The 288,358-nt window shown below is 44.8% G+C and overlaps 13 protein-coding genes across 32 annotated transcripts in view; 4 read left to right on the top strand and 9 right to left on the bottom strand.

Moving 5' to 3' along the window:
* Positions 1-13,103, bottom strand: part of LOC109865111 (synaptopodin 2-like protein) — a 16,725-nt gene extending 3,622 nt beyond the window's left edge. Inside the window, exons 1-5 of the mRNA XM_031799689.1 lie at positions 12,831-13,103; positions 8,492-8,643; positions 5,636-5,860; positions 5,085-5,533; positions 1-1,074 (exon numbers count right to left, since the gene is read on the bottom strand). The exon at positions 1-1,074 is cut by the window's left edge and continues 3,622 nt beyond it. Of these exons, the coding sequence (XP_031655549.1) occupies positions 1-1,074; positions 5,085-5,533; positions 5,636-5,860; positions 8,492-8,643; positions 12,831-12,932 (2,002 nt within the window). The 5' untranslated portion in view covers positions 12,933-13,103. The remainder of the gene's footprint in view (positions 1,075-5,084; positions 5,534-5,635; positions 5,861-8,491; positions 8,644-12,830) is intronic.
* A 4,844-nt stretch (positions 13,104-17,947) lies between these two features.
* LOC109865352 (protein transport protein Sec24C-like) lies at positions 17,948-42,434 on the top strand. The gene is given in 21 exon segments (XM_031799690.1): positions 17,948-18,094; positions 24,700-24,875; positions 25,990-26,107; positions 26,204-26,370; positions 26,489-26,687; positions 26,689-27,098; positions 27,241-27,380; positions 31,759-31,998; positions 32,133-32,271; positions 32,362-32,477; positions 32,656-32,780; positions 33,089-33,280; positions 34,749-34,959; positions 35,109-35,279; positions 35,373-35,469; positions 35,554-35,838; positions 36,911-37,029; positions 41,080-41,259; positions 41,383-41,568; positions 41,662-41,751; positions 41,870-42,434. Coding segments are annotated over 20 exon segments (3,483 nt in total). The 5' UTR covers positions 17,948-18,094; positions 24,700-24,718; the 3' UTR covers positions 42,011-42,434.
* Positions 42,435-45,119: 2,685 nt separating this feature from the next.
* LOC109866045 (NACHT, LRR and PYD domains-containing protein 12) lies at positions 45,120-52,559 on the bottom strand. The gene is made up of 9 exons (XM_020454599.2): positions 52,039-52,559; positions 51,717-51,881; positions 51,531-51,608; positions 49,434-51,216; positions 49,164-49,337; positions 48,849-49,022; positions 48,514-48,687; positions 48,385-48,431; positions 45,120-48,246 (listed from the first exon to the last, which is right to left on the bottom strand). The coding sequence occupies exons 1-9, from the start codon at positions 52,307-52,309 to the stop codon at positions 47,717-47,719; spliced, it is 3,396 nt and encodes a 1,131-aa protein (XP_020310188.1). The 5' UTR covers positions 52,310-52,559; the 3' UTR covers positions 45,120-47,716.
* A 2,093-nt stretch (positions 52,560-54,652) lies between these two features.
* LOC116355387 (protein kinase C-like 1) lies at positions 54,653-55,722 on the bottom strand (the record flags this gene model as incomplete). The annotated part of the gene is made up of 3 exons (XM_031798827.1): positions 55,608-55,722; positions 55,361-55,524; positions 54,653-55,165 (listed from the first exon to the last, which is right to left on the bottom strand). Coding segments are annotated over exons 2-3 (645 nt in total), but the record flags the coding sequence as incomplete, so codon positions are not given.
* A 21,077-nt stretch (positions 55,723-76,799) lies between these two features.
* Positions 76,800-78,664, bottom strand: LOC109866037 (homeobox protein SIX3-like). Its single transcript, XM_020454578.2, has 4 exons — positions 78,377-78,664; positions 77,927-78,298; positions 77,571-77,734; positions 76,800-77,283 (listed from the first exon to the last, which is right to left on the bottom strand). The coding sequence occupies exons 1-4, from the start codon at positions 78,503-78,505 to the stop codon at positions 77,151-77,153; spliced, it is 798 nt and encodes a 265-aa protein (XP_020310167.1). The 5' UTR covers positions 78,506-78,664; the 3' UTR covers positions 76,800-77,150.
* A 9,756-nt stretch (positions 78,665-88,420) lies between these two features.
* On the bottom strand, positions 88,421-117,459 carry LOC109865353 (protein phosphatase 1B). Of its 2 annotated transcripts, none has more exons than XM_020453451.2 (8): positions 117,071-117,459; positions 100,357-100,848; positions 99,606-99,779; positions 99,318-99,491; positions 93,544-93,661; positions 92,444-92,555; positions 92,268-92,325; positions 88,421-90,426 (listed from the first exon to the last, which is right to left on the bottom strand). In XM_020453451.2, exons 2-8 carry the CDS (start codon positions 100,837-100,839, stop codon positions 90,403-90,405), a joined length of 1,143 nt encoding a protein of 380 aa, XP_020309040.1. In that variant the 5' UTR covers positions 100,840-100,848; positions 117,071-117,459; the 3' UTR covers positions 88,421-90,402. The 2 variants fall into 2 exon arrangements, with proteins under 2 accessions (XP_020309040.1, XP_020309042.1); XM_020453453.2 differs by having other exon boundaries at positions 100,357-100,851; positions 117,071-117,441.
* Positions 117,460-124,530: 7,071 nt separating this feature from the next.
* LOC109865112 (metastasis-associated protein MTA3) lies at positions 124,531-156,471 on the bottom strand. 2 transcript variants are annotated; one of them, XM_031799367.1, is made up of 19 exons: positions 156,142-156,471; positions 150,213-150,280; positions 149,022-149,115; positions 148,709-148,835; positions 144,674-144,737; positions 144,436-144,553; positions 144,214-144,316; positions 144,019-144,118; positions 143,721-143,909; positions 133,045-133,119; positions 132,842-132,900; positions 132,567-132,685; positions 132,238-132,395; positions 131,868-132,090; positions 128,884-128,976; positions 128,575-128,736; positions 128,451-128,479; positions 128,017-128,147; positions 124,531-125,416 (listed from the first exon to the last, which is right to left on the bottom strand). In XM_031799367.1, exons 1-19 carry the CDS (start codon positions 156,167-156,169, stop codon positions 125,245-125,247), a joined length of 2,112 nt encoding a protein of 703 aa, XP_031655227.1. In that variant the 5' UTR covers positions 156,170-156,471; the 3' UTR covers positions 124,531-125,244. The 2 variants fall into 2 exon arrangements, with proteins under 2 accessions (XP_031655227.1, XP_031655228.1); XM_031799368.1 differs by having other exon boundaries at positions 128,017-128,144; positions 156,142-156,447.
* A 2,937-nt stretch (positions 156,472-159,408) lies between these two features.
* On the top strand, positions 159,409-164,620 carry LOC109865113 (potassium voltage-gated channel subfamily G member 3). The gene is made up of 4 exons (XM_031799577.1): positions 159,409-160,198; positions 162,714-162,888; positions 163,224-163,290; positions 163,978-164,620. The coding sequence occupies exons 1-4, from the start codon at positions 159,778-159,780 to the stop codon at positions 164,560-164,562; spliced, it is 1,248 nt and encodes a 415-aa protein (XP_031655437.1). The 5' UTR covers positions 159,409-159,777; the 3' UTR covers positions 164,563-164,620.
* A 5,199-nt stretch (positions 164,621-169,819) lies between these two features.
* cox7a2l (cytochrome c oxidase subunit 7A2 like) lies at positions 169,820-172,559 on the top strand. The gene is made up of 3 exons (XM_020453779.1): positions 169,820-170,001; positions 170,335-170,469; positions 172,092-172,559. Exons 1-3 carry the CDS (start codon positions 169,927-169,929, stop codon positions 172,233-172,235), a joined length of 354 nt encoding a protein of 117 aa, XP_020309368.1. The 5' UTR covers positions 169,820-169,926; the 3' UTR covers positions 172,236-172,559.
* Positions 172,560-175,730: 3,171 nt separating this feature from the next.
* On the bottom strand, positions 175,731-179,473 carry LOC109865564 (phosphatidylinositol-glycan biosynthesis class F protein). 2 transcript variants are annotated; one of them, XM_020453846.2, is made up of 6 exons: positions 179,228-179,473; positions 178,767-179,024; positions 178,579-178,670; positions 178,366-178,482; positions 176,319-176,427; positions 175,731-176,206 (listed from the first exon to the last, which is right to left on the bottom strand). In XM_020453846.2, the coding sequence occupies exons 2-6, from the start codon at positions 178,992-178,994 to the stop codon at positions 176,093-176,095; spliced, it is 660 nt and encodes a 219-aa protein (XP_020309435.1). In that variant the 5' UTR covers positions 178,995-179,024; positions 179,228-179,473; the 3' UTR covers positions 175,731-176,092. The 2 variants fall into 2 exon arrangements, with proteins under 2 accessions (XP_020309435.1, XP_020309434.1); XM_020453845.2 differs by having other exon boundaries at positions 178,767-179,029; positions 179,228-179,467.
* Positions 179,474-179,535: 62 nt separating this feature from the next.
* Positions 179,536-181,165, top strand: LOC109865565 (cysteine-rich PDZ-binding protein). Its single transcript, XM_020453847.2, has 5 exons — positions 179,536-179,671; positions 180,048-180,113; positions 180,205-180,259; positions 180,352-180,464; positions 180,587-181,165. The coding sequence occupies exons 1-5, from the start codon at positions 179,656-179,658 to the stop codon at positions 180,649-180,651; spliced, it is 315 nt and encodes a 104-aa protein (XP_020309436.1). The 5' UTR covers positions 179,536-179,655; the 3' UTR covers positions 180,652-181,165.
* A 24,954-nt stretch (positions 181,166-206,119) lies between these two features.
* Positions 206,120-224,326, bottom strand: LOC109865354 (F-box only protein 11). Of its 4 annotated transcripts, none has more exons than XM_020453454.2 (21): positions 224,012-224,326; positions 222,497-222,654; positions 222,026-222,107; positions 221,775-221,919; positions 221,431-221,560; positions 217,842-217,925; positions 217,601-217,733; positions 217,405-217,511; positions 217,202-217,313; positions 216,988-217,094; positions 213,887-214,024; positions 213,574-213,791; positions 211,380-211,560; positions 211,163-211,285; positions 210,936-211,021; positions 210,495-210,826; positions 210,275-210,382; positions 209,810-209,890; positions 209,326-209,434; positions 207,993-208,091; positions 206,120-207,783 (listed from the first exon to the last, which is right to left on the bottom strand). In XM_020453454.2, exons 1-21 carry the CDS (start codon positions 224,097-224,099, stop codon positions 207,654-207,656), a joined length of 2,751 nt encoding a protein of 916 aa, XP_020309043.1. In that variant the 5' UTR covers positions 224,100-224,326; the 3' UTR covers positions 206,120-207,653. The 4 variants fall into 4 exon arrangements, with proteins under 4 accessions (XP_020309043.1, XP_020309044.1, XP_020309045.1 ...); XM_020453455.2 differs by having other exon boundaries at positions 222,497-222,651; positions 224,012-224,325; XM_020453456.2 differs by lacking the exon at positions 209,810-209,890 and having other exon boundaries at positions 224,012-224,325.
* An 18,674-nt stretch (positions 224,327-243,000) lies between these two features.
* Positions 243,001-288,358, bottom strand: part of LOC109865595 (neurexin-1a-like) — a 78,398-nt gene continuing 33,040 nt past the window's right edge. For 4 of the 14 annotated variants that reach the window (XM_031799585.1, XM_031799579.1, XM_031799580.1 and 1 more), the window contains 18 exons: positions 286,878-286,949; positions 286,407-286,631; positions 271,330-271,477; positions 270,998-271,128; positions 270,710-270,894; positions 269,609-269,676; positions 261,866-262,069; positions 259,616-259,642; positions 254,953-255,075; positions 254,537-254,686; positions 253,267-253,498; positions 252,925-253,115; positions 252,573-252,764; positions 249,229-249,348; positions 248,973-249,154; positions 248,274-248,445; positions 246,194-246,283; positions 243,002-243,474 (listed from right to left, as the gene is read on the bottom strand). In XM_031799585.1, coding sequence (XP_031655445.1) covers positions 243,143-243,474; positions 246,194-246,283; positions 248,274-248,445; positions 248,973-249,154; positions 249,229-249,348; positions 252,573-252,764; positions 252,925-253,115; positions 253,267-253,498; positions 254,537-254,686; positions 254,953-255,075; positions 259,616-259,642; positions 261,866-262,069; positions 269,609-269,676; positions 270,710-270,894; positions 270,998-271,128; positions 271,330-271,477; positions 286,407-286,631; positions 286,878-286,949 — 2,844 coding nt within the window. In that variant the 3' untranslated portion in view covers positions 243,002-243,142. Of the gene's footprint in view, positions 243,475-246,193; positions 246,284-248,273; positions 248,446-248,972; positions 249,155-249,228; positions 249,349-252,572; positions 252,765-252,924; positions 253,116-253,266; positions 253,499-254,536; positions 254,687-254,952; positions 255,076-259,615; positions 259,643-261,865; positions 262,070-269,608; positions 269,677-270,709; positions 270,895-270,997; positions 271,129-271,329; positions 271,478-286,406; positions 286,632-286,877; positions 286,950-288,358 lie in introns of all 14 variants that reach the window. The other 10 variants (XM_031799589.1, XM_031799582.1, XM_031799587.1 and 7 more) reach the window with 7 other exon arrangements.

The following is a 288,358-nucleotide window of genomic DNA, read 5'->3' on the forward strand; positions in this document are numbered from 1 at the left end:
AAGGAGAACAGCAGTCAGAAGAAGGAGAGAAGGTGGCAGTATGGACCGAGGGAGAAGGGAAAGGCTGAGAGGGAGTGCAGGTATGAGAGGATGGAGGAGAGAGAACAAGAGGAGGAGGAGAGAGGATGGATTCAGTAGGTCTAGGGGGGATGTAGAGGGAGGTACTGGAGACCGCTCTCCTGGCCTCGGGCGCCCCCCCTGGGCGAGGGGGGGCGATGGTTACCATGGATACCGCAGCAGTGGGTTTGGAAACCATTGTTAAGCCAGGAGTGGGCTGGACGGGTCGGAAGATGACAGGGCTGGCAGGGGGGCGAGATGGGGCGAGGCCCGAGGTGAAGGGGCGTGCCGTGCGGTTATGGATTCCCCCAGGCGTGTTAGGGTTAGTGTTTACGTCAGGCTGGGGGGGGATAGGGGTGTGAGAGGGGGAAGTCAGAACCACACTGGCCTGACTCATCCCTGCTGAGCCCCCATTGGACAAACTTGCAGTCAGGGACGTGTTAGGGGCAGAGTTGTAGGTGACAGGAGTGGCCAATTTCCTTTGCTGCTCATACTGCTTTGTCTCTTTCCCCTGATAGGCTATGTAGTCCAGCCCGGGGCTCTGATAGGCTGGGGCATTCATCTCAGACCCCTGATTGAATGACATGTTCATCTCTGGGCTCTGATAGGCCAAGGAATCCAACCCTGAGCTCTGATTAGTTGGTGTTTGGGGCCTTGAGTTATAGGTGGAGGGGCAGGCAGAACTCCTCCTATCCAGCATGTCCAGGTATTCGCTGTCCCAGGTGGGGTCAAAGGTTCCAGCAAAGCCCTCTTCATCCACCTCTGAACCCGAGGGGAAGGAACTCCCCTCCTCCTCCTCCCCCTCCGTCTCTCCCCCAGTCTCAGCACCCACCTCCCCCTCCGCGCGGCCAAAACAGGTGAGGGTGAACTTCTTGGCACGCTGGCGTCTCTTCTTGAACATGAGAACTCCTTTGGAGTTGGAGTTTGGAGCGTCGGTGAGCAGGGAGGCGATGGAACGACATTTAGTACGAGCCTCTTTCACCTGCCTGTCTACCACACTCTCTCCTCTCTGCAGCTCTGGGAGACAGGGGGAGGGACGGGAGGAAGGGGGAGAAGTGGGGGAGAGAGAAAGAGAGAACAGAGCATTACATAAAAGCCTGTTTGGGAGTGATTGACAGCATCTGGAATGTCACTCAAATCCATGATGACACCATGATGGGTGACAACATCAGCCAGTGAGGGGTGGGCAGTGCTCAACCCTGACAGACAGGAGAGTGTGCTGGGGGCTCAAAGCTCTGATTTCCCCATACTCCCCAGTTGAGCAGCGCCCAGATAGTCTGTCTGTCTGTCTGTCTCTGTCTGTCTGTCTGTCTGTCTGTCTGTCTGCCTGTCTGTCTGTCTGTCTGTCTGTCTGTCTGTCTGTCTGTCTGTCTGTCTGTCTGTCTGTCTGTCTGTCTGTCTCCATATCAGTGTATGTATTTGGTGTATGAGATGGAGATATTTCAGCCGTTTTATAAATGAACTCAGCCCTCAGAAATAGCCTCACACAAATACTGTTAGTATGACTAACAGCCACACACACAGCCACACACACACGCGCACGCACACACACACACACACACACACACACACACACACACACACACACACACACACACACACACACACACACACACACACACACACACACACACACACACACACACACACACACACACACACACACCAGTGAAGGGATCAGGGGATTAGGTGAGGCGTCTATGAGGCTGGTGCATCTACTCAAACAGTGACAGGAATCACAGTCTAACTGAAACCTCACAGCTCATGACGCATCTACTGTATCTGAAGAGAGGAATCACAGTCTAACTGAAACCTCACAGCTCATAACGCATCTACTGTATCTGAAGAGAGGAATCACAGTCTAACTGAAACCTCACAGCTCATAACGCATCTACTGTATCTGAAGAGAAGAATCACAGTCTAACTGAAACCTCACAGCTCATAACGCATCTACTGTATCTGAAGAGAGGAATCACAGTCTAACTGAAACCTCACAGCTCATAACGCATCTACTGTATCTGAAGAGAGGAATCACAGTCTAACTGAAACCTCACAGCTCATAACGCATCTACTGTATCTGAAGAGAGGAATCACAGTCTAACTGAAACCTCACAGCTCATAACGCATCTACTGTATCTGAAGAGAGGAATCACAGTCTAACTGAAACCTCACAGCTCATAACGCATCTACTGTATCTGAAGAGAGGAATCACAGTCTAACTGAAACCTCACAGCTCATAACGCATCTACTGTATCTGAAGAGAGGAATCACAGTCTAACTGAAACCTCACAGCTCATAACGCATCTACTGTATCTGAAGAGAGGAATCACAGTCTAACTGAAACCTCACAGCTCATAACGCATCTACTGTATCTGAAGAGAGGAATCACAGTCTAACTGAAACCTCACAGCTCATAACGCATCTACTGTATCTGAAGAGAGGAATCACAGTCTAACTGAAACCTCACAGCTCATAACGCATCTACTGTATCTGAAGAGAGGAATCACAGTCTAACTGAAACCTCACAGCTCATAACGCATCTACTGTATCTGAAGAGAGGAATCACAGTCTAACTGAAACCTCACAGCTCATAACGCATCTACTGTATCTGAAGAGAGGAATCACAGTCTAACTGAAACCTCACAGCTCATAACGCATCTACTGTATCTGAAGAGAGGAATCACAGTCTAACTGAAACCTCACAGCTCATAACGCATCTACTGTATCTGAAGAGAGGAATCACAGTCTAACTGAAACCTCACAGCTCATAACGCATCGACTGTATCTGAAGAGAGGAATCACAGTCTAACTGAAACCTCACAGCTCATTACGCATCGACTGTATCTGAAGAGAGGAATCAGTCCAGGTTTCTCTTATCCAACCACAGATCAGACGACATCAGTCGACATCAGTAACAGAACAAATATACAGGGCAGGAGAGACACACAGCAGCCTTGACTGGCAGAAACACAAAGACAGAGTCGACCAGCAGCAACCAGCAATAATACCCATCATCAATATTACCCACCATCAATATTACCCAACCATCAATATTACCAAACCATCAATATTACCCAACCAGCAATATTACCCACCAGCAATATTACCCATCATCAATATTACCCCCCAGCAATATTACCCACCATCAGTGTGTGTGTGTGTGTGTGTGTGTGTGTGTGTGTGTGTGTGTGTGTGTGTGTGTGTGTGTGTGTGTGTGTGTGTGTGTGTGTGTGTGTGTGTGTGTGTGTGTGTGTGTGTGTGTGTGTGTGTGTGACTTACCAGCGTAGATGGTGTGAATAACAGAGTGTTCATCAGGGTCCGAACCCGTTGAAGATGTGAAGTTCCTCATGTCTCCAAGTGTGTGTGTTCTCTAACCCTCACACACACATTCTCAGGTAGGTGGAAAGTGACCAGTTGTATTCTAGGTAGGATAACAACTCTCTCTCCTCTCCTCTCTCTCCTTTCTTCCCATCACCCCACTCTCCTCTTTTGTGTCACTCTCTCATTCTCTCTCTCTTCTTCTATCCCAAACCAACACATGATGTCATCCCCTATTCCTGTCTGTCTGACAGATGTCTGGGCACACACACACACACACACACACACACTGTCCATGGGGTTCTCCCCTGTCCTTCACCCACTCAGATCTGCAAAATATTTCCATACAACAACCTTGTAAATGCTCCAGAGCTGTGTGTGTGTGTGTGTGTGTGTGTGTGTGTGTGTGTGTGTGTGTGTGTGTGTGTGTGTGTGTGTGTGTGTGTGTGTGTGTGTGTGTGTGTGTGTGTGTGTGTGTGTGTGTGTGTGTGAGTGAGTGCGTGCGTGCGTGCGTGCGTGCGTGTGTGCGTGCGTGCGTGCCTGCGTACGTATGTGTGTGTACATGTGTGTGTGTGATGTGAGTAAGGCCAGTTCTCACTGTCACTATTGTCTCTCTGTCCAAGATGTAACCTTGCCTGAAACCTGAAGCCTTGCATTAGCTACTAAAGCTTATGCCAAGGCTTTAGCTCAGCAGGATAACACCGTGCCAGGGAGCACCATCAGCTGCTATAGTTCAGAATGAGGTAGACAGCTGTGAGGAAAGTTACATCATTCATGAGTTAATAGATTCATGTAGTCATCTAGGCAGGTCAGATACCTATGTCTAGCTGCATGGGAAGAATACCATTTTTGACATGGAGTTGAAACCTGATTTTCAAATAAATAGGGTATAATTGATCAGGTTTGCTGCCCCCTCCCCTTCCACCCCCCACCCCCCCCCCCCCCCCATCCCCTCTCCTCCCATCAGCCATGGCATATTCAGCTGTGGGGATCACTAAATGTGAGGTCAGTTGTGTCCGTGTGTCCGTCAAGGCCAGAGGGGAATGCTAGCTGTCCCACCATAAATCTTCTGGATGAGACCAGGGCTTAGAATACTGACAGGAGAGACAGAAATAGGAGAGGGACGCTTTGATTCATGAGATAGACAGCAACAGGAAATATCCCCCTCTCTCAAATCAAATCAAACTTTATTTGCCACATGCTCAGAATACAACAAGTGTAGACTTTACCGTGAAATGCTTTACTTACAAGCCTTTAACCAGACACATTTACTCCCATACACTCACAGACACTAACAGACACTCACAGACACTCACAGACACTAACAGACACTCACAGACACTAACAGACACTAACAGACACTCACAGACACTAACAGACACTAACAGACACTAACAGACACTCACAGACACTAACAGACACTAACAGACACTCACAGACACTAACAGACACTCACAGACACTAACAGACACTCACAGACACTAACAGACACTCACAGACACTAACAGACACTCACAGACACTAACAGACACTCACAGACACTAACAGACACTAACAGACACTCACAGACACTAACAGACACCTACAGACACTCACACACACTAACAGACACTAACAGACAATCCCACAGGCGTTGCAGAGCAGCTCAAGAGTTCACATGTAGGCTGTAGTGTGTATAGTGTGCAGGGTATCTGGTATAGTGTACTCACTGGCTTGCCGGGCCTTTTCCTTGTACGTAGCAGACAGTTCATCACTGAGTGGGGTCAGCTGGGCGCCCACCGTGGGAACCATCTGAGAGCTGGAGCCCAGCATCATGGCTCCTCTAGCCCGCTCTGGAGACACCAGGGGTGAGCAGGCCAGAACCACACCCCCCCCTGCCTCCTGGAACCCACTGTCTCCCTCCACCTCTCCTCCCACCACCGGCTCCCCCTGCGCATGGTGTAGGACGGGCCGGGCTGGGTGGGTCCACTCTGGCCGGGCCTGCGGGGGTTGGGTTTGGGGTTGGTAGACCACCTCCCTGCGTGGTACTCCAGGTTGAAACCCCCCTGTTCCTGATCCCGTTGGTTGCTCCCACTGTTGGATCCCCCCATTTCCCAGTGTGGGTAGTTGCTCCCAGGTCCCCTGCAGGGAAACGCCCCCATCTGGAGCGCTCTCATACCTTGAGAGAGAGAGAGAGAGAGAGGGATTGGGCGGGTCATGGTGATGTCATCGTACAAACCAACAAGGTTGGGGATGATTCTGTTTTGTTCTTGTCTCATACCCGCTTATCTCCGAAGTCTCCTCCTCCTCCTGCTGGTGACCGGGAGAGCGCGCATCTGGAGGAGTGTGTCGCTGGCGGCGGTGTGTGTGTGTGTCCGCATCGCTGTCCGTCTCTCCATAATAGGCCTCACTGTCAGGGGGGGAGGTGAGGGTGAAGCAGGCAGGCCCGTCAGTGTGTGTGGCTGTGTGTATCCGACCCGGCAGGACCACAGAGTGGAACCCAGACCTGGAGGCAGAAAGAGAACGAGATAGCCAGGCTGTGTGTGGGTGTCTATGTATGTGTCTGTGTTGCTTATTCTACGGTCTACTTGTATAGGTCTAGTGTATGTGTACAGTGTATCCCCTATATGCATTTAGCAGTGGCGCACCGCCGGGTCTAAATCGTGGTCGCCACTGAAAAACCCTCCTCCGCCACTACTGAGATGGAAAAAGAAAAGACAAGTTTTGGATGGGGGGAGGTGGGGGGGTAATTTGCCAGATGGTGAAACGTTTTCAGTGTAAACTAAAAGACTAAAACCAGATGTAAAGTACGTAGAAATTATAATGGAGAAACTAACAATCACTAAAAACTAGACAGTCAGGGAGAATCAAACATTGTAAAAATGTCATGGCTTTGGGCCTCCGTTGATTTTGTTTTATTGTTTGATTTACTCAGATGACATAAGAACAAGGCATAAGACATGGCACAATGTGTAGGATTGGTGTGTATGTCTGTATGATCTGACCTCTTGACCCTGAGGTGGTGTGTATGTCTGTATGATCTGACCTCTTGACCCTGAGGTGGTGTGTATGTCTGTATGATCTGACCTCTTGACCCTGAGGTTGTGTGTATGTCTGTATGATCTGACCTCTTGACCCTGAGGTGGTGTGTATGTCTGTATGATCTGACCTCTTGACCCTGAGGTTGTGTGTATGTCTGTATGATCTGACCTCTTGACCCTGAGGTGGTGTGTATGTCTGTATGATCTGACCTCTTGACCCTGAGGTGGTGTGTATGTCTGTATGATCTGACCTCTTGACCCTGAGGTTGAGTCTATGTCTGTATGATCTGACCTCTTGTCCCTGAGGTTGAGTCTATGTCTGTATGATCTGACCTCTTGTCCCTGAGGTTGAGTCTATGTCTGTATGATCTGACCTCTTGACCCTGAGGTTGAGTCTATGTCTGTATGATCTGACCTCTTGTCCCTGAGGTTGAGTCTATGTCTGTATGATCTGACCTCTTGTCCCTGAGGTTGAGTCTATGTCTGTATGATCTGACCTCTTGTCCCTGAGGTTGAGTCTATGTCTGTATGATCTGACCTCTTGTCCCTGAGGTTGAGTCTATGTCTGTATGATCTGACCTCTTGACCCTGAGGTAGAGTGTATGTCCGTATGATCTGACCTCTTGTCCCTGAGGTTGAGTCTATGTCTGTATGCTCTGACCTCTTGACCCTGAGGTTGAGTCTATGTCTGTATGATCTGACCTCTTGACCCTGAGGTTGAGTCTATGTCTGTATGATCTGACCTCTTGTCCCTGAGGTTGAGTCTATGTCTGTATGATCTGACCTCTTGACCCTGAGGTTGAGTCTATGTCCATATGATCTGACCTCTTGACCCTGAGGTTGAGTCTATGTCTGTATGATCTGACCTCTTGACCCTGAGGTTGAGTCTATGTCTGTATGATCTGACCTCTTGACCCTGAGGTTGAGTCTATGTCTGTATGATCTGACCTCTTGACCCTGAGGTTGAGTCTATGTCTTTATGCTCTGACCTCTTGACCCTGAGCTTGAGTCTATGTCCGTATGATCTGACCTCTTGACCCTGAGGTTGAGTCTATGTCTGTATGCTCTGACCTCTTGACCCTGAGGTTGAGTCTATGTCCGTATGATCTGACCTCTTGACCCTGAGGTTGAGTCTATGTCTGTATGATCTGACCTCTTGACCCTGAGGTTGAGTCTATGTCTGTATGCTCTGACCTCTTGACCCTGAGGTTGAGTCTATGTCTGTATGATCTGACCTCTTGACCCTGAGGTTGAGTCTATGTCTGTATGATCTGACCTCTTGACCCTGAGGTTGAGTCTATGTCTGTATGATCTGACCTCTTGACCCTGAGGTTGAGTCTATGTCTGTATGCTCTGACCTCTTGACCCTGAGGTTGAGTCTATGTCCGTATGATCTGACCTCTTGACCCTGAGGTTGAGTCTATGTCTGTATGATCTGACCTCTTGACCCTGAGGTTGAGTCTATGTCTGTATGATCTGACCTCTTGACCCTGAGGTTGAGTCTATGTCTGTATGATCTGACCTCTTGACCCTGAGGTTGAGTCTATGTCTGTATGCTCTGACCTCTTGACCCTGAGGTTGAGTCTATGTCTGTATGATCTGACCTCTTGACCCTGAGGTTGAGTCTATGTCTGTATGCTCTGACCTCTTGACCCTGAGGTTGAGTCTATGTCTGTATGATCTGACCTCTTGACCCTTAGGTTGAGTCTATGTCTGTATGATCTGACCTCTTGACCCTGAGGTTGAGTCTATGTCTGTATGCTCTGACCTCTTGACCCTGAGGTTGAGTCTATGTCCGTATGATCTGACCTCTTGACCCTGAGGTTGAGTCTATGTCTGTATGCTCTGACCTCTTGACCCTGAGGTTGAGTCTATGTCCGTATGATCTGACCTCTTGACCCTGAGGTTGAGTCTATGTCTGTATGATCTGACCTCTTGACCCTGAGGTTGAGTCTATGTCTGTATGCTCTGACCTCTTGACCCTGAGGTTGAGTCTATGTCTGTATGATCTGACCTCTTGACCCTGAGGTTGAGTCTATGTCTGTATGCTCTGACCTCTTGACCCTGAGGTTGAGTCTATGTCTGTATGCTCTGACCTCTTGACCCTGAGGTTGAGAGTGTGTCGATGGGAGTCGATGAGCATCATCGCCTGAGCGTGGTTGAGCTCTGCACAGACATGGTCGCCGATGGCAACCAACTCATCCTCCTCCCTCAGGTCGGCCCGGCACGCCTTACTGCGCCGTCGCACCTGCAACACACACACACACACAGCCTCAATGCAGCAGCATGGAATCCCAGAGTGGGGAGCAGTGTCACAGAGCCACTAGGGGGAGACAAAAGCTGAACACTTCTGAGGTTGAAATGTTTTACATTTTAGTCATTTAACAGACACTTATCCAGAGCAACTTACAGTTGGTGCATTCATCTTAAGATAGCGAGGTGGGACAACAACATATCACAGTCGTAGGAAGTACATTTTCCCTCAATAAAGGAGCTATCAGCAAAGTCAGTGCCAGTAGGGAAAGACCTGCACAAGTTTCTATTTATGTTATGAGGACATCATCTGTCCGGGGCTATGGAGGGGAGGGGGGAGTCTGAAGGGCGGTGCAAACTAGGCAATGATGTCATGAAGTTGTCCATCACTGAATAGGGTGGAGGGGTGGAAGCAAAGCCCTATACATACATGGATCTGTCAGAAAGCATGAGAGATAGGTGGGATAGAGAGAGAGAGAGAGATAGGTGGGATAGAGAGAGAGAGAGAGAGAGATAGGTGGGATAGAGAGAGAGAGAGAGGGAGAGAGATAGGTGGGATAGAGAGAGAGAGAGAGAGAGAGAGAGAGAGAGAGAGAGAGAGAGAGAGAGAGAGAGAGGGAGGGGGGGTGAAGAGATATAAAGGGGGAGAGAGAGGGGAGGGGTGGAGAGAGAGGGAGATAAATAGGCAGGATGGAGAGAGAGGGTGCAGAGATATACAGGTGGAGACAGAAAGAGAGAGCGTGAGGGAAAGAAAGAAAGAAAGAACAGTGGACAGATGACACATAGCAGAATCATTTCTGACAGCTGCCTCCCCCCATACACACAGTGGGCAGAGGGCATGCTTCACATTCACCATGTGTTGCCCATACACCCCAAAATATACCCCAGTTGGAGAACCAGCCACATTCCTAGTCAAACCCACAGCCAGAGCAGCTAACCAGGGATATCGCCTTTTACACACTTTATATGGTGAGTAATATGTACCTGTTAGGCCAAATTAGCCTGGTTAGCATTAGCATGTACATTACCCGCTGCTTTTCCCCTCTACCGGTCGGCACCAGAGACTGTGTGTGTGATTATGTGGAGGGCAGACATGCCTCAGATAAGCCCAGCTGGGAGTAGAGAGGTCCGCAGGATTAGAATAGCTCATTTAAGAGGAGCTGGAGCAGGCCATGGACAAATGGCCTCTCTCTCTCTCTCTCTCACACACACACACACACACACACACGCGGTCTTCTACAACTATCCATGTGGGGACACACAATTCAGTCCCATTCAAAATGCTATTTTTCCTAACCCCTAACCCTAAACCTTACCCTAACCTATGCCTTTACCCAAGTCCTAACCCTAACATTAAGAATAGAAGAGAATATAATAAAATAGACTAGAATAGAAGAGAATAGAAGAGAATAGAATAGAAGAGACTAGAATAGAAGAGGATAGAAGAGAACACAAAAGGATAGAATCTAATAAAACAGACTAGAATAGAAGAGAATAGAAGAGCATAGAAGATAAGAGAAGAGAAGAGAAGAGAAGAGAAGAGGATAGAGTAGAAGAGAAGAGAATAGAAGAGAAGAGGATAGAGTAGAAGAGAAGAGAATAGAAGAGGATATAGAAGAGGATAGAACAGAAGAGAAGAGAAGAGGATAGAGTAGAAGAGAATAGAATAGAAGAGAAGAGGATAGAGTAGAAGAGAAGAGAATAGAAGAGGATAGAACAGAAGAGAAGAGAATAGAAGAGAATAGAACAGAACAGAAGAGAAGAGGATAGAGTAGAAGAGAAGAGAATAGAATAGAAGAGGGTAGAGTAGAAGAGAAGAGAATAGAAGAGAAGAGGATAGAGTAGAAGAGAAGAGAAGAGAATAGAAGAGGATATAGAAGAGGATAGAACAGAAGAGAAGAGGATAGAGTAGAAGAGAATAGAATAGAATATAATAGAAGAGGAGAGAGTAGAGGAGAATAGAATAGAAGAGAATATAAAAGATGATAAGAAAATAGAAGAGAATAGAAGAGAAGAGAATATAATAGAAGAGAATAGAATAAAAGGGACTAGAGTAGAATAGAATCAAAGAGACTAGAGTAGAAGAGAATATAATAGAAGAGAAGAAAATAGAAGAAAATAGAAGAAAATAGAATAAAAGAGAATAGAATAAAAGAGAATAGAAGAGAATAGAATAAATAAGAATAGAAGAGACTAGAGTAGAATAGAATATAATAGAAGAAAATAGAAGAGAAGAGAATAGGATAGGATAGAGTAGAAGATAATAGAGCAGAAGAGAAGAGAATCAAAGAGGATAGAAGAGAAGAGAATAGAATAAAAGTGAATAGAAGAGGATAGAGTAGAAGAGAATAGAGTAGCAGAGAATAGAGTAGAAGAGAATAGAATAAAAGTGAATAGAAGAGAATAGAGTAGAAGAGAATAGAGTAGAAGAGAATAGAATAGAATAGAAGAGAATCAAATAGGATAGAAGAGAAGAGAATAGGATAGGATAGAGTAGAAGATAATAGAGCAGAAGAGAAGAGAATCAAAGAGGATAGAAGAGAAGAGAATATAATAAAAGTGAATAGAAGAGAATAGAGTAGAAGAGAATAGAGTAGAAGAGAATAGAGTAGAAGAGAAGAGATTAGAAGAGAAGAGAAGAGAATAGAGTAGAAGAGAATAGATTAGAAGAGAAGAGAAGAGAATAGAATGGAAGAGAAGAGAATAGAAGAAAATAGAAGAGAATATAAGAAAATCTAATATAGTAGGAGAAAATAGAATATAATATAATAGAAGAGAATAGAAGAAAATATAATATAGTAGGAGAAAATAGAAGAGAATAGAATAGAAGAGAATAGAATAGAAGAAAATATATTATAGTAGAAGAGAATAGAAGAAAATCTAATATAGTAGGAGAAAATAGAAGATAATAGAATATTAGAGAATAGAATAGAATAGAAGAAAATATAATATAGTAGAAGAGAATAGAATAGAATAGAAGAAAATATAATATAGTAGAAGAGAATAGAATAGAATAGCACACATGCGACAGGCTGGTAGTTCAGTGTCAGCTGCAGAGCAGTTTAGGGGTTAAAAGGTTCACGGGTATCTCTGCAATAATATAATATATGCCATTTAGCCGATGCTTTTTTGCAAAGCGACTTACAGAGAAATGTAATGTCAAATAAAATGTAAACATTTTATGTGTAAGTGGTCCCGGGAATCAAGCCCACTACCCTGGTGTCACAAGCACAAGCAACTGAGCTACAAGGATAATCTCAATGCCAACAGCATTGATCCATCAGCCCTGAGATTTGGAGCTGTGAATGATCCATTTATCTAACCCAGTACTAACAACTAAGCCAATTTGAGAGACGTCACATTTTTATTTTACCTTTATTTAACTAGGCAAGTCAGTTAAGAACAAATTGTTATTTATGATGATGGCCAACCCCGGCCAAACTATAAGGCTGGGCCAATTGTGCACCGCCTTATGGGAATTCCAATCAAGGCCGGCTGTGATACAGAGTGGAATCAAACCAGGGACTGTAGTGACTCCTCTAGCACTGAGATACAGTGTCTTAGACCACTGTGCCACACGGGAGCCCTACATGCAGCACAGATTTCTACAATATCTTTTCTGATTAGATTAAATGCATTCTGCCATGTCAACACCAACGTGTCTCTGTGAGTGTGTGTGTCCACTTAGGGAGCATGCCGTCAATTCCTCTGCTCTTAGAGTGGTTTTATCTTGTCTTAACGGTATACTACACTGAGAGAGATAACATACTGTAATAATTCCTATCACACACACACACATTAAAACACAGAGATGAAACACACATGAACACCAAGAAACATACAACATGGAGAGAACACACCACCATTTATATACAACAGCTGTTCCTGCAATTGTTACTCCAGGATCTGCCCATACCCCACTCTATATTACACACACACACACACACACACACACACACACACACACACACACACACACACACACACGCACACACACACATGCACACACACACACACACACACACACACACACACACACACACACACACACACACACACACGCACACGCACACACACACATGCACACACACACACACACACACACGCACACACACACACATGCACACACACACACACACACACACACACGCACACACACACATGCACACACACACGTTGTACCTTGGCCACCTGTAGTGGTGTTTGCTGCTCTACTCCTCCTTGCAGTCTGAAGCCCCATGGAGCCCCTCCTGAGAGAGTGACCACCACCTCCTCTGCTACCATCACTACTCAGTAACACACATACACGCTGAATCACACTGCACACGGAGTGTATGTCTCTCTGCTTCTTCCAACTGCTCTGTGTATGTGTATGTGTATGTCTCACTGGTCTGACATACTTCCTCTGTGACCCCGCCCACTTACTCCACCCAGAGAGAGGGGGGTTTGAGAGGGAAGGAGGTAGAGAGAGAGAAAGAGATGAGGAGGGGGACTGGTTTCCGTCTGCTAATAGTGGAATGCTGTGTCGGCTGGAAGGGGGCAGGAGAGTGTGTGTGTGTGTGTTTTATATCCACCACACGTGTCATGACACTCTGCAGCTCCAGCCAGGGATGCTGATAGATCCTCCCAAAATAACCCTCTGGCCCCCTCGCACACTGTCCTGACCACCAATCCAGCCCTCTCCAAGGCTTTGTCTCAAACTGCCACAAGAGGAGAAGGGAGAGGAGAGGGAGGGGGAGAGGGAGAGGGAGGGGGAGAGGGATAGGGGGGATAGGAGGGAAAGAGGGAGTGGGAGAGGAGAGGAGAGGAGAGGAGAGGAGAGGAGAGGAGAGGAGAGGAGAGGAGAGGAGAGGAGAGGAGAGGAGAGGAGAGGAGAGGAGAGGAGAGGAGAGGAGAGGAGAGGGAGGTGGCTAGGAGAGTTGGGGAGAGGTTTGGAAGAGGGAGTGGGAAAGGAGGGGAGAGGAGAGGAGCAGGAGGGGGAGAGGAAGATGATAGGGAGAGGGAGAGGAGAAGGAGGGGGAGAGGAAAAGGAGAGGTAGAAGGAAGGGGAGAGGAGAGTGAGAGGGAGTGGGAGAAGAGAGGAGAGGAGAGGAGAGGAGAGGAGAGGAGAGGAGAGGAGAGGAGAGGAGAGGAGAGGAGAGGAGAGGAGAGGAGAGGAGAGGAGAGGAGAGGAGAGGAGAGGAGAGGAGAGGAGAGGAGAGGAGAGGAGAGGAGAGGAGAGGGAAGAGAGGGGGAGGGAGGGAAGGATATTTTTAAGAGCATATGCCTACTTATTGTGATTCACATTCACAGAGTGAGCTAACACCACCCTGTCACAGCGGGTCAGTATTGCTTTGGGGAGCTATTAGACTGCTTCCATGATAAAACCAGAGAGTTGTATCGTCTACTAACGGTGCTTTTCCAATGAGACTTTTCCCGACAGTGTTTTATGTTGATGTGTAAGCTCCAGTGTTACTGTTTTTCCATCAGGAGTTTGACATTAAAGACTTGGGGTGAGCAGAATCAACAACCTCTGCATCATGAAAGACTGTTGCTTTGTGAGGTGTTAAAGTTCACAGTTAGTCATTGTTGTGTAAATGAAAGGTTAAAAGTATTCAGGGTCTTGCCTTGGCACAAAGTCCGCCGGACCCACGGCCCAGCGAGACATGGGTGCCGGTCCGTGTAGATGAAACAGAAAAATCTGAGCCTTTTGGGTAAAACACTGGGATAAATCCTCAATGGAAATGCGACACGTGATCCCAGCTTTGGTAATGCAGTGCTGTTCATATTTATTACTGTCCCGTCCGCAACCCACAAGTGTTCTATTATTTCATGATGGAATCACATTTTCAGTTTGATTGTACAATATCTAGAATACTACACACTTTTTGGTCTGAAATAATAATAGTTCTGTATTTTCTGTTTGACATGAATTGCTTGTCTCTGTTTAAGTCTACCCGAGCAGCGATTCAAATCTATTGCGACGGTAAGACTTCAGTGTCCGCACACAGCTTCTCTTCCTCCATCAGGCTCGTTCCTGATCTCCACAAGCTACACGTTTGATTTTACAGTAAAAACCGGGGGAAAGTCTAAAAGAAACATCCTCAAAAGATGATGAGCAACAATTTTCTCTGTGGTCAAAGCACTTCGACGTTTCTCCAGCCGTCCTCCTGTGCAGTTCTACTAGTAATGTGACAGAGGGCAGTGTAGGTCAGACGAGGAGTCGATTGTTGAGCACTGCCACTCCTGCAGTCACACCTCCACCAGAGTGCTTGTCACACTTGGTCCTCAGCTGATGTCTAGCTCACTCAATCTGCACCATGTCTTGACTCTGTCTGTGAGGCAGTGGTGTAAAGTACTTAAGTTAAAATACTTGAAAGTACTAATTAAATCTGTAAATAGCCCATCCAACTACCTCATCCCCATACTGTTATTTATTTTGCTCCTTTGCACCCCAGTACCGCTACTTGCACACTCATCTTCTGCACATCTATCACTCCAATGTTTAATTTGCCATACTGTAATTATTTTGCAACTATGGCCTATTTATTGCCTTACCTCCCTTATCCTACCTCATTTGCACACATTGTATATAGACTTTCTCTATTGTGTTATTGACTGTATGTTTGTTCATTCCATGTGTAACTCTGTGTTGTTGTTTGTGTCGCACTGCTTTGTTTTATCTTGGCCAGGTCGCAGTTGTAAATGAGAACTTGTTCTCAACTGGGCCACTTGGTTAAATAAAGATGAAATAAAAAATAAAATAAAATGGTCGAGGTAATTGAGTTAATATGTACACTACCATTCAAAAGTTTGGGGTCACTTAGAAATGTCCTTGTTTTTGAAAGAAAAGCACATTTTTTGTCCATGAATTTAAAATAACATCAAATTGATTAGAAGTACAGTGTAGACATTGTTAATGTTGTAAATGACTAGTGTAGCTGAAATTTACACATTTTTATGGGAATATCTACATAGGTGTACAGAGGCCCATTATCAGCAAACATCACTCCTGTGTTCCAATGGCACGTTGTGTTAGCTAATCCAAGTTTATCATTTAAAAAAGGCTAATTGATCTTTAGAAAACCCTTTTGCAATTATGTTAGCACAGCTGAAAACTGTTGTCCTGATTAAAGAAGCAATAAAACTGTCCTTCTTTAGACTTGAGTATATGAAGCATCAGCATTTGTGGGTTCAACTACAGGCTCAAAATGTCCAGAAACAAAGCACTTTCTTATGAAACTCGTCAGTCAATTCTTGCTCTGAGAAATGAAGGTTATTCCATGCGAGAAATTCCCAAGAAACTGATTATCTCATACAACTCGGTGTACTACTCCCTTCACAGAACAGCGCAAACTCTCTCACCAGAATAGAAAGTGGAGTGGGAGGCCGCAGTGCAAAACTGAGCAAGAGGACAAGTACATTAGTGCACAACAGTTTTCAGCTGTGCTAACATAATTGCAAAATGGTTTTCTAATGATCAATTAGCCTTTTAAAATGATAAACTTGGATTAGCTAACACAACGTGCCATTTGAACACAATAGTTAAGGTTGCTGATAATGGGGCTCATTGGGACTGATCTCCCTGCCATCCAGGACTTTCTATGCCAGGCGGTGTGACAGAAAGCCCAAAAATCATTAAAGACTCCAACCACCCAAGCCATAAACTGTTCTCTCTGCTTCCGCATGGGAAGCTGTACCAGTACATCAAGTCTGACACCAACAGGCTCCTGAAAAGCTTCTATCCCCATGCCATAAGACTGCTAAATATTTAACTATATACCTAACAAAATGGCTGCGCAGACTGAGTTGACCCTTGTATTTTATTCTTATTCTCTATAAACTCTCAAAGGGCCCTACACACTTACACACACTAACACGCATACAAACACTCCATCATTTGCTCACACACACATAATATGTACAAAAATGTATACGGACTCTACGCACACCCAATCATCATATACGCTGCTGCTATTCCATTTATCATATTTCCTGATGCCTAGTCACCTTACTCCTATACACATCTACCTCTACGGATTCAGTATCCCGCCACATGGTAAATATAGTACTGGAAATGCCCATGTATATAGCATGCTTACTTACTTTATTGTGTTCTCATTTCTTAATTTTATATTTTGTTTTTGTTCTACCTTGCTGATTTTAGTACTACATTGTTATTGATTACTGCCTTGTTGGGGTTAGAGCTTGCAAGAAAGGTATTTCATTGTACTTGTGCATGTGACCTTAAAACTTGAAACTTAAACTGGCAGTGACTACAGGGCAAACACTGAACCATTAAAGGTTGTTTATTTGGTTATGCATAAGTCATACATAATTCAAATGGTATTCAAGTTCAAAAGTTTAAAACAAGATATTCAATCAATTCAATAAATGCTAAGTTAATAAATCAATCAGTTATTAAATGAAAATAAAAAAATGTTTAACCAAAATTCAAACTATTACAATCCGTCCGTCCGTCCGTCTTCATTTGATAGTGTTTGTTGGAAAGGACCTGTTTGAGTTTTGACGTTTTTTCTTGAGTGGTTGGTCTGGTGGAGTGGCTGCCGGTCTGTCTGTGTCCTTTTATTGGAGGTGAAGAACAGTTGGTGTCTGGGCTGGAAACTGGGAACCGTGTTGGTGTTGGTGCTGTGGCCGGGACTGGGAAAAAATAGCGAACTGGCACTGCTGCAGGTTCTGGGTCGGGATCTGGGTCTGTAGAGGGGAGGAATGACAACCTGAGGATGAATCAGACACACAAGGGATGGTAGTACTTACCTGTGGTCTGCTCCCTCCTCTGTGCCTCGTCTGGTGCTGGGACTGGGACTGGTATTGGAACCCGGGATCTGGATTAGTGCAGGTGCTGGATCTGCAGAAAGGAAGGAATGACAACCTGAGGAGTAAACAGGCACAACAAACTGAAAGGGTGCATACTGCCATCTAGAACAGAGTCTAGACTCTAGAGTGTTGTTTGAACAGGTATAAAGACAAGGATGGTGTTTTACTGCCACCTATAGTTATGGTATGTTTGCTCACAAGTATAATTAATTGTCTGATCCCTCCTGATGACCCAGATGGAATCATATGATCCTTCCTTCACCCAAGGAAAGGCCCACCCAGTTCGCTACTTTAAAATGGTGAATCCCTAAATAGCAATGTCCATGTCAAAACAGTTTTTTCCCATCTATAGTCCTCTAGCTAACTCTATGGTGGTAAATTCCCACTTTGTTATGAACGCAATGTTACATAATTCATAACCCAACCCCTGTCCGGATGTGGACGTGGCAGACAGCCACGACACTTCCGGTGCGAATGTCTGCTTGGAGAGAAACCAGAGAAAGGATTAGCAGAACATCAATCCCTGGAAGTCATCGCTTTGAAGTATTGACGGCCAAAGGGCTTCGGAACTGGTTCTGAACAGGAAACAAACGTCTGCTTGGCTAACTTGTTATTTTACCCGGTTGAAGGTGGGTTGTCGAGTTGTACCGTGTGTGACATTCCTTGAAAGAAAACATAGGATTGGGATTCCGTGGTGGTGCTAACTAGTTACTGAACCAGACCTCTCTAACGCCCAGAATGCTCCAATTCAAACTCATTCAACAGCTCTTTAAGCGTTATGTCAAAAAAATACTATCGTAATTTACTCTCGTTACGGCCGGTATGTACTTTTTTTATTTTTTATTAAAAAGTATAAGAAAAATATTTTTAAAATGCCTCTCAGTAGTTTGTACATTTTTATTTCACGTTGGACCTTTTTTGGAAGTACATACCGTGATTAAATTGAGATGGTTGCTCAGCAAAACTCCATATTTGCTGATCAACGGACGTATTTTGACATGACAACGATTGTAGAGTTTGAATCGGAGCTTTCTGGATGTTAGACCTCTGGCTCTGGTTCTTCTAACTACATGCTAATTTAACTAGCTACATAGCTAACAGGATAGCCACAGCTGATTTTTATTTCCATGATTAAAACTAGTGTGTAAATTAGGCCCAAACTCTCAACTAGCTGACAAAGGTTAGTGCTTTTAAGTTTCGACTGAAGACTCCGTGTATAGAAAAAAATATGATTGATTCTCTGCCTGGTCTGGACCATGATTAATCATTTAGCTAGCCAGGTCAAATGCGACATTGGTTGCTGAGGTTAGCTAACCGACCACGCTAGCTACTCTTTCCTGGCTAACCACAAATACCTCTGCTGCGTTGTTCTTTGAAGTGTTCAATATACTCTCGTGGGCTGTATTGACCAAGTAATCTAAGCATTATGAACAAGAATCCGTTTCTAAACAGATTTAGATAGCCAGTCGTGATGTTATAGCACGTTCGACAGTTTTTTTTTTGCCAAAGCCGCTACGGCAAATATGGGTCTTTCAACAGGCCTGTCACGCTAATAGATACACGGATCCAATGGTATTGTATTTCTAACCGTGGCAACTACTACTTTGAATTATTGAAAGAGCTGCGTTGGATAAACCCGTGTTTGTCATAAGATAATATTGCTACATCAGCTAACAAGCCAGCCAATGTAACCCGGTAACGGTAGTAGCTAGCTAACCGATGCGAATTCCATTGGATGAGACTAGCTAGCTACTATAGGCAATGAGTTACATCAATTATTTCAATATCATGGTCCAGTCTTTCTTGTGACTATCGGTGCCTTTAAACCTGCTCGTTTAACCTTTTAGGAAAGACATGTAAGGTAAGTGAATGAATGCTCAATAGCCAGTTACTCTCAGCTACTAGTATGCGAACAGTCTTGTTGACAAGTAACGTTAGTTAGGCTTACTTTCAGTGTTCAGAGGACAGGACACTACAGCATAGACTAACTCTGTGATTGTATGGCTGCCTGTCAGCCTAGCACATGACGTTTGATTGAGCAGTATGGTTCAACAAGGTCTGATTGATCAGAGGTTGGTCCTACTTCTGTTGTGTATATAGGTAGGGTTATGTTGGTGGCTCACAAAGAGAAGTTGGGTGTGTTTAAAAGAAAATGAAGTGGGGAAACGTCATCCTCCTGTTTGCCAAACTCAATACCATGTCAGGTCTGTTGTAGGATAATTAACCCTTTACGCTCGTACCTGTATCCGGTTTGAAATTGGCAGAAAATTGTTCCATGCACCACACATCTGAATGCACTCATGACTCCATTCTATGTGCACCCAAATGACCATCTGCTTCTCTGAATTGCTTTATGAAAGCCTAACACTGTAAGATCGTATATTATAATTTAGCTAGTCATGTTGGCAATTGAACACACATTCAAATCGTGCCCATCTGAACCCGATCGTGATTTATAATGGACCGTTTTTGGATTGTGTGATCAACAGTAATTGTGTAAAGACTGGGAATGGGTGATGTTCCAAACAAAAACAAGTGTGCTTGGTCTAGTTCCTTAATGGCACAGCTAGGAGAGTGCAAAAAAGCACCTTGTAGTTGAAGATACATTTTGTTAGACATAAAAGTGCATTGAAATGACTTGGGATCCGTGCTCACTTTGGAGAGATGTGTGTGGCCACTTGGAGACACCAGTTAGACCTCTCTCTCAAACCTTAGTAATTTTTTTGGTCCTATGTTGCAACTACCCCAAATTTTCCAGGAATAATGAGTGTATCCGGAGTTTTCAGGGTTTGTTATGAACAAATTAGGCTAAAAGTACGATAAATGTAAAATGCACAAAATCAACAGTGTAATGTTTGGATTCAGTCTGAACTGTAGTCATATTTAGTCTAATTCCCCCATTAACTCCACTGTTCCCTTTTAATTGCTACTATGGTTATTCATATGCTTTCCATATTTCCATTTAAGTTTAGCCCTATCCATATTGGCCAATTCACATGAGCTAAAGGCCGGGCCAAGTGTGTACTGAAGTGTATTGTGAAGGTGTGGTCGAGACAAATAATACACAGAGCTGATATAGGTGTGTTTCAAACTGTGTCACAGGGAATATGACTCGGCTATTATAGACATGCACTACCGGTCAAAAGTTTTAGAACACCTACTCATTCAAGGCTTTTTCTTTATTTTTACTATTTTCTACATTGTAGAATAATAGTGAAGACCTAAACTATGAAATAACACATGGAATAATGTAGTAACCAAAAATGTTAAACAAGTCTAAATGTATTTGAGATTCTTCAAGTAGCCACCCTTTGCCTTGATGACAGCTTTGAACACTCTTGGAGTTCTCTCAAACACCTTCACCTAGAATGCTTTTCCAACAGTCTTGAAATTTTCCGGATTGACTGACCTTCATATCTTAAAGTAATGATGGACTATCGTTTCTCTTTGCTTATTTGAGCTGTTCTTGACATAATATGGACTTAACCCTATTTGGTAAAGGACCATCTTCTGTATACCATCCCTACCGTATCACAACACCACTGATTGGCTCAAATGCATTAAGAAGGAAAGACATTGCACAACTTAACTTTTAACAAGGCACACCTGTTAATTGAAATGCATTCCACGTGACTACCTCATGAAGCTGGTTGAGAGAATGCCAAGAGTGTGCAAAGCTGTCAAGGCAAAGGGTGGCTACTTTGAAGAATCTCAATCTTGATTCAACACTTTTTTTGTTGGTTATGACATGATTCCATATGTTTTCATAGTTTTGATGTCTTCACTATTAATCTATGATGTAGAAAATAGTCAAATAAAAACCCTTGAATAAGTAGGTTTTCTGAAACTTTTGACCGGAAGTGTATGTCACTGACTGTCAGTGACATGTAGCTGGCCACCGGCTATATCATCTCGTTACTGTAAATCCAAGCCGTCCAGCACATTGACTAGGTTTGAGACTGCGGGTGTGAAGCTAAACAGGACCATGGGCTGCATCTCAAAACTCTAGTGCTTTTTCTCTCCTCTGCGCTGATCGATCAAACAAATGATGAGCAAAATAAATATGGTGGATGCCCTCTTGGAATTCTCTCTCAGCTTTCGAGATTGTCTACATCAGCATTGATGGAGACCAGAAGACTATTGAGATGCAGCAGCCCATGTCTGAGGTGTTCGCTGCAGTCCTGCAGTACAATACGGACTCCATTACACAGCTGCTGGCCTGGTTGTGCTGAGTGGGCATGTATTCTCTCTAGAACCAGGGGAACGCAGCCCGGTAGGGTGACCTTAGTGGGTTACTACATCAACCTGCTCACACACTTTTCACCTTGACTCATTTTTTATTTGTTTTATTTCACCTTTATTTAACCAGGTAGGCTAGTTGAGAACACCTTTATTTAACCAGGTAGGCTAGTTGAGAACACCTTTATTTAACCAGGTAGGCTAGTTGAGAACACCTTTATTTAACCAGGTAGGCTAGTTGAGAACACCTTTATTTAACCAGGTAGGCTAGTTGAGAACACCTTTATTTAACCAGGTAGGCTAGTTGAGAACACCTTTATTTAACCAGGTAGGCTAGTTGAGAACACCTTTATTTAACCAGGTAGGCTAGTTGAGAACACCTTTATTTAACCAGGTAGGCTAGTTGAGAACACCTTTATTTAACCAGGTAGGCTAGTTGAGAACACCTTTATTTAACCAGGTAGGCTAGTTGAGAACACCTTTATTTAACCAGGTAGGCTAGTTGAGAACACCTTTATTTAACCAGGTAGGCTAGTTGAACACCTTTATTTAACCAGGTAGGCTAGTTGAGAACACCTTTATTTAACCAGGTAGGCTAGTTGAGAACACCTTTATTTAACCAGGTAGGCTAGTTGAGAACACCTTTATTTAACCAGGTAGGCTAGTTGAGAACACCTTTATTTAACCAGGTAGGCTAGTTGAGAACACCTTTATTTAACCAGGTAGGCTAGTTGAGAACACCTTTATTTAACCAGGTAGGCTAGTTGAGAACACCTTTATTTAAACAGGTAACCAGTTGAGAACAGGTTCTCATCATTTACAACTGCGACCTGGCCAAGATAAAGCAAAGCAGTGCAACAAACAAGAACACAGAGTTACACATGGAATAAACAAACAGTCAATAATACAATAGAAAAAGTCTATATACAATATGTGCCAAAGAGGTAGGACAAGGGAGATAAGGCAATAAATAGGCCATAGTGGTGAAATAATTACAATATAGCAATTAGACACTGGAGTGATAGATGTGCAGAAGATGAGTGTGCAAGTGGAAATACGGGGGTGCAAATGAGCAAAATAAATAACAGTATGGGGATGAGGTAGTTGAATGGGCTGTTTACAAATGGGCTGTTTACAGATGCGCTATGTGCAGGTGCTGTGATCTGTGAGCTGCTCTGACAGCTGGTGCTTAAAGTTAGTGAGGGAGATATGAGTCTCCAGCTTCAGTGATTTTTTGCAGTTTGTTCCAGTCATTGGCAGCAGAGAACTGAAAGGAAAGACTGCCAAAGGAGGATTTGGTTTTGGGGGTGACCAGTGAAATATACCTGCTGGAGTGTGTGCTATGGGTTGGTGCTATGGGGACCAGTGAGCTGAGATAAGGCAGGGCTTTACCTAGAAAAGACTTGTAGATGACCTGGAGCCAGTGGGTTTGGCGACGAATATGAAGCGAGGGCCAGCCAACGAGAGTATACAGGTCGCAGTTGTGGGTAGTATATGGGGCTTTTGTGACAAAACGTATGGCACTGTGATTGACTGCATCCAATTTGCTGAGTATAGTGTTGGAGACTATTTTGTAGATGACATCGCCGAAGTCTAGGATCGGTAGGATAGTCAGTTTTACGAGGGTATGTTTGGCAGCATGAGTGAAGGATGCTTTTTTGCAAAATAGGAAGCTGATTCTAGATTTAATTTTGGATTGGAGATGCTTAATGTGAGTCTGGAAGGAGCTTGCAGTCTAACCAGACACCTAGGTATTTATAGTTGTCCACATATTCTAAGTCCGAACCGTCCAGAGTAGTGATGCTAGATGGGCAGGCAGGTGTGGGCAGCGATTGGTTGAAGAGCATGCATTTAAGAGCAGTTGGAGACCATGGAAGGAGAGTTGTATGGCATTGAAGTTCGTCTGGAGGTTAGTTAATACAGTGTCCAAAGAAGGGCCAGAGGTATACAGAATGGTATCGTCTGCGTAGAGGTGGATCAGAGAATCACCAGCCGAAAGAGCGACATCATTGATGTATACAGAGAAAAGAGTCAGCCCGAGGATTGAACCCTGTAGCACCCACATAGACTGCCAGAGGTCTGGAAAACAGGCCCTCCGATTTGACACACTGAACTCTGTCTGAGAAGTAGTTGGTGAACCAGGCGAGGCAGTCATTTGTCATCAGTCATCTGCCGATAAGAATGTGGTGATTGACCGAGTCGAAAGCCATGGCCAGGTCGATGAATACAGCTGCACAGTATTGTCTCCTATCAATGACGGGTATGATATCATTTAGAACCTTGAGCGTGGCTGAGGTGCACCCATGACCAGCTCGGAACCAAGATTGCATAGCGGAGGAGGTACGGTGGGATTCGAAATGGTCGGTGATCTGTTTGTTAACTTGGCTTTCAAAGACTTTAGAAAGGCAGGGCAGGATGGATATAGGTCTATAACAGTTTGGGTCCAAGGTGTCACCCCCTTTGAAGAGGGGTATGACCTCGGGAGCTTTCCAATCTTTGGGGATCTCAGACGTTACGAAAGAGGTTGAATCGGCTAGTAATAGGGGTTGCAACAATTTTGGCGGGTAATTTTAGAAAGAGAGGCTCCAGATTGTCTAGCCTGGGCAATCAATTCACATATGGTGTCCAGGGCACAGCTGGAGGCAGAGGGTGGTCTATAGCAAGCAGCAACGGTGAGAGACTTGTTTCTGGAAAGGTGGATTTTTAAAAATAGAAGCTCATATTGTTTTGGTACAGACCTGGATAGTAAGACAGGCTATCTCTGCAGTAGATTGCAACTCCGCCAGTTCTATCTTGTTGGAAAATGTTATAGTTAGGGATGGAAATTTCAGGGTTTTTGGTGGTCTTCCTAAGCAAGGATTCAAACACCGCTAGAACATCCGTGTTGGCAGTGTGCTAAGGCAGTGAATAAAAAAAACTAGTCATCCTAGTTGATATAGTTGATATAGAAATCAACCCCTGCCTCGGGAGTTAAATGCATGTTAACTTCTCCCAGCTCTAGGTATGAATTGAGGATGAATGTGAACCAGCAGCCTCCCATGGCATCTCCGTACGGCCAGCCCCAGCCTGGCTACGGCCAGCCTAGCTACGCTCCCTTGGGAGGCGGTTACCCCGGCCCCTATGGACCCTACAGCGGCCCCGCTACAGCCTACCAGCCTGGGGCTCCACAAGGTACGTCTGTCCCTCTTTCCCTAACCTTACTTATCCCTCTGGTTCGCTTCTTCCCTCTTGCTTCTTCTTCCTGTCTGTTTATGTTCTTCCCAGCTAGCTTGCCTTCTGCAAAGTAGTGTCTCTGTGCCTGTTGCAAAGTTTACTCATTGCCTTTCCTGTGTGTCTCTGTGTGAGAGAGAAAGGGAACTAAAACCTGTTTGGATGTATTTGATTGGAGCAGTGTGAATGCTCCTCGCCCGTCTTTCAGCATTTCTTTTCCTCAGTACATGGTGTCTGCCTCTTGTCTTTCAGGTTATTCTACCTATGCCAGCTTTCCCTCTAAGGCTGTGCCAGCTAACCCAGTCTCTGACCTGCCCTCTTCTCTTGACTTGGGTAACTGCTTCCTCTTGGCTCCTCCCACCTACATGCTTCTACAGCCTGCTGGTCATGTGTCTGAGAGCAATGGTTCTCATGAACCGCTTAAAGTTCCAAATCTAAGATGTAGCTTTTTCACATGACTTTACCTGCAAGGTATGCAACATACCAACGTATACGGTATACTGCCCAACCTTACCTTAGGATGACTAACTTTACCAACGTATACGTCCCAACCTTACCTTAGGATGACTAACTTTACTAACGTGTAAGGTATACCGCCCAACCTTACCTTAGGATGACTAACTTTACCAACGTATATGGTATACTGCCCAACCTTAGGATGACTGACTTTACCTTACGTATATGGTATACCGTCCAACCTTACCTTAGGATGACTAACTTTACCAACGTATATGGTATACCGTCCAACCGTACCTTAGGATGACTAACTTTACCAACGTATATGGTATACTGCCCAACCTTAGGATGACTAACTTTACCAACGTATATGGTATACTGCCCAACCTTAGGATGACTGACTTTACCAACGTATAAGGTATACTGCCCAACCTTACCTTAGGATGACTGACTTTACCAATGTGTTTTTTTTGGGCAGGAAGTAATCCTCCATTTAACATTCTTGCGTTGATGATGTAACATTCATCATAGGTGATGATGTAACTTCAAGAATGCATCCGCTGTGTTTCAAACCTGTGGTCATTGCAGTCAGGTGCCTAATAGCCTCCCTCTCTCTCAGGATCTGCCAGGGGCCCCCCTCCAGTCTCCACCAACCAGGCCTACTCCCAGTATGCCCAGGGAGACATTCAGAATGGGCCCCCACCTATGGATCACTCTATGGCTCAGCCAGCTCAGAGGTCAGACAACACACATGAAGAGTAGACAGCGGTTGTGGGTGTGTGTCCAGATGTTTGTGTGTGTGTACTGAGTTGTTTTTGTGTACGTGTGTCCAGGCCGCCAGTGTGTCAGCCATATAGCCACGGTGCTATGAACTTGTCGGGGCCACACCCTTCTTACCCCCAGCAGTACGGGGTGCAGCCCTCCATGCAACAGATGACCAATCAGATGTCAGGGATGCAGGTCGGGTCAGGCCCCCTCACCTCTGCTGGGCCGGGATATGGTAAGAAATTATTTCGAATGAATCAATTGATGAATTTCATGCCGAACTTTGCATCCTACTAAACACAACTCTAGTTACCGATTCTTGCTGAATTTAATGTTCTTTGCTCTTTCACCAGCTCCACCTCCCAGCTCCGAGCCTCCAATCAGTGCTGCCTACTCCGCTGCAGCCCCTCCCTCCTATACACAAGCTCCTCACCCAGTGTCTGGTGCCCCCTCCCAGCCTCCCCCTCCCAGTGAGCCTGCAGCCCCCCAACCTTACTATGATGGCCCTCCTCCCTCTCAACAACAACCTTTCCCCTCCTCCGCCCCCCCCTCCCTCCCAACCCTTCCCCTCCTCCTCTCCATACTCGGGCCCTCCCCCTTCCAGCCAACCTCGGGCCCCTGCAGTCTCTCGACAACAGTCCTTCCCACCTGGCCCCCCTCCCCCTGTGCAACAAACCTTTCCCAACTCTGCTCCTCCTCCAGTCTCCCAGGCCTTGTACTCTGGCCCCCCTCCCTCCTCCCAACCTGGCCCTTTCCCACCTACCTTTGCATCCCCTGCCCAGTACCCTGCCGCCCAGCCCCCGTCCCAACCCGGGCCCCCTCACTTCCACTCTGGCCCCCCTCCCCAATGCCCCATGCCACCCCCCTCTATGTCCCAGCAGCAGGCCAACCCCCTTCCCCCTGGCCCCATGCAGCAGCCTCCTCAGCCTGGCATGCATGGAGGATACCCAACCCAGCAGAATGGTGAGTCCACCATGTTCAAACCCCTGTACAACTTCTACCTGGTTTGCTTTTGACAACTAAATGTTGTCTTGGTAGGTCCACCATTTTCTAGCCAATAAACCAGAAGAGTTTCTAATAGATGGATGAATATTTTTCTCCTTAGGTGCGTTTGGGCAGCCCAGAGGCCCCCAGCCCGGCTATGCAGGCCCGCAGTATCCTGGGCAACAGAACTACGGCGCAGTCCCTGCCCCCACACCTGCCCCCACACAGAAGAGACTGGACCCTGACTCCATCCCCAGCCCAGTAAGACACACGCACTCTCCCCATCCTGCTAACACACTAACACTTTGTCCTGTGATGTATTAGTGTGTTGGTGATAATGATGTTAGATATTGTACCGTGTGTGTTTTTGTTTAACTTTCCTTGTGGGTACCAGCAGTCCTCACAAGGATAGTAAAACAAGGAAAAGTGGGTACATCTTGCCGGGCCCTATGAGTAAAAAAAAACGAAGCTATTTGTGGGGGGGGGGGGGGGGGTGATTTTGGATGAGAATCAATTATTTCAAGGATAGCAATCCAAAACTGCATGTCTAACAGTGTAACCCAGTCCAAGTTGAGCATGTGCTTCAGACTGATGATCTGCTGGCCTTCTCTCTGATCACTGACTAATCTAGAACCAATAATCCCAGTCTGGACAATCAGTCAGGGATTTAATAATCCTGCTACAGAGTTATTTTCATCCTCTTGTCTCTTTGTCCTGTTTTTTTTTCTTTTGGTTTGTTTTAATTTGATGATTTGCTGGACAAAACTCTGTTGTGAATGTAAAGCAAGCGTCTGAGCTGCCGGCTGTGCAGAAATTCAGACATAGAATAGACCCAGATGCTATCCCCAGTCCAGTAAGTCTCCTGTTTACCTTGTAACCCCTATGCCCTACCCCGTAAATCATTATCCTCCTGTCTACACCTAACCCCTATGCCCTACCCCGCAAATCATTATCCTCCTGTCTACACCTAACCCCTATGCCCTACCCCGCAAATCATTATCCTCCTGTCTACACCTAACCCCTATGCCCTACCCCGTAAATCATTATCCTCCTGTCTACACCTAACCCCTATGCCCTACCCCGTAAATCATTATCCTCCTGTCTACACCTAACCCCTATGCCCTACCCCGCAAATCATTATCCTCCTGTCTACACCTAACCCCTATGCCCTACCCCGCAAATCATTATCCTCCTGTCTACACCTAACCCAATGCCCTACCCCGCAAATCATTATCCTCCTGTCTACACCTAACCCAATGCCCTACCCCGCAAATCATTATCCTCCTGTCTACACCCTAACCCCTATGCCCTACCCCGCAAATCATTATCCTCCTGTCTACACCTAACCCAATGCCCTACCCCGCAAATCATTATCCTCCTGTCTACACCCTAACCCCTATGCCATACCCCTTAACCCATTTTCTCTGTCTGCACCCTAACCCCTACACGCTAACCCCTCTGCTATACCCCTTAACCAATCATCCCTGTCTGCACTCTATGCCCTAATCCCTTACCCCAGCCCAGCAATCGTCTGTGCAGCAATCATTTAGCTGTGGCGCTGCGCAACGTCAAAATCATTGCTGCCGCCGTCAAAAAGTATTTCTGCTGAAGCTTTACTTTAAAGATGCTGGAACAGAGTCCACATTGACCTTTCCTCTGCAAACAAAACGATATACAATAGAGATCAGATAACCACGTAGTAGAATATTTGATCTGTTCACGGAGTTGGCTTGTGTGTTCTATGCGAGATAAATATTCCTCTCGAAGGCGTATTGAAGAGCCATAGGGAGGGAAACATACATTCTGACAAGCAGTCAATGCACAACAATTCTTGCAATCGTGGGAAAAACTGATGATTTATTTATTTTTCACCTTTATTTAACCAGGTAGGCTAGTTGAGAACACCTTTATTTAACCAGGTAGGCTAGTTGAGAACACCTTTATTTAACCAGGTAGGCTAGTTGAGAACACCTTTATTTAACCAGGTAGGCTAGTTGAGAATAAGTTCTCATTTACAACTGCGACCTGGCCAAGATAAAACAAAGCAGTGCGATACAAACAACACAGAGTTAAACATGGAATAAATAAACATACAGTCAATAATACAATAGAGAAAGTCTATATACAGTGTGTGTAAATGAGGTAGGATAAGGGAGGTGAGGCGATAAATAGGCCATAGTTGTGAAATAATTACAGTATGGCAAAAACATTGGGGAGATTGATGTGCAGAAGATCAGTGTGCAAGTAGCGGTACTAGGGTGCAAAGGAGCAAAATAAATAACAGTATGGGGATGAGGTAGTTGGATGGGCTATTTACAGATTGGCTATGCGCAGGTGCTGTGATCTGTGAGCTGCTCTGACAGCTGGTGCTTAAAGTTAGTAAGGGAGATTTGAGTCTCCAGCTTCAGTGATTTTTGCAGTTTGTTCCAGTCATTGGCAGCAGAGAACTGGAAGGAAAGGCGGGCCAATGGAGGAATTGGGTTTGGGGTTGACCAGTGAAATATACCTACTGGAGCGTGTGCTATGGGTGGGTGCTACTATTGTGACCAGTGAACTGAGATAAGGCGGGGCTTTACCTAGCAAAGACTTGTAGAGGACCTGGAGCCAGTGGGTTTGGTGACGGATATGAGGCGAGGGCCAGCCAACGAGAGCATACAGGTCTCAGTGGTGGGTAGTATATGGGGCTTTGGTGACAAAACAGATGGCACTGTGATTGACTGCATCCAATTTGCTGAGTAGAGTTTGAGACTTTTGTAGATGACATCGACGAAGTCAAGGATCCTTAGTCAGTTTTACTAGGGTATGTGTGGCAGCATGAGTTAAGGATGCTTTGTTGCGAAATAGGAAGCCGATTTAATTTTGGATTGGAGATGCTTATTGTGAGTCTGGAAGGGGAGTTTAGTCTAACCAGACACTTAGAATATGTAGACAACTACAAATACCTAAGTCCGAGCCGTCCAGAGTTGTGATGCTGGATGGGCGGGCAGGTGTGGACAGCGATCGGTTGAAGAGCATGCATTTAGTCTTGGTCAAGTTGCTAATGGTCTTTGTTAAAGAGGGGGATCTTCCCAGCTTTCCAGTCCTACTTTATTTATTTCTAACCTCCTAAATAGCACAAACAGCACCAATTTTTATGCCCAGAGTTTGTAGCAGTGGCATGGTTAAGTATGTTACCGCTCCACAACAGGCTGTGACTGCATAGGGGGATAAATGTAACACGGGTCAATTGTTTCATAACTTGAGGTAAAACCCCACCTTATTTTCATCCATTTTGGAGTAGAAATTAGATATATATTTTTTGTCACCAGAAGTGAGCTTCTCAGTCCTAGATACGCCCCCCCCCCCCCGCCTATGGGGATCGACCATGCTCACTGTGCTGATACCCTCCCCCCCCCCACCACCACCACCACCTCGCATGCCAGCCTGCAGTATCTCACTCACGATTCACCCACAATTCCCTGCATTGTGATGTTTGTCCACGATCATTCTACATTTGTGTTACACCCTCCCTAGTGGTTTTGGTGTGTTGTGTTGCTGTGCCATTTTGTTAGTATCATGGGATTTAGGGCTGCACGATATGGGCAAAACATAGTATTGCAATTTGACTTGCTATATACAGTGCATTCGGAAAGTACTCAGATCCCTTGACATTTTCCGCATTTTATGTTACAACCTTATTCTAAAATGGATTACATTTTTTTTAAATCCTCATCAATCTTCACACTACCCCCATAATGACAACGTGAAAACGTTGTAAAAATATTTACAGTATTCAGAACCTTTGCTATGAGACTTGAAATTCAGTTCAGGTGCATCCTGTTTCCATTGATGATCCTAGATGTTTCTACAACTTGATTGGAGTTCACCTGTGGTAAATTCAATTGATTGCACAATTGATTGTCTATATAAGGTCCCACAGTTGACCGTGCATGTCAGAGCAAAAACCAAGCCATGAGGTTGAAGGAATTGTCCGTAGAGCTCAGAGACAGGATTGTGGCGCGGCACAGATCTTGCGAAGGGTACTAATTAATGTCTGCAGCATTGAAGGTCCCCAAGAACACAGTGGCCTCCATCATTCTTAAATGGAAGAAGTTTGAAACCACCAAGACTCTTCCTAGTCTGAGCAATCAGGGGAGAAGAGCTTTGGTCAGGGAGGTGACCAAGAACACGATGGTCTCTCTACTGATGTAAATGTGTTATTTCAGTTTCTGCTTTGTCATTATTGATGGGGAAAAAACAATTTAATCAATTTTAGAACAAGGCTGTAACGTAACAAAATGTGGATACTTTCTGTATGCACTGTACATCAAAACACAAACGGTTTGAATCATAGACATATATAATCATTTGTATTAAGAATCCGCATCGTTTTTGTTTGGAACATTCTGACAGCGTCTGCGCAGCCGCAAGAGTAGAGGGAGAGCGGCGTTTCAAATGACTGCTTCCGTTATAGATCTCTTGCGATGTTAATATTGCGATTTTTGACGTAAATTCCGTTAATTACGCAGCCCTATTATGGGATGGCATCACTGTTTTCAAACGTTTTTATTTTCTTACTCTCTCTGCATGCGTTTTTTTCTCTCCTCTATCGTATTGACGTTAGTGTGTCTGTAAAACTGCTGTTCTCTCTGTATTACAGATCCAGGTGATTGAGGACGACCGGGCCAACAAGAGCAGTGAGCCGTTCACCACGGGGGTCAAAGGTCAGACTCCGCCCCTTGTCACCACCAACTTCCAGGTGAAAGACCAGGGCAACGCCAGCCCGCGGTTCGTCCGCTGTACAGCCTACAACATACCCTGCACGGCCGACATGGCCAAACAGTCCCAGGTCCCCCTGGCAGCCGTAATCAAACCTCTAGCCATGTTGCCCCCCGACGAGGTGAGACACACACACACCACACCGCTATCTCCTGTGGTCTTCTCATCACATTCACGCTCTCGTTTTATTGTTGTTAACATTTCTCTGAGCTTGAACTAGTCTTTAAGAGTCTTAACAACCTTGTTGTCTCTCAGACCCGTCCGTACATGGTGGACCATGGGGAGGCCGGTCCTATCCGCTGTAACCGATGCAAGGCCTACATGTGTCCCTACATGCAGTTCATCGAGGGCGGACGCCGCTTCCAGTGTGGCTTCTGCAGCTGTGTCACAGACGGTGTGTGTGTGTGTCCAGGAAGATATTGTGTTAGTGTGGTATTGTTATTGTAGGTTATAACACGGTCTAAGTATATCCATCCATCCACAGTGCCTCCCCACTACTTCCAGCATCTGGACCACACAGGGAAGAGGGTGGACTGCTGCGACCGGCCAGAGCTCTCTCTGGGCAGCTACGAGTTTGTAGCCACCGTCGACTACTGTAAGGTAGGTGACTACTGTGTTTTTCTGAGAGACTGGAGGCCTGTAGCGTTGCTCCATTTGTACCAGAAGATTTTCTCAAAGAGCCAGATGAGAGGACCAAGCTTGGCACAATACCAGAGATTCTCATGATGTAATATGCTCAATATGTGTAGTCTAAATACTAAGTTCTTCTCTCTCTCAGAACAATAAGCTCCCCCAGCCCCCGTCGTTCATCTTCTTCATCGATGTGTCTTACAACGCCGTGAAGAGTGGCATGGTTAACATCGTCTGTCAGGAGCTCAAGACTCTACTGGACTACCTGCCCAGGTACACACACACACACACTACCTGCCCAGGTACACACACACACACACTACCTGCCCAGGTACACACACACACACACACACTACCTGCCCAGGTACACACACACACACTACCTGCCCAGGTACACACACACACACTGCCTGCCCAGGTACACACACACACACTGCCTGCCCAGGAACACACACACACACTGCCTGCCCAGGAACACACACACACACACTGCCTGCCCAGGAACACACACACACACTGCCTGCCCAGGAACACACACGTACACCAGCGTATTAATAACATTTTGTGTCTTGTCCCTCCAGGGAGAATCCAGAGGCAGACTCGGTGGTACGTGTGGGTTTTGTAACCTACAACAAGGTGTTGCACTTCTACAACGTCAAGTCCAGCCTGGCCCAGCCCCAGATGATGGTGGTCAGTGACGTCAGTGACATGTTCCTCCCTCTGCTCGACGGCTTCCTGGTCAACGTCAACGACAGCCGGATGGTCATCGAGAGGTACACACACACACACCAGATCTCCAGACTAACATTTCCGCTGGTGCATCTATGTTTTTCAGTTGGTGGCACCAGCCCATGATTTGGTCACAGCTATTTTGTTCTTGCGCTATCACGCGATAGAGAACATATGTAAATATAATAGGGGTTTTCAAGGTGAGGAGAAGAGCAAGATAATCAATGTCCATCTGGTCTAATACAAGTTGCAACAGGGAGACTCCTCCAGAACAGAAGCAGAGAAAATGTGTAACTCTGCTTCTCCAAGAAGGTCCTTCTATTCTAATCTCACAGCACCGACGTTCTGTCAACACCAGCTGCTACAGAATACAGTGACCGTGTCCTCTGTCCTTGTACCTTCAGTCCGGCGTCAGTCGCTATCAACAGATATGAGAACAATCCATAACATTCAGTATCAAGTCTAGTTACCATCAACCCAGACCCAATGAGTCCCAAATAGAGCCGGGAAATCCTGTGTATTACATAAAGGGAAAATATTGCTCTTAACTGAATATGTCTGAAATATTCCAGCTCTAATAATCATTTTAGTCTCATAGACTACTGAGATGGCATTCAAGAAATAACTTGTTTTCATCTAACAAGTTGTGATAAAAACATTTATGTGCAACCTAATCCAGTGATTGTCATGAATTTCAGATTTACAAATAGATTATTTCTGTATTTACTGTTCAATGGAGATGAATTTGCCTTCATTTTTATATATTAATATCATGTGCTTCTTTTTGGGGGGCTAATTCACCACCTGGTTAAGTGGAAACTCCAAACACATGACCTAGATTGCGAACTCTAAATATATACCCAAAAACATGAGCTAGATCGCTAACTCAAAATATAATACCCACTGCTAGTATCCATAAATTAATCTAGCAGTACATTTTATGCCCTAAAAAACTTCCCAATGATGCCGATGCATTGGCCGATGCGCTCCATAGGCCTATCTCAGCCATATGTAATATCTGGGTTGTTGAGCCCAGTAATCAGAGTTGAGAAATAAATTATACCCACCCCGGGAAAGGAGAGAGCGAGTGGCTCGCTCCCCGAAGGCGCCCCTCCCACAATGGGCGGCAGGCGCCCCTCCCACAATGGGCGGCAGGCGCCCCTCCCACAATGGGCGGGCGGCAGGCGCCCCTCCCACAGTGGGCGGCAGGCAGGCGCCCCTCCCACAGTGGGCGGCAGGCAGGCGCCCCTCCCACAGTGGGCGGCAGGCAGGCGCCCCTCCCACAGTGGGCGGCAGGATAATGTACTTTACTGATTGGTGGGTTTTGATTGAAATGACCATGTAGAAAAATTAAACAAAGCCAAGTCAAAGGGTCGTAAAATGTCTAAATGGCCGCGGTGCGGAGCCCTAATATACAGACATTTACATCCATCACATATATTACAGCAGAAGTCATCTGTCCAGGCTTTTCAACTGTTTCTGTTGCAGAGAATCATTGTGTGTGTGTGTCAGTTTGCTAGACCAGATTCCGGAGATGTTTGCAGACACCAGGGAGACTGAGACGGTGTTCGGACCAGTCATCCAGGCAGGACTGGAGGCACTGAAGGCTGCAGACTGTGCCGGGAAGCTGTTTTTGTTCCACTCCAGTCTACCGATCGCTGAGGCTCCTGGGAAACTGAAGAACAGAGAGGACAAGAAACTGGTGGGAACAGACAAGGAGAAGGTACACACACACACACACACAAGGACAAGGTAAACTGATATGGCTACTCAGCGTGGCAGACACAACAGAGGGAGGATGTGTTCTCTCTGGTATTGGTTGGGCAGTTAATGACTCTGTCAATGTGTCTCGCTCCTCTTCCCCTCCCCCAGTCTCTGTTCCAGCCCCAGTCTGGTTTCTATAGTAACCTGTCTAAGGAGTGTGTAGCACAGGGCTGCTGTGTGGACCTCTTCCTGTTCCCCAACCAGTACGTCGACGTGGCAACGCTTGGCGTGGTGCCCGTCTCCACTGGCGGCTCAGTCTACAAATACACCTACTTCCAGGTAAACACACATTTATACACACACTGGCGCTGATCCAAACCCCATCCACCCGTCTCCTGTTATCTGCCTTCACTCACTCTGTATATGTGTCAGGCTGAGATGGACCGCGAGCGGTTCCTGAATGATCTGCGACGAGACGTTCAGAAGCCGATGGGCTTTGACGCTGTCATGAGGGTCCGAACGAGCACAGGTAGGTGTTTCGCTCTCACACACACTACACCTAGTGTTAAATAGTTTTTCAGTGCCATCATAACCTCCTCCCTCTATCCTCCAGGTATCAGAGCGACAGATTTCTTTGGCTCGTTCTTCATGAGCAACACGACAGACGTGGAGCTGGCAGGCCTGGACTGTGACAAGACTGTCACCGTGGAATTCCGCCACGACGACAAGCTCAGCGAGGACACCGGGGCGCTCATGCAGTGCGCGGTGTTGTACACCAGCTGTAGTGGTCAGCGGCGTCTGAGGGTCCACAACATGGCGGTCAACTGCTGCTCCCAGCTCGCCGACCTCTACCGGAACTGTGAGACGGACACAATCATCAACTTCTTCTCCAAGTATGGTAGGAGTCACACATTGTCTATCCAACTATCTCCCTGTTCCCCTCTCTACACAGTGCCTTGCAGAAGTATTCATCCCCCTTGGTGGTTTTCCTGTTCTGTTGCATTACAACCTGTAATTTAAATGGGGTTTTATTTGGATGTCATGTAATGGACATATTGGTGAAGTGGAATGAAGAAAAAAAAACTTGTTTCAAATAATGTAAACATAAAAAACTCAAGTGCCCCCTGCAAATGTATTCACCTCCTTTGCTATGAACCCCTAAATAAGATCTGGTGCAACCAATTACCTTCAGAAGTCATAAAATGAGTTAAAGTCCACCTGTACGCAATCTAAGTGTCACATGATCTCCATGTGTATATATACACCTGTTCTGAAAGGCCCAGAGTCTGCAATAATAACACTAAGCAAGGGGAACCACCAAGCAAGTGGTACCATGAAGACCAAGGAGCTCCCCAAACAGGTCAGGGGGGGAACCACCAAGCACGTGGTACCATGAAGACCAAGGAGCTCTCCAAACAGGTCAGGGACAGAGTTGTGGAGAAGTACAGATCAGAGTTGGGTTATAAAAAAAAATATCAGAAACTTTGAACATCCCCCGAGTGCCCTTAAGAGCATACCCCGAGAGACTTGCAGCTGTAATTGCTGCAAAAGGTGGCTCTACAAAGTATTGACTTTGGGGGGTGAATCGTTTTCTGTCTTATTTCTTGTTTGTTTCACAAAAAAATATATTTTTCATCTTCAAAGTGGTAGGCATGTTGTGTAAATCAAATGATTACCCCCCCCCCCCCCCCCCCCCCCCAAAAAAACATTTTTATTCCAGGTTGTAAGGCAACAAAATAGGAAAAATACCAAGGGGAATGTATACTTTTGCAAGGCCCTGTATGTTAGTGAAATAGTTAACTATGTTTCTGGGTTACGTTACTAAGAGAGCATGTATAAAGAACAGCAAGGGTTCACTCAACAAACAACCAATTCTACTTCAGATGCGTTATAGCAGTCTGATCAGTAGGATTTAAACTTCATGTCTGGAAATGGATACCAATGGGCTTTTTCTCTCTCCGTGTGTGTAGCGTACCGCAGCCTATTGAACACCCCGACCAAGACGGTGAGAGACACCTTGGTGAACCAGTGTGCCCAGATTCTGGCCTGCTACCGCAAGAACTGTGCCAGCCCCTCGTCTGCCGGACAGGTCAGTCACTCACACAGCCCCCCTCTTGGACAGGTCAGTGACACATGCATGATACACACACACACTCACCCACACACTAAATGCTCACCACACACACACAGTCAGTCTCAAACACACACAAATCCCCCACACACACAACAACTTATACACACTCACTCAGGGGCGTCGTGCACCCATTATTTTAGAGGGGGCACAATGTACATGAGAAAGGCGTTGCCATCTGTCGGAGTTGGATACATTTGCATTTTTCTATCACCTGAAACAGCTTTTTCCTGCAATTTACAGCCATAGTCGTTGTGCCTAGTTCTGTCAAAATGTCTATTTTCCTGCATATGTGTCTAAACATACCTCTTTACTTGTTCAATTGTCATTTTAATGAGGGTGTCATTCTGTTGTCAATCACACACCTCAATGTGCTGCGCTAACATGCCTAGGATAATACATCCACATTACAACACAGGACATGGGATCATAACGCACGTTATCAAACGGGTTATTTGGATCCTGGATGTTGATTGGACGAGGAGCATTCCAAGCCGTTCTGTATTGGCCGTCACAAACACACCTATGCCTGCTAACCGTTCCATCTGAACGACCACTGCGCCTTCATCAGAATATCAGGTTCCTGTCCCAGTCAACTCTTGTATTGTTCTCAACTCGCCATTATTTCCCCTTGCTTCCAGCCTAGCATTTAGTTTGGTACAGCAGGGGTTAATATAAACCTCACTGTCTGCCTGTCTGAAGACAATGTTTCACTTTCGAATGTTGATCTGTGTCCTACCATACTTAGAGTGAACGGTCACCAGACAACTTCTACTGAGCCAGTCGAAATCACGCATCAACGTCATTGTCATGGACATATCCACGTTAAATGTCAATGGGAAAATGCAGCCAGTGTACTGTCATTCTAGGTCCAATGTTTGACGTGGCCGAAGTTGGCTAGCTAGCGACAAGAACGTTATACAGCCTTCATAGCAACCATTTTGTTTAGAATGGACGACCAGTCCTTTTGCATAGCAACTAAGCAAAAATAATGAACGACTGGGTCGTGTCTGTAAGCAACATGACCAAAAGACTGTTAGCAGTTGATGTTCTTTAATAACACAGACCCCAAAGCAAATCAGGAGGAGGAAAATAGGTTATTCAAATAGGACAAATCATGCTTGGAAGTAGATGGTCATTCTCCCCTGTCCTCAGTGATTCTCTTCTCAGAACAAAGGGACAGGATTTACTTTATAACCCAGCCCATCATAAAACTGGGCCAATGGCCAAAGAACAAGTATCCTATTTCAGATTCAATGTATTAACAAGTTGGACCAATAAGAACGTGCCACAAGTAGCTGTAAGTTCAAGACTGACCTTATGTTGAACTGAAAAGCAACTATTTCCATTGATTCCCTATTACAGAAAAACCACTATTGATAATCAGTACTCTATTGACCTCTTGACCTCTGCGTTGTCTTCATCTTCAGAACATTCTTACAGGGCTATCTTCTGATGGAAGAAGGAAGTTCTATCAAATCCCTTATATCAAAATAACTTCTTAATGAAAATATGTCATTCATTGTTACTTGAATATGTTTAACAGTTTTCTAAAAGCTATAAGGCACGCGAGGCAGTGCCTCTGCTATCGCGTCGGGCCGAACAACACCATTTACCTCTGACTGCATTCATGATACAGCACTGCTTCGTGTGCCTTATAGCTTAATCATCAACACAGGCACATATCGTACGGTGCCAGATTACAGTTAAACTATGTATTTTTCTGCATATGTAAGAATACAGTACCTTCAGAAAGTATTCATGCCCCTTGACTTATTCCACATTGTGTTACAGCCTGAATTCAAGATGGATTAAATAATTTTTCTCACCCATCTACACACAATACCCCATAATGACAGTGAAAAACATGTTTTTAGGAATTTGAGCAAATATATATTGATAATGAAATACAGAAGTCTAATTTAAATAAGTTCACCCCCACTGAGTCAATACTTTGTAGAAGCGCCTTTGGCGGAGTTTACAGCTGTGAGTCTTTCTGGGTAAGTCTCTGAGCTTTTCACACCTGGATTGTACAATATCTGCCTATTTTATTATTTTCTAAATTCTTCAAGCTCTGTCAAATTGGTTGTTGATCACTGCTAGACAACCGTTTTCAGGTCTTGCCAAAGATTTAAGTCAACTGTAACTCAGCTACTCAGGAACATTTAATGTCATCTTGGTAAACAACACCAGTGTATATTTGGCCTTGTGTTTTAGGTTATTGTCCTGCTGAAAGGTGAATTCATCTCCCAGTGTCTGGTGGAAAGCAGACTGAACCAGGTTTTCCTCTAGGATGTGTTCCTGTGTTTATAGCCCTGTTTCTTTTCATCCTGAAAAACTAACTCCTCATTCCTTAACGATGTACAGGCTTCATTCTTTTCACTCTTGTCAATTAGGTTAAAATTGTGGAGTAACTAGAATGTTCTTGATCCGTCATCACTTTTCTCCTATCACAGCCATTGAACTCTGAAACTGTTTTAATGTCACCATTGAGCGGTTTCCTCCAGCCACCCGGACATCTACCAATAGGCATTGTAAGACCTCCCTAGTGTTTGGTTACATATGTGTCTGAAATTCACTGCTCGACTGAGGGACTTTATATACTGAACACAAATATAAAAGCAACATGTAAAGTGTTGGTCCTGTGTTTAAAGAAATAAAATATCCCAGAAATGTTCCACAGAAAGCTTATTTCTCAATTTTGTGCACCCTTTTTTTTTCTTTTAAAAAAAAAACATTTTTCACATTTTTACTTTACTGACATAATCCATGGGGCGGCAGGGTAGCCCAGTGGTTAGAGCATTGGACTAGTAACCGAAAGGTTGCAAGTTTGAATCCCCGAGCTAACAAGGTACAAATCTGTCGTTCTGCCCCTGAACAGGCAGTTAACCCACTGTTCCTAGGCTGTCATTGAAAATAAGAATTTGTTCTTAACTGACTTGCCTAGTTAAATAAAGGTAAATAAAAAATCCACCTAACAGGTGTGCCATATCAAGAAGCTGATTAAACAGCATGATCATTACCTAAGTGCACCTTGTGCTGGGGACAATAAAAGGCCACTCTAAAATGTGCAGTTCTGTCACACAACACAGTGCCACAGATGTCTCAAGTTTTGAGGGCGTGCACATTTGACATACTGGGTGCAGGAATGTCCACCAGAACTGTTGCTAGAGAAATTCACGGTAATTTCTCTATCATATCCCGCCTCCAACGTTGTTTGAGAGAATTTGGCAGTACGACCAACCGACCTCAACCGCAGACCACGTGTAACCACGCCAGCCCAGGGCCTCCACATCCGGCTTCTTCACCTGCGGGATCGTCTGAGTCCAGCCACCTGGACAGCTGATGACTATGCGCCCCTGCATAGTCATGTGAAATTCATAGATTAAGGCCTAATTCATTTATTTCAATTGACTGATTTCCTTATTTGAACTGTAACTCAGTAAAATCTTTGACATTGTTGTGTCTTGTTTTATATTTTTGTTCAGTATAGTTAATTCTGTGTGGGGTACAGAGAAAATCAAAAATCATGTGGAACACTTGTGGCAAATCTCAATTTAATCAGTTTTAAATTCAGGTTGTAACCCAACAAAATGTGTAACAAGTCACGTGGTGTGAATACTTTCTGAAGGGGACTGTATATCAAATGAATTTACAAAGACTTCCAGCAGCTAAAATGAAATGCTTTGTGTGCCACTCTACACTCTTAAAAAAATAATAATAATAATAATAATTGTATTCCTCCACTGACAATACGGTCTGCACAGTCTCTGGTGCGCTCACTTGAGGGCTGGGGTGCTTTTTGTCTGGTCCAGTCAGTGTGCCCACTGTGCAAAATACCACTGACAGAACTTTTTATAAATAATTCAGATAAAACATGAGCTTAAAAACAAAGTTTAGTAATTAATTTACCATCTGAAAATGTTAACAAGACAAATCTGAGTGGGGCATGACGCTGCTACACACACTCATACCCTTCCCCCTCCTCTGTCCTCTCTCCTCCTGTAGCTGATCCTACCAGAGTGTATGAAGCTGCTGCCGGTCTATTTGAACTGTGTGTTGAAGAGCGACGTGCTGCAACCGGGAGCTGACGTCTCAGTAGACGACAGAGCCTACCTGAGACAGCTGCTCAGCTGTATGGACGTATCAGAGAGCCACGTCTTCTTCTATCCACGCCTACTTCCCCTGGTGAGACACGCTTCTCGCTCTTCACTTCAATCAGCCTCATTTTGCATGACAAAGCATGAGCAAACATGTAAGACCATATTACATCAATGTTAAATCGTATATTCCAATCTCTTTCCATCCCAGGTGAAGTTGGATGGAGGGTCGTTGCCAATGGCAGTGCGTAACTCGGAGGAGCGCCTGTCAAAGGGCGGAGTCTACCTCCTGGAGACAGGGCTCTACCTCTTCCTGTGGGTGGGAGCCAATGCCCAGCAGGAGCTGCTCAGCAACATCTTCGGCACGCCCACCTTCAGCCAGATAGACCCCAACATGGTGAGACACACACACCTCATCTTCATACAAATCATCTTCCTGCCTCTAAGAATGTGTGTTAGCAATCTCCTAAATGCGTGCGTTGCGTTCCAGACGAGTCTGCCTGAGCTGGACAACCCGTTCTCCCAGAGACTCAGAGAGATCATCGACTCCTTCAGATCACAACGATCACGATACATGAAGGTCACTTCACTACCTCTCTTGCTCTATCTCTCGTTCTTTGTATCTTTCCATCTCTATATTTCTCTGTGTTGTAGTTAGAGTATAATGTGTGTTAACATCTCTCTCTGCTTGTCTCTAGTTGATGGTGGTGAAGCAGGAGGACAAGGCGGAGCTCATCTTTAAACACTTCCTGTGCGAGGACAAAAGCGCCAGCGGAGGAGCTTCCTACGTCGACTTCCTGTGTCACATGCACAAAGAAATCCGCCAGCTGCTCAGCTAGGACCCTTGACCTCTGATTGTTCAACCCTGACCCTGTCGCCCCTCCGAAGCGCTTTCTTTTATTTACCTAATAAACTGAACCCCTCTCCCTCTGTCAGCGAGAGGCCAGAGACATATACACAGCCTCGTGGCAGATTCCATGTGTCATCATATGACTCTAAACTATTCCAAACGTCAAGCTCTAAAACAACTGAAGCTAATCCGCTGGCCAACGGAGGAGGTAGAGAGTGTGTGTGTGTGTGTGTGTGTGTGTGTGTGTGAGGGAGAGCACTGCTGTGGATTTGTACTAGGTGTTCTGTCTAGCACTGAAGCCCGTTGTAGCTGTACCCCCCCCCCTCCCCCCGGCCTGTGGTAGAAACACCCAGTAGAACTAAGGAAGATGGCACAAACTAGATAGAAATAAATGCTGTTAACCATCTCTAGAATCATTTTTCTATTTGTCTTTATTCTCACTTCCTCCTGTATGCTGTGTGTGTGCTCCTCTGTGACTTTTAGAAACACTACTAAGGCAATAGGAGAGAGGGGGCAGGAGTATATAAAGAGAATCTGTGGTGATAGAGGTTCATCTCCCAATTTAAATGTCTATGCATTGAATCATCCAGACTGGTGAGGGGTTTGAACTTTCACCTCTGACATTCTCACAGGGTCAACCAGCGTTGGGTCCCACTATGACTCACACCGGCACACAGTACAGACGATTTGGTGGAGGTGTGTGTGTGTGTGTCATGTTTTTACTAATGTGTGCATCTGATAAGAGACCATTCTGACAATGATTCCTGCCTGTATTTGTCCTGTCTGTGGGGGAGGGAGTTACTGGCAGTGCTTCTCAATATTGAGGTCAGTCAGAGAATAACGGAGTCATGTTCAGGAGGTATGAAACTGGAGAAACTATTTGAAACAAGGAAGTATGTTTTTGTTTTTCTCTTTCGTAGCAGAACGTTTTGCTATGTTGTCCCTTGCTGAACATGACCCTATGCTCCAAATACAGCTGTGTCTCTGAGTTGTCACCCTAAGGACTGTCTGCTGTAGCACCTCAGTTCAGAGTTAGATATATAACCTGTACAGAATTAAAGCCTCCATTTTAAAAACCTGTCTCAAATGCTGTGGTTTGTTGGTCCAAATCAGTCGCTGCCACTCTCTCACACACACGCTTGGTTCAAAAGCACTCCTGTTTTTAGGGGGGGGGGGGTGAGTGAAGGTGGATGTGTGTTTCTGAAGGCAGATCATGGTGAATTTCTCTACAGAAGAAAAGAGGGGTCTGCTGATAGGTGCACACTGAATAATTTTAATTTCTGATTGTGTTTATTTTCTTGTCTTTACCACTGATTTTGTGTTGCCCTCTACCCTCAACCCGTCTCTATTGAATGGCCCTTCTTTCTGACTGCGATTTTAAGTTTCCCTTTTCTTTGGTTTTGTATTTGTCATTGCCTCCTGGACTCCTTAATAAAGTTATTGTTGAATCACAATTCCATGCTCCTCCCATCCCTGTACGTATAGCTTGTTTGGTACTACGATTACAGTAGACTCTAGATGCGTCAGCATGCTTCCCAGCTTAAACATTTTGTTTTGTTGAAGTCGGTAGCCGAATAAGCCCCTTCGTCGGTGATTGGTCAAAAGTAGGGAAAGTCTAAAGTGGCGCAGTGGTCTTGTGCTTTGCATCGCAGCACTAGCTATGCCACCAGGCTCTGTCGCAGCCGGCCGCGACCGGCTTGGTTGGGTTGTGTTTCGGAGGACGCAAGGCTTTCGATCTTCGTCTCTCTCGAGCCCATATGGGAGTTGTAGCGATGAGACAAGATAGTAATTACTAACAATAGGATACCATGAAATTGGGGAGAAAAGGGGAGGTAAACCAGAGACGACTTGTTTTCATGCACATCTTTTCATTGATAAAAACTGCACCAAACATCTTTGATGTAAAATTGCGTGACTAGATTTCCTGTGCAAAAACATCAAAATGAATGACCGATTTCTTGTCTTACACTGAACAAGAATATAAACCCAACATATGAAGTGTTAGTCCCATGTTTCATGAGCTAAAATAAAAGATCACAGAAATGTTCCATATGCACAAAAGCTTATTTCTCTCACAAATTAGCTAACAGGGTTAGGGTTAGCTAACATGCTAAGTATTCCAAAATAGGTAAAAATAGTAAGTAGTTGCTATTTAGCTCAAATGCTAAAGTTGTCCATGTTGAGAATCAAACTCATATTCACGTTATACACCCATCCATCCTGACCAACCACCCTATGTTCTTTTTAGCCTTAAATAAAAAAGGTTGATGTCCGCACCCCTGGGGAAATCGAATTAGTATAATACAGAAATCCCTATAAAAAATCTGTCAATCCGCCCGTCGCACTCCCACATCTTCTGTGAAAGGTGAAAGAGCTATAGTCTTTGTCAGACCATGAGACATCCCGAAAACCGGTCCCCTTGTAAAATCGTCTGTAGCGTCCGAACGGTTTGGCCGTCAAAACTATTATGACTCCTCTATGGTAAGATGAGACTCACGAACACAATGGTGTTACCTGCCTACTTCTGTCATTAGGTTCCCAACTGTTTGGGCTATGACCCTTTGGATATATGACCCCTCTTTTCAAAGGTGAGACCCTCACGAACATGTACAGGTCGGTTGTTTTGCTCACAGGCCTCAAGACTCATCTGAAGGTCCCCTGGTACCAGTTGAATAAGTGAATGGAAGTATATAATGGAGACAGTTTAATGCCAAAAATATAGGGTTGAATACATGTAAAAACAAATGTTTCCTGATCGTTCTTATATCTATCAGATATAGGAGATACACTTCAGAACAAACATCCTTTTGATATTTTGTGACTATCATGAAAGTGATGACTGTTATTCATCAAAGAATTACCTACTATGTTTAACTGTTATTAGAGTAAATAAATCCTGTAACAAATAACTCATTAGGAATTTGGGGCACCACGGGAAAATTTGTTTAACGAGTTACTGTATCCCGAATTAACTCAACGAAATAAAGATATAACAGTCACTAATTAATAATTTCCTCATATCAGTCTCATTCTGAACGTCGCAGACTTCGTGAATCAGCACAAACCCGAGTCTTACTAATCATTCCGTACCACACAAATTGATTTGATTATTTATTTACTAACAAACTCAATTATAACATAGGATACACACACACGGTATAGGTTATTGATTAGAAACTTAATACAACGACAAGTCCCAAGCAGACTAACACTATGATACTTGTTACACCAGATGTAGAGTTAAAGAGAGAGAGAAGCAACACTTGGATACATTTGGGAACTACACTTACAGTAACCCTAATACCTTGCCCCGAACTGGCCCTCTTACGGGTAAGAAGTAATACATGTATTTACTTCCAGGGATCGTCGGGGATCTCTGTTGGACCCAGGCCTTCGTGGGTTCCGCTTGGTGAGGAGGGTTCAATTGGGCCTTATTTCGGGTGGCCTTCTCCTTCGTTCTCAGGTGTAAGTCTCCGATAGTCCACAAAAGGTCACAATTTCCTTCTTAGTTGTCTGTTTTTCTTTGACTCGTTCTGGAAGAGTGGACTTCTGAGGACAGCTAGTCGGCCGTGTCGATGATCCCAGAGTTGTGATGAAAGCAGTGTGGTAGACGATGATATGAAGAGACTAACCGGAGGGTCCTACTTAAATTCACTTTCTTAGATACAGTACTTATAACAGATACTCCAAACATAACATTGATTGTTAAATGGTTTAGATTTCCACTGGTCTAAAGTCCATTGCTCGTGTTTCTTGGCCCATTGCTCATGTTTCTCATGTCTTTAAGAGCTTTGCACACCTGGATGGTACCATATAGTGCTAGACAGCCATTTTCAAGTCTTACCGTAGATTCTCATGTCGATTTAACCATGTTTTCCTCTAGGATTTTGTCTGTGCTTTGCTCTATTCTGTTTCTTTTTATTTAAAAAACTCCCTAGTCATTGACGTTTACAAGCAGACCCATAACATGATGCAGCCACCACCATGCTTGAAAGTATGAAGAGTGGTACTCAGTGATGTGTCGTGTTGGATTTGCCCAAAACATACCTCTTTGTATTCAGGACAAAAACATATTTTATTTCCCTTTTTTTTGCAGTATTACTTTAGTTCCTTATTGCAAACAGGATGCATGTTTTGGTATGTTTTTATTCTGTTCAGGCTTCCTTCTTTTCACTCTGTCATTTAGGTTAGTATTGTGGAGTAACTACCTTGTTGATCCATCCTCAGTTTTCTTCTATCACAGCCACTGTTTTAAAATCCCCATTGTCCTCATGATAACATGATAACCTGTATCTTTGTAGTGACTGGGTGTATTGATACACCATCCAAAGTGTAATTAATAACTGCACCATACTTTACTTTTTTTTTTGTTACTCATGTTCTAATAGGGGACAGTGTTTGTTTACATTTGCATTGTTCACAAACAAAGGAGTAAAACAAGCTCATATTCTTGGTTTCCGTCAGTTGAAGAAAGCTCATGAGGCATCTATCTATAAGTTATAGTTAAGCAATACGGCCTGAGGAGGTGTGGTATATGGCCAATATTACATGGCTATGGGCTGTTTTAAAGCACGACGCAACGAGGAGTTGCGTCATATACCACAGGCCCGAGGGTGCCTTATTGGTATTATAAACTTGTTACCAACGAGGAGTTGCGTCATATACCACAGGCCCGAGGGTGCCTTATTGGTATTATAAACTTGTTACCAACGAGGAGTTGCGTCATATACCACAGACCCGCGGGTGCCTTATTGGTATTATAAACTTGTTACCAACGAGGAGTTGCGTCATATACCACAGGCCCGAGGGTGCCTTATTGGTATTATAAACTTGTTACCAACGAGGAGTTGCGTCATATACCACAGACCCGCGGGTGCCTTATTGGTATTATAAACTTGTTACCAACGAGGAGTTGCGTCATATACCACAGGCCCGAGGGTGCCTTATTGGTATTATAAACTTGTTACCAACGAGGAGTTGCGTCATATACCACAGGCCCGAGGGTGCCTTATTGGTATTATAAACTTGTTACCAACGAGGAGTTGCGTCATATACCACAGGCCCGAGGGTGCCTTATTGGTATTATAAACTTGTTACCAACGAGGAGTTGCGTCATATACCACAGGCCCGAGGGTGCCTTATTGGTATTATAAACTTGTTACCAACGAGGAGTTGCGTCATATACCACAGGCCCGAGGGTGCCTTATTGGTATTATAAACTTGTTACCAACGAGGAGTTGCGTCATATACCACAGACCCGCGGGTGCCTTATTGGTATTATAAACTTGTTACCAACGAGGAGTTGCGTCATATACCACAGGCCCGAGGGTGCCTTATTGGTATTATAAACTTGTTACCAACGAGGAGTTGCGTCATATACCACAGACCCGCGGGTGCCTTATTGGTATTATAAACTTGGTACCAATGTAATTAGAACAGTAAACAAGTATTTTTCTGTCATACCTGTGGTTTACAGTCTGATAAACAATGGCTTTCTGCCAATCAGCATTCAGTGCTCGAACCACCCGGTTTATAATCTTCAATAATCATTGGGTATATATAACTCATTTAAGAGTCTAAAAATAGATGTAGCAACTGTAAAAGATCCCTTTAATATAATCCCTTTCTAAACTATGTTACACACAAATACATGAGTGTAAATCTCCCTGAAATCTCAGGTGTTTCTCCAGGGAGCCTATTCTACCTGACACAAGGACACGGACGAGTCCACCCAGCCTAGCCTAAACCCTGGATAGAGGGGCTCAGTGAACGTGGAGTGGAACGTGTGCAGGTGGGTCAGTGTGTTAGAGGAGACACTGTAGAAGGACAGAGTGCCGGCCGGCCAGTCCAGATACACTCCTACTCTGTTAGAGAGAGAGGGGGTGGTTATGCCAGTGCTCTTGTCGTTGTGCCAGGCTGTGTAACTGTCATTAGAGCAGTTCAGACTCCAGGACACAGCGTTTCGTCCCAACCAGCAGTCATGTCCCTCTCCTCTCCTGCTGATCCCTCTGTAAGATACTCCCATCAGGGCCCTCCCACTACACTCTGCCTCCCAATAGCAGCACCCATCCAGACCTTCCCGACACAGCACCTGCCTCCAGTAGTCAAATCTCTCTGGGTGATCAGGAAACGGCTGCTCTTTCCCTCGCGTCACCTTCCTGTTCTCCTCAGACAGCGAGAGCTCTTTGTGTGCTGTGTTTGGGTCCAGTGTGAGTTCACAGGCATCTGAAAAAATTATGAAACTCATAGTAAAGTAACACACACACACACACACACACACACACACACACACACACACACACACACACACACACACACACACACACACACACACACACACACACACAAAATGTACATACTCACATCTCTGTGGTCCTGGTCTGATCCTGAACTCAGCACAGCACTCCACACTGTCAGAGAGGCAGTAAAACAGGGCTGTGATTCACTCAATCCCAAACTGTTAATAGCCTTGTTTTCCAAATTCATTGTTACCTAAGTTTCTCAAGTTTACAGTGTGGATCTTCCAGTACAGCAGAGAGAAGCTTCACTCCCGAGTCTCCTGGGTAATTATAGCTCAAGTCCAGCTCTCTAAGGTGTGAGGGGTTGGAGTTGAGAGAGGAGGCTAGCAAAGCACAGCCTTCCTCTGTGACACTACAAAGTGACAACCTTTAAACAAAAAGAGAAAATCCTTTTACATTTAGCTGCCTCTAAAAGTGGTGAATATATATTATCAATATTAAAATGAATATTATTATTATATTATACATATATTACATGTATATACTTGTTTTTTACCCGTATAACCACATTGTTTAGAAATCCCTCACCTTACAACCTCCAGTTTACAGTGCGGACTGCCCAGTCCTGCCGAGAGCAGCATGACTCCTGAATCCTGCAGGTTGTTGTCACTCAGGTCCAGCTCTCTCATGTGTGAAGAGTTTGAGCTGAGAGCTGAGGCCAACGCTTCACAGCATCTTTCTGTGAGTTTGCATCGCCTCAGTCTAGAATGAAAATATATCAAATGAATAGGGGACATACATAACAAACAAACATCGATGCTTTCCTAAAATATACTAGACAACACAGATTTTACATTAATTGTGAAAATAATGATCATGTTGTAAAACCACAGAAATGCTGACCTTAACCTTTCCAGTTTACACTGTGGACTTGCCAGTCCAGCAGAGAGAAGCTTCACTCCTGAATCCTGTAGGTCGTTGTGACTCAGGTCCAGCTCTCTCTGGTGTGAGGAGTGTGAGCTGAGTGCTGAGGCCAACGCTTCACAGCATCTCTCTGTGAGTTTGCATCGATTCAATCTAGGAAATAGAATACATAAACACAAGTCTTTACCTGACTAAACAGACAGAGCGAGAAGAGTGTGTATGTCTGATGATTTCTGATGTTGTACTCACAGGGCTGTTCTGGAGGCTTTGACCACTGGCAGCAGTCTCAGAAGACCCTCCTCTGATCTGGAGTATTTCTTCAGTTCAAACTCATCCAGCTCCTCTTCTGAAGTCATCAACACAAAGACCAGAGCTGACCACTGTGCCGGTGAGAGTTTGGCCCTAGAGAGAGTTCCTGAGCCCAGGTAGCTTTGGATCTCCTCCACTAGAGAATGGTCATGCAGTTCATTCAGACAGTGGAACAGATTGATGCATCTCTCTGGTGAGGGATTCTCCTTGATCTTCTCCTTCACGTACTTGACTGATTCCTTGTTGGTCTGTGATCTACTTGTTTTCTGAGTTAGCAAGCCTCGTAGGAGAATCTGATTGGACTCCAGTGAGAGGCCCAGAAGGAAGCGAAGGAATAGGTCCAGGTGTCCATTCTCACTCTGTAAGGCCTTGTCAACTGCTGCTTTGTAGAAGCTGGTTGAGGATGAATTTCCGAATGGAAAACGTCTCAGAAATGATTGCTGTTTGGCTAATAGATTCACGTTGTCGTTGATGAATGTGAGAAACACATACAAGGCAGCCAGAAACTCCTGAATACTGAGATGAACAAAGCAGAACACCTTTCCCTGGCATAAGGTCAGTTCCTCACTGAAGATCTCAGTACACACTCCTGAGTACACCGATGCCTGTCCGATGTGTATGCCACACTCTCTCAGGTCTTCCTCATAGAAGATCAGGTTGCCTTTCTCCAGTTGTTGGAAAGCCAGTTTTCCCAGGGACATGATGCTCTTTCTCATCCAGTCAGGGTCAGGTGTTCCTCTTCCCTGAAGCCTGAGATCCATGTCTTTCTCCTGAAAAGCCAGGAAGTGTGAGTACATCTGAGTCAGGGTCTTTGGCATCTCTCCACTCCCTGCTTTCTCCAGCTTTCTCTCCAGAACAATGGCCGAGATCCAACAGAAGACGGGAATGTGGCACATGATGTAGAGACTTCTTGATGTCTTTATGTGTGTGATGATTCTGCTGGCCAGGTTCTCATCGCTGATTCTATTTCTGAAGTACTCTTCCTTCTGTGGGTCATTGAACCCTCTTACCTCTGTCACCTTGTCAACACACTCAGGAGGGATTTGATTGGCTGCTGCAGGTCGGGTGGTTACCCAAAGTTGAGCGGAGGGAAGCAGATTCCCCTTGATGAGGTTCGTTAGCAGCACATCCACTGAGGTTGACTCAGTTATTTTAAACAGAATGTCATTGTTCTGGAAGTCTAGAGGAAGTCGACACTCATCCAGACCATCAAAGACAAACAGCACCTGATAATTGTCGTAGTTTGATATCTCGGTTTCTTTTGTTTCCGTAAAAAAGCCATTGAGAAGTTCGATCAAACTGCATCTTTTCTTTCTGACCAAATTCAGCTCTCGAAATGAAAGAGGGAATATCAACTGGAGATTTTGATTGGCTTTTCCATCTGCCCAGTCCAGAATGAACTTCTGCACTGAGACGGTTTTCCCGATGCCAGCGACTCCCTTCGTCAGCACAGTTCTGATGGATTGATCAAGGAAGGGCTGAAAGATGTCGTTGCATTGGATTGGTGTTTCTTGTATGGCTGTTCTTCTGGATGCCGTCTCAATCTGTCTCACCTCATGTTCACTATTGACCTCTGTACTTCCAGCCTCTGTGATGTAGAGCTCTGTGTAGATCTGGTTGAGAAGTTTTCTGTTCCCGTGGCTGGCCAGTCCCTCAAACACACTGACGAACCTACTGTGCAGATTGTGTTTGAGTTTCTTTTGACAACTCTCGATTCGTTCATCTGGTAAAATAAACAAGGGACAAACACGGTATACAAAAGTTCATGTGAATGTTAAATAGACGGTTCTGTGGATTATCCTAAAAACTGAAACTGTTTAGAGACTGCAGTATAATAATGAAGACTAAGGGTTGTTTAATTTGAATCTCTGTAAACTACAGGATACTAGACAACGCTGCCATGCTGTGGTTCTTCTTTTTCCAAAACAACTTCGGTTCCAAAGCGTCTCCTTGTTCTTACCACTGCCGAACAACCATCTCTATACAGATCTACAGATCTACAGTAACACAGCCACACACCCCTTCTATCAGTATTACCATTGTCTTCTGTATTCACAGGTTCAGGTGGAAACATGGTACAATGAGCAGGTGAAGCTTGAGATGGAACTATGGGATCTGGGGGTAAGGGGAGAGGGACAGAGAGTAGTTTTACACATTTACACAAGGTGATTTATTTTGAGAACTACAACATTCCGTCCAGTGTTGAGTATGTAGGTGACTTACCTTCGTCTAATGAGTTGACTCTGATGTTGAAGTGAACTGGACCACCGATATGGCAGCCGGAGAGCGAAGGGGCCACAACATGGCCGCCAGTCTGAGCTGTACAAGTGATGTAGACAGGAGAGTCTGGAACCCGAATTGAGGCAGCTGCTACCTCAACCTCAGCCTCTACAAATGGAGAGAGAGAACATTTAAAGAATTAAAAATATATATTTCATACATAATATTTTATATAGTTTTCTGTCAACTCCAAGTGATTTTTTTTCTGTGTATTTGTTTTCTCAAGTAATACTAAGCAGTGTAGGTGTGAGTATGGTATATCCACCTTGCTGATCCACTGTTAACGTCTTGCTGATGTCCTTCTGGTTCATCTTCCTCAGGATCTCCAGTGAGATCTTCATAGCTACATCGTGGCCGTAGGTTTTCACCATCGTATCCACGGTGTCCTGCCTGTCAGCGTTCTCCAGATGGCCCTTGGGGATGAGAGGAAAGCCATCTGGTACACTCTGAGCCAGGTACCAGTGAAATGTCTTCAGATCTTTTCCTACCAGCTCCTCTAGAATAGCCAGTAGCAGGTCAGGAACAGATGTCGCCATCTCAGGTCACCGAAAGTTACAGAAAGAATCAAATCAAACCAAAATCCTCCGTCAGACACTGACATGTTACAAATGTGAGCTTTGTGTATGTATAGACAGAGGTCATCTGCCAAACTATTTCTCGATCTAGCTTCCAAAATGTCTATCACTGCATTTTCCTCACTCTCTCTCTCTGTCTCTCTCTCTCTCTCTCTCTCTCTGTCTCTCTCTCTCTCTCTCTCTCTCTCTCTCTCTCTCTGTCTCTCTCTGTCTCTCTGTCTCTCTCTCTCTCTCTCTCTCTCTCTGTCTCTCTCTGTCTCTCTGTCGCTCTTTCTCTCTCTCTCTCTCTCTCTCTCTCTCTCTCTGTCTCTCTCTGTCTCTGTCTCTCTGTCACTCTCTCTATCTCATTTCTTTCTATCTGTTATAACTCTGTCATATAGTGCCAGCTAGTGAAGCAGCAGTTTCCTGTGTGATCTGCTTTGTGGCATGCTGCACATCAAAACAGGAAGCTGTCTTTTCTGTGGTTTGATGTTTGGTTGGTGTCTGCGCGCTGACACACAGTGATTTCATCACACTGGACCATGTCTTGTTAAAATGTGAGTCTTCATGTTCTCACATGCACTCAGAGCCCCCTCTGACTTCTGGCTGCTCTGGCAGAATGGAGCACATCATGTGGTACTCTTACTCTGAGAGTACCTGAGGTTAGTGCAACTGTTGTAACCCCAAAAATGTCATTATTTGTGCACAATTCATTTTTATACAATTAAAGTGCTATTTGCGAGAGAAAATGACAAATGATGCATTTGTTCCATATTGTGGTTTGCACAAAGACTGGTTGATAAGTGATGTTATTAAAGGATTTCTATATGGAATTCAAGACCACTGCACAGCACCTTTAAACGCACACACGCACACACGCACGCACATCGACAACACTAACACACACGCACGCACACACACATCGACAACACTAACACACACGCATGTGCACAAGCACTCTCAGTTAGAGAAAATGGGAGAGGTCGTTTTGTGTTGACAGTTGAGTGTTTATTGTAAACAGACAGAGAGACAGACAGACACTCGTTATCTCTATCATCCGAGGATCTAAAAACACTGCAATGCTGTTGTAGGAATTAAATTCCTTTTAACACCCAATTAAAATTAAACACTCTGTCAATTCATAAGGATTTGTATGACCCAGCTTTTATTCACGAGAGTACTGCTCCTTACACATTTTACCACAGGTTATAAACTGAAAATGACGTCATTAGTTTCAGTACCAAACCGTGCCATCTCCGCTCTAATACAAAGGCTGTATGGTTCTCACATCGTCTTCCCCTATTAAGATGATATATGACTTGAGCTTAGGACAGCTGGTGTAGATAAGCCTTCTAGCCAGTCTGGCTATGAGTTCATTCATTTCTACCATTGTACAGACAGTCATTGTTCTAATTCTTGATTATATTTACACACATTATATTCAGTACTAGGATTAAAAAGAAAATTCATACATATACAGTAACATAATAGTATTCTGATTAGTACATATACAGTAACATAATAGTATTCTGATTAGTACATATACAGTAAGATAATAGTATTCTGATTAGTACATATACAGTAAGATAATAGTATTCTGATTAGTCAGTCCTGATTGAAATGTATACATAATTAGTCATTATTGATAAAAAATTCCCTTAACAAATGCCATCACACGTCAGACACGAGGGGCAGTTTAGATAAATCTTAGGGGACAGAAAGTAGAGTACCACCAGCTCAGCTCACCTCAGGCGCTATGTAATCAGGCGTGCCATAGAATGTGGTTGTGGTGACTCCATTGATGATGCCCTCCTTACACATGCCAAAGTCTGCTAGCTTACAGTGGCCCTCTGCATCCAACAATATGTTATCTAACTTCAGATCCCTGAGAGAAAGGGAAAGAGAGAGAGAGAGAGGTGTTTAGAGGGCAGAGGTTACCTGTATATGACCCCATTGCGGTGCAGGAACATGTGGACTGTGGTTAGAGGGCAGAGGTTACCTGTATATGACCCTAACCACAGGAACATGTGGACTGTGGTTAGAGGGCAGAGGTTACCTGTATATGACCCTAACCACAGGAACATGAGTGCGGAAGTAACTTCAGCGGCGTAGAAGCGAGCCTCGTCAAACTTCCTGGAGTGTTGGATCTGAAACATCAGGTCTCCTCCGTTCACGTACTCCATCACAAAGAACAGACGGTCCTGGGGAGGAGATGGTTAGAGTGTGTGTGTGTGTGTGTGTGTGTGTGTGTGTGTGTGTGTGTGTGTGTGTGTGTGTGTGTGTGTGTGTGTGTGTGTGTGTGTGTGTGTGTGTGTGTGTGGTGTGTAGTGTGTGTGTAGTGTGTGTGTAGTGTGTGCCCGGGTCTGAAAGCAGCAGTCGAACTGGCAGAGGTAGGGGTGTGTGTAGTGTGTACCCAGGTCTGAAAGCAACAGTAGAGCTGGCAGAGGTAGGGGTGTGTGTGTGTATGTAGTGTGTACCCGGGTCTGGAAGCAGCAGTCGAGCTGGCAGAGGTAGGGGTGTGTGTAGTGTGTGTGTAGTGTGTACCCGGGTCTGAAAGCAGCAGTAGAGCTGGCAGAGGTAGGGGTGTGTGTGTGTATGTAGTGTGTACCCGGGTCTGGAAGCAGCAGTAGAGCTGGCAGAGGTAGGGGTGTGTGTAGTGTGTACCCGGGTCTGGAAGCAGCAGTAGAGCTGGCAGAGGTAGGGGTGTTTCCTAGCTAGGGCCAGGATGCGTTTCTCTGTCAGGGTGCAGTCCACATCGTCATCCTGCTGGATCACATCCTTCTTCAACACCTTCACTGCAAACACCTCCTCACTGCCTTTCAGCTCTGCTAACATCACCTGAAGGAGGGAGGGAGGCAGAGTTAGAGAGAGAGAGGAAGAGAGAGATACTTTACACCTCCTCACTGCCTTTCAGCTCTGCTAACATCACCTGAAGGAGGGAGGGAGGCAGAGTTAGAAAGAGAGAGGAAGAGAGAGATACTTTACCCCTCCTCACGACCATCAGCTCTTTCCCTCCCCCCTCCTTCTCCTCACCTTTCCAAAGCTTCCTTTCCCCAAGACCTTGATGAAGCTGAAGTCTTTGAGAGTCCTCTTCGCTGCTCCGTTGTCCCGCGAGGTAGAGGAGGAACCGGAGGAGGAGGAAGAGCCTCGCATGTCTAACGACATCCCACGTTGTAGCCGCTCCTACTCATCCTGCTCTGCACAGACACACATGAAGAAAGTCAGACAGCTGTGTGACTTCGAGTGTGTTTGTGACCATGTGTGTGTGTTTGTGTGTTACCGTGCTGTGATGGGGAGGTGGGGGGAAGCTCGTCTGAGAATTCTGAAGGGGACTGGGAGTCTATCCCTGGTGGTAACTAGAGAGAGGAAAGAAAAGCTCCATCATCACTGTCATCTTCGCCATCTTCTGTGTGTGTGTGTGTGTGTGTGTGTGTGTGTGTGTGTGTGTGTGTGTGTGTGTGTGTGTGTGTGTGTGTGTGTGTGTGTGTGTGTGTGTGTGTGTGTGTGTGTGTGTGTGTGTGTGTGTGTCTACTTGTTCTTCTATCCTTGTGGGGACCTGAAATCCCCAAATATCCCCACAAGGGAGTAAAACAGGGAAAGTTCCCCCTCATGGGGAAAAAGGCTTTTTTAAGCATAGGGTTAGGTGTAGGGTAAGGGTTAGAATTGGGGTTAGGATTTGGCGTTAAGGTTAGGTTTTAGGGAAAATAGGATATTGAAGGGTTGTAAATGTTAGATCCCCACGAGGACAGAAAAGCTTGCTTGTGTGTGGGTGAACCTTTTTCCTGCACTGTGCACTAGTGGAAATCTTTTCAGGAGTGACTCCCATTTCAGCCAGGACTTTGGCGATTTTGCAAGTTCAAACCCCCGAGCTGACAAGGTTCAAATCTGTCGTTCTGCCCCTGAACAGGCAGTTAACCCACTGTTCCTAGGCTGTTCCTAAGAATTTGTTCTTAACTGACTTGCCTAGTTAATAAATAATCGAGAGAGTTTGGCAGCTGCTCGCAGCCCCATTCTGTAAGCTCGCAATGAGTTACTCAGCCAAGGAGCAGGAGGGTGATAGGATAGGGGAGGAGAGGCAGCATCAGGAGTCAGGAGGGAGATAGGATAGGGGAGGAGAGGCAGCATCAGGAGTCAGGAGGGTGATAGGATAGGGGAGGAGAGGCAGCATCAGGAGTCAGGAGGGTGATAGGATAGGGGAGGAGAGGCAGCATCAGGAGTCAGGAGGGAGATAGGATAGGGGAGGAGAGGCAGCATCAGGAGTCAGGAGGGTGATAGGATAGGGGAGGAGAGGCAGCATCAGGAGTCAGGAGGGAGATAGGATAGGGGAGGAGAGGCAGCATCAGGAGTCAGGAGGGAGATAGGATAGGGGAGGAGAGGCAGCATCAGGAGTCAGGAGGGTGATAGGATAGGGGAGGAGAGGCAGCATCAGGAGTCAGGAGGGAGATAGGATAGGGGAGGAGAGGCAGCATCAGGAGTCAGGAGGGAGATAGGATAGGGGAGGAGAGGCAGCATCAGGAGTCAGGAGGGTGATAGGATAGGGGAGGAGAGGCAGCATCAGGAGTCAGGAGGGAGATAGGATAGGGGAGGAGAGGCAGCATCAGGAGTCAGGAGGGAGATAGGATAGGGGAGGAGAGGCAGCATCAGGAGTCAGGAGGGAGATAGGATAGGGGAGGAGAGGCAGCATCAGGAGTCAGGAGGGAGATAGGATAGGGGAGGAGAGGCAGCATCAGGAGTCAGGAGGGAGATAGGATAGGGGAGGAGAGGCAGCATCAGGAGTCAGGAGGGAGATAGGATAGGGGAGGAGAGGCAGCATCAGGAGTCAGGAGGGTGATAGGATAGGGGAGGAGAGGCAGCATCAGGAGTCAGGAGGGTGATAGGATAGGGGAGGAGAGGCATCATCAGGAGTCAGGAGGGAGATAGGATAGGGGAGGAGAGGCAGCATCAGGAGTCAGGAGGGTGATAGGATAGGGGAGGAGAGGCAGCATCAGGAGTCAGGAGGGAGATAGGATAGGGGAGGAGAGGAGAGGCAGCATCAGGAGTCAGGAGGGAGATAGGATAGGGGAGGAGAGGCAGCATCAGGAGTCAGGAGGGAGATAGGATAGGGGAGGAGAGGCAGCATCAGGAGTCAGGAGGGTGATAGGATAGGGGAGGAGAGGCAGCATCAGGAGTCAGGAGGGTGATAGGATAGGGGGAGGAGAGGCATCATCAGGAGTCAGGAGGAGATAGGATAGGGGAGGAGAGGCAGCATCAGGAGTCAGGAGGGTGATAGGATAGGGGAGGAGAGGCAGCATCAGGAGTCAGGAGGGAGATAGGATAGGGGAGGAGAGGAGAGGCAGCATCAGGAGTCAGGAGGGAGATAGGATAGGGGAGGAGAGGCAGCATCAGGAGTCAGGAGGGTGATAGGATAGGGGAGGAGAGGCAGCATCAGGAGTCAGGAGGGAGATAGGATAGGGGAGGAGAGGCAGCATCAGGAGTCAGGAGGGAGATAGGATAGGGGAGGAGAGGCAGCATCAGGAGTCAGGAGGGAGATAGGATAGGGGAGGAGAGGCAGCATCAGGAGTCAGGAGGGAGATAGGATAGGGGAGGAGAGGCAGCATCAGGAGTCAGGAGGGAGATAGGATAGGGGAGGAGAGGAGAGGCAGCATCAGGAGTCAGGAGGGAGATAGGATAGGGGAGGAGAGGCAGCATCAGGAGTCAGGAGGGTGATAGGATAGGGGAGGAGAGGCAGCATCAGGAGTCAGGAGGGAGATAGGATAGGGGAGGAGAGGCAGCATCAGGAGTCAGGAGGGAGATAGGATAGGGGAGGAGAGGCAGCATCAGGAGTCAGGAGGGAGATAGGATAGGGGAGGAGAGGCAGCATCAGGAGTCAGGAGGGAGATAGGATAGGGGAGGAGAGGCAGCATCAGGAGTCAGGAGGGAGAAGGGTGATAGGATAGGGGAGGAGAGGCAGCATCAGGAGTCAGGAGGGAGATAGGATAGGGGAGGAGAGGCAGCATCAGGAGTCAGGAGGGTGATAGGATAGGGGAGGAGAGGCAGCATCAGGAGTCAGGAGGGTGATAGGATAGGGGAGGAGAGGCAGCATCAGGAGTCAGGAGGGTGATAGGATAGGGGAGGAGAGGCAGCATCAGGAGTCAGGAGGGAGATAGGATAGGGGAGGAGAGGCAGCATCAGGAGTCAGGAGGGTGATAGGATAGGGGAGGAGAGGTAGCATCAGGAGTCAGGAGGGTGATAGGATAGGGGAGGAGAGGCAGCATCAGGAGTCAGGAGGGAGATAGGATAGGGGAGGAGAGGCAGCATCAGGAGTCAGGAGGGTGATAGGATAGGGGAGGAGAGGCAGCATCAGGAGTCAGGAGGGTGATAGGATAGGGGAGGAGAGGCAGCATCAGGAGTCAGGAGGGTGATAGGATAGGGGAGGAGAGGCAGCATCAGGAGTCAGGAGGGGTGATAGGATAGGGGAGGAGAGGCATCATCAGGAGTCAGGAGGGAGATAGGATAGGGGAGGAGAGGCAGCATCAGGAGTCAGGAGGGTGATAGGATAGGGGAGGAGAGGCAGCATCAGGAGTCAGGAGGGAGATAGGATAGGGGAGGAGAGGAGAGGCAGCATCAGGAGTCAGGAGGGAGATAGGATAGGGGAGGAGAGGCAGCATCAGGAGTCAGGAGGGTGATAGGATAGGGGAGGAGAGGCAGCATCAGGAGTCAGGAGGGAGATAGGATAGGGGAGGAGAGGCAGCATCAGGAGTCAGGAGGGAGATAGGATAGGGGAGGAGAGGCAGCATCAGGAGTCAGGAGGGAGATAGGATAGGGGAGGAGAGGCAGCATCAGGAGTCAGGAGGGAGAAGGGTGATAGGATAGGGGAGGAGAGGCAGCATCAGGAGTCAGGAGGGAGATAGGATAGGGGAGGAGAGTCAGCATCAGGAGTCAGGAGGGTGATAGGATAGGGGAGGAGAGGCAGCATCAGGAGTCAGGAGGGTGATAGGATAGGGGAGGAGAGGCAGCATCAGGAGTCAGGAGGGTGATAGGATAGGGGAGGAGAGGCAGCATCAGGAGTCAGGAGGGAGATAGGATAGGGGAGGAGAGGCAGCATCAGGAGTCAGGAGGGTGATAGGATAGGGGAGGAGAGGTAGCATCAGGAGTCAGGAGGGTGATAGGATAGGGGAGGAGAGGCAGCATCAGGAGTCAGGAGGGAGATAGGATAGGGGAGGAGAGGCAGCATCAGGAGTCAGGAGGGTGATAGGATAGGGGAGGAGAGGCAGCATCAGGAGTCAGGAGGGTGATAGGATAGGGGAGGAGAGGCAGCATCAGGAGTCAGGAGGGTGATAGGATAGGGGAGGAGAGGCAGCATCAGGAGTCAGGAGGGTGATAGGATAGGGGAGGAGAGGTAGCATCAGGAGTCGGGAGGGTGATAGGATAGGGGAGGAGAGGCAGCATTAGGAGTCAGGAGGGTGATAGGATAGGGGAGGAGAGGCAGCATCAGGAGTCAGGAGGGTGATAGGATAGGGGAGGAGAGGCAGCATCAGGAGTCAGGAGGGAGAAGGGTGATAGGATAGGGGAGGAGAGGAGAGGTAGCATCAGGAGTCAGGAGGGTGATAGGATAGGGGAGGAGAGGCAGCATCAGGAGTCAGGAGGGTGATAGGATAGGGGAGGAGAGGCAGCATTAGGAGTCAGGAGGGAGAAGGGTGATAGGATAGGGGAGGAGAGGCAGCATCAGGAGTCAGGAGGGAGAAGGGTGATAGGATAGGGGAGGAGAGGCAGCATCAGGAGTCAGGAGGGAGAAGGGTGATAGGATAGGGGAGGAGAGGCAGCACCAGGAGTCAGGAGGGAGGAGGGTGATAGGATAGGGGAGGAGAGGCAGCACCAGGAGTCAGGAGGGAGAAGGGTGATAGGATAGGGGAGGAGAGGCAGCATCAGGAGTCAGGAGGGAGAAGGGTGATAGGATAGGGGAGGAGAGGGAGCAGGAGTCAAGAGGGAGAAGGGTGATAGGATAGGGGAGGAGAGGCAGCATCAGGAGTCAGGAGGGAGGAGGGTGATAGGATAGGGGAGGAGAGGTAGAATCAGGAGTCAGGAGGGAGAAGGGTGATAGGATAGGGGAGGAGAGGCAGCATCAGGAGACAGAATGATCTAACAGAAGGGACAGCTGATAGGAGAGAAGAGGAGAGAGTAGTGAGAGAGAGAGAGACGGAGACAGACAGAGAGAGAGAGAGAGAGACAGAGAGAGAGAGAGAGAGAGAGAGAGAGAGAGAGAGATTACGACGGTGCATTACCATCTGGATAGGGGCTGAGTGGGTATGGTTGGAGGAGAGGGAGGCAGAAAAGGAGTAGTGATCTGGAGGGGCGTTAAAGATGAGGTCAAGCGTATTGCTGCCTTGTGAGTGGAAGGGGACTGGAAAAGGGTGAGGTCAAAAGAGGCAAAGAGGTGGAAAGAATGTATATTAATTATGAAAAAGATGAATAGCATTGCAACCATGAGGCCACTAGAGGGTGGTTTGATCATTTGACTGCAGGAAATGGATACAGTAGATAGCCCTAGCTAGAAAAAAAACTGACTAAAACAAAATGTACTATCCTCCTGGAGATATCAGAAGTCCTCTAGCTATAGATAGAAGCAGGTGTGAAGTAATTTGTGTGACGTAATTGGTAGCTTGGTAAATTATATTTTCAGAGTAGATCCAAAACACTGGAAAGAGAGCAGATAAAAGCTCAACAACTACGTTAAGTACGGTAACGGGAGTGAAGAGGCGAGAATTGTGGAATAGAGGCAGGAGAATTATAGGAGGATACACAGCAGTAACAAAAGGTGTGATGAAGAGAGATGATGCACACACACACACACACGCACACACACACTGACACACACACACACACTGACAGTTCACACACACACACACACACACTGACAGTTCACACACACACACACACACACACACACACACACACTCACACACACACACACACACACACACTGACAGTTCACACACACACACACACACACTGACAGTTCACACACACACACACTCACACACACACACACACACACACACTGACAGTTCACACACACACACACACACACACACACACACACACACACACACACACACACACACACACACACACACACACACACACACACACACACTGACAGTTCACATACACAGCTCACCCCTTTCTATCATCATCTCTCTTTCCTTCTTCCTCTCCCTCCAGTCCAGCAACTTCTCTCTCTCCCCTTCTCTCCCTCTCTCTCTCCCTTTCTGTCTCTCCCCTTCTCTCCCTCTCTCTCTCCCTTTCACCCCCTCCCTTTCTCTCTCTCCCATTCTCTCCCTCCCCCTCTCGCTCTCTTTCTCGCTCCCTTTCTCTACCTCCCTCCTCTCCCTCCCTTTGTCCACCCCCTCCCTATCTCAAATTAAATTAAATGTGCTTTATTGAAATAAATAGGTACATTTTTCTATTAATCAACTGGCCCTAAACTGAAGAGCATAGTTCAGGTGTGTTAGTGTTGGTCTGGAGCAAAAGTGTGCCACCAAAGCTGCCCGGTCCTGGAGGCGAGAGAGAGATGATCCTGTTCTCGGTGCAGGTCTGTCCCAGGTGCGTCTGGTCCAGGTTGAGGGTGAGGTAGGGTTCCAGGAGGAATGAGGAAGAGTTCTTCCCCCCGCATGGCGGAGTGCCCAGGGGGTGGGCTTCAAATCCACCGCCTCACACACATGGAACACTGGCATGGTGGTGTGTGTGCAGGCGGTCTGTCTGTAAGTCTGTTAGTTCTAACTACTCACCATATTAGATGGGTGATCCTACATTCCAATAATCCATTCAACCACTCAGAAATGTACACATGGTCACAGATATATACACACACACACGCGGTAATGTTAAAAACACCCCTCTTCGTCCCTAATAGTCTATAGGACACAGTCCGGCACCGAACCTGATCGCGCAGAACCAGATCGGTTACTGACAGGCGACAGTCGGTGCCTTCTGTGTTTGCTTACAGTCCGTTCTGTGCAGATGGTAGATATAAGGAGGGTTATCGTCAGCGGAAAGAATAAGGAAGAGGTCTCGGTGGCGGGAGGAGAGGAATAAACCCTGATGAGGAATCACAGAGAACGGCTCCGGTCCTGATCATCTGATCGTAGACTCCGTTAGAACAGCTTCTGACCCGGTCACGGGCGGGGAAGACCAAGACATCAGCAGCTCGCGCTCTGTAGCCTAAACAGCTTCTGAGCGCTGGTTCTCCTTTTTACCCGGGATGTCAGTCTGCTTGTCCGGTGGGTCCCACGGCTAACAGAGATAACCAGTGGCAGGCTATCGATCCCCTAAATCGCTCTCTCGTTTTCCTCTCTCCCTATCGCTCTCATCCATTTCACTATGTGAGCGCAAGCTTCAGGGAATGCGCGAAACGCATCAGCCGCGCAGCCTGCCTCCTGCGCCGAATAGGTATTGTGTATGTGTGTGTGTGTGTGTGTGTGTGTGTGTGTGTGTGTGTGTGTGTGTGTGTGTGTGTGTGTGTGTGTGTGTGTGTGTGTGTGTGTGTGTGTGTGTGTGTGTGTGTGTGTGTGTGTGTGTGTGTGTGTGTGTGTGTGTGTGTGTGTGTGTGTGTGTGTGTGTGTGTGTGTGTGTGTGTGTGCTGGATACCACACCTAATATGGTCAATCAGACAGTCTCTGCGTGACGAAATAATACGGACACACACAAGTTTAGAAGAGATGGTTCAGTGAGCTACACTGATGAATAGCCTAGTGGTTTGGCTTTAGCTCAACGTGCTAACAGTCTTGTGGCACACTGACTGCGCAGACAACCTAGGTTCAAATCCAGTGGTTTACCAAAGGACACAGGGGTGTGTTGATGAAAGCTTGACTGTCCCTGCTATAACATCATACATTAATTATATATATCTCCATGCTGTCAGTAAACCCTTCTGTCACTGTGACACACACACACACACACACACACTGTCTGAAACAGTGTAACTCCATTCTTGCCCATGTTCATGTTTTTTATGCAAGTCTAGGTTTTTGAAAGCAGTTCGCTAACTCCCCTCGAATGTAGCCTACACTGAACAACAACAAAAAAAGACTCAAAACACTGTGATTGTGAAATGAAACCATGAAAAGTAGTGCACTGAGCTGAGACCTGCACTATAAAACATTACCTGTAACACACATTTACAGCATATTACTTGAGCAACTGACTACAGTAGCATGTTCAGTGGATTACTGGAAGCACCGTGGTTAGTAAACTGTTGCATATTTACAGGGCACTACTGGAAGCACAGAGGTTAGTAAACTGTTGCATATTTACAGGGCATTACTGGAAGCACAGAGGTTAGTAAACTGTTGCATATTTACAGGGCATTACTGGAAGCACAGAGGTTAGTAAACTGTTGCATATTTACAGGGCATTACTGGAAGCACAGAGGTTAGTAAACTGTTGCATATTTACAGGGCATTACTGGAAGCACAGAGGTTAGTAAACTGTTGCATATTTACAGGGCATTACTGGAAGCACAGAGGTTAGTAAACTGTTGCATATTTACAGGGCATTACTGGAAGCACAAAGGTTAGTAAACGGTTGCATATTTACAGGGCACTACTGGAAGCACAGAGGTTAGTAAACGGTTGCATATTTACAGGGCATTACTGGAAGCACAGAGGTTAGTAAACTGTTGCATATTTACAGGGCACTACTGGAAGCACAGAGGTTAGTAAACTGTTGCATATTTACAGGGCACTACTGGAAGCACAGAGGTTAGTAAACTGTTGCATATTTACAGGGCATTACTGGAAGCACAGAGGTTAGTAAACTGTTGCATATTTACAGAGCATTACTGGAAGCACAGAGGTTAGTAAACTGTTGCATATTTACAGGGCATTACTGGAAGCACAGAGGTTAGTAAACTGTTGCATATTTACAGGGCATTACTGGAAGCACAGAGGTTAGTAAACTGTTGCATATTTACAGGGCAGGTAGCCAGTGCATATTTACAGGGCAGGTAGCCAGTTGCATATTTACAGGGCAGGTAGCCAGTTGCATATTTACAGGGCAGGTAGCCAGTGCATATTTACAGGGCAGGTAGCCAGTGCATATTTACAGGGCAGGTAGCCAGTGCATATTTACAGGGCAGGTAGCCAGTGCATATTTACAGGGCAGGTAGCCAGTGCATATTTACAGGGCAGGTAGCCAGTGCATATTTACAGGGCAGGTAGCCAGTGCATATTTACAGGGCAGGTAGCCAGTGCATATTTACAGGGCAGGTAGCCAGTGCATATTTACAGGGCAGGTAGCCAGTGCATATTTACAGGGCAGGTAGCCAGTGCATATTTACAGGGCAGGTAGCCAGTGCATATTTACAGGGCAGGTAGCCAGTGCATATTTACAGGGCAGGTAGCCAGTGCATATTTACAGGGCAGGTAGCCAGTTGCATATTTACAGGGCAGGTAGCCAGTTGCATATTTACAGGGCAGGTAGCCAGTGCATATTTACAGGGCAGGTAGCCAGTGCATATTTACAGGGCAGGTAGCCAGTGCATATTTACAGGGCAGGTAGCCAGTGCATATTACAGGGCAGGTAGCCAGTGCATATTTACAGGGCAGGTAGCCAGTGCATATTTACAGGGCAGGTAGCCAGTGCATATTTACAGGGCAGGTAGCCAGTGCATATTTACAGGGCAGGTAGCCAGTGCATATTTACAGGGCAGGTAGCCAGTGCATATTTACAGGGCAGGTAGCCAGTGCATATTTACAGGGCAGGTAGCCAGTGCATATTTACAGGGCAGGTAGCCAGTGCATATTTACAGGGCAGGTAGCCAGTGCATATTTACAGGGCAGGTAGCCAGTGCATATTTACAGGGCAGGTAGCCAGTGCATATTTACAGGGCAGGTAGCCAGTGCATATTTACAGGGCAGGTAGCCAGTGCATATTTACAGGGCAGGTAGCCAGTGCATATTTACAGGGCAGGTAGCCAGTGCATATTTACAGGGCAGGTAGCCAGTGCATATTTACAGGGCAGGTAGCCAGTTGCATATTTACAGGGCAGGTAGCCAGTTGCATATTTACAGGGCAGGTAGCCAGTGCATATTTACAGGGCAGGTAGCCAGTGCATATTTACAGGGCAGGTAGCCAGTGCATATTTACAGGGCAGGTAGCCAGTGCATATTTACAGGGCAGGTAGCCAGTGCATATTTACAGGGCAGGTAGCCAGTGCATATTTACAGGGCAGGTAGCCAGTGCATATTTACAGGGCAGGTAGCCAGTGCATATTTACAGGGCAGGTAGCCAGTGCATATTTACAGGGCAGGTAGCCAGTGCATATTTACAGGGCAGGTAGCCAGTGCATATTTACAGGGCAGGTAGCCAGTGCATATTTACAGGGCAGGTAGCCAGTGCAGTGCATATTTACAGGGCAGGTAGCCAGTGCATATTTACAGGGCAGGTAGCCAGTGCATATTTACAGGGCAGGTAGCCAGTGCATATTTACAGGGCAGGTAGCCAGTGCATTTACAGGGGTAGCCAGTGCATATTTACAGGGCAGGTAGCCAGTGCATATTTACAGGGCAGGTAGCCAGTGCATATTTACAGGGCAGGTAGCCAGTTGCATATTTACAGGGCAGGTAGCCAGTGCATATTTACAGGGCAGGTAGCCAGTTGCATATTTACAGGGCAGGTAGCCAGTGCATATTTACAGGGCAGGTAGCCAGTTGCATATTTACAGGGCAGGTAGCCAGTTGCATATTTACAGGGCAGGTAGCCAGTGCATATTTACAGGGCAGGTAGCCAGTTGCATATTTACAGGGCAGGTAGCCAGTGCATATTTACAGGGCAGGTAGCCAGTTGCATATTTACAGGGCAGGTAGCCAGTGCATATTTACAGGGCAGGTAGCCAGTGCATATTTACAGGGCAGGTAGCCAGTGCCACAACAGGCAGTAATTCTGTTACATGTATTTGATATAAGTATTTCAACACTTTCAAACCTATTTCGTCATTTGAATTTTGCTGACCTGAAATACACTTCATGCAGACTATTTTGTAAGCATTTCATTAGAATACATGTATTTTGTATTTTTTTTATTAAAAAAACCTACTTGCTACTAGAACGTTCTCCAATAACGGTAACGACATCTTTTTATTTGACTGGGGAATATTCTTGTTTAAACTTAGTTTCTTTCACTGACTGTAAGTCGTCTGCTAGATGACCAAAATGTACATGTAAAAATGAAAACTTAGAAAGCACTGTTGGGTATTATTCTAATGACCTCTGCCCCCAAACAAGGCCACATTTTATCAAAATACTAAATAGTTGAGGGCAGAGCTCGTTAGAATAAACCCCAGCAGCAGTATGCTTTGCAAATGCCGTTTTTTAACATTCACATTCTGGTCATTTAACAGACTCCCTTTACAGAGCGTCATCCAGTCAGCACATTCATCTCAGGTTGATTTTAAAAACACATATCACAGTCAAATCAAGTAAAGAGTATATTTAACTGTTACTGTTGTAGTTAAGGATACATTGGTCTTAAAAATATACTTCATTTGTAAAAAATAAAAAATAAATAAAAACTTTTGAATGTATCTTTCCCATCCTGGCTAGTGCTAAGTATACTGAACACAAATATAAACACAACATGCAACAATTTCAAAGATTTTACTGAGTTACAGTTCATACAAGGAAATCAGGTAAGGGGGTGTGGTATATCCTTAAGCAATAAGGCCCGCGTTGCGTCTTGCTTAAGAACAACCCTTAGCCGTGGTATATTGGCCATATACCACACCCCCTCAGACCTTATTGCTTAAGTATACCTTACTAAAAAAACTGCATTTGTATTGCTCATATGAAGGTCGTACTGCTCACTTGTACGAAGGTCGTACTGCTCACTTGAACTATTTCTTTAAAAAAAATTTTTTTAGGTCCGCAACATTTTTGAGTAGCCAGAACTTATCCAGTTTTATAGTGTACCATGCCACCCACAAAAGGTTTTTAGATTCCAAAAATACAGTATGGTAATGTATTTTGTGGGGTGGTACTGAATTACAGTAAATTACTGGCAGCACAGTAGCCAGTAAGTTACTGTAGTTTTACAGGACACATGTAAAACAATATGGTACTGTATTCTATGCGGTACAGCATTCTCACTAATGGGTGCAACAAATTGCTATAATTTTACAGCAGTGTAGCAGAATTCCATAGAGCCCCCATAATGTATTACTCTTTACAGTATGGTACTGTAATATAGAATTACAGTAGCTAACTGTAAAAACAAAACAAAAAAACAATTATATGAACATAATATGTTGCTCAAAATGTAAGTGTCTTTTATGAGGACAACCAAAGACAGAGAAAATAGTATGTTTACATCAAACTATTATATATATTTCAATGTTAAACTGATTATGGCAGTAGGCAGATTATGAATAAGTCCTGTAAACACCTTACTCTGCTTATCTTAATCAAACTAAGGTCCAAATCTAAGTAAGCATATGCTGATTAAAACGGCGGGTTTTCTGAGCAGTCTTTTAAATGATTAGTACATGTAAACACCTTTAACCTGCATCCCAGCGGTGTATTTGATCTGCAGCTATGTGTCTTAGAAGTAGTTTTCACAGGCAAACATTATATGTTCGAACTCAGAATCAAATATGCTTCCAAAAATAACATGATCGCTATGGTAGAACGTTTATTTTGATTACCGATTTTCTGCATTGCTCTGATTATGGCTAATTCAAATGTTTTAAACTCTATGATTATTTTACACATTGTTGTATGCATGTTTGAAAGGAAAAAAAGTATACCTCTATGTTAGTATTAAATCAAATCTCATTTTATTGGTCACATACACATGATTAGCAGATGTAAATGCAAGTCTGGGCGCATGCGCTTCGAGTTCCAACAGTGCAGTAATATCTAACAAATAATCAAACAATTCCCAACAACTAACTAATGCACACAAATCTAAAGGGGTGAATGAGAATATGTACATATAAATATATGGATGAACGAAGGCCGAGTGCCACAGGCAAGGTGCAGTAGATGGTGTAAAATACAGTATATACATGTGATATGAGTAATGTAAGATATGTAGACATTATTAAAGTGGCATTATTTAGAGTGCCATTGTTTAAAGTGACTAGTGACACATTTATTAAAGTGACCAGGGATTGGGCCTCAATGGGCAGCAGCCTCTCTGTTTAACAGTCTCCGTCCCAGCTTTGATGCACCTGTACTGACCTCACCTTCTGGATGATGGCAGAGTGAACAGGCAGTGGCTCTGTGGTTGTTGTCCTTGGTGGTCTTTTTGGCCTTCCTGTGCTGTAAGTGTCATGGAGGGCAGGTAGTTTTCCCCCGATGATGCGGGTGAGGACGGTGCAGCTGCCGTACCAGGCTGTGATACAGCCCGACAGGATGCTCTCGATTATACATCTGTAAAAGTTTGTCAGGGTTTTGGGTGACAAGCCAAATTTCTTCCGCCTCCTGAGGTTGAAGAGGAACTGTTGCGCCTTCTTCACCACACTGTCTGTGTGGGTGTACCATTTCAGTTTGTCTGTGATGTGTACGCCCAGGAACTTAAAACTTTCTACCTTCTCCACTGCTGTCCCTTCGATGTGGATAGAGTCAGCGTATAGATCAATGTCGTTCTCTGATTTTTCAGAAAGACTGCATTTAATCAGTGGACACCACTCGTTTTTATTACAACACAACTGTCATAATTGTTTTCTTCATTAATAAGGCTAGGTGTCCCGCTAGGTGAAATTGGAGGGCAATTCAAATAAATAATCGTAATATTAAACATTTATGAACATACAGGTATCTTATATCATTTAAAAGCTTAAATTCTTGTTCATCTAACGCCATTGTCCGATTTACAATAGGCTTTACAGCGGAAGCATACCATGCGATTGTTTGAGGACGGCGCCCCACATCAACATATTTTTCAACCAGCACAGGCTTCATAAAATCATAAATAGCGATTAAATAAATCACTTACTTTTGAAAATCGTCCTCTGTTTGCTATCCCAAGGTTCCCATCTACAACATGAATGGTCGTTTTGTTAAATAAAATCCTTCTTTATATCCCAAAAAGTCAGTTTAGTTGGTGCCATCGATTTCAGTAATCCACTTGTTCAACATGCAGACAAAGGAGTCCAAAACGCTACCGCTAAACTTTGTTCAAACAAGTCAAATCACATTTCTATCTAATCCTCGGGTACTCTAAAATGTAAATAAACTATAATATTTCATACAGAAAGAAGTATGTTCAATAGAAAAATAAAATTAGCAGGCTCGCCTCCTCTTCGTCATGCGCCGACAGACTGATTTTCCACTGTGACTCTTTGTACCAAAACTCCAAATTCTTCCTCGTTTTGGAAGAAACAAGCCTGAAACCTTAAACAAAGACTGTTGACATCTAGTGGAAGCGATAGGAATTGCAATCTGGGAGCTAGAGTTGCATAGGACCCATAGCTTTCCATTTTAAGAGCCTGGGACCTAAAAGACAAAAAATTCTGGTTGGTTTTTCTTTGGATTTTCGCATTTTTTTTGGCAACATAGTGATATATTCTTATATACTGTACAATGAGGAATTCAACTACAACATACTAGTCTTCTCCCATTTTTTTACCATTGCCCCCACTCAAAAGGTGTATAAACAACAATAATAAATAAGAATAAAAACATGAAGAACATAAATCAATTACCTCTAATTAGCACATGTAGGACAGTATGCAAGTGTGTGTGCATGGACTTTGCAGATGTATTTCTCACAAGTGCCGCACATAGTATTTGTTTCACAGTCCTTCTTTTGGGGGGCAGAATTGGCATCCCCTCCTCTTGCCTGCCCCAGCTGCAGCTTCAGGTGGATCAGGACAAGATTCGGCCCTCTGAACAGCATTCACAAGCGCTGCAGAGGCTGCTCTGCAGGGGAGGCGCTCCCTTCTTTGAATATGTGGGGTTAAAAGTGCCTTTCCCAGCTGCTCCCGGAACATCCTCCTCTTGTTCCGCTTACCAGGCATCTAGGTAGGGTTTATCCTGTTCCATATCACGAAGGCATTGTATGAGGACACATCAATGATGTTATGGAAGATGACCAGGGGCCAGCGGGCAGTCATCATCCTGCAGCTGTAAGTTCCAATCACCTTGTCCAGCTTGTCCGCACCTCCTTTGTTGTGATTGTAGTCCAGGATGATGGCTGACTTCCTATCCTCATGATTACTGATATCAGACATTTTGTGCAGTGTGCTCGGGAAGACCACATTCTTGTTCCTCTTTGGGAGCTACGAAACTAGAGTGGTGGTGGGGGTGAAGGCAAACTTTGATGAGAAGGCCTCTCTCCCCCTTGTTGCGAGGAGTGCAGGGGGGAGCTCAGGCTTGTTCTTTCTAACTGTGCCAACCATGGTGATCTTCCTCTTCAAGAGCTGCTGGCTCAGTTCAATCAGTAGCACACATAATCTCAATTTCTCATTGTGTGTGTGTGTGTGTCTTTGTGGTTTTTGTGGTAAGTAAATGTATAATTGTAATTTTATAACTGCCGGGTCAAAAATGACCCTAAGACAATTGTTGTACCCTGGTGGTGTACAGCCTTGTACCCTGGTGGTGTACAGCCTTGTACCCTGGTGGTGTACAGCTTTCTACCCTGGTGGTGTACAGCCTTGTACCCTGGTGGTGTACAGTCTTGTACCCTGGTGGTGTACAGCCTTGTACCCTGGTGGTGTACAGCTTTCATGGAAATATGAACAAAGGCGATGTTTCACCTTTTCTAATGTTGGGGTGATTCTAGGAAAAGTCATCAAATTTCAAGTTGAAAAAAATACAATTTTGGGGGTTTTCTCTGCTGTTAAACACAGTGGCAGGTCATTTTTGACCCTTAAGACAATACAAGGGTTAAGGTTTTGTCTCCTTCGCGTTTGGTGGCAACTCAGTTGTCACTAGTTTTGGTGTTAGAATGCCATAGCCGCGGAAAGTAGTTTGAGGGTGGGTGTGCTGCAATTTTTTAAATGATTATTATTTTATTCTTATTTCGCAGGGAGGGCTGCAGCACCCTCAGCACGCCTACGTCCCACGGCTATGTATAAAGCACTTCATTTTAGCCACGTCAAATCAAAGCAAATCCAATTGGATTTGTCACATGTGCCGAATACAGTGCCTTGCGAAAGTATTCGGCCCCCTTGAACTTTGCGACCTTTTGCCACATTTCAGGCTTCAAACATAAAGATATAAAACTGTATTTTTTTGTGAAGAATCAACAATAAGTGGGACACAATCATGAAGTGGAACGACATTTATTGGATATTTCAAACTTTTTTAACAAATCAAAAACTGAAAAATTGGGCGTGCAAAATTATTCAGCCCCTTTACTTTCAGTGCAGCAAACTCTCTCCAGAAGTTCAGTGAGGATCTCTGAATGATCCAATGTTGACCTAAATGACTAATGATGATAAATACAATCCACCTGTGTGTAATCAAGTCTCCGTATAAATGCACCTGCACTGTGATAGTCTCAGAGGTCCGTTAAAAGCGCAGAGCGCATCATGAAGAACAAGGAACACACCAGGCAGGTCCGAGATACTGTTGTGAAGAAGTTTAAAGACGGATTTGGATACAAAAAGATTTCCCAAGCTTTAAACATCCCAAGGAGCACTGTGAAAGCGATAATATTGAAATGGAAGGAGTATCAGACCACTGCAAATCTACCAAGACCTGGCCGTCCCTCTAAACTTTCAGCTCATACAAGGAGAAGACTGATCAGAGATGCAGCCAAGAGGCCCATGATCACTCTGGATGAACTGCAGAGATCTACAGCTGAGGTGGGAGACTCTGTCCATAGGACAACAATCAGTCGTATATTGCAGTGTGGCAAGAAGAAAGCCATTTCTTAAAGATATCCATAAAAAGTGTTGTTTAAAGTTTGCCACAAGCCACCTGGGAGACACGCCAAACATGTGGAAGAAGGCGCTCTGGTCAGATGAAACCAAAATTGAACTTTTTGGCAACAATGCAAAACGTTATGTTTGGCGTAAAAGCAACACAGCTCATCACCCTTAACACACCATCCCCACTGTCAAACATGGTGGTGGCAGCATCATGGTTTGGGCCTGCTTTTCTTCAGCGGGGACAGGGAAGATGGTTAAAATTGATGGGAAGATGGATGGAGCCAAATACAGGACCATTCTGGAAGATAACCTAATTGGAGTCTGCAAAAGACCTGAGACTGGGACGGAGATTTGTCTTCCAACAAGACAATGATCCAAAACATAAAGCAAAATCTACAATGGAATGGTTCAAAAATAAACATATCCAGGTGTTAGAATGGCCAAGTCAAAGTCCAGACCTGAATCCAATCGAGAATCTGTGGAAAGAACTGAAAACTGCTGTTCACAAATGCTCTCCATCCAACCTCACTGAGCTCGAGCTGTTTTGCAAGGAGGATTGGGAAAACATTTCAGTCTCTCGATGTGCAAAACTGATAGAGACATACCCCAAGCGACTTACAGCTGTAATCGCAGCAAAAGGTGGCGCTACAAAGTATTAACTTAAGGGGGCTGAATAATTTTGCACGGCCAATTTGTCAGTTTTTGATTTGTTAAAAAAGTTTGAAATATCCAATAAATGTCGTTCCACTTCATGATTGTGTCCCACTTGTTGTTGATTCTTCACAAAAAAATACAGTTTTATATCTTTATGTTTGAAGCCTGAAATGTGGCAAAAGGTCGCAAAGTTCAAGGGGGCCGAATACTTTCGCAAGGCACTGTACAACAGGTGTACCGCGAACTGCTTACTTACAAGCCCTTAACCAACAATGCAGTTTTCAGAAAATAGAGTTAAGAAAATATTTGCTAAATAAATTAAAGTAAAAGTAAACACAATAAAACAACAATAACAAAGGGTATGGGTACCGAGTTAATTTGCAGGGGTACAGGTTAGTTGGGGTAATTTGTACATGTTTGTAGGGGTAAAGTAACTATACAAAGATAATAAACAGTGAGTAGCAGCAGAGTAAAAACAAAGGGGGGTGGGATGTCAATGTAAATAGTTCGGGTGGCGATTTGATTAATTGTTCAGCAGTCTTATGGCTTGGGGGTAGAAGCTGACTTTGCACTCTGGTACCGCTTGCCGTGCGGTAGCAGAGACAACAGTCTATGACTTGGGTGACTGGAGTCTTTGACAATGTTTTGGGCCTTCCTCTGACACAGCCTAGTATTTAGGTCCTGGATGGCAGGAAGCTTGGCCCCAGTGATGTACTGGGTTGTACATACTACCCTCTGTAGCGCCTTATGGTCGAATGCCAAGCAGTTGCCATGATGCAACTGGTCAGGATGCTTTCGATGGTGCAGCTGTAGAACTTTTTGAGGATCTGGGGACCCATGCCAAATCTTTCCAGTCTCCCGAGTGGGAAAAGGCATTGATGTGCCCTCTTCACAACTTTCTTGGTGTGTTTGGACCATGATAGTTTGTTGGTGATGTGGACACCAAGGAACTTGAAACTCCCGATGCTAATGGGGGCGTGTTTGGCCCTCCTTAGTCTTGATCACATTGAGGGAGAGGCTGTTGTCCTGGCACCACACTGCCAGGTCTCTGACGTCCTCCCTATAAGCTCTCTCATTGTTGTCGGTGATCAGGCCTACCACTATTTTGTTGTCAGCCAATGTGATAATGGTGTTGGAATCATGCTTAGACACGTAGTCGTGGGTGAACAGGGAGTATAGGAGGGCACTAGCACACACCCCTAAGGGGCCCCCGTGTTGAGGATCAGCGTGGCAGGTGTGTTGTTGTCTACCCTTACCACTAGGAGGTGGCCCGTCAGGAAGTCCAGGATCCAGTTGCAGAGGGAGGTGTTTTAGTCCCAGGGTCCTTAGCTTAGTGATGAGCTTTGTGGGCACTGTGGTGTTTAACGCTGAGCTGTAGTCAATGAACAACATTCTCACATAGGTGTTCGTAGGCATTTCCACTCATCCAAGGGGCTGCTACAAGACGCCGCAAATGGAAAAGAGGAATACGGAGTGGGATTTTAGTAAGACTCAGGAGGCATGCACACCATCTACTGCTTCCAAGTATATTACTCACTAATGTTCAATCCCTGGACTTTAAAATAGACGAGCTCAGGGCGAGGGTCTCCTTCCAGAGAGATAGTCTGTTTCATGGAATCATGGCTCTCTCCACATATACTGTCCCCCGTCCATACAGCTTCTCCGTACATTCTGTGGACAGGAAGAAAGAACTCTCTGGGAAAAGGAAAGGCGGAGGTGTGTGTTTCACCATTAACTACTCATGGTGTGATTGTGGTAATGAACAGGAACTCAAGTCCTTTTGTTCTCCCGATCTGGAATACCTCACTATCAAATGCCGACAGCATTACCTCCCAAGAGAATTCTCTTCTGTCATCGACACTGTTGTGTATATTCCCCTTCAAACCGAATATTCCGTTTAAAGTGAAATTGATGAAAACACTACTGAAGTTTTATCAACACAACGCCTGAGCTACTTGCTCATCAAAAATTTGGGACCATTTCCGCCTTCCGGGATGGCTATAAGCCCCTCCCCCGCCCTGCCTTCGGCAAATCAGATCGCACCTCCATTCTGCTCTTCCCTTCCTATAGACAGAAACTTAAACAGAAAGTACCTGTGGTCAGGACTATTCAACAACGTTGGTCTGACCAATCAGAATCTATCACACAGACTGGGATATGTTCAGGGTTGTCTCTGAGAAAAACATTGACGTACATATACACTGACTCGTGACTGAGTTCATCAGGAAGTGCATAGAGGATGTTGATCCCATTGTGACGATTAGAACTTATCCAAACCAAAAGGCGTTGATCTAAGCTTGAGGTTCTGGGTATGAACCCTGCTCTGTGCAACTGGTTCCTGGACTTCCTGATGGGCCAACCCCAGGTGGTGAAGGTAGGCAACAACACCTCTGCTTTGCTGACCCCACAAGGGTGCATGCTCAGCCCCCTCCTGTACGCCCAGTTCACCCATGACTCTATGGCCACGCACGTCTCCAACTAAATCATCAAGTTTGCAGATGACACAACAGTGGTAGGCCTGATTACCAACAACAAGACAGCCTACAGGGAGGAGTGGTCCATCCACATGGACAGTGTGGAAGGCACAACAGCACTTCTTTAACCTCAGGAGGCTGAAGGAATTTGACTTGGCCCCTCAGACCCTCACAAGCTTTTACAGATGCACCATTGAGAGAGCTGTACCAGGCAGTGACATGATGGGCTGTGTCACTGCCTGGTACAGCAACTGCACTGTCCGCAACTGCGGGGCTTTCCAGAGGCTGGTGCGATCAGCCCAACGCATCACTAGGGGAACACTGTCATCCCTCCAGGACATCTATAGCACCCGGTGTCACAGGAAGGCCAAGAAGATCATCAAGGACCTCAGCCACTTGAGCCACAGCCTGTTCACCCCGCTACCATCTAGAAGGCGGAGACAGTACAGGTGATTCAAAGCTGGGACCGAGAGACTGAAAAACAGCTTCTTTCTCCAGGCCATCAGACTGTTAAATAGTCACTATTAGCTGGCCTCCACCCAGTACCCTGCCCTGAACTTCAGTCACTGTTACTTGCCAGCTACGACCCGGTACTCTACCCTGCACCTTAGTACTGCCCTATGTACATAGTCACTGAAACCTGGTCACTTCACTGTACGTTACAGGGAAGACATCCTCCTCCCTCATAGCCCGCAGGAGTGGGCTATAGCCTGCAGGCTCATCCTGACATGATCCTCCAGCATGATAATGCCATCAGCCATACTGCTCGTTCTGTGTGATTTCCTGCAAGACAGGCATGTCAGTGTTCTGCCATGTTGGATCGGAGGGTGAGGGCTAGGGCCAATTCCCCCAGAAATGTCCGGGAACTTGCAGGTGCCATGGTAGAAGAGTGGGGTAACATCTCACAGCAAGAACTGGCAAATCTGGTGCAGTCCATGAGGAGACGCACTGCAGTACTTAATGCAGCTGGTGGCCACAGACTGTTACTTTTGATTTTTCTTAATTGCTTTATTTTTGGGGAGACGATGTGTGTATTGAAAGGGAAAGGGCATACCTGGTCAGTTGCACAACTGAATGCAATTCTGCTGAAATGTGTCTTCCGCATTTAACCCAACCTCTCTGTTTTGTATTGTTAGGTGTTACTGCACTGTTGGCGGTAGGAATATAAGCATTTTGCTATACCCGCGATAACATTTACAAAACGTGTACACAACCAATAAAATTGTATTTGTAAAAGACCAAGGACATGCTGTTGGAGCCATACAAATAGGTAAATGGCTCTGCATTCTAGTCTGTTGTCTCCATCCAGTGGTCCCAAGGAGGAAGTGCGTCTGCCAGCATAATGACATCTCATTGTGGCCACCAGACTGCGCTGTTTCACATGAATTGATGCCAGTTTGTTCGGGCAGTGATGAAATAACACGTTGCAAAAAGCAGTCAGACTCCGTGTATAACAACGCTTTATAGAATAACCACCAACTCTAGTCCAATAATAAATGAACTCATAACAATGATCAAATTCACATTTATTTTCATAAAGTACATATTTGTCAATTATAAACCAACAAACAAGCCTTTACAGTGCTTCAAAGGACCATCTGTACAATTTCTGACATCAGATTAATCATTTATTTACAGATAGACAGACTGGGAAGGTGCACTAAACACCATGATTGTCAGAAAAGCATCAGAAGAGAGAGAGAAATGTTCTGCACGTTGTAAATATCATGTAGGTCTATTTCAGACAGCAAACTCTTATAACATAAAAATAAATATGTCCATATGAATTCTCCGTGAAATCCAAGCCCCTTAGTAGCATGTATCCCGTTATCAATGGGCAGTTTCAGATGTCGAAGTCAGAGTCGCTGTCCATTACCGAGAGGATCATCTCCGGGCTGCACGCACTTCCGGTGGGGCTGCATTCTGTCCTGGCCAGAGCGAGCACGGCTCCCGGTCGCATCCCGTGGTGCGCGAGCCTGGGAAATAACACACAAATTGTATTACCCAGATAATAGCTCACCACCCAAATGTTTATAGACAGACACACAAATATTTGCAGATGTCGCAAAATAGGTAAAAGTCCTATACACATCAGTGCGTCCCATACAAGATGTTTATCCAGAACTCATGTAAAGTCCAAGGCTTTCCATTTGGGTTCACTTTGCAGAATCAGATTTCCCGTCTATTTGTAAACAATAGCTACATTCTCCCTGAACGGAAGTTGTGGATGATATAATCACTTTTATTTATGTACTGTATTAACCTGTTCTTGTTGGCGGCTGCTCGGTCTCTCTGTCTCCGGTTCTTGAACCAGTTCCCGACCTGTGTTGGAGTGAGCCCGGTGGCACGCGCCAGCTCCCTTTTCCTCGCGGGGTCTGGGTAGGGGTCCTGGAGGTACCGTTCCCTCAGCAGGCCCCGTGTCCGCTCCTGGAAATGATCATCAACATCATAAACTGTAGGCTATTTACAAGAAAACAAATAATGTGATCCAAAACATACGGAAATAAATCTAAATTAAATGTAGGCTATCCATAACAATTAAAGTGTAGAATTGGGCTACAACTCCATAAAAGCCATGGCCTGAAAAAATATTAAACACCAATAAAACAAACAAAAAACCTTGAAGCAGTGTGTGTTCGTCTCGCCGTCCCAGATGGTTCTTGGTAAAGGGAACTTCTTCCTAATACGGTACTTGTCCACCGGGCCCAACGACCGCCCGCGCAGCCTCTCAGCCTCCCGGTAGTGCGCCTCGAGCCACATGGCCTGTAGTTTACCGTGCGAGGCGCGGCGCATAAAGCTGTGGTTCTCCAGGATGCAATAGAGTTCGCGGTAGTTCCCGGTGTGAAAGGCGACCACGGCACGCGCCCTCCGGACGGACTCATGCTCTGTAATGAAGCACGCGCCACCTGGGGCCACCGGCAGGGACCACAGAAACCGCGCGAGCCGCTCGACGTCCCCGGTCTCCTCCAAAGTCTCACACACACCGGCCACCTGACAAGAACAACAACAACTGTAATCTCCAAAAGTAAGACACACATCACAAACAAATAAACACACACACACACACACCTGCGCCGCAGAGAAACGGAGCCCAGGGAGAGCAGAGGCAGGTGCGCAAGCAGGGGGTTCCTCCGGTAATAGCATGCCGGGCAGGAGGAAATGGGCGGGAAAGAGCTCTAGCGGGGATCTGAACACCATCGGGTCAGCGTAGAGGAGAGAAGAAAAGGCCAGTTGCCCGCTATGAGCTCCGTTATGAGCTCGACAGTCTGGTGGAGTCTTTCTATAGCTCACCTGATGGGCGGGGTGGGACCCTAGGTCTACATCTCCATTGGGTGCCCTGCTGGAAGGGGCGGGGCTGTGAAAGCAGCAATGCCCATCACAGCCTAGCAAGTGACAGACCCTTTCCCCTGAAGGGGGACAAACACACATGAGGAGGATGAAGAGAGGAGAGAGTGTTAGAAAAGGGTTACAGTTTATCCAGAAAAAGTGTTCCGAATTCTACAACATCAATGGAAAATCTCAATTGGATTTCCTTTATTCTTCTCATGCCTCCTCCCCTTTATTTTAAAAAGTTCAAAGGTAATTGAATGTGGAAACAAATGTGCTTGTAAGAAATTAGACTCTCGTCCACTAGCATGTCATCAGGCAAATGATGTTTACAGAGGTGGAATCCCAAAATACATGTGTAAAGTGGTAAAAATATATGTAGCTAGTTGGTGAAATTAGGTGAAATTGCCACTGGGGATGGGGGGAGGTGTAGAATATCAGAAAATTCACTTTAAAAACAAAAACATTCACACCCCTAAATCAAATCAAATTGATTTATATAGCCCTTCGTACATCAGCTGATATCTCAAAGTGCTGTACAGAAACCCAGCCTAAAACCCCAAACAGCAAGCAATGCAGGTGTAGAAGCACTAATTTCACCCATGGTGGTCTCCCATTCTCATTGGGTCATAGCACTATCAATATGGCTCAGATTGAAAAGGAGAAAGTGCATTTGTTCTGGTTTTCCTGTTGGCTGGGGAAAAAGACTCTCGTCCACTAGCATGTCATCAGGCAAATGATGTTTACAGAGGTGGAATCCCAAAATACATGTGTAAAGTGGTAAAAATATATGTAGCTAGTTGGTGAAATTAGGTGAAATTGCCACTGGGGATGGGGGGAGGTGTAGAATATCAGAAAATTCACTTTAAAAACAAAAACATTCACACCCCTAAATCAAATCAAATTGATTTATATAGCTCTTCGTACATCAGCTGATATCTCAAAGTGCTGTACAGAAACCCAGCCTAAAACCCCAAACAGCAAGCAATGCAGGTGTAGAAGCACTAATTTCACCCATGGTGGTCTCCCATTCTCATTGGGTCATAGCACTATCAATATGGCTCAGATTGAAAAGGAGAAAGTGCATTTGTTCTGGTTTTCCTGTTGGCTGGGGAAAAAATGTGGGCAGCACCCCTGGTAGGCTAAACCAATCACACCCGACAGTCCTACGGGCTAAACCTAAAGCACCAAAATAGTACCCCGTCGTCATTGGCGTTTGTCATTTGAAGAAAATTTTTCAGAATGACCGAGATGCTGACAGAATCTTGTCCTGGAGGCAGAACTGAGTGATTTCCACTAGATGGGCCAGCTGCAAAGTCAAATTAAAATCCCCCCCCCCCTTTTATTTAACTAGGCAAGTCAGTTTAGAACAAATTCTTATTTTCAATGATGGCCTGGGAACAGTGGGTTAACTGCTTGTTCAGGGGCAGAACGACAGATTTTTACCTTGTCAGCTCAGGGATTCAATATATAGCAACCTTTCGGTTACTAGTCCAACGCTCTAACCACTAAGCTACCTGCCGCCCCGGTCTACCTACTGAGGCAGAGGTCCTGAGTTCCAGCCTCGGTATGAGACAAATCAGGAGGAAGTGGTTGAATCAGTCGTTTCCACGTCATTTCAAATTAAATTACAATGAACCAACGTGGAATAGAACGTTGAACTGCCCAGTGGGTCCAACGGCCCAGTGGGTCCAACTGCCCAGTGGGTCCAACGGCCCAGTGGGTCCAACGGCCCAGTGGGCCCAACTGCCCAGTGGGTCCAACTGCCCAGTGGGTCCAACCTTATACCTCATTTGAGTGTCACTACAGTACCAGGCATTTTATTGATGTGAATGAGAGAAAAAAAGTTACCTCTAACCAAGGCTGGAATTAATTGTTACATTCTTAGATGTGTTAAGTGGACATAGTTAGGTTAAATAAATAAATAGCCCTGGATTCTGGAATGTATTAATGATCAATTATAATCTCATAGACCGACACAAACAAAGTTGGGCTCCCGAGTGGCGCAGTGCTCTAAGGCACTGCATCTAGCCTGGTTCCTCTCTAGGTTTCTTCCTAGGTATTGGCCTTTCTAGGGAGTTTTTCCTAGCCACCGTGCTTCTACACCTGCATTGCTTGCTGTTTGGGGTTTTAGGCTGGGTTTACGAAGGGCTATATAAATACATTTGATTTGATTTGATCTCAGTGCTTGAGACGTCATTACAGACACCCTGGTTTGAATCCAGGCTATAATCACAACCGCCCGTGATTGAGAGTCCCATAGGGCGAAGCACAATTGGCCCAGCGTCATCCAGGGTTGGCCGGTGTCGGCCGTCATTGGAAATAAGAATTTGTTCTTAACTGACTTGCCAAGTTAATAAAGGGCCAAATGAATAAAAGTTGCTCTGGATAAGAGTGTCTGCCAAATGAATAAACTGTCAATGTAAGATGACGTTTAGCCTTGGCTAGACCGGTTTTGTGTGCATCTCTTAGAAACGGGGTACTCTTATACAAAATATGATTATCAGATTCTTGATGAGAATGAATACCCATCTGTTCACTATTTGATGATGTACTGGCATTTCAATAGCAAAACAACTCAACCATCCATGTCCTTGTTCGTAAAAGCTTGTCCTGTTATGTGACATGCATGTCCCCATTTTGAAACACCATTGGTACAGGATTAATTGTGTAAAGTCTCCCATTGGACCTGACAGTAACATCTATCAGAAGAGGAAGCTGTCACGGTCTTCTTCCAGCCAGATACTCTGGTTGTACCTGGCTCCTACTAAGTATGTGAAGACACAGCTGTCTAGAAAACTAGCACCTTAACTGTAATATATACAGTTGAAGTCAGAAGTTTACATACACCTTAGCCAAATACCTTTAAACTCAGTTTTTCATAATTCCTGACATTTCATCCTCGTAAAAAATTTCCTATTTTAGGTCAGTTAGGATCACCACTATTTTAAGAATGTGAAATGTCAGAATATTAGTAGAGAGAATAATTTATTTCAGCTTTTATTTCTTTCATCACATTCCCAGTGGATCAGAAGTTCACATGCACTCAATTAGTATTTGGTAGCATTGCCTTTGAATTGTTTAACTTGGGTCAAACGTTTTGGGTAGCTTTCCACAAGCTTCCCACAATAAGTTGGGTGAATTGTGGCCAATTCCTCCCGACAGAACTGGTGTAACTGAGTCAGGTTTGTCGGCCTCCTTGCTCGCACACGCTTTTTCTCAGTTCTGCCCACAAATTCTTTCGGATTGAGGTCAGGCCACTCCAATACCTTGACTTAGTTGTCCTGAAGCCATTTTGCCACAACTTTGGAAGTATGCTTGGGGTCATTGTCCATTTGGAAGACCCATTTGCGACCAAGCTTTAACTTCCTGAGTGATGTCTTGATGTTGCTTCAACATATCCACATAATTTTCCTACCCCATGATGCCATCTATTTTGTGAAGTGCACCAGTCTGTCCTGCAGCAAAGCACCCCCACAGCATAATGCTGCCACCCCCATGCTTCACTGTTGGGATGGTGTTCTTCGGCTTGCAAGCCTCCCCTTTCTCCTCCAAACATAACGATGGTCATCATGGCCAAACAGTTCTATTTTTGTTTCATCAGACCAGAGGACATTTCTCCAAAAAGTACAATCTTTGTCCCCATGTGCAGTTGCAAACCGAAAGTCTGGCTTTTTTAATGCCGGTTTTGGAGCAGTGGCTTCTTCCTTGCTGAGCGGCCTTTCAGGTTATGTTGATATAGGACTCGTTTTACTGTGGATAGAGATACTTTTGTACCTGTTTCCTCCAGCATCTTGACAAGGTCCTTTGCTGCTGTTCTGGGAATGATTTGCACTTTTCACACCAAAGGACATTCATCTCTAGGAGAGAGAACTCATCGCCTTCCTGAGCTGTATGACGGCTGCGTGGTCCCATGGTGTTTATACTTGCCTACTATTGTTTGTACAGATGAATGTGGTACCTTCAGGCATTTGGAAATTGCTCACAAGGATGAACCAGACTTGTGGAGGTCTACAATTTCTTTTCTGAGGTCTTGGCCGATTTCTTTTGATTTCCCCATGATGTCAAGCAAGGAGGCACCGAGTTTGAAGGTATGCCTTGAAATACATCCACAGGTACACCTCCAATTGACTCAAATGATCAGAATCTTCTAAAGACATATCTTTTTCTGGAATTTTCCAAGCTTTTTAAAGGCACAGTCAACTTAGTGTATGTAAACTTCTGACCCACTGGAATTGTGATGCATTGAATGATAAGTGAAATAATCTGTCTGTAAACAATTGTTGGAAAAATGACTTGTGTCATGCACAAAGTAAATGTCCTAACTGACTTTCCAAAACTATAGTTTTGTGTGGAGTGGTTGAAAAACAAGTTTTAATGACTCCAACCTAAGTGTATGTAAACTTCTGACTTCAACTGTACATATACACACACAATTTTATTTATAATGCATGTGTGTGTGTGTGTGTGTGTGTGTGTGTGTGTGTGTGTGTCTTTTTTTTAAAAGCATATGTTCCATGGTTCAGGAAGCCTGAGCTAGAGCACATACTGCTGAGCCAAACTGGATCTGTGTTAATGCAGATTGAATGTGTTTCTCAGACTAATGTTAGATATGATAATCTGACTATAATAGAATGGCTTAACACTCAAATGATGAATATGATAAAGCAGAACAGTGGTTAGAATAATGGCTTATATTAAGGGCAGAACACAGAGTAACACATGCTCCGTCTGTGGTCTAGGTGAGATTCTCCGCCACAATGCCCCCGTACCGGATGTTTGCCATTACCAGTATTAATGGGGCAAGCTGCTTAACGGTGATATAGTGGACAGAGGTCACACCCTGGACCTGCGGTTTATTTCATCATAATGATAATTGTCTGTGTGCATGTATGCGCATATGTCCAGTGTGTGTGTCCACTACCTTGGGATGCAGACATCATACAGTGAGATTTGATTTCAGAAAGATAGATGAAGATCTATATATCTGCAGGAGTGCCCATGAGGTCTGGGGAGTTGATGATCCACTGTGGAGTCTAAAGCAGACTGCTGGATCTATAATATAACTATCACACCAGGTAGGTGTGGTTCTACTTGACCCACACAAGGAGACAAAGGTAAGCTGGTATCAATGTTCTGTCCTTATAAGCTGTATAGCAGGCTGGTTCTATACTCAATACACATCTATTGTCCCCAATCTCCCCATGGAGAAATATTAACCATACTTTAACATTTAAACAGGAGGCCAAATATGAGGAGGAGAAGAGAGGGGGAGGAGTAGAGAAGGGGAGGAGGAGCAAAGGGAAGGAGAGGAGTTGCCTGATGATTCTCACTGAATTTAATAAAAAACAAAGTAGTGAGAAGTAGGCATTGTGGTCTGAAGCTAAAAGAAAGGAAATTCACGAGCACAATGCGCTACTTTACCCAACCAAGGTTTTCCAGCAGACTGCTTTGACCCACTACAGTAGCTATGTTGGTCTATTGCACTTACAACAGTGTAGGCAGGATGCTTATGATTCAAACCTTCACAAAAACAGCCTAATTCAGTCTTTGAGGAGGCTCTCCCACAATGAGATTTGTACCGCATACAAGGTAATGTGTTGCATTTCTGTATGGACCTCGCTTTGTGCACGGGGGCACTGTCATGCTGAAAACGGGAAAGAGCCTTGCCCAAACCATTGCCAAAGTTGGAAGCACAGAATCGTCTAGAATGTCATTGTATGTTGTGGTGTTAACATTTCCCTTCACTGGAACGAAGGGGCCTAGCCCGAACCATGAAAAACAGTTCCAGACCATGATTCCTCCTCCACCAAGCTTAACAGTTAGCACTATGCATTGTGGCAGGTAGCGTTCTCCTGGCATCCGCCAAACCCAGATTAGTCCGTCACACTGCCAGATGGTGAAGTATGATTCATAATTCCAGCGGTCCCGTTCTTTGAGCTTGTGTTGCCTACCACTTCGTGGCTGAGCCGTTGTTGCTTCTAGACATTTTCATTTCAAAATAACAGTACTTACAGTTAATCAGGGCAGCACTAGCAGGGCAGAAATTTGACGAACTGACTTGTTGGAAAGGTGTCATCCTTTGAAGGTGCCATGTTGAAAGTCACTGAGCTCTTCAGTAAGACAATATTTGTCTATGGAGATTGCATGGCTGTGTGCTCGATTTTCTACACCTGTCAGCAACGGGTGTGGCTGAAATAGCCAAATCCACTAACTTGAAGGGGTGTCCACATACCTTTGTATATAAAGTTTACGTCAACTTGACACTATTGAAATGGACAGTCTGGTGACGACAGTTACAAAATGTGTTTGTTCATTTACTCTGTTTATTTCACTTGCTTGTCTGTCTAAAACAGTTGTGTTGGAAACAAGTTACAAGTTAGCAAGCATGGATGGCATTGTCTTTTGACTGCACACAGGTCGCGCAAGCAATTAACATAGTGATGTTTTATCTGGGTGCTTCGTGTTTAACCCACAGCCCTGCTACTTTTTACTGGGTGGATGGCGACTTCAGGAACACATTAAAAAGTAACTTGACACTGTACTGATCAGTCAGTGTAAAGTTAGATTATAATGACAAGAAAATGTTATTGACAGAGGAAGGAGTGTACTGAATTCTCACATAAATTAAGGGATATAATTTGCTCTGGGTTTTCCAACAGCAACACGTCTGATCTGGTGTATTATACATTAGCAGCGTTGCAGTTTTTCTAATGTTCCTAAAGTTTGGTGTTTCTAAATGGCTCTGATAGCTGCCAAGGACGTCCGCTAGTTTATTTGTTTGTGCCCGGATTACGCAGAAGTGTCCAGGTCAGCAGTTAACACATTACTTCAGCCATATGAAAAACCTTCCATAGTAAAATCCAGCTACCTTTTGCTTCTCACCCTACTGGTGCTACTATTGAGTAGCAACCGAGTTGCACCCGGTTTTAGAACTTGGCTGAAAAGATTTGAGCATTGTCAGAAATGCTACATAAAAAAGGTAGCACATCATTGGTTTGTATTGGGCAGAAATGTGCACGTGAGAGCCGTACATCGTGATTTTTTTAAACATGTTTATTTTTATTTTTAACTGTTGCACCTACAAACTTAAATCCAAATCTAAAGGTCACTTTATGGATGCTGTAGCCTTGTTAAAAATCCGACGTTTAGAATTTGAGCGAAACTATTTGACGACCCTAATGCTAGCGACCCTTTAAAAAAAAGTTCTCGGTAACGGTTGGACAGATCATTACGAGGCGGGGAGTGTGTTGCATACCTCCAATTAAGTTAATTTGTGAATTTTCAGCGACATGTGTGTCATTGGCTTAGATATGACGGTAGGAAAAATTGAATTCAACACGGAGCTTCAACCGGCACGAATATAACTAATCTCTCTCTACATACATTCAGTCAGTCTGCCCTCGTAGAAGTCCTTTGTACTTAATAAATCATCAGTAATTGGACCAATCAGAGTATCAAAACCAATAACTATTTCCTAAACGCTGCTTTACTCACCTGTTCAGGCTCTGGCCCAACCCATCGGTTTCTGGGACCAATCAGAACGGTTTGAATGTGTTCACATTCGAAAAATCTTCGGGGAGGAGATCAAATCCAGCCTCACAGTGGAAAAGAAACATTAGCGGGCCTGGTGTTTGGCAGGAGCAATGTGGATGAGTACCCACTCAATTAAAAACACAAAACACCCATCACACACCCAAAAGCTTAAACACAAAACTATAAGATTATAAATAGATCAGATGTCCCAAATATGTCCTCTTCTGTGTGTATGTGTGTGTGTGGGTAAGTTGAACTGGGCAGATGTTTACTCTAATTAAATCATTATCCAGTAATATGGTGACATCACATTAACAAGGTTGTTTTTAATGACTGTGTGGACAAAAACACAAACAGCTGGAGGAACACACTCAAAGACAGGACCAACCCTGAGGAAAGAGAGAGGACAGGACCAACCCTGAGGAAAGAGAGAGGACAGGACCAACCCTGAGGAAAGAGAGAGGACAGGACCAACCCTGAGGAAAGAGAGAGGACAGGACCAACCCTGAGGAAAGAGAGAGGACAGGACCAACCCTGAGGAAAGAGAGAGGACAGGACCAACCCTGAGGAAAGAGAGAGGACAGGACCAACCCTGAGGAAAGAGAGAGGACAGGACAACCCTGAGGAAAGAGAGAGGACAGGACAACCCTGAGGAAAGAGAGAGGACAGGACAAACCTGAGGAAAGAGAGAGGACAGGACAAACCTGAGGAAAGAGAGAGGACAGGACAAACCTGAGGAAAGAGAGAGGACAGGACAACCTGAGGAAAGAGAGAGGACAGGACAAACCTGAGGAAAGAGAGAGGACAGGACAACCTGAGGAAAGAGAGAGGACAGGACAAACCTGAGGAAAGAGAGAGGACAGGACAAACCTGAGGAAAGAGAGAGGACAGGACAAACCTGAGGAAAGAGAGAGGACAGGACAAACCTGAGGAAAGAGAGAGGACAGGACAAACCTGAGGAAAGAGAGAGGACAGGACAAACCTGAGGAAAGAGAGAGGACAGGACAAACCTGAGGAAAGAGAGAGGACAGGACAAACCTGAGGAAAGAGAGAGGACAGGACAAACCTGAGGAAAGAGAGAGGACAGGACAAACCTGAGGAAAGAGAGAGGACAGGACAACCTGAGGAAAGAGAGAGGACAGGACAACCTGAGGAAAGAGAGAGGACAGGACAACCCTGAGGAAAGAGAGAGGACAGGACAACCTGAGGAAAGAGAGAGGACAGGACAACCCTGAGGAAAGAGAGAGGACAGGACAACCCTGAGGAAAGAGAGAGGACAGGACAACCCTGAGGAAAGAGAGAGGACAGGACAACCCTGAGGAAAGAGAGAGGACAGGACAACCCTGAGGAAAGAGAGAGGACAGGACAAACCTGAGGAAAGAGAGAGGACAGGAGAAAAAGGAAAGGGGCGAGAGAAGGAGGGAGTTGTGAGTCATGTTTACTGTTATTTATTTATTTTTTATATCTACTTCACTTGCTTTGGCAATGTAAACATGCTTTTCCCATGCCAATAAAGCCCTTGAATAGAATCTAGTTGAAAACAAGGAGGGTTGGAAGACAAATGGACAGAGATAGGAAGAGGAGGAAGGGACAGAGGGCACAGGAGTAAGGTAGGAGGGAGGCAGCAGTAGGGGAGGGGCATGGCGTGTCTTTGTGCGAATAATAATCTGCTCTAATCCAGAGCGTGTTAACCATCTGAGCAGTCAAAGCAGATTATCCCTCTAACAATGGCCTGACCTCATCTGCTAAATGACTCCACTAGAAATCATATGCTGTCACACACACACTTTTACTATCTATATGCAGAACCGTTCACAAAACGAATCGCAGGACAATGTCCAGTCACACCTCTGCCCTAGGAGAGGAGCTGGTGTGTGTTCCCATGAGTAACGGATAAATAAAAAATACAATATTTATAACTGAAGATCCTCTGACCCCGGGAGATAGAGTAACCCATCACCAAATTATACTCACCCCCCCACAAAACACACAAACGGCCCATAATCCCCTAATCCAGATCAGATTAAGAACACCTTAAAGATGTGATTTCAATTGGAGATTATGGTGAAATGATGATTGAGAAACAGAGGGTATTGGGGGGGGTGGGGGGTGTCTGCAGTTTGATTCTCCCTGAAGTGTACACTCCATTCATTGTCCCTCCATGAGGAGGCATGAGTGTCCACTTCCAGAAAAATAAGTGAAAATTGGAACGCACATAAATAGGGTAAGGCATACACACTACCCAGAGACTGTGGCCACTGGTCCTTGGCAGGTATTTTATTTCATATATAGACGCTTTCTGTAATCAAATGTGAGTGCAACCAAACAGCAAAAACAAAACATTACCGATGTAGTCCGAACCAGGAACACAGGGTAAACACTGGGGACTCTACCTGGGTTAAAAGGTACATGCCACAGCCTGACTTCGTCATACAGTGAGGGCAGCACTCTGCTTTAAAGAAAACAGCAACAGATTATTAAGTGTCAGTTTTGGCAGATTTGAATTGTGTAACCAGGAAGTTGCCCTGCAGTGTATGGTTATGTCACATTGCGGGGTGCACCTTTAAAACTAGAAGCCTGGGGGCCAACTGAGTCTACCAGAGGGTATGTCGTCACAAAGCAGGATCAAATGTTTAGGTAAAGTTCCTAAATATTCTCAAAATCCATATTTCCTAGTTTAAAAAAAGCGACATTTGAATTAAACTTCAGCTTTTGTAATAATTTGTCAAATAAAACGGCTACGTGTGACTGTTGATCAAAGTGACTAGGTTAACCATTGATCCTGCTTCGATCAGGGGGCAGGGCTGGGAGGTGGTGAGAGAGCGGGATCTAGGAGAGGTCTGATTTAGACACAGAAGGTCCAACAGTGACACCCTAAGCCCTACTCCCTCCCTCCCTCAGTCCAGCCAGTGACATCACACAGGATGAGATCTTCACACAAAACCCACCCCCTCAGAATCCACCATTGTGAGCCCATTCCCACCCGAGAGAAGAGAGACTTAAAGTCCTCTGCTGAATCCCAAACCAGTCCCTTGCGTCTACCAACTCACTGAGGTCCCTCCATTGTCACACTTGCTGACAAAACAGAGGCTGATTTTCAGCACAACGAAGTGATCAATGAACCCCAACTTTGGGACACACATGACTTGCATGATGCAATTCACGTTCATAAATTACATGTGCATGAAATCCTAATTGAGAAATGTCCCATTGTTTCAATATATAGTGTAAATCGTAGTAAATTGAACATTTCATTTGGAAGGAATTATAATACATTACGTCAGAACAACAAATGTGTGTGACAAATTGTGAAAATGCGTGCCTAATAATGAAATGACACAAACTCCAAAACATGTCGCGTTGGATGTCGGTACTAGTTTTCTGTGAAGTATCAAGGTGTAACAGAGGGTCGAATTAGCCCCTAATCACACAATATTTTCACTCCCTCAGCTTTGGGAAACGTGTGCACATGGCTGGCACGAACGTGCAAATCTAGGGCCGAGGGGGAAGGAACTGGTTTGGGATTCAGCACTCCACTTTCTCCTCCTTCCTTTATCTGACAGCAAACAAGAGGAAAAAAACATCACAAATCTCCATCCATCAGCAGGAGCCAATCAGAGGCAGTCAGGTGGGATCAGTTTTAACCAATAACTGTCCAGTAGTGGTGGAGTTTTGCAGAGGGGGTCGTGAGGGGTTGGATAACCATCAATATGTAGCACGTGGACCTTCCTCTGAGTGTGTGTGTGTGTGTGTGTGTGTGTGTGTGTGTGTGTGTGTGTGTGTGTAGGTGGTACATGCATGTGCAGGGTGTGGTGTGTAAGGTTGAAGGATGTGTGTGTGTGTGTTCGGGTCCAAGACAAGAGCCAGATTGAACCAGTCTGGTTCCTGGTCCCCCAACTCAAAGCTTTCTTTCACACACACAAACAAATACACCTCAGGTCCTCATGTCCGTGTGTAGTCGGGTGATCAATGTCAACAACATCAAAAAAATAAAATAAAACACCAGAAAACCTGGAAGGTAAAAATCATCTTCTACCATCCTGACGTTTCATCAGTCCTTAAAAGCGCAACACCTCCAAAAACACACTCCTCCCAGGTAACAGCAGAGCGTGTGTGTGTGGGTTCGTCCTCACACACATGCACGTCGTCCACTGGGCGTGTGGAGGAGGCAACTCCCCCTCTAGGTGGCTAGACCAATCACAGGAGGAGACCGGGGGTCGCCATTACCACGACTACCAGTGGTCCTCCAGATCACACTGAGAGAAAGAGAGAGGACAGAGAGAAGGTGTTTATTGGGTGGCATAGGAAATACAATATAAATCTGATGTTATTTACGTACTGATGTTGAGAAGTGTGTGTGGATCCCAAGCTAAGAATGTGAGAGGTCGATATGTGGGATGAGTCCATCTTGGAATCTGACGGTGGCCTACTGAAAGGCCGGCTGTGTCAATTCTTATACTAGGCTACATCCCATTTAATAGGATTTGTGTCAGGAATATAACATTTGTACTGAGTATGCTAGGATGCCTATGTAATAGGAATTCACTGTACACTATTCAGCACGTGAAGAGCCATTTCAAACCCACAATGGAATGTTTACAGGGAAAAGGTGTTTCTATACCAGAACAGAAAGACTGTCAAACACCGACCAAATCTGACAGACAAGAGACAAACCAAATCAGATACAGATACAGATCTTAGTATGATTATTAAATCAAATCACTTATTTTATTTGTTCACAAATCGCTGTATGGAACAGATTCAGCACACCCCCATAGCCTTTTTACAAGTGAGAACCGGCAAAATGTCCTCAGTTCTCTCGATTTTAGTTGGTTTACTATTGTTGTGAGGACTTCTGGTACTCGGACGTATAGTAAAACGTGCACACACACAAACCATCATTTTGTGCTTTGTATTTATCTCAGAATATGGCACTTAGTATATGAGGACAACTCAGTATTTAGAACAATGATAGGGGACAAAGCTTTTGAAAAGCAAGTATTTCAAAAAAACATCTGTATTTTAAACTTTGTATTTTTCCTGAATTTTGAAGTAGAACAGGACCTTAAAGTACTGAAGTGGACACACACACACCTCAACACACATTCTAGCAAACACACACACTGGCACGCACAGACTCTCTCTCACGCATGGCCGACCGGACAGGCAGGCAAGACAGACACAGACAGGTGGTTTATGGGAACTTGTGCTTTTATAACGCCAGTCCAGTAGAGGAGAGAACTCCTCTCACTCAGTCGGGTAGAGGTCCATACATGATCGGCCCCTAGACTTAGACCACTCATCTTTCCATCTGTCCCCTTATGGTGTCTGAGAGTGTGGACGGGGGGAGGGGGCCTGGTTGGACAAACTTTTTCGGAGCCGCCGGAGGATCTGGTTGGTCGATGTCTGCCAGAGCTGCTGGAGGGGCCATGTCTTTGGTCCTCTCTGCGTCGGGGTGGGGGCGTTCTGGCGTCTCGACGACGGCGAGGTGGGGGAGAGAGAGGGGGAGTCAGGGAGGTCATCTGCAGTAAAGGAGGAGGATTCCTCACGTGTGGGCTGTATTTTCCCCAGGCGGACGGTAGACAGCGAGAGCTTTACTCCAGCACTGAGCGATACTGCCCCTGGTGGTGCAGGTGGAAATGACGCACACTTACGCACGCACACAAACGCTTCTCACACCATACAAGCCCTACCCCTGTGGCCAGCTACCCGTAGTGACATCATCTTTGTCCAGTGAGGAGAGGAGAAGCCACCAGTGCCTTCCAATCCCCCACTACGAGTCCCAATTCCCAAAACACAGACACAGTAAAGACAGTCTAGACTACGCCATATAGCTAGTTCCTGTTCCTAAGACGTCCTGGACTTTAGTGGGATTTTCTAAAAGGTTGGGACATGGCAGGAACATCAGGGAGCAGTTTTCATGTCATGTGAAACAACGTCTCGACTCTGGATCAAATACTCCATTTTGATCACGCTTGGTAATCGAAGGTCCTCGAAGCCCATTCACACCCCGGCCCAGAGGGTGGCGCTGTTGTGACTGGGCTGGAGTGGATCATTGTGGAAGTGGGAGGTCAGCGGTCAAAGGAGAGTTACTCACCGCTTCCTCTTCTCTGTGTGGGTTCAGCCTGCTGTACACCGCCTCGATCACACTGCGCCTGAATACACACAGAGATTATACATTATAGTTTGTGTGCATGAGTGAAGATTGATCTGAAAAGAAAATGGACAATGAAGTACATTTCTTCAGTGTGAGTGTGTGTTCATAGTATTTACTTGCTGGCCAGGCCTCCTCCAGGAGGTAGGTTGGGGATGTTCTCAGAGGCGATGTACCTCAGAACAGACACAAGGTCAGGAACCCCCTCTTCTCCACAGCCACCCAACAAGTCTATGGACAGACACAGGGTTAAAGTGGAAACAGAAAGATGGACGGCTGGGTACCTTTGAACAGATTCTACATGTTGAAACAGCGCAAACAGCCATTGCTCGTGGCTGGCTAAAACACACTGCAGCGACAGCTAGCGATAGGGCGGCTGGCTAAAACACTGCAGCGACAGCTAGCGATAGGTCAGCTGGCTAAAACACTGCAGCGACAGCTAGCGATAGGGCGGCTCGCTAAAACACGCGACAGCTAGCGATAGGGCGGCTGGCTAAAACACACTGCAGCAACAGCTAGCGATAGGGCGGCTCGCTATCCAACAAATACTGTACTCTGTCCATGATTACAATCTGTGATCCTTTATCCGCAGGTTTAATAACTAAACTCTGATTGGACCCCAACGATTTGCGATAGGGCGGCTGGCTAAAACACACTGCAGAGACAGCTGGCGATAGGGCGGCTCGCTAAAACACACTGCAGAGACAGCTAGCGATAGGGCGGCTGGCTAAAACACACTGCAGAGACAGCTAGCGATAGGGCGGCTGGCTAAAACAGACTGCAGAGACAGCTAGCGATAGGTCAGCTGGCTAAAACACACTGCAGCGACAGCTAGCGATAGGTCAGCTGGCTAAAACACTGCAGCGACAGCTAGCGATAGGGCGGCTCGCTAAAACACACTGCAGCGACAGCTAGCGATAGGGCGGCTGGCTAAAACACATTGCAGCGACAGCTAGCGATAGGGCGGCTCGCTATCCAACAAATACTGTACTCTGTCCATGATTACAATCTGTGATCCTTTATCCGCAGGTTTAATAACTAAACTCTGATTGGACCCCAACAATTTGCGATAGGGCGGCTGGCTAAAACACACTGCAGAGACAGCTGGCGATAGGGCGGCTCGCTAAAACACACTGCAGCGACAGGGCGGCCACTCTGCTTTTAGCTGTTCTTCGGTGCATTGTGTCCAAGCTCTCAGAGAGGATGTGCGTGGTCTCACCCTCTACACGAGTCTCCAGGTATTTGTCCAGTTCCTCCTCTTTCTTCAGCGCTTGTTCAGACACCTTGGGAGCTCCCGGTAAAGTCACCAACACCACACTCATGTTATCCCTACTGCCCTGGACACACACACAGAGACAGAGGGTTGGAACGTCAAATAAAATCTTATAGGTCACGTGCTGATCGTACTGTGAAACGCTTACTTACAAGCCCTTAACCAACCATGCAGAAAAGAAAAATAAGAATTTAGAAAATATTTACGAAGTAAAAAAGTAGGAATAAAATAACAAGGCTATATACAGGGGGTACTGAGTCAACGTGCGGGGGTACGTACTGGTTAGTCTAGCTAAATCAGGTAATATGTACAATCAAAGTCGGAAGTTTACATACACTTAGGTTAGAGTCATTACACCTTGTTTTTCAACCACTCCACACATTTCTTATTAACAAACTATAGTTTTGGAAAGTCTGTTAGGACATCTACACGTTTGAGATCTACGTGACACAAATAATTTTTCCAACAATTGTTTACAGACAGATTATTTCACTGCATCACAATTCCAGTGGGTCAGAAGATTACATACACTATGTTGACTGTGCCTTTACACAGATTGGAAAATTACAGAAAATGTCATGGCTTTAGAAGCTTCTGATTGGCTCAAATGATGTCAATTAGCCTATTGGAGGTGTACCTGTGGATGCATTTCAAGACCTACTTTCAAACTCAGTGGTTCTTTGCTTGACATCATTGGGAAAATCAAAAGATATCAGCCAAGACCTCATTGTAGACCTCCACAAGTCTGGTTCATCCTTGGGAGCAATTTCCAAACGCCTGATGGTGCCAAGTTCATCTGTACAAACTACAGTAAGCAAGTATAAACACCAAGGGACCACGCAGCCATCATAGCGCTCAGGAAGGAGACGCTTTCTGTCTCCTACAGATGAACGTACTTGTGTGAAAAGTGCAAATCAATCCCAGAACAACAGCAAAGGACCTTGTGAAGATGCTGGAGGAAACAGGTACAAAGGGATCTATATCCACAGTAAAACAAGTCCTATACCGACATAACCTGAAAGGCCGCTCAGCAAGGAAGAAGCCACTTCTCCAAAACCACCATAAAAAGCCGGACCACGGTTTGCAACTGCACATGGGGACAAAGATTGTACTTTTTGGAGAAATGTCCTCTGGTCAGATGAAACAAAAAATATAGCTTTTTGGCCATAATGACCATCGTTATGTTTGGAGGAAAAAGGGGGAGGCTTGCAAGCCGAAGAACACCATCCCAAATGTGAAGCACAGGGGTGGCAGCATCATGTTGTGGGGGTGCTTTGCTGCAGAAGGGACTGGTGCACTTCACAAAATAGATGGCATCATGAGGCAGGAAACTTGTGTGGATATATTGAAGCAACATCTCAAGTCATTAGTCAGCAAGTTGAAGCTTGGTCGCAAATGGGTCTTCCAAATGGACAATGACCCCAAGCATACTTCCAAAGTTGTGGCAAAATGGCTTCAGGACAACTAAGTCAAGGTATTGGAGTGGCCATCACAAAGCCCTGACCTCAATCCTATAGAACATTTGTGGGCAGGACTGAAAAAGTGTGTGTGAGCAAGGAGGCATACAAACCTGACTCCGTTACACCAGCTCTGTCAGGAGGAATGGGCCAAAATTCACCCAACCTATTGTGGGAAGCTTGTGGAAGGCTACCCGAAACGATTGACCCAAGTGGAAAAACAAATACAGCAATGCTACCAAATGTGTGTAAACTTCTGACCCACTGGGAATGTTATGAAAGAAATAAAAGCTGAAATAAATCTACTGTTATTCTATAATTATTTCACAACTTTCACAAGTTGTGATCCTAACTGACCTAAGATAGTAATAATGTACTAGGGTTAAATGTCAGGAATTGTGAAAAACTGAGTTTAAATGTATTTGGCTAAGGTGTATGTAAACTTCCGACTTCAACTGTAGATGTAGGTAGAAGTGAATACGCATTGATAATAAACAGTAGCAGTAGCGCAAAAGAAACGAAGGTATTTGATTAACTGTTAAGAAGTCTTATGGCTTGGGGTAGAAGCTGTCAACTTCCTGGTGACTGGGGGGCAGTATTAAGTAGTTTGGATGAATAAGGTGCCCAGAGTAAACCTCCTGCGACTCAGCCATTAAAGCTAGAATATACATATAATTAGTATATTTCGATAGAAAACACTGAAGTTTCTAAATCTGTTTGAATGATGTCTGAGTATAACAGAAGTCATATGGCAAGCAAAAACCTGAAAAGAATCCAACCAGGAAGTGGGAAATCTGAGGTATGTAGTTTTTCAACTCAGCCCCTATTGAAGATAGTGGGATATTGGTCATGTTGCACTTCCTAAGGCTTCCAGTAGATGTCAACAGTCTTTAGAAACTTGTTTGAGGCTTCTACTGTAAAGGAGGGGCTCATAAGGGCTGTTTGAGTTAGTGGTCTGGCAGAGTGCCACAGGCTAGTGACGCGTGGTCATGAGAGTTAGCTCGCGTTCGATTGCTTTTCTACAGACAAAATAATTATCCGGTTGGAACATTATTGAAGATTTATGTTAAAAACATCCTAAAGATCGATTCTATACATCGTTTGACATGTTTCTACGGACTGTAATGGAACTTTTTGACATTGTCTGCTCCTAGTGAACGCGCTTCGTGATTTTGGATTTGGTTACAAAACAAGCATAACAAAAGTAGCTATTTGGACATTATCGAACAACTCAAACATTTATTATGGAACTGGGATTCCTGGGAGTGCATTCTGATGAAGATCAAAAGGTAAGTGAATATTTATCATGTTATTTCTGACTAATGTTGACTACACAACATGGCGGATATTTCTTTGGCTGGGTTGGACTCTGAGCGCCGTACTCAGATTATTGCATGGTTTGCTTTTTCGGTAAAGTTTTTATTTTTATTTGTTTTTAATCTGACACAGCGGTTGCATTAATGTCTTATGGCTGCAGGGGCACTATTGAGTAGCTTGGATGAAAGGTGCCCAGAGTAAACAGCCTGCTCCTCAGTCTCAGTTGCTAATATATGCATATTATAATTAGTAATGGATAGAAAATACTCAGAAGTATCTAAAACTGTGTGAATGATGTCTGTGAGTACAACATAACTCATATGGCAGGCAAAAACCTGAAGAAATCCAAACAGGAAGTGCGAAACCTGAGGTTGGTATATTTTCAATATGAATGCAGATTCACTTCCTAGGGCTTCCACTAGATGTCAGCTGTCTATAGAAACTTGAATGAGGTATCTACTGTGTTGTGGGACTGAATAAGAGGGGAATACTCCTCAAGACACAAAGGAATTCTCCGGTTGGAACTTTATTGAAGATTTATGATAAAAACATCCTAATGATTGATTCTGTACTTAGTTTGAAATGTTTCGACCTGTAATATAACTTTTTGAAGATTTTGTCAGAAGAAATGGTCGACCAGCACCAGCGTTTGGATAGGTGTACCAAGCGCGCTAACAAAGGTAGCTAATTGGACATAAATAACAGACATTATCGAACAAATCAAGCATTTATTGTGGACCTGGGATTCCATTCTGACGAAGATCATCAAAGGGAATATTTATCATGTAATTTCTGGTTAATGTTGACTCCAATGGCGATTATTTTTATTATATTTCTGTGCACCGTCTCAGATTGCATGGTTTGCTTTTTCCGAAAAAAAAAAATGAAATCTGACACAGCGGTTGCATTAACCTCTTGAAACTAGGGGGCACTATTTTAATTTTTGGAAAAATAACGTTCCCAAAGTAAACAACCTATTTCTCAGGACCAGATAATAGAATATGCATATCATTGACAGCTTAGGATAGAAAACACTCTAAAGTATCCAAACTGTAAAAATATTGTCTGTGAGTATAACTGATATTGCAGGCGAAATCCTGAGAAAAATCCAATCAGGAAGTGACTTATTTTGAAACCCCTGTGTTTCTATGCATCCCTATTGCCCATTAAAAGGGATATCAACCAGATTCTACAGCCTTTAGGTGTCTACAGGTGTCTACAGGTGTACAGCCTTTAGTTTCAGGCCTTTATTTTGAAGAATGAGCGTAAACGACTACATTGCGTCAGTGGCCAGCTGAGGGCTCTCAGAGTGATTCTTGCATAAAAGACAGAGGTAGTCATTTTTCATCTCACTCCTACTGAAAAGCCAATCGTCCCGGTTGATATATTATCGAATAGATAGTTGAAAAACACCTTGAGGATTGATTATAAAAAACATTTGCCATGTTTGTCGATATTATGGACATAATTTAGATTTTTTTTCACCGTTGTCGTGACCGCTATTTCCGGTGGATTTCTCAACATAACGTGACCAACAAAAGGAGGTATTTTGGGTATAAAAATAATCTTTATGGAACAAAAGGAACATTTGCTGTCTAACTGGGAGTCTCGTCAGTGAAAACATCCGAAGATCAAAGGTAAAAGGGTTCATTTGATTGCTTTTCCGATTTGTGACCAAGCTTCCTGCTGCTAGCTGGACATAATGCTATCGATAAGCGTTTGTGTAAGTTTATCGATAGCCTGTCTTGCTTTGGCTGTAAAGCATCATTTCAAAATCTGAGATGACAGGGTGATTAACAAAAGGCTAAGCTGTGTTTCACTATATTTCACTTGTGATTTCATGAATATGAATATTTTCAAATACTTTTTGACCGTTGCGCTATGCTATTTAGTGTAGTTGATGACAATTCTCCTGGATCCAGGATGGGTAGTTCCAAGAGGTTTTAACGGACTTGTCTAGTTAAATAAAGGTAAAGTAAATATTCCAGTCTATGCTAGCAAGACAGTCCTGTAGCTTAGCATCCGCGTCATCTGACCACTTTTGTATTGAGCGAGTCACTGGTATTTCCTGATTCAGTGTTTTGTTTGTAAGCAGGAGGATAGACTTACGGTCATTTGCCAAATGGAGGGCGAGGGAGAGCTTTGTATGCATCTCTGTGTGTGGAGTAAAGGTGGTCTACAGAATTTTTTATCCTGTAGTTGCACATGTTACATGCTGGCAGAAATTAGGTAAAACAGATTGAAGTTTTCCCGCATTAAAGTCCCCGGCCACAAGGAGCGCCGCCTCTGGATGAGCATTTTCTTGTTTGCTTATGGCCTAACACAGCTCGTTAGGTGCGGTCTTCGTGCCAGCATCGCTTTGTGGTGGTAAATAGACAGCCACGAAAAATATAGATAACCTCTCCTGGTAAATAGTGTAGTCTACAGCTTATCATGAGGTACTCTACCTCAGGCAAGCAAAACCTAAAATATGAGATTTCCAGCACCAGCTGTTATTGACAAATGGACACAAACTACCACCTCTCATTTTACCAGAGGTAGCTAGCCTGTCTTGCCAATGCACGGAAAACCCAGCCAACTCTATATTTTCCATGTCGTCGTTCAGCCACGACTCTGTGAAATATAAGAGATTACAATTTTGGTTGGATAATCTCGAACGGAGCTCATCCAGTTTATTCTCCAATGATTGCATGTTGGCCTATATGATGGAAGAGGCGGGTTACCCACTCGCCAACAAATTCTCACAAGGTACCCGGATCTGCATCAGTGCTATCTCTTCATGCGAATGACAGGGATTTGGGCCTGGTCCAGCTGCAGTAGTAAATCCTTTGCGTCTGACTCACTAAAGAAAAACTGTCCAGTTCGAGATGAGTAATCGCTGTTCTGATATCCAGATGCTCTTTTCGGTCATAAGAAACAGTGGCAGAAACATTGTGTGATGTGTACCTTGTGCAGGCAGGTGTCCACCACAGCGTTGCAGACTCTCTCCAGGTCGTCAAACACCTGTAGCCGGGACCTGACGAACTCGCACAGCTCCTCGTTAGACATCACATCCCAGATCCCATCGCACGCCAGCACCACAAACTCATCCCCCTCGGCAGCACGCTCCAACACACACACCTGGGGGAGGAACACACACCTCAGCCTGAGAGATCACACACCTCAACAAGGACAAAGAACTATAAGCTGTTCCAATCAACATGCTACAGTAATAAAGGCTTTTAAAAAACACACCTCTGGCTCTGGGCTGACCAGCTGTTCTGTGGGACCCTTCCCATCCACACACTTGTAGTCATAGTCCCCCAGTGCTCTGGACACGGCCAGGGAACCATTCACCCGCTGGATCATCACTGACCCCCCTGCGTTCTGGATACGCTCCTTCTCTCTGGGGTTACACGGCTTGTGGTCCTAAAGGGGGGGGGGGGGGGGGGGGGGTCATATGTGCATCCCAAATAACTACTCATTACATGATCAAGATTAGAGATTCTGCATCTCACCTAGCTCAAACAGATCCCCTAAAAATACATGATTAATGTTACTATCGCTCAGTCTCTTCATCAATCCCACCCTCTCCCCTTACTCACCCTTAGTATTAAAACCGTGTAGAAAATCCCTCCTTCCACCCACTCTCCCTTTGAGTGTGTGTATCCCAGTATGTATGTATGTATGTATGTATCCCAGTATGTATGTATATATGCATGGATCCCAGTATGCATAGATATATGCATGGATCCCAGTATGCATAGATATATTGTATAGTATTGGACCATTATATATCTAGTGCAGGATTCTCCAACCCTGTTTCTGGAGAGCTACTCTCCTGTAGGTTCACTCCAACCCCAGTTGTAACTAACCTGGTTAGGCACATCAACCAGCTAACTATTAGAGTCAGGTGCTCTAGATTAAAGTTCGAGTGATAACCTACAGGACGGTTGCTATCCAGGAATAGGGTTGGAGAGTCCTGGTCTAGTGCGTAGTATTGTACCTGTGTGGAGAATCCAACTCGCCCTTCTCGGCTCAGCACGGCCCGGGAGTCGCCACAGTTTATGAAGTAGAGGTGGGAGGGGCTTAGCAGCACACCCACTGCCGTGGAGCCGCTGCGATCCAACCCATGCCGCAGGTCCGAGAAGTTGCGCATGTACTCGTCGATCCTCAGGAAGCCGGCGCGGATCCCATCTTTCACGCCCTCCACTGAGCCCATACCCGGGGTGAACTCTGCCCCCCCTAACAGGATGTGCTCCAGCAGGTGGGCAGAGCAGTAGTTGGCGACGCGGGAGCCGGCGTGCCCGTCATAGACGGCGAAGAAGGACCAGTCGTTGAGGCCCTGGGGAAGGCCCACCATGGCAGTGTGGGCATCCTCCATCTCCACCCGCCAGCCCTGCATGCTACTCAGGCCATAGTGCAGCCCGTTGCCCTGGCCATGGGCCGTGTGCTTCTCGGTCTTAGGCTTGTCCAGGAACGCCCCCATACCTACACACTGCTGACAGACAGTACATAATCAACATTGACATAGTCATACGTTAATATGTTACCTTTTGGAAGTCTAGACACTTCTTTTATGTTCATGAGGTACAGGTTTTAGACTAACTTTTCCCACCGGTGCTACCATTTCCACTGGCGCTACCGGGGCCACCATTTCCACCGGCGCCACCATTTCCACCGGCGCTACCATTTCCACCAACTTTTTCCAGTTGACTGCCCCAGCACAAGGTTTGGACACAACCATTTATAATTAAGGTCCTATCAAATCTATTTTATTCTCTTCCCGAGTCCATTCTTCCCCCCTCAAGAATGATGTTTCCCCAGTTTTTCACTTATTATAAAAACAACCAAATTGGATGTTCTAAATCCGCAACAAAGCTTAAAACACACCCAGAGACCACTTTTGAGGTCTGGGAATTTTGGGTGTAGTTACCCTTTAATTCAACTGTGCACCAGCCAGAGACAGTAGTTTGGTTAGCGATGTTTCGGTAGTGCTCATATTGCAGAGTTTGCAAAACAAATGGCCACTGGATTGATACAAATAATATATCATTCTGCCAGGTAGTCATAGGCTACTTTGCAGTTAACATCTAATTGAGAAGGTTTATGGGAAATCCTTTCAGTCTACCAGAAGACTGTTTTCATTAGCATCATTGCTAACGGCTAAACACACAGACGGCACATGAATACCCCATTTCAGAAAGTTACATGAAAATACAAATCACTGATGCATTATGATTACCTTGGGCTAATTAATGCATTTAGTTGATATACTACTAATAAGTTCAATAAAAAAAATATGGTTGAATTCCGTTTTAATGTCCGAAATCCATGATTCCGTCTGCGTTGTCCTGTGGCGATAATGACCTGACCTGTGTGGTTTATACAATCAATTTGACTTTGTTCTTAACAGTAATCATTTATTTGAACAGTAAAATCTATTGATACTTTGCGTAAATCAAGATGTAGCCAAGGCCTACTCACAATGCAGGTGAATAGGCTGATTTCATGGGGCTACAGACGAAAAACCATTTTCCCTTTCATTTGTGACTTATTTTATTGTTGTGATCAACATACGCATATAAGAAGTAATGTCTTCTTTTGTACACAGTGAGAGAGAGAGAAGAGACGAATGGGAGACTTAAGGCGTCCGCGTGCTTCCCAGCCGAAACAGTTCGGTGGAGTTTGTGGATATATTATGACATTTTGGACTTTGAGGGATATTTTTGATTGTTCAGACACACCAAAAATATTCTGGAGGCAAACCGAAGTTCTGAGGCTAAATATACGCCCCTATGTGGGTGATTGGTCGACAGTAAGGATTATTCAATAAAGTGTGTTATCATTCAGCGAGAGACTACTCGTTTTCATGCACGTTTTTTCATGGCGAAATACCACACCAAACATTTTCGTTAGATGTCAAATTGCACGACTAAAATGTCCTAAGCAAAAAAAAGTAGAAACTCATGAAATCTGTCATTACCATAGATTATTTTGACAAAGTTCATACTGGCTACGGCGTCTCAAAATGTTAATATTGATTTCCCTCTGAAAAGTAATTTTGGTTAGGCTGCTATTGGGTCAATATAGGGCTGCACGATTAATCCAATTTTTATCAAAATTGCAATACTGATATGTGCCATATCCATATGGCAAGAGGGCGTGATATTTTGAAGGGAGTGGCTCCTAATCCGTCAACATATTTAATATTTCTGGGGCTCCGTATCCATGAGCACGCAAATTCTTGCAGTATTTTGTGGGAATTTGGGACTTCGTCCATTCTCATACTGAAACCAGATTAGATACATAGCTAATTAAATCAGAGTTAAATGCCCAAAATAGGATATTCGCAATGTCAGCAATGTCAGCTTGCCTAAGCTTCTGATAGGCTAATTGACAATTTGAAGGTGTACCTGTGGATGTATTTCAAGGCCAACCTTCAAACTCAGTGCCCCTTTGCTTGACATCATGGGAAAATCAAAAGAAATCAGCCAAAATCTCAGGGAAAAAAAAAATAGTAGACCTCAAGTCTGGTTCATCCTTGGGAGCAATTTCCAAACGCTTCACAAAATAGATGGCATCATGAGGGAGGATTATTATGTGGATATATTGAAGCAACATCAAGACATCAATCAGCAAGTTAAAGCTTGGTCACAAATGGGTCTTCCAAATGGACAATGACACCAAGCATTCTTCCAAAATTGTGGCAAAATGGCTTAAGGACAAAGTCAAGGTATTGGAGTGGCCATCACAAAGCCCTGACCTAAATCGAATACAAAACCTGGCCAACAAAACCTGACTAAGTTACAGCAGTTCTGTCAGGGGAATGGGCCAAAATTCCCCCATCTTATTGTGGGAAGCTTGTGGAAGGCTACCCAAAACGTTTGATCCAAGCTAAACAATTTAAAAGGCAATGCTACCAAATACTAATTGAGTGTATGTAAACTTCTGACCCACTGGGAATGTGATGAAATAAATCACTCTATACTATTATTCTGACATTTCATTCTTAAAATAAAGTGGTGTTCCTAACTGATTTAAGACAGGGAATTTTTTACAAGGATTAAATGTCAGGAATTGTGAAAAACTGAGTTTAAATGTATTTCACTATGATGTATGTAAACTTCCGACTTCAACTGTATATTTCTTAGAAGAATGTATTTTCTTCAGGATTGCTCTGTCTTTGGCCAGCCTCTCCATGAACTCCTTGGCAGGGGAGGTAGAAGTTTGTCTTCACAATAAGCATGGCCTTGATGGTAGGAACAGTGAACCTATTTCTTGCTGCTGTCCATATATCATTCATTTGGGAGAACAATCTGCCGACTGGTACATTACTTCCAGGTAAGCACATGACAACTGAAGCTAATCTAGCCAAGTTAGGGTGTGGGATGTCATTCCCTTTGAAGTGGGTAACCACCGTGCTCCATCTCTGACTACGCGGTTTCTCAGATGTTTTCCATTCTTCAATCGAACTCCCCTTCAGGAACTCTTGCAGGCTAGTAACCTTGTCAAACAATGCATACACATTGATGGTTGGATCTCTTCACATTGTCTCCTTTTAAAAAGGCAACCTCAATGTAAATCTTTTAGATTATCTCTGTGCTTTCCCCCATGCTTGCAAGTAGTTCACAGCCGTAGTGAAGAATGATTGGGATGTTTTGAGAAAGCTCTCTTTAGACATGGTTCCATTGTCCTCTAGCTCTCTCAGAAGTCCTCATCACGTCTTGTAGTCGATTTTGCCTCAACGTTTCTCACAATTGCAGGGGACTCCACAGCACAGCGATCCTGGCCTTCAAGCATCTTGATCATGTCACTGAATACAGTCAAGTTTCCATGGACAAAGGCCAGCCAATGTTCAGTCAGTGGCTTTTCGAACATTGCCCTGTTGTCCTGCGAACATTTGTCTTAAGAATTAAAAAAAGATTTCAACAGCACATACATTTTCAGCACTCTTTCTAGAGCAGGGAGCATGGACAGCCAGCAAACATTGCTGTGTCCTAAAATGTTATGGTACTCCTGGCCAACAAACTCACCAAAGCTCTTCAGTCTTTCTACTCTGACATGAAAATATCTTTGTGAGCAGGTACTCAACATCATATCCAAAGCTGTTCTGGCCGTGTTATGAATGACGTGTGCAGGACAACCTCAGCCAATCACGTCCCGCTGCAGCACATTCTCGGTATTTGTGTTGTCGGCAGAGAATGTTTTCCAGGTTACATTTTTGGATGACCACCAGGACGTCAACTGCCATTTCCTCTGCTGTTTCTCCTTTCAATTCAACAAAATCAAGCAGTTTTGTTTCCACAGATGTGCTGCCATCATATATCTTACAATATCTGACTACTATTGGCAGCAGCTTTACATATCCATGACTGGACAGGGACACAAATTTAACCTGGTCTAGGTCCTGTGTTTGCCAAAGAAGCTGCCCATGTTGCTAACACGTTACTCACTATGGCGTCACATTTTGTCCAAACACATGTAAACATTGACTCAAAGCTTCCGTGTCAGTTGTGCTGTGCAGTCCATAGATCATTAATTAACTATGATTGTGTAGCATAGTGTGGTATACAAAGACAACCTCCTGCACAGCTAAATCATATTGTTCTTGGGAAGGCTCTACCTTCTTGCAGAATGTGGTGACAGAGGGCAAACCAACACGGCCAATCAGAGGCTTTATGCTTTTTGGTCTGTTGATGTTCTACCACTGCCGTTCTTCCCCCCGCTGTCAAATGAAAGAGGAATTACAAAGGGTGCAGTGAACAACTATCGTCTTGACCTGAGAGTATAAATGGAAATTCTCTCATGTCATAAAAAGTCCATTTCTGTTTCTTGGAAAGAGCCATTGTACCTCTGTCTGCTCTTCTTCACTCTCCTTGTCGCTCTTCATACTCTTAACTTTTTATTCTCCTCTTTTCTTCACTCGTCTTCCTTCCCTTCTCTTTACCTTTCCACACTCACTTCACTCTTTACTCCCAGAATTTTTCCTTCTCAATCGTTTCCAATCTTGAATAATAAATAGTACACTATTAGATAAAACAGATTCCCATTGCTTGCCTAATTTTTGTATTTTCTCAAAAACATTGTTTGGAAAAATAAATTGGCAGGCTCTAATCATATCTTTCCTCCTCCTCCATCTTCCTATCCAGTCTTCCTCCTCTCCACTGCTAATGTTATCCATGAACACATTCCTCTACTACCCCCTCCATCATCCCTCTCCACCCACTGGCCCCTCCATACATCCACCCACCCACTAGCCCATCCATCCCCTGCATCCACCCCTTCCCTCCACAGGCCCCTGCATCCACCCCTTCCCTCCACAGGCCCCTGCATCCACCCCTTCCCTCCACAGGCCCCTGCATCCACCCCTTCCCTCCACAGGCCCCTGCATCCACCCCTTCCCTCCACAGGCCCCTGCATCCACCCCTTCCCTCCACAGGCCCCTGCATCCACCCCTTCCCTCCACAGGCCCCTGCATCCATCCCTTCCCTCCACAGGCCCCTGCATCCATCCCTTCCCTCCACAGGCCCCTGCATCCATCCCTTCCCTCCACAGGCCCCTCCATCCATCCCTTCCCTCCACAGGCCCCTCCATTGTTTTTAGCCTAAATAATCAATATTTCAACCGGACAAAAGCGTTGTAAATATAAAAGAAAGGCGCGCTCTCGGTCGCGCAGCGAAGAGCTCTGGGGACATCATAGGGTCCACTCCCTCAATGTGGTCATTCTCCCTAATTTTTCAGAATAACAGCCTGAAACAATGTCTAAAGACTGTTCACAACTAGTGGAAGCCATAGGAAATGAAATCTGGATCCTATCCCTTTAAATGGTGGATAGGCTTTCATTGGAAAAACAGCCATTTCAAAATAATGGCACTTCCTGGATGGATTTCTCTCAGGTTTTCACCTGCCATATCAGTTCCGTTAAACCCACAGACATTATTTTAACAGTTTTGGAAACAGTGTTTTCTATCCAAATCTACCAAATATATGCATATCCTAGCTTCTGTGCCTGAGTAGCAGGCAGTTTACTTAGGCCACGCTTTTCATCCAAAATTCCAAATGCTGCCCCCTATCCTAAAAAAGTTAAGCCATTTTGACACAACTTTGGTAAGTATGCTTGGGGCCATTGTCCATTTGGAAGACCCATTTGCGACCAAGCTTTAACTTGCTGACTGATGTCTTGAGATGTTGCTTCAATATATCCACAATTTTCTTGCCTCATGATGCTATCTATTTTGTGAAGTGCACCTGTCCCTACTTCACCAAAGCACCCCCACAACATGATGCTGCCACCCTCGTGCTTCACGGTTGGGATGCTGTTCTTCAGTTTGCAAGCCTCCCCTTTCTCCTCCAAACATAACGATGGTCATTATGGCCATAAGGTTATATTTTTCTTCATCAGGCCAGAGGACATTTCTCCAAAATGTACAATCTCTGTCCCCATGTGTAGTTGCAAACCGTAGTCTGGCTTTTTTATGGCGGTTTTGGAGCAGTGGCATCTTCCTTGCTGAGCGGCCTTTCAGGTTATGTCAATATAGGACTCATTTTAATGTGGATATAGATACTTGTGTACCGGTTTCCTCCAGCATCTTCACAAGGTCCTTTGCTGTTGTTCTGGGATTGATTTGCACTACATGCACCAAAGTAAGTTCATCTCTTGGAGATCTCCTTCCTGAGCGGTATGACATCTGCGTGGTCTCTTGGTGTTTATACTTGCGTACTATTGTTTGTACAGATGAACGTGGTACCTTCAGGCATTTGGAAATTGCTCCCAAGGATGAACCAGACTTGTGGAGGTCTACAATTTTTTTTATGGGGTCTTGGCTGATTTCTTTTGATTTTCCCATGATGTCAAGAAAGGAGGCACTGAGTTAAGGTAGGCCTTGAAATACATCCACAGGTACACCTCCAATTGACTCAAATTATGTCAATTAGCCTATCAGAAGCTTCTAAAGCCATGACATCATTTTCTGGAATTTTCCGAGCTGTTTAAAAGGCACAGTCAACTTTGTATGTAAACTTCTGACCCATTGGAATTGTGATACAGTGAATTATAAGTTAAATAATCTGTCTAAACAATTGTTGGAAAAATGACTTGTCATACACAAAGTAGATGTCCTAACCAACTTTCCAAAACCATAGTTTGTTAACAAGAAATTTGTGGAGTGGTTGAAAAACAAGTTAATGACTCCAACCTAAGTATACGTAAACTTCCGACTTCAACTGTACATTGCTCCCTCCACTAGTCACTCCATCCCTCTCTCCACCCACTAGCCCCTCCCTCCCAAAAACTAGCTACTCCATCCATCTCCCCCACCACTAGCCCCTCCCTCCACTAGCCCATCCCTCCCTCCATCCACCCACCCACGAGCCCCTCCACTAGACCCTCCATCCATCGACCCACCCACTAACACCTCCATCCCTCCACTAGCACCTCCATCCACCCACCCACTACCCCCCCATCCATCGTCCCTCCACTAGACCATCCACCCACCCACTAACCCTTCCATCCATCCACTAGCCCCTCCCACTACCCACCCATCCACTAGCCCCTCCATCCACCCACCCACCCACAAGCCCCTCCATCCACCCACCCACCCACTAGCCCCTCCATCCATCCACCCACTAGCCCCTCCCACTACCTATCCACCCACTAGCCCCTCCCACTACCTATCCACCCACTAGCCCCTCCCACTACCTACCCATCCACTAGCCCCTCCATCCATCCACCCACTAGCCCCTCCATCCATCCACCCACTAGCCCCTCCATCCATCCACTAGCCCCTCCATCCATCCACCCACTAGCCCCTCCCACTACCTACCCATCCCTCCATTCACTAGCCCCATAACTCAATCACCTTTACCTCCTCATTTTTTGTGTGTGCTTTGTAGTCCACCATTCACAGGCCACATTTCACCAGCCACTCACATTTTGTCCAAGCCAAGAAATCACATGCACATGGTTTTGTAATGCGAAAAAAATGTATCACAGTGTATTCTATCCCTTTTCCAGCAGGCAAGGTCTCCATCTTTCTGTCTATTGTATGAACCCACGCAGTACCCCACCCTGCTTTCACCACTGTAGCGTTGAGACTCTCTTCCAGCACTGACATACGCACAGAACTATGGAAAAAAATAATACAACCACTCCCAAATGCTGTGTGACCACCCACCAATGTGTGACCACCCACCAATGTGGCCAGTAAGAATAGACATTCTTAACATACATTCTAGCATTTTGCTGGTGGCTGGTGTTGATTTCCCACTCCGTCAGTGTCTGTCATGTAAGGCAGCAATGCTACTCTCTAAAAATAAAACTAACTCACTGTGCAGTTTAGGCTTCATTCAGCTACCTCAGTCCACACAATCTCGCAAAATGGGAGCAGTGTGTGTACTGTGTTAGAGGTAGTTGCATAGCCCAGCCTGAAACGACAGGGAAACACCTTTCTTAGCTCCCCCTTTATTCTCCTGTGTCATTGAAGATAGACTGCCACACACACACACACACCATAGGCATAGCGGTTATTGAGAGACATACACCCCCTCACTTGGACGAAAGCACACACACTCGACCATTCAACCCTCAGACCGAAACCAGATTTCCCACAGAGGCTTTTTTCTGCATTAGAAAAGTGATCAAAAGGGGTGGCAAAACAATTTTCTGTGGAAATGTGAAGTTAGTCAGCGGACGTTACACAAGCTGCACGGCAACTACTGCGATGAGCAAGATACAAGACTTCACTCTCACAGTCAAACACAGCCGTGCACATGCGCCGATACTTCGCTTCACACGCACTTACAATGTGGGATCCAGGAGACCAAGACAGTGGAGAAGTTTAGCCTCGCACTCAAACTCTCTTAGTTGTTGCTGAAATGTACCCACTATGCGGTTTACTTTGCGCATCTACGTCATATCGCCGAGTCCACCTTTAATACGACTAAAACCAGATATAAACCATGCAGGAAAGATAATGAACCTATAACTTGTTGTTGATTAAAGCGCCAAGATAAAAACAAAATGAGGGGGGGAAACATTTTTGTTTAGGCCCCATTGATTTTTGTTACGTTTGAGTCACTCAGCATAAGAAAATGGCATGAACCATGGCAAAATATGTACAATTGTAGGAAATTTGCTTTAAAAAAACGGCAACATTTGGTCTCTGCGGCCAAGAGGGGCTCAAAAATGTGCCGTCGGTGACCGCGCCATTGGCCAAGCCCACTGGCCCCATCACGCCCACCTCCTAAGCCCCATTTTGATCCTGAAAAATCCCTGACATGGCTGCCAAGAGGCACTGACTCTGCAGAGGGAATGAACTCTGAGTTCAGCTCTGTGGTCACACACAAATATACTTTAAAACTGTTCACAGATCCATTTAGAATCTTCCAATACACTGCTTTTGTCTATAGGCTCCACTCACGTAAATCACCCAGTCAACACACACACCCACCCACCAAACCACATTCTGGGTTTGAGTCATTCTGGCCAACACCCAGACACACCCATCTCATGGCATATAATGTACACACACACAGACAACCTTCTGCAGACAGTGCTCATCTTTCCCTGACCAGACCCGACCCCTCTGGCCTCAAGACCAGCCAGGGTGTGAGTTAGCATCTCACCTTTAGGACCTCATCTGCTGTTCACCCAGTCCATACTAACTGGCCCCATCTCATCAACTCTGCCTAACCTGGTTCTAGACCCTACACACTAGGGATGGTTAATGGAATATCAACTCTGCCTAACCTGGTTCTAGACCCTACACACTAGGGATGGTTAATGGAATATCAACTCTGCCTAACCTGGTTCTAGACCCTACACACTACGGATGGTTAATGGAATATCAACTCTGCCTAACCTGGTTCTAGACCCTACACACTAGGGATGGTTAATGGAATATCAACTCTGCCTAACCTGGTTCTAGACCCTACACACTAGGGATGGTTAATGGAATATCAACTCTGCCTAACCTGGTTCTAGACCCTACACACTAGGGATGGTTAATGGAATATCAGGATATACGAAGTTTGAAAAAAAAAAATGTTATGCCTATTTTGGTAAAAATGGTATGCCTAAAAAGCCTTGTCTAAATGTAATTATACTTGACATTGGCATGACATTTGAGATTCTTAATTTTACTTATAAAACAAACTTTTGAATATAGTGTTTCCAGAGGTGCGCTGCGCATATAGCCCTCCAGGCTACCCTGACAGTATGCTATTTTCCCCATTTCAAATAGCAATTACAGCTCAGTTTCCAAAAGACATGTAACAGCAATGTAGAGCAGCCACCATAAAACCCCTTTGTAACAGAATCAGGTCTATCAGGGCGAAAATCAGACTTCTCTTTCGCTGTTGACAACTTGACGAAGGAAAGCACACTGTCCGCCATGTGCATGTGTGCCATTCTGACTTTATTTTTTTTAAACATTTTTTTAGAATGACAATTCCCATCTTAGTATATATTTTTTTGCATAGAAAGTCTTGGGTGGACCACCTAAGTGTTTATTCGAGCCGCCTATGTCCAAACAGTAAAAAAAAACATTATTCGGGGTGAAGAAAAAAAGATTGTGAAAACGTAAAGACTAAAACAAGGGAGAATCTAAAACTCTAAAATTATGCATGTGAGTATTTTTGTCATTGATTTTGTTATAATTTAACCTTTAACTACGCAACTCAGTTAAGAACAAATTCTTATTTATAATGACGGCCTCGCCCGGCCAAACCTTAACGATGGTGGGCCAATTGTGTGCCGCCGCCCTGTGAGACTCCCAATCACCGAATTGCACTAAATGTGCTTTAAAACAGCAAAATGTCACTGTGGACAACAGGAGCGCCTGTACATTTTTGGGTCAACAGCCTCACAATTGGCCATGCCCTTGACACACCCTGCTGACAGCAGGAATGTCCACGAGAGTTGTTGCCAGAGATTGTAATGTTAATTTCTCTACCATAAGCCGCCTCTAATGTCGTTTTAGAGAATTTGGAAGTACGTCCAACCGGCCTCACAACCGCAGACCACGTGTAACCACGCCAGCCTGGGACCTCCACATCCGGATTCTACACCTGCGGGATGGTCTGAGACGAGCCACTCAGACAGCTGATGAAACTGGGTTTACAAAACTGAAGAATCTTTGCACAAACTTCCAGAAACAGTCTCACCGGGGTCCTCACCAGACTGTAGTTCGGCATCGTAACAGAGTTCAGTGGGAAAATGCTCACTGGCACGCTGGAGAAGTGACAGACGTGTGGGTGAGCGGTTTGCTGATGTCAACGGTGTGAGCAGAGTGAACCATGGTGGCGGCCGGGGTGGGCAGGCAAAACCTACAGACAACCAACACATTTGATCTATGGCATTTTGAATGCAGAGATACTGTGACAAGATCACGAGGCTCATTATCGTGCCATTCATCTGCCACCTCATGTTTCAGCATGATAACGCACAGCCCCATGTCACAAGGATTTGTACACAATTCCTGGAAGGTGAAAATGGCCTGCTTACTCAGATATACCACCCATTGAGCATGTTTGGGATGCTCTGGATGGACTTGTATGACAGCGTGTCGCAGTTCCCGCCAATATCATGCAACTTCGCACAGCCATTGAAGAGTGGGACAACATTCCACAGGTCAAAATCTAGTCTGATCAACTCGATGCGAAGGAGATGTGTCGCGCTGCATGAGGCAAATTTTATTTTACCTTTATTTAACTAGGCAAGTCAGTTAAGAACAAATTCTTATTTTCAATGACGGCCTAGGAACAGTGGGTTAACTGCCTGTTCTGGGGCAGAACGACAGACTTGTACCGTGTCAGCTCGGGGATATGAACTTGCAACCTTTCGGTTACTAGTCCAACGCTCTAACTACTAGGCTACCCTGCCGCCCCAGAGATACCATAAATGGTCACACCAGATACTGACTGGTTTTCTGATCCATGGCCCCACCTTTTAACCTTTTGACCAACATATGTATAAATGTATTCCCAGTCATGTGGAATCCATAGATTTGGGCCTAATGACTGATTTCCCTATATGAACTGTAACTCTGTAAAATCCATGTAATTGTTGCATGTTGCATTTATATTTTTATTCAGTATACATTTGACCGTCGTGCTTATCGGTCTATTTGCATAATAAGTGGAATTAAATTGCCGTGTGTGTTTTCATTAGTCATCATGTAGCCTGGTGGTTAGAGCATTAGACCAGTAACCGAAAGGTTGCTAGAACAAATCACCGAGCTGACAAGGTAAAAATCTGTTGTTCTGCCCCTGAACAAGGAAGTTAACCCACTGTTCCTCGGTCGTCATTGTAAATAAGAATTTGTTCTTAACTGACTTGCCTAGTTAAATAAAGGTCAAATAAAAAATGACTTATACAACTATAACACACGCACATCATACACAGCCCCCTTTTGCGCAGGATTTATCCTGCAGCTGATTGGCTGCTGGACTAAAACCTGCTTTTATAAGCCCATTTATTGAGCAACAATTGTAAATGCAAACATGTTTAAAAACTGTGTTGCATGATTTTCATTTCTCAACTGGAAGGCTAATTAATTGAAGCGCACCTCCCATTCACCATTCAAGTGCTGTCAACAGGCTCTCGGCGCATCACCATCACTTTGCAAAAGCCTACTTAATGATCTGAAACCTGAATGTTTTAATACATGTTACGAGGCATGTCTTACCTTGCGTCAAATTAGCCTATAGGCAAATACGACCATGGAAACATGGAGGCAATTATTTTATAAGGACTTCATAGTCGGCGTGTGAGTTCCAAGTTTGGGGAAGCTTACAATTTATCCTACCATGTCTACTCATCTGCATGCCAGTTATCATATTCTATATGTACATTTTCATGGAACAGTTATTTCATTAATAACTTATTTCAAGATAATTGTCACGTGGTTAATACACCGTGATCACCCGCCTCTGCCATATGGACACATTGATACACCGTGATCACCAGCCTCTGCCATATGGACACATTGATACACCGTGATCACCCGCCTCTGCCATATGGACACATTGATACACCGTGATCACCAGCCTCTGCCATATGGACACATTGATACACCGTGATCACCAGCCTCTGCCATATGGACACATTGATACACCGTGATCTATTGGCGGCTAAAACGAGAGCATGAAACTCAGCCTATAGGCCAAAAACGTTCCATTGTCAACTAGGTCAATACACAACGCCGACAAAAATTCAGGTCCTTTCAAATGTAATTAATCTCAACTCAGCCTGTCTACCTTCTATGTCTTGAGCTGCTCTTTTTGATCAATTCCCCATTACATACGTTTACTACCAGTGACAAATGTAATGTGGAATTGATCAAAATAATAAACAAAAGGGCAAACAATTCACACAACGAAACGATGAATGTGCAATAATTGACAGGAGACAGCTGAGCCATTCTGGCGAGAAACGCGCCTATATCTTCACCACACCCCTCTCCTCGTCTCAATTTTTAATTATACTCAAGACACATCTTCACACATATTTCAGATGTTTTCCACTGATGGCTGCAACTCAATAATCAGCAAGGCCTATTGACACATGCTCTGGCCAAATTACACAATTCCCAAATAGGCATAGGTCTACAAGCTTGTGATTTTAAACAATCCACAGCTACAGTGGGGCAAAAAAGCGTTTAGTCAGCCACCAATTGTGCAAGTTCTTCCACCTAAAAACAATCTTTAAAAAAATCCAGAAATCACATTGTAGGATTTTTTATGAATTTATTTGCAAATTATGGTGGAAAATAATGATTACACATTTTTTTTTAAACACAATATGTCCGCCTTTGTACGTATACGCAGTATGGGCACACCTACTCATTCAAGGGATTTTCTTTTTTACACTTGGTAGAATAAGAGAGGAAATAAAAACTATGAAATAACATATGGAATCATGTAGTAGCCAAAAACTAATTTACAAATATATTTTATATTTCAGATTCTTCAAATAGCCACCCTTTGCCTTGATGACAACTTTGCACACTTTTGGCATTCTCTCAACCAGCTTCATGAGATAGTCACCTGGAATGCATTTCAAAAAACAAGTGTGCCTTGTTAAAAGTAAATGTGTGAAATGTCTTTCCTCAATGTGTTTGAGTCAATCAGTTGTGTTGTGACATGGTCGGTGTGGTATACAGATGATAGCCCTATTTGGTAAAAGACCAAGTCCATATTATGGCAAGGACAGCTTAAATAAGCAAACAGATATGAAGGTCAGTCAATCTGAAATATACCTAGAATTTTTACAGTTTCTCCAACTGCTATAATGAAACTGGCTCTCATGAGGACCACCACGGGAAAGGAAGACCCAGAGGTACCTCTGCTACAGAGGATAAGTTCATTAGAGTTAACTGGCTCTCATGAGGACCACCACGGGAAAGGAAGACCCAGAGTTACCTCTGCTACAGAGCATAAGTTCATTAGAGTATAAGTTCATTAGAGTTATTTGCACCTCAGATTGCAGCCCAAATAAATGCTTCAACGTTCAAGTAACAGACACATCAAGATCAACAGTTCAGAATAGACTGCTTGAATCAGGCCTTCATGGTCAAAACGCTGCAAAGAAACCACTACTAAAGGACACCAGTAAAAAGAAGGGACTTGCCAAGAAACACAAGCAATGGACATTAGACTGTTGGAAATCTGTCCTTTCGTCTGATGAGTCCAACCGCCGTGTCTTTGTGAGACACAGAGTAGGTGAACGAATGATCTCCACATGTGGTTCCCACCGTGGAGCATGGAGAAGGTGTGATGGTGCTTTGCTGGTAACACTGTCAGTGATTTATAGGACAATGACCCAACAAACCTCCAGGCTGTGTACGGTATATTTGACCAAGAAGGAGAGTGATGGAGTGCTGCATCAGATGACCTGGCCTCCACAATCACTCGACTTCAACCCAATTGAGATGGTTTGGGATGATTTGGACCTCAGAGTGAAGGGAAAGCAGGAAACAAGTGCTCAGCATATGTGGGAACTCCTTCAAGACTGGTTGAGAGATTTCCAAGACTGTGCAAAGCTGTCATCAAGGCAAAGGGTGGCTACTTTGAAGAATCTCAAATGTATTTTGATTTGTTTAACATTTTTTTAGTAACTACATGATTCCATCTGTGTTATTTCATAGTTTCGATGTCTTCACTATAATTCCACAATGTAGAAAAGAGTTTTAAAAAATAAAGTATAACCCTGGAATGAGTAGGTGTGTCCAAACTGTTGACTGGTTCATCTTACTCTCAGAATGGGTGGAAACCTATCCAGTCGAATTAGATCTACAACCCAGCACCAACACACCTGATACAGCTAACCGAGATCTTGATGGGAGTTTATTAGTGGAACCAATCATGTCTGTTAGTGCTGGTCTGGAACTAATACCTGCACACCCTGTATCTCTCCAGGACCAGGTGGGAAGATAAGTGTCTGTTCAGAGTCTAACATTTTGGTTTCAGAACATTTAGAGTTACATTCGGCCTGAACATGACCCTGTACTGAACCTTTCATCCTCTCACTCCATTTCCCTGCCTTGTCTCTTCTCACTATATTCTCCATCTTAGTTCCAGTAGTGATAAAGATAGGGCTGTGTCAATGCTAAACGTCTGTCCAAGTTCACATAACACTCATCCATCCTAGAGTCACTGCATATTTCTTGTGTTTTTATCTTATTTAACTCTGCATCATTAGGAAAGAGCTTGTAAGTAAGCATTTCACTGTAAGGTCTACACCTGTTGTATTCAGTGCATGTGACAAATACTTTTATTTGAATCACTACTCTGTGTATATCTTTATATACCTGAAGAATAGATAGGGGGTCAGAGTCTAGGTGACCTTACACAATCTGGGTCAGCAGGTGACAGACCTCGCCCACTGCCCCTGTCAAGGGTCACCCCAGAATGCCACACACAACCCACCTGGCCCACTGCTACACTGACGCCAAACCACAGAGGCCCTGCTCTAACTGTGCAGTAGCAGGGGTTTGTAGCATGGTGAATGGACCAGTCCTGGGTTAAGATTCTACCATGGATGGGTGAAACTATAAAGCTACATTTATGGTATTATTCTAAAATCACCCAGACTGGTCATCACATACCACTAGCATTGCTTTAGTTAACTAGTTGGATAGTTATCTAACTGTAGTCAATGGTTAACGTCAGTTAGCCAAATGCCAGTATGTGTCTTGAGTTTAAAAAAAATATGCGATGCTAATTTAACGCAGTTGAGGAGAAAGCGCAACATAATGTGGAGTGGGGGAGGCGATTATATAATTAACTGTGCTAATAATATTACATTTGATCCGATTAGGTTAAACGCGTTAAACACAACTGCCAACAAACCAAACGATACAGTTAACTGGCAAGGTGTCACCTGAAAAATAGGTGGCTAACGTTAGTTAGCTAACTAGCTAGCTAAATTGTTGGCAAAACAATGACATTTCCCAGCCCACGCACGGAATTGGAAAACAATTGATGCACCTTTTAGACGACGTTGACAGTCAGACGCACGTAGCCAAAAGCAGCTAACTTGCTAGCTAATGTTAGCTGCTACCAAAACTAAACGTTACACAACAGCATGCGAGAATCAATAGAGTAGCTATCTCTGCGATAACGTCAGAGCCTAGCATGGCCTATTAGCATTCTGCTAACCTTAGCAAGCTAACCAACAACGATTGCTCCACCAGCTAAACCTCTTCACTTATACTTACGTTTCCAACTGTAAAACGAATGTAGATGTTTTTGAGGTCCCTGTGTAGTGGGTATTTTGGTGGTGATGTGTCGAGCTAGCTGACGTTCTTGTTTTGTTTCCTTATTTGACAAAACAAAATCGGCGAGTTTGGCCTCAGATGAGTGGCGATAATTCCTTTCTCGGCGGTTCCCTGTTCGGATGGCGAAGGTTTTTACGCATGTTTGACACTAACTAAGTTTGTCACATCAAGCGAAAAAATAAAAATATTCTGTACGTTTCTACACAAATATGGGCAGTCAGTAATAGTTAGCTAGCTATAATAGACAACACAGACGAATCTCGCACTTTCGTCCTTTGGGTGCTGAACAAGAGGAGGTGCTATTTTCGATATTCGTTCGCTGATTGGTCAAAAATTCTCGAGGATGCTAACACTGATTTGTTGAAATCACTCTCAATCAGTTCTGCCCCCCCGTTCAAATCTGCCGTTTCATTGGTTGTTGTGTGTTCCTCTAACATTCTGACGTTTCTCAAAGTTGCGCTCGTTTTCGCCGATGGCGTGTCCTGAGATCCGCAGATGGGTTTAGGGGTCAGTTACAACAAAACATGAGTTTTTAGTTAGACGAGATTAACAAATGTATAATAAAAAAAACACACAACTCCACACTACAAATTTTCCAGTGTTAAAAAAACAACTAAATTAAAACTGAGAGTGTTAAATCAACACAGAAAGTGTGGAGTCTGTGGACCCATAGATACCGGAACAGTGTTAAATGAACAAACTGCTTAGTGTAAAGCCTTATTCAAATACTTCCCAGAATGCCTTGCCTTTGTGGACCCAAGAATAGTAGCTGTTGCATGTGCAGCAGCTAATGGGATCCTAGTAAACTAAATTTCCCGGCATTTGGAGTAAATTGTAGTTACCACGGTTTCCACTAGACAGTACAGCCACAAAGTCAACTTGCATATGTCGTAAAAAAAAATGAAAACAAAAACGAGTTTAGTGTTAAGCATAAGGTTAGAAGCGTGGTTAAGGTTAGGGTTAACACTAGGGTTAGGTTTAAAATCACATTTTAGGAAGATTCAAGAAGATTTTAGAAGATTTAAAGAAGAACTGTAGAAATAGGTGGGGGGGTGTTTATGGCTTTGTGTCTGTGGTAGTTAGTGACGACCACTTACTGTATTTGTTAGTGACAGAGCCATGGTTATTACATTAATTCATTTTCAGTCCTGTGAACTTCAGCAAGTGAGATCCCAAGAGAAAATGTTATCATACAAATATATGTTTAACACAATAACATCTGTATTTCATGAGGCCTTATTTTGAGGGCCTAGTTTTTCTTTATGTATTTAACTAGTCAAGTCTGTTATGAACTAATTATTATTTACAATGACAGCCTACCCCAGCCAAACCCTAACAATTGTGCACTACCCTATGGGACTCCGAATCACAGCCAGTTGTGATACAGCCTGGAATTGAACCAGGGAATCAAACTAGGGTTTGTAGTGATGCCTCAAGCACTGAGATGCAGTGCCTTAGACCACTGCGCCATTCTAATCCAGAGGCCTGAAACGCATAAATATCACTTTGAACCAAAACCACACCCATCGTTATCATATTTCCCAGCATGCTCTATTGCAGGTAGATTTTTTTGAATTGTTTGTTTCAATATTTTACTGAAATGTTTGTTCCAGTTCAGATGGTTTAGGAGGTCTCATCACTGAATCTTGCGCCCGGAGGGGGTTTGAATATGGAGGATGAGGACAGGAGGTTGATACGCGTCAAGTACAAAAGTGGAAATTCGTAGCTTTTAAGAAAGCAGAAAATTTGAAGAAACAAGAAAAACCTGTGATAAGAGAAGAAAAAAAAACGAAATTGCGCTACAGCAGTTCGGATGTTGAAACTGACAAGTGGAAGGTGGTGGCAGGGTGGAGGGAACAAGGAAAAAACCTGGGCAAATCAAATGTATTTATAAAGCCCTTTTTACATCAGTAGATGTCACAGTTTATACAGAAAGAGATGTTGGGTGTCAAGTACAAAAATGGAAATCCGTACTTTAGTAGCTCAGAGAATGAATCTGATGATAGTGACATAAAGTTTGAAGGAGTTGAAGAGAGAGAGGTAGATTTTTTTTTATGGAGGAACAAATTCGGATTCGGAGCAGCAAGGTGTGGAGGTTGATATGTCTGTCAAGAGTGGGAAGAAACGAAAGGATGGCAAAGATGATTTTGGCCCAGTGGGAGTGAGATTCTGGGGAGAAAATGTATCCTTGCCTTCTGACTGGTCCATATCTGGTTTCCTGTTGGGTGGAGAAGAGGTTTGGGGACTGTTGAGTCGGTGAAAGTACCTCGAAGTGGACTCAGTATTATACACTGCTCAAAAAAATAAAGGCAACACTAAAATAACACATCCTAGATCTGAATGAAACCTTCTTATTAAATACTTTTTTATTTACATAGTTGAATGTGATGACAACAAAATCACACAAAAATGATCAATGGAAATCAAATGTATCAACCCATGGAGGTCTGGATTTGGAGTCACACTCAAAATTAGTGGAAAACCACATTACAGGCTGATCCAACTTTGATGTAATGTCCTTAAAACAAGTCAAAATGAGGCTCAGTAGAGTGTGTGGCCTCCACGTGCCTGTATGACCTCCCTACAACGCCTGGGCATGCTCCAATTTTGATTAATTGTTCAGCAGTCAAAAAGCTCCATGACAGACGCTGTTAAGGAGCCTTTTGGTCCTAGACTTGGCGCTCCGGTACCACTTGCCGTGCGGTAGCAGAGAAAACAGTCTATGACTTCGGTGACTGGAGTCTCTGACAATTTTATGGTCTTTCCTCTGACACTACCTAGTATATAGGTCCGTCCTGGATGGCAGGAAGCTTGGCCCCAGTGATGAACTGGGCAATACGCACTACCCTCTGTAGCGCCTTACGGTCAGATGCCGAGCAGTTGCCATACCAGGCGGTGATGCAACCAGGATGTTCTCGATGGTGCAGATGTATGATAGGCAGTGCAGATAGACAGTCTGAGGTCTTTAGGATTAATATCAGAGATTAACCCTCCGTGTAAGACTCAGGGGAGCTTGTTGTCATGTAGTGTTTCTTGGTGTTTTCCAGCAGGATTAATATCAGTGTTATTATGAACAACTCATCAGATACCACAGAAGCTTTTGCCGAGGCCAACAAGCATTGTGACACACAGCCACAGGCCAGTGTGAAGTGGGTATTTCATTTGCTGAAATGTAGGATTATCATTGATAGAATTCAATCATTCTTCTCTGATCTCAGGATGTTCAATCTCAGTTTACCCCCCCAAACAGACACAGACAAACACACGCAAGATCAGCTGTGGGGTTAGGGGTGTGTGTGTCTGTCTGTACAGTGCATTCGGAAAGTATTCAGACTCATTTTGTAACGTTACGTCCTTATTCTAAATTGGATTAAATTGTTTTTTTCCCCCAATCTACACACAATACCCCATAATGACAAAGAAAAAACGGAAATATCACTTTTAAATAAGTATTCAGACCTTTTACAAAGGACTCTGTTGAACCACCTTTAGCAGCAGTTACATCCTCAAGTTTTCTTGTGAATGACGATACAAGCTTGGTAAACCTGTATTTGGGGAGTTTCTCCCACTCTGCAGATCCTCTCAAGCTCTGTCAGGTTGGATGGGGAGCGTTGCTGCACATCTATGTTGAGTTCTCTCTAGAGATGTTCAATCGGGTTCAAGTTCGGGCTCTGGCTGGGCCACTCAAGGACATTGTCCAGAAGCCGTTCCTGTGTTTTCTTGGTTCTAGAAACATCTCAAGATGATCAATGGAAACAAGATGCATCTGAGTCTCATAGCAAAGGGTCTGAAATCTTGTGTAAATAAGGTATTTCTGTTTTTTATTTTTTAATACATTTGTAAACATTTCTAAAAACCTGTTTTTGCTTTGTCATTATTGGGTATTGTGTGTAGATTGCTGAGGAAACGGTTTTATTTAATCCATTTTAGAGTAAGGCTGTAAGGTAACAAAATGTGGAACAAGTCGAGGGGTATGAATACTTTCCGAAGGCACCGTATGTATTTATGTATGTAAGTACAGTACCAGGCAAAAGTTTTAGAACACCTACTCATTCAAGAATATTTATTTGACTATTTGACTATTTTCTACATTGTTGAATTAATAGTGAAGACATGCCAAGATTGTGCAAAGCTGTCATCAAGGCAAAGGGTGGCTACTTGGAAGAAAGTCAAATATAAAATATATTTTGATTTGTTAACACTTTCTTTGGTTACTACATGATTCCATATGTGTTATTTCATAGTTTTGATGTCTTCACTATTCTACACTGTAGAAAATAGTACAAATAAAGAAAACCCCTTGAATGAGCAGGTGTGTCCTAACTTTTGACTGTACTGTATGTATGAGAGAAACAAGGGGTCAGGCGTAGGATGTGTTGCGCTGGACCCTATAGGGGATTTAGAGTCTTATAGCAGCGGCTCAGAATCCTAAATTAAAAACTGTACTGTCTAATCTGCCAGTGTCTCACACACACACACACACACACGTAAACACCCTGAAATCTGAGCACTAATCCATTATGTTGTCATGGCTCAGGGTACACACACACACTGATAAAGACACACTGATTGTGTCCAGGGCTGGATGAAAGAAAGGATAGAGGGAGAGGGGAAGGGAAGGAGGAAGGAGAGGTAAGGGACACAGATTTACATTCTCATTGTCAGTTCAGAGATCAGAGACATCTAGGTCACATCATTATTACAATCTTCTGCGTGTTCATTCCCAGTTTACACAGCTTACAGAGCTATATATATATGTAAACACACACAAACATTTGAATGCACAATGAAACATTGTTAATAGAAAGAACACACATATTTAATAAGTCATACTTGATGGTTCTCCCCCTTATCGATGTTATGTTAGCTTTACATTGAGGCTTGCCCCAAACTGGCCCCAATACTATTTTGGGGGGTGCTGGCCTCAGCCATGGAAACACAAAAGTCTGACTCATCAATCAGAATTTAAATATATTTATTGAAAATACTGGTCAGTTTTCAAATCATTAATGACATTTTTGTTAATTTCCTGAATCATCTGAATATACCTATTTTGTAATGGCCCTAACTCGGGTTTAAGAAGCTGTAACCATGAGAAGTTAATACTGGAGAATACTGGGACAAGATATGTAGGCCTATACCACAGATGAAAGGGGTTATGAATATCTTTGCCTGTACTGTGGCACTGGGACAAAGGTTTGGGAAGACTGGGTGTGGAATAGACGGGGGGAGGGGTAGCGATGTGCTGCCCTCTGGTGGAGAAGGACTAGGTTTGCATTGTTATGATTATGAAACACGCGTTTCTTTTTTTTCTTTTTACTTATTTAACCTTCAATTAACTAGGCAAGTTATACTTTCATTACGACAGAATGATATATTCACAATGGAAAAAAATCCCTAACTTCTGCAGCAGTAAATCAATGTTACCTTTTTACCTTAAAGTAATATATTTCCAACCGGTAGAGACCATCTACAACTCTCAGTTGCAACAATCCTAATATAAACAGATGTTCAGCGTTTTCTCTCCTGTTTACAAGTAGGGTGTGCTGTTGAGTAGCAGTTGAAGAGGTATTTGGTATTAATGTCTATGATTTGAACACGGACAGACCCAAAACTTCAGCCTTCATCCCTTTTGGGTTGTAAAATTAGTACAAGCAATAGATCAGTCAGAGCAGAAGTTGTGTGTTCTACAGATGAGATGAGCACTTACAAATTGAATTAACCCTTACAAATAAAGAGAGCCGTTTTGAAACTCCAGTATTTGCAACATAGTACACTCGTTTTCAGTACGGGAAAGTCCAGTTGCAGTTACGCCGAATACTGCAGCATCAATTTTTTATTTTACTCATTTATTTAACCAGCTAGGCCAGTTGAGAACAAGTTCTCATTTACAACTGCGACCTGGCCAAGATAAAGCAAAGCAGTGCGACACAAACAACAATACAGTTACACATGGAATAAACAAAAGTACAATCAATAACACAATAGACAAATCTGTATACAGTGTGTGCAAATGTAGTAAGGAGGAAAGCAAAAAAATAGGCCATAGAGGCGAAGTAATTACAATTTAGCAATTAACACTGGCGTGATAGATGTGTAGGTAGAAATACTGGTATGCAAAAGTGCAGATGATACACCGCTGTAGCGTGTATTTTAAGTCTTTTAACAACTTCTTCTCTGCGGTTCGGGTACCGAGCACCGTTAAAAACGCTCGGCTCCAGGTGAGGGCGTTAGATCCGCCCACTATCTATTGCCTAGCCTTAGGGAAATGTCGACGTTTTCTGTCATTTTTCCTTTTCTACCTTTTTTCCTACTTCTAACAACTTGGTCGCTTGCAGCTAATTGTATCGACATGTCTGACTGACTGGGACGTATGTAGTGAACTTACTGCAGAGGGGAGCAACACGGGAGAGAAAAACGTTACCAAGAGGAGTATACAGAATAGAGAATGCTGGTTCAGAAAAGAGAAGAGGTTCATGGGGTTTAAAAGATAAAAACGATTTTCTAATAATATGTTTGCTCTTTCTTTCTAAATACCCAATGTCCTCTGTAATAACAGGGACTGATGGTGCGCCACCGTGGGGCTTGATGGATCAGCCCTACCGCCCACTAAGCACACTGTAGAGACAGGGTGCATTTTGTGTATTAGGCTACTGTTCATTTCCCAGTATGCTGAGGCAAAGATGATTCTCATATCCCATTTCGCCTATTCGTCTGTGGTTGAGGGGTTCTTATTGAAATGCCTCTGTTAACAATAGGTCTCGTATTGTATGCACCACGGTCTGTGTCCCGTATTGTGTAGTATAATTCACTGGATCTCGATATGGAGTTTCTTTATGTGTGATAATGAGACTGGAACAGTCTGCCATTAAATCTGTGTTGAAGGCTGGGAGGCAGAATATGAGAAATCACCCTGCATGAAATAACACATAAATCAATGGGAGGGGAGGGGGAGGTGGTGTATTTGTTTTATGTTATGGTCTCACCCAAACAACCCAAGCATAAACAAACAGAAATATTAGTTATGTCTTTCTCATACAAACAGACACACACCTATACTTGTTGTGCTTTCAAATCGCAAACACACACAGACACATCCCTGCTGTGTGCTGTAATCTTCAGCGTGTGATTGGTGCTCTGAGCAGAGTCTTCAGTCTTCTCTGATGACTGTTTATTATTGTGTTTCCATGGGATATTTACAACGTCATTCCGATATAAAATACCCAAACCTGAAAACCCAGCCCCCATCCAACATAACAAACAGTCATACACACACATATGCACGCACACACACAACACACATACTGATCCCTGGGACTAGGAGTGTTGAATTAATTCAAGCTTCGGGCCCTCTGAAGGAAAGGACACAAGGAGATATGGAGAGAAGATGAGGAGACAAGTAGAGGAAACTGTGTTGTTTTTAATCAGCATATTTCATATTTCAACACGTGACATTCATGAACACCAACATAAACAAATCAGGAGGCTTGACCTCAGTGGCATGCTACAGCAGGGGACGTCCTAAATAGCCCCTTATTCCCTTGGGCACTAGATGGCTCTGGCCAAAAGTTGTGCCCTACACAGGGAATAGGATACCAAAATCAGATTAGATCTGTCATGAAAGTCCCAGGTTCCGTTGAGAAGAGAGGAAGTGTTCTGCCTATAGCAGTGCTAGGTAGAGCATAAAATATAATGTCTAGACTGTACAGAGTTGCAATCGGTATAGTAATATACAATGAGCGTATTTTTATGTTGTTGACTCAGAAGTTAAGAGTGTCATGGAACTGGATACATAATGATGCAGTTATCTAGTTAGTGATCCGATCCCTTTAACCATCTAGTTTGTGATCAAACCATCCCTGTAAATCCAGCCGATCTGGTTAGTTGATATCAGGTTTGATCTCTGACAAACCGAGGATTGCTCACAACCACCAGTCACTGACATGCAGTAGGTACTGAAGAAGAAAAAACATAATCAAGGTCACACACTCACTGGTTTTCTGTCCCAGGGGAGTTGAATCTGTACAGGTGGGAACCCCTTTATGTATTAGGGTCTTGCATGTCGAGCTGAGCATAGGCAGGGGACAGGTATGGGAGGGAGATAGGGTCAGGGGTCAGTCGTGGATGACAATGGGTCCCCTCATCCGGAGGCTGGGGTGGGGGTGTGGAAGGGCGAGGAGCGGCCCCTGTGGTGGTGCCTGGGATGCCCTGCGCAGGGTGATCTGCTCACAGGGCTGTCGACAGGCGCGCCTCAGCTGGGACCGAGACAGCAGTCGCCTGACCCTCCTGGAGAGACAGGACACGACATCAGGTGGACAGGACATGACATCAGAGGGGAACTCAACAGAACATTAGAACACTGTTAACACATTAGTCGCTCACATAGACAGAGCGAGAAATTAAGTAAAGGGCTGTTGTTCGAGGGAGTCGATTACTGCAGCAGCAGCATCTCTCTCTCTCTCTCTCTCTCTCTCACTCACTCACTCACTCACTCACTCACTTAGGGTTGTTTATCATTTCTCTGAACAGAAAAACATATCAATTACCTCCAGTACAACGCTGGGATTGAATTAGTGCAGGCTAATATAGACACTGTGTGTGAGAGTGTACCACAGGAGGTTGGTGGCACTTTAATTGGGGTGGATGGGCTTGTGGTAATGGCTGGAGCGGAATCAGTGGAATGGTATCAAATACGTCACATGGTTTCATTGTGCTTGATGCCATTCCATTCGCTCCGTTCCAGCCATTACTATGAGCCGTCCTGCCCTCAGCAGCCTCATGTGGCGTGTACGTGCATATTGTGTTGTTTAGGCCATTGTGTTTTACCGCATCAAGAAAAGAGAGAGAGGGAGATGGAGAGAGAGAGATGGGTCCTGAGGGCTGTCCTGTGAATGACTGAGTGTTTATTATAAAGAGTGATGACTGTAATAGAGCTTCCCTGTGTGATATAATCTGTAATATTGATCACTCCGTCTAGTGAGGCAGGACCAGTCACAGAGTCATGGAAAATGTATGAGTGTGAAAGTACCTTTTGCTGAATGTATTATTTCATAGTCTCGGAGGTCCCAGACCAGGGCAACAGCACGAGGTCTGTGGAACATGGTGGATTTTCTCGGTTACTTCGAAAAGGGAGATTTTTTTTGGGGGGGCGGGCTGAAAATGTGAACAGGAATTGTGCTCAAAAATGATCTCGGTAACATGACAGAGGCGGACCCAAGGCCCGACGCAGATAGCTAGGCAAATTATAGTGGTTGTAAGCTTGTAACACTAACGTTAGCTGTCATGGCGCAAACTACTCACTTGAGAAATACACTAATTGAAAATATTATCCGCGAGCTCCATCTAGCTAGCTACCAATTTTGCGTCCGGCGGGGAAGTTTACGCCAGGGCACTAACGCATAAGGCTCGGGACAGATTTTTACCAGTCCATTTCCCGCCTAGCCCAACCTATGCTTCTACCTGTGCAGGCGTATAGGTCGTAACATTATTAATGGAGACTAATCTCTACCTGCTAAGAAACACACACACACACACACAGCCGTGGGAAGTAGTTTTGGGGTGCTGCGTTTTAATATTTGTAGATTTTTTTGCCCGCACTACAGAAACTGTAGGTCTGCTTATACAGCACTATTAAAGGCTCATTGCACTCATTTTGTGAAAATATTTACTTGGGAAAAATTGGTATTTATTATTATTTGTATGTATTTTTTATTTTTCAGGGGGTGCACCCCTACTTCCCACAGCTATGGTCACACACCACCAGCCTGACCTCTAGCTGAGCTCTGATTGGTTCTAATAAAGAATAGAGCATCTACATCATGTCGTTAGTGTCAGTCAGCCAAATAGATGAGACGCATTAGCATATTCTATTCCTGTGATTCTGGGAAGATGAAGTCTCCTGACACACACACACACATGGATGTAAGTGGATGCTCCAGTAATGCAGTAATGATATTTCCACTGAAACCTGGTCAATCTCAGACAGTTAGTCTGAAATAACCCTTCATCCCGGGAAGCCGGGGGGTGATGCGGGTGGCAATGGTTCATGGACACAGTGAGTGTGTGTATGTTTGTGTGTGAGTGCATTATCAAGTTGACTGGACTGTACGCTGCACAAGTGAGAAAACAGACTCCACAGGTAACCCAGGTCGTGTGTGTGTGTGTGTGCGGGGTGGGGGGGCTTACCGTGAGCTGTTGTGTAACGGCTGCAGCACTGAAATGAGACAAGCAGCCAGTCACTGACAGGAAGGGAAACACACGCCGACCCACGATGCAACAGGGCACAAGAGGTCAGGGGTCAGGGTCTGTATTCCCAAAAGCGTCTCAGAGTAGGAGTGATAGTGCAGGATTTTATGGAACTGATCCTGGATCAGCACTTCTACTCTGAGACACTTATTGAATACAGACCCAGGTGTTGTGCACATTAAGAGTCATTACATCATGTGAGTGTGTTTTGTATGAGATGAGATTATTTGGTTACCTGTGGAGTCCCATTCATCAGCTTGGCCTCAGTCTCAATCCTGTTTACAACCCTGCAGTTGTCTCCTTGTTAGTCCCCTATAAAACATGTTCAACTAACCCTTACCCTAGCAAGTTGTTGCATAGCAAAACTATATCTAAAGACTAATTGGCCCAGTTTGCTCACTCAACTCCTGATGAATCTCAACCCACAGCAGTGATCTGCTTATTAATTTAATTTCTACACGCTGATCTCTAGAATTCTATTTCTGTGCTTGGTGAGTCAGGGTTGTCGAAGCTTGTTAGGACACAGCTGCTTCAGCCCAGTCAGCTGTCAGTCACAGGCATAATAAGCCATCACTCTCCAATCACACGCAAGATGGTCTCACGCATCATCAAGCCAGTTGCCAATCAAAGGCCACCCCTACCTGGTCTCCCGGGAGACAAAGAAGAAGCTGTCATCGGGGGCATCGATCAAGTTTGGGCGTCTCTTCCTAATCATGACTCCGCCCCTAGCACTGCCCCTGGTCCCCCCGCCTCCACTGCTACGGCCGTTCTGCTGGGAAGAGCCAATCACAAACAATTACTCCAGAACGAGAAAATCAAATACGAGCACCTCATGATTATCCAATTTTAAAAACTGCCATGCTTAATGATGTAATATTGTAGAGTCAACCTTAAATGTCTGTATTTGAAGTCTATGGTTGGTCTACGGGCAGATTGGTATATTGTGATGTGGTCAGCTGACATGTTAAACACCTATCCTGGCGATTTGAGATCTATCATGCGTCTACAATGTTGTCAGGCAGGAACACCACATATTTAAAGTCCTGTGTTTAGTAAAAGAGAAACTGTTACTCACCACTGGTACCGTTGTCTGGCCTGGGTTTTCTACAGAAGGACACAGGAGACAACATGATAGAGATTAGTTGGAGTGTGTGTGATTGTAGGTGTGTGTGCAAGTGTGTGTGTGTGTGTGTGTGTACCTGGGCGTTTCTCTGGCTCGGCTCTGGTGTGGTGGTGGAAGCTGCGTTTACCCAGAAGGCCATGGGGACCGTGAGGGAGAGAAGAGAGGAGGCGGCGAGGGGGAGGGGCTTGCAGGCCAAGGGTTCGGTGAGAACGGGGGGCGTGTATCGCGGGGCGGGACTCTGGAACACATAGCATCACATGTTTGACCACCCATATTACTAAGTTTTTTTCTATTTGTTGTCATAAGAGAATGTCATTCCTTGGAGACTACTCTTATGTCATACAAACACTTATTTGCTCCATTGTTTAGGCATTGCGTGTGTTACCCAGGAACTGCAGGACGCTGGTCAGGGTGCTCCTCTGGGTGGTCCGGATTCTGGGGGGTCGCCCGACTTGCCCCTCCGACAGCCGCAACATATCTAGACCAATCACCACACAGCAGCTCTACTACTGACCAATCACCAAACAGCGCCAGTGACAGACAAAGCAGCTATACTATGTCATTCAGTCAAGAATACGGAGAATGTTTCAGACAGAGAAAAGATATGAACATTGCTTCATCTACTGGTGCCTGTGGCATGCTGTGTAGTTGTTTTGAATTGGTGAACCTCTAATACAGAATGTATCTGAAAGCTCTGAAACTAACCGTTACCAACTAATAGTAACTGCTAATAAAACTGTAAATACCTGCAGTATGAGTTGAAAGCAGTTTGAAAGTGAAACACTGTGTTAGATGACTTACTGTATGAGGTGGTTATGGGTAGATGTAGCAGCAGTTAGATGACTTACTGTATGAGGTGGTTATGGGTAGATGTAGCAGCAGAGTGTTAGATGACTTACTGTAGGAGGTGGTTATGGGTAGATGTAGCAGCAGAGTGTTAGATGACTTACTGTAGGAGGTGGTTATGGGTAGATGTAGCAGCAGTTAGATGACTTACTGTAGGAGGTGGTTATGGGTAGATGTAGCAGCAGAGTGTTAGATGACTTACTGTATGGGGTGGTTATGGGTAGATGTAGCAGCAGAGTGTTAGATGACTTACTGTAGGAGGTGGTTATGTGTAGATGTAGCAGCAGAGTGTTAGATGACTTACTGTAGGAGGTGGTTATGGGTAGATGTAGCAGCAGAGTGTTAGATGACTTACTGTAGGAGGTGGTTATGGGTAGATGTAGCAGCAGTTAGATGACTTACTGTAGGAGGTGGTTATGGGTAGATGTAGCAGCAGTTAGATGACTTACTGTATGGGGTGGTTATGGGTAGATGTAGCAGCAGTTAGATGACTTACTGTAGGAGGTGGTTATGGGTAGATGTAGCAGCAGAGTGTTAGATTACTTACTGTATGGGGTGGTTATGGGTAGATGTAGCAGCAGAGTGTTAGATGACTTACTATATGAGGGGGTTATGGGTAGATGTAGCAGCAGTGTTAGATGACTTACTGTATGGGGTGGTTATGTGTAGATGTAGCAGCAGAGTGTTAGATGACTTACTGTATGAGGTGGTTATGTGTAGATGTAGCAGCAGAGTGTTAGATGACTTACTGTATGGGGTGGTTATGTGAAGATGTAGCAGCAGAGTGTTAGATGACTTACTGTATGGGGTGGTTATGTGTAGATGTAGCAGCAGAGTGTTAGATGACTTACTGTATGGGGTGGTTATGGGTAGATGTAGCAGCAGTGTTAGATGACTTACTGTATGGGGTGGTTATGGGTAGATGTAGCAGCAGAGTGTTAGATGACTTACTGTATGGGGTGGTTATGGGTAGATGTAGCAGCAGAGTGTTAGATGACTTACTGTAGGAGGTGGTTATGTGTAGATGTAGCAGCAGAGTGTTAGATGACTTACTGTATGGGGTGGTTATGGGTAGATGTAGCAGCAGAGTGTTAGATGACTTACTGTAGGAGGTGGTTATGGGTAGATGTAGCAGCAGTTAGATGACTTACTGTAGGAGGTGGTTATGGGTAGATGTAGCAGCAGAGTGTTAGATGACTTACTATATGAGGGGGTTATGGGTAGATGTAGCAGCAGAGCTCACACACTAAATATATAAGCGTAACCCTTACAACATGCACACGGTGAGGGTGTGACTGGGGTGTGATGGAAGTAGGCAGAGAAGGGTGGAGTCCATGCTGCAGTAGGGGCGGGCCTTGTCTGGTCCTCTGACCAATCGGTGAGTGTGGTGGCGTGATGACAGGTACACAGACAAATGAAGCACAAGGACTCAGAGAGGATGGTTTCAGCTGTGACTTTATTACAGTTACCACTGTCACATTCACACAGAGAGGGATGGAGAGAGGAAGAGAGCGAGACGGAGAAAGATGAGAAGAATGGAGAGAGGAAGAGAGAGACAAAGAGAGGGAATGGGAGAGATGAAGAGCGAGAGACAGAGATAAATACGAGGTAGGAGCAATAGAGAGCAATAGAAGTGAGTCCATATGACTGGAACAGAGGAACATCCTGATATGGGCATGTGAGAGTGGCTTACAGGACGGAATGGGAGCATGTGTGGGGGTCGGCTTGGCAAGACAGAAACAGGAAATAAAAAAAGGAGCTTTAAACTCAGAAAGAAAAGCTGAGAATAGAAGGCTGTGGTCATTTTCATAAAGCCACTACTGCCTGAACTCACCCATCTACATTCCTCCCTCCCTCCTTGTCATCAGATGAGCTCTAATGAAACTTATCTCAAATTAATCACGCCCACCACTCGTCTCTCATACACACAATTCCTTGCAGAAAAAGCACACCAAGGCTCATCAATGTAACACGCACTGTGCAAAATAGAGCTTCTCTTAGTAAAATATGTCTCCTCCACTTCTAACTAACCTTAGCAAATATACGCTGACATTCTGCAACTATCATCTACTCTGGCCCGGAGAATAGGGAGAGCTTCCATTATGTGTGTTGGTGTATGGGTGAGCATGTGTAGGACGTGTGTGCGGGGCATGCATGTGTACAAAAGGACCCGTTCTGAGAAATGTTTGGAGAAGAATGTGTGCTCGTATGGATTTCAAACGGCTCTAACGGCTGTTCAGTTGATATCGACAAAAACGAACCAAAAACAGACCTAGACAGACGGATGAACAGATGGTGAAACTCAAAAGTCATGAGGACCGCCAGTCTTTATTGGAAACGGGGGGAATACAAAAAACAGAATAATAATATAATACAATATAACAAAAACAGAGAGAGAAACAGACAGAGGGTGGGAGGAGAGGGGGTGAAAGGGGGGCGTCAAGGTGAAGGAGGGGGCGGTGTGTGTGTGTGTCCGTGTGTGTGTGTGTGGAGGCAGAAGTTAGGAATTGAAGGAGCTCTTACACGCAGCCTTTATGGCGCCACAGTTAATGGGCACAAAGGGGCGCCGCGCAGCGCGTCGCAGTCTGATGATGTCGCGGCACATGTGGCGTGCCAGCTTGGTGAGGCGGGTGGCCTGCAGCAGGAAGGCCTGCTTTGTCTTCGTGGAGGACTTGGGGCTGCCGCTGTTACGCACCGGCACCATGTGACTGGACTGGCGGGGGCCGTGGCCACGCGACCGAGGCTCCTAGAGGGAGAGAGTGCCAACATGAGTACCTGTTCTGCATGGCGGAGAAAAACAACTGTCCTACATTATATATTTATCAGAATGTTCAGTAACATTGATTCAGCAGAATAAGCCCCTGGGGTACAGTAGTTAAAGGTGAGGTCTTACGTTGGGCACAGGGCTGGGTGGGGTCTTCTCCTCGGGCCCCTCCGCTCTGCTTGGCATCTTAAGGCCACCGTACTTCTTCCAGTACATCCAGCACGACACACACAGGCGACACTGCATGTTGGGTGGCCCCCACGAGTACCACTGGGCTGATTGCGTCGCTGTACACACACACACATTCTGCATGTTAGGACTCATACACCTCATCAAAGCATAATCAATAAACATGATCAATATCTAACAGTTGATCGATAAGTCATCCTCTTCAACACTCTGATGAGTGTTTAAGATGAGGGACAGAGAGCTGGATGGATGGACGAAGGTCTACATACAGTAGCAGCTCTCGCAGGCTCGTCCTCCCCCCGCTGCATGGTAGGCTCCAGGCCCCGCCCCATTCACCGTCGCCATCTTCCCATTGGTCACTGAGATCTGGTTAGGGTTGGGCTTATTGCTGCGAAACAAGAGGGAGGTAGATACACAACAACTCTTCAACATGAATCCTCTAACGCTGAAGACACACACTGTCTATAGACATGATTGTGCACCAACACTCACACACAAACACTTAGACAGACACTCAATCAATAAAACACACACACACACTTACTATGTGGGGATGTAAACCTGCTTCAGTTTGCTTTCTGCTTCTGCTGCCTTCAGTCTCTTCTGCTCAGAGAGAAAGACAGAGAGGAGGGTTAGACTACTAGCCAATAAGACCAGAGGACAGCTTGGCACTGGATGCTGCGGTGTGGCTAACAGCTAGGTTAGCTAGCTAGCTAGCAGGAGTGGGTTAGAGATACGGAGACTGACCTGCTGTACGTATCGGTCTGTTGTCTTCCACATGTAATAATACTCTATTATACTGGTCAGAGACTTCCACGGTAGCTAAAGAGAAGGAAAAGGAGAGAGATGGCATTAACGTTCATGTTTTTTATGTCTGTGTCAGATCCCTCATGATTATTGATGAGCAGGCCGACCATGGTTATTCTGAAACCTACTCATCAGACGCAAACACACACACAAATAAGATGGCGCCATACTGTATGGCTGCCATCTTGCGAGCTCCAACCCAACTTTGCTATTTAGTGATTATTTTAGCATTTATCCATACTTTTTTTTTTGCACAAAATGACTGACAAGAACGTTTGAACATCAGATCGGCTGTTACTAACCTACTTCTGGCATCAACTCATCAGACTCATCTGTTCGTTGTATAATTCGGACCCAATTTTCCCGGCTATCCAAGAGGAAATGCCGGCGACAAAGAAGCAGGAGAGGGGAGCCATAGCAAGACTACGGCAAAGGGAAAACCGGCCACTTCTTCCCTCCATTCTATTGGCCAATGTAGTCTCTTAATAATAAGATGGGTGTTCTCCGATCGCAGATTTTCTACCAACAGGACTCTAGAAACTGCAATATTCTCTGCTTTTCTGAAACGTGGCTTTCGGACAAGATAATCCCATGTGGCTATCCAAATCAAAGTATTTCCCATTCACTGAGCAGACAGGACATTGGATTCAGGGAAGTTAAGAGGGGGAGGGGTATTCCTCTTCCTCAACAACAAAAGGTGTGCTGAACTCTCGACCCATTGTTCACCCGTCTTGGAATACCTGATGGTCAAATGTCAACCTTTTACCTCACAAGAGTTTTCAGCTGTTATTGTGACTGCTGTGTATATATATATATTCCAGCTCAGGACAAGAAAAAGAAGCAGGCACTTAAACTGTACGAGGCTATAAACAAGCAGAAAACCACACCCCCCGGAGGCTGTTTTCCTTCTGCGTCATTAAGATATTATGAGGTCTGTGCAGGACTGATGAATTAATCCCGCTCCCACAGCTTTTCATACCGCACCTGCCGGCTTCCTGTCCGACTCCCACCCGCCCACACCTGCTGGCTTCATGTCCAACTCCCACCCACCCACCCACACCTGCTGGCTTCCAGTCCGACTCCCACTCGCCCACACCTGCTGGCTCCCTGTCAGACTCTCACCTGCCCACACCTGCTGGCTTCCTGTCAGACTCTCACCCGCCCACACCTGCTGGCTTCCTGTCAGACTCTCACCCGCCCACACCTGCTGGCTTCCTGTCAGACTCTCACCCGCCCACACCTGCTGGCTTCCTGTCAGACTCTCACCCGCCCACACCTGCTGGCTTCCTGTCCGACTCCCACCCGCCCACACCTGCTGGCTTCCTGTCCGACTCCCACCCACCCACACCTGCCGGCTTCCTTCCAGAGGACAAAAATCAGTAAACCACCTAACTGAGGAACTCAATTTAACCTTACGCAATACCCTAGATGCAGTTGCACCCCTAAAAACTAAAAACATTTCTTATAAGAAACTAGCTCCCTGGTATACAGAAAATACCGAGCTCTGAAGCAAGCTTCCAGAAAATTGGAACGGAAATGACGCCACGCCAAACTGGAAGTCTTCCGACTAGCTTGGAAAGACAGTACCGTGCAGTATCGAAGAGCCCTTACTGCTGCTCGATCATCCTATTTTTCCAACTTAATTGAGGAAAATAAGAACAATCTGAAATTTATTTTTAATACGGTCGCAAAGCTAACTAAAAAGCAGCATTCCCCAAGTGAGGATGGCTTTCACTTCAGCAGTAATAAATTCATGAACTTCTTTGAGGAAAAGATCATTATTATTAGAAAGCAAATTACGGACTCCTCTCTAAATCTGCGTATTCCTTCAAAGCTCAATTGTCCTGAGTCTGCACAACTCTGCCAGGACCTAGGATCAAGAGAGACACTCAAGTGTTTTAGTACTATATCGCTTGACACAATGATGAAAATAATCATGGCCTCTAAACCTTCAAGCTGCATACTGGACCCTATTCCAACTAAACTACTGAAAGAGCTGCTTCCTGTGCTTGGCCCTCCTATGTCGAACATAATAAACGGCTCTCTATCCACCGGATGTGTACCAAACTCGCTTAAAGTGGCAGTAATAAAGCCTCTCTTGAAAAAGCCAAACCTTGACCCAGAAAATATAAAAAACTAATTGCCTATTTCGAATCTTCCATTCCTCAAATTTCTTTTAGAAAAGGCTTTTGCGCAGCAACTCACTGCCTTCCTGAAGACAAACAATGTATACGAAATGCTTCAGTCTGGTTTTAGACCCCATCATAGCACTGAGACTGCACTTGTGAAGGTGGTAAATGACCTTTTAATGGCATTAGACCGAGGCTCTGCATCTGTCTCGTGCTCCTAGACCTTAGTGCTGCTTTTGATACCATCGATCACCACATTCTTTTGGAGAGATTGGAAACCAAAATTGGTCTACACGGACAAGTTCTGGCCTGGTTTAGATCTTATCTGTCGGAAAGATATCAGTTTGTCTCTGTGAATGGTTTGGCCTCTGACAAATCAACTGTAAATTTCGGTGTTCCACAAGGTTCCGTTTTAGGACCACTATTGTTTTCACTATATATTTTACCTCTTGGGAATGTCATTCGAAAACATAATATTAACTTTCACTGCTATGCGGATGACACACAGCTGTACATTTCAATGAAACATGGTGAAGCCCCAAAATTGCCCTCGCTAGAAGCCTGTGTTTCAGACATAAGGAAGTGGATGGCTGCAAACTTTCTATTTTTAAACTCGGACAAAACAGAGATGCTTGTTCTAGGTCCCAAGAAACAAAGAGATCTTCTGTTGAATCTGACAATTAATCTTAATGGTTGTACAGTCGTCTCAAATAAAACTGTGAAAGAGCTCGGCGTTACTCTGGACCCTGATCTCTCTTTTGACGAACATATCAAGACTGTTTCAAGGACGAGTTTTTATCCATCTACGTAACATTGCACAAATCTGAAGCTTTCTGTCCAAAAATGATGCTGAAAAATTTATCCATGCTTTTGTTACTTCAAGTTTATTGCAATGCTATACTTTCCGGCTACCCGGATAAAGCACTAAATAAACTTTAGTTAGTGCTAAATACGGCTGCTAGAATCCTGACTAGAACCAAAAAATGTGATCATATTACTCCAGTGCTAGCTTCCCTACACTGGCTTGCTGTCAAGGCAAGGGCTGATTTCAAGGTTTTACTGCTAACCTACAAAGCATTACATGGGCTTGCTCCTACCTATCTCTCTGATTTGGTCCTGCCGTACCTACCTACACGTACGCTACGGTCACAAGACGCAGGCCTCCTAATTGTCCCCAGAATTTCTAAGCAAACAGCTGGAGGCAGGACTTTCTCCTATAGAGCTCCATTTTTATGGAATGGTCTACCTACCAATGTAAGAGACGCAGACTCAGTCTCAACCTTTAAGTCTTTACTGAAGACTCATCTCTTCAGTGGGTCATATGATTGAGTGTAGTCTGGCCCAGGAGTGTGAAGGTGAACGGAAAGGCTCTGGAGCAACGAACTGCCCTTGCTGTCTCTGCCTGGCCGGTTCCCCTCTTTCCACTGGGATTCTCTGCCTCTAACCCTATTACAGGGGCTGAGTCACTGGCTTACTGGTGCTCTTTCATGCCGTCCCTAGGAGGGGTGCGTCACTTGAGTGGGCTGAGTCACTGATGTGATCTTCCTGTCTGGGTTGGCGCCCAGCCCTTGGGTTGTGCCGTGGCGGAGATCTTTGTGGGCTATACTCGGCCTTGTCTCAGGATGGTAAGTTGGTAGTTGAAGATATCCCTCTAGTGGTGTGGGGGCTGTGCTTTGGCAAAGTGGGTGGGGTTATATCTTTCCTGTTTGGCCCTGTCCGGGGGTATCATCGGATGGGGCCACAGTGTCTCCTGACCCCTCCTGTCTCAGCCTCAAGTATTTATGCTGCAGTAGTTTGTGTCGGGGGGCTAGGGTCAGTTTGTTATATCTGGAGTACTTCTCCTGTCTTATCCGGTGTCCTGTGTGAATTTAAGTATGCTTTCTCTAATTCTCTCTTTCTCGGAGGACCTGAGCCCTAGGACCATGCCTCAGGACTACCTGGCATGATGACTCCTTGCTGTCCCAAGTCCACCTGGCCGTGCTGCTGCTCCAGTTTCAACTGGCCGCGGCTATGGAATCCTGACCTGTTCACCGGACGTGCTACCTGTCCCAGACCTATTATTTGACCATGCTGGTCATTTATGAACATTTGAACATATTGGCCATGTTCTGTTATAATCACCACCCGGCACAGCCAGAAGAGGACTGGCCACCCCTCATATCCTGGTTCCTCTCTAGGTTTCGTCCTAGGTTTTCGCCTTTCTAGGGAGTTTTTCCTAGCCAACATGCTTCAACACCTGCATTGCTTGCTGTTTTGGGTTTTAGGCTGGGTTTCTGTACAGCACTTTGAGATATCAGCTGATGTACAAAGTGCTATATAAATACATTTGATTTTGAAGGCTAAAAGAACTAGTGCGTTCGGAACAGAGAATAAAGGGGGCAGGTTTCTGGGCATGGAAGGATAGATTCAAGGCATAATGTACAGACAAGGGTATGGTAGGATGTGAGTACAGTGGCGGTAAGCCTAGGCATTGAGTGACGATGACAGAGGTTGTCTCTAGAAGCACCATTTAAGCCAGGTGCGGTCACCGCATGTGTGGGGGGTGGAACAACAGGCATATTGAGCAGGACTGGAGGCTCTACAGTGAAATAAGACAAAGATTACTAACCAAAACAGCAATAGACAAGGCATATTGACATTAGGGAGAGGCATGTGTAGCCGAGTAATCATAGGGTCCAGAGTGAGTAGCTCGGCGAGCTGGAGGCACGGAGATTCAGACAGCTAGCAGGCCGGGGCTAGCAGCAGGCTAGCAGATGGGCCTCGGGGACGTCGCAACGGAGTGGGCCTGTTGAAACCCCCTCGGACGGTTATGCCGGCAGACCAGTCATGATGGATCGGCAGGGCTCCGTGTCAGCAGCAAAGGGTCCAGGCCAATTGGCAAAAGAGGTATTGAAGCCCAGGAATTCTTGATAGATCTAATCGGCTAGCTGGGAGATGGGCATAGATTCGAGGCTAGCTCCAGGCTAACTGGTGCTTGCTTCGGGACAGAGAAGTTAGCCAGGAGTAGCCACTCGGATAGCAGCTAGCTAACTGCGATGATCCGGAGTAAAGGTTCAGAGCTTGCGGTAGGAATCTGGAGATATGTAGGAGGAAAGGAGTCCGATATGCTCTGGGTTGATGTCGAGCTGTGCAGGCTGGCAGGACTTGACCTGGCTGAGGCTGGCAGATGTCCCAGTTAACGGTGATGGCTAACTAGCAGTGGCTAACTGATTACTCGCTGGCTAGCTTGAACGGGGTTACGGTTCTAAAGTATAAAAAAATAGCAGATCCATATAGCATTGGGTGAATGCAGGTTGCAGGAGAGTATGTTCAGATGGATTTTTTTAAATAAAAAATATATACAAAGAAAGAAATTGTATATACAGTTGAAGTCGGAAGATTACATACACTTAGGTTGGATGCATTAAAACTTGTTTTTCAACCACTCCAAAAATGTATTGTTGTTAACAAACTATTGTTTTGGAAAGTCGGTTAGGACATCTACTTTGTGCATGACACAAGTCATTTTTCCAACAATTGTTTACAGACAGATTATTTAACTTATAACTCACAATTCATCACATCAAACATCACAATTCCAGTGGGTCAGAAGTTTACATACACTAAGTTGACTGTGCCTTTAAACAGCTCGGAAAATTCCAGAAAATGATGTCATGGCTTTAGAAGCTTCTGATAGGCTAATTGACATCATTTGAGTCAATTGGAGGTGTACCTGTGGATGTATTTCAAGGCCTACCTTCAAACTCAGTGCCTCTTTGCTTGACATCATGGGAATTTCTAAAGAAATCAGCCAAGACCTCCACAAGGCACCAAAATTGTAGACCTCCACAAGTCTGGTTCATCCTTGGGAGCAATTTCCAAACGTTCATCCTTGGGAGCTCAGGAAGGAAACGTGTTCTGTCTCCTAGAGATGAATGCACTTTGGTGCAAAAAGTGCAAATCAATCCCAGAACAACAGCAAAGGACCTTGTGAAGATGCTAGAGGAAACAGGTACAAAAGTATCTATATCCACATAACCTGAAAAATTTTACTTTTTGGAGAAATGTCCTCTGGTCTGATGAAACAAAAATAGAACTGTTTGACCATAATGGCCATCGTTGTGTTTGGAGGACAAAGGGGGATGCTTGCAAGCCGAAGAACACCATCCCAACCGTGAAGCACGGGGTGGCAGCATCATGTTGTGGGGGTGCTTTGCTGCAGGAGGGACTGGTGCACTTCACAAAATAGATGGCTTCATGAGGGAGGAAAATTATGTGGATATATTGAAGCAACATCTCAAGACATCAGTCTTGAGTTAAAGCTTGGTCACAAATGGGTCTTCCAAATGGACAATGACCCCAAGCATACTTCCAAAGTTTTGACAAAATGGCTTCAGGACAACACAGTCAAGGTATTAGAGTGGCCATCACAAAGCCCTGACCTCAATCCTATAGAAAATTTGTGGGCAGAACTGAAAAGGCGTGTGCGAGCAAGGAGGCCTATAAACCTGACTCAGTTACACCTGCTCTGTCAGGAGGGATGGGCCAAAATTCACACAACTTGTTGTGGGAAGCTTGTGGAAGGCTACCCGAAACGTTTGACCCAAGTCAAACTATTTAAAGGCAATGCTACCAAATACAAATTGAGTGCATGTAAACTTCTGACCCACTGGGAATGTGATGAAAGCTGAAATGAATCGTTCTCTCCACTATTATTCTGACATTTCACATTCTTAAAATAAAGTGGTGATCCTAACTGACCTAAGACCGGGAATTTTTACTAGGATTAAATGTCAGGAATTGTGCAAAACAGATTAAATGTATTTGGCTAAGGTGTATGTAAACTTCCAACTTCAACTGTACAAGGGACGGGACAAGACAATCGAAACATCCCACTGCTACTCCATCTTGGATTACCAAGTACTTGGCAGTCTGGTGAAGTACACTTCCAAGCAAGGGCTTTGGAATGGAGATGCAATATGGCAGTGCCAACATATCTCATCAGCCACATTGTGGTTGAAAACATTTTTGGGAGATGCGATGGATCATGGGGATCATTCAATATTCCCTTTCTTTTGTTGTTCAGTGAAATCCTCCCATATGAAGAGTCAACTCATTTAATTAAAGTTAAATTCATAACTAAATAGTTTTTAACATTTCTATTGGAAGGATTTATGATGAGGTAAAAGGTTTATGTTTGTCACACCCTGACCTTAGAGAGCCATTTTATTTCTCTATTTGGTTAGGTCTGGGTGTGATGTGGGGTGGGCATTCTATGTTTTGTTTTTCTAGAATTTTGTATTTCCATGTTTTGGCCGGGTATGGTTCTCAATCAGGGACAGCTGTCTGTCGTTGTCTCTGATTGGGAGCCATACTTAGGTAGCCCCTTTCCCTCCTTTCTTTGTGGCACATAGACCTTAAGCTTCACAGTTGCTTTGTATTTTTTATTGTTTTTGTCTGCGTCATTCTAAATAAAAGGAATATCCACCCTCACCACGCTGCGCTTTGGTCCTCTTCATTTGACAGCCGTGACAGAACTTCCCACGATCAAAAGACCAAGCAGCGTGGTAAAGAGGACTCCTGGACATGGGAGGAGATCCTGGATGGTAAGGGACCCCGGAGGCAGGCTGGGGAGTATCGCCGTCCAAGGGAGGAGATAACGGCACCGAAGGAGGAGCGGCGGCGATATGAGGAGGCACGTCAGCGGAGCAGGAACGAGAGTTCAGCCCCCCCAAAAATTTGGTGGGGGGCACACAGGGAGTTTAGCTGAGTCAGGTTGGAGACCTGAGCCAACTCCCCGTGAGCCAACTCCCCTGCCACACTGACCCTCAACACATGGGCCCCACAGGGGTGTGTGCTTAGTCCCCTCCGGTACTCGCTGTTCACCCACGACTGCGTGCCCATGCACGACTCAAACATAAACATCAAGTTTGCTGACGACACGACGGTGGTAGGCCTGATCACCGGCGACGATGAGACAGCCTACAGGAAGGTCAGTGACCTGGCAGTGTGTACATATCCTAAGAGTGGGGGTGTTAACCCCAGTGTCCCCCAAAAAAATCCCAATCTGGCTCTAATACCATCATGGCCACCTAATCATCCCCAGCTTCCAATTGGCTCATTTGTCCCCCCTTCTCTCCCCTTTAACTATACCCCAGGTTGTTGCTGTAAAATGAGAATGTGTTCTCAGTCAATTTACCTGGTAAAATAAGGATTAAAAAAATAAAGTGTGGTGCCAATACATCAACGTTTCCCTCAACGTCAGCAAGACATAATATCTGATCATCGACTACAGGAAACGGGGAGCAAGCACGCCCCCTGTCCACATCAACGGGGCTGCAGTGGAGCGGGTCAATAAGCTTCAAGTTCCTCTGTGTCCAAATCACTAAGGCAGCGTTTCCCAAACTCGGTCCTCGGGACCCCAAGGGGAGCACATTTAGTGTTTTGCCCTAACACGACACGGTTGATTAAAAAGATCAAACCTTTCTTGAATAGTTGATTTGAATCATATGTGTAGCGCTAGGTCAGAAACCAAAACACCGCTTGGGGTCCCGAGGATCGAGTTTGGGAAACCCTGCACTAAGGACTTCAAATGGTACACATACACACAAACAGTCGTGAAGACCCTCAGGAGGTTGAAAAGATCTGGCATGGGCCCTCTAATCCTCAAAAGGTTCTACAGCAGAGGGTGGTGCAGACAGCCCAGTACACCACTGGGGCCGAGCTCCCTGCCATCCAGGAACTCTATACCAGGCGATGTGAAAGGAAAGCCTGGAAAATCGTTAAAGACTCCAGCCACCCAAGCCATAGACTATTCTCTCTGTTTCCGCACGGCAGTACCAGAGCAACAAGTCTGACACCAACAGGCTCCTGAACAGCTTCCAAGCTTTAAGACTGCTAAATAGCTAACAGAATGGCTACATGGACTATGTGAGTTGACCCTTGATTTTATTTCTCTTTCTCTCCATCACTCCAGTATCCCTGTCCCCTTATCCCTATACATATCTACCTCCATCACTCCAGTATCCCTGTCCCCTTATCCCTATACATATCTACCTCCATCACTCCAGTATCCCTGTCCCCTTATCCCTATACATATCTACCTCCATCACTCCAGTATCCCTGTCCCCTTATCTCTATACATATCTACCTCCATCACTCCAGTGTCCCTGTCCCCTTATCTCTATACATATCTACCTCCATCACTCCAGTATCCCTGTCACCTTATCTCTATACATATCTACCTCCATCACTCCAGTATCCCTGTCACCTTACCCCTATACATATCTACCTCCATCACTCCAGTATCCCTGTCCCCTTACCCCTATACATATCTACCTCCATCACTCCAGTATCCCTGTCACCTTACCCCTATACATATCTACCTCCAACACTCCAGTATCCCTGTCCCCTTATCCCTATACATATCTACCTCCATCACTCCAGTATCCCTGTCCCCTTATCCCTATACATATCTACCTCCATCACTCCAGTATCCCTGTCACCTTACCCCTATACATATCTACCTCCATCACTCCAGTATCCCTGTCTCCTATACATATCTACCTCCATCACTCCAGTATCCCTGTCACCTTACCCCTATACATATCTACCTCCATCACTCCAGTATCCCTGTCACCTTACCCCTATACATATCTACCTCCATCACTCCAGTATCCCTGTCCCCTTCCCCCTATACATAGCTACCTCCATCACTCCAGTATCCCTGTCCCCTTACCCCTATACATATCTACCTCCATCACTCCAGTATCCCTGTCACCTTACCCCTATACATATCTACCTCCATCACTCCAGTATCCCTGTCCCCTTCCCCCTATACATATCTACCTCCATCACTCCAGTATCCCTGTCACCTTCCCCCTATACATATCTACCTCCATCACTCCAGTATCCCTGTCCCCTTCCCCCTATACATATCTACCTCCATCACTCCAGTATCCCTGTCACCTTACCCCTATACATATCTACCTCCATCACTCCAGTATCCCTGTCCCCTTCCCCCTATACATATCTACCTCCATCACTCCAGTATCCCTGTCCCCTTACCCCTATACATATCTACCTCCATCACTCCAGTATCCCTGTCACCTTACCCCTATACATATCTACCTCCATCACTCCAGTATCCCTGTCCCCTTACCCCTATACATATCTACCTCCATCACTCCAGTATCCCTGTCACCTTACCCCTATACATATCTACCTCCATCACTCCAGTATCCGTGCACTCTGTAAATAAGGTATTGGAACTGACCCTGTATAAAGTACCTTTACCCCTCTACATTGTTAATATGGTACTGAACTGACCCTGTATATAGCTTCTTACTTTCTCGTGTGTTGTTGTTCTACCATACTTTAGTATTTTATAGTCCTACTGGTATTGGTTACTGCATTGTTGGGAACAAGCAAGCAACAAAGGCATTTCACTGTACATGTGCGCGTGACATTAAAAACAATGTACACACACACACTGAGACTGTGACTTACGAAGTCTTGTCTTATGTCGTTGAAGTCCTTTCCGTATTTCTCCAGAGCCTCTTCAAACATGGCTGCCTCCGAGGCGCTCCACTCCTCCATCTCGTCCCGACACAGCACAGGCCCACCGGACGGCACCAACACACTCAACGCACTGGACAGGTCGTAACCATGACGATGCAGCGTGTCCATCGCGTGGAACTACACACGGGGACACACGCAGGCAGATAGAAAGTTAGAGGAGGTTACATCCTTAGACGAACAGTCAGACTCGGGACAATACAAAAGTGTGTGTGTGTGTGTCTATCACCAGTGTGATGTCTCGTGAGGCGGCGGCTGCACTCGCATGTAGACTGGGCTGTCTGACCGAACTGCTACAGTCCAGCGCCCTGGCAAACGTCCCCACCGCCCTACAAGCACAGTTTTAATGTCAGGGCTAGAGATCAAGGGTCTTCGGTACGGAACACGAACCGAGAGGTCAGGGATTAGAGGTTAAAGGTCGTACCGTGCCACCACCAGGAACTGGTCTATCTGTTTGCTGGAGAGAGGACAGTCAGGATCCCATAGCTTCTCTTCTAGCTTTGATTGGTCACGTTCATCTGAGTCACCTACGAAGAGATACAGTCAGTCAGAGGGGGTGGGGGGGGGGTTGTGTGTGTGTGTGCGTGTGTGTGTGTGTGTGTGTGTGTGTGTGTGTGTGTGTGTGTGTGTGTGTGTGTTCGCCTACCCTCCTGTAGCATGTCAGGTACGTCAGCCTGAAAGCGTGGTCCCACTCTGATCTCTCCTTTATCAGCCAACAGTGTCTTCTGGGTAGGGTCATAGACCAGCGAGTAGAAGAACATATCCTATGGAAAACACACATGTTTTTACAATACACACACACACAAAACTGACATGAGAATGGTATGGGAGGCATTTTATTGGCAGGTGTGGACCTACCAACACCTACACACAACCCCTCTTACCTCTTTGTCCAGGTAGGAGAGAACAGCTTCCGTCTCATTCAACAATGCCACACTACACTTCCCCCTAAAAGAGAGAGACGGGGGGGGTGAGCACTGTTCTCTGTGGTACACGGTTTAATGGCTGGGTGAGTGTGCATCCTGGGGTACTGCCTGTTACAGCAGGGGGGATTGTGTGTGTGTGGGGGGGGGGGGGGGCACAATGACTGTATAACCGTGTCACGGACGGTTATGGATGAAGACAGTCATGAAAATAAAATGATCAGTTCCATTATTATGAGCCGTCCTCCCCTCAGCAGCCTCCACTGATACAGTGCATTCAGAAAGTATTCAGACCCCTTGACATTTTCCACATTTTGTTACGTTACAGCATTATTCTAAAATTTATAAAATTGTTTTTCTTCATAATCAATCTACACACAATACCCCATAATGACAAAGAAAAAACTGGTTATCAATTTTTGTCAATTTATATTTAATGAAAATCCAATTAAAACAGAAATATCACATAAGTATTCAGACTGTTGACTCAGTACTTTGTTGAAGCATTTTTGGCAGCGATTACAGCCTCGAGTCTTCTTGGTTATGACACTACAAGCTTGGCACACCTGCATTTGGTAAGTTTCTCCCATTCTTCTCTGCAGATCCTCTCAAGCTGTCAGGTTGGATGGGGAGTGATGTTATTTTCATGTCTCTCCAGAGATGGTCGATCGGGGTCAAGTCCGGGCTCTGGCTGGGCCACTCAAGGACATTCAGACCTGTCCCGAAGCCATTCCTGCGTTGTCTTGACTGTGTGCATAGGGTTATTGTTCTGTTGGAAGGTGAACCTGCATCCCACTCTACGGTCCTGAACGCTATGGAGAAGGTTTTCATCATGGATCTCTCTGTACTTTGTTCTGTTCATCATTCCCTTGATCCTGACTAGTCTACCAGTCCCTGCCGTTGAAACACATCCCCACAGCATGATCCAGCTACCACCATGCTTCACCGTAGGGATGGTCCCAGATTTCCTCCAGACGTGACGCTTAACATTCATGGCAAAGAGTTCAATCTTGGTTTCATCAGACCAGCTAATCTTGTTTCTCATGGTCTGAGAGTCTTTAGGTGCCTTTTGGCAAACTCCAAGCAGGCTGTCATGTGCCTTTTACTGAGGAGTGGCTTATGTCTGGCGATTCTGCCATAAAGGCCTGATTGGTGGAGCGCTGCAGAGGTTGTCCTCCTTCTGGAAGGTTCTCCCATCTCCACAGAGGAATTCTAGAGCTCTGTCAGAGTGACCATCGGGTTCTTGGTCACCGCCCTTCTCCCCCGATTGCTCAGTTTGGCCGGGCGGCCAGCTCTAGGAAGAGTCTTGGGGGTTCCAAACTTCTTCCATTTAAGGATGATGGAGGCCACTGTGTTCTTGGGCACCTTCAAAGCTGCAGACATGTTTTGTTACCCTTCAGCAGATCTGTGCCTAAAAACAATCCTGTCTCGGAGCTCTACATACAATTCCTTCAACTTCCTGGCTTGGTTTTTGCTCTGACATGCACTGTCAACTGTGGGACCTTATATTAGATAGGTGTGTGCCTTTCCAAATCATGTCCAATCAATTGAATTTACCACAGGTGGATTCCAATCAAGTTGTAGAAACAGCTCAAGGATGATCAATGGAAACAGGATGCCCCTGAGATCAATTTCTAGTACATGTAGTCAGGAGCAGAGTAGAGGAGATATGTGCTTCTTTTAAACCTGTATTCCTTAAATGGGGAAACTGACACATTCGTTTGCGATATTACAACAACAAAGAAGTCACTTGACACGCGCGACTGAAGAGCACAAAATGTACAGCATTTTTTGGGGGGGGGACCATGCTGACGTCTCCTCAGCTCAGCAACAAAAACAATGGTGGTGGGGCGGCCGTGGCACTGTTTTCCGCCTACTGCGGGTTCAATCATTAAATATACATATATACATATACACACACTGAGCCCGACATAGGGAATAGTGTGTGATTTCAGATTTGCACCATATACAGTTGAAGTCGAAAGTTTACATACACCTTGGCCAAATACATTTAAACTCAGTTTTTCTGACATTTAATCCTAGTAAGAAATCCCTGTCTTAGGTCAGGTAGGATCACCACTTTATTTTAACAATGTGAAATGTCTGAATAATAGTAGAGAATGATTTATTTCAGCTTTTATTTCTTTCATCACATTCCCAATGGGTCAGAAGTTTACATGCACTCAATTAGTATTTGTAGCATTGCCTTTAAATTGTTTAACTTGGGTCAAACGTTTTGGGTAGCCTTCCACAAGATTCCCACAATAAGTTGGGTGAATTTTGGCCTATTCCTCCTGACAGAGCTGGTGTATCTGAGTCAGGTTTGTAGGCCTTCTTGCTCACACACATTTTCAGTTCTGCCCACAAATTGTCTATAGGATTGAGGTCAGGGCTTTGTGATGGCCACTCCAATACCTTGACTGTGTTGTCCTGAAGCCATTTTGCCAAAACTTTGGAAGTATGCTTTGGGGTCATTGCCCATTTGAAAGACCCATTTGCGACCAAGCTTTTAACTTCCTGACTGATGTCTTGAGATGTTGCTTCAATATATCCACATAATTTTCCTTCCTCATGAAGCCATCTATTTTGTGAAGTGCACCAATCCCTCCTGCAGCAAACACCCCCACAACACGATGCTACCACCCCCGTGCTTCACGGTTGGGATGGTGTTCTTCGGCTTGCAAACCTCCCCCTTTTTCCTCCAAACATAATGATGGTCATTATGGTCAAACAGTTCTATTTTTGTTTCATCGGGCCAGAGGACATTTCTCCAAAAAGTACATTTTTTGTCCCCATGTGCAGTTGCAAACCATAGTCTGTCTTTTTTATGGTGGTTTTGGAGCAGAGGCTTCTTCCTTCCTGAGCGACCTTTCAGGTTATGTCAATATAGGACTCGTTTTACTGTGGATATAGATACTTTTGTACTTGTTTCCTCCAGCATCTTCACAAGGTCCTTTGCTGTTGTTCTGGGATTGATTTTCACTTTTCGCACCAAAGTACATTCATCTCTAGGAGACCGAGCGCATCTCCTTCCTGAGCGGCTGCATAGTCTCATGGTGTTTATACTTGCGTACTATTGTTTGTGCAGATGAATGCGGTACCTTCAGATGTTTGAAATTCAAAAGGCACTCGCATATCTGAGCAAACTTATTGCAGGTGCATGTCAATAGTTGAACAAGATGAATGAAAAAGAAAACCACACACTGCTCTAGATAGTATCACTGATCTTTAATAAGGTTACATATCGGCCTCGCGGCCTTCGTCAGAGCTTTTGAGGGCATAAGCTCTGACGAAGGCCGATACGTAAAGCTTATTAAAGATCAGTGATACTATCAAGAGCAGTGTGTGGTTTTCTTTTTCATACGCTTTAAGGCGTTTGGAAATTGCTCCCAAGGATGAACCAGACTTGTGGAGGTCTACAATTGTTTTTCTGAGGTCTTGGCTGATTTCTTTAGATTTTCCCATGATGTCAAGCAAAGAGGCACTGAGATTGAAGGTAGGCCTTGAAATACATCCACAAGTACACCTCCAATTGACTCAAATGATGTCAATTAGCCTATTAGAAGCTTCTAAAGCCATGACATCATTTTCTGGAATTTTCCAAGCTGTTTTTGGCACAGTCATCTTAGTGTATGTAAACTGCTGACCCACTGGAATTGTGATACAGTGAATTATAAGTGAAATAATCTGTCTGTAAACAATTGTTGGAAAAATTACTTATGTCATGCACAAAGTAGATGTCCTAACCGACTTTCCAAAACAATAGTTTGTTAACAACAAGAAATTTGTGGTGTGGTTGAAAAACGAGTTTTAATGAATCCGACCAAAGTGTATGTAATCTTCCGACTTCAACTATATATATATTTAGTTTGTTTGCTATTCGAACGGATATTAAGATGCCTGCGGTCATTTGGCTGACCAATTGCAGTCATCCAAAATTCCATGACCGTCATGTCCCTAGCGTGCGTGTGTGTGTGTGTAAATGAGTGAGAGTACCTGATGTGTGTGGCTGGTAGACTCTCATATTGGCGCGAGAGGAACAGTTCTCTGTGGCGTAACTGGTGCTCCTGTTTGTCTGTCAGGTCCGCCTCCGACGGACTCTCTTTCTCCTCCTCTAGGTCCTCTGTATGTTCACACACACATATACACACACACAAAACATGACTGTCTGAGCCTTCACCTCTGTTATATGGATCAGGAAACTCTACAGACATTCAGCTACCCCCTACTGTTACACTGATACACACAAGCACACATATGGACAGACAGACTGACGCACGCACACACACACCCACACAGGGCCACCTACGTGCGTGTTTGTCAGCCAACTGTATGAGGCTGTGTGAGATGTCTCTCCTTCTGTAGAAACACACCACCTTGGCCTCCACATTGCCACTGGCCGTCTGAAGAGAGAGAGGAGAGAGGTTAAACACTCATTCATCACATAAATACTACTCAAATTTATGACTGGCTGTTTATGGGAGGGGGAAAGAGAGTTCCAACACTTTAAAAACAGCGTCGTGAATTGCATTTAGAGAGAGAGAGGCAGGGAAATACAATGACTAACTAACAAGAAGACCAACATTTTAATTTCCCATGAGACTTTTCTCCCTGACCTAATAGCCATGACACTGACTGATAGATACATTGATAGATTGTGGATGTAACTGGGCAAACAGATGTTTTGTCTCCTCTGAGATAAAACACGTTGACGGATGGGCATGGAGGAAGAGAGGAAAGAGCGAAGGAGGTACGGATGAAGAGGAGAAAGCAAAGGCGGTACAGATGAAGACGGAAGGAGGTACGGATGACAGAGGGAAGGAGGTACGGATGACAGAGGGAAGGAGGTACGGATGAAGAGGAGAAAGCAAAGGCGGTACAGATGAAGACGGAAGGAGGTACGGATGACAGAGGGAAGGAAGTACGGATGACAGAGGGAAGGAGGTACGGATGACAGAGGAAAAAAGGAGGTACGGATGACAGAGGGAAGGAGGTACGGATGACAGAGGGAAGGAGGTACGGATGAAGAGGGAAGGAGGTACGGATGAAGAGGGAAGGAGGTACGGATGACAGAGGGAAGGAGGTACGGATGAAGACGGAAGGAGGTACGGATGACAGAGGGAAGGAGGTACGGATGACAGAGGGAAGGAGGTACGGATTAAGAGGGAAGGAGGTACGGATTAAGAGGGAAGGAGGTACGGATGAAGGGGGAAGGAGGTACGGATGAAGAGGACAGAGGGTGGTACTGAGGGAGAGAGAGGGGGTTGGAGGAGGTGTGCCCATTCTCACCTTCTGGTTGCCATGGAAATGACAGTTGAAGGCAGGTAACATCTGTCGCTAAGCATCATATTACACACACAATCTCACACTCACACACACTAGCGCAGGACAGGAAAAGTCACAGGACAGACAGGCAGCTATTTCTCCGTCAGGCACATCAGCCAGAGTACTTTAATTACCTACACACAAACACACACACACACCCCAGGGCGGGCAGTACCTTGTTTAGTTCTTCTATCCGGCGGATCAGGTAAGGGTTGCTGGAGGAATTCTCAATGAATACATAGTCTGGAAGAGAATACAATAGCATCACATTGACACACTGCCTGCCACATTACTGTATAACCACTCCAGCTTCTGGGTGTGCAGGCTTTTATTCCAGCCCTGTTCTAACACCTAATTCAACAACAGGGGAGAACAACCCAATGGGGCTTGAACCAGTGACCCTGCAGTTAGCGGGCCAGGCCACTGCATCATGGCTGTGCCATAAAAGATCCAAAACCCTTGGCAGAGGCTGCAGTAGTCAAATAAAGGGAGACAGGGGACATACAGTCAAACACAAACTCTTTCTGAAAGTTGTTGGTTCTGTTCACAGTTGAACAAGTCAATCAGGTCTGAGTGGCACACCTACCTGATAACCTTTACCTATAGAAGCATATCAACCGTCATCAAATCAAATCAAATCAAATTTATTTATATAGCCCTTCGTACATCAGCTGAGATCTCAAAGTGCTGTACAGAAACCCAGCCTAAAACCCCAAACAGCAAGCAATGCAGGTGTAGAAGCACGGTGGCTAGGAAAAACTCCCTAGAAAGGCCAATACCTAGGAAGAAACCTAGAGAGGAACCAGGCTATGTGGGGATAGGTTAAATCAAATAGGTTTGCTACGTTACTGGACACACACAGGGCAAGTTCCAGGCATAAATGGTCCAATAGCCAGATTACACATTAACAGAGTAGTTATAATATCATAGCTATAATATTATATATCATAGCTGATTGAGTCATTTTCAACCTCTCCTTGTCCCAGTCTGTAATCCCCGCGTCTTAAAATGACTATCATCACTCCTGTTCCTAAGAACTCTAAGGATTCATGCCACAATGACTATCACCCTGTAGCTCTCACATCTGTAATCATGAAGTGCTTTGAGAGGCTGGTTATGGCAAACATCAACTCCATCATCCCAGACACCCTAGACCCACTCCAATTTGCATACAGCTTCAACAGATCCATAGACGATGCAAACTCAATTGAACTCCACAGTGCCCTCACCCACTAGATAAGAGGAATACTTATGTGAGAACGCTGTTCATTGACTACAGCTCAGCGGTCAACACCATTGTCCCCTCCAAGATCGTCACCATGCTCGGGACCCTGGAACGGAACACCTCCCCCTCTGCAACTGGATCCTGGACTTCCTGACCCAGGTGGTGAGGGTAGGCAAAATCCCCTCTGCCACGCTGACCCTCAACACAGGGGCCCACAGGGGTGTGTGCTTAGTCCCCTCCTGTACTCCCTGTTCACCTACGACTGCATGGCAACGCACGACTCCATCACCATCAAGTTTGCTGACGACACAACGGTGGTAGGCCTGATCACCGGCGACAATGACAGTCTAAAGGGTGTAGGTCAGTGACAACAAACTCTCCCTCAACGTCAGTAAGACCAAGGAGCTGATCGTGGACAAGATACAACAAGGGGTGGAGGGGGTGAGCACGCCCCCATCCACATCGACGGGGCTGCAGTGGAGTGGACCGAGAGCCTTAAGTTCCTTGGTGTCCAAATCACCAAGGACTCAAAATGGTCCACTCACACAGTCGTGAAGAAGGCACAAAAGTGCCTTTTCTGACTCAGGAAGTTGAAAGGGTTTGGCATGGACCCTCAAATCCTCAAAATGTGTTACAGCTGCATCACTGCTTGGTTTGGCAACAGCATCGCTCCCTGTCATCCAGGACCTCTATAACAGCAGTACCAGTGCATCAAGTCTGGCACCAACAGGCTCCTGAACAGCTTCTATCCCCAAGCCACAAGACTTCTAAATAGCTAACAGAATGGCTACACAGGCTGAGTTGCACTTACAGGAGTCTACACACACACTGACACTTCCAACAACCACGTAATATGCACACATTTATACTGACTCTATACACACGCACATACAATCACAATTTACGCTGCTGTTACTCTGTTTATTATATATATATATATATATATATATATATATATATATACCTACTCCCCTTTCCCCTATACATACAGTGCCTTCAGAAAGTATTCATACCCCTTGATTTATTCCACATTTTGTGTTACCATCTGCACACAATATCCCATAATGACAAAGTGAAAAAATGTTCAGAATAGTTTTTTGCTTACTGAATTGAAAATGAAATACCAAATGTACATAAGTGCTCACAGCGGTGACTTAATACATGCTAAAATCACCTTTGGCAGCGATTACAGTTGTGAGTCTTTCTGGGTACGTCTAAGAGTTTTGCACACCTGGATTGTACAATATTTGCACAATTCTTCAAGCTCTGTCAAGTTGGTTGGTGATCATTGTTCGACAACTATTTTCAAGTCTTGCCATAGGTTTTCACGACAGTTTAAGTCAAAACTGTACCTAGGCCACTCAGGAACATTCAATGTCATCTTGGTAAGCAACACCAGTGTATATTTGGCCTTGTGTTTTAGGTTATTGTCCTGCTGAAAGGTGGAATCATCTCCCAGTGTCTGGTGGAACGCAGACTGAACAAGGTTTTATTCTAGGATTTTGCCTGTGCTTTGCCTGATTCATTTTTTATCCTGAAAAACTCCCCAGTCCTTACAGATTACAAGCATACCATTACATGATGCAGCCAACCATATGCTTGAAAATACGGAGAGTGGTACTCAGTATTGTGCGTATTGAATTTTCCCAAAACATATAACTTTGTATTCTGGACAAAAAGTAAATTGTTTTGCTACATTTTTGCAGTATTACTTTAGTTCCTTGTTTCAAAAGGATGCATGTTTTTGAATATTTTTATTTTGTCAATTAGGTTAAAATTGTGGAGTAAATACAATGTTGTTGATCCATCTTCAGTTTTCTCCTATCACAGCCATTAACCTCTCTGCGAATAAGGCTAGTTTCCTGAATTTCCACCTGTCTGACATGCCCAAAGTAAACTGCCTGTTACTCAGGCCCAGAAGCTATGATATGCATATAATTGGTAGAAAGGATAGAAAACACTCTGAAGTTTCTAAAACAGTTAAAATAATGTCTGTGAGTATAACAAAACTGATATGGCAGGCGAAAACTCGAGGAAAATCGATCCAGATGTTATTTATTTAATTAGCTCTGAATGACTTCCACTGCAATGCTATTGAAAGATCTAATTTCCACCTCTCAGATTGCAGTTCCTATGGCTTCCAGTAGATGTCAACAGTCTTTATACAAGGTTTTAGGCTTGTTTTTTTTAATTAAAATGTATTTGTAGTCTTTCCAATTTGAGCGCCAGGGCAAAAGTTGTCTTTTTGCGCAAGTGAACGTGGGCGCGTTCTTCGCTCTTTTCCTTTGCTATTGAACATAGCAATCTCCGTCTGAAATATGATCATTTATTTAGATATTAGACAACCTGCAGATTAATAAAAAACATTGTTTGACTCGTTTGGATGAACTTTGAACTTTGCTGGTAACCTTTTGGAACCCTTTGTACGCATGTTGAAGGACTGGATTATTGAATTCAATGACGCCAACTAAACGGCATTTTGTGGATATAAAGAAGGACTTTATCGAACAAAACCACCATTCATTGTGTAGCTGGGACCCTTGGGATTGCAAACAGAGGAAGATCTTCAAAAGTAAGTGATTTATTTGATCGCTATTTGTTATTTCATGACGCCTGTGCTGGTTTGGAAAATATGCCAGTGTGAGGGGCTGTCCTCAGACAATCGAATGCTATGCTTTCGCCGTGAAGCCTTTTTTAAATCTGACAACGCAGTTTGATTACCAAGATTCTACGCTAAAGAATCATGTATGACACTTGTATTTTCATGAATGTTTAATATTACGATTTTGTATTTTGAATTTGGCGCACTCCGATTTCACCGGATGTTGTCGAATTTGATCCCGCTAGCAGGATCTCCGCTCTAATATTAAACTCTGTAACTGGTTTAAAGTCACCATTGACCTCATGGTGAAATCACTGAGCAGTTTCCTTCCTCTCCAGCAACTGAGTTAGGAAGGATGCCGGTATCTTCGTAGTAAATGGGTGTATTGCTCAAAGGGATATTCAATGTCTTTTTCTTCTTTCTAACAATAGTTGTCCATCTTTGTGAGACATTGGAAAACCTCCCTGGTCTTTGTGGTTGAAATGCATTACTCGACTGAGGGACCTTACAATTATCTGTATGTATGTGTGGGGTACAGAGATGATATAGTCATTCAAAAATCATGTTCAAACCTATTACTGCACACAAGTGTCCATTAAATTAATTATGTGACTTGTTCAGCAAATGTTTACTCCTAAACTTATTTAGACTTTCCATAACAAAGGGGTTGAATACTTAATGACTCCAGACATTTCAGCTTTTCACTTTTAATTCATTAGTTTAAAGAAATCTAAAAACATAATGATGCTTTGACATTATGCAGTATTGTGTGTAGGCCATTAACACAAAATCTCAAATGTTTTTGTTATACCTTATTTAGTGCTACGTTGATATTGATTACTGCATTGTTGAGTTTGTCGCTTGCAAAAAAAAAGGAGCAATTTCACTGCACTTGTGTACGTGACATGACAACTTTAAACGGCAGGGTAGCCTAGTGCGTTGGACTAGTAACCGGAAGGTTGCAAGTTCAAACCCCCGAGGTGACAAGGTACAAATCTGTCGTTCTGCCCCTGAACAGGCAGTTAACCCACTGTTCCTAGGCCGTCATTGAAAATAAGAATTTGTTCTTAACTAACTTGCCAAGTTAAATAAAAGGTAAAAATAAATTTAAAAAACTGGATACAGTGACATCCGGTGGAAAAAACACAGCCCTAAATAACTCTGAAAAAGATGCCAATTGATCAGACATCCACGTGACGTACATTCCGATACTCTGTAGCCGATAAGAAAAAAAAGCATCGGTACATTGTTTCCAGATCATCCTTTCACCCAGCAGTGTTTTACGTTATTATACATGCAAGATACTATCCTTTACCGCTGCATTTGTTGCCCAGGGCAGATGCTCTGGGATCATTATCATAAACAGTAGCTAATGGGAAACGATATGTTCATGTCACGTCGATAAAAAGTGATTGTCGTAGGAAATTAGGAGAGCATATTCGCTAACCTTAACCTCAGTCTCCTAACCGGGTACAAAAAAAGTAACTTCTGTATCGAAGTGGCGTGACAATAGTGTTTCCCCACTGGCTCGTCTCGCAAACGTGAAAGACTAGTTCACGTGACGCCATGAGACAATGTCGGAATCGAATGGCATCAACAGCTAGTTAGCTAGAAGAGAAAAAACAGCTAGCTAGGTGGATAACCTGGGAAACTGCATAGCTAGCTACCTGGAGCTGAGTATCAGCAAAACTACAAGAAACAGATGCATGGGCCATTCCCCTCACAATATCAAACAAAGCATTATTAGCTGGCTATAGCGGTTAAGATAATCCATTGAATTGGCAACAGAGCATGCACTTCTAGTCAGTTGACTCGTTAGCTAGCTGTTAGCTAGCACAATAAGGAGCCGTATTACATGGGTGCGTGCCAAAAAGGAGCCAAATACAAAGGCACCTCTTCCTAACAATAATCATAAAGACAATCCAACGTGCACTTAACAAATCATGCAATGCATGTCTGTGCATGTGTATATTAAATGGGATATTACGTGAAAATAAGAGTACATTAAGCTAAAGTAGAAAATAGTCATGTTTATGGTGTAACATGCTAGCTAATGGCTAGCTGACTGACTGGTATGGCCACGATAGTCGCGAGGCCTGACCCATTAGATTCCCAAATATTTGGAAATCCATGCATTTCTCCTGTAAATGACTGCACACGTTTGCCTGCCAATTATAATAATTTACACTATATCTATATCTGAGAAAATAACACATTCGCCGACATTGAGAGAAAATTAGCATGTTTCGACTTCATCAAAAACCCTATGTGACATACCTCCGACCCGGTACATGTTGGCGGCCATTTCTGCCCTCCCGGTGTGTAAAAACACAAACCATAAACTAACCGAAAATGTTATCAATAAATAAAGCGATCAGTTGTTAAAGTCCTGTGGTCGGTTAAAAAAAAAAAACGTTGAAGTTAGAAAGTGAGTTTGTGGGGGGGTTGAGCGGGAGATTTTGGTGCGGTGCCCCCTATCTGTCTACCTTCTCACAGTACAATACAGTAGTACTGGGCGCACACACAGAGAGAGACACACACACACACACACAACCAAAAGACTCCGATCAACGCGAAACCATAGGCTTCTAGTGACTGTCCCGGAGGAGAGAGGGGGAGGGAACCAGCAGTTTATATATACACTAGGTGACACATAAGGGGTGCTGTGCTGAAGCCATCGTGTCTCCATCTTGGCACTCCTCACTGTTGTAAAATATATTAGAAGCTATAGAATTGTATTAATTAATGTCTACATTCGTTTTTGCCATACGTATTCTATTACGGACACCTTAAAGGTGCAATATGCAGAAATATCTCCGCCATTTCCTGGATGCTAAAATTCAAATAGTTTGCCTAATTTCAGTTTATGTGACAAAACAAGCAGTGTGTAGGGAATTATTGTACCATCTAAACCGCCTTCTAATGTATTTCCCAAAACCAAAAATATTGTTTTTTTCAGCTGTTTGAAGCTCGTGTACAAAACCGAAAGTAGAAGATGCAAAAACTTAACATAAGAACGGGAAGCATAGAAATAGCACAGAGAACAGATCTATTGATTCTTAGACTTGCTTTTAATCAGAATGAAAGATCTATAACTCACATCTCTATGTGAATTTGGTCGGCTCCCCAAAAAGTTAGATATTGTGGCATTAATGCATACTCTTAAATTATTTAGGTGAGCTTTAAATAAAAACACAAAAATACATATTTTCCTTAGAGTATACTTTTTTGTGATTGCTAATGTTACTGGCCCCACTACAAAAAAAAAAACTTAAATACATGTAATTTTGTCCCTGAAAGATTTAGTTGAAATACTGTAGAATTCCATTATTCCTATGGAGGACTGCCCCTACTGGGGAGTGCCATTATGGCCGACCTGTGGTTTCAAAGCCTCTTGATGGCCAAAACATAGAATCAGTAATCCAGGGTTTATATACATCATTTGAGAGAACTAGCCTAGGCCTACTGTGACGTGACACACACACACACAAACACACACACAAGCACACATACAAGCACACGCACGCACACACACGCACACACACACACACACACATCACTAAGTAATTTGAGCTTTGTTACCGCATGCTGCGCCACCTTATAGCCTATTCTGCAGTTCCAGGTTATTCTATAGATTTCTTATATGTTGCTTTACTGCACTAGGCTACACAACAGTATGATACTGTATAACCTGAATATAGTAGATTACCATAGAATGCATGTATTTGTTTTATAGCACACTGTAAGACCTTTTGTAATTTCAACAGTAAATCACTGTCGAATGCACTGTAAAAAAAACGCAAATGTGTTTTACAGTATTAATTATGGTGGTGCATTGTTGGAAAATGTGTGCAGGGAAAGAGTTTCTGTCTCTTTAACATATTTTAAGGTGTGTCTTGTAAAGTTGCAGCTGTGAATGAGACTGCTGCACCCCCACGGAATGCAGTAACATACTGTATTTTAGGAATTCTACAAACCTTGTCCTGAAACTCTACATTAACTTACTGGACAAATGCTGCCAGACATGTACTGAAATTCCATATACAATATCATAATGCATTTCTGGAGTGCCAAAAACCTTTTGAACACTAATTAGTGCATGGTTTTGTTGTTTCTTAGTCATCAACATATTTTGAGGCTTGCCTTGCACATGACTATATATATTTTAACCTTTATTTAACTAGGCAAGTCAGTTAAGAACAAATTCTTATTTTCAATTACAGCCTAGGAACAGTGGGTTAACTGCCTGTTCAGCTCAGGGGTTTGAACTTGTAACCTTCCGGTTATTAGTCCAATGCTCTAACCACTAGGCTACCCTGCTACCCCTATTGCACCCATTTGTGAGATTCCTGTACCAATTTATGTGATAAGTGTTGGTAGTTCCCTAGCTATTAAATGGAAATAGGGAACAGAGTGGTAGTGGGTCTTAAATCTTTTAATGGTTGAATATTTACCCATGTCCAGTTGAGCTGTTTTGCCCTTCAATCAGGGCCAGTTTGGAAGTCTTTGTTTATGCTTCTAAAGAGTGCAAGTGTTCCTTAATATCCTGTAATATGTGAATGCCTAGAGCCAACCTGTTTGCTCTAATGCCTTGTAATTACAGTATAATACTGTGGAAATAATTTTCTTACGAGTGAATAGCCACTTTGCCTGTATCGTACTGTGTTTCGTTGCTCTGGCATCAAGTTACCGTGAGTATCTCAGTAATGTATTGGCACTATCCAGAGATAGTCAGAGATAGTCAGAGATATATCATAAGACATCTTGTTTTAATTACAATTATTTTGGAGACCAATACACTAACTACAACAACATTTTCAGTAACGTTACAGAAAAGTTTTACTTGCTATCAATATGATATGTGTTTTTTATCAACCTTGGTTGAATGCACTGACAGCACCTGCTAAATGACAAAAATGTCAATGCAAAAATAAAAACGTGCAAAAAACACTGGGTCATATGTCGCTGCATGGATAATTCCAGTAATATAAATGTAAATTAGATTACAGTAACATTTTAGGCGACATAAAAAAGATTACCGTAAAATGGATTACAGTAGCTGTACTGTAAAATAAATTACAGTAACTTAATGGCCAATTTCTGCCAGTAAGTTGCTGTACTTTTTACAGGAAATGTTTTACAGTGTATATCTGGTGAAAAGATTCATATTCACAACAATTACAGCTAACATAGTCCATAACTTGCATTAACAGAAACATTTATTTTAAACTATAGGTTGTCACTGCCAAGTTATCCTTTCCAATGTAATTCGTGCTCTTTGGGTCCGAATGTCTGTCTATCTGTCTGTCTCTGAGTCTGTGTGTGGGCGTGAAGTATATGCAATAAGCTGTTCATAAACGGCCCTATTTCATGTTCTGATCGCCTCTCGTTGGCAGCTCTATCGTGTTACCATGGTGCGCAATGTTTATCTAGCGTGTGTGTGTGTGTGTGTGTGTGTGTGTGCGCGCGCGCGTGTGTGCGTGCGTACATGTGTGTTGAGAAAGGGGGAGATTTGTGACATCACAGAGAGGGAGAGAGGTGGTGGAAAGCGAGTGGTTGGTGCAGACGGAGAAGAGAGAGGAGAGGAGCAGTTTCCATCCCGCTCTGGGCGCAACCTCATCCATCAATCCATGGGAGCAGAGACATTACCCTTTCCTCTATAGTGGAGATCAATCTGAGTCCATCTCCTGTGCGTAAAACACCGAGGACAGCCTGGAGTCAAGAAGTGCGCCAGGACGGATCCGGAGAACCCGGGTTTCTGCTCTGCCTGATTGTTATCTCCAGAGTGATTTAGTCATTTGGTTTGCTTGACTTTTGATCTCCGTGGTTGGAGAGGAGATGGGACACCGCCAGACCTGAGGACATTTCTGGATTGTGAGTGTACGGTTAGGCTACCGTGGACCGGAGAGAGAGATGAAGTTCGGTAAGAAGAGCGTCTGTGTATTGAACGTGGGGGGTACCCGGTACGCATTCCCTGGCGAGGTGATCCGTGATTTCCCACTTCAGCGCGTGAGCCGCCTGCACGCCTGTGTCACCGAGAAGGAAGTCCTCGAGGTCTGCGACGACTACGACCAGGATAGCAATGAATTCTTCTTCGACCGGCACGCGCAAGCCTTTGTCTTCATTATGCTCTACTTGCGCTCCGGAAAGCTCCGATTCGTCCCGGGAGTGTGCGCGCTCTCCTTTTACAGCGAAATGCTGTACTGGGGGCTTGGGAGCGCGCATCTGGAGTTCTGTTGCCAGCGGAGACTAGACGACACCGGGTACTCCGAAGAGGACCTGATTATGCGCGCGGAGGACAACGAGTCCCGGAGCGAGGTGGAGGTGGAGAAAGGTGTGTGTGTGTGTGTGTGTGTTGTCAGAGGTGTCATGCACTCATTATTTTAGAGGGGGCACAAAAACATGAGGATTGGGTGGGGGTGGGGGTTGCATTTCTCAAACACCTGCAATCAAGTGTGTGTTTGTGCACTGGTATGTTATGCCTAATTCTATATCATAAAACAACTGTATACTTTTCTGCATAGGTTATCTAAGCATACTTCTGTACCTGTTCAATTGTTATTTTACTTCATTATGCACATTCATTAAGAACTTTTATGCCTTAGGAGTTTAGTACAACTACCACACTGGTATATAGTGTCATAACCCAATAATTAAATACATTTTAGTCCAATTGTGTATCTATTTATTGTCATTTGAGTTTTGAAAAGAACAATCTAAATGGCTGTCAATCTTTGCATGCAGGCATCTAATGATGAATTTCACTGTAGAAAATGTCTATGAATTCATAGGCAGTGATTTTAATTCGCTGTCTGAATTTCCAACTTCATATAATTGCTAGGTGGCTAGTATTACAGAGAAACAACAAAACATTTGCATTTTATTTATTCATCAGGAAGGAGTTAATGGCTACATATACTGAAAAAATATATAAACGCAATGAGGAAGAATTTCAACCATTTTACTGAGTACAGTTCATATAAGGAAATCAGTCAATTGAAATAAATAAATTTGGCCCAAATCTATGGATTTCACATGACTGGGCAGGGGCTCAGCCATGGGTGGGCCTGGGAGGGCATAGGCCCACCCACTTGGGAGCCAGGCCAAGCAAAAATTTGAGTTAGTTTTTACCCACAAAAGGGCTGGTCTCAGACGATCCTGCAGATGGAGAAGCCGGATGTGGAGGTCCTGGGCTGGCGTGGTTACACATGGTCTGCGGTTGTGAGGCTTGTTGGACGTACTGCCAAATTCCCCCCAAAAATGTTGGAGGAGGCTTATCGTAGAGAAATTAACATGACATTATCTGGCAACAGCTCTGGTGGACATTCCTGTAGTCAGTATGCCAATTGCCAGTGGTGGAAAAAGTACACAATTGTCATACTTGAGAAAAAGTAAAGATACCTTAATAGAAAATGACTCAAATAAAAGTAGAAGTCACCCAGTAAAATACTACTTGAGTCAAAGTCTTAAAGCATTTGGTCTTAAATATACACAAGTATCAAAAGTAAATATAACTGCTAAAATATACTTAAGTATCAAAAGTGAAAGTACGAATTATTTCAAATTCAACATATTATTTATTTGATTTATTTAACCTTTATATTAAGCAAACCAGACGGCACAATTTTCCTGTTTTTTTTATATTTAGGGATAGCAAGAGGCACGCTCCAACACTCAGACATAATTTACAAACGAAGCATGGGCTTAGTGAGTCCGCTAGATCAGAGGCAGTAGGGATGACCAGGGATGATCTCTTGATAAATCTGTGAATTAGGCCATTTTCCTGTCCTGCTAAGCATTCAAAATGTAACAAGTACTTTTGGGTGTCAGGGAAAACATAATTTTCTTTAGGAATGTAGTGAGGTAAAAGTAAAAGTAGTCAAAAATATAGATAGTAAAGTGCAGATACTACAAAAAACTACTTAAGTAGTACTTTCAAGTATTTTTACATTAGTACTTTACACCACTGCCAATTGCACGCTCCCTCAGAACTTCAGACATCTGTGGCATTGTGTTGTGACAAAACTGCACATTTTAGAGTGGCCTTTTATTGTCCCAGCATATGGTGCACTTGTGTAATGATCATGCTATTGAATCAGCTTTTTGATATGCCACACCTGTCAGGTGGGTGGATGGTCTTGGAAAAGGAGAAATGCTCACGAACAGGGATGTAAACTAATTTGTGCACTACATTTGAGAGAAATAATCTTTGTGAGCGAATGGAACATTTTGGGGATCTTTTACTTCAGCTCATGAAACATGAGACCAACACTTTACATATTGTGTTTATATTTTTGCTCAGTAAAGCTTGATCAATACGGCACACACTAGAGTAGTGTCCTGCCTAGGCATCTCTTTGCTCCTTGCACCTTGGAAAGAACCACTGACTAGGGAGAATGGGGGGGGGGGGGGGGGGTACTCTTTGCCTGGTCCAGTCAGTGTGCCCCCCTCCACCAAACACCACTGACAGAATACAAAAAGAAAAAAAATTATGCTAAAAGATCAAATCAAATCAAATGTATTTATATAGCCCTTCGTACATCAGCTGATATCTCAAAGTGCTGTACAGAAACCCAGCCTAAAACCCCAAACAGCAAGCAATGCAGGTGTAGCTGCACGGATGGGCTTAAAAATGTTTAATAATCAATTAAACGTCTGAAGAATAAACAAATAGGACAAATCTGAGTTGCCAAGTGCCTTTGTGCCCCCCATGGGTGTTGGGAGCCCCATCTCAAATACTAGTTAGATAGTTAGACGCCACTGTCTGTGTCTGTGTGTAGGCCTTTGAGTGTGATATGTTTGACACATGTAATACAGACCTGTGTGTGTGTGTGTGTGTGTGTGTGTAGGATCAGGGTGGCTAGAGTGGATGCGTCGGACCTTCGAGGAACCGGGGTCATCGGTGGCGGCTCAACTCCTCGCTTTGCTGTCCGTCATCTTCGTCATCGTCTCCATGGTGATGCTGTGTATGAGCACGCTGCCAGATTGGAACACGGCAAAACACAACACAGTGGAAGAGCACAGGTACACACACTCACAAAAGCGCACGCATGCAAGCGGGGGTCATTGAATTTCAGTTGAACCGTGTTCGTGAGTGTGTGTGATGATTGTGGGCTTCTCGGTAAGATGGATCGGTGACAACAAGCAGCCGGATGCTGCACAGCAGACAGCCATGGGCTTTAATTTAAAACATTCATTATCCGCACACACATCACCTGGCTGCGAATCAATAAGCAATCAGACGTAGCTACAACAACAGGACATGTTTTGGCTGGTTAACTCTAACAGTCCTCTTGTCTTCTCTGTGTCTCTCCTTTCCCTCTCTGTGTTTCTCTTCATATACCTCCTTCTTCTTACAGGATTGTGGAGGCGGTGTGTATCGGTTGGTTCACAGCGGAGTGTGTGGTGCGTTTCCTCGTGGCTAAGGTGTGTTATCTTCTTGGTTCCACACACTAAAATATGATTGTTCCTCAAGGGTTCTTTGGTAAGGGTGAGGGTTCTATGTGGAACCATAATGTCTCAAAGAACACTTGGAACTCTTCAATGGTTCTTTACGTTTCACTAAATGGTTCTTTGCTCTTTTAGTGATAATTAAAATGTAGGGCGGCTCATTCAAATATTTTGGGGTGTGATTTACGTACAGCTTCTTTTTGTGCAACAATGAGTGAGAGTGTCATTCCAGTTTATCTAGTGTCATTACATATTATATATGACTGTGGCTAGTGATTGTGTCTTGTGAAAGACTCATATATGGCCTTGTGTAATTTGAGAACAGTTAACTAAATCAGTCAGTGGTTCCCAATTTTCTCCTCAGGAACCCCCAGCTGTTCCAGAGGTAGTTCACTAGATTCAACTTGTCAATTAACACAATAATAACACCCATGGAATTTTAACAATATAATATGGCTGACCAGAATTAAAAACCCTGTATTGTTTTACAAAAGGATCTACAAAGAACCTTTCAGATTGAGAAAGGTTTTTTATAGAAACATTCTCCATAAAAGCTTTCGAAAGACCATAAAAAAAGATTCTATATAGCCCCAAAAAAGCTGGTACTTTTCCTTCTTTTTTTATTACATACATTTTCTAACCCAAAATCTACATCTAATCCAGGACAAGCTGGTCTTCCTGTGTCGGCCGCTGAACCTGATTGACGTGGCGGCCATCACACCTTACTACGTTTCCATGGTGATGCCAGGCGGAGCAGGGGGATTGTCAGGCGTCGCCGGGGTAACCCTGAGGGTTCTGAGGATGATGCGTGTGTTCTGGCTGGTGAAGCTGGCCAGACACTTCCTGGGACTGCAGACTCTGGGGATGACGCTACGCCGCTGTCGTCACGAGATGGCCACCCTCGCCATTTTCCTTACCGTTGCCACGGCAATATACAGCGCATTGGCTCAGCTGCTGGAGCATGGCCTCGACCCTGACCACCGTAACCTTGACGACCGCAGTAACAGAGGAGGAGACTATGCCAGCATCCCAGCTGCCGCATGGTGGGCTGTCATCTCCATGACGACCGTTGGTTACGGTGACGTTTACCCAGTAACGGTTGGTGGGCGCATGCTGGGCGGGCTGTGTGTGGTCAGTGGCATCGTTCTTCTGGCATTGCCAATCACCTTCATCTACCACAGCTTTGTTCAGTGTTACAACGAACTGAAGCTCCGCTCCGCTAGGTACACACACACACACACACACTGAATATACAGACAGACAGACAGACAGACAGACAGACAGACAGACAGACAGACAGACAGACAGACAGACAGACAGACAGACAGACAGACAGACAGACAGACAGACAGACAGACAGACAGACAGACAGACAGACAGACGGACAGACGGACAGACACACACACACACACACACACACACACACACACACACACACACACACACACACACACACACACACACACACATACCCTCTCATATTCTACAGCTTTGCCCAGCTGCCTAGTTGAACTGACCCCTTCGGCCCCTCCCCCTGAACATGGAACTTTAATGAACTAATAGACTTTTGGACCTCCCTCGTGTCTCCACCAATCCTGTGCCGCCATCTGGAAGCAGGGCAGATGACAGAAGACACACAAAGACCATAAGTCCATGTTTGCATCATATCTCCATGGAAACTACTTTCGCAGAGACAGCTTTTCCTATTTGTGTAGGTTTCAGTCTGAAATTTAAAAAAAGAGAGAGACAAAGAGAGGATGAGATGGCCTGACAGAGATGAAAGAAACAGACAAAGACAGTCGGCATGAGCTCAGCATAAAAGATCAACAGAGACTGTGTGCGTGTTTGTGTGTGTGAATGCATGTGTGAATTTCTATTGATTTTCTCTTAGCAAACTACAAAGTGACAAATTATGTGTTTCTGGTCTCTATGGGCAACAGGTTCCTCACCAAGTTCAGTTACTATATGACTGTCAATCATAGCTGTGACGCTACTGCTTACACACACACACACACACACACACACACACACACACACACACACACACACACACACACACACACACACACACACACACACACACACAGCTACAGAATTGTTAACGGGATATGTGATGCTCCCTACCCGTTACAGATTGGCTAATGGAAAGCCTCACAAATAATTTTTCAATTAACCTGTTCTTGGAGATACTATAAGGAAGATACTTTTTTTGTTCTCGATTCAGTAAAAAATGTATCTTAGAAATGTCCGTGCCCAGTTTCAAGTGGTTCTCCAAAAACCAGAGAATATTCAGAAAGAAAGTAAATCCACTTTTTGTATCGAGTGAGAAATGCCTCTTGCATCTTTGTTTTGGTCGCAATGTGTGATTTGCTGATGTACTTTTTTTAAAGGTATTTATTTATTTCACCAGGTAGGCCAGTTGAGAACAGGTTCTCATTTACAACCACACATGGCCGCGTCGCATTAAAAACAACGATTTCTTGCAAAGATGTTGGGAAATGCAAGATGTCTGGCTGCTAAAATGGTAAGGGAACTCCTCACTCGGTGCAAAACATGAACGTAATATCTTTCTGAATATTCTCTGGTAAGAACAGGTTAGTTGAATAATTCCTTGGGACGCTTTCCATTAGCTAATCTGTAACGGGTATGGGGGGCATCACATATCCCATGAACAATTGTGTGGCTACATAAACCATAGTTTCAGACTGGACACAGGTTTGCACATGATTGGCTGCCTGTGCCTGTGAGTCGCTGTGATTCTGAGAGGAGAAATATGTGAACCAAACACACACACACACTCCCTCTCATCCCCCTGTTCATCCCTCTCTCGCTTCCACTCATCAGTCTCCATGCTCCCCTCCACCCCTCAACCCTTATGTAGCTGCACTGTTATTAGTGCTTTATGCAATTACAAATGCTTATAAGTTGAACACTCATTAAATCATCCAACTTTATTGGCAAGCAATTTACAGTTGAAGAACATTCTTTGTTTTTGATAGGAAGCATATCTAGGTGCACTTATTTATATCCCAATATTTAATTGACAGTTAGCCTAATAAACAAATTATAAACCATTATAAAGATAATCTAATTGTGAGGTTTTACCCTGTGTTCTTTGGTACTGTCACAGTTCCTTCCAGCAATTGAATGCCCTTTAAACGTTTGAAAAAAATATAGATTTCCTAAAACTTCATAGAAAACAATTTTCCCATCTCAAGAGGTAAAAAAGAAAGAAAATAAATACTATAGTAAGTGTCTATTAAGTGCCAAATAAAGTAACAGTGTTGACTGTAACAGGGCTGACTGTAACAGGGTTGACTGGAATAGGGTTGACTGTAACAGGGCTGACTGTAACAGGGTTGACTGTAACAGGGTTGACTGTAACAGGGTTGACTGTAACAGGGCTGACTGTAACAGGGTTGACTGTAACAGGGTTGACTGTAACAGGGCTGACTGTAACAGGGTTGACTGTAACAGGGTTGACTATAACAGGGTTGACTGTAACAGGGTTGACTGGAATAGGGCTGACTGTAACAGGGTTGACTGTAACAGGGTTGACTGTAACAAAGTTGACTGTAATAGGGTTGACTGGATTAGGGTTGACTGTAACAGGGTTGACTGCAACAGGATTGACTATAACAGGGTTGACTGGATTAGGGTTGACTGGAACAGGGTTGACTGTAACAGGGTTGACTGTAACAGGGTTGACTGTAAGAGGGTTGACTGTAACAAGGTTGACTGTAACAGGGTTGACTGGAATATGGCTGACTGTAAAAGGGTTGACTGTAACAGGGTTGACTGTAACAGGGTTGACTATAACAGGGCTGACTGTAACAGGGTTGACTGTAACAGGGTTGACTGTAACAGGGTTGACTGTAACAGGGCTGACTGTAACAGGGTTGACTGTAACAGGGTTGACTATAACAGGGTTGACTGTAACAGGGTTGACTGGAATAGGGTTGACTGTAACAGGGTTGACTGTAACAGGGTTGACTGTAACAGGGTTGACTATAACAGGGTTGACTGTAACAGGGTTGACTGTAACAGGGTTGACTATAACAGGGTTGACTGTAACAGGGTTGACTGTAGCAGGGCTGACTGTAACAGGGTTGACTGTAACAGGGTTGACTGTAACAGGGTTGACTGTACCACGGTTGACTGTAACAGGGTTGACTGGAATAGGGCTGACTGTAACAGGGTTGACTGTAACAAAGTTGACTGTAATAGGGTTGACTGGCTTAGGGTTGACTGTACAGGGTTGACTGTAACAGGATTGACTGGAATATGGCTGACTATAACAGGGTTGACTGTAACAGGGTTGACTGGAATAGGGTGGACTGTAACAGGGTTGACTGGAACAGGGCTGACTATAACAGGGTTGACTGGAATAGGGTTGACTGTAACAGGGTTGACTGTAACAGGGTTGCCTGGCGTAGGGCTGACTATAACAGGGTTGACTGTAACAGGGTTGACTGTAACAGGGTTGACTGGAATAGGGCTGACTATAACAGGGTTGACTGGAACAGGGTTGACTGTAACATGGTTGACTGGGATAGGGCTGACTATAACAGGGTTGACTGTAACAGGGTTGACTGTAATAGGGCTGACTATAACAGGGTTGACTGTAACAGGGTTGACTGGAATAGGGTTGACTGTAACAGGGTTGACTGTAACAGGATTGACTGGAATAGGGCTGACTATAACAGGGTTGACTGTAAAAGGGTTGACTGGCGCAGGGTTGACTGTAACAGGGTTGACTGTAGCAGGGTTGACTGGAATAGGGCTGACTATAACAGGGTTGACTGTAACAGGGTTGACTGGATAGGGTTGACTGTATCAGGGTTGACTGGAATAGGGCTGACTGTAACAGGGTTGACTGTAGCAGGGTTGACTGTCATAGGGCTGACTATAACAGTGTTGACTGGAATAGGGTTGACTGTAACAGGGTTGACTGGAATAGGGTTGACTAGAACAGGGTTGACTGGAATAGGGCTGACTATAACAGGGTTGACTGGAATAGGGTTGACTGTAACAGGGTTGACTGTAACAGGGTTGCCTGGAATAGGGCTGACTATAACAGGGTTGACTGTAACAGGGTTGACTGTAACAGGGTTGACTGGAATAGGGCTGACTATAACAGGGTTGACTGGAACAGGGTTGACTGTAACAGGGTTGACTGGAATAGGGCTGACTGTAACAGGGTTGACTGTAACAGGGTTGACTGTAATAGGGCTGACTATAACAGGGTTGACTGTAACAGGGTTGACTGGACTAGGGTTGACTGTAACAGGGTTGACTGTAACAGGATTGACTGGAATAGGGCTGACTATAACAGGGTTGACTGTAAAAGGGTTGACTGGCGCAGGGTTGACTGTAACAGGGTTGACTGGAATAGGGCTGACTGTAACAGGGTTGACTGTAGCAGGGTTGACTGGAACAGGGCTGACTATAACAGGGTTGACTGTAACAGGGTTGACTGGAATAGGGTTGACTGTAACAGGGTTGACTGGAATAGGGCTGACTGTAACAGGGTTGACTGTAGCAGGGTTGAGTGTCATAGGACTGACTATAACAGTGTTGACTGGAATAGGGTTGACTGTAACAGGGTTGACTGGAATAGGGCTGACTATAACAGGGTTGACTGTAATAGGGTTGACTGTAACAGGGTTGACAGTTATAGGGTTGACTGTAACAGGGTTGACCATTTCCTCTTAAATCAGCCACAATGCCCCTTGTGACAAAGGGAATATAAGTGTGTTGTGTGCAACAGGGTGTGGCAATTGAATGCAAGCTTCACTATTTTTTTATGTATTTTCTACATTGTTAAAACATTTATAGCCTCTCTATCAATGGGTAACAGAGTTGACGTGTTATGCTCGACGCACTCAGTTTTCCACCACAAAACACCAGAAAATGCCTCCAAACAGTAGAACCAGCTCACCTGCTTTTAAACTATGATTTGACTTTTAGATGTTCAATGTTAATTTTGGAAAAATATTTTCAAAGGAATAGTTTCACCATATTAAATCGAGAGTTCAGTTCACATAACAGGGCTGCCCTTGAAATAAAGGAACAGATGTAGCCTATGTGAATCAGTAAATCACATAAAATAAAAAATCATCTTCAGAAATGACTTTCTCAAAGCAACAAAATAACTAGGGCTTTACAATGACGGTGATAACTAGCAGAAATATTGGGGTTATGTGAGTTGAAATCTTCCTAGAAGTCACCGAGGGTGCACAAAGGGAATTCTGCATTTTGGCACTTTAGAAAGTCTTTATTCATATAACAAATCTGATTTATTTCACTCTCGATGTCGTCTATATTAAAGAGCACTTCATTTAATATAACAGGCTTTTTAAATGTAATATTGGTGCACAATTTCTACTTAAAATATCAAAGGGACGCAATACTCTTTGGGATTGTGGTTAGGCCATAGGGTGAACATAGCTGCTGCATTTCTGAACGGGCAGTTCAGAGACACCTCCGTGCGTCACTTTCCGTCGACGCTGCCTCGGGAAAGACCCCTTTCGCCGGGTGTTTTTGTCGAGGGAAGCTGTGTGTTTTGTAACAGTAACTACTCGCCATCTGACCTGTCCTTCATCTGGCATCATGACATACTACAAGTTCAGCGGTTTCAGCCAGAGGTTGACAGGGTCGGCACCGGCCACCGCCTACAGTCCGCAGGTAAGCCCGGGAGTGCCCTAGTCGGACAGTGAGAGGCTGGCTACCTGGCGTTAGTGACCTTCATTAACTAACGGTGCTGCGATGGTTGACAGAACAGCGTATCCGAGAGGCCCGAGCCTAAACGTGAAAAATGTATTTCTTTGAGTTGTGTTAATGGGGATATGAATATGAATACTTTTTAATCTTGACAATGGCTTGTGTAACTAGTTAACAGCGTCCCTCCTGTCCTCACTGAGTTGACAAGCACCTGGTTTCTTTACTTGTCAAAAGGTGCTTCAAGGAGTTGTCCTAACTTGTTTTGGTGTTGAGATAAAACTGTGTGTTCTGTTCCAGGGTCTGAGGTCTGGTTTGCCAGCAGAGCCTCCCACCATGACATTTGCTACACCCACCAAGATGGTGTCAGAGTCAGGGGCCATGGTGGAATACCTAGGGGTGAACAAGGTGCCATACTTCCAGAGACTGTTCCAGGTACACTCACTCCTCTCACACTCCCCCTTTCTCTATCCTCTAAACCTTTTCCCCCTCAGGAGACTGAAAAGATTTGGCATGGGTCCCCAGATCCTCAAAAGGTTATACAGCTGCATCACCGCCTGGTATGGCATCTGACCGTAAGGCGCTACAGAGGGTAGTGCGTACGGCCCAGTACATCACTGGTTCCAAGCTTCCTGCCATCCAGGACCTATACAATAGGCGGTGTCAGAGGAAAACCCATAAAATTGTCAGAGACTCCAGTCACCCAAGTTATAGACCATTTTCTCTGCTACCGCACGGCAAGAGGTACCGGGGCACCAAGTCTAGGACCAAAAGGCTCCTTAACAGCTTTTTACCCCCAAGCCATAATACTGCTGAACAATTAATACAATTGCAACAGGACAATTTACATTGACCCCCCCCCCCCCCCCCCTTCCTTTTTGTACCCTGCTGCTACTTGCTGTTTATTATCTATGCATAGTCACTTAACCCCCACCTACATGTACAAGTTACCTCAACTAGCCTGTACCCCCACACACTGACTCGGTACCGGCGCCCCCTCGTTAATGTTATTCTAATTGTGTTACTTTTTGTTATTCGTTTTTATTTTAGTCTACTTGATAAATATTTTCTTAACTCTTCTTGAACTGCACTGTTGGTTAAGGGCCTGTAAGTAAGCATTTCGTGGTAAAGTCTACACTTGTTGTATGTGACAAATAAAGTTTGATTTGAAGCCCAAATCATACACGGTGGTGTCCATCAACGATGTGAAGTTGTGTGTAGCGAGCATTAATTCACATCACCTGCATAACGTAAGTCAGCCATAATAAACAGTTGTATTCTCTCTGGAAATCGGAGTTCCTCGAGTTTCAGGCATAGCCCACCTAGGCTAAATGCCTATGATGGAAATCAACACTCATATGCTGCCATTGTTTTTCTTGTTGTTATACAGGTAGCCTATTTCTACTGATAACCCCTAGCCTACAGCCCAATATATTTTAAACTACAACTTTAGCATAGTATCTTCTAATTATTTTCTACAAATGACCCACTCAATATCTAGACCTGATTCAATTCATTTGAAAGAAGGCCCTCCCCAAACATGCACTTAATTTGAACTTCATCAATCGAATTGGCTGTAAGCTACAATGGTGATAGCCTATTGACAATAAATTACATTGATAACGTGATGTGTAATTGCGAAACACAATCCAGTTGATAAATGTATAGAATTCCGTTGCATTCATGCATTGTTACACCGTTTATTATAAGCACTATCCTATACATAATGTTGGCACTGGCAGTCAAACTAAGCAACACTAAGTAGACACTTTTTAACTATACATGTCACAATTCAATGTTACAGTGCACGAACAGTCTATTTTCGGACAATTTATCGGCTAATTTGACCAGCATTGCTCAGCATAGACGCAAGGAAAAAGAAACGTTCTTTCTAATTCGACACGCTATATGCTCGTGACGCCGTTGACGCTCGCAGACGTCTGTTTTCACTCTCCTGCATTCTATTTCCAGCTGAGCACGCTCGTTCACGCACGTAAAAGAAAACTCTGCCTGTGTGATTTGTGCTTAACAGTCCTCTTTCTCTGTCCCTGCCTCAGACGTCAGATGGCGTTCCAGTCCATCTGAAGAGAGGTGTCCCTGACCGACTGTTGTACCGCACCACCATGGCCCTGACAGTAGGGGGAGCACTTTACTGCCTCGTGGCCCTCTACATCGCTGCACAACCCAGGAAAACGACCTAAACCCAGTCCAGCCCTATATCCCCAGCCAAGTTCACCAGGGGTCTGTTCAGAAGGGCCCAACATTACAGAAGTGTTCAGATTCTTTATAATATTCTGAAAGTTTCACCTCACTGATGACACCCCTGGCTTGGCCCAGGATCAACTAACCCGACACCTATCACATCATCCACGGCTCGAGGACTGAAACTATACAGAGCAATTATGTTGATAATGAGGAGGAACAAAAATATTAATGTAATTATATGAGAAAGTGTGATGTCTGTCTGTCACATTTGTATAAAAATAAGTTGATAAATGTGATAAAAACAGTTAAATACCCAGTGATCCTCTGTCCTTTATTGGCATGGTTCCCAAAGCAGCCAACTGTGTCTCGTCTGCTCCGAGGCACAGATCTGGGGAAGGGTACCAAAAGAATTCTGCAGAATTGAAAGGTCCCCAAGAACATAGTGGCCTCCATCATTCTTAAATGGAAGAAGTTTGGAACCACCAAGACTTTTCCTAGAGCTGGCTGCCCGGCCAAACTGAGTAATCGTGGAGGAAGGTTCTTGGTCAGGGAGGTGACCAAGAACCCGATGGTCACTCTGACAGAGCTCCATAGTTCCTCTGTGGAGATGGGAGACCATCTCTGCAGCACTCCAGCAATCAGGCCTTTATGGTAGAGTGGCCAGACGGAAGCCACTCCTCAGTAAAAGGCACATGACAGCCCGCTTGGAGTTTACCAAAAGGCACCTAAAGAACTCTGACCATGAGAAACAAGATTTAATTATTTGACCTGAATGCCAAGTGTCATATCTGGAGGAAACCTGGCACCATCCCTACGGTGAAGCATGGTGGTGGCAGTGGTAGGGATGTTTTTTAGCAGTAGGGACTGGGAGACTTGTTAGGATTGAGGGAAAGATGAACAGAGCCAAGTACAGAGAGATCCTTGATGAAAACCTGCTTCGGAGCACTCAGAACCTCAGACTGGGGCGAAGGTTCACATTCCAACAGGACAAGGACCCTAAGCACACAGCCAAGACAACGCAGGAGTGGCTTCGGTACAAATCTCAGAATGTCCTTGAGTGTCCCAGCCAGAGCCCGGACTTGACCCGTGATTATTATTATTTGACCCTGCTGGTCATCTATGAACATTTGAACATCTTGCCCATGTTATGTTATAATCTCCACCCGGCACAGCCAGAAGAGGACTGGCCACCCCTCATATCCTGGTTCCTCTCTAGGTCTCTTCCTAGGTTCCGGCCTTTCTAGGGTTTTTTTCCGAGCCACCGTGCTTCTGCACCTGCATTGCTTGCTGCTTGGGGTTTTAGGCTGGGTTTCTGTACAGCACTTTGTGACATCAGCTGATGTAAGAAGGGCTTTATAAATACATTTGATTGACCCTGAACCCCATCCAACCTGACAGAGCTTGAAAGGATCTGCAGAGAAGAATTGGAGAAACTCCCCAAATACAGGTGTGCCAAGCTTGTAGCGTCATACCCAAGAAGACTCGAGGCTGTAATCGCTGCCAAAAGTGCTTCAACAGAGTACTGAGTCAAGAGTCTGAATACTTATGTAAATGTACGTTTTTATTTGACCATTTGCAGTCATTTCTTAACTGTTTTTGCTTTGTCAATATGGTGTATTGTGTGTAGAATGAGGGGGAGAAAAAAACTATGTAATCCATTTTACAATAAGGCTGTGGCTTAACAGAATGTGGAAAAATGTAAGGGGTTTGAATACCTTTAGAATGCACTGAACAACATTGGCTTTCTCTCTGACCGACAGCTTTAGAATGGCTGTGGCAGACCTATTCCCAACACAGCTTTAGAATGGCTGTGACAGACCTATTCCCAACACAGCTTTAGAATGGCTGTGACAGACCTATTCCCAATACAGCTTTAGAATGGCTGTGACAGACCTATTCCCAACACAGCTTTAGAATGGCTGGGACAGACCTATTCCCACACAGCTTTAGAATGGCTGTGACAGACCTATTCCCACACAGCTTTAGAATGGCTGTGACAGACCTATTCCCAACACAGCTTTAGAATGGCTGTGACAGACCTATTCCCACACAGCTTTAGAATGGCTGTGGCAGACCTATTCCCACACAGATTTAGAATGGCTGTGGCAGACCTATTCCCACACAGCTTTAGAATGGCTGTGGCAGACCTATTCCCACACAGCTTTAGAATGGCTGTGACAGACCTATTCCCACACAGCTTTAGAATGGCTGTGACAGACCTATTCCCACACAGCTTTAGAATGGCTGTGACAGACCTATTCCCAACACAGCTTTAGAATGGCTGTGACAGACCTATTCCCAACACAGCTTTAGAATGGCTGTGACAGACCTATTCCCACACAGCTTTAGAATGGCTGTGGCAGACCTATTCCCACACAGCTTTAGAATGGCTGTGACAGACCTATTCCCACACAGCTTTAGAATGGCTGTGACAGACCTATTCCCACACAGCTTTAGAATGGCTGTGACAGACCTATTCCCAACACAGCTTTAGAATGGCTGTGACAGACCTATTCCCACACAGCTTTAGACAGCCTACAGACTTCTGCACCATAGGTCTGCTAGAGTAAGTGTGTGTTTCTGAAAGACCTCCGTCTGGTGCAGTCTGAGCTGCTGTTCACTTGGCTCTTGGGCGCCCTTCGTCTCTCGTGGAGGGGGTGGCCGGCTGTGGTGTTATGCCGGATGCTCCTCTTTGCCTCTATAAGCCATAGAGACATGTCAGGCTCTTTCCTCATTTTATTTGCTAAGGTTTTACATCTACAGGTTCCCTTGGCTTGGCTGCCCAGCTTATTCCACAAGGCTACACGTACAATACATCTACCCCGTCTCTCCTCATCCAATCGGGTGTCTCTCCCTCCTTCACCCTTTCTCTGTGATTATGTCACGACGACCCACTACAGCTCTCTATCGTGTGTTCTATTATTCCTGCTCTTAGAGAAAGAGAACAGCATGTCAGTAACTCTACCTGTCACCAAGAAGAGGGAGAAAGACTGAGGTAAACAGAGAAAAAGCAGTGTGTGTGTGTGGGGGGGGGTAATAAAAATGAGGGAGAGCTTGTATGATCAGACCGCTGAAGACAAATGGTCATGAAATATTAATCCCTCTATTAGAGAGAGTATTGACTCATTCCCCAGCCCATTTCAGAACCCACTCACTCCTCCTCCTTTTTTCTCCTCTTTCCCCCCACTCTCTTTCCGCACACTCTCTACCCCCTTCCCTTTCTCCCTCCCCCGAACACAAGGTAAAGATTGGAGCAGTTCTCCAGGGAGGAACAAAAGACAAATTACCTTTCAGTACACAGCAACACACACACAGTCCGCCATAGTATAGAAAATGAATCAATGAAGTCGTGATATTGAAAGATGGCAGCTAGAGTAATTGGAGCCGTGTGTGTAATGCACAGCTGTGGCGGTCACTGTTTTGTTGTCTGTAATTACCCAGTTACAAGCCTATTGGATCAACCATAATCAGAGCAATACAAAGACAACGTCTGTAGAGAACTAAGACTTTATTTGTCAAAAGGGGGACGTCTGGAATCTTTTTTGAAGGAAACATATTTTACAGGAGAGAGCCTGTCCACTCCAACAGTCCAGTACATATTCAGATATCAATGGAATACAGCAGGATTACTACAGGGATAATGGATCAGCTGCCTGGAGGACTGACCTATAAACCATATGCACGTACAGAAATGCACACTCTCTCCCCAGTCCATCACTTCCTCTCTCCCCAGTCCATCACTTCCTCTCTCCCCAGTCCATCACTTCCTCACTCACTCTCTCCCCAGTCCATCACTTCCTCACTCACTCTCTCCCCAGTCCATCACTTCCTCACTCACTCTCTCCCCAGTCCATCACTTGATCTTGTAGGTGAGGTGTTTGCGGTGCCAGTGGATCCAGGCGGGGGCGGCGACTAGCCCAGTCAGGTAACCAATCACTGCACCCAGACTGCAGGAGACGGGCCACACCTACAGACAATTGTAGATAGAAAAACAATGTGTAGAACAGACATGGCTTGCTGATATGAAAGTAAGGAATTGTGTCAATCTTCTCATGGCCTCTCTGTGTGTATGTTCTGACCTGCCAGGGCCGGTCCCAGTCCAATGGGATGGGGAAGGCTCCTAGCCAGGCTCCGACAACACTGCAGCCGACCACCATCTGTAGAGAGGTGTCCCACACCGACATGGCCCTGAAATACACACACAACTATTGTGTATTGTGGTGGCAGCATCATGTTATGGGTATGCTTGTCACAGGCAGGGAGTTGGTTAGGATCAACAGAAATATGAAAGGAGCAAACGTAAAACGTTACAAGAAAACCTACCTTCTGTAAAACGTAATCCTATGAGAGGGTTTTATTTTGCTGCGGAACAATTACACACATTTTTATGCAAATGACCCACCACAATGGCTTTCTAAGAGGTGCGGAGTGTTCCTGAGTGGTCTAGTTTCAGTGCTGACTTAAATCTGCTTTCAAATCAAATCAGAGACTAGGTTTAAATACTGCTGCCCATCAATGACTCCCAACCAAATTTACTGAGCCTGAGCGATGTTGACAAAATCTATGGATATTTGTTGCCCTAAGAGTTGTGCAAAGTTGGTAGAATCTTAATGAAAATGATAAACAGTGGTAATGACTGACAAAGGTGCTTCCATCTAGTATTAACTCAGGTGGGTTGAGACTTACCCAATTATGTTTCAGGTAGGTTTTTTTGTAGATCTGTAGGAATAATTTTTTTCTTCTCTCTTTTTAGATTTAATTTTAAGCCAGCAAAATGTGACAAAAGTTCAAGCGGGTGTAGACTATCAATAGGCACTATATAGATATTTAACACACAAAGCATCTTCATTGTGAAGCTTGTGATGTCGTTGTGAAGACTGCCTTCTAGTGGACATACGAGGGAGAGCAGCAGAGAGAAAGAAGGAGTTGGAGAAAGAGCTGGGAGACATATGGCTTAAAAATCTATTTTTCGATATATCGAAAAACGTTTTTATTTTTTAACGTTTTTTAAATAAGCTTTGTTGCACAATTAATTATCAATACACTACATTTCAAACAGTCAGGAATAATCAAATGAATTCAGGTACAATTGTACCTAGGCCTAAATATAAGCCTTCAACCCTAATTTAATTATTTGATCAAAATAGTTTAACCTGCTTGTTGTTGTTGCTTGCTTTTTGTTGTTGCTGCAATAAATCACTTATCTGGCTCTCAAGTCTGTCTTTGAAAATGCTATTTTTGTTACAAATGTAAGCTGAACCATGCACAACCACTAATAATGACCAACTTCTGGTAGCAGGTATAGGAAATGAACACAGGTCTCATAAACAATCTCTCAAGCACAAGCCCACCTGCTAGTGAGTAACCAGCTAATCGTTATATTTATATTAAAGCCAACTTGTATCTATTTGCTTGCTAACCAGGTAGAACAGTTGAACTGTTATGAATACACCCGCCTGTCGGTCTCCAACTGTTTGAACACCATTGCCTGTTCCTTATATAAATACGTATTTTTATGCTCATGGCACATTTACAAAACACAGACTAGACAGCCAGCACATAACAGTCTGGCTAAAATGCTGCTAGTGGTACCACAATGCCACACGTGAAAGAAACTGAGCATACAGAACATTTTTTACAATCATGTTCATTGATACTCCCGTCTTGTAGGCTCTGCTCTGTTCTACATTTTGTGGAGTTGAGACATAAAAAATGTACCTTTACAAAGTTGAAGTTCTCTATTACAGTAAAATAATGTCTCAATGTGTTTTGGTGTCCATATCACCGAATCTGTTGGACCAAACCTTAAACGCAAATAGCGAGTTGAAACAGCTTGTTGTCAGAGAGGAAGAAGATGCTCTTTCATTGTAGTTGTTGTTGTGAGTGACAGGGGGAGGGGATTGGTGTCTATGTGCAATTAGGAAGGTGCACCGTGCACACAGCACAGACGGAGGGAAGGAGATGAGACCAGTAAGACAAACACTCAGAAAAACAGAAAAACCTAGATTCTTGCGATAAAGGTATTTGGAACTTTGCGCTAATTTCGAGAGAGTTTGACTAGAGAGAGAATACAAGGATCAGGAAATGCATGAGACCGAGAGAGTCAGAGGTAGATAGAGGTAGTACCCATGTCGGCTGAACACTCTTATCCAAGCCTGAACGTTGGGCCCAAGGACACAGACACACCGCAGAGTGGTTAGACTGGTCAACAACACAGCCAGAGAGAACGTCTCCAACGCAGTCCTAACACAATGAAAAGAGTCAGAAACAGACTTACAACACAATCTGACACACCCAATCTTGGCAGTTGGAAACACACATACTCTTGGCAGAACTCACTCCAGTAGCGGTGCTCCATACAGGATCACTACAGTGTGGAAGAACAGACAGGAGAGGAGTAGGTAGAGACAGGAACGTACCAACCTAGACACCTGAGGGAGCGGAAGAGGAGATTATCAGCTTAAACTGTTCAGTACTGGTCTGATATAAAACTGATCATAACCTCAGATGTGTGTGTGCCTCTGTACCTTGTAGGTGATAGTGTGTTTCTTGGTGGGGGAGCTGACCCCCAGCAGCCAGAACAGGGTGATGTTGACCACGGAAACGGCCCCGGCAACAGAGTACAGCCACAGCAGGTGTGTCCCGTACACAGAGAAACCTGGCACTAGCACCGCTGGCACCACTGTCGCCATAAACACCCCTGACGCCATGATGGCGTGGCTGGACGCCATCTGTCTGATCTCCTGGTCCCACATGGTGCTGGAGAGAGGTCTGGTCAGGTCTACCTGTACTGAGATAGGAAATATGGTATTATGGTATCATGTTACATCGACTGAGAGGAAAAGACGTAGCCGTTACATGGCGAGTCCACAACCACCTGTACAATAAAGGCATGGTTAAAACATGCAGACTTTAACAGCTATTAGCACAAAACCAACTAACTAGGGAAGATACAAGCAATGCCAGTGGATATTCTGAATCGCCTTACATTGAGAACCTCTTGCTTCTGAGATGTTGCGACGTTGACGTTTTTTGGCTGCTAGCTACTGCTTTTGTGGCCTAGCTAGCTTCATCCTCAGACGTATGACAGTAGCTACTATTCTAAATGAGACAAATTAACTATACGTGAGTTTTTCTACATTTCACATAGACACGGACGATAATGTAGTGTTCATTCATCAGACTCACTCACTTCCGTAAACATGGTGCCGGGCAAGGTCAAATACTTGGACCCACCCTACATTGACTGACATATCTGGCAGCCAATAAGGATTTACCCCACCGGGGAGATCAACGAATCAGATTCGGATGTCCCAGATGAACGGGAAGTTTACAATCTTTGTTGACACACGAGCTACACATTTAGGTACAATTTCTTAGCGAAATTGTTGCTTTTTTTGTCTAAACAAAGAAAAGATGGTTTGCGACAATTGTAAGTACGTCCTTTTCAGGATTATTCAGATTTCTGTTCGTAAAGCATGTTATAACGCTTACGTTAGAAAGCGATGCTGTGTTAGCCGATGGCAGGTATCTTAACGTTACTCTGGCTAGTTAGCTGGCTAGCTAACGTTAGTTGATTATGTTCCTCTGATCAACAGTATCTAGTTAGAAACTATTGCAGAAGGCTTGTTTTGTTGTTTAGTCTACGTAATTAACATGCCCTATTGTGTATCCGAGAACGAACGAGAAGTGTTTGTGTGACTCCTGCAGCTAGCAATGAATTCCCATCTCGCCCCATCTTTTTTCTTAATTTCTGTTATTTCTTAACTTTTCTTCCTCGTCCTCTATCTATTCTCTTTTTCTCTCAGGTGAGAAGAAGCTGGGCAGGGTGATAACTCCAGACACCTGGAAGGATGGTGCGAGAAACACTACAGGTAGAGTATTGTAGTTACAGAATTTTGTTTTCCGATGTTTAGAATTCTTTGATACTCATAATTCATTACAGTATTGTATTATGTTTATTAGAGAGCGGTGGGCGGAAGCTGAACGAGAACAAGGCTCTGACATCTAAGAGGGCCAGGTAAGACCGTTGTTGTTTTTGTTGAATGATGGGAGCTGGTTGATGTTTTATATGGTCATTAATATGTTACAGTAATATGATTATGTCAACAGGTTTGATCCTTATGGGAAGCCAGGAAAGTCAGGCTTTGGCATCTGCAGAATCTGCAAGAGCTCTGTTCACCAATCAGGATCTCACTACTGCCAGGGCTGTGCCTACAAGAAAGGTACTATATCTACCTAAGCACACACACCATGTTTTATTACATTTTGGTCGCTCTTTCAGAAGCAAATTGTGTGACACTTTCACCTGATAACAATCTCCCTTATCTCACTTTTTCTTTCTCAGGTATCTGTGCCATGTGTGGGAAAAAGGTTCTGGACACCAAGAACTACAAGCAGACCTCTGTCTGACAGGCTTCTGACAGGCCACCAGGAGGACCAGAGGGAGAGGGGAGGGGAGGGAGGAGAAGATAGAGGGGGAGGAAGGTGTGCACGAGGAATGACGACTTTATCCTGTTGTTCAGACCCCCTGACTGTCTAAAACACTCATAGCAGAGTTGCAGTCAAGGGGTTTTTACTCTGTGTGTGTGTGTGTGTGTGTGTGTGTGTGTGTGTGTGTGTGTGTGTGTGTGTGTGTGTGTGTGTGTGTGTGTGTGTGTGTGTGTGTGTGTCAGATGTGGAGCAGGGTTTCCCTCCCTGTTGTAAAGCTCCTATAATTTTCAGCTTTGTAGCAGCAATACGTGGCCAGCACTGTTCCACACACCAAATCGGAGGCTACTTTTAGTTTTAATAGCTGAACTGATGGTTTCTCTCCTGTTGGGTCAAATATGCTCTGATACAGGAGTTTCCTTTTATTGATTCTTTGTGAATTATATCAAGTGTTATGTTTTTTGAGTGCATTAAAATATTCAATATGTAACGACAATGACATGATTATTTATTACCTTTGTGTACGAAAGACCAAAACTTTACAACAAGTATGTCTGTTCAGTGTACATGGTCTTATTCAGTAGGCATGATCACGAGTCATTACCCTCTTCTGTCTTGCCGTGTTCACGTGCTCGTCGTTTTCTCTGAGATTTCTGACTTTCTAACTGGTTTAACTCGGCACATGTATAACTACAACCAGCTAGCTAGTCGGAAATGTCTTGAGTTTCCTAATTCCGACTAGCACGTGAACGTGGGATCTCTGTCAGCTCTATGCCCCACAGTGATTGGTTTAGAACCTCTGTCATCATCATGATGTGACACAGCATGCCGTAACTGCCTGTGCAACCCAGGGTCAGGTTAGAGAACAGAGGTTGGCTAAGTCATTGACATTTAAATGTCCTGTCTGTCCTCAGGCTCTCCACTCTACCCCACCATACACACATCCAGCCTGTTACACAAAAAGGAAGAGCCAAACCACTACCGTCGTAGTGATATCGTTTTATTGAGAACACACATGATTTATGAAAACAAATATGGCAACATAGAGAGAGGAAAACATTGTTGCACATATTAAGAAATTAACACAGTATAGAAAACATTAGGAATACCTTCCTAATATTGAGTTGCACCCACTTTTGCCCTCAGAACAGCCTCAATTCGCCAGAGCAGGGACAACAAGGTGTCGAAATATTTCACAGAGATACTGGCCCATGTTGACTCCAATGCTTCCCATAGTTGTGTTATGTTGGCTGGATGTCCTTTGGGTGGTGGACCATTCTTGATACACACAGGAAACTGTTGAGTGTGAAAACCCCAGCAGGGGTGTAGTTCTTGACACAGTCAAACCAGTGCGCCTGGCACCTACTACCATACCCCGTTCAAAGGCACTTCAATCTTTTGTCTTGCCCATTCACCCTCTGAATGGCACACATACACAATCCATGTCAATTATCTCAAGGCTTAAAAATCCTTCTTTAACCTGTCTCCTTTGTACACTCGGTGCATCTATAGTAGGACATTTTGGCTTATGGCTCCCAAGTGGGTGGGCCTATGCCCTCCCAGGCCCACCCATGGCTGAGCCCCTGCCCAGTCATGTGAAATCCATAGATTAGGGCCTAATTCATTTATTTAAATTGAGTGATTTCTTTCTATGAACTGTAACTCAATACAATCTTTGAAATTGTTGCATTTATATTTTTGTTCAGTATATTTATGTACAGTAGAATGTTTTAAGATTGTCAGGTTTCTAACTGAGGCTAGCTGAAGGCACCAATTTTTACACACACACACAACATGCAGGTGGTCACGTTCGACTGTTGATCTTCTGAACCCCACGCATCACTAGACACATGTGCACGCACAGACACACGCACACACACATCATTATAATATATACAACAACACCAGAAAAGCCATGTTTCTCTCTCATGGATAACATGTGATTAACATGTGATTTGTCTGTCCAGAACATCAAGCAGCTTAAAGCAGTTTGAAACACATTCCGAGTTGAGTGAGAGAGAGAGTGTGAAGTACTCACGCTGCCTCTATAACCACGGGAACTCCAGCTGGCTGTAGTGCCTCAGATATCGCCATGGCAATCTGCTTGGTCAGATGCTCCTGGACTGGTGAGGGGAACAGTGCACATGCACAGAATGTTGGATATTTGTTACAGTAATGTTCTAAGGTAATATGTGTATGTATATGTCCTTTGTACCATATGCACTATGTATGTGTATGTAAATTAGCGTGTGTGATATTTCCGTTTTTTATTTTTAATACATTTGCAAAAATTTCTTTCACCTGTTTTTGCTTTGTCATTATGGGGTATTGTGTGTCGATTGATGAGGGGGGGGGGGGGGGGGATATTTAATCAATTTTAGAATAAGGCTGTAATGTAAGAAAATGTGGGAAAAGTCAAGGGGTCTGAACACTTTCCCGAATGCGCTGTATACTGTTTGAAGAAGTTTGGAACCACCAAGACTCTTCCTAGATGAGCAATAGGGGGAGAATGGCCTTGGTCAGCGAGGTGACCAATAACCCGATGGACAGTCTGATAGAGCTTCAGAGGTCACTCCACCAATCAGGCCTTTATGGTAGAGTGGCCAGACAGAAACCACTCCTCATTAAAAGGCACATGACAGCCCGCTTGGAGTTTGCCAAAAGGCACCTAAAGGACACTCAGACCATGAGAAATAAGATTCAAGATTCAAGTACAGAGCGATCCTTGATGAAAACCTGCTCCAGAGCGCTCAGGACCTCAGACAGGACAACAACCCTAAGCACACAGCCAAGACAATGCAGGAGTGGCTTCAGGACAAGTCTGTGAATATCCTTGAGCGGCCCAGCCAGAGCCGGGACTTGAAAATAGCTGTGGAGCAATGCACCCCATCCAACCTGACAGAGCTTGAGAGGATCTGCAGAGAAGAATTGGAGAAACTCCCCAAATACAGGTGTGCCAAGGTTGTAGCGTCATACCCAAGAAGACTTGAGGTTGTAATCACTGTCAAACTTCAACAAAGTACTGAGTAAAGGGTCTGAACACTTATGTACAGTGCCTTGCGAAAGTATTCGGCCCCCTTGAACTTTGCGACCTTTTTGCCACATTTCAGGCTTCAAACATAAAGATATAAAACTGTATTTTTTTGTGAAGAATCAACAACAAGTGGGACACAATCATGAAGTGGAACGACATTTATTGGATATTTCAAACTTTTTTAACAAATCAAAAACAGAAAAATTGGGCGTGCAAAATTATTCAGCCCCCTTCAGTTAATACTTTGTAGTGCCACCTGTTGCTGCGATTACAGCTGTAAGTCGCTTGGGGTATGTCTCTATCAGTTTTGCACATCGAGAGACTGAATTTTTTTCCCATTCCTCCTTGCAAAACAGCTCGAGCTCAGTGAGGTTGGATGGAGAGCATTTGTGAACAGCAGTTTTCAGTTCTTTCCACAGATATTCGATTGGATTCAGGTCTGGACTTTGACTTGGCCATTCTAACACCTGGATATGTTTATTTTTGAACCATTCCATTGTAGATTTTGCTTTATGTTTTGGATCATTGTCTTGTTGGAAGACAAATCTCCGTCCCAGTCTCAGGTCTTTTGCAGACTCCATCAGGTTTTCTTCCAGAATGGTCCTGTATTTGGCTCCATCCATCTTCCCATCAATTTTAACCATCTTCCCTGTCCCTGCTGAAGAAAAGCAGGCCCAAACCATGATGCTGCCACCACCATGTTTGACAGTGGGGATGGTGTGTTCAGGGTGATGAGCTGTGTTGCTTTTACGCCAAACATAACGTTTTGCATTGGGTTTTTTTTGCCAAAAAGTTCAATTTTGGTTTCATCTGACCAGAGCACCTTCTTCCACATGTTTGGTGTGTCTCCCAGGTGGCTTGTGGCAAACTTTAAACAACACTTTTTATGGATATCTTTAAGAAATGGCTTTCTTCTTGCCACTCTTCCATAGAAGCCAGATTGGTGCAATATACGACTGATTGTTGTCCTATGGACAGAGTCTCCCACCTCAGCTGTAGATCTCTGCAGTTCATCCAGAGTGATCATGGGCCTCTTGGCTGCATCTCTGGTCAGTCTTCTCCTTGTATGAGCTGAAAGTTTAGAGGGACGGCCAGGTCTTGGTAGATTTGCAGTGGTCTGATACTCCTTCCATTTCAATATTATCGCTTGCACAGTGCTCCTTGGGATGTTTAAAGCTTGGGAAATCTTTTTGTATCCAAATCCGGCTTTAAACTTCTTCACAACAGTATCTCGGACCTGCCTGGTGTGTTCCTTGTTCTTCATGATGCTCTCTGCGCTTTTAACAGACCTCTGAGACTATCACAGTGCAGGTGCATTTATACGGAGACTTGATTACACACAGGTGGATTGTATTTATCATCATTAGTCATTTAGGTCAACATTGGATCATTCAGAGATCCTCACTGAACTTCTGGAGAGAGTTTGCTGCACTGAAAGTAAAGGGGCTGAATAATTTTGCACGCCCAATTTTTCAGTTTTTGATTTGTTAAAAAAGTTTGAAATATCCAATAAATGTCGTTCCACTTCATGATTGTGTCCCACTTGTTGTTGATTCTTCACAAAAAAATACAGTTTTATATCTTTATGTTTGAAGCCTGAAATGTGGCAAAAGGTCGCAAAGTTCAAGGGGGCCGAATACTTTCGCAAGGCACTGTAAATGTCAGATTTCTGTTTTTTATTTTTAATAAATTAGCTAAAAAAAAATTGAAACATGTTTTTGCTTTGTCATTATGGGGTATTGTGTGAATATTGATGAGGGAAAAACTAATTTCTCAGACATTTTAGAATACGGCTGTAATGTAACAAAATGCAGTGTTGTAAAGTACTTAAGTAAAAATACTTTAAAGTACTACTCACAGTTTTTGCCGATTGCTAACACACTGAAAGTGAATGCTTAGACAAAAGCATCAAAACCTTAACTTTTGGAACCATGCCTTAAACAAAGGCACCAAAAGTCCAAACACATTTTCTGATTTGCAATTTGTTTGCAATTCTGCAACACACTGGCAAAACACTACACACGGTTTTACATTAGACACTTGAAATGAAATTGAAATGAAATTTCTTGCAATCAGTTGGAAAACACACATACCTGAAATTTGCAACACACCCACACACACATGAAAACATTTATACAGTAATTGAATACCAAGTAGTCTGAGCCTTAGCACTATAAATAGACCTCAGGTAAGCTCACCTCTTTTGTGAGAACTTTCCAAACATGGAGGCAGCGAGAGGAAGAGGGAGAGGGAGAGGGAGAGCGAGAGCGAGAGGAAGAGGGAGAGGGAGAGAGATACGAGGACAAAGAAGGGGACCAGGCAATAGACAGAGACATATTTCTGACGACATTAGGGACACTTTGCTGGACCATGTCATAAATCATGGCCTGATGTTGAGGGAGGCTGGACAGAGAGTCCAGCCCAACCTGATTCGCTACACGGTAGCATCCATAATACAGACATTAAGATTGGAGAACAGGTATGTCTTCAACTTTGAACACTAGACTGTAATTGTTGCACATCATTCTGCATCAACGCGCAATACAATGTAGTCCTACAATAGTAGGTCTATGCTGCCCAGTGATATTTTTGTTGTTGGTATAGTGCTGTGAAGTACATGTAATACAGTTTTGATGTTACTGTTTACAGTATGTTAAAAATAACCTAACCAATGACATGATATTCGTGCATTTTCTACAGAACTGCCAGACAACCTCCTGAGGGTGGACGGCAACGTCTGTTCACCATGAACAGGAACTGGCCATTATCAATCTAGTGTTGGCCAGCACCACCATCCGCCTACATCAACTACGAGAGCAAATCATCTCAGATCACACAACATTCCATAATATCAACCGTGTCAGTAGATCGACACTCTGCAACATCTTACGTCAACCCCAACTTACGATTGTAACGGCTTTCTTCCTGGGAAGGAGAGGCGGACCAAAACGCAGCGTGGTTATAGTTCATGGTTCTTTAATAAGAGACACTTAACAAAACAATAAACGTGAAAACCGAAACAGTCCTAACTGGTGCAGAAAACACAAAGACAGGAAACAACCACCCACAAAACCCAACACAAAACAGGCTACCTAAATATGGTTCCCAATCAGAGACAATGACTAACACCTGCCTCTGATTGATAACCATATCAGGCCAAACATAGAAATAGACAAACTAGACACACAGCATAGAATGCCCACCCAGCTCACATCCTGACCAACACTAAAACAAGGAACCCCCCCCCCCCCCCCCCCCAAGGTGGGGACTCTGATCGCACAACCTAAACCTATAGGGGAGGGTCTGGGTGGGCTCTGCCGCTGGACGTGGACCCCACTCCATAATTGTCTTAGTCCACCTCCTTAGCGTCCTTTGAGTGGCGACCCTCGCCGCTGACCTTGGCCTAGGAACCCTAACAAAGGGCTCCACTGGACTGAGGGGCAGCTCCGGACTGAGGGGCAGCTCAGGACTGAGGTAGCTCAGGACTGAGGGGTAGCTCAGGACTGAAGGGTAGCTCATGACCGAGGGGTAGCTCATGACCGAGGGGTAGCTCAGGACTGAGGGGTAGCTCAGGACCGAGAGGTAGCTCAGGACCGAGAGGCAGCTCAGGCTGGTTGACGGCTCTGGCAGCTCCTGGCTGACTGGCGGCTCTGGCAGATCCAGGCTGACTGGCGGCTCTGGCAGATCCTGGCTGACTGGCGGCTCTGGCAGATCCTGGCTGACTGGCGGCTCTGGCAGATCCTGGCTGACTGGCGGCTCTGGCAGATCCTGGCTGACTGGGGGCTCTGGCAGATCCTGGCTGACTGGCAGCTCTGGAAGATCATGGCTGACTGGCGGCTTTGGCGGCTCCATGCTGACTGGTGGCTCTGGCGGCTCCATGCTGACTGGCGGCTCTGGCGGCTCTGGACAGACGGGAGACTCTAGCGGCTCTGGACAGACGGGAGACTCTAGCGGCTCTGGACAGACGGGAGACTCTAGCGGCTCTGGACAGACGGGGACTCTAGCGGCTCTGGACAGACGGGAGACTCTAGCGGCTCTGGACAGACGGGAGACTCTGGCGGCTCTGGACAGACGGGAGACTCTAGCGGCTCTGGACAGACAGGAGACTCTGGCAGCTCTGGACAGACGGGAGACTCTAGCAGACGGGAGACTGTGGTTTGGGTCAGACACATTCAGTCAAAACTACAGGCCAGGCAAGGCAGGTGCCCCTGCCACATGCTGCTTTGTCTGAATGTATCCATGCAGTGCCATTGGACATAATCTACTGCCATTACTGTATTACAGTATACTGCAGTGACACTTACTTGCACATAGTCATAGCAAAGGTGAATGTCCCTGGGCAGATGGGAACACACTAACACTCCAGTAACCAACACTAACACTCCAGTAACCCACACTAACACTCCAGTAACCCACACTAACACTCCAGAAACCAACACTAACACTCCAGTAACCCACACTAACACTCCAGTAACCCACACTAACACTCCAGTAACCAACACTAACACTCCAGTAACCCACACTAACACTCCAGTAAACTCCAGTAAACTCCAGTAACCCACACTAACACTCTAGTAACCCACACTAACACTCCAGTAACCCACACTAACACTCCAGTAACCCACACTAACACTCCAGTAACCCACACTAACACTCCAGTAACCAACACTAACACTCCAGTAACCAACACTAACACTCCAGTAACCAACACTAACCCTCCAGTAACCAACACTAACACTCCAGTAAACTCCAGTAACCCACACTAACACTCCAGTAACCAACACTAACACTCCAGTAACCCACACTAACACTCCAGGAACCCACACTAACACTCCAGAAACCCACACTAACACTCCAGAAACCCACACTAACACTCCAGTAACCCACACTAACACTCCAGTAACCCACACTAACACTCCAGTAACCCACACTAACACTCCAGAAACCCACACTAACACTCCAGTAACCCACACTAAGACTCCAGTAACCCACACTAACACTCCAGTAACCCACACTAACACTCCAGTAACCCACACTAACACTCCAGTAACCCACACTAACACTCCAGTAAACTCCAGTAACCCACACTAACACTCCAGTAACCCACACTAACACTCCAGTAACCCACACTAACACTCCAGTAACCAACACTAACACTCCAGTAACCCACACTAACACTTCAGAAACCCACACTAACACTCCAGTAACCCACACTAACACTCCAGTAACCCACACTAACACTCCAGTAAACTCCAGTAACCCACACTAACACTCCAGTAACCCACACTAACACTCCAGTAACCAACACTAACACTCCAGTAACCAACACTAACACTTCAGAAACCCACACTAACACTCCAGTAACCAACACTAACACTCCAGTAACCAACACTAACACTCCAGTAACCAACACTAACACTTCAGAAACCCACACTAACACTCCAGTAACCCACACTAACACTCAGGTAACATTAAAGGCGTCAGAATGCTTCAGTTCCGCCGAACCGAACGATGGGCTCACATACTCCCTTAAAAGACCTTCACTTGAAAAATGAGAAAAAAGTGGCAATAGTACTGTTTTGGGATGCCGTAGCCAGCATACTCTTCCTAAAATAGTCCCAATTTATCATAAAAAATTTGAAGAAATCTGTTATTAATTTTGACGCTTTTGCCGAGTTTTACATCTAAGATGTTTGTTACAGTATTTCTGAAATGAGAAAATGTGCATGAAAACGAGTCGTCTCTCATTGAATGACCAGTGTCAATGACCAGTGTTCCACGAAGGGGCATAGACTTCGGCTACCGACTTCGGCTTGCCTCAAGAAAATATTTTGTGCCCGAACAGCCCAAAAAAAAGTCCAAAACTAACAGAAACTAACAAAACTAACAGAAACTAACAAAATGTAGTCATAATATATGCACAAACTCTTCCAAACTGTTTTGGCTGAGAAGAATGTGGACACCTTAAGCTCTCTCACCTCCAACAACCTGTTAGTCAACCTCTGGTCTGTGAACCAGCAGCATGTGATGTTGCTGACTGCTCCGCTCTCTTGGAGCAGTACAGAAGGAGAGAGTTTAGGTTCCAGGAGGTCCGGTTTGACACTCGAATGACATGGGCGGAACATATTAACAGAGAAGTTGTCAAAAGAATGAACATATTGAATGTGATGCCTTGCCTGTCAGGAATGGAATGGGGGGCAGATGGAGTAGAGAGATAGAGAGATGTTGCAAACAGCAGAGTGGAACATGGTTCATACACACAGTAATATATGATATTATTATCTGTGTTGCCATGGCATTGGTTACCCTGGCAACATTAAGAGGGCAGATCTGTCATTTCTCACTGTAAATAAATATGACACACACACAAACACCAAGTCGAACACAGAACATGTAGAGAACTTCACCAACAAATCAAAATCGAGAACTGTGCATTACATTTACCCCTGAGTTGCAGCATTACGCTATGTCATCCAAACAAGCACACACACACACACACACACACACACACACACACACACACACACACACACACACACACACACACACACACACACACACACACACACACACACACACGTCATAATAGTTCTCACTTTTCATCTCGTTCTCTCGGGAATCTGACCCAGTTTGGGGATTTTCTATTTGGAGGGGCTGAGGGAAGTGGGGCTGGATCAGAGGGGGGTACAAATCAAATCAAATCAAATGTATTTATATAGCCCTTCGTACATCAGCTGATATCTCAAAGTGCTGTACAGAAACCCAGCCTAAAACCCCAAACAGCAAGCAATGCAGGTGTAGAAGCACAGTGGCAAGGAAAAACTCCCTAGAAAGGCCAAAACCTAGGAAGAAACCTAGAGGGGAACCAGGCTATGAGGGGTGACCAGTCCTCTTCTGGCTGTGCAGGGAGGAGATTATAACAGAACATGGCCAAGATGTTCAAATGTTCATAAATTACCAGCATGGTCAAATAATAGGTCTGGGACAGGTGGCACGTCCGGTGAACAGGTCAGGATTCCATAGCCGCAGGCAGAACAGTTGAAACTGGAGCAGCAGCACGGCCAGGTGGACTGGGGACAGCAAGGAGTCATCATGCCAGGTAGTCCTGAGGCATGGTCCTAGGGCTCAGGTCCTCAGAGAGAAAGAGAGAAAGAGAGAATTAGAGAGAGCATACTTAAATTCACACAGGCCACCGGATAAGACAGGAGAAGTACTCCAGATATAACAAACTGACCCTAGGCCCCCGACACATAAATTACTGCAGCATAAATACTGGAGGCTGAGACAGGAGGGGTCAGGAGACACTGTGGCTCCATCCGATGATAACCCAGGACAGTGCCAAACAGGAAGGATATAACCCCACCCACTTTGCCAAAGCACAGCCCCCACACCACTAGAGGGATATCTTCAACCACCAACTTACCATCCTGAGACAAGGCCGAGTATAGCCCACAAAGATCTCCGCCACGGCACAACCCAAGGGGGGGCGCCAACCCAGACAGGAAGATCACATCAGTGACTCAACCCACTCAAGTGACGCACCCCTCCTAGGGACGGCATGAAAGAGCACCAGTAAGCCAGTGACTCTGCCACTGTAATAGGGTTAGAGGCAGAGAATCCCCGTGGAAAGAGGGGAACCGGCCAGGCAGAGACAGCAAGGGTGGTTCGTTGCTCCAGAGCCTTTCCGTTCACCTTCACACTCCCGGGCCAGACTACACTCAATCATATGACCCACTGAAGAGATGAGTCTTCAGTAAAGACTTAAAGGTTGAGACCGAGTTTGTGTCTCTCACATGGGTAGACACACCATTCCATAAAAATTTAGCTCTATAGGAATTAGCTTAGAAATTCTAGGGACAATTAGGAGGCCTGCGTCTTGTGACTGTAGCGTACGTGTAGGTATGTACGGCAGGATCAAATCAGAGAGATAGATAGGAGCAAGCCCATGTAATGCTTTGTAGGTTAGCAGTAAAACCTTGAAATCAGCCCTTGCCTTGACAGGAAGCCAGTGTAGGGAGGCTAGCTCTGGAGTAGCTCTAGCAGCCGTATTTAGCACTAACTGAAGTTTATTTAGTGCTTTATCCGGGTAGCCGGAAAGTAGAGAAATGCAGTAGTCTAACCTAGAAGTAATAAAAGCATGGATACATTTTTCTGCATCATTTTTGGACAGAAAGCTTCAGATTTTTGCAATGTTATGTAGATGGAAAAAAGCTGTCCCCGAAACAGTCTTGATATGTTCGTCAAAAGAGAGATCAGGGTCCAGAGTAACACCGAGGTCCTTCACAGTTTTATTTGAGACGACTGTACAACTATTAAGATTAATTGTCAGATTCAACAGAAGATCTCTTTGTTTCTTGGGACCTAGAACAAGCATCTCTGTTTTGTCCGAGTTTAAAAGTAGAACGTTTGCAGCCATCCACTTCCTTATGTCTGAAACACAGGCTTCTAGCGAGGGCAATTTTGGGGCTTCACCATGTTTCATTGAAATGTACAGTTGTGTGTCATCTGCATAGCAGTGAAAATTAACATTATGTTTTCGAATGACATCCCCAAGAGGTCAAATATATAGTGAAAACAATAGTGGTCCTAAAACGGAACCTTGAGGAACACCGAAATTTACAGATGTTTTGTCAGAGGACAAACAATTCACAGAGACAAACTGATATCTTTCCGACAGATAAGATCTAAACCAGGCCAGAACTTGTCCGTGTAGACCAATTTGGGTTTCCAATCTCTCCAAAAGAATGTGGTGATCGATGGTATCAAAAGCAGCACTAAGGTCTAGGAGCACGAGGACAGATGCAGAACCTCGGTCTGATGCCATTAAAAGGTAATTTACCACCTTCACAAGTGCAGTCTCAGTGCTATATTGCGGTCTTACGGTTGGCTGTCGGTGCTGATGGATAGTGAGTGGTGGGCATAGGTTATGTGGACGCGTAAGTTCCCTGACGGAGAGATGTAACCTAGTCGGCCCTAAAGAATGTCTGTTACCACAGGGCGACAACACTGATTACTTAAGACAGGTAGGTTTGTGTGTGTGTGAGAGAGAGAGAGAGAGAGAGAGAGAGAGAGAAAGAATGTGAGTGAGTGCGGGGGCGAAAGGGAGTGTGTGTATATATTGCACGTGTGTGTGCTTGTGTATAATCTGGTGGTGTGTTGCTGTCAGTAATAAAGACGTGACCCCAGGACCTCAAATGACTGCTACGGACCAGGAAAGGAGAGGCCAACAATGCCTGCAGCGTTCTGCCTGAACGAGACAAACAGGAAACACACACCAAGGTGCCTCGTGCCTGCTGGTGCCCTTCGGTCTGAGATGCAGCAGTGTCATAAACCAGCATGCATTTCCATTAGTAGAGCTCTTTATATAACTACACTGCTCTGACTGTTGTTGCCCAACACAAAACACACTCCATTTACAGTATAGTGTGTCTGTGTGTGTTCCAGGTAGCCACGTTGTGTCTGGCAGAAGTGGTTCGTTACTTGGAACTGCTGTCTGACCAATCAAACTTCAGCTCCTTCAGCTTGACCTCAGCTTGACTCACCCAGTGCATGAGACAGGACAGTGCTGCTGTACAGGCCCTCAACCTCTTCAAGGCAAGTGTGTGTGGCTGCACAACTTAGCCGTACAGCCCTCAACAGTGACGGCATAGTGAGTAAACATGGCAGTTCCGGGTAACACCGAAGATTGTGCCCTCTCTTCTGCTGCCACCTTCATGTCTTTCCTATTACTAGAAACACTATAGTGTTGTGTGTGTGTAGATTTTTAGCTTTTCAGCTCGGGGATTCAATCTAGCAACCTTTCAGTTACTGGCCCAACGCTCTAACCACTAGGCTGACTGACTGACTGATTCTCACACACACAAGTTTGAACAGTGCTCGGCAACACTGCAGGACTGTTACCATGGGTCAGACCCCTGCCTTTCTGGTGTCACACACAATGCTGAGGGGAGGACGGCTCATAATAATGTCTGGAACGGAGCAAATGGAATGGTTTAAAACGCATGTGTTTGATGTATTTGATACCATTCCACTGATTCCTCTCCAGCCATTACCACGAGCCCATCCTCCCCAATTAAGGAGCCACCAACCTTCTGTGAAACACACTGTCGAAGATGTACACACACACACACTAACTCTCTAGCACCATCCTATGTTCTGTGAAGGCGCCAGATGCTGTAGAAGGAAGTGTTGATCTCACTGCTCAGAGACCTGCGGGCTGACTTCAAGTACAGAGAGATGATACAACAACGGATATAAACCAGGTAGAGTGTGTGTGTGTGTGTGTGTGTGTGTGGAGAACCATGAGTTCCTGGTGAAGGCGTCGTTTGACACGGTGCTCTCTGAGCTGAGGGAGAAGATGAACACACTGGAACAGCCTGCAGACGGAACAGCACAGCACATGAACTGGACACACAATTTAATAGTGTTTGTATATGTAGGTCTGGATGCTGAAGAGGAGGAGTCTGACAGCGTGTTGGGTTTTTACCTGAAGGTGACCTGTAAAGAGGAGTCTGACAGTGTGTTGGGTTTTACCTGAAGGTGACCTGTAAAGAGGAGAGGAGTCTGACAACGTGTTGGGTTTTACCTGAAGGTGACCTGTAAAGAGGAGTCTGACAGTGTGTTGGGGTTTTACCTGAAGGTGACCTGTAAAGAGGAGTCTGACAGCGTGTTGGGGTTTTACCTGAAGGTGACCTGTAAAGAGGTGAGGAGTCTGACAGCGTGTTGGGTTTTACCTGAAGGTGACCTGTAAAGAGGAGTCTGACAGCGTGTTGGGGTTTTACCTGAAGGTGACCTGTAAAGAGGAGTCTGACAGCGTGTTGGGGTTTTACCTGAAGGTGACCTGTAAAGAGGAGAGGAGTCTGACAGCGTGTTGGGTTTTACCTGAAGGTGACCTGTAAAGAGGAGTCTGACAGCGTGTTGGGGTTTTACCTGAAGGTGACCTGTAAAGAGGAGTCTGACAGCGTGTTGGGGTTTTACCTGAAGGTGACCTGTAAAGAGGAGAGGAGTCTGACAGCGTGTTGGGTTTTACCTGAAGGTGACCTGTGAAGAGGAGAGGAGTCTGACAGCGTGTTGGGTTTTACTTGAAGGTGACCTGTAAAGAGGAGTCTGACAGCGTGTTGGGGTTTTACCTGAAGGTGACCTGTAAAGAGGAGTCTGACAGCGTGTTGGGTTTTACCTGAAGGTGACCTGTAAAGAGGAGAGGAGTCTGACAGCGTGTTGGGTTTTACTTGAAGGTGACCTGTAATGAGGAGAGGAGTCTGACAGCGTGTTGGGTTTTACCTGAAGGTGACCTGTAAAGAGGAGTCTGACAGCGTGTTGGGTTTTACCTGAAGGTGACCTGTAAAGAGGAGAGGAGTCTGACAGTGTGTTGGGGTTTTACCTGAAGGTGACCTGTAAAGAGGAGTCTGACAGCGTGTTGGGTTTTACCTGAAGGTGACCTGTAAAGAGGAGTCTGACAGCGTGTTGGGGTTTTACCTGAAGGTGACCTGTAAAGAGGAGTCTGACAGTGTGTTGGGGTTTTACCTGAAGGTGACCTGTAAAGAGGAGTCTGACAGCGTGTTGGGGTTTTACCTGAAGGTGACCTGTAAAGAGGAGTCTGACAGCGTGTTGGGGTTTTACCTGAAGGTGACCTGTAAAGAGGAGAGGAGTCTGACAGCGTGTTGGGTTTTACCTGAAGGTGACCTGTAAAGAGGAGTCTGACAGCGTGTTGGGTTTTACCTGAAGGTGACCTGTAAAGAGGATTCTGACAGCGTGTTGGGGTTTTACCTGAAGGTGACCTGTAAAGAGGAGTCTGACAGCGTGTTGGGGTTTTACCTGAAGGTGACCTGTAAAGAGGAGAGGAGTCTGACAGCGTGTAGGGTTTTACCTGAAGGTGACCTGTAAAGAGGAGTCTGACAGCGTGTTGGGGTTTTACCTGAAGGTGACCTGTAAAGAGGAGTCTGACAGCGTGTTGGGGTTTTACCTGAAGGTGACCTGTAAAGAGGAGAGGAGTCTGACAGCGTGTTGGGTTTTACCTGAAGGTGACCTGTAAAGAGGACTCTGACAGCGTGTTGGGGTTTTACCTGAAGGTGACCTGTAAAGAGGAGTCTGACAGCGTGTTGGGGTTTTACCTGAAGGTGACCTGTAAAGAGGAGAGGAGTCTGACAGCGTGTTGGGTTTTACCTGAAGGTGACCTGTGAAGAGGAGAGGAGTCTGACAGCGTGTTGGGTTTTACCTGAAGGTGACCTGTAAAGAGGAGTCTGACAGCGTGTTGGGTTTTACTTGAAGGTGACCTGTAAAGAGGAGTCTGACAGCGTGTTGGGGTTTTACCTGAAGGTGACCTGTAAAGAGGAGTCTGACAGCGTGTTGGGTTTTACCTGAAGGTGACCTGTAAAGAGGAGAGGAGTCTGACAGCGTGTTGGGTTTTACTTGAAGGTGACCTGTAATGAGGAGAGGAGTCTGACAGCGTGTTGGGTTTTACTTGAAGGTGACCTGTAATGAGGAGAGGAGCCTGACAGCGTGTTGGGTTTTACCTGAAGGTGACCTGTAAAGAGGAGAGGAGTCTGACAGCGTGTTGGGTTTTACCTGAAGGTGACCTGTAAAGAGGAGTCTGACAGTGTGTTGGGGTTTTACCTGAAGGTGACCTGTAAAGAGAAGAGGAGTCTGACAGCGTGTTGGGTTTTACCTGAAGGTGACCTGTAAAGAGGAGTCTGACAGCGTGTTGGGGTTTTACCTGAAGGTGACCTGTAAAGAGGAGAGGAGTCTGACAGCGTGTTGGGTTTTACCTGAAGGTGACCTGTAAAGAGGAGTCTGACAGCGTGTTGGGTTTTTACCTTTTTTTTAAAAAAATTTAATTTTTATTTCACCTTTATTTAACCGGGTAGGCTAGTTGAGAACACCTTTATTTAACCAGGTAGGCTAGTTGAGAACACCTTTATTTAACCAGGTAGGCTAGTTGAGAACACCTTTATTTAACCAGGTAGGCTAGTTGAGAACAAGTTCTCATTTGCAACTGCGACCTGGCCAAGATAAAGCATAGCAGTGTGAGCATACAACAAAGAGTTACACATGGAGTAAACAATTAACAAGTCAATAACACAGTAGAAAACAAAGGGGGGGTCTATATACAATGTGTGCAAAAGGCATGAGGAGGTAGGCAAATAATTACAATTTTGCAGATTAACACTGGAGTGATAAAAGATCAGATGGTCATGTACAGGTAGAGATATTGGTGTGCAGAAGAGCAGAAAAGTAAATAAATAAAAACAGTATGGGGATGAGGTAGGTGAAAAGGGTGGGCTATTTACCAATAGACTATGTACAGCTGCAGCGATCGGTTAGCTGCTCAGATAGCTGATGTTTGAAGTTGGTGAGGGAGATGAAAGTCTCCAACTTCAGCGATTTTTGCAATTCGTTCCAGTCACAGGCAGCAGAGTACTGGAACGAAAGGCGGCCAAATGAGGTGTTGGCTTTAGGGATGATCAGTGAGATACACCTGCTGGAGCGCGTGCTACGGATGGGTGTTGCCATCGTGACCAGTGAGCTGAGATAAGGCGGAGCTTTACCTAGCATAGACTTGTAGATGACCTGGAGCCAGTGGGTCTGGCGACGAATATGTAGCGAGGGCCAGCCGACTAGAGCATACAAGTCGCAGTGGTGGGTGGTATAAGGTGCTTTAGTGACAAAACGGATGGCACTGTGATAGACTGCATCCAGTTTGCTGAGTAGAGTGTTGGAAGCCATTTTGTAGATGACATCGCCGAAGTCGAGGATCGGTAGGATAGTCAGTTTTACTAGGGTAAGCTTGGCGGCTTGAGTGAAGGAGGCTTTGTTGCGGAATAGAAAGCCGACTCTTGATTTGATTTTCGATTGGAGATGTTTGATATGAGTCTGGAAGGAGAGTTTGCAGTCTAGCCAGACACCTAGGTACTTATAGACGTCCACATATTCTAGGTCGGAACCATCCAGGGTGGTGATGCTAGTCGGGCATGCAGGTGCAGGCAGCGACCGGTTGAAAAGCATGCATTTGGTTTTACTAGCGTTTAAGAGCAGTTGGAGGCCACGGAAGGAGTGTTGTATGGCATTGAAGCTTGTTTGGAGGTTAGATAGCACAGTGTCCAAAGACGGGCCGAAAGTATATAGAATGGTGTCGTCTGCGTAGAGGTGGATCAGGGAATCGCCCGCAGCAAGAGCAACATCATTGATATACACAGAGAAAAGAGTCGGCCCGAGAATTGAACCCTGTGGCACCCCCATAGAGACTGCCAGAGGACCGGACAGCATGCCCTCCGATTTGACACACTGAACTCTGTCTGCAAAGTAATTGGTGAACCAGGCAAGGCAGTCATCCGAAAAACCGGGGCTACTGAGTCTGCCGATAAGAATATGGTGATTGACAGAGTCGAAAGCCTTGGCAAGGTCGATGAAGACGGCTGCACAGTACTGTCTTTTATCGATGGCGGTTATGATGTCGTTTAGTACCTTGAGTGTGGCTGAGGTGCACCCATGACCGGCTCGGAAACCAGATTGCACAGCGGAGAAGGTACGGTGGGATTCGAGATGGTCAGTGACCTGTTTGTTGACTTGGCTTTCGAAGACCTTAGATAGGCAGGGCAGGATGGATATAGGTCTGTAACAGTTTGGGTCCAGGGTGTCTCCCCCTTTGAAGAGGGGGATGACTGCGGCAGCTTTCCAATCCTTGGGGATCTCAGACGAGATGAAAGAGAGGTTGAACAGGCTGGTAATAGGGGTTGCGACAATGGTGGCAGATAGTTTCAGAAATAGAGGGTCCAGATTGTCAAGCCCAGCTGATTTGTACGGGTCCAGGTTTTACCTGAAGGTGACCTGTAAAGAGGAGTCTGACAGCGTGTTGGGGTTTTACCTGAAGGTGACCTGTAAAGAGGAGAGGAGTCTGACAGCGTGTTGGGTTTTACCTGAAGGTGACCTGTGAAGAGGAGAGGAGTCTGACAGCGTGTTGGGTTTTACCTGAAGGTGACCTGTAAAGAGGAGTCTGACAGCGTGTTGGGTTTTACTTGAAGGTGACCTGTAAAGAGGAGTCTGACAGCGTGTTGGGGTTTTACCTGAAGGTGACCTGTAAAGAGGAGTCTGACAGCGTGTTGGGTTTTACCTGAAGGTGACCTGTAAAGAGGAGAGGAGTCTGACAGCGTGTTGGGTTTTACTTGAAGGTGACCTGTAATGAGGAGAGGAGTCTGACAGCGTGTTGGGTTTTACTTGAAGGTGACCTGTAATGAGGAGAGGAGCCTGACAGCGTGTTGGGTTTTACCTGAAGGTGACCTGTAAAGAGGAGAGGAGTCTGACAGCGTGTTGGGTTTTACCTGAAGGTGACCTGTAAAGAGGAGAGGAGTCTGACAGCGTGTTGGGTTTTACCTGAAGGTGACCTGTAAAGAGGAGTCTGACAGCGTGATGGGTTTTACCTGAAGGTGACCTGTAAAGAGGAGAGGAGTCTGACAGCGTGTTGGGTTTTACCTGAAGGTGACCTGTAAAGAGGAGTCTGACAGCGTGTTGGGTTTTACCTGAAGGTGACCTGTGAAGAGGAGAGGAGTCTGACAGCGTGTTGGGTTTTACCTGAAGGTGACCTGTAAAGAGGAGACTGACAGCGTGTTGGGTTTTACCTGAAGGTGACCTGTAAAGAGGAGAGGAGTCTGACAACGTGTTGGGTTTTACCTGAAGGTGACCTGTAAAGAGGAGTCTGACAGTGTGTTGGGGTTTTACCTGAAGGTGACCTGTAAAGAGGAGTCTGACAGTGTGTTGGGGTTTTACCTGAAGGTGACCTGTAAAGAGGAGTCTGACAGCGTGTTGGGTTTTACTTGAAGGTGACCTGTAAAGAGGAGTCTGACAGCGTGTTGGGTTTTACCTGAAGGTGACCTGTGAAGAGGAGAGGAGTCTGACAGCGTGTTGGGTTTTACCTGAAGGTGACCTGTAAAGAGGAGACTGACAGCGTGTTGGGTTTTACCTGAAGGTGACCTGTAAAGAGGAGAGGAGTCTGACAGCGTGTTGGGGTTTTACCTGAAGGTGACCTGTAAAGAGGAGAGGAGTCTGACAGCGTGTTGGGTTTTACCTGAAGGTGACCTGTGAAGAGGAGAGGAGTCTGACAGCGTGTTGGGTTTTACCTGAAGGTGACCTGTAAAGAGGAGACTGACAGCGTGTTGGGTTTTACCTGAAGGTGACCTGTAAAGAGGAGAGGAGTCTGACAGCGTGTTGGGTTTTACCTGAAGGTGACCTGTAAAGAGGAGAGGAGTCTGACAGCGTGTTGGGTTTTACCTGAAGGTGACCTGTAAAGAGGAGACTGACAGCGTGTTGGGTTTTACCTGAAGGTGACCTGTAAAGAGGAGAGGAGTCTGACAGCGTGTTGGGTTTTTACCTGAAGGTGACCTGTAAAGAGGAGAGGAGTCTGACAGCGTGTTGGGTTTTACCTGAAGGTGACCTGTGAAGAGGAGAGGAGACTGACAGCGTGTTGGGTTTTACCTGAAGGTGACCTGTAAAGAGGAGAGGAGTCTGACAGCGTGTTGGGTTTTACCTGAAGGTGACCTGTGAAGAGGAGAGGAGTCTGACAGCGTGTTGGGTTTTACCTGAAGGTGACCTGTAAAGAGGAGAGGAGTCTGACAGCGTGTTGGGTTTTACCTGAAGGTGACCTGTAAAGAGGAGAGGAGTCTGACAGCGTGTTGGGTTTTACCTGAAGGTGACCTGTAAAGAGGAGAGTAGTCTGACAGCGTGTTGGGTTTTACCTGAAGGTGACCTGTGAAGAGGAGAGGAGTCTGACAGCGTGTTGGGTTTTACCTGAAGGTGACCTGTAAAGAGGAGAGGAGTCTGACAGCGTGTTGGGTTTTACCTGAAGGTGACCTGTAAAGAGGAGAGGAGTCTGACAGCGTGTTGGGTTTTACCTGAAGGTGACCTGTAAAGAGGAGAGGAGTCTGACAGCGTGTTGGGTTTTACCTGAAGGTGACCTGTAAAGAGGAGAGGAGTCTGACAGCGTGTTGGGTTTTACCTGAAGGTGACCTGTAAAGAGGAGAGGAGTCTGACAGCGTGTTGGGTTTTACCTGAAGGTGACCTGTAAAGAGGAGAGGAGTCTGACAGCGTGTTGGGTTTTACCTGAAGGTGACCTGTAAAGAGGAGAGGAGTCTGACAGCGTGTTGGGTTTTACCTGAAGGTGACCTGTAAAGAGGAGTCTGACAGCATGTTGGGTTTTACCTGAAGGTGACCTGTAAAGAGGAGAGGAGTCTGACAGCGTGTTGGGTTTTACCTGAAGGTGACCTGTAAAGAGGAGAGGAGTCTGACAGCGTGTTGGGGTTTTACCTGAAGGTGACCTGTAAAGAGGAGAGGAGTCTGACAGCGTGTTGGGTTTTACCTGAAGGTGACCTGTAAAGAGGAGAGGAGTCTGACAGCGTGTTGGGTTTTACCTGAAGGTGACCTGTAAAGAGGAGAGGAGTCTGACAGCGTGTTGGGTTTTACCTGAAGGTGACCTGTAAAGAGGAGAGGAGTCTGACAGCGTGTTGGGTTTTACCTGAAGGTGACCTGTAAAGAGGAGAGGAGTCTGACAGCGTGTTGGGTTTTACCTGAAGGTGACCTGTAAAGAGGAGAGGAGTCTGACAGCGTGTTGGGTTTTACCTGAAGGTGACCTGTAAAGAGGAGAGGAGTCTGACAGCGTGTTGGGTTTTACCTGAAGGTGACCTGTAAAGAGGAGAGGAGTCTGACAGCGTGTTGGGTTTTACCTGAAGGTGACCTGTAAAGAGGAGAGGAGTCTGACAGCGTGTTGGGGTTTTACCTGAAGGTGACCTGTAAAGAGGAGAGGAGTCTGACAGCGTGTTGGGGTTTTACCTGAAGGTGACCTGTAAAGAGGAGAGGAGTCTGACAGCGTGTTGGGTTTTACCTGAAGGTGACCTGTAAAGAGGAGAGGAGTCTGACAGCGTGTTGGGTTTTACCCGAAGGTGACCTGTAAAGAGGAGAGGAGTCTGACAGCGTGTTGGGTTTTACCTGAAGGTGACCTGTAAAGAGGAGAGGAGTCTAAGCAACAATAAGTTCCCTATGCTGGACGTACAGAAGAACAGAGTCCGGTTCAGCAACAGGTCTGTCGCAATATGATCACTTTCTGTGTGTGTGTGTGTGTGTGTGTGTGTGCAGTCAGCTGAGTTCTCTGAATGAGGAGTATGAGGCTCACAATGCCATCGCCTCGGGTGAGAACAAACACACACTCTGCAACTTCTTATCAGTACAATTTTAATTAGAATTAGAGATCCATGTAGGAATTGAATTTCTAAATATTTCCTGTTGCCCCCCCCCTTTAAACTATGTCCTTTGACCTCCCCAGGCTATGTGGACTCCCTGCAGTCGTTGAGTGATGTCGTCGCCCAGCTGGATGCAGTGATCGGCTTCTCTGTGGCCTCTATTTCCACCCCATCCCCTACACCAGGCCTCCTGGCTGTGGACTGCAGGGGTCTAGAGCTCCAACAGGCCATGCCCACCCTGCCTGGAGTCAAGACACAGCCTTCATAGAGCAGAGCTTATACAGTGCCGTCAGAAAGTATTCAGACCTCTTGACCATTTTCACATTTTGTTACTTTACAGCATTATTTTAAAATTGATTACAATTGTTTTTTTTTCTCAATCTAAACACAATACTCCATAATGACAAAGCTAAATCAGCTTGGCCGGGCAGTTTCTATACATTTTTGCTCATTTATAAAAATTGGCTGTGTGCTTAGGGTGTTGTCTTGTTGGAAGAAAAACCTTCGCCCCAGTCTGAGGTCCTGAGGCTTCTGGAGCAGGTTTTCATCAAGGATCTCTCTGTACTTTGCTTCGTTTATCTTTCCCTCAATCCTGACTAGTCTCCCAGTCCTGCGGTTGTTAGAGATGGTGCCAGGTTTCCTCCAAACATGACGATTGGCATTCAGGCCAAAGAGTTCAATCTTGCTTTCATCAGACCAGAGGTTCTTGTTTCTCATGGTCTGAGAGTCTTTTGGTGCCTTTTGGCAAACTCCAAACGGGCTGTCATGTGCCTTTTTTTACTAAGGAGTGGCTTCCGTCTGGCCATTCTACCATAAAGGCCTGATTAGTGGAGTGCTGCAGAGATGGTTGTCCTTCTGGAAGGTTCTCCCATCTCCACAGAGGAATTTTGGATCTCTGTCAGAGTGAAAATCGGGTTCTTGGTCACCTCCCTGACCAAGGCCCTTCTCTCCGATTGCTCAGTTTGGCCGGGCAGCCAGCTCTAGGAAGAGTCTTGGTGGTTCCAAACTTCTTCCATTTAAGAATGATGGAGGCCACTGTGTTCTTGGGGACCTTCAATGCTGCAGAAATATTTTGGTACCCTTCCTAAAATCTGTGCCTCGACAAAATCCTGTTTCGGAGCTCTACGGATAATTCCTTCGACCTCATGGCTTAGTTTTTGCTCTGACACAAACTGTGTGACCGTATATACAGGTGTGTGCCTTTCCAAATCATGTCCAATCAATGTAACAAAATGTGGAAAAAGTCAAAAGTCTGAATACTTTCCGAATGCACCGTATATCATCACACACACAGTGCTCTGTTTGCCTGTGTGTAGAAGATGGGGGTGAACTACATGAACATCTTGGCCATGTTCTGTTATAATCTCCACCCGGCACAGCCAGAAGAGGACTGGCCACCCCACATAGCCTGGTTCCTCTCTAGGTTTCTTCCTAGGTTTTGGCCTTTCTAGGGAGTTTTTCCTAGCCACCGTGCTTCTACACCTGCATTGCTTGCTGTTTGGGGTTTTAGGCTGGGTTTCTGTACAGCACTTTGAGATATCAGCTGATGTACGAAGGGCTATATCAATAATTTTGATTTGATTTGATGAATGTCGAATGTTTGATATGAGGTGACAATACAGAATATCACCTTTTATTTGAGGGTATTGTCATCTCTGATTTACCATTTAGAAATGAAAGCACTTTATGTATCTAGTCCCCCCATTTGAAGGTGTCATAAGTATTTGAACAAATTTCACTTACAGTGTACTAATGTAGTCAACAGTTTTTAGTATTTGGTCCCATATTCCTAGGACATAATGACTACATCAAGCTTGTGACTCTACAAAGTTGTTGGATGCATTTACAGCTTGTTTTGGATTATGTGTTGTCCAATCGGAAGTGAATGGTGAATACTGTGGCAGGTAGCCTCGTGGTTAGAGCGTTGGGCCAGTAACCGAAAGGTTGCTTGATCGAATCCCCGAGTTGACAAGGTAAAAATCTGTAGTTCTGTCCCTGAGCAAGGCAGTTAAACAACTGTTCTCCAGGCACCGTGGATGTCGTTAAGGCAGCCCCCCACACCTCTCTGATTCAGAGGGGTTTGGTTAAATGTGCAAGACACATTTCAGTTGAAGGCATTCAGTTGTACAACTGACTAATATATTGTCATTTTGTAGTCACTTTTATTGCAAGTAAGATTAAAAGGTGGTTGTGAAAACTTCTACATGAATGTGGATGTTACCATGATTATGGATAATCCTGAATTAATTGTGAATGATGAGTGCAAATGTTAGAGGGACAATGATAACCCCCCCCAAAACAATTGCTAATCTTCCCCATTATTGGTAAAGAGTTTAGCATGCTTTGGTGTATAGACCCTTTATTGAACAAAACAGAACCCAAAACACAACTGCATCCAAGGAGTTTGTAGTCACATTGTTGATGTAGTCATTGCGTGCTAGGAATATGGTATGTTTCAAAGCCAATTGCTCCTTTGGCCACCTTTCCTTCCAGTTCTCTGCTGCCAATGATTGGAACGAACTGCAAAAATCACTAAAGCTGGAGACTCATATCTCCCTCACTAACTTTAAGCACCAGCTGTCAGAGCAGCTCACAGATCACTGCACCTGTACATAGCGCATCTGTAAACAGCCCATCCAACTACCTCATCCCCATACTGTTATTTATTGTTTTGCTCCTTTGCACCCCAGTATCTCGACTTGCACATTCAGCTTCTGCACATCTATCACTCCAGTGTTTAATTGCTAAATTGTAATTATTTCACCACTATGGCCTATTTATTGCCTTACTTCCCTTATCTTACCTCATTTGCACACATTGTATATATACTTTTTCTATTGTGTTATTGACTTTGTTTGTTTATTCCATGTGTAACTCTGTGTTGTTTGTGCCGCACTGCTTTGCTTTATCTTGGCCAGGTCACAGTTGTAAATGAGAACTTGTTCTCAACTAGGCCACTTGGTTAAATAATGGTAAAATAAAATAAAACAATTTAAAATAGGACCAAATAATGTTGACTACTTTGGTGCACTCAGTGAAATTTGTCTAAATACTTGACGTCTTCAAAATGTGGGGGGACTAGATCTACAGTGCTTAAATAGTGCTTAAATTTCAAAACGGTAAAACAGACATGTATTAATATGCTCTCAAATAAAAGATGACCTGATATAAAACATTTAATCGCAAATCCAAAATGCTGGAGGATAGAGCCAAATTAAATCATTTAGCTTCACTGTCCAAATACATACACATTGCAGTGTATGTAGCTCATTGGCTTGTAGTTCCTAACTTCCTAATACTCTCTCTCCATAGCTCATTGGCTTGTAGTTACTCCAACTTCCTAATACACTCTCTCTCCATAGCTCATTGGCTTGTAGTTACTCCAACTTCCTAATACACTCTCTCTCTCCAGGAGGGAGGATTGTTCCAGTCGTTTCAAGAGGGGTAATCTCTGCCGGCCGCCACCACTACTGACCAGGAGGTAAAGGTGGAGCTTAAAGCCATTAAGGTGGAGGTTGACCATAACACATCAGTGAGCTCCAATGCAAGTTCAGACCTTCTACAGGAGTTGCAGCACATGATCCGTTTTCCTTTTCTGCGTAGTCTTTCCTCACCATTTTTCTAGTTTCATAAAACATGTAACCATGTTTCCAATAAAAAAATCCTGTTCAACATTTTGAAATCGTTCTGTATTTTCCTTTGGACATTAATGCTGGTTGCATGAATAAACCCTTTACCTCTCAGCCGAGACGCCAGATCTCTGGAGAGATCAACATCCCGAGGACACTAAGCATCTTTGGAGCATATTACATGGCAGTTCAAATTGGAAGAAACAATTGAGGAACAGTCTCCTTTATACACACGAATAAAAGTTGAGTAAATCATAAACAAATCTTTCGCTTTCACACGAAGTTTAAGTTATAAATAACGTTAGTGTGATTTGACACGTGCATAATTCATAAACAAACCTGAGTGTGAGAACATTTTAGCCTGGCTGACGCGAGAGAGCAGTGACACACTGGTCTGGTCAGGAGTCCGTTGTTGGTGCAATATTCGCACACAACTTTACTTGAGCTTTGATTGGATTTTAGTTTGTTGTTACCAAATGTTGTATAGCAAGGGAGGCTGGTGGGAGCACAGGCTCGTTGTAAATGGGTAGGACGTAATCAAATCAATCGTAAAAATCAGACACACCGCTGATCTAATAGTTTTATTTTCTTACAAACGACCAGTTTCCCGTCTTCTTTTTTTTTTTCTTCCTAGGAAATGAAACCCTTTTTGAATTCATACTAGCATCTACATAATGGTTGTATTAATACTTCACAATATATTAAGTCTAGGGTTGTGTCCCCCTGGTCAGACGTTATTGATGCGTGCCAGATCTTATGCCTGGGAAGGTATTTTACGCATCAAATTAACCACATATGTAATAGCAATCTGGTTCCCGACAGCACAGTCGACGACGTGGCACGCAGCGTCTGAGCAGGGGCAAACGACCTTGATGTTATGGTACACATGCATACGATCCAGGCTGTATGAGGAGCCACAGTCACCAGAATACAAAGACAGAAAAACGAAGGGGGGAGAGAATAGTAGAGGGAGAGATCAGGGTAAGGAAGAGAGAGGGGGAAGTAGGGAGGGAGGAGAGGGAACAAGAAGGGGAGAGAATATGAGAGGGCACTGCAGAACGACTCCTCTGTCCCAGTTTGAAAAAGGCCCGACGCCCCGTATCTGACTCTCTCCAGAAACACGGACTGCATATGAACACAACCATACACATGCACACTTCCAACAAACACACACACAATCTTCCACCAGTCCTACATCTACTAGCCTGGAGAGAGTCTTTAGTGTTAAACGTGATTCTCTTTCACAGAAAGAACAAATCCACTGGGACATTAACAGCTACTGCAGCAAGCCTGGGGTCAACACGACAAACATTTATAATTATAATATATAATAATAAAAAGACATTCAAATACAGTAAGATTTTTTGCTTGTAAATACAAAACTACATGAGAAAGCATTAAAATAATATCTGTTGATCAGAATAACATATTATAAAAGCAGAGGTGCTTGATCAAAGTCCCTCTCTTCCATTAGCAGTACATATGTATATATCAGCCATCCACTGCCTAGTAACAGATGTCTCTGAACAGGAAGCGCTTTCTCAGTGGGTGGGGCTAAATCTCCTTTCTTCCTGTCTTGGGAGGAAGTTCGATTCCCAGGATCCTGGAGAGTCGCCGAGAGGTGAGGGGTCACAGGCGAAGGAAGTCTCATTGGCCACTCCGACATTATCCGAGTAGCCACTTCCCTACCCTCTCCACACTCACTCTCCATCCTCTACCTGGCCATTTGGCGTCCAGAGATGCAATGGTGAGAATCTCATGTGGCCGAGTCCGTTTCTCAACACAGTACACCAGAGGCTAATCCAGACCAGACCAGTCAAATTCAGACCAGCTTCATAGTTCCCTTTAGAAGAGACTCCCAAGTGCATCACTGTCTCAGTCCCTCGCTGAATCTCAGGGTTCCTCAATGCCAGTCCCTGCTGAAAACACTGTGTTCAGTCTCTCTGGCTCCCTATGGCCAGCGTGTGTGAGTGGTGTATATGTCTGTGTGTGCGCGCGCATATATATGAGTGTGTTATGAATGTGTGTTATGTAGTGTGTGTATGTAGATTATAGGGGGTGTGTTTATGTAGTGTGTGTGTACATGTGATGTGTGTGTGTTCAGTTGTGTTGCAGCGTGTTGGACTCTATGGGCGGGGCTGAGTCGTAAAGTGTGTCCGTGTCGTGTGTGGGTTCTCCAGCCAGAGTACAGGGGTTGGACAGAGTTCCCGCTCCACAGTCACAGAAAAACCTAGAGAGAGAGATGGGGGGGGGGGGGGGGGGGGTCATGGATTACAGGACAGGGCGTGAGAGAAAGAAAGACCCAAAACATAATGAAAACATGAATCGAAAAAGATTATTGTCGAAAACTAGTTCTGACAGTCCTTCAATTCTTCTGAAACAAAACGCCACAAGTGGGACCATCTAGTTGGTAGTAAACGGTTGGTATGGGCTACTCACCTATCGTGCCGTATAAACTCCACGTCGTGTCCTTGGTGACACTTCTTGATGCAGTTCACACAGATGGCGTTCCGGTCTGTCGTATTGCAGGTGTGACACCTGGACACACACAGGTCAAAGAAAACATCAGTGGAGTAACTGCTGTGTACTTGTAGTCGTGCATGGGCTGGTGTGTGTACTTGTAGAAGGCGTGCATGGGCTGGTGTGTGTACTTGTAGAAGGCGTGCATGGGCTGGTGTGTGTACTTGTAGAAGTCGTGCATGGGCTGGTGTGTGTACTTGTAGAAGTCGTGCATGGGCTGGTGTGTGTACTTGTAGAAGTCTGGTGTGTGTGTACTTGTAGAAGTCGTGCACGGGCTGGTGTGTGTACTTGTAGAAGTCGTGCATGGGCTGGTGTGTGTACTTGTAGGAGTCGTGCATGGGTTGGTGTGTGTACTTGTAGAAGTCGTGCATGGGCTGGTGTGTGTACTTGTAGAAGTCTGGTGTGTGTACTTGTAGAAGGCGTGCATGGGCTGGTGTGTGTACTTGTAGGAGTCGTGCATGGGCTGGTGTGTGTACTTGTAGAAGTCTGGTGTGTGTACTTGTAGAAGTCATGCATGGGCTGGTGTGTGTACTTGTAGGAGTCGTGCATGGGTTGGTGTGTGTACTTGTAGAAGTCGTGCATGGGCTGGTGTGTGTACTTGTAGAAGTCTGGTGTGTGTACTTGTAGAAGGCGTGCATGGGCTGGTGTGTGTACTTGTAGGAGTCGTGCATGGGCTGGTGTGTGTACTTGTAGAAGTCTGGTGTGTGTACTTGTAGAAGGCGTGCATGGGCTGGTGTGTGTGTACTTGTAGAAGTCTGGTGTGTGTGTACTTGTAGAAGTCTGGTGTGTGTGTACTTGTAGAAGTCTGGTGTGTGTGTACTTGTAGAAGTCTGGTGTGTGTGTACTTGTAGAAGTCGTGCATGGGCTGGTGTGTGTACTTGTAGGAGTCGTGCATGGGCTGGTGTATGTACTTGTAGAAGTCGTGCATGGGCTGGTGTGTGTACTTGTAGAAGTCGTGCATGGGCTGGTGTGTGTACTTGTAGGAGTCGTGCATGGGTTGGTGTGTGTACTTGTAGGAGTCGTGCATGGGTTGGTGTGTGTACTTGTAGAAGTCGTGCATGGGCTGGTGTGTGTGTACTTGTAGAAGTCTGGTGTGTGTGTACTTGTAGAAGTCTGGTGTGTGTGTACTTGTAGAAGTCTGGTGTGTGTGTACTTGTAGAAGTCGTGCATGGGCTGGTGGGTGTACTTGTAGGAGTTGTGCATGGGCTGGTATGTGTACTTGTAGGAGTCGTGCATGGGCTGGTGTGTGTACCTGTAAAAGTCATGCATGGGGTAGGAGGTGTAGCTGGAGATCTTGTAGAGGCATTGTCCTCTGCTCACAGCTTTCTCTATGGCGTCCTGGTTATTCATTATCTTATTATCTGGAAGAGAGGCGGAACAGAGGATGAGAGCCTGTCCACTTGATAGACATTCCCAAAAGATCACATACCCAGAGAGTGCAGTGACCAAGAACCTTTTTCTATACAGTCTAAGCCAGCCATAGTCACTGCGCGTCTCACGGCAACCCTATTGGCGTCTCTCTGCAACAATCTGAATGAATGTGTTGTGCAAGTTATTATTCAGTCAGCTGAATGTGCTGCTTAATTAGTACATCGAACCATGGTTACGCCAGTAACCTCTAGTATCCACTATTAGCAGCTGGGACAAACACAGATAATATTCCTAGGAATTTGACTAGAGCTGTTGAACAGAGTATGACCCCATTCCTGAAAGCAGAGACTCTCAGGAACACATACGTGTCTTCTGTTTCCATCTACGACGAACACAAGCTGTGTAGGACTCGTTAGAAGGGAGAGTGATGAATCTGCGCAGAATGACTGGGGGAAATGAACTGATTAAAACCATATACTTCCTTCAGACTGAAATCTAACAAATATCTTTGAGCTATAACTTTTGAGATAATGGCAATAAGGCCATATTCAAAAGATTCATCAAATTATTTAGTAACATTTGCGTCTAATAGCCAAGTGTCCTACAATGGAGAATGAAATAGCTTGTTTGTCCATGTTAATTAGTATCTATAAATATCATGTGTGAATTCATTTGAATTCTTGCCCCCCCCAACCCCCTTTCTCCGACGGGTAGCCTAGGGTGGCTCGCCCAGCGAGGTTGTTTCACAAGTGGCTACTTCAGAAATACACTGACTACCACTGGTCTGGCCTGTTAGCGCTATATTACCCTACCCTGTTAGCGCTAGGTACCTTTCATGGTGACGTTCACCCCCGAAGCGAGGAACAGGCCTCCGAAACGGTTGTTGAAGATCTGGTTCCCCTCCAGAGTTGCAGTGGCGTGGTTGGTTATCTCGATACCTGAGACAGGAAATGACATCCTCAACACAGGTGACGGATGACCAGTAGGTTACAGTATTGACCAGTCAGGACAGTAAAGTTGATGTAAAATGTTGACACATGGGCAGCTCACCTGCAGCAAAACCGTCAAAGATGCGGTTCTTGCGGAGCACCGGGTGGCTGTTGGTGCTGATGAGGACCCCTGCCTGGGCGTTCCTGAAGATATCGTTCTCCTCCAGAAGACCTCTCCCTCCGTTGAAGATACAGATGCCTCCGTCTCTCCCGTCGTGAATCTTGTTGCGCCGCAGCGTGGGGTTGCTGTCCGTCTTAATCCACACGCCCGCCATGGCGTTGTCGAAGATCTCATTGTCCTCGATGAAACCCAGACCGGAGTTGTAGACCAGGATGCCTCCGTTCTGTCCTCCCCAGATCTTGTTGCGTCGGATCTTGGGGTTGCTGCCCGTCCTATAGATAACCAACAGTGTTAGTAAAACCGCTATCTAACATTAGTCACACGGTATGGTGCGCACCGCGTGTCCTGCGTTGGACTGGCGTGTGAGGAGGCAGGACGTACCGTATTTGAACGCCGGAGTACATGTGATTGTAGATGTCGTTGTCTTCCAACACCCCATGGCCGTTGTCATAGAAATACACGCCAACCTGAGAGGGAGGAAGGGCGTTAGGTTGGACTGATGAACCTAACGAGACAGGCCTCCAATTCTCACAGGATACAAGAATATCCCTTATGTATTTGTTCTTCCAATGATAACGGTGAGAGAATGAGTGTGGGCTGTGTGTTACCTGTTTGCCGCTGTGGATGCGGTTCCTGCGGAGGACAGGTGTGCTGCCGGTGGTCACCCAGACTCCTGCCAGCGTGTTGCTGTACACCTCGTTCTCCTCGATCACACCCTGGCCCTTCTCATGCTGAACACACACAACATTTAGCAACATCTCCTGAGACGCACAAGTCCAAGGATCTATATGAGAAAAATGATTTGAAGAGTGTGTGTGTGTTTACCACGTAGATGCCGCCGTGCTGTCCGTCGTGGATCTTGTTATGGCGTACAATTGGGCAGCTGTTGGTTCTGATTTGGATTCCTGCCAGAGCGTTGCCATGGATATCGTTCCCCTCGATCAGGCCACGCCCATCGCCAAATATGTACACGCCCCCTTGGTTACCATTAAAGATTGCATTACCCCTAGAGACGGACAGAACGTCAACAAACAGCCCATAATACTGAGAGAGGGGTTAGTGTCTATAATTTCATAGAGTAGTTTTATGTGTGTGTGTTTCCTGCATCGTAGTGCAACTATGTGTGTGTGTGTAACAGTATTGTAGGGTTACTGTGTGTGTGTGTAACAGTATTGTAGGGTTACTGTGTGTGTGTGTGTAACAGTATTGTAGGGGTGTGTGTGTAACAGTATTGTAGGGTTACTGTGTGTGTGTGTAACAGTATTGTAGGGGTGTGTGTGTAACAGTATTGTAGGGTTACTGTGTGTGTGTGTAACAGTATTGTAGGGGTGTATGTGTAACAGTATTGTAGGGGTGTGTGTGTAACAGTATTGTAGGGTTACTGTGTGTGTGTGTGTAACAGTATTGTAGGGGTGTGTGTGTAACAGTATTGTAGGGGGGTGTGTGTGTGTGTGTAACAGTATTGTAGGGGTGTATGTGTAACAGTATTGTAGGGTTACTGTGTGTGTGTAACAGTATTGTAGGGGTGTATGTGTAACAGTATTGTAGGGTTACTGTGTGTGTGTGTAACAGTATTGTAGGGGTGTGTGTGTAACAGTATTGTAGGGTTACTGTGTGTGTGTAACAGTATTGTAGGGGTGTATGTGTAACAGTATTGTAGGGTTACTGTGTGTGTGTAACAGTATTGTAGGGGTGTGTGTGTAACAGTATTGTAGGGGTGTGTGTGTGTGTGTGTGTAACAGTATTGTAGGGGTGTGTGTGTGTGTGTGTGTAACAGTATTGTAGGGGTGTGTGTGTGTGTGTGTAACAGTATTGTAGGGGTGTGTGTGTGTGTGTAACAGTATTGTAGGGTTACTGTGTGTGTGTGTAACAGTATTGTAGGGTTACTGTGTGTGTGTGTAACAGTATTGTAGGGGTGTATGTGTAACAGTATTGTAGGGGTGTATGTGTAACAGTATTGTAGGGGTGTGTGTGTAACAGTATTGTAGGGTTACTGTGTGTGTGTGTGTGTAACAGTATTGTAGGGGTGTGTGTGTAACAGTATTATAGGGGGGTGTGTGTGTGTGTGTAACAGTATTGTAGGGGTGTATGTGTAACAGTATTGTAGGGTTACTGTGTGTGTGTAACAGTATTGTAGGGGTGTATGTGTAACAGTATTGTAGGGTTACTGTGTGTGTGTGTAACAGTATTGTAGGGGTGTGTGTGTAACAGTATTGTAGGGTTACTGTGTGTGTGTAACAGTATTGTAGGGGTGTATGTGTAACAGTATTGTAGGGTTACTGTGTGTGTGTAACAGTATTGTAGGGGTGTGTGTGTAACAGTATTGTAGGGGTGTGTGTGTGTGTGTGTGTAACAGTATTGTAGGGGTGTGTGTGTGTGTGTGTAACAGTATTGTAGGGGTGTGTGTGTGTGTGTAACAGTATTGTAGGGGTGTGTGTGTGTGTGTAACAGTATTGTAGGGTTACTGTGTGTGTGTGTAACAGTATTGTAGGGGTGTATGTGTAACAGTATTGTAGGGGTGTGTGTGTGTGTGTAACAGTATTGTAGGGTTACTGTGTGTGTGTGTAACAGTATTGTAGGGGTGTATGTGTAACAGTATTGTAGGGGTGTGTGTGTGTGTGTAACAGTATTGTAGGGGTGTGTGTGTGTGTGTAACAGTATTGTAGGGGTGTGTGTGTGTGTGTAACAGTATTGTAGGGGTGTGTGTGTGTAACAGTATTGTAGGGGTGTGTGTGTAACAGTATTGTAGGGGTGTGTGTGTGTAACAGTATTGTAGGGGTGTGTGTGTGTATGTAACAGTATTGTAGGGGTGTGTGTGTGTATGTAACAGTATTGTAGGGGTGTGTGTGTGTATGTAACAGTATTGTAGGTGTGTGTGTGTATGTAACAGTATTGTAGGTGTGTGTGTGTATGTAACAGTATTGTAGGTGTGTATGTGTAACAGTATCGTAGGGTTACTATGCATGTGTAACAGTATTGTAGGTGTGTGTGTGTAACAGTATTGTAGGGGTGTGTGTACCGTATCGTAGGGTCGCTGTTGGAGGTGATCCAGACTCCAGCGAAGTTGTTGGCGTAGATCTTGTTTTCTATAAACTGTCCCCGTCCTTTCTCATGCACATAGATGCCCCCTGTCTGGCCATGGTGGATCTCACAGCGAACCACTGTAGGGTTGGCATACGCCTTCACCTCAAAGCCTGCTATACGATTCCTGTGGATGTTACAACTCTCAAAATAACCCTGAGGGGAGAGAGATACTGTCAGCATTGCAATGTACAGCACCAATGTAAAAACCTGGGAAATGGTGGGTGAGAGGTTATAGGTCAGTGAGTTACCATGCCGTGGTCGAAGGTGAAGACTCCTACATCTCGGCCGTGGTGGATGTGGTTTCGTCTGATGATGGGGTTGCCGTGGTTTTTAACCCAGATTCCCGCCAATGCATTATTACTGATCTCATTATCCTCATAGATACCCTGCAACACATTATGACACCATTATCCTCATAGATACATTATGACACCATTATCCTCATAGGTACCCCGCAATATATTGTCACATCATTATACCACAGCATTGTTGAATACTTGTTTCTGATTGGCCAGGAGGGCATTAAAACCAGAAAACGGGACAGTTGGGAAATACACCGGGACACCTTGCAATCATGATGCAATATGCCCCTTACAGTCGTGGCCAATAGTTTTGAGAATGACACAAATATTAATTTCTGCTAAGTTTGCTGCTTCAGTGTCTTTAGATATTTTTGTCAGATGTTACTATGGAATACTGAAGTATAATTACAAGCATTTCATAAGTGTCAAAGGCTTTTATTGACAATTACATGAAGTTGATGCAAAGAGTCAATATTTGCAGTGTTGAACCTTCTTCAAAACCTCTGCAATCCGCCCTGGCATGCTGTCAATTAACTTCTGGGCCACATGATGATGGCAGCCCATTCTTGCATAACCAATGCTTGGAGTTTGTGGGTTTTTGTTTGTCCACCCGCCTCTTGAGGATTGACCACAAATTCTCAATGGGATTAAGGTCTGGGGAGTTTCCTGGCCATGGACCCAAAATATTGATGTTTTGTTCCCCGAGCCACTTAGTTATCACTTTTTCCTTATGGCATGGAGCTCCATCATGCTGGAAAAGGCATTGTTCGTCACCAAACTGTTCCTGGATGGTTGGGAGAAGTTGCTCTCGGAGGATGTATTGGTACCATTCTTTATTCATGGCTGTGTTCTTAGGCAAAATTGTGAGTGAGCCCACTCCCTTGGCTGAGAAGCAACCCCACACATGAATGGTCTCAGGATGCTTTACGGTTGGCATGACACAGGACTGATGGTGGCGCTCACCTTGTCTTCTCCAGACAAGCTTTTTTCTGGATGGCACCAAACAATCAGAAAGGGGATTCATCAGAGAAAATGACTTTACCCCAGTCCTCAGCAGTCCAATCCCTGTACCTTTAGCAGAATATCAGTCTGTCCCTGATGTTTTTCCTGGAGAGAAGTGGCTTCTTTGCTGCCCTTCTTGACACCAGGCCATCCTCCAAAAGTCTTTGCCTCACTGCTGTGCATGCAGATGGACTCACACCTGCCTGCTGCCATTCCTGAGCAAGCTCTGTACTGGTGGTGCCCTGATCCCACAGCTGAATCAACTTTAGGAGATGTCTTGGCGCTTGATGTACTTTCTTGGGCGCCCTGATGCCTTCTTCACAACAACTGAACCGCTCTCCTTAAAGTTCTGGATGATCTGATATATGGTTGTTTTAGGTGCAATCTTACTGGCAGTAATATCCTTCCCTGAGAAGCCCTTTTTGTGCAAAGCAATGATGACGGCACGTGTTTCCTTGCATGTAACCATGGTTGACAGAGGAAGAACAATGATCCCAAGCACCACCCTCCTTTTGAAGCTTCCAGTCTGTTATTCGAACTCAATCAGCATGACAGAGTGATCTCCAGCCTTGTCCTCGTCAAGACTCACACCCGTGTTAACGAAAGAATCAGACATGATGTCAGCTGGTCCTTTTGTGGCAGGGCTGAAATGCAGTGGAAATGTTTTTTGGGGGGATTCAGTTCATTTGCGTGGCAAAGAGGGACTTTGCAATTACTTTAAATTAATCTGATTACTCTTCATAACATTCTGGAGTATATGCAAATTGCCATCATACAAACTGAGGCAGCAGACTTTGTGAAAATTTATATTTGTGTCAACACTTTTGGCCACGACTGTACACATGCAAACCGTAACTTGCTACAATTACAGAAAGCTAAACCAACAACCACACACACCAAAATTGGAAACATAGTAAACACAGGTCCAACGATGAAAAACATAGCTAGCAAGCAATTTGTTTTTGCAAATACATACTTCTTTTAATAGCACCTGATCTAGCGTGGTGAGTGAAACACAGATTTACCTGGTCACTACTGTTGCAGTCACGATCCAAGTGGTGCTATGCTGTCAAATCCTTCTACATGTTTCTAGTTTGACCCGCTTGCTTTCAACATCTGATATATATTTTTTAAACTCAGTTGCCATGTTGGCAGGTTTGCTAGCAACAAACTATTTAGCTAACTTCTAGCCTAGTGTTTGATATGCAATGCTATCTCCTCGTAATGAACAGTGTTGACGAGTGTCCTGACGAGAAGGCACACACTTCTGCTCTGCCAAGTAAAAACAGGCATCAGCTCCTTGTTATGGATGTAGGCAAAGGAATGTCAATAGAAAACAGTTTAAACAAATGCAAATGCAGCTACTTTGCTGTTATTCTGGCTGCAGAGGCCATGACTGTGTTAGCCGTAGCTAGTTGGCTAGCTAGCAAGCAAGGGATAAGAACGTTGCCAGCGAGCATGGCAACGGAACATAGAGAACCAACGACTGGGTAGCGAACTATTCCAATGAAAGACTAGATCACATCTCTAGCAACCAGAAGATTTGATAGTATGAATTCACTTAAACATTTAAATATCAACGAATACATTTAATTTCTACCAGTAAATGTGTGCTTTAACATTGTTTTCCTTGGCAACTGTGGTATACGCCTCTGCTCCTCCGTACATTACCTTGGCAAACGGACTCGGCTCCCCCTCGTCCAATATTTCCAAGGTAATGCATAGAACGTGGGCGTTTATCCCTTACGTATCCCATAGATACCATGCAATACATTATCCTCATAGATACCGTGCAGGAATACATAGTCAGAGAGGTTTTTTAAGAGTGGTTAGTGGTGTGTATGGTCGGTGATGTGTTTGTTTACCTGTGCATGGTCGGTGATGTGTTTGTTTACCTGTGCATGGTCGGTGATGTGTTTGTTTACCTGTGCATGGTCGGTGATGTGTTTGTTTACCTGTGCATGGTCGGTGATGTGTTTGTTTACCTGTGCATGGTCGGTGATGTGTTTGTTTACCTGTGCATGGTCGGTGATGTGTTTGTTTACCTGTGCATGGTCGGTGATGTAAAGTCCAACGTTCTCACAGTCGCTGATGTTGCAGTGTTTGATGGTAGGACACGCCCCCTGGCCGCTCACACACACAGCCGAGCCCACTGGAGTAGAGAAACTACATTACCCAACATCCCCCACTGGAGACAAGCTAAACAGGCAAAACACAGGCAAAACATACAAGCCCTACTGCGGACTGTGTGCACATTACCTGTGCAGGTAGATCTGATGATACAGTGGTCTATGTTGGGAGAACAGTTGACAGTAATCTCCAGACAGTGGTGGGCGTTGTGGTGCTGAGCCGACTTATCATCCGGGTTAAACTGAAGATGAAACATCAGGTTAGAGGGGAGATGTGGGGAGAGTGTGTGTGTGTGTGAGAGAGAGAGAGTTGGATCGGTGTTAGCAGCGTACCCTAATAGTCATGTATCCTACGTAGGCGTCCTCTGATCCCTCCATGAAGACAAACGTTGAGTCTCTGGTGTTCTCAATAACCACTTTATCAGACACCTTACCAGGAGCTACACACACACAAAAGAAAGGCAATTTCTACCACTAGATAATACAGACAGAGGCAGAAAGAGTAAGAGACAGACAGACCACACAGTACCTGCTCCAATCATGGTGATAGGGGACTCTATGTAGATCCACTCGTCAGTGTAGATCCCAGAGTGGACAAAGATCAGCCCATCAAAATGACTCTCCTGCACCCCTCCTAACGCATCTTCTATGGTGTCATAGTACTGGAGACAGACACGGTTACATCAAATCAAGCTAGAATTGAGCTGACTCACAGCCATATTGAAAAATGTGCTTTCAGTAGACCATGAGTATAATTATGTGTATCTTACCAGCATATTCTCCCTGCCTTTGAACCTCCCAGGGTTGCTGTAGAAATGTTCAGCAAAGCCTGGCTTCACGTGGGCTCCTTTATACTGCAACACAATTTTACAACAATGTTAAAATAACATCAACACAATGTTTGTCTAACCACACACACACACACACACACCAGTATAATACATAGAGTAGCCAGCCAAATAGAACATGTAGCCAACCAGGCACCCCTGGGCCTGTCAGATTATTTTCTCCAAAAGCAGCTATTTTGGTGGCCTCTGGTACATTCGAATGTATTGATTCCATTTAAAATACACAGCCAAATGACTTAATACTTTAGAGAATCTCCCAGATTGGAAAAATGTGTTGTGGTATTTTTTAGGAAAGACATGGCCTTAAAATTACTTTAAAAAAAATATGAATTCAGTGTATTGTTAGTTGTTTTGTATTTTGTCTAGTTCCAGGCCTATATGATCAGGACTATTTCCCAAGAAAGAGAACATAACCTTTTTTACTGTTAACATTGAACCTTACTGTTAACATTGAACCTTACTGTTAACATTGAACCTTTTTTACTGTTAACATTGAACCTTTTTTACTGTTAACATTGAACCTTTTTTACTGTTAACATTGAACCTTTTTTACTGTTAACATTGAACCTTTTTTACTGTTAACATTGAACCTTTTTTACTGTTAACATTGAACCTTACTGTTAACATTGAACCTTACTGTTAACATTGAACCTTACTGTTAACATTGAACCTTTTTTTACTGTTAACATTGAACCTTTTTTACTGTTAACATTGAACCTTTTTTACTGTTAACATTGAACCGTTTTTACTGTTAACATTGAACCTTACTGTTAACATTGAACCTTTTTTACTGTTAACATTGAACCTGTCTTTTCTTGATTAGTCATATTTACAGTTTCACTACAAGATATGAATTGTCACAATGTTTCTTCTTCAAATTCTATATTTTATAAAAAAATATAAAAAAGTACAGTATATACATTCTTTTTTTCAGGTTTTTGCATTCAAAAATCACTTCTTTAAAAAAATTAAATTGTCCACAACAATGCTTAATAAACCACAGCAGGAGACCACTTTTGAGGACTGTGAAAAGTCATAAGACATTTTAACTTTGGGATGTAGTTACCCTTTAATTCCAGTGAGCACCTAGCAATAGGTTGTTAGCTTGTTTTTGTAGCGCACATACCATGGTAGAGTTGGCAAAACAAATACCAGTGGTGAAACGGTACACGATTATCATACTGGAGTAAAAGTAGAGATACCTTAATAGAAAGTTACTCAAGGAAAAGTCACCCAGCAAAATACTACTTGAGTAAAAGTATTTTGTTTTAAATATACTTAAGTATCAAAAGTAGAAGTTAAAATTTAACTAATTTAGAATGCCTTATATTAAGCAAATCAGACGGCACCATTTTCTTGTTTTAAAAATGTACGGATAGCGAGGGGGAACACTCCGAAACTATTTACAAAAGATGCATTTGTGTTTAGTGAGTTCACCAGACTATAGGCAGTAGGGATGACCAGGTGTTCTCTTGATAGGTGTGTGAATTTCACCATTCTCCTGTCCTGCTAAGCCTTCAAAATGTAACAAGTACTTTTGGTTGTCAGGGAAAATGTATGCAGTAAAAAGTACAATATTTCTATAGAAATATAGTGAAGTAAAAGTTGTCAAAAATATAAATTAGTTAAGTAAATATACCCCAAAAAACTACTAATACTTTCAAGTATTTTTACACCACTGACAAATACCCACTGACTTGATGAAAATAATCATGATATCATTCTGCCAGGTAAGCTTGGACTACTTGTTAACATTTCATTGAGAAGCAGGGCTTGACATTCACTTTTTTTTAGCCATTCCGTTAGATTAATGTAATGTTTGTTCACGAAGCAGCACGGCAGGAGCACGCATTAAACTGAACGAGAGGCTCAATTGGACAAGTCATAATCATATCAATATGGAGAGAAAATAGAACACATTGTTATAGACGACCACAAGACACTGCAGTGTCCTCTAGAAAAATAGGCTTCGGCTATTGGCCCAGATCGCCCTACATTCGAAAGAGAGAAAAAAACTAAACATTTTCTGACCGGATATTTGGCGCTGCTGTAAGACTCTTAGGTCTGTTTACATTGTTATCTTGCTTTGTGTAAATATGACATATTTATTTAAACAGGCTAAAGCAAATAGGACTGTAAGTAATTTATTCAGAATGTCAAATATGCATTGCCCTGCTGTGCACTGCCTGGTCCTATTCTGATCAGGGTCATTGTTTTGAGAGTGATTTTTATTACTTGAATGAACTTAAATCTATATTCTGGTTGTCCACCATTTCTTTTTTTTACTTTCCCCCAGACAAACCTTAATGTCAAGCCCTGAGAAGGTTTATGGGAAAGCCTTTCCATCTACCAGAAGACTGTTTTCATTAGCATCATTGCTAACGGCCCCCCACACACACACACACACACAGGAGCATTCTCGTTGCCTATTCAGTAAGCTGCAGGAAATAAAAATCACTGATGCATTCTGTTCATATCGTATGATAAACTTGGGCAAATTAACACATTTTCAAGACATTTTGTTGATTACCCCCTAAGGTCAAATGCTTTTATATTGTTGAAACCGTTTTAATGCCTGGATTCCAAAAGGGCCCTAATGATCATATTTGGACCAGAACGAGGCTCCCCGCTAACTATCGTTCCTGCAGTGATGATTCACCACCTTCCTCAAATGTTTTCAGAATTTATCTCCAGATAATGGCCAAAAACCCTGGGCCTACCAGTAGCCTTTGCAAATTAGGGAGACAAATGAACGTCTCTCTCACCGATGCGATTCTGAATGGTTACACGGACTGACAAGAGTCAGTCCCTTTAGCACCACTGTCTGACAAGCCCCGTCATCATAGGAAAGGAAACCTAGGAAATCCTTTGATTTACTTGTCCCGATGCAATACCATGGACCTATAACCACATTGCATGATTTATGACTGGCAAGGATTATAGATCTGCTTTACTTAGTCGGACACCTTTTATAAACGAGTCAACATTTGCTGTTCAATTGTCAATCACAGCACAGTAAATAGCCTACTATCCACCACGACTCCGCGTGGCTGGCTCTATGAAACATGCAATAGAAAATAAATCAATGTGCCAGAAAATAATAGTTAGACTAAGTGGTGGATTTCAACTCATCGTTACCACTTACATTACATGTGACGAGCAAATTCTCTCCCTCCTCAGTGTATAGAAATTCGACTGCAAACAAACACAATGACCGAGACACAAATTGTACCGGTAGGTGGGACAGACAGCAGACTTAGTTTCCCTGTCATCGCCACTGAGGTATGGGTCATCGCCCTCTGTGACTGACAGGCGCCTATCCTAGATCGCCAGAAAATGCACATCGTTCATTCTAGCGGACTCGACAGACAAGCGAATTTAAACTTTAAAATGAAAAGGAGCCTAGTTAAAATGAAGTAGAAAAAGTAGCAGGCTGAAAATGATTATGTAACCGGCTAATTAACCAAATTCATGCACTAATGGAAAACACTGACACACACAGTCGACGCACCAGTTGTTGGAAGCTGTCCTTCCAGGGGTTGGGGTGGTCGTGTTCCTCAGGACTGACCTGGTAGAACTTGCCTGGCTCGGGGTGCATCATGGGACGGGTGTACTCAAACACCTCCATGTACAGACGCTTCCTGGACACAAACAGAAAAGGCAAAGGTCAATTTCAGGCATAGAGGGATGGACAAATCCACAGCCTTCATGTCAGTGTGGACCAATAACGATCGATAGTGACAGATTTTTTTTTGGGGGGGGGTGGTGACATATCAGTTAACTACAATGGGCAAGAAAATGTGTCACTGTTTTCCCTTCAGTATATAGAGTCACAGTCCACTGAAGATTGTGTACCAGAGTATAGGGTCGTTGGCTAGCTGGCTGAAACGTTTGCAGACACAGGCAGTCTGACAGAGGTCCTGCTCCAGGAGGTATGAGAAGATCTTCAGAACCACCTCATCTGGAAGCTTCTGCTGCAGGTACTGCTCTGCTAGAGCCGCTACACACAGATTCCATTAGTATTAATAGATGATCCATACAGTTGTAGAAAGAGCCACGCAGACACCTCACGTCATTGACTAGTACGCCGAGACACACATTCTTACCTGGCAGGTCGTGGCTCCTGCCAGAGACCCTGGCTCGTTTGGCTCGGTGACCGAAGGGTTCTGTCGTCGAGGTGGACGCTCCCTGTGTCAGAACACATATCAGTAACACACACAAACAGCTACCTCCCCCAATGACTGGGACACTAACACACACACATTCTGTCCCTCACACCAATACTGTCCTCTTCCATTCTCCCGAAATGTACACTGGTGCCAGTGGGAGTTTACACTGTTTCAAAAATAATGTATCAGAATAACATAATACATGCCATTCAGCAGACACTTTTATCCAAATCGACTTAGTCATGCATGTATACATTTTACATATGGGTGGCCCCGGGAATTAAACCGGCAACCCTGGTGGTGCAAGCACCCTGCTCCACCATCAGAAATACAGGACCACTAACCAGTCCTTTTAAACCCATTAAGGGACGTGAACAAACACAGAATGGTGCTCTCTCTCGGTCTGACCTCCATAGCGGTCTTGCTGGGGCAGGCCGCTGCAGTACTGGAGGCTGTTCTCTTGGGCAGTAGAGACTTGCGTCGGAGCTGGTAGGGGCTGTTCCCAGCTGCAGGCCCAGACTCCTCCACAGCCACCTCCGCTGCTGCAGCTGGAGCCTCCTCATCTGCTGGACAACCAGAGGACACAGTCAGAACAAAGTTCTGATTTTTCCACTAATAGGTCCTTTGACCAATTACGTCAGATCTTTTCCATAGCTGATCTGATTGGTCGAAACAAATTAGTGTGAAAAATATCAGAATTGCGCTGCCTGTGTAAACACAGCGCAAAGACACATACATCTTCTCCATCAGCACAGTTCAACAGACAAACACCAGCAGGCAAATGCCATTTAAACAACACCATCCACCCACACAGAATAATCACTACTGTAGTTGGTAAGGGTGTAAAGGGCTGATTAAACACACATTAGTAATGACAGCTGATCAGTGTCATCCTACTCCGCCTCTTCTAAAACGACTTTAGGTCATTCATAGACTGGGTGGTGTCATGGATGTGTTTAATATATGACAGGGGTAGGCTATTGTATTACAAGGCTGTGTGGGTGACAGATTATGGTTGGTGATTGATAACTGCAGATGCGTCCCTGCGGTTTGACTACCAGAATAGGGCCTGACTGTGCCCCACAATGTCCTTCCCTAGCTGGCCACCGGCCTCTTGACCATCACACTGCGATAACAAAGCCACAGCCCCTATAAGCCCCGAAAAGTTGACCTGCGGGTAAACGGGCCGACCAGACCTGCACCGACGAGTCAAAACTCAACTACGTAGGTACTACTGTTCGCTAGTAAATCTGCCAGGTAAACAAACACAGATAGCTAGCCAACGTTAGCGCTCAGTTAGACATAACTGGTTAGCATAACTAGGTAGTTAGCTTGATGAATTAAAATGCCTGATGAGTGTGAGCCACGCAGTTAACTAGCTGGTTGACTGCTTAACAAGAAAATGTACTTGTCTAAATTGCGGTTGATCGTTCATCGCTGAAGTAGACATTCATAGCTAGTCGTTAGCGAGCTAAAGTAACTCGCTAGTTACTGGAGTATGGGCAGCACACCCCAAAAATGTCAGTTCAAAATACAACGCAGATTAATTTCATCAGAAGCCATGATAGCTAGCTAGTAACGTTACTGCCATGCCCATGAACATTCACAATCTGCCAAAGTCGGTGGGTTCGCCTTGGTCGACGTTATGAATGGCTGCATAGTTATATGGGCTAGTTAACGTCAGCTAGTCAACGCGTTAGCGAACTACGCAGCAGGGAAAGCACTCACGCTACCCCCCCAGCCCCACTGGTAGCCACAGTCACTCAAGCCAAACAAAGCGCGGCCTGTGCCACAGAGGTACAAGCCTCGGCTTTGCCTAAATAACACTCTCGTTCCAGGTAGCTGAGGCTGGGGGTCACTGTGGAGCCTTGCCGTCCTGACACGACTACAGCCCTACAGTGCTCTGGCGATGGTCCCTCTCACCTCGGTCCCCCTCGTTCCGGTCGGGCTGCACCGGGCGCGGCCTTGAGACTCGCCTGGGTCTCCGGTTGGTGGCTCTGACGGAGTTCATTTTTTGGAGAGTCTGTTGTTAAAATACAGAACGCTTTCCTCGACCATCCGCTTCACGCTTTAACACCAGGCCTCGACTACAACCCGGTGAGCCTCTCTCTCAAACCACCCTGCGCGCTAACTATCTACCCGGGTGTAGTTAGTGTTTTTCGGACTGCTCGCCACCAGCTCCGTATCTAGCAGGAGGAGCCATTAACTCACACAGGGACATTCGGAAAAAACACTGGAGGATGTCTGCCACCAATCACACCCTGGGCTCACAGCGACCTCCTGTGGCCAAGCATACACAGGTCCTCTTGAGAACGCTGCCCTCGTGTAGCTTGGAGTGCAGACTGGCTCCAACGCTACAAACACACCTGAATAAATCAAGGTCTTGTGGAGCAGTTGCTTAGCTGAATCAAGTGTGATAAAGCAGGAGGGGAGAGAGGGGATCTTTGCTTTGCATAGCCGAAGGGCGTTTTTGGATAGGATAACCACACAATAGAGGCAGTGGGCCAGAACCAAACATATGGATATAACCCAGGATAGGCAGTGGGCCAGAACCAAACGTATGGATACAACCCAGGATAGGCTACAGGATAGTAGAGTGGGCACGCTGGTCAGTAAAAGCAATGGTCTGTAACATAATTGATATAATTGAGGGCAAAACCAGGTATCTCCAGCCTGGTGCTGTAGCACTTGTGTGTGTGCTACTTCCATGCTCAATATCATGTTTTATGGCATTCGCTTGCGCAGATGTTGCGTGTTAATGGGTAAGTGGCTACTGTACTGCACACTAAACCTAGTCGCCTAGTTGTGAATCTGATCACTAGGGGACGGTCTAGAAATATGGTGCAATGTTGCCCTCTAGTCGTCCTTTGATGTGTACATAATAATACACTGAACAAAAATATAAACGCAACCATGTCAACGGTTTGGCTGAGTTACAGTTCACAGAAGGAAATCAGTCAATTGAAATACATTCATTAAGTCCTAATCTATGGAATTCACTTACCTGAGAATACAGATATGCATCTGTTGGAAGTCTGTCCCAAAATTATTTGATTTGCTGGTTTTAAGCATTAAACTTTCATATAGCTCTTTGTTGACTGTTGCTGAGTGCTATCGTCCATCAGCACCGGCCTGTACCCTACCTGCCCTAAACTCTCTCCTGAACTGGGATATGCTTAAACCACCTGACCAAGTCCTAAAGCCATGGGACTCTCTAAATCTATCTCAGATTATTACCAGTCCCACAAGGTATGACTCCAAACACCCAGAGAAGGCTACTCTCCTCAATGTTATCCTCACAAATAATCCTGCTAGGTATCAGTCTGGTGTTTTCTGTATTGACCTTAGTGTAATCACTGTTTTACAGCCTGTGTTCATAATGGCTGCTCAGTGAAACGACCTGTGCTGATTTGTCATAGACACTCCTTCATGAACTGGCCTCTGTAAATGGTATAGATTCAGCTTGATCCACTCTGTCGAAGACGCTTGGACCTTCTTTTTTTTAGATTTTCAGTGGTATTGTTAACAAACACACCCCCATAAAGAAAATGAGAATTAAAAACAGGTTCAACCCGTGGTTCGACCGTGATCTTGCAGAGTTACTCCACCTCAAAAATTGCATTCGGCGAAAGGCTCGGCACATGCATACTCAGGCTGATCGGCTGTCGTTCTGGCAAATAATATATAAGTGCACTCAGGCTGTCCGGAAGGCCAAAGTTAGTTACTTTAAGGAACAGTACTCTCTCTGTTGGTCTAACCCCAAGAAGTTCTGTAAAACAGTTAAAGACCTGGAGAATAAACCCTCCTCCTCACAGCTGCCCATGTCCCTTAATGTTGATGATGTGGTTGTTACTGACAAGAAGCACACGGCTGAGCTCTTTAATCACCACTTCATTAAGTCAGGATTCCGATTTGACTAAGCCATGCCTCCTTGCCCGTCTAACATTTCCTCATCTCCCACCCCTTCTAATGCGACTATCCCCAATGCTTCTCCCTCTTTTTCCCCTGCCCTGCTACGAAGTTTGTCCCTGCAGGCAATCACTGATCCCAAGTTGCAAAAGGAGCTCCTTAAACTTGACCTAAAAAAAACATCTGGGTCAGATGGTTTAGACCCTTTCTTCTTTAATGTTGCAGCCCCTATCATCACCAAGCCTGTCTCTGACATTTATAACCTCTCTCCTTTCCGGGGAGGTTCCCATCGCTTGGAAGGCAGCAACAGTGCATCCTTTATTTAAAGGGGGAGATCAAGCTGATCCTAACTGTTATAGGTCTATTTCTATTTTGCCCTGTTTATCAAAAGTGTTGGAAAAACTTGTCAATTATCAACTGACTGGCTTTCTTGATGTCTATAGTGCTCTCTCGGGTATGCAATCTGGTTTCCGCTCAGGTTATGGATGTGTCACTGCAACCTTAAAGGTCCTCAATGAATGTCACCATTGCCCTTGATTCTAAGCAATGTTGTGCTGCTATTTTTATTGACTTGGCCAAAGCTTTTGATACGGTAGACTATTCTATTCTTGTGGGCCGGCAAAGGAGTATTGGTGTCTCTGAGGGGTCTTTGACCTGGTTTGCTAACTACCTCTCTCAAAGAGTGCAGTGTATAAAGTCAGAACATCTGCTGTCTCAGCCACTGCCTGTCACCAAGGGAGTACCCCAAGGCTCGATCCTAGGCCCCACGCTCTTCTCAATTTACATCAACAACATAGCTCAGGCAGTAGGAAGCCCTCTCATCCATTTATATGAAAATTATACAGTCTTATACTCAGCTGTCCCCTCCCCGGATTTTGTGTTAAATGCTCTTCAACAAAGCTTTCTTAGTGTCCAACAAGCTTTCTCTGCCCCTTAACCTTGTTCGGAACACCTCCAAAACACAGGTCTTGTGGTTTGGTAAGAAGAATGCCCCTCTCCCCACAGGTGTGATTACTACCTCTGAGGGTTTAGAGCTTGAGGTAGTCACCTCATACAATTATTTGGGAGTATGGCTAGACAATACACTGTCCTTCTCTCAGCACATATCAAAGCTGCAGACTAAAGTTAAATCTAGACTTGGTTTCCTCTATCGTAATCACTCCTCTTTCACCCCAGCTGCTAAACTAACCCTGATTCAGATGACCTTCCTTCCCATGCTAGATTACGGAGACTTTATAGATCGGCAGGTAAGGGTGCTCTTGAACGGCAAGATGTTCTTTACCATTCGGCCATCAGATTTGCCACCAAAGCTCCTTATAGGACACATCATCATCATGTATACCCGTCACAAGACCCACTGGGGTTATTTATAAAACCCTCTTAGGCTTCACTCCCCCCTATCTGAGATATCTACTGCAGCCCTCATCCTCCATTTACAACACCCGTTCTGCCAGTCACATTCTGTTTAAGGTCCCCAAAGCACACACATCCGTGGGTCGCTCCTCTTTTCAGTTCGCTGCAGCTAGTGACTGGAACGATCTGCAACAAACAAACTGGACAGTTTTCTCTCAATCTCTTCATTCAAAGACTCAATCATGGACACTCTTACTGACAGTTGTGACTTCTTTGTGTGATGTATTGTTGTCTCTACCTTCTTGCCTTTTGTGCCTTTGTCTGTGCCTAATAATGTTTGACCATGTTTTGTGCTACTACCATGTTGTCTTGCTACCATGTTGTTGTTATGTTGTGTTGCTACCATGCTGTGTTGTCATATGTTGCTGCCTTGCTATGTTGTTGTCTTATGTCTCTCTTTATTTAGTGTTGTTTCTTGTCGTGATGTGTGTTTTGTCCTATATTTATATTGTTTTTTTAAAATCCCAGCCCCCGTCCCCGCAGGAGGCCTGTTGCATTTTGGTAGGCCGTCATTGTAAGTAGGAATTTGTTCTTAACTGACTTGCCTAATTAAATAAAGGTTCAATAAATTTTTAAAAACGTTTAAAAAAGTTAGGGAGGAATTGTGTCCAGATCCTTGCATCATGGGGCTGTGCATTATCGTGCTGAAACATGAGGTGATGTGGCAGATGAATGGCACGACAACGGCCCTAAGGATCTCGTCACGATATCTCTGTGCATTTAAATTGCAGTAGATAAAAATGCAATTATGTTCGTTGTCTGTAGCTTATCCCTGCCCATACCATAACCCCACCTCCACCATGGGGCACTCTGTTCACAACGTTGACATCAGAAAAGCGCTCGACCACACCACGCAATACACGCTGTCTGCCGTCTGACCGGTACAGTTGAAACTGGGACTAATCCGTGAAGAGCACATTTCTCCAGCGTGCCAAGTGAGCATTTGCCCACTGAAGTAGTTTACGGCGCCAAACTGCAGTCTGGTAAAGACCCTGGTGAGGACGACGAGCACGCAGATGAGCGTCCCTGAGACGTTCCTGACGCTTTGTGCAGAAATTCTTCAGTTGTGCAAACCCACTGTTTCAACAGCTGTCCGAGTGGCTGGTCTCAAACGATCCCGCAGGTGAAGAAGCCGGATGTGGAGGCCCTGGGCTGGCGGTTACATGTGGTCTGTGGTTGTGAGGCCAGTTGGTCGTACTGCCAAGTTCTCTAAAATTATGTAGAAGGCGGGTTATGGTAGAGAAATTAACATTACATTCTCTGGCAACAGCTCTGGTGGACATTCCTGCAGTCAGCATGCCAATTGCATGCTCCCTCAATTTGAGACATCTGTGGCATTGTGTTGTGTGACAAAACGGCACATTTTAAAGTAGCCTTTTATTGTCCCCAGCACAAGGTGCACCTGTGTAATATTCATGCTGTTTAATCAGCTTCTCGATATGCCACACCAGTCAGGTGGATGTACTATCTTGCCAAAGGAGAAATGTTCACGAACAGGGATGTAAATACATTTGTGTACATCATTTGAGAGAAACAAGCTGTTTGCATATGGAACATTTCTGGGATCTTTTATTTGAGCTCGTGAAATAAACACTTTACATGTTGCGTTTATATGTTTGTTCAGTATAATTTGGTGGGTGCTTATATTTGTCCTATTAATACACGTGTGATTTTGAAATGTGTTTTTTTTTTCTGAGTGGGGTCACAGGCAGTATCAACGCCGACCCTGGAGCAATTTAGGGTGTAGTTCCTTGCTCAAGGGCACACCGGCAGAATTGTCACCTTGTCGGCTCGGGGATTCAAACTAGCGACCTTTTGGTACTGGACTAACGCTCTAATCGCTAGGCTACCCCGCTGCCCTGGTAGGTGGTAAGTGGTAGTAGCTAGGCCTAGGGACTGGGGGTTGATTTGGGACTGGGCATGTGTTTTTCCACATTCAGGTGGACTCATGGACCTGCCTTGCACCTGCAACCTTGAAATAACATATTTGGAGTGTGTGTGTGTTTGATACACTGTGTGTGTATGAGGCATATCTACCAGCATTTTCCGTCCTCATGATAAACCGGCTGCGTGCAGCTGTGTAACTCTCTCTCTCTCTCTCTCTCTCTCTCTCTCTCTCTCTCTCTCTCTCTCTCTCTCTCTCTCTCTCTCTCTCTCTCTCTCTCTCTCTCTCTCTCTCTCTCTCTCTCTCTCTCTCTCTCTCTCTCTCTCTCTCTCTCTCTCTCTCTCTCTCTCTCTCTCTCTCTCTCTCTCTCTCTCTCTCTCTCACACACACACACACACAGAAGGGTTGGGAGATTGGTCTTTGTCCTTGAACAATTTGGATGTGCTGAAGGACAGAATGTTTCTGATAACACAATAAATGAATCAAGTACGTGAGGGTTAGTTTTGGCTTCTCTCTGTGCTGCCAGTACACACTATACCTAACATTTAAACTTTCTAGGCTAAATTAGGCGCATCTCCAAAACTCGAAGCACCTCAAATACTTTGGAGTTGCATTTGACCCTGGTTTGCAAACAACAACAAACACAAACATTATAACTTTATATATCTCTTAAAAACATTAAACATATCTTGAACTTTATATTGAGAAGACAGGGGAAATGTGAACCGCCAAAACTTCGCTCCCAATGGGCTCGGGAGGCGAAGGTTGAGTCATGCGTCCTCCAAAACATGACCCGCCAAACCGCCCTTCTTAACACCCGCCAGCTTAACCTGGAAGCCAGCCGCACCAATGTGTTGGAGGAAACACCGTTCGACTGAGGTCGACCTGCAGGCGCCCAGCCCACCACAAGGAGTCACTAGAGCACGATGAGCCAAGTAAAGCCCCCCCCGGCCAAACCCTCCTCTAACCCAGACAATTGTGCGCCACCCAATGGGACTCCAGATCGTGGCTGGGTTGTGATACAGCTCAGGATCGAACCCGGGTTTGTAGTGATGCCTCTAGCACTGTGATGCAGTGCCTTAGACTGCTGTACCACTCGGGAGGGCCCATCAGATGTAAAAGTTTAAACTCAACAGTGTACGTCTCTGTTTCTCTTCACGTCTCCAGCAGTGTCAAAAGTGTCCCTAAAAGTGCCCCACACCAGTAAATAAAACCAAAGTTCACACGATCGGCCCAAAACTTAACAAGACTTTTAATTGGCTAAACCAAATCAGGCCACTATTTCACATATCAACGCAATAGGTCAAACTAATTAAGTAGACTGTACAACAAAGAATTCAAACCAACAGTGCCTCTTAAATAATTGACAGGTTTCTTTCTTTGAAGTTTAAACATGAAAGCCAACATTTGTTTCATGCAATGCAAAACAACATAGTAGAAGGTAGTGTTTCTAATACATGGTTTTAACAGGGTTTTAAATTTTTTATATGTTAAGTGTTAAGCTAATATTGGTGATTTACCACCACATGCAGTCCTGGAGTGTTGAACCAAACCTTTTCTGTCATTCATTTATTGTGTTTAGTAGATGGTGGTGAAATTGTTTGAAGACATTCACAAACAAGACAATTTGAAGAAGACAATGCTCTGATCATGGCTGATCTGCTACTGGATCCTGGACTTCCTGACGGGCCGCCCTCAGCTGGTGTGGATGGGCCCTCAACATGGGGGGCCCTCATGGGTGTGTGCTTAGTCCCCTTCTGTACTCCATGTTCACCCACGATTGCATGGCCACGTACGACTCCAACACCATCAAATTTTCTGACGACACAGCGGTGGTAAGTCTGATCACAGACGGCAGTGACAGCCTACAGGGAGACCTGGCAGTGGGGTGCCCGGACAACAACTTCTCCCTCAACGTCAGTAAGACCAAGGAGCTGATCGTGGACTACAGGAAACAGGCGGGCAAGCAAGCCCCCATCCACATCGAGGGGGCTGTAGTGGAGCGGGTCGAGAGCTTCACGTTCCTTTGTGTCCACATCACTAAGGACTTAACGTGGTCCACACACACCCACACAATTGTGAAGAGAGCGTGACAGTTTCAGGAGGCTGAACAGATTTGGCATGACTCAAAAAGTTCTACAGCTGCACCATTGAGAGCATCTTGACTGGCTGCATCACTGCTTGGTATGGCAACTGCACCTCCCTCAACCGCAAAGTGCTACAGAGATTTTGTTGAGAGAATGCCAAGAGTGTACAAAGCTGTCAAAGTGTGGCTACTTAGATTCTTCAAACATATAAAATATATTTTGATTTGTTTAACACTTTTTTGGTTACTACATAATTCCATATGTGTTATTTCATAGTTTTGATGTCTTCACTATTATTCTACAATGTAGAAAATGTATGTAGAATGTAGAAAATAGTAAAAATAAAGAAAAACCCTTGAAAGAGTAGGCGTCTCCAAATTTTTGACTGGTACTGTATCTATTTATATATATATATATATGTGTGTGTGTGTGTATATATATATATATATATATATATGTGTTTATATATACAGTGCCTTGCGAAAGTATTCGGCCCCCTTGAACTTTGCGACCTTTTGCCACATTTCAGGCTTCAAACATAAAGATATAAAACTGTATTTTTTTGTGAAGAATCAACAACAAGTGGGACACAATCATGAAGTAGAACGACATTTATTGGATATTTCAAACTTTTTTAACAATTCAAAAACTTAAAAATTGGGCGTGCAAAATTATTCAGCCCCTTTACTTTCAGTGCAGCAAACTCTCTCCAGAAGTTCAGTGATTATCTCTGAATGATCCAATGTTGACCTAAATGACTAATGATGATAAATACAATTCACCTGTGTGTAATCAAGTCTCCGTATAAATGCACCTGCACTGTGATAGTCTCAGAGGTCCGTTAAAAGCGCAGAGCGCATCATGAAGAACAAGGAACACACCAGGTAGGTCCGAGATACTGTTGTGAAGAAGTTTAAAGACGGATTTGGATACAAAAAGATTTCCCAAGCTTTAAACATCCCAAGGAGCACTGTGCAAGCGATAATATTGAAATGGAAGGAGTATCAGACCACTGCAAATCTACCAAGACCTGGCCGTCCCTCTAAACTTTCAGCTCATACAAGGAGAAGACTGATCAGAGATGCAGCCAAGAGGCCCATGATCACTCTGGATGAACTGCAGAGATCTACAGCTGAGGTGGGAGACTCTGTCCATAGGACAACAATCAGTCGTATATTGCACAAATCTGGCCTTTATGGAAGAGTGGCAAGAAGAAAGCCATTTCTTAAAGATATCCATAAAAAGTGTCGTTTAAAGTTTGCCACAAGCCACCTGGGAGACACACCAAACATGTGGAAGAAGGTGCTCTGGTCAGATGAAACCAAAATTGAACTTTTTGGCAACAATGCAAAACGTTATGTTTGGCGTAAAAGCAACACAGCTCATCACCCTGACCACACCATCCCCACTGTCAAACATGGTGGTGGCAGCATCATGGTTTGGGCCTGCTTTTCTTCAGCAGGGACAGGGAAGATGGTTAAAATTGATGGGAAGATGGATGGAGCCAAATACAGGACCATTCTGGAAGAAAACCTGATGGAGTCTGCAAAAGACCTGAGACTGGGACGGAGATTTGTCTTCCAACAAGACAATGATCCAAAACATAAAGCAAAATCTACAATGGAATGGTTCAAAAATGAACATATCCAGGTGTTAGAATGGCCAAGTCAAAGTCCAGACCTGAATCCAATCGAGAATCTGTGGAAAGAACTGCTGGAGAAAACTGCTGTTCACAAATGCTCTCCATCCAACCTCACTGAGTTCGAGCTGTTTTGCAAGGAGTAATGGGAAAAAATTTCAGTCTCTCGATGTGCAAAACTGATAGAGACATACCCCAAGCGATTTACAGCTGTAATCGCAGCAACAGGTGGCACTACAAAGTATTAACTGAAGGGGGCTGAATAATTTTGCACGCCCAATTTTTCAGTTTTTGATTTGTTAAAAAAGTTTGAAATATCCAATAAATGTCGTTCCACTTCATGATTGTGTCCCACTTGTTGTTGATTCTTCACAAAAAAATACAGTTTTATATCTTTATGTTTGAAGGCTGAAATGTGGCAAAAGGTCGCAAAGTTCAAGGGGGCCGAATACTTTCGCAAGGCACTGTATATAATGTTTCATGTGCTGAAATAAAAGATCCCAGACATTTTCTATACACACAACTTTTTTTCCCCTCACATTTTGTGCACAAATTTGTTTATATCCCTTTTAGCGAGCATCTCTATTTTGCCAAGATAATCCATCTGACAGGTGTGGCATTTCGAGAAGCTGATTAAACAGCATGATCATTACACAGGTGCACCTTGTGCTGGAGACAATACAAGGCCATTCTAAAATGTGCAGTTTTGTCACACAACACAATGCCACAGATCTCTCAAGTTTTGAGGGAGCGTGCAACTGCCATGCTGACTGCAGGAATGTCCACCAGAACTGTTGTCATAGAATGTAATGTTAATTTTTCTTCCATAAGCTGCCTCCAACATCGTTTTAGAGAATCGAGAAATCGAACAGCTGATCAAGCTCTCATGTGACCGAATGCTGCAGACAACGCATTCACGGATCACTATGGAGGAGTTTTGGTTCCTGACTCAAAGGGAATACTGTGCCGTCTCCCTCCGAGCATTAAAACACACGGCACTCTGATTCAGCTCTCTCGTCTGCATTAAAAACAAATATCGATCGAAGTTGGATGTGACAGGGGAGATGAGGTGCGCACTGTCGATCACGACCCCTGACTTTGAGAAGCTCCGATGCGACATGCACACCCATCTCATTACTGGTGGTGAGATAAATAGATTAAGTCAGACTAATTTGCAATTGACTGTTATATAATTTTCAGATATCAAAATGGGGTCGCGGGCCAAAAAGGTTTGGGAACCAGTCCGCTAATCCCTACCCTCTGACCCCAAACCCTACCTTCTGACCCCTTCCCCTAAACCCTGCCCTCTGACCCCTAAAACCTACCCTCTGCCACCTAAACCCTACACTCTGCCCCCTAAACTCTACCCTCTGTCCCATAAATCCTACACTCTGTCCCCTAAACCCTACCCTCTGTCCCCTAACCCTACTCTCTGACCCCTTCCGCTACCCTCTGACCCCTTCCCCTACCCCTAAACCCTACCCTCTGCCCCCTCCCCTAACTCTGAGGATCTTGCAAAGCTCTACAAGTATTGAATAAATCAAAATCAATATGGATACAGATAAACTATTACTGCAAAACAGTAACCTTGCTCTCTGATAGGCTGGGTGAAATCAAGGATACCGCTCCCATCACTCACTCCATTGTATAAGCTGCTTATGGTGTATAAGGGCTTATGGTGTTGGAGCTGGGGGATAGGATGTAAGGTGTTGAGGGTAGGAGGTAGGGGATCAGTGAGGGTGTTCAGTCTGTGTTTGCATGTGTGTGTTTAGTTTAGTCTGATGTGTCAAAACCATGGACCACGAGCCACATTAAAGCTGGCAAGAGGCCCTGAAGTCTGAATATACTGTACACTGCATTCCCCTGGACTTTTTCCACATTTTGTTACATTACAGCCTTATTCTAAGCGGTGTGGTCAGCATGTTATTCTAAAATAGATACATTTTTTAAAATACTAATCCTTCTACACACTATACTCCATAATGACAAAGCTAAAACAGCTTTTTTGATTTTTTTTCCCCTTCAAATTTCTTATAAATAAAATATATTACATTTACATAAGTTTACTTTCTGAATGTACTGTGTTTATGTCTAAAGGGAAGAATGTGGAACGTTCCATTACACTACTCTCCTACATGCATTCACACACTGTCTTCTGTCCTCCTCCTCCATTCTCTTCTCCCTACATCCCTCTATATCATCCTACTCTCTTCCCCACTCTCCATGCACCCGTATTGTTCCGGGGCTGGAGGGCTGTGTGTGTATGTTGTGGTCAAGGACCCCAGATCATTTGGTCCTTATATAATAACACATTTACAAACCTTTCATAAGGTAATGGATGAGGGAGAGAAAGAGCGAGAGAAGAAGAGGTAGATAGAGAGGGAGTGAGAGAAAGAGGTAGAGAGAGAAAGAGAGGTAGATAAAGAGAGAGAGAAAGAGGTAGAGAGAGAGAAAGAGGTAGAGAGAGAAAGAGAGGTACATAGAGAGAAAAAGAGGTAGATAGAGAGAGAAAGAGAGGTTGATAGAGAAAGAAAGAGAGGGAGTGAGAGAAAGAGGTAGAGAAAGAGAAGATAAAGAGAGAGAGAAAGAGGGAAGTAAGAAAGGTAGAGAGAGAGAGAAAGAAAGCGGTAGATAGAGAGGGGGAGGGAGGGAGCGAGAGAAAGAGGTAGAGAGAGAAAGAGGGGGAGGGAGTGAGAGAAAGAGGTAGAAAGAGAAAGAGAGGTACCGGTACATAGAGAGAGAAAGAAAGAGAGGTAGATAGAGAGAGGGGGAGGGAGGGAGCGAGAGAGAGGTAGAGAGAAAGTGGGGGAGGGAGCGAGAGAAAGAGGTAGAGAGAGAGAAAGAGAGGTAGATAGAGAGAGAGAGGTAGATAGAGATATGGAGAGAGAGAAATTAAAGGGTCCACAGTGATGAAAGCAAAACTGCACTGTCAACCTTCACCATAAGGGAGAGAAGAAACGAGAGATGGAGATGGGAGAGAGAGAGGCAGGTCAGGTAGTGATTGAGTGAGAACGTGGAGGAGAGAAAGAGAGAGAATGGGTTAGAGGGAGAGATAAAGAAATTGAGTGTTTTGCAGGAAATGTATCAAAATAACTGCACTTATTTTAATATTTTAGAATAGAAATCAGGGTAACTTCACTTGGGTAATATTTTATTGACTCGTTAGATCTTCAAAACTATTTTTCATAATAATTGTCCGCTTTATGTTCTTCAAAGAACTGCAACAATAAAAATAAAAGTAAAATACGGTATAAAATGTATAAAATTAAAAGGCTAAACAAACACTTTTATGAACAATACCACAGCTCAATGCTTTTTCTTTACTTCAGATATAGAGCATAGAGGAGAGAGAGGAGAGAGGGAGGAGAGAGAGAGGAGAGAGGAGGGAGGAGAGGGAGAGAGAGGAGGAGAGGGAAGAGAGAGAGAGAGAGGAGAGGAGGGGAGGAGGAGGGAGAGAGGTGGAGAGAGGGAGAGAGAGGGGAGAGAGAGAAGAGAGAGAGAGAGAGAGAGAGGGGGAGGGAGAGGAGAGGCGGAGGGAGAGGCGGAGAGAGAGAGGAGGAGAGAGAGGGAGAGAGAGGAGGGAGAGGTGGGAGGAGAGAGGGAGAGGGAGAGAGAGAGGAGCGAGAGAGAGAGAGGAGAAGAGAGAGGAGGAGAGAGGAGGTGAGGGGGAGAGAGGGAGAGGAGAGGAGAGAGAGAGAGGGAGAGAGCGGATGAGAGGGAGAGAGGGAGAGAAGAGAGAGGAGAGAGAGAGAGGGAGGGGGAGAGGAGGGAGAGAGAGAGGAGAGAGAGAGGAGGGAGGAGCGGGAGGAGATGGAGAGAGAGAGAGAGAGAGCGGGAGAGGAGAGAGAGAGGAGGAGGAGAGGGGAGAGAGGAGAGAGAGAGGGAGAGAGATGAGAGGAGAGAGAGAGAGAGAGAGAGATGGAGGAATGTAGTGTTGGAGGAAGGGAGAGAAAAAGAAAGAGCTATGTTGGGAGAGAGAGCGAGATGGAGGAAAGCGAGAGTAATGGAGGGAGAGGGAGAAAGGACAGCATAAGGACAGTCATAAGAAAAGAAGGAAGGAGACAAAGTGGTGCAACTTAAGTTAACATCATGCTAATCATATTCATGAGCGAGACTCAAACATCGACTTTACAGCTGAGAAATGTGTGTGTGCATAAACGTGTGTGTGTGTGCATGTGTTAAAGCCACACAGAGTCAGTGATGAATTAAAATGGAAGTGTGATGCATTGCAGTAGTCATAACTAACCTCTGTACTGAGACAGGAGAGAACAGCAGAACCAGATATATAGAACAGGTCTAGAACCCAACATAGAAGAGGACTAGAATCCATAAAAACCTCACAAAAGAAATGGGCGAAAAATATTTTGACGAATACGCGTCCCAAGATAACCGAAATGCAGCACGACACAAGTCTAGCACAAAAGCACTATACAAGCTAACATCAAATGAATTACTACATCAGCCAGGTACTTCTTGCAACGATGTGATAGATTTCACTTTTGCTAATTAGCAAATCAAAAATCACATCTGTAAGCAGATGTGTTTCTTTAGATTAATGTGATACCTGTTACTGTAATCTTCCATCTCTCTGCACCTTACAGGCTTGCTGCCCTATGCACATAGACATGGAACACTGGTCACTTTAATAATGTTTACATACTGTTTTACTCATTTCATATGTATATACTGTATTCTAGTCAAGGCCATCCTATTTAACTAATTTTGTACATATAATATTCTTCAGATATATTTAATATTCTATCCATATTCTGTCTGTAATGTATATACATCCAATCACACAGTTTGAACACATCTACTCATTCAAGGGTTTTTCTTATTTATAAAAAAAAAATTTTACTATATTCAACATTGTAGAATAACAGTGAACATATCCAAACTATGAAATAACACATATGGAATCATGTAGTAACCAGAAAAGTGTTAAACAAATAAAAATAAATGTTATATTTGAGATTCTTCAAAGTAGCCTCCCTTTGCCTTGATGACAGTTTTGCACACTCTTGGCATTCTCTCAAACAGCTTCAAGAGATAGTCTCCTGGAATGCATTTCCAACAGTCTTGAAGGAGTTCCCACATATGCTGAGCACTTGCTGGCTGCTTTTACTTCACTCTGCGGTCCAACTCATCCCAAACCATCTCAATTGGGTTGAGGTCGGGTGATTGTGGAGGCCAGGTCATCTGATGCAGCCCTCCATCACACTCCTTCTTGGTCAAATAGCCCTTACACAGCCTGGAGGTGTGTTTTGGTTTATTGTCCTGTTGAAAAACAAATTATAGTCCCACTAAGCAGAAACCAGATGGGATGGTGTATTGCTGCAGAATGCTGTGAAAGCCATGCTGGTTAAGTGTGCCTTGAATTCTAAATAAATCACTGACAGTGTCACCAGCAAAGCACCCACACACCATCACACCTCCTCCTCCATGCTTCACGGTGGGAACCACACATGGGGACATCATCTGTTCACCTACTCTGCGTCTCACAAAGACACAGCGGTTGGAACCAAAAATCGCAAATTTGGACTCAGAACAAAGGACAGATTTCCACCGGTCTAACGTCCATTGCTCGTGATTCGTGGCCCAAGCAAGTCTTGTCTTCATATTGGTGTCCTTTAGTAGTGTTTTTTTTGCAGCAAGGCCTGATTCATGCAGTCTCCTCTGAACAGTTGATGTTGAGATGTGTCTGTTACTTGAACTCCGTGAAGCATTTATTTGTGCTGCAATCTGAGGTGCAGTTAACTCTAATGAACATATCCTCTGCAGCAGACAACTCTGGGTCTTCCTTTCCTGTGGCGATCCTCATGAGAGACAGTTTCATCCTAGCACTTGATGGTTTTTTGCGACTGCACTGAAATTTCCAGGATTGACTGACCTTCATGTCTTAAAGTAATGATGGACTGTAATTTCTCTTTGCTTATTTGAGCTGTTCTTTCTATAATATGGACTTGGTATTTTACCAAATAGGGCTATCTTCAGTATACCACCACTATCTTGTCACAACACAACTGATTGGCTCAAACGCATTAAGAAGGAAAATATTCCTCAAATGAACTTTTAACAAGGCACACCTGTTAATTGAAATGCATTCCAGGAGACCTCAGGAGACCTCATGAAGCTGGTTGACAGAATGCCAAGAGTGTGCAAAGCTGTCATCAAGGCAAAGGGTGGCTACTTTGAAGAATCTCAAAAATAAAATATATTTTAATTTGTTTAACACTATTTTGGTTACTACATGATTCCATGTGTTATTTTATAGTTTTTATTCTACAATGTAGAAAATATAAAAACATATAGAAAACCCTTGAATGAGTAGGTGTGTCCAAACTTTTGACTGGTACTATATATATATATATATATACTCCGGATTCCAACATTGCTCGTCCTAATATTACTATATTTCCTAATTACATTCTTTTACTTTTTAAATGTGCATTGTTGTGTATTGTTAGATATTACTGCACTATTGGAGCTAGGAACGAAGCATTTCGCTACACTCGCAATAACATCTGCTAAATATGTGTATGTGACCAATAACATCTGCTAAATATGTGTATGTGACCAATAAAATGTGATTTGATTTGATCAAACTGGTATAACTAAAGACAGCCTTTCAATACCATTAGAACCCAAGTTGATTCAACATTTTCCATCTAATCAAAAGGGAACTGTTTCCTCAGCTGACCTCTACTCATATGCCAATCAAACTACAGACCTGTCAATCAAACTACAGCCACCCTTTTAAGTTGTCAATTAAAAGTGAGCCAATTAAAAGTCTGTTCCACACTTGCACTCCTGAACAATGCCAACCTCTTCCTATAGCCTCATCTCCTCTTTATCGCTCTGTCTCTCCGCCTCTCCGTCTCTCCTCTAAAGCCTTATCTCTCCCTCTCTTTGTCTGGCAGTGATGCATGCTGCCTTCCAGCACAGATGGATAATGAAAGGGAGAGCGAGTGAGAGACAGATAAAGAAAGGGAGAGAGAGAAAAGAAAAGGGAATGAGAGAGAGATGAACTGAAGGAGGAAGATGTGATCATGCTGAAGGAGTAAAATCAGTACCTGATCAGCTGAACAATGCCAACGAGCGTCCATGCCTGCCTGACTGCCTAGCTCACACATCACATCACACACACACACACGGTTTACACACACTGCTCTGCCACTGTCTTCAGAAACACACACACATCGGTTAGCAGCAGCTCTGTCAGCGTGGAGAAACGAGGAGAGAATAGGAGATGTACTGATACACTAACTACCTATCACTGCTGACAGAGAGAGAGAGAGAGAGAGAGAGAGAGAGAGAGCAAGAGGAGACAGAGCGAGAGAGGGGGGGGGTCTGAGGTTGCTATAGTTGGTTCTACCCATAAAACACACGCACACACACACACGTACACGCACGCACACAAGCATACACACACACACACACAGAAAAACATCCAAACTAAATTGAGCAGAGTGAGACAGAGTTGACACTCTTCAACATTATTAATAATTCAGACTCATAGGAGGGACTCTCACTAAATTCAGGAAGAAAACACACACACACTGCACCATATCAAGCATACATATGACCTAATTCCTATCTTGGTATACCACCGGCTGCACACACACACACACACACACACACACACACACACACACACACACACACACACACACACACACACACACACACACACACACACACACACACACACACACACACACACACACACACACACACATCTGAGGTGTAAAGAGCAACACTGTCGGTGAATCTCAAACCACCGCCTCGCCCCTACCAACTCGCTCTGAGGGCCCTCCGGTGTCACGTGTTGCTCAGAGTGACTTCCAGAGAGTGGAGAGGGGATCAGTAAACCCATCAACGTCGGGACACACTGGTGCTTTGAATGATGCAATTCATGTTCCACTTTTAAATAATAAAATGAGCATGAAATTCTATTGCACAAATCCCCCCAGATGTAAAGATTAGTAACAGTTAAACATTTCATTTGGGAGGTATTTCATCTGTTACATGTGTCAAGTCTCCAAATCCGACATAAACAAATGCATGTGACATATAATTAGGAACACCTCTCCGTTGTTTTGTAGGTAAGGGGATAGCACTTAGCTTTGAAGCCTGCAGCGTTGAAGAGGGTCTAATTAGCCACTACACCCTGTATCATTTTCACTGCTTCAGCATTTGGACACTTGTGCATATGGCGGAGGTGCACGTGAAAGCGCCAATGGAGGGCCGAAGGGCGAGGGGAAGGGAGTGATTTGGGATTCAGCCTGTGTCTCACTCAGTCACTTAAACCCTCCCTCCATCCATCCATCCATCCATCCATCCAGATCCATTATTGATGCCTGAGGCTCACAGCTCTGTATTCCATTATTTATGTCTGAGACAGCTGGCAGCCTATACCCAGAGGAGCTATACACTATGGAGCACAACAGAAAGAGAGAGAGGGTTCACTATCTCCATGGCAACTCGCATCATTGGATAAAAAAAAAATTCAGAGCATGGCAGAACATTTCATGACCCAGAATCCCTCTCCACACAGAGAGCCCGTTCATCATCATAACCTCCTGACTAGCCATAGCAGACAAGCGGTGGTCATAGCAGCTCATAGCAGGTTAACACAGCTCATTGCAGCACACATTTGAGTCCAAATCCATTTCTGACTCATAGTTACCTCTGCTGCAGAGGATAAGTTCATTAGAGTTAGCCTCTCTCAGACTCTCTCAAATAAATTCCTCACAGAGTTCAAGTAACAGAAACATCTCAACATCAACTATTCAGAGGAGAACACTACTAAAGGACACCAATAAGAAGAAGGGTCTTGCTTAGGTCAAGAAACACGAGCAATGGACATTAGACCGGTGGAAATCTGTCCTTTGGTCTGACGAGTCCAAATTGGGTATTTTTGGTTCCTACCGCCATGTCTTTGTGAGAGAGTAGGTGAACAGATGATCTCCCCATGTGTGGTTCCCACCGTGAAGCATGGAGAAGGAGGCGTGATGGTGTGGGGGTGCTTGGCTGGTGACACTGTCAGTGATTTATTTAGAATTCAAGGCACACTTAACCAGCATGGCTATCACAGCATTCTGCAGTGACACACCATCCCATCTGGTTTGCGCTTAGTGGGACTATCATTCGTTTTTCCACAGGACAATGACCCAACAAACCTCCAGGCTGTGTAAGGGCTATTTGACTAAGGAGGAGAGTGATGGAGTGCTGCATCAGATGACCTGGCCTCCACAATCACCCGACCTCAACCTAATTGAGATGGTTTGGGATGAGTTGGGCTGCAGATTGAAGTAAAAGCAGCCAACAAGTGCTCAGCAAATGTGGGAACTCCTTCAAGACTGTTGGAAAAGCATTCCAGGTGAAGCTAGTTGAGAGATACCAAGAGTGTGCAAAGCTGTCATCAATGCAAAGAAGAATCTAAAATCGAAAATATATTTTGATTTCTTTAACACTTTTTTGGTTACTACATGATTCCATATGTGTTATTTCATAGTTTTGATGTCTTCACTATTATTCTACAATGTAGAAAATAAAAAAAATTAAGAAAAACCCTTGAATGAGATGTGTGTCCAAACTTTTGACTGGTACTGTATGTAAATGAGATATTTCTGTATTTCATTTTCAATACATTTCTAAAAAGATGTTTTCACTTTGTCATTATGGGTTATTGTGTGTAGATGGGTGAGCATGAAAAACAATTTAATTCATTTTGAATTCAGGCTGTAACGCAACAAAATGTAACACAAAAATAAGTCAAGGGGTATGAATACTTTCTGAAGGCACTGTATATGGTATCTATTTGGGGCTCCCGAGTGACGCAGCGGTCTTAGGCACTGCAGCTCAGTGCTAGAGGCGTCACACTACAGACCCTGGTTCGATTCCAGGCTGTATCACAACCGGCCGTGATTGGGAGTCCCATAGAGCGGTGAACAATTGGCCCAGCGTTGTTAGGGTTTGACTAGGGTAGGCCACTGTAAATAAGAATTTATTTCCCGAACTGACTTGCCTTGTTAAATAAAGGTGAAATAATTGTTTTATAAAAATCTATGTGTGAGGTTACGAATAGCTAAGTTATCCTGTTTATGCCTTAGATAGCGTCATAGTTCGTTTCCTACCTGCTGCGTAGTTCCTCCTCCTTGCTTCTTATTTGTGGCGGTTGTCGTGGTGATGTCGCCGGCATTGGAGGCGGGATCTAATCGGTTGCCCCCGGCAGCAGCGCTGGATTGGGGAGTGATGGAGGAGGAGGGCATGTCCCCAACCAATCGTGTGCTGCCCTCCAGGCGGATGTGGGCGTGTCCCTCGGCGGCCATGTTGAGTATCTTCAGTCCGTTGTAGTAGAGACCGGCCATCTGACCCTGGAACTGACCTGCTTCCTTTCCTCTTCCTACCGTCACCGTCGTCTGGCTGTTGAAGATGGTCAGCTGGCGGCCTGGACACACACACGCATACATAGGCGTCGTCGTGTGATGATAATACACACATTAAGCATGATGTTAATGAGTTGTAAGCATGGTGTTAGGTTGTTGTAAGCATGGTGTTAGGTTGTTGTAAGCATGGTGTTAGGTTGTTGTAAGCATGGTGTTAGGTTGTTGTAAGCATGGTGTTAGGTTGTTGTAAGCATGGTGTTAGGTTGTTGTACGCATGGTGTTAGGTTGTTGTAAGCATGGTGTTAGGGTGTTGTAAGCATGGTGTAGGGTGTTGTAAGCATGGTGTTAGGGTGTTGTAAGCATGGTATTAGGTTGTTGTAAGCATGGTGTTAGGTTGTTGTAAGCATGGTGTTAGGTTGTTGTAAGCATGGTGTTAATGAGTTGTAAGCATGGTGTTAATGAGTTGTAAGCATGGTGTTAGGTTGTTGTAAGCATGGTGTTAGGTTGTTGTAAGCATGGTGTTAGGTTGTTGTAAGCATGGTGTTAGGTTGTTGTAAGCATGGTGTTATTGTGTTGTAAGCATGGTGTTAGGGTGTTGTAAGCATGGTGTTAGGTTGTTGTAAGCATGGTGTTATTGTGTTGTAAGCATGGTGTTAGGGTGTTGTAAGCATGGTGTTAGGTTGTTGTAAGCATGGTGTTAGGTTGTTGTAAGCATGGTGTTAGGGTGTTGTAAGCATGGTGTTAGGGTGTTGTAAGCATGGTGTTAGGGTGTTGTAAGCATGGTGTTAGGTTGTTGTAAGCATGGTGTTAGGGTGTTGTAAGCATGGTGTTAGGTTGTTGTAAGGATGGTGTAGGGTGTTGTAAGCATGGTGTTAGGTTGTTGTAAGCATGGTGTTAGGTTGTTGTAAGCATGGTGTTAGGTTGTTGTAAGCATGGTGTTAGGTTGTTGTAAGCATGGTGTTAGGGTGTTGTAAGCATGGTGTTAGGTTGTTGTAAGCATGGTGTAGGGTGTTGTAAGCATGGTGTTAGGTTGTTGTAAGCATGGTGTTAGGGTGTTGTAAGCATGGTGTTAGGTTGTTGTAAGCATGGTGTAGGGTGTTGTAAGCATGGTGTTAGGTTGTTGTAAGCATGGTGTTAGGTTGTTGTAAGCATGGTGTTAGGTTGTTGTAAGAATGGTGTTAGGTTGTTGTAAGCATGGTGTTAGGGTGTTGTAAGCATGGTGTTAGGTTGTTGTAAGCATGGTGTAGGGTGTTGTAAGCATGGTGTTAGGTTGTTGTAAGCATGGTGTTAGGTTGTTGTAAGCATGGTATTAGGTTGTTGTAAGCATGGTGTTAGGGTGTTGTAAGCATGGTTTTATGGTGTTGTAAGCATGGTGTAGGGTGTTGTAAGCATGGTGTTAGGTTGTTGTAAGCATGGTGTAGGGTGTTGTAAGCATGGTGTTAGGGTGTTGTAAGGATGTTAGCATGTCATAAGCGTGTTGTTAGCAGGGTATAAGCATGTTGTAAGCATGTTGTAAGTCTGTTGTTAGCATGATGTAAGCATGTTGTAAGCATGTTGTTAGCATGTTGTACGTATGTTGTAAGCATGGTGTTAGGTTGTTGTAAGCATGGTGTTAGGGTGTTGTAAGCATGGTGTTAGGGTGTTGTAAGCATGGTGTTAGGGTGTTGTAAGCATGGTGTTAGGGTGTTGTAAGCATGGTGTTAGGGTGTTGTAAGCATGGTGTTAGGTTGTTGTAAGCATGGTGTTAATGAGTTGTAAGCATGGTGTTAGGTTGTTGTAAGCATGGAGTTATGTTGTTGTAAGCATGGTGTTAGGTTGTTGTAAGCATGGTGTTAGGGTGTTGTAAGCATGGTGTTAGGTTGTTGTAAGCATGGTGTTAAGTTGTTGTAAGCATGGTGTTAGGTTGTTGTAAGCATGGCGTTAGGTTGTTGTAAGCATGGTGTTAGGGTGTTGTAAGCATGGTGTTAGGTTGTTGTAAGCATGGTGTTAAGTTGTTGTAAGCATGGTGTTAGGTTGTTGTAAGCATGGCGTTAGGGTGTTGTAAGCATGGTGTTAGGGTGTTGTAAGCATGGTGTTAGGTTGTTGTAAGCATGGTGTTAGGGTGTTGTAAGCATGGTGTTAGGTTAGAGTCATCATGTTGACATATCGAATGATTATCCTCAAATATGGTTATTACAGCCTTAAGAAGCCCAATGAAGGAAGCATTATGAAGACATATGAAGCTCTATGAAGCACACACAGGTCATAGCTTTGTCTCTGGTCACAGTTAAAGGGAGTTCAGGCATTTAAAAGAGCTCTGCTGAGGGTTAAGAGGTCAATTTGAAACAAAACAGTGCATTGAACATCTCTCAAGTCATACATGTAATATCTAGTTCTGAACTTTACTTTGACTATACAGATTATGATGTTCAACATTGATATATGCTTTAGTGAACACTTTAAATGTTTACAATTGGAGAAACAATATTATGAAAAATCTTAAACAAGTACATTTTTATCTGTATTAGTTTCACATTTATTCAGATGAATCTTCCCATTGTCCGTTTAACCTGGTATTATTACCGCTTTATCTACAGTTTACAGTAAATTGCTGTATTACAGAACAGTACAGTTACACTACAGTTTACACAGTCTGACAATATTATACTCTAACAGTTACTATAACGTTTAAACTTAGTTATGGATTTATCATTTTAGATGTTAGTTGATGGTCACAGTTTCAACTTCCTTCAGGTTGACTTTTAGCTGAAAGTTTAAAGGCATTTTAATGAATGTTTTTACCTTTGTCGAGTAGCCAATCGTCAACTATTCGACCGAGCCGATAGGGGATTCTCTGTCTAGCGATGGCCAGGCGCTCGTTATCAATGTTGCCTTTAATTTAAAGATGAAAACACAGTAATTACACCTGGCACAGGAGCTGGACAACAAAATAAACAGCCTTGAAGAGAAAGTCAAAGTCCTGACCAAGGTCCTGTCGGTCCGAACATTGTTGCTGTTGTCATTAACTTCCATAAGAGTTACGTTCATGAGCAGCAACCAGCAAGCAGACATCGACTTTCTGTTCTTGGACTTTGATTTAAAGAGACATTTAAACAGTTACTTAACATCTGACAGACAGGAGACAGCTCTGACTGGGTTTAGAGAGTTTGATGAAACAAGAGAATAATAATGATAATCACTGTTAAAGCTAACAGATCAACCTTCATACACCTCTGTCTAGTGTTTAGCCTTTTAGCTAACAGATCAACCCTCATACACCTCTGTCTAGTGTTTAGCCTTTTAGTTAACAGATCAACCCCCATACACCTCTGTCTAGTGTTTAGCCTTTTAGCTAACAGATCAACCTTCATACACCTCTGTCTAGTGTTTAGCCTTTTAGCTAACAGATCAACCCCCGTACACCTCTGTCTAGTGTTTAGCCTTTTAGCTAACAGATCAACCCTCATACACCTGTCTAGTGTTTAGCCTTTTAGCTAACAGATCAACCCTCATACACCTGTCTAGTGTTTAGCCTTTTAGCTAACAGATCAACCCCCATACACCTCTGTCTAGTGTTTAGCCTTTTAGCTAACATATCAACCCCCATACACCTCTGTCTAGTTTTTAGCCTTTTAGCTAACAGATCAACCCCCATACACCTCTGTCTAGTGTTTAGCCTTTTAGCTAACAGATCAACCCCCATACACCTATGTCTAGTGTTTAGCCTTTTAGCTAACAGATCAACCCTCATACACCTCTGTCTAGTGTTTAGCCTTTTAGTTAACAGATCAACCCCCATACACCTATGTCTAGTGTTTAGCCTTTTAGCTAACAGCTCAACCCTCATACACCTATGTCTAGTGTTTAGCCTTTTAGTTAACAGATCAACCCCCATACACCTCTGTCTAGTGTTTAGCCTTTTAGCTAACAGCTCAACCCTCATACACCTACGTCTAGTGTTTAGCCTTTTAGCTAACAGATCAACCCTCATATACCTCTGTCTAGTGTTTAGCCTTTTAGCTAACAGATCAACCCTCATATTCCTCTGTCTAGTGTTTAGCCTTTTAGCTAACAGATCAACCCTCATACACCTCTGTCTAGTGTTTAGCCTTTTAGTTAACAGATCAACCCCCATACACCTCTGTCTAGTGTTTAGCCTTTTAGCTAACAGCTCAACCCTCATACACCTACGTCTAGTGTTTAGCCTTTTAGCTAACAGATCAACCCTCATATACCTCTGTCTAGTGTTTAGCCTTTTAGCTAACAGATCAACCCTCATATTCCTCTGTCTAGTGTTTAGCCTTTTAGCTAACAGATCGCTAAATAACTCCTGAAAATATATGATTAATACTTAAGATAACAACAACAATATAAAATGTTTAAAAACCCAATGCTAAAATAAATACAATCAGTTTTTCCTCTTCGTTTCCCCCCCAGTCTAGTTAATACATTTAAATGTTTATTGTGTTGCTGTTTGGCCAAATGCCCCAACGGCTATTATTATTTTCTTTTTTTAAATAAATCACAACTGCTATCTGTATTAAATGTTTACATGGTTCATTTACGTGTCACACTATTTAACATAGCAACATACATGTCCAGTCATGTCAGTACAGACTCCCTGGAGTCAAGGCAACAGCGGAAGTGTGACTACAAATTTCTTTTTTATGTTTAAACAGGGAAAACAACATCCTAAAATACACATTTGGTCTTCAGCAAGTCATAACACAAGTGGTAATAGTAACGTAGTATGATGTAGTATTAACATAAGCAACATCTTTACATTAATACTGATAGAAACAGTTACGATACATAGTCCACTTCCTTTAATTCAGGAAGAAGCCGAAGCCCTGTCATGTGATTGGCTGTGGTCGGTCCCTACCTGAGGGGTAGCGCTCTATGATTGGCAGGTCGTCCAGCTGCAGGGTTGCGTTGCCTCCGCTGCGGGTAAACCGAACTATGTGGTACTTCCCATCATTAACGGATTTAGCAGTCTCTTCAATGTTGATGTCATCTGTCCCCACGTTAAACACTACCCGAATATTTCCTTTATCCTGGGGAGAGAGAAATGGAGAGAGAAATGGAGAGACATAGAGACATAGAGAGAAATGGAGAGACATAGAGACAGAGAGAGAAATGGAGAGACATAGAGACAGAGACAGAGAGACATAGAGACAGAGAGAGAAATGGGGAGACAGAGACAGAGAGAGAAATGGAGAGACATAGAGACAGAGACAGAGAGACATAGAGACAGAGAGAGAAATGGAGAGACAGAGACAGAGAGAGAAATGGAGAGACAGAGAGAGAAATGGAGAGACATAGAGACAGAGAGAGAAATTGAGAGAAATGGAGAGAGAAATGGAGAGAAATGGAGAGACATAGAGACAGAGACAGAGAGACAGAGAGAGAAATGGAGAGAGAAATGGAGAGACAGAGACAGAGAGAGAAAGAGAGCAAAATAGCAAGAGAGAGAGAGAGAGAGGATAGGAAGAGAGAAAGGTTTATAGCTGGTAGTGTGGCAGAGTGCTGAGTTGAGGAGGACAGAGTGCAGTGATTCTGTAGAGGTCAGTGTAGTCTTTACTATCTGTAGCTGTAGGTAGTCTCCCAGTCCCGAGGCGCTGTCAACCCGTAGCAGAGTAGCGTGTTTCTGCTGTGTGCTGAAGCCCAGCGCCAGCCGGTCAGCCCGTGTGCTGGGGCGCTCGTTAGGAGGCCAGGTGTACACGATCACACCCCCGTCACGACCAAAGATATAAGTGGTCCCCGCTGTGGACAACAAATTGGCTCAAAAAGGAAGTAGTAAACAGGAAATAGGACATAGGAAATAACAAGTGACTCACCGTCATTGCAGAGCGGTCCCCCGAATGATGTCATACTGCAATCACAGCTAAATCCCTCCCACTGCTGTAAACACACGCCCTGACTGGCGCAGGAGTCTTCCTGACAGGTAGTACTGGGACCTGAAGAGCCAAAGAGACAAATCCTTCAGCTTCTTCACGAGAAAAGCTCATGTCAACCAGAGAATGCTTAAGGTAACAAAATAATCAGAATAAGCCCTTAAAAACTCTGGATAGGTCGACAACAGCCAAGGCAAAAACAATATTCATTCACATTTTAAGTGAACCAGTTCCTTTAAGAGTTGAGCCCTTTTGGATTGTTGAATTGTTATTACAATTCACTTCACATCCAGCAGCTGTCTGTCCATGAGGTTGGCCAGCCGTAGGCTAGATACAGGGAGGGAGGGGTCAAACAGAAGAGGGTGGGGTTAGAAGTAGGGGGTGGGATTAGAATCATGCTTCCAAGTGACAGAGGTGAAGAGGGTGTGTTCTAACTTAAACAGGAACGATGTCGCTGAGGGGAAGATGTCACTACAGTGGCATAGACAGGTCATGTCAGAACACACCACACACCCACGTACCTGCAAGAGTGTAACCGAGGTGGCTCGCGTGATGAGTCTTGCCTGAGACCTGAACACATGCATTGAGCCCTGAGCTACTGCCTAGCCCTAGACTTTAGCCCAGTGTGTTAACACAGTCTTGTGGTGTGCAGGAGACTCAGGTTCGAACCCAGTTGATCACAAGAATACACACAGACACGCACACACAGAGCGATCTACCTTGCAGGTCAGCTTTCGTCAATGCAACTTTTGTCAGCCAAAAAGAATGACAAGCAAAATATGTTAGATGGTTAGTAAAAAGAAAGCATAGAAATGCCTGTGATAAAACAAACAGGTAGAGAGAGAGAGAGAGAGAGAGAGAAGTGAGTGGGAAGAAAGAGAATAGAGAGAGAGAGAGGGGGAGGAAGAGAAGAGAGAGGGGAGAAAGAGAAGAGAGAGCAAGAGAGGGGGAAGAAAGAGAGAGAGAGAGAGAGAGAGAGAGAGAGAGAGAGAGAGAGAGAGAGAGAGAGAGAGAGAGAAAGAGAATAGAGAGAGAGAGAGAGAGGGGGAGAAAGAGAAGAGAGAGCAAGAGAGGGGGAAGAAAGAGAGAGAGAGAGAGGAGAGAGAGAGAGAGAGAGAGAGAGAGAGAGAGAGAGAGAGAGAAAGAGAATAGAGAAGAGAGAGGAGAGAGGGGGAGACAGAGAAGAGAGAGCAAAGAGAGGGGGAAGGAAAGAGAGAGAGAGAGAGAAGAAGAAGAGGGGGAGAGAGAGAGAGAGAGAGAGAGAGAGGGGGGAGAGGGAAGAGAGACGAAGAGAGAGAGAAGAAGAGAGAGAGAGAGAGAGAGAGAGAGAGAGAGAGAGAGAATAGAGAGAGAGAGAGAGGGGGGGGAGAAAGAGAAGAAGAGCAGAGAGGGGGAAGAAAGAGAGAGAGAGAGAGAGAGAGAGAGAAGAGAGAGAGAGAGAGAGAAGAGAGAGAGAGAGAGAGAAGAGAGGAGAGAGAGAAGGGGAGATGAGAGAGAGAGAGAGAGAGAGGAGAGGGGGAGAGAGAGAGAGAGAGAGAGAGAAGAGAGAGGGGGAGAGAGAGAGAGAGAGAGGAGATAAAATAATAATAAAAACAGAAATATAAATAATACAAATAAAACAGCTGTTAGCTGGAGAAGAGGTAGAATAAATAAAAACAGCTGTTAGCTGGAGAAAGAGGTAGAATAATAAAAAACAGCTGTTAGCTGGAGAAAGAGGTAGAATATAAAAACAGCTGTTAGCTGGAGAAAGAGGTAAGAACTAATAAACACAGCTGTTAGCTGGAGAAAGAGGTAGAATAATAAAAACAGCTGTTAGCTGGAGAAAGAGGTAGAATAATAAAACAGCTGTTAGCTGGAGAAAGAGGTAGAATAATAAAAACAGCTGTTAGCTGGAGAAAGAGTAGAATAATAAAACAGCTGTTAGCTGGAGAAAGAGGTAGAATACATAAAACAGCTGTTAGCTGGAGAAAGAGGTAGAATAATAAAAGACAGCTGTTAGCTGGAGAAAGAGGTAGAATAATAAAAACAGCTATTAGCTGGAGAAAAGAGGTAGAATAATAAAAACAGCTGTTAGCTGGAGAAAGAGGTAGAATAATAAAAACAGCTGTTAGCTGGAGAAAGAGGTAGAATAATAAAAACAGCTGTTAGCTGGAGAAAGAGGTAGAATAATAAAAACAGCTGTTAGCTGGAGAAAAGAGGTAGAATATAAAAACAGCTGTTAGCTGGAGAAAGAGGTAGAATAATAAAACAGCTGTTAGCTGGAGAAAGAGGTAGAATAATAAAAACAGCTGTTAGCTGGAGAAGAGGTAGAATAATAAAAAGCTTGGAAAGAGTAGAATAATAAAAACAGGCTGGTTAGCTGGAGAAAGAGGTAAGATATAAAAACAGCTGTTTAGCTGGAGAAAGAGGTAGAATAATAAAAACAGCTGTTAGCTGGAGAAAGAGGGTAGAATAATAAAAACAGCTGTTAGCTGGAGAAAGAGGTAGAATAATAAAAACAGCTGTTAGCTGGAGAAAGAGGTAGAATAATAAAAACAGCTGTTAGCTGGAGAAAGAGGGTAGAATAATAAAAAAACAGCTGTTAGCTGGAGAAAGAGGTAGAATAAATAAAAACAGCTGTTAGCTGGAGAAAGAGGTAGAATAATAAAAACAGCTGTTAGCTGGAGAAAGAGGTAGAATAATAAAAACAGCTGTTAGCTGGAGAAAGAGGTAGAATAATAAAAAACAGCTGTTAGCTGGAGAAAGAGGTAGAATAATAAAAACAGCTGTTAGCTGGGAGAAAGAGGTAGAATAATAAAAACAGCTGTTAGCTGGAGAAAAGAGGTAGAATAATAAAAACAGCTATTAGCTGGAGAAAGAGGTAGAATAATAAAAACAGCTGTTAGCTGGAGAAAGAGGTAGAATAATAAAAACAGCTGTTAGCTGGAGAAAGAGGTAGAATAATAAAAACAGCTGTTAGCTGGAGAAAGAGGTAGAATAATAAAAACAGCTGTTAGCTGGAGAAAGAGGTAGATATAAAAAAGCTTAGAAGATGTAAATAAAAAAACAGCTGTTAGCTGGAAGAAAGAGGTAGAATAATAAAAACAGCTGTTAGCTGGAGAAAGAGGTAGAATAATAAAACAGCTGTTAGCTGGAGAAAGAGGGTAGAATAATAAAACAGCTGTTAGCTGGAGAAAGAGGTAGAATAATAAAAACAATTAGCTATGATCTGCAATTGTAAAAAGGGGAGGTCCTGGTATGTGTTTGTCTTCCTAGACTTTTTGTGTAATTGCTAATGGTGTGTGTACCTGTGTGTGTGTGTGTACCTTCACAGCCCCTCTCCACCTGTCCGGTCGTAGCAAGGGCGTCGGCCAGCAGGTCGGGTAATCGGCCGTTGAGGTCGACGGTTGCTAGGCAACCCTGGAAGCCTTCGCGGGAATGGACGAGCTTGGGAAGGTCACGGTACATCTCTTTAGCCACGCCCCCTACGTACAGGTCACCTATAGGAACACAGCACAGCTTGAGTGGCAGCTCCTCGCTCCATACCTGGGTCTCGCTTAGCTGACAGAACTGCCCTCTGCTATAAGAGACAAGGGCTGAGAGACTCCATACATAGGTATTATGGTATGTACAGTATGTGTCTGTGTCGATGTGTGTTACCTTTGAGATCCAGGTTCTTGGCCCCCATAGTGGTCTGTGTAGTGACCTTGGTGTCTATCTTAACAGTGTGCAGGTTGTTGGTGTCTCTGGATATGAGGACGTTGTGCCAGTGGTTGTCATTCAGAGGAGAGTTGGAGTTCCCTTTGATCAGGTGAGCCCCGTTCCCCAGGTCGGACACATAGTGGAGGTAGCTGGGGAGGGAGGGAGATTAGGAACGTTACAATATGAACTTTAATACCTGAGTAGATAGTAGATAGATATCTAACTCTGACCAGTCCTTTCATCAAGTGGAATCATCTCCTCTGTTCAGTAGCAGTAGTGTATAGACACACAGGTAATTACCCTTTGACCAGCTCCACCACTATGAAGTCGTTTCCGTCTCCTCTGTTGTAGAGTACGAGTCCGTCCGGGGAGGTGGTTTTGAACTGGAGGAACAGGTGCATGGAGTAGTAGGCCTGGAGCGTTGGCAGGGTCACGTAGCTCGACCGTGACCTGAACGTCACCGGGTCTGCCACGATGCTCTTATAACCAATCACAGCGTTCAGCTCGCAATAGTCGATGTCGCCGTTCTTACCTAGGATCGAGATGACCAAGGATGAGGTGTGTGTAGTTGTGTACGTACGTGTAAGGTGCTGTGTTTGGGATGAGTTACTTACTTAAAACACTAATGTATTACATATTACTTGTTACATTTAACTAAAGTAAGGCGTTATATTACAATATTACAATGAGCAACGTCAGCTTTGATCAGTAGTTGCACCTTTCGTCTGTGGCGTTGCCTTGCTAGTCTACAAGTACGGCTGCTTAATCCGTCATATCTAGTGTAAGCCCAATGTCTGTACAGCTAACCTGTCTTTTCATTCAAAATCTGTCTCTCGAGCCGCCAGATCTGGTCACAGTCCGCACTTACGGGGACCCATAGAGACGTATAGAGGGCACTCTATGGGCTTTGCTACCACAGAAGCGTGTTCAATGGCAAAGATCAGAGATGCGCCATCTATACATTTCTATGGACAACAGCTGTCATGACATTTCTCCAGCCTTTCTCCGCTCGCTCCACAACTAAATGAGGAAACAAGTCGAGATCGGCTCATGGAAACGCGCCCGTTAAGAGATATGATTGTGAAAGTAAGGCACTCGTTGTTTGACAAAGTAACTGTAGTAATGTTACTCAGTAATCTGATTATATTAACATGTTACCACCAACACTGTGTGTGAGGTGTGTGTGTGTGTGGGTGTGTGTGAGGTGTGTGTGTGTGAGGTGTGTGTATGTGTGGGTGTGTGTGTGTGTGAGGTGTGTGTGTGTGAGGTGTGTGTGTGTGAGGTGTGTGTATGTGTGGGTGTGTGTGTGTGAGGTGTGTGTGTGTGAGGTGTGTGTATGTGAGGTGTGTCTGTGTGTGAGGTGCGTGTGTGTGAGGTGTGTGTGTGAGGTGTGTGTGTGTGAGGTGCGTGTGTGTGAGGTGCGTGTATGCGTGTGTGAGGTGTGTGTGTGTGAGGTGTGTGTGAGGTGTGTGTATGTGTGGGTGTGTGTGTGTGAGGTGTGTGTATGCGTGTGTGAGGTGTGTGTATGTGTGGGTGTGTGTAGGTGTGTGTGTGTTTACTCTGTCCTTACAGAGGTCTACATAGGGCATCCCATTGAGAGTGAGGCCCTGCAGGTGCCCTATGAAGTTGGAGGGCACAGCGGGCATGAAGCGCTTCTCCGTCACAATGCCTGTCTCCACGTTGTGGAACTCCAGCTGGGTGTGGTCACCTGCCATCTGACCTGGAGGGGTTAGAGGTCAGGGGTCAGGGGAGAGGTTAGCAGACCGGGGTCAAATACATTGATTTAGCTTCACCGGAGTGCAGGGTGAGTGGAGTTTGCACTTTTGGGACTATTCCATTGGCTACATTGGACCAGGTCAGCTAAATACAAGACACTTGGGCTTGAATGTACTTGAACAATGTCTGCAGGTTATGGGTTTGAGGCCAGGGGTTAAGGTTAGGACTGAAAGGTCAGGGTTGACAGCGTTGGGGGGTTGTTATGGTTACCTTCTACAGATTGCAGGTCGTCGACGGTGAGTTTGAGGCTCTTCCCGCGTCGCACCACTCTGACCGTGTGCCACTCATTATCATTCAGCCCCAGCCCTGCAAAGATGGTCTCTGGACCCTTACCTACACACATTCCAGTTAGTTAATATACACACACATACACCTTACGCACACCCACACGAAGGGTTAACACATGCACACATGCAGGCAAGCACGCACAAACACATTCTCCACCATGTCTCCTGCCACAGTGTCCTACCCTATCTGACCACATGGTGGCACTAGATACTCAGCTCTGAAGCAAGAGGGACAAAGAGCAGTAATACAGCAGGAGGAACTCTCTCCTTTCATCCCTCTCTCCTTCCCCTTTACTCTCCTTTCATCCCTCTCTCCTTCCCCTTTACTCTCCTTTCATCCCTCTCTCCTTCCCCTTTACTCTCCTTTCATCCCTCTCTCTCTCTCCTTCCCCTTTTCTCTCCTTTCATCCCTCTCTCCTTCCCCTTTACTCTCCTTTCATCCCTCTCTCTCTCTCCTTCCCCTTTTCTCTCCTTTCATCCCTCTCTCCTTCCCCTTTACTCTCCTTTCATCCCTCTCTCTCTCTCCTTCCCCTTTTCTCTCCTTTCATCCCTCTCTCCTTCCCCTTTACTCTCCTTTCATCCCTCTCTCTCTCTCCTTCCCCTTTTTTCTCCTTTCATCCCTCTCTCTCTCTCCTTCCCCTTTTCTCTCCTTTCATCCCTCTCTCTCTCTCCTTCCCCCTTTCTCTCCTTTCATCCCTCTCTCTCCTTCCCCTTTACTCTCCTTTCATCCCTCTCTCTCTCTCTCCTTCCCCTTTTCTCTCCTTTTATCCCTCTCTCTCTCTCCTTTCATCCCTCTCTCTCTCTCCTTCCCCTTTTCTCTCCTTTCATCCCTCTCTCCTTCCCCTTTTCTCTCCTTTCATCGCTCTCTCTCTCTCCTTCCCCTTTTCTCTCCTTTTATCCCTCTCTCTCTCCTTCCCATTTTCTCTCCTTTCATCCCTCTCTCTCCTTCCCCTTTTCTCTCTTTTCATCCCTCTCTCCTTCCCCTTTTCTCTCTTTTCATCCCTCTCTCCTTCCCATTTTCTCTCCTTTCATCCCTCTCTCCTTCCCATTTTCTCTCCTTTCATCCCTCTCTCTCTCTCCTTCCCCTTTTCTCTCCTTTCATCCCTCTCTCTCCTTCCCCTTTTCTCTCTTTTCATCCCTCTCTCCTTCCCCTTTTCTCTCTCCTTTCGTCCCTTTCTCTCTCTCCTTCCCCTTTTCTCTCCTTTCATCCCTCTCTCTCTCCTTCCCCTTTTCTCTCTCCTTTCGTCCCTTTCTCTCTCCTAATTTTCTCTCTCTAGTGTCTGTTGAAGGCGATCTCTGGGGAGTGTTGTGAGTCTCTCTCCCTCTCATCAGGATAGACCAGAGTGTCAGTGTGTGTGTGTGTGGGGGGGGGGGGGGTGATAAGCTATAGGAGGAATGAGAAGATGAGAGGTAAACAGCCTGACAGATTCAGCTGTGGGAAATGGCAGCACCATGACACACACACACACACACACACATCATATTGCCACGTGTGAGGTCTCTGTGTATATGCATGTGTAGGTGAGGTATGTGTGAGTGTAGGTGACTTGTGTGTGTGTTAGGTGTGATTAGTTTTCAGGAGAGGACAGAGGGCTCCCCTGAGGAGTCTCAGCTGTGCTCTGGGCACAAGTCTCTCATCCCATTACCATGGATCACTGCCTGAGATTGGTGTTTTTTTTTTGTGTGTGTGTGTGTGTGTGACCGCACACTGTTGGGGTGAATAGGCTGATGTGAGAATGAGGCAGTGATCCATGCCAACCTGAGAACAGCCAGGACACACACACACGCACACACATGTACACACACACACACACACACACACACACACACACACACACACACACACACACACACACACACACACACACACACACACACACACACACACACACACACACACAGGACATGAAATATGGTAATGGAAGAGTGACTAATTTGCTGAAAAAATTGTCTCCCGATGGAACTTATACAAATGAAATGTATGTAATATTGTATTTACTGAGTTGTACGAACTCTTGTCATGTTTTATAATCAACTCCTAATATTAAGCTCTTTCAATGGCAGTATTTGTTTTTACTCATAATGGCTGATAATAACTCATAATGGCTGATAATAACTCATAATGGCTGATAATAACTCATAATGGCTGATAATAACTCATAATGGCTGATAATAACTCATAATGGCTGATAATAACTCATAATGGCTGATAATAACTCATAATGGCTGATCATTACAAAATCATAATAACACCTTTTAAGGTTTCTATGCTTATGAAAAGCATTATGTTACATACTGCCGATAGACATAGACAAGTTGTCTAGGTATGTTCCCATGGCAACACCTTCTCCCTTTGTCAGTACCAGGATGCCGTCATAGAGTCGTCTTCCGTGGTGAAAGGACAAACACACATACACAGAGCTCAACTCACGACAGCCTACAGACAAACAAAGCACTCAGAGGAAGGGAGGGGTGGATGGATAGATGGCTGGATAGATGGATAGATGGCTGGGTGGATGGATAGATGGCTGGGTGGATGGATAGATGGCTGGGTGGATGATAGATGGCTGGTTGGATGGATAGATGGCTGGATGGATGGATAGATGGCTGGATGGATGGATAGATGGCTGGGTGGATGGATAGATGGCTGGGTGGATGGATAGATGGCTGGGTGGATGGATAGATGGCTGGGTGGATGGATAGATGGCTGGATGGATGGATAGATGGCTGGGTGGATGGATAGATGGCTGGGTGGATGGATAGATGGCTGGGTGGATAGATGGCTGGATGGATAGATGGCTGGGTGGATGGATAGATGGCTGGGTGGATGGATAGATGGCTGGCTGGATGGATAGATGGCTGGGTGGATGGATAGATGGCTGGGTGGATGGATAGATGGCTGGGTGGATGGATAGATGGCTGGATGGATAGATGGCTGGGTGGATGGATAGATGGCTGGGTGGATGGATAGATGGCTGGGTGGATGGATGGCTGGGTGGATGGATAGATGGCTGGGTGGATGGATAGATGGCTGGGTGGATGGATAGATGGCTGGGTGGATAGATGGCTGGGTGGATGGATAGATGGCTGGGTGGATGGATAGATGGCTGGGTGGATGGATAGATGGCTGGGTGGATGGATAGATGGCTGGGTGGATGGATAGATGGCTGGGTGGATGGATAGATGGCTGGGTGGATGGAGGGAAGAAAAGGATGGAGGGGTAGAGAATCTTTCATTTTCAGCATGAAGGAGATATAATTATCCGGAAGCCCTGAGAAGCTTTCAGTCCATCTCTGTGACGGAACTCCACACCTCCACACTCCTCTGTACACCTCTCTCGGTGTCTTTTTCCTTGGCTCTTCTCTCTCTTCCCTGTGTACCTCACCCCTTTTCCTGTTCCCCCTCTCACCTCATTCACTAACACTCCCCACCCACCATTTTTCCTGTTCTCCCTCTCACCTCATTCACTAACACCCCCCCCCCTTTTCCTGTTCCCCCTCTCACCTTATTCACTAACACCCCCCCACCCCCCATTTTCCTGTTCCCCCTCTCACCTCATTCACTAACACCCCCCCTTTTCCCCATTCCCCCTCTCACCTTATTCACTAACACCCTCCCCTTTTCCTGTTCCCCCTCTCACCTTATTCACTAACACCCCCCCCCTTTTCCTGTTCCCCCTCTCACCTTATTCACTAACAACCCCCCTTTTTCCTGTTCCCCCTCTCACCTTATTCACTAACACCCCCCCACCCCCCATTTTCCCGTTCCCCCTCTCACCTCATTCACTAACACCCCCCTTTTCCCCGTTCCCCCTCTCACCTTATTCACTAACACCCCCCCCCCTTTTCCTCTTCCCCTCTCACCTCATTCACTAACACCCCCCCTTTTTCCTGTTCCCCCTCTCACCTTATTCACTAACACCCCCCCCCCCCCTTTTTCCTCTTCCCCCTCTCACCTCATTCACTAATCCCCCCCCCTTTTCCTCTTCCCCCTCTCACCTTATTCACTAACCCCCCCCCTTCGCCTCTTCCCCCTCTCACCTCATTCACTAACACCCCCCCTTTTTCCTCTTCCCCCTCTCACCTTATTCACTAACACCCCCCCCTTTTCCTGTTCCCCCTCTCACCTTATTCACTAACACCCCCCCTTTTTCCTCTTCCCCCTCTCACCTTATTCACTAACACCCCCCCCCCCCTTTTTCCTGTTCCCCCTCTCACCTCATTCACTAACCCCCCCCTTTTTCCTCTTCCCCCTCTCACCTCATTCACTAACACCCCCCCCCCCTTTTCCTGTTCCCCCTCTCACCTCATTCATTAACACCCCCCCTTTTTCCTGGTCCCCCTCTCACCTCATTCCCTAACACACCCCCACACCCCCTTTTTTCCTGTTCCCCCTCTCACCTCACCCCCACCCCCCTTTTTCCTCACTCTGTCTTTCCTCTCTTACATTATCTCTAAAATGGCTGCCTTAGTAACCCTGGACTCTAGCAGAATCAAACACACAGTCACACACACCAGCGCACACAAACACACACACACACACGTTCTAACACACACAGAGGTAGTGTGAGATGGAGCGTGACTTACTGGCGGTACAGTTAATCCTGATACAGTCTGGAGGGAGAGCAGAGCAGAGGGTTAACACTGCACAAAGATACAACTCCACGCGCTGGGGACCAACACACCAACACACTCCACACACACACACCTCGCTGAGAACACACACTCTCCTTGCCTTCTGAGGGCAAGCTGGGAGGAGGTTATTGGCTAATCAAAGCAGAGGATAGGGCTTTCTGCTATCTGCTCTGAGCGAATGACATGGTAGCACTGGGAATCCAGCAAATAAGATTGATGGATCTCTGAATTGTCTTGCTCTGTAATTGGCTGAGGGAGAGCGAGAGGTCTCAGTGTGACATGTGTGTCATTGGCTACTCTGGTGAGAGTGACAGCCTCCGTGACCATAACATCCATAATATCAGGACACTGAGGTGGGCGTGGCCCCAAATTTCTGTCACCGAGCAACAGAGCACCAAATCCCACCCCTGGTGGAGCAGAGGAACATGGGAGGTCAGAGGTCATGGTTCCCATAATACCCCAGGTGTGTCGGGTGTCGTCAACCACAGCAGAGACGCAGATGCTACAGCCAGAGACCAACACACACCCCTGCATCTATTGGTGAGTGTGTGTGCGTGTGTATTTGTGTGTGTGCGTGTGTGTCTCTGTGTGTGTGTTTGTGTATGTGTGCATGTGTTTGTGTGTGTGTCTCTGTGTGTGTATTTGTGCATGTGTGTGTCTGTGTGTGCACGTGTGTGTGTGCATGTGTGTGTGTGTCTCTGTGTGTGTATTTGTGTATGTGTGTGTCTCTGTGTGTGTGCGTGTGGGTGCATGTGTGTGTCTCTGTGTGTGTATTTGTGTATGTGTGTGTCTGTGTGTGCGCGTGCATGTCTCTGTGTGTGTATTTGTGTATGTGTGTGTCTCTGTGTGTGCGTGTGTGTGTGTGCGTGTGTGTGTGTGTCTCTGTGTGTGTATTTGTGTATGTGTTTGTCTCTGTGTGTGTGCGTGTGGGTGCATGTGTGTGTCTCTGTGTGTGTATTTGTGTATGTGTGTGTCTCTGTGAGTGCGTGTGTGTGTGCGCGTGTGTGTGCATGTGTGTGTCTCTGTGTGTGTATTTGTGCATGTGTGTGTCTGTGTGTGCGCGTGTGTGTGCATGTCTCTGTGCGTGTATTTGTGTATGTGTGTGTCTGTGTGTGCGCGTGTGTGTGCATGTCTCTGTGCGTGTATTTGTGTATGTGTGTGTCTCTGTGTGTGCGTGTGTGTGTGTATTTGTGTATGTGTGTGTCTCTGTGTGTGCGCGTGTGGGTGCATGTGTGTGTCTCTGTGTGTGTATTTGTGTATGTGTGTGTCTCTGTGTGTGCGCGTGTGTGTGCATTTGTGTGTCTCTGCGTGTGTATTTGTGTATGTGTGTGTCTCTGTGTGTGCGCGTGTGTGTAGGGGTGCAGTGGTCATCTGGGAGTGAGCAGGGAATGCAGCCTCGGACCGGGAGGACCAACCCTCTGTTCAACAATACTCACACCAAAAATACAATACAGTACAACAATGTAAGAGTGTATGTGTGTGTGTGTGTGTGTGTGTGTGTGTGTAATAGCAGATCTTGGTTTAGCTCTATGTACATGTGCTCTGCTCTCAGGTTATTTTTGAGTGTGTGTGGGTATAGGCCTACTGTGTACTTAGGTTTACAGTGTGTGTGGGTATAGGCCTACTGTGTACTTAGGTTTACAGTGTGTGTGGGTATAGGCCTACTGTGTACTTAGGTTTACAGTGTGTGTGGGTATAGGCCTACTGTGTACTTAGGTTTACAGTGTGTGTGGGTATAGGCCTACTGTGTACTTAGGTTTACAGTGTGTGAGGGTATAGGCCTACTGTGTACTTAGGTTTACAGTGTGTGAGGGTATAGGCCTACTTTGTGTGTGTGTAACTAGGTTGACAGTGTTGATGTTGTAACTAGGTTGACAGTGTATGTGTGTGTAACTAGGTTGACAGTGTATGTGTGTGTGTAACTAGGTTGACAGTGTATGTGTGTGTAACTAGGTTGACAGTGTATGTGTGTGTAACTAGGTTGACAGTGTATGTGTGTGTGTAACTAGGTTGACAGTGTATGTGTGTGTGTAACTAGGTTGACAGTGTTGGTGTGTGTAACTAGGTTGACAGTGTATGTGTGTGTGTAACTAGGTTGACAGTGTATGTGTGTGTGTAACTAGGTTGGCAGTGTTGGTGTGTGTAACTAGGTTGACAGTGTTGGTGTGTGTAACTAGGTTGACAGTGTATGTGTGTGTGTACCTAGGTTGACAGTGAGTCGGACACGCCCCCCGTCCAGCTCCAGTCGGAGCGTGTCGGCTGAGTTCCGTGATGTTGTTGCCATGAGAACACCGTAGGCCCGCTGGGAGCGAAAACGTAGCGACACATCCTCTGCTTCGGTGTGCATCGATACGGGCAACTGGACCTTCATAAACTTACTACCATCATAGGATAGGATGGTCGCATCTAGAGAGGGAGGAGGGAGGGAGGAGGGAGGGGAAGATATTAATATCAGGCAGTGACCAGTCCAGTCCAGATGAGACCACATCAAAGCAGATCAAACCAGTGTCTCCAGTTTGACTTAAATTCCAGAAAATATTCAATTCAAAGCTGTTTTCCGCTGAGAGAGAGTGATGGTTCTATATTTGCTCCTCTGCCTCTACCTTTCTCTGATGCTTCAATCTGTCTGTCTGTCTGTCTGTCTGTCTGTCTGTCTGTCTGTCTGTCTGTCTGTCTGTCTGTCTGTCTGTCTGTCTCTCTCTCTCTCTCTCTCTCTCTCTCTTTCTCCCTTTCTCTTTCCATGGGACACCATTGGTGGCGAAATCAACAGGGAGAGAGAGGTCTCACGAATACTAATGAGCTCAGAGTGTGTGTGTGTGAATAAGTGAGTGAATTTCAGAGGGAACCGTAACAGTGAGTGCTCAGTAAAGCGAGCAAGGAGAGAATGGAGAAGAGAGAAGGAGAGATAGGGAGAAGGAGGGAGAAGAAGGGAGAGGGAGAAGGAGAGATAGGGAGAGGGGGAAGGAGAGATAAGGAGAAAGAGAGAGGGTGAAAAGCTAAACTGCTAATGAATCCTCATTAACTGGAGGTTAGCCTGTTACATCATGATAACATAACTAACACCCACACAAACGCACACATACATACATGTGTATGTGTGCGTTGGAGCAATTTCTTAACAGCTGACTAAATGAAATGAGAAAATGGTGCTTCAGCAGAGCACCTGAGAGAGAGGGGGAAAGAGAGAGAGGGGGGTAGAAAGAGTGAGAGAGGGGAGTAGAGAGAGAGAAGGAGGGGGTAGAGAGAGCGGGTAGAGAGAGAGAGAGAGAGAGAGAGAGAGAGAGAGAGCGAGAGGGGGTAGAGAGAGAGAGAGGGGGCAGGGAGAGAGAAGGAGGGGGGTAGAGAGAGAAAGGGGGTAGAAAGAGTGAGAGAGGGGAGTAGAGAGAGAGAAGGAGGGGGTAGAGAGAGAGTGGGCAGAGAGAGAGAGAGAGAGAGAGCGAGAGGGGGTAGAGAGAGAGAGGGGGGGGGCAGGGAGAGAGAAGGAGGGGGGTAGAGAGAGAGAGGGGTAGAGAGAGGGGGGGGGCAGAGTGAGAGAGGGGGTAGAAAGAGTGAAAGAGGGGGTAGAGAGAGATCGGAGGGGGGGTAGAGAGAGAGGGGGTAGAGAGAGAGAGAGGGTGTAGAGAGAGAGAGAGAGGGGGGTAGAGAGAGAGAGAGAGAGGGGGCAGAGAGAGAAAGGGGGGGTAGAAAGAGTAAGAGAGGGGGGTGGAGAGAAAGAGAGAGAGATGGTCGAGAGAGCAAGAAGGGGGAGAGAGAGAAAGAGGGGGTGTAGAGAGAGGGAGGGGGGGGTCTGTACGTTAACACTAGAGGCTTAATACCTAAAATGTATCAATTGAAAGTGTGGGTTAACAGCTCCAATCCAAATGTTGTTGGTCATTACTGAGACGTAGTTGTGAAGCAAACAGCATACCACCCTTCATCCCACTGCTGACTTGCTTCTGAAGCTAAGCAGGGTTGTTCCTGGTTGGTTCCTGGTTGGTCCCTGGATGGGAGACCAGATGCTGCTGGTCCCAATGCCCCAATGCCCCAAGTGACTGGGGACACTGCCCTGTGTATGGTGCCGTCTTTCAGATGGGACGTTAAACGGGTGTCCTGACTTTCTGGGGTCATTAAAGATCCCATGGCACTTATCGTAAGAGTAACCCTGGTGTCCTGGCTAAATCCCCAAGCTGTCACTTAATCATCCCCAGCATACAATTGGCTCATTCATCCCCCTCCTCTCCCCTGTAACTATTCCCCAGGTTGTTGGTGTAAATGAGAACGTGTTCTCAGTCAACTTACCTGGTAAAATAAAATGAAAGAGTGTTTTGAACACTGATGTTAACCTTTCCATTTGTAACTTTTTCCAGCAAGACAGATCTTCCAAAGGTGGTGGAGCGGCGATCTTTACCAAGGAACACCTTCAGTGCTCGGTTGTCCACACCAACTCCACCAAACAATTTGACTTGCTGGTTTTAAGCAATAAGCTTTCAAACAGCTCTTTGTTGACTGTTGCTGGGTGTTATCGTTCTCCATTAGCACCGGCCTGTACCCTACCTGCCCTAAACTCTCTCCTGGCCCCTTACACTAAGTCTGAATCTGTCCTGCTAGGTGACCTGAACTGGGATATGCTTAAACCACCTGACCAAGTCCTAAAGCCATGGGACTCTCTAAATCTATCTCAGATTATTACCAGTCCCACTAGGTATGACTCCAAACACCCAGAGAAGGCTACTCTCCTTGATGTTATCCTCACAGACACTTTCTAAATAACTTTAATGAGCCTTCCTCCATAACCTGGCCTCTGTAAATTGGTATTGAATCAGCTCTGTCAAAGACGCTTGGACTTTCTTTTTTGATATTTTCAGTAGTATTGTTAACATGCACACCCCCATAAAGAAAATGAGAATTAAAAAACAGGTTCAGTCCCTGGTTCAACCACTCTATTCCACCTCAAGAACATAATTTGGCAAAAGGTTCGGTACACAAATACTCAGGCTGACTGGCTGTCGTTCAGGCAAATGAGAAATAAGTGCACTCAGGCTATCCGGAAGGCCAAAGTTAGTTCCTTTAAGGAGCAGTTCTCTCTCTGTGGGTCTAACCCCAAGAAGTTCTAGAAAACACTTAAAGACCTGGAGAATAAACTCTCCTCCTCACAGCTGCCCATGTCCCTTAATGTTGATGATGTGGTTGTTACTTAAAAGACGTGTATGGCTGAGCTATTTATTCACCACTTCATTAAATCAGGATTCCTCTTTGACTCAGACATGCCTCCTTGCCTGTCCAACATTTTCTCACCTCCCAGCCCTTCTAGTGCGACTAGCCCCGATCCTGTTTTCTCCCTGCAGACAGTCACTGTGTCTGAGGTGCAAAAGGAGCTCCTTAAACTTGACCTCCAAAAAACATCTGGGTCAGATGGTTTAGACCCTTTCTTCTTTAATGTTGCTGCGCCTATCATCACCAAGTCTATCTCTGACTTTTCTAACCCGTCTCTCCTCTCTGGGGAGGTTCCCATTGCTTGGAAGGCAGCTACGGTTCATCTGATCCTAACTGTTATAGGTCTATTTCTATTTTGCCCTGTTTACCAAAATTGTTGGAAAAACTTGTCAATAATCAACTGACTGGCTTTCTTGATGCCTATAGTGTTCTCTCGGGTATGCAATCTGGTTTCCGCTCAGGTTATGGATGTGTCACTATAACTTTAAAGGTACTCAATGATGTCACCATTGCCCTTGATTTTAAGCAATGTTGTGCTACTATTTTTATTGACTTGGCCAAAGCTTTTGATACGGTAGACCATTCCATTCTTGTGGGTCGGTATTGATGTATTGGTGTCTCTGAGGGGTCTTTGGCCTGGTTTGCTAACTACTGCTCTCAGAGTGTAGTGTATAAAGTCAGAACATCTGCTGTCTCAGCCACTGCCTGTCATCAAGGGAGTACCCCAAGGCTCGATCCTAGGCCCCATGCTCTCCTCAATTTACATCAACAACATAGCTCAGGCAGTAGGAAGCTCTCTCATCCATTTATATGCAGCTGATACAGTCTTATACTCAGCTGATCCCTCCCCGGATTTTGTGTTAAATGCTCTACAACAAAGATTTCTTAGTGTCCAACAAGCTTTCTCTGCCCTTAACCTTGTTCTGAACACCTCCAAAACACAGGTCATGTGGTTCGGTAAGAAGAATGGCCCTCTCCCCACTGGTGTGATTACTACCTCTGAGTACTTGGGAGTATGGCTAGACAATACACTGTCCTTCTCTCAGCACATATCAAAGCTGCAGGCTAAAGTTAAATCTAGACTTGGTTTCCTCTATCGTAATCACTCCTCTTTCACCCCAGCTGCTAAACTAACCCTGATTCAGATGACCTTCCTACCCATGCTAGATTACAGAGACATACTTTATAGATCGGCAGGTAAGGGTGCTCTTGAGCGGCAAGATGTTCTTTACCATTTGGCCATCAGATTTGCCACCAATGCTCCTTATAGGACACATCATTGCACTCTATACTACTCTGTAAACTGGTCATCTCTGTATACCTGTCGCAAGATCCACTGGTTGTTTTATTTATTATTTATAAAACACTTAGACCTCAGTCCCCCCTATCTGAGATGTCTAATGCAGCCCTCATCCTCCACATACAACACCCGTTCTGTCAGCCACAATCTGTTAAAGGTCCCCAAAGCACACACATCCCTGGATCGCTCCTCTTTTCAGTTCGCTGCAGCTAGTGAATGGAGCTCAAATTGGACAGTTTTATCTCCATCTCTACATTCGAAGACTCAATCATGGACATTCTTACTGACACTTGTGGTTACTTCCCGTGATGTATTGTTGTCTCTACCTTCTTGCCCTTTGTGCTGTTGTCTGTGCCTAACAATGTTTGTACCATGTTTGTGCTGCTACCATGTTGTCTTGTCCTGTGTTGCTGCCATGCTATGTTGTTGTCTTAGGCCTCTCTTTATGTAGTGTTGTGGTGCCTCTCTTGTCGTGATGTGTGTTTTGTCCCATATTTATATGTTATTTATTTTAGATTTTTAATCCCAGCCCCCGTCCCCGCAGGAGGCCTTTTGCCTCTTAGTAGGCCGTCATTGTAAATAAGAATTGGTTCTTAGCTGACTTGCCTAGTTAAATAAAGGATAAATAAAAAGAGAGGGAGAGAGAGAGATGGGGGGGGGGGGGGGGGAGAGTTCATTTTTATTGTTTATTTCACTTTTGTTTATTATCTATTTCACTTGCTTTGGCAATGATAACTTATGTTTTCCATGCCAATAAAGCCCTTGAATTGAATTGAGAGAGAGAGAGAGAAAAATAGAAAGAGAGGGGCAGAGAGAGAGAGAGAGAGAGAGAAAGAGGGGAGTAGAGAGGGAGGGAGAGATGGGAGATGGAGAAGGAGGGATGCTGATGAAGGCAGTAAGTGTGAACGTGTCCTTGTGACGACAGCTCTGGAATAAAGCTGAAGAAACAAACAGATCTGAGAGAAAATTTGGAACAAAAAGAGAGAGTGAGGGATGGAGGGATGGCGAGAGAGGAGAGAGAGAAAGAGGGATGGAGGGATGGCGAGAGATGGGAGAGAGAGAGAGGGATGGAGGGATGGCGAGAGATGGGCGAGAGAGAGAGAGAGAGAGGTAAAACCACAGGTAGAAGGTGGGAGCAATCACTCTCTCCAACTGTTTCTCCATCTGTCCCTCCTTCTACTGAACCACCAGTTACTGAGGCTGATTCTCTCTCTCTCTTTTTCACACATTGTTCAATTTTCATCTCCCTATAGAGGACAGATCTGAGGTGTGTGTATTTGTTAGATATGGGAAGACTAATAATTATCGTGGTAACAGAATCCGCTGCTTCACACTGACACCAGGATCTCTATCCTCCCTCTCCCTGACTCATCTCTTTTCTTTTCTCCAAACTGTCTCTCACTTCATCTTTCCCCCAGTCTCTTAGGGATTCTATTCATCCATCCCTCACTCAATCATCCCTCTTGGTCTTTCTCTTTTTCTATGTTGTCTCTCTCCATGACTCCCTCCTCCCCCTCCCCTGCCTCATCCCTCAGAGCGACGCTCTCTCTCCATCCCTCCCTCCTCCTCTCTCTCCATCCCTCCCTCCTCCCCTTCTCTCCATCCCTCCCTCCTCCTCTCTCTCCATCCCTCTCTCCTCCTCTCGCTCCATCCCTCCTCCCTCACCCTTCTCTCCATCTCTACCTCCTATCCCCCTCTCTCCATCCCTCCTCCCTCACCCTTCTCTCCATCTCTACCTCCTATCCCCTTCTCTCCATCCCTCCCTCTTTCCCCTCTCTCTCCATCCCTCCCTCCTACCTACCCTCTTCTCTCCATCCCTCCATCATTCCCTCTCTCCATCCTTCCCTTCGCCCCTCTCTCTCATCCATCTCTCCCTCCACTCTCTCCATCCCTCCCTCCTCCCCCTCTCTCTATCCTTCCCTCCTTCCATCCCTCCCTCTGCCCCTCTCTCCATCCCTCCTCCCTCCCCGCTCCATCTCTCCCTCTGTCCCCGCTCTCCATCCCCCCCCTCCTCCCCCTCTCTCCATCCCTCCCCCTCTCCCTCCTACCCCCTCTCTCCATCCGTCCCTCCTCCCCTCTCTCTCCATCCCTCCGTCTTTCCCCCTTTCTCTATCCCACCCTCTATCCCTCTCCATCCATCCCTCCCTCCTCCCCTCTCTCTCCATCCCTCCCTCTTTCCCCTCTCTCTCCATTCCTCCCTCCTCCACCCTCTCCATCCCTCCCCCTCTCTTCATCCCTCCCTCTTTCCCCCTCTCTCCATCCCTCCCTCCTCCCCCTCTCTCTATCCTTCCCTCCTTCCATCCCTCCCTCTGCCCCTCTCTCCATCCCTCCTCCCTCCCCGCTCCATCTCTCCCTCTGTCCCCGCTCTCCATCCCCCCCTCCTCCCCCTCTCTCCATCCCTCCCCCTCTCCCTCCTACCCCCTCTCTCCATCCGTCCCTCCTCCCCTCTCTCTCCATCCCTCCGTCTTTCCCCCTTTCTCTATCCCACCCTCTATCCCTCTCCATCCATCCCTCCCTCCTCCCCTCTCTCTCCATCCCTCCCTCTTTCCCCTCTCTCTCCATTCCTCCCTCCTCCACCCTCTCCATCCCTCCCCCTCTCTTCATCCCTCCCTCTTTCCCCCTCTCTCCATCCCTCCCTCCTCCCCCATCTCTCCCTCCTCTCCTCTCTCTCCATCCCTCCCTCTTTCCCCCTATCTCCCTCCTCCCCACTCTCTCCACCCCTCCCTCCCTCCCCCTCTCTCCATCCCTCCCTCCTCCCCCTCTCTCCATCCCTTCCTCTTTCCCCCTCTCTCTATCCTTCCCTCCTCCCCCCACTCTCCACCCCTCCTTCCATCCCTCCCTTCGCCCCTCTCTCCATCCCTCCTCCCTCCATCTCTCCCTCTCTCCCTCCGTCCCGCTCTCTATCCCTCTCTCCATCCCTCCCTCCTCCCCCTATCTCCATCCCTCCCCCTCCCTCCTACCCCGCTCTCTCTATCCGTCCCTCCTCCCCCTCTCTCCATCCCTCCCTCTTTCCCCCTTTCTCTATCCCTCCCTCTTTCCATCTCTCCTCCCTCCCCCTTCTCTCCATCTCTCCCTCCTACCCCTCTCTCCATCCCTCCCTCTCTCCATCCCTCCCTCCTCCCCTCCCCTCTCTCTCCATTCCTCCCTCTATCCCCCTTGCTCTATCCCTCCCTTTCCCCTCTCTCTCCATCCCTTCCCCCTCTTCATCCCTCCCTCTTTCCCCCTCTCTCCATCCCTCCCGCCCTCCTCCCCCCATCTTCCCCTCTCGCCATCCCTCCCTCTTTCCCCCTCTCTCCATCTCTCCCTCCTCCCCACTCTCTCCATCCCTCCCTCTTTCACCCTCTCTCCATCTCTCCCTCCTCCCCACTCTCTCCATCCCTCCCTCCTCCCCCTCTCTCCATCCCTCCCTCTTTCCCCCTCTCTCCATCCCTCCCTCCTCCCCCTCTCCTCACCTCTCTCACAGGCCCGTCCCAGGTATCCGGTCCCAGAGCAGTCACACACATATCTGTTCCAGCCCTCCCTGCAGAGGTCAGAAGTTGGGGTTAATGGTAAAGTCAAGGGTCATGCCAGAGTAGATAAAATTCACCATTCGCTAAGCATGGCCCCCTTGGTTACTGTTGCAACTTGGGTAAAAAATAAATTCAGTGGAGCCCAATTCCCCATTCAACCACTGGCAAAATCCCCTCACAATGATCTCAAACTGTGTTTTTAACACACAATAAAATGAAACACACACTACCCATCGCTAATCAGGAGACTCTCTGGGAAGTTGTGGTGGACTGCCATTACACTTGCTTTACGGGAACCTGGTCAAATGAAGTATGTAGTGTGGCTAGCCACTGGATAACTGTGAATTCACTGTCAGCATGCAATCTAAGGTACTAACCATTTCTGGAGCTAACTAGTACTCTTAAATTGCATCCTGATGTCAACAGCAGATGAGAATTATATTCATAGTATAGCTAACTAACCTAGCTAACATACATTTGGAGAAAACAACTTATAACAACTGGCTAGCTAGCTAGTGTTAGCAACATTTTCAATGCTGGTCATGCAATGAGAGCTAACTAACCAGATCGCAAACAATGCAACAAAATTATAAATCCGGATTTGAAAAATACTCAATCAACAGCATTTCAGGAATCAATTATTGTTAAATTATTCTGCCATTTTAAATATTTAATTAAAACATTTTTTTTTAAAACATCCCAGTTTTTTCCATTGCCCTCATTGGCTTTCATGTGTTTGAAACATACGGTCTATCTATGGTTTAAAACCAGAGCTTGTTCTAGGCGTTGGACTCGAGCTTGGTTAGCGACAGTTGTCCACCGAAGCACTGAGATTGGTTGTCCAAAATTCTGGGGCGGGCTTAGCGAAGGGTCAATTCAAGGTGCTTTATTGACATGAAAAACATTCTTTAAATATGCCTAAAAGTCTTCTCTCAGTCTAGAACTTAGTTAAAAGTGCAGGGAGTCCTTTGGAAACAGTCAAGCACACATCAACATAGTCCCATACTGTACAGTAGACTTGACTTGAGTAAGTAGCTGCGTTACCTGCAGGTGGCGCTGTGTTGGCAGGGGTTGGACAGACACTGTTTAGGGGGCTCTCTGGAGCAGGAAGGTTTCACCCCTACAGCCCTCTGAGCCTCAGCCAGCCGACGGATGTCTTTACTCTGACCGTCCACAAACAGGTCTCTCACACAGCCCACATATCCATAGTTCAACAACGCTGTCCACACCTACAGGGAAAAGGAGAGACAGGTTACTTACACACACACACACGCACACACACGCACACACACACATGCACATAAACAAATGCACACACACACACACACAGACCTCAGTAGGAAAGATGAGTCCTTGGCGGTCCTCCGGTAATCCTCCCAGGTACAGGATATCATCCAGGTCTAGAATCTCACTGTCCCCTGGAGCGGTGTACGCTGTACGCTGTGAGTTCACTGAGATAGTACCTACACACACACACACACACACACACACGGTTAGGGTTAAGAGGGATCAATGATTAGGGTGCTCTGACACTGACCGTAAGTCGTAAATGGCTCAAATGTTAATGTAAAGGTTAAGTTACCTTTCCCACTGACCACTTGCCAGGCCGTCATTATAAATAAGAATGGCTGTTAATCAGTTAAAGGTGAAATAAAATCAGATACCTGAGCGCCCGTCCCTCTGGAAGTCGACGTGGTACCACTCGCCATCGTTGACTTTCCTGTCGATGGCCTTGGTCTTGGTGGTTCCTGAGCCCATGTCCAACAGAAGATACAGGTGACCATCCAGCATCTCGATGGCAAAGAAATCCACCTGCAACAGAAACGGCAACAATAGAAAAACAGCACAATATGAACATCAGCACCGACACCAGTATAAACATCAACACCAGTATCAACATCAACATCAGCACCGACACCAGTATCAACATCAACACCAGTATAAACATCAGCAGCGACACCAGTATAAACATCAACACCAGTATCAACATCAGCAGCGACACCAGTATAAACATCAACACCAGTATCAACATCAACATCAGCACCGACACCAGTATAAACATCAACACCAGTATAAACATCAGCAGCGACACCAGTATAAACATCAACACCAGTATCAACATCAACATCAGCACCGACACCAGTATCAACATCAACACCAGTATAAACATCAACATCAGCACCGACACCAGTATCAACATCAACACCAGTATAAACATCAGCAGCGACACCAGTATCAACATCAACACCAGTATAAACATCAACATCAGCACCGACACCAGTATCAACATCAACACCAGTATAAACATCAGCAGCGACACCAGTATAAACATCAACACCAGTATCAACATCAACATCAGCACCGACACCAGTATCAACATCAACACCAGTATAAACATCAGCAGCGACACCAGTATAAACATCAACACCAGTATCAACATCAGCACCGACACCAGTATCAACATCAACACCAGTATAAACATCAACATCAGCACCGACACCAGTATAAACATCAACACCAGTATCAACATCAACATCAGCACCGACACCAGTATCAACATCAACACCAGTATAAACATCAGCAGCGACACCAGTATCAACATCAACCCCAGTATAAACATCAACATCAGCAGCGACACCAGTATAAACATCAACACCAGTATCAACATCAACATCAGCACCGACACCAGTATCAACATCAACACCAGTATAAACATCAACACCAGTATCAACATCAACACCAGTATAAACATCAACACCAGTATCAACATCAACATCAGCACCGACACCAGTATAAACATCAACACCAGTATCAACATCAACACCAGTATAAACATCAACACCAGTATCAACATCAACATCAGCACCGACACCAGTATCAACATCAACACCAGTATAAACATCAGCAGCGACACCAGTATCAACATCAGCAGCGACACCAGTATCAACATCAACACCAGTATCAACATCAACACCAGTATAAACATCAACATCAGTATCAACATCAACACCAGTATCAACATCAGCACCGACACCAGTATCAACATCAGCAGCGACACCAGTATCAACATCAACACCAGTATAAACATCAACATCAGTATCAACATCAACACCAGTATCAACATCAACACCAGTATAAACATCAACACCAGTATCAACATCAACACCGACACCAGTATCAACATCAACACCAGTATAAACATCAACACCAGTATCAACATCAACACCAGTATAAACATCAACACCAGTATAAACATCAACACCGGCACCAGTATCAACATCAACACCAGCATAAACATCAACACCAGTATAAACATCAACACCAGTATCAACATCAACACCAGTATCAACATCAACACCGACACCAGTATCAACATCAACACCAGTATCAACATCAACACCAGTATAAACATCAACACCAGTATCAACATCAACACCAGTATAAACATCAACACCAGTATCAACATCAACATCAGCACCGACACCAGTATAAACATCAACACCAGTATCAACATCAACACCAGTATAAACATCAACACCAGTATCAACATCAACATCAGCACCGACACCAGTATCAACATCAACACCAGTATAAACATCAGCAGCGACACCAGTATCAACATCAACACCAGTATCAACATCAACACCAGTATAAACATCAACATCAGTATCAACATCAACACCAGTATCAACATCAGCACCGACACCAGTATCAACATCAGCAGCGACACCAGTATCAACATCAACACCAGTATAAACATCAACATCAGTATCAACATCAACACCAGTATCAACATCAACACCGACACCAGTATCAACATCAACACCAGTATAAACATCAACACCAGTATCAACATCAACACCGACACCAGTATCAACATCAACACCAGTATAAACATCAACACCAGTATCAACATCAACACCAGTATAAACATCAACACCAGTATAAACATCAACACCGGCACCAGTATCAACATCAACACCAGTATAAACATCAACACCAGTATAAACATCAACACCAGTATCAACATCAACACCAGTATCAACATCAACTCCGACACCAGTATCAACATCAACACCAGTATCAACATCAACACCAGTATAAACATCAACACCAGTATCAACATCAACACCAGTATAAACATCAACACCGACACCAGTATCAACATCACCACCAGTATAAACATCAACACCAGTATCAACATCAACACCAGTATAAACATCAACACCGACACCAGTATCAACATCAACACCGACACCAGTATCAACATCAACACCGACACCAGTATCAACATCAACATCAGCACCGACACCAGTATCAACATCAACACCAGTATAAACATCAGCAGCGACACCAGTATCAACATCAACACCAGTATAAACATCAACACCGACACCAGTATCAACATCAACACTGACACGAGTATCAACATCAACACCGACACCAGTATCAACATCAACATCAGCACCGACACCAGTATCAACATCAACACCAGTATAAACATCAAAACCGACACCAGTATCAACATCAACACCGACACCAGTATCAACATCAACATCAGCACCGACACCAGTATCAACATCAACACCAGTATAAACATCAGCAGCGACACCAGTATCAACATCAACACCAGTATAAACATCAACACCGACACCAGTATCAACATCAACACCGACACCAGTATCAACATCAACACCGACACCAGTATCAACATCAACATCAGCACCGACACCAGTATCAACATCAACACCAGTATAAACATCAGCAGCGACACCAGTATAAACATCAACACCGACACCAGTATAAACATCAGCACCGACACCAGTATCAACATCAACACCAGTATAAACATCAACACCGACACCAGTATCAACATCAACACCAGTATAAACATCAGCACCGACACCAGTATCAACATCAACACTGACACCAGTATCAACATCAACACCGGCACCAGTATCAACATCAACATCAGCACCGACACCAGTATCAACATCAACACCAGTATAAACATCAGCAGCGACACCAGTATCAACATCAACACCAGTATAAACATCAACACCGACACCAGTATCAACATCAACACCGACACCAGTATCAACATCAACACCGACACCAGTATCAACATCAACATCAGCACCGACACCAGTATCAACATCAACACCAGTATAAACATCAGCAGCGACACCAGTATCAACATCAACACCGACACCAGTATCAACATCAACATCAGCACCGACACCAGTATCAACATCAACACCAGTATAAACATCAGCAGCGACACCAGTATCAACATCAACACCGACACCAGTATCAACATCAACATCAGTATAAACATCAACATCGACACCAGTATCAACATCAGCACCAGTATCAACATCAACACCAACAACAGTATAAACATCAACACTGACACCAGTATCAACATCAACACCGACACCAGTATCAACATCAACACCGACACCAGTATCAACATCAACACCGACACCAGTATCAACATCAACACCGACACCAGTATCAACATCAACACCGACAACAGTATAAACATCAACACCGACACCAGTATCAACATTTAGGTGACCTAAACTGGGATATGCTTAACACCCCGGCAATCCTACAATCTAAGCTAGATGCCCTCAATCTCACACAAATCATCAAGGAATCCACCAGATACAACCCTAAATCTGTAAACAAGGGCACCCTCATAGACGTCATCCTGACCAACTGGCCCTCCAAATACACCTCCGCTGTCTTCAACCAGGATCTCAGCGATCACTGCTTCATTGCCTGTATCCGCTACAGAGCCGCAGTCAAACGACCACCCCTCATCACTGTCAAACGCTCCCTAAAACACTTCTGTGAGCAGGCCTTTCTAATCGACCTGGCCCGGGTATCCTGGAAGGACATTGACCTCATACTGTCAGTTGAGGATGCCTGGTCATTCTTTAAAAGTAACTTCCTCACCAGTATAAACATCAACACCGACACCAGTATCAACATCAACACTGACACGAGTATCAACATCAACACCGACACCAGTATCAACATCAACATCAGCACCGACACCAGTATCAACATCAACACCAGTATAAACATCAAAACCGACACCAGTATCAACATCAACACCGACACCAGTATCAACATCAACATCAGCACCGACACCAGTATCAACATCAACACCAGTATAAACATCAGCAGCGACACCAGTATCAACATCAACACCAGTATCAACATCAACACCAGTATAAACATCAGCAGCGACACCAGTATCAACATCAACACCGACACCAGTATCAACATCAACATCAGTATAAACATCAACATCGACACCAGTATCAACATCAGCACCAGTATCAACATCAACACCAACAACAGTATAAACATCAACACTGACACCAGTATCAACATCAACACCGACACCAGTATCAACATCAACACCGACACCAGTATCAACATCAACACCGACACCAGTATCAACATCAACACCGACACCAGTATCAACATCAACACCGACAACAGTATAAACATCAACACCGACACCAGTATCAACATTTAGGTGACCTAAACTGGGATATGCTTAACACCCCGGCAATCCTACAATCTAAGCTAGATGCCCTCAATCTCACACAAATCATCAAGGAATCCACCAGATACAACCCTAAATCTGTAAACAAGGGCACCCTCATAGACGTCATCCTGACCAACTGGCCCTCCAAATACACCTCCGCTGTCTTCAACCAGGATCTCAGCGATCACTGCTTCATTGCCTGTATCCGCTACAGAGCCGCAGTCAAACGACCACCCCTCATCACTGTCAAACGCTCCCTAAAACACTTCTGTGAGCAGGCCTTTCTAATCGACCTGGCCCGGGTATCCTGGAAGGACATTGACCTCATACTGTCAGTTGAGGATGCCTGGTCATTCTTTAAAAGTAACTTCCTCACCATTTTAGATAAGCATGCTCCGTTCAAAAAATGCAGAACTAAGAACAGATATAGCCCTTGGTTCACTCCAGACCTGACTGCCCTCGACCAGCACAAAAATATCCTGTGGCGGACTGCAATAGCATCGAATAGTCCCCGCGATATGCAACTCTTCGGGGAAGTCAGGAACCAATACACGCAGTCAGTCAGGAAAGCTAAGGCCAGCTTCTTCAGGCAGAAGTTTGCATCCTGTAGCTCCAACTCCAAAAAGTTCTGGGACACTGTGAAGTCCATGGAGAACAAGAGCACCTCCTCCCAGCTGCCCACTGCACTGAGGCTAGGTAACACGGTCACCACTGATAAATCCATGATTATCGAAAACTTCAACAAGCATTTCTCAACAGCTGGCCATGCCTTCCGCCTGGCTACTCCAACCTCGGCCAACAGCTCCGCCCACCCCGCAGCTACTCGCCCAAGCCTCTCCAGGTTCTCCTTTACCCAAATCCAGATAGCAGATGTTCTGAAAGAGCTGCAAAACCTGGACCCGTACAAATCAGCTGGGCTTGACAATCTGGACCCTCTATTTCTGAAACTATCCGCCGCCATTGTCGCAACCCCTATTACCAGCCGGTTCAACCTCTCTTTCATATCGTCTGAGATCCCCAAGGATTGGAAAGCTGCCACAGTCATCCCCCTCTTCAAAGGGGGAGACACCCTGGACCCAAACTGTTACAGACCTATATCCATCCTGCCCTGCCTATCTAAGGTCTTCGAAAGCCAAGTCAACAAACAGGTCACTGACCATCTCGAATCCCACCGTACCTTCTCCGCTGTGCAATCTTGGTTTCCGAGCCGGTCACGGGTGCACCTCAGCCACGCTCAAGGTACTAAACGATATCATAACCGCCATCGATAAAAGACAGTACTGTGCAGCCGTCTTCATCGACCTTGCCAAGGCTTTCGACTCTGTAAATCACCATATTCTTATCGGCAGACTCAGTAGCCTCGGTTTTTCGGATGACTGCCTTGCCTGGTTCACCAATTACTTTGCAGACAGAGTTCAGTGTGTCAAATCGGAGGGCATGCTGTCCGGTCCTCTGGCAGTCTCTATGGGGGTGCCACAGGGTTCAATCCTCGGGCCAACTCTTTTCTCTGTATATATCAATGATGTTGCTCTTGCTGTGGGCGATTCCCTGATCCACCTCTACGCAGACGACACCATTCTATATACTTCCGGCCCGTCCTTGGACACTGTGCTATCTAACCTCCAAACGAGCTTCAATGCCATACAACACTCCTTCTGTGGCCTCCAACTGCCCTTAAACGCTAGTAAAACCAAATGCATGCTTTTCAACCGTTCGCTGCCTGCACCCGCACGCCTGACCAGCATCACCACCCTGGATGGTTCCGACCTTGAATATGTGGACATCTATAAGTACCTAGGTGTCTGGCTAGACTGTAAACTCTCCTTCCAGACTCATATCAAACATCTCCAATCGAAAATCAAATCAAGAGTCGGCTTTCTATTCCGCAACAAAGCCTCCTTCACTCACGCCGCCAAACTTACCCTAGTAAAACTGACCATCCTACCGATCCTCGACTTCGGCGATGTCATCTACAAAATAGCTTCGAACACTACTCAGCAAACTGAATGCAGTTTATCACAGTGCCATCAGTTTTGTCACTAAAGCACCTTATACCACCCACCACTGCGACTTGTATGCTCTAGTCGGCTGGCCCTCGCTACATATTCGTCGCCAGACCCACTGGCTCCAGGTCATCTACAAGTCCATGCTAGGTAAAGCTCCGCCTTATCTCAGTTCACTGGTCACGATGGCAACACCCATCCGTAGCACGCGCTCCAGCAGGTGTATCTCACTGATCATCCCTAAAGCCAACACCTCATTTGGCCGCCTTTCGTTCCAGTTCTCTGCTGCCTGGGACTGGAACGAATTGCAAAAATCTCTGAAGTTGGAGACTTTTATCTCCCTCACCAACTTCAAACATCTGCTATCTGAGCAGCTAACCGATCGCTGCAGCTGTACATAGTCTATCGGTAAACAGCCCACCCATTTCTACCTACCTCATCCCCATACTGTTTTTATTTATTTACTTTTCTGCTCTTTTTCACACCAATATCTCTACCTGTACATGACCATCTGATCATTTATCACTCCAGTGTTAATCTGCAAAACTGTAATCATTCGCCTACCTCCTCATGCCTTTTGCACACAATGTATATAGACTCTCTTTTTTTCTACTGTATTATTGACTTGTTAATTGTTTACTCCATGTGTAACTCTGTGTTGTCTGTTCACACTGCTATGCTATATCTTGGCCAGGTCGCAGTTGCAAATGAGAACTTGTTCTCAACTAGCCTACCTGGTTAAATAAAGGTGAAATAAAATAAAAAACATCAACACCGACACCAGTATCAACATCAACACCGACACCAGGGGCCTGTTGCACAAAAGTAGAATTAAGACATCCGGGATAAATGACTCAGCTGAGCTCAATGAAGCCAAAACATGTGCGTCCAGGCTTAATTGGTTGCACAAAGACCAAGCCAGGATGAGCAGACACGGATTCATTAAGCCAGGTGAAACCAATCCTGGATAGGTGCGCGCTCACGGCTCACTCAAATAGACCCCGCCACAGATCACAGATTAACTGATTTACCATGGCAACTAGAGCCGCGTACTTTCCCCCGTCGGAAGCACAAATCCTCATGGAGGCATACGAGGAGGTAAAAGATATAATTAAGAAGAAAGGCAACACCGCCACAGTGATAAAGCAAAGAGAAAAAGCGTGGCAAAGTATTGCAGACCGCCTGAATGCGTAAGTAGTGCACAATTACACACTCACCGCTCCGCTGAAACATCACAATTACAATTCAAATATTTAATTCACATCTCCAAAAATGCAGTTGTACTGTAATTATGAAACGGTTAAATTTTTTATTGAAATGCACTGCAGATATGAGTGAAATTGTGTAAAGTAACTCCATCACACTGTATAAAGCTATGATAAATTTTTTGATATTTTTACTGAAAACAAGACAAAAATACCAAGTAATTTTTTGCAGTGTGACTCCATTAAATGTGTGTGTGTGTGTGTGTGTGTAGATTAAACATGAACGGGCCAAAACGGACATGGCAGCAGGTCAAAATCAAATACAAGAACATTCTGCAGAATGGTATGGTCCCTGACTAATATTTAACAAAGCACAAGCATATATTGTACCCAGAAGGTGCCTGCTCACACATTGTCTGTACTGTTTTAGCAGTGAAAAAGAATACCCACAGACAAGGCACGGGTGGTGGGTCACCAAAGGCTGACCTTACCCCAGCAGAGGACATGGCCTTGGAGCTAAATAAAGGCAGGCCCGTCTTAGAGGGGATCCCTGGGGGGAAAGAGACGAGCATAGGTTCCTCCCAAGATGCCACCCGCTTCATTCAAGGTATGTCCTTCCATCTCTACATGGGATACAACCACATTCATATTGAATCAATTTGGACTGTCTGACTTTGGTTTACCTATTGCCTTGCAGTGTCTGGCAGCACTGTGTTCCTGTTAGAGCCACCAGCACAAGCACCAGACGATGCTGATCCAGTGAGTACTCCATCAAAGGCATACTGTAGGCCTGGCATGTCTTGTCTACTAGCTTCAATATGAATCCGATTAAATGTGATAGGGTGAAGGCCCCAGTGCAGCAGCAACAGCACATGATGGAGACAATGATGAGGAGGAGACCATCTCTCTGGATTCCAGAAGGCATGAGGTATCATGTTAAGACTGTGAAAGTACTATTTACTCTACAATGGTGAGGAGTCCTCATCAAAATCAAAAAATCTAATTTCTTTTACAGGACCCAGATGCTATACAGTGGGAAAACCAGCCTGGCAACATAGTGCGTATTAATAAAAGGACACCACATCCTGCCAAATTCCAGCTGCGCTAATTGTATTGTGTTCACAGAGCTCACAAGCTATCAGAAAGTTGTATGGCAACCACCTCCGGCGTCAAATAGAACTGGCAGACATAGACATTCAGTACAAGAAGAAAAAGATGGAAAATCTTGCACTGGAGTTCGAAATAAAAAAGAGGACAATTAGGAAACTGGACCTTGAAATAAAAAAACTTGAGAGGGAGGTGAGATATGCCTTCAATGTACACTGTATGCTAACTGTAACACAAATGTATTAATCATTATTTTTCTTTCCTCCCCCAGCTCCAAGAAGATGACACAGCTAAAAATAAAAATTAGGTATATTCTCGTAAAGTCAAGTGAGCCATGACATATGAGCTCTTATTGTGAGCACACAGGACGGTGGCATCTTTCTAAGTTTTTTTTTATTTTCCCAGCAATCAGTACAACCAAGTCATCGTTATAAGGCATCGCCCTCTTTTGCCCACCCCCCCAGCACCAGGTGTGGCCACTCGCCTATATGAAGGCCCAAAATTGTGTGTTCCTTTCTGCTCTGACAATGGCATGCCCATTCGTGCGAGATGTGGTGGATGAAGAAGCACTTGTGCTGAGGAGAGCCTTCAGGCGAGAAAGGGTCTTCAGGGACCGGTTGGACCCACTGGCCTTCCCTGATGACCATCTATATGAAAGATACAGGTTTTCTGCAGATGGCATCAGGTATCTATGCAGACTACTGGGTCCCAGGATTAAGCACCGCACTGCACGGTGCGGTGTGGAGTGTGGAGCAAATGGTTTGTGTGGCCTTGCGCTTTTTTGCTAGTGGAGCCTTCCTGTACTCAGTGGGGGATGCAGAACAGCTGAACAAGGCCACAATTTGCCGCACAATAAGGAGTGTGTGTCTGGCTATCAAAGCATTAGCAGATGTCTTCATCTCCTTCCCTGGCCACAGAAGACTCTGTGACATCAAAGAGGAGTTCTATAGGATTGCAGGTAAGAGGATCTACAAATTACAGGACAACTGTTAACACATAGTAGGATACTCATTACTTTGTGTGACAGGTTTCCCCAATGTCATTGGTGCAGTGGACTGCACACACATAAGGATAAAAGCCCCCTCAGGTGCCCATGAGGCCGATTTTGTGAATAGGAAATCCTTTCACAGCATTAATGTTCAGGTGAACATAACTTTTTGATATTGTCCATTGACGAACACTCTGCATTGCCAGTGATGTGCATTGATTGGTGTAATATTCCTCATCTTATGATTTCAGATGGTCTGCAATGCTGACTGTGTGATCAGCAATGTTGTGGCAAAATGGCCTGGCTCAGTCCATGACTCCAGAATCTTTCGGGCCTCTGAAATCTATCAGTGCCTATCACAAGGTAAGCCACACAACCCCTATTTATAACCATCATGGCTGTGTCAAGAATATCACTGTGTTTATGAGGTAGTAATGATGAGATTTTGTGTTGACAGGTGAATTCTCTGGTGTGTTGCTGGGAGACAGGGGGTATGGCTGCCAGCCTTTTCTCCTGACACCTTTCACAGACCCCCAGGAAGCACAGCAGGCCTACAACCATGCCCATGCCAGGACCAGGGCCAGAGTTGAAATGACCTTTGGCCTCCTGAAGGCACGCTTTCACTGCCTTCACAAATTAAGGGTCAGCCCTGTTAGGGCATGTGATATTACTGTGGCTTGTGCTGTCCTCCACAATGTGGCCTGCCTGAGGAAGGAGAGGGCCCCCAGAGTGCCACCAGCCATGGACTGGGACAATCCGGCAATCTTCCCTGATGACGACAGTGGTCGGCTGCTGAGGGACCAATATGTGTTGAATTATTTTAGTTAGTATGTGTGCTTTCAATTTTGGTTAAATATGTCCTGCGGTGGCAGAGGAATTTGTTTTTTTTTGGGTTCGTTTCTTGACGAATTTGGCCTCTTATGATGTTTGTGCGGTATACTGTGTGTAATACAAGGCTGCAGGGAGGCTACTGCATCCATTCATTTGTCTGTTCAGTTGATGTGTATGGATTTGTCCTGCATTTATTTTAGTGTGCAGACATGCAGGGTGTGTTATATACAGACCTTTGAATGTGTATGTATCATTTTGTATAATATGCTTGGATTCTGTGCTTTCCATCTTGTAGAGTCACTGTGACTTCAGTTTCGAAAGGAGCTGATGGTTTACCTGCTTTGTTTTGTCCTTATTCAATAAAGGAACATAATGTTACACATTGTGTTTTTATATTCATATGGAATGTGTATTTGTTTATATGACAGAGTACTAGGGCCACACTGAAGAAAAAGGATAAAGTCATAAATTTATGAGGCTGGTTCTTTCTGCAGAAAAGCTACATATTGTTTTTACAGTTTTGATACTTATGACAATGTGATACTTAATATTCTGGCACATCAGCATGTCTTTGTTTATGAAACCATACTGAAGTACAATTTCACGAAATGCCCCACATCTGTCATTTTAACAACTGTCCTCCTTTAAAACAACTGGTTACAATATTATGACTTGTGTTTTTTTCCCCTCTGTGGCCCTAATATTCTATCATTTTATATATAGCCTTATAGTCTATGGGAAACTGTAAATTATCTAATGATAGCAACATCATCTAAAAATCATTTTTTATCCAAAATCATTGAAATTAATGATCACAAACGTTTAAATAATAACAGTGGGTCTAGTTATATGTGATAACAATGTATAGTGAGCAGTGAAATAACTATTGGTTTCCATTTGTGGTGACTGCTGACTGACATTAGGGATGAGATTAAATAGATCCTGGAATTTAGCCTGGTCTGGAGCAGGCTAGCTCCACAGAATAAATCTCCATGGTAATTTATACCATAACATATCCTCCTGCCCCCTATCCATCTTTAGTGCAACCGGATTACGGATCAATTGAGCCAGGATCACCAAGATATCCTGGCTTAATCCCTTATCCTAGTTTTGTGCAACAGGCCCCAGTATCAACATCAACACCGACACCAGTATCAACATCAACACCGACACCAGTATCAACATCAACACCAACAACAGTATAAACATCAACACCAACAACAGTATAAACATCAACACCAACACCAGTGTCAACATCAACACCAACAACAGTATAAACATCAACACCAACAACAGTATAAACATCAACACCGACACCAGTATCAACATCAACACCGACACCAGTATAAACATCAACACCGACACCAGTATCAACATCAACACCGACACCAGTATCAACATCAACACCGACACCAGTATCAACATCAACACCAGTATCAACATCAACACCAACAACAGTATAAACATCAACACCAACAACAGTATAAACATCAACACCAACACCAGTATCAACATCAACACCAACAACAGTATAAACATCAACACCAACAACAGTATAAACATCAACACCGACACCAGTATCAACATCAACACCAGTATCAACATCAACACCGACACCAGTATCAACATCAACACCAGTATCAACATCAACACCGACAACAGTATAAACATCAACACCAACAACAGTATAAACATCAACACCAACACCAGTATAAACATCAACACCAACAACAGTATAAACATCAACACCAACAACAGTATAAACATCAACACCAACACCAGTATAAACATCAACACCAACACCAGTATAAACATCAACACCAACACCAGTATCAACATCAACACCAACACCAGTATAAACATCAACACCAACAACAGTATAAACTTCAGCACCAGTATCAACATCAACACCAACAACAGTATAAACATCAACACTAGTATCAACACCAACACCAGTATAAACATCAACCCCGACACCAGTATAAACATCAACACCGACACCAGTAAAAACATCAACACCAACACCAGTATAAACATCAACACCAACACCAGTATAAACATCAACACCAACAACAGTATAAACATCAGCACCAGTATCAACACCAACAACAGTATAAACATCAACACTAGTATCAACACCAACACCAGTATAAACATCAACCCCGACACCAGTATAAACATCAACACCGACACCAGTAAAAACATCAACACCAACACCAGTATAAACATCAACACCAACACCAGTATAAACATCAACAACAACAACAACATCAAAACCAACACCAGTGTCGTGTCTTTGGCATCATTAAACTGAAGATGAATCTTTATCAACAATTCTCTGTAAATATTATTACGTGATTAAACTACTTAATCATGTAACTGTAATTAACTAGGAAGTCGGGCACCAAGGAAAATATTCAGAATACAAAGTTATAATATACATATTATTGATATCTCACGTTGCCTACTTATATCTCACGTTGCCTACTTATATCTCACGTTGCCTATTTATATCTCACGTTGCCTATTGATATCTCACGTTGCCTACTTATATCTCACGTTGCCTACTTATATATCACGTTGCCTACTTATATATCACGTTGCCTACTTATATCTCACGTTGCCTATTTATATCTCACGTTGCCTACTTATATCTCACGTTGCCTACTTATATATCACGTTGCCTACTTATATATCACGTTGCCTACTTATATCTCACGTTGCCTATTTATATCTCACGTTGCCTACTTATATCTCACGTTGCCTACTTATATCTCACGTTGCCTACTTATATATCACGTTGCCTACTTATATCTCACGTTGCCTACTTATATCTCACGTTGCCTACTTATATATCACGTTGCCTACTTATATCTCACGTTGACTACTTATATCTCACGTTGCCTACTTATATCTCACGTTGCCTACTTATATCTCACGTTGCCTACTTATATCTCACGTTGACTACTTATATCTCACGTTGCCTACTTATATATCACGTTGACTACTTATATCTCACGTTGCCTACTTATATCTCACATTGACTACTTATATCTCACGTTGCCTACTTATATATCACGTTGACTACTTATATCTCACGTTGCCTACTTATATCTCACATTGCCTACTTATATATCACGTTGCCTACTTATATCTCACGTTGACTACTTATATCTCACGTTGCCTACTTATATATCACGTTGCCTACTTATATCTCATGTTGTCTACTTATATCTCACGTTGCCTACTTATATCTCACGTTGCCTACTTATATCTCATATGTTGCCTACTTATATCTCACGCTGCCTACTTATATCTCACGTTGCCTACTTATATCTCACGTTGCCTACTTATATCTCACGTTGCCTACTTATATCTCATATGTTGCCTACTTATATATCACGTTGCCTACTTATATCTCATATGTTGCCTACTTATATCTCACGTTGCCTACTTCTATCTCACGTTGCCTACTTATATATCACGTTGCCTATTTATATCTTACGTTGCCTGACTACAATATTTGATCTTAATACAGTAATAAATATCCACTAGCCCATAGTAAGTCAGTAGGGCTAGCTGGCTAGCTACTGTGGTTAGTTAGCCAAAGAGCCACTAATATTTGTTAGCTAGCTAGCTACATACAAAGAGTTGACATCTACCTTGCATAACATTTGTTTTAGGTCATTTTTGCCCGTTAAACTATCTGGTTAGCTACATTATTACGATTCACATATAGATAGCGGATAGGTATGAAGTAAAAAGTTTGCTTTGTGTACATCTTGTTTGGTCTCTATTGTTGTCATTGTCCTGGTTGGAAGAAGGTTCAGTAAATGGGGAGGTGCAGCGTGAGGTAATACAGTAGGGGGAGTCCTTCTCAAATGGAAGGTTTTATGTGTTCTCCACACTCTCGTCCTCATAAGAACGTAATCAAGAGAACGTCCTTGGAGAATGCACTCGGCGCATGAGAGTGTGAAGCACGGTAGTACGCATATTGAGAAACATCCAATGTGTGCTTGGTCAGCGTGTGTCTCCTTACCTTTAGGATGGGGGGTGTGCGGGGGTCCTTGCGTTGCTGTTGCCGTGGTTTCCCGTGGCTGAAGAGCATCAGTCCGTTGGGTTCTGTCGTTCTGAAGTCAAAGGAGATTGACCCCGCCTTCTTGGCGCTCCACTTGCTCAATGCCACAAACGACTCTGGGGTGTCAAAGGTCACGGGATCGAGGGTCGCCACGCTCTCGCACTTAAACGCCACTATACCGCTCACCTGATGGATGGGAAAGTTTGTTAAGTTAGTTTGTTCTTCTCAATTCTTAATTTTTTATTTAGTATGTTACTTATTTTCTTCAGGCCCCAAATCAAATGCTAAAAATGCCACACATTAAATTGAAACAATAAAATAGAGTGAAAAACTGAGCAATAGGGCTGTGTTGCAATGGACTACTTCAGGGTTAGGATGCGATTTGAGACCAGCCAATAAGTCCAGCCAATAAGAAACTATGGTGTATATTACCTTCATTTTAGCATCTCCCTGCTTAGCCAGCCGAGACAGCTCCAACCGTACATCATTGTTCTTATACACCACCTAGAGGTCAGGGTTGAGGGGGCAGGGCAGGGGTGAGGGAAAGAGGTTATTAAGGTTGAGAGGAAGAGTGCAAATGAATAGTCTTGTATCTCCTCTCTCCTTGTCTCCTCTCCTTCAGTCACAGAAGAAACCTGTGTTTCAATACCAGTCTAGATGAAGGAGAGGAGATGAGGAGGGGAAATGAGGTGAGGAGGAGAGGACATGGGGAGAGGACAAGAGGAGAGGAAGAGCTAATGAGATGCAGCCTTTTATGTGTGTAAGTGTGTGTGTGTGTGTGTGCATAAGTTTGTGTGTTGGTGCGCATGAAATATTGTACAGGGCTGATGATCAGTCATGCAAGTGTGTTCCGTCGTACATCTTAATTATTTCCCATGGATTAGCATACGATCACATTAGATATGTAAATGACAGCAGCCTGCCTACAACACCATCAGTCCCAATCAACAGCACGTACACGCGCGAAACGAATGCACGCACGCACGCACACACACACTACTAATGATATCACCATTGGCAAATCATCTGTCTGTTTGTTTGTGTGTGTGTGTGTGTGTGTGTGCGTGTGTGTGCCGTTGGCGCATTTGGAGCAGAGCGGATGGATAGAGGGTCTCGGTGGCAGAGCCAATTAGCATGTTAGCGCTTAGCGCTGCGTCTGCTCCCTCAGCAACACTCATCACTGATTCTCTCAGATTCTGAAGACTGCAGAGGGAGAGTGGGTGTGTGTGCCACTGCCAAATGTGTGTGTGTATCTCTCTGTGTCTTATTACCGTATATACTGTATAAGATGTGTGTGCATCTCTCTGTGTCTTATTACCGTATATACTGTATAAGATGTGTGTGCATCTCTCTGTGTCTTATTACCGTATATACTGTATGAGATGTGTGTGCATCTCTCTGTGTCTTATTACCATATATATTGTATGAGATGTGTGTGCATCTCTCTGTGTACATTATTAACATATATACTGTATGAGATGTGTGTATCTGTGTACATTATTAACATATATACTGTATGAGATGTGTGTATCTGTGTACATTATTACCGTATATACTGTATGAGATGTGTGTGTCTCTGTGTACATTATTACCGTATTTACTGTTTGAGATGTGTGTGTATCTCTGTGTACATTATTACTGTATTTACTGTATGAGATGTGTGTGCATCTCCCTGTGTACATTATTACCGTATATACTATATGAGAGGTGTGTATCTGTGTACATTATTACCGTATATACTGTATGAGATGTGTGTATCTGTGTACATTATTACCGTATATACTGTTTGAGATGAGTGTGTCTCTGTGTACATTATTAACATATATACTGTATGAGATGTGTGTATCTGTGTACATTATTACCGTATATACTGTATGAGATGTGTGTATCTGTGTACATTATTACCGTATATA

This window comes from Oncorhynchus kisutch, linkage group LG20 (genome assembly GCF_002021735.2).
Source record: "Oncorhynchus kisutch isolate 150728-3 linkage group LG20, Okis_V2, whole genome shotgun sequence".
Taxonomy (NCBI): Eukaryota; Metazoa; Chordata; class Actinopteri; order Salmoniformes; family Salmonidae; genus Oncorhynchus; species Oncorhynchus kisutch.

Coding starts and splice junctions, on each gene's coding strand:
- LOC109866045 (XM_020454599.2), bottom strand. CDS start 52,309: ATGGCGACATCTGTTCCTGACCTGCTACTGGCTATTCTAGAGGAGCTG. Junction 51,217..51,530: donor TGTGAATACAGAAGACAATG/GTAATACTGATA, acceptor TTATTTTACCAG/ATGAACGAATCGAGAGTTGT. Junction 48,432..48,513: donor TGTAAACTTGAGAAACTTAG/GTAACAATGAAT, acceptor CCTCTCTGACAG/TGTGGAGTGCTGTGCTGAGT.
- LOC109866037 (XM_020454578.2), bottom strand. CDS start 78,505: ATGGTGTTCAGATCCCCGCTAGAGCTCTTTCCCGCCCATTTCCTCCTG. Junction 78,299..78,376: donor TCCGTTTCTCTGCGGCGCAG/GTGTGTGTGTGT, acceptor TGTTCTTGTCAG/GTGGCCGGTGTGTGTGAGAC. Junction 77,735..77,926: donor CGAACACACACTGCTTCAAG/GTTTTTTGTTTG, acceptor GATCATTTCCAG/GAGCGGACACGGGGCCTGCT.
- LOC109865353 (XM_020453451.2), bottom strand. CDS start 100,839: ATGGGGGCGTTCCTGGACAAGCCTAAGACCGAGAAGCACACGGCCCAT. Junction 92,326..92,443: donor GGAGGAGGCCTGGCCAGCAA/GTAAATACTATG, acceptor GTGTGTATTCAG/GCGCAGTGTGATCGAGGCGG. Junction 90,427..92,267: donor CACACAGAGAAGAGGAAGCG/GTGAGTAACTCT, acceptor TCTTTCTCTCAG/TGTGATCTGGAGGACCACTG.
- LOC109865112 (XM_031799367.1), bottom strand. CDS start 156,169: ATGGCCGCCAACATGTACCGGGTCGGAG. Junction 133,120..143,720: donor ACGACATAAGACAAGACTTC/GTAAGTCACAGT, acceptor CCTTCTCTTTAG/CTACCGTGGAAGTCTCTGAC. Junction 128,737..128,883: donor CAGCGTCCTGCAGTTCCTGG/GTAACACACGCA, acceptor TATGTGTTCCAG/AGTCCCGCCCCGCGATACAC.
- LOC109865113 (XM_031799577.1), top strand. CDS start 159,778: ATGAAGTTCGGTAAGAAGAGCGTCTGTGTATTGAACGTGGGGGGTACC. Junction 162,889..163,223: donor AACACAGTGGAAGAGCACAG/GTACACACACTC, acceptor TTCTTCTTACAG/GATTGTGGAGGCGGTGTGTA. Junction 163,291..163,977: donor TGCGTTTCCTCGTGGCTAAG/GTGTGTTATCTT, acceptor CATCTAATCCAG/GACAAGCTGGTCTTCCTGTG.
- cox7a2l (XM_020453779.1), top strand. CDS start 169,927: ATGACATACTACAAGTTCAGCGGTTTCAGCCAGAGGTTGACAGGGTCG. Junction 170,002..170,334: donor CCACCGCCTACAGTCCGCAG/GTAAGCCCGGGA, acceptor GTTCTGTTCCAG/GGTCTGAGGTCTGGTTTGCC. Junction 170,470..172,091: donor ACTTCCAGAGACTGTTCCAG/GTACACTCACTC, acceptor TCCCTGCCTCAG/ACGTCAGATGGCGTTCCAGT.
- LOC109865564 (XM_020453846.2), bottom strand. CDS start 178,994: ATGTGGGACCAGGAGATCAGACAGATGGCGTCCAGCCACGCCATCATG. Junction 178,671..178,766: donor AACACACTATCACCTACAAG/GTACAGAGGCAC, acceptor CCGCTCCCTCAG/GTGTCTAGGTTGGTACGTTC. Junction 178,483..178,578: donor TATGGAGCACCGCTACTGGA/GTGAGTTCTGCC, acceptor TCATTGTGTTAG/GACTGCGTTGGAGACGTTCT.
- LOC109865565 (XM_020453847.2), top strand. Junction 180,260..180,351: donor CTGACATCTAAGAGGGCCAG/GTAAGACCGTTG, acceptor TTATGTCAACAG/GTTTGATCCTTATGGGAAGC. Junction 180,465..180,586: donor GGGCTGTGCCTACAAGAAAG/GTACTATATCTA, acceptor TTTCTTTCTCAG/GTATCTGTGCCATGTGTGGG.
- LOC109865354 (XM_020453454.2), bottom strand. CDS start 224,099: ATGAACTCCGTCAGAGCCACCAACCGGAGACCCAGGCGAGTCTCAAGG. Junction 217,734..217,841: donor AAGGCAGGGAGAATATGCTG/GTAAGATACACA, acceptor GTCTGTCTCCAG/TACTATGACACCATAGAAGA. Junction 210,383..210,494: donor CTTTGACGGTTTTGCTGCAG/GTGAGCTGCCCA, acceptor TTCCTGTCTCAG/GTATCGAGATAACCAACCAC.